Here is a 288,358-nt window from a genome sequence, read left to right on the forward strand (position 1 = left end):
ATTGGATAATATTCACTGTAGTAGAAACATCTGTTGGGTTGGTAGAATGTGGAAAGACCCACCTCATTGGTTAATATTCACTGAAGTATTAACATCTGTTGGGTTGGTAGAATGTGGAAAGACCCACCTCATTGGTTAATATTCACTGTAGTAGAAACATCTGTTGGGTTGGTAGAATGTGTTAAGACCCACCTCATTGGTTAATATTCACTGTAGTATTAACATCTGTTGTGTTGGTAGAATGTGGAAAGACCCACCTCATTGGTTAATATTCACTGTAGTAGAACCATCTGTTGGGTTGGTAGGATGTGTAAAGACCCACCTCATTGGTTAATATTCACTGTAGTAGAAACATCTGTTGTGTTGGTAGGATATGGAAAGACCCACCTCATTGGTTAATATTCACTGTAGTATTAACATCTGTTGTGTTGGTAGAATGTGGAAAGACCCACCTCATTGGTTAATATTCACTGTAGTAGAAACATCTGTTGGGTTGGTAGAATGTGGAAAGACCCACCTCATTGGTTAATATTCACTGTAGTAGAAACATCTGTTGGGTTGGTAGAATGTGGAAAGACCCACCTCATTGGTTAATATTCACTGTAGTAGAAACATCTGTTGGGTTGGTAGAATGTGGAAAGACCCACCTCATTGGTTAATATTCACTGTAGTAGAAACATCTGTTGTGTTGGTAGAATGTGGAAAGACCCACCTCATTGGTTAATATTCACTCTAGTAGAAACATCTGTTGTGATGGTAGAATGTGTAAAGACCCACCTCATTGGTTAATTTTCACTGTAGTATTACCATCTGTTGTGTTGGTAGAATGTGGAAAGACCCACCTCATTGGTTAATATTCACTGTAGTAGAAACATCTGTTGTGTTTGTAGAATGTGTAAAGACCCACCTTATTGGTTAATATTCACTGTATAGAAACATCTGTTGGGTTGGTAGAATGTGGAAAGACCCACCTCATTGGTTAATATTCACTCTAGTAGAACCATCTGTTGGGTTGGTAGGATGTGTAAAGACCCACCTCATTGGTTAATATTCACTGTAGTAGAAACATCTGTTGTGTTGGTAGGATATGGAAAGACCCACCTCATTGGTTAATATTCACTGTAGTATTACCATCTGTTGTGTTGGTAGAATGTGGAAAGACCCACCTCATTGGTTAATATTCACTGTAGTATTAACATCTGTTGTGTTGTTAGAATGTGGAAAGACCCACCTCATTGGTTAATATTCACTGTAGTAGAAACATCTGTTGTGTTGGTAGAATGTGTAAAGACCGACCTCATTGGTTAATATTCACTGTAGTAGAAACATCTGTTGTGTTGGTAGAATGTGGAAAGACCCACCTCATTGGTTAATTTTCACTGTAGTAGAAACATCTGTTGGGTTTGTAGAATGTGGAAAGACCCACCTCATTGGTTAATATTCACTGTAGCAGAAACATCTGTTGGGTTGGTAGAATGTGGAAAGACCCACCTCATTGGTTAAAATTCACTGTAGTATTAACATCTGTTGTGTTGGTAGAATGTGGAAAGACCCACCTCATTGGTTAATATTCACTGTAGTAGAAACATCTGTTTTGTTGGTAGAATGTGGAAAGACCCACCTCATTGGTTAATATTCACTGTAGTTGAAACAACTGTTGTGTTGGTAGAATGTGGAAAGACCCACCTCATTGGTTAATTTTCACTGTAGTATTACCATCTGTTGTGTTGGTAGAATGTGGAAAGACCCACCTCATTGGTTAATATTCACTGTAGTATTAACATCTGTTGTGTTGGTAGAATGTGGAAAGACCCACCTCATTGGTTAATATTCACTGTAGTAGAAACATCTGTTTTGTTGGTAGAATGTGGAAAGACCCACCTCATTGGATAATATTCACTGTATAGAAACATCTGTTGGGTTGGTAGAATGTGGAAAGACCCACCTCATTGGTTAATATTCACTCTAGTAGAACCATCTGTTGGGTTGGTAGGATGTGTAAAGACCCACCTCATTGGTTAATATTCACTGTAGTAGAAACATCTGTTGTGTTGGTAGGATATGGAAAGACCCACCTCATTGGTTAATATTCACTGTAGTATTACCATCTGTTGTGTTGGTAGAATGTGGAAAGACCCACCTCATTGGTTAATATTCACTGTAGTATTAACATCTGTTGTGTTGTTAGAATGTGGAAAGACCCACCTCATTGGTTAATATTCACTGTAGTAGAAACATCTGTTGTGTTGGTAGAATGTGTAAAGACCGACCTCATTGGTTAATATTCACTGTAGTAGAAACATCTGTTGTGTTGGTAGAATGTGGAAAGACCCACCTCATTGGTTAATTTTCACTGTAGTAGAAACATCTGTTGGGTTTGTAGAATGTGGAAAGACCCACCTCATTGGTTAATATTCACTGTAGCAGAAACATCTGTTGGGTTGGTAGAATGTGGAAAGACCCACCTCATTGGTTAAAATTCACTGTAGTATTAACATCTGTTGTGTTGGTAGAATGTGGAAAGACCCACCTCATTGGTTAATATTCACTGTAGTAGAAACATCTGTTTTGTTGGTAGAATGTGGAAAGACCCACCTCATTGGTTAATATTCACTGTAGTTGAAACAACTGTTGTGTTGGTAGAATGTGGAAAGACCCACCTCATTGGTTAATTTTCACTGTAGTATTACCATCTGTTGTGTTGGTAGAATGTGGAAAGACCCACCTCATTGGTTAATATTCACTGTAGTATTAACATCTGTTGTGTTGGTAGAATGTGGAAAGACCCACCTCATTGGTTAATATTCACTGTAGTAGAAACATCTGTTTTGTTGGTAGAATGTGGAAAGACCCACCTCATTGGATAATATTCACTGTAGTAGAAACATCTGTTGTGTTAGTAGAATGTGGAAAGACCCACCTCATTGGTTAATATTCACTGTAGTAGAAACATCTGTTGTGTTGGTAGAATGTGTAAAGACCCACCTCATTGATTAATTTCACTGTAGTAGAAACATCTGTTGTGTTAGTAGAATGTGGAAAGACCCACCTCATTGGTTAATATTCACTGTAGTAGAAACATCTGTTGGGTTGGTAGAATGTGGAAAGACCCACCTCATTGGTTAATATTCACTGTAGTAGAAACATCTGTTGGGTTGGTAGAATGTGGAAAGACCCACCTCATTGGTTAATATTCACTGTAGTAGAAACATCTGTTGGGTTGGTAGAATGTGGAAAGACCCACCTCATTGGTTAATATTCACTGTAGTAGAAACATCTGTTGTGTTGGTAGAATGTGGAAAGACCCACCTCATTGGTTAATATTCACTCTAGTAGAAACATCTGTTGTGATGGTAGAATGTGTAAAGACCCACCTCATTGGTTAATTTTCACTGTAGTATTACCATCTGTTGTGTTGGTAGAATGTGGAAAGACCCACCTCATTGGTTAATATTCACTGTAGTAGAAACATCTGTTTTGTTGGTAGAATGTGGAAAGACCCACCACATTGGTTAATATTCACTGTAGTAGAAACATCTGTTGTGTTAGTAGAATGTGGAAAGACCCACCTCATTGGTTAATATTCACTGTAGTAGAAACATCTGTTGTGTTTGTAGAATGTGTAAAGACCCACCTTATTGGTTAATATTCACTGTATAGAAACATCTGTTGGGTTGGTAGAATGTGGAAAGACCCACCTCATTGGTTAATATTCACTCTAGTAGAACCATCTGTTGGGTTGGTAGGATGTGTAAAGACCCACCTCATTGGTTAATATTCACTGTAGTAGAAACATCTGTTGTGTTGGTAGAATGTGGAAAGACCCACCTCATTGGTTAATATTCACTGTAGTATTAACATCTGTTGTGTTGTTAGAATGTGGAAAGACCCACCTCATTGGTTAATATTCACTGTAGTAGAAACATCTGTTGGGTTGGTAGAATGTGGAAAGACCCACCTCATTGGTTAATTTTCACTGTAGTAGAAACATCTGTTGGGTTTGTAGAATGTGGAAAGACCCACCTCATTGGTTAATATTCACTGTAGCAGAAACATCTGTTGGGTTGGTAGAATGTGGAAAGACCCACCTCATTGGTTAAAATTCACTGTAGTATTAACATCTGTTGTGTTGGTAGAATGTGGAAAGACCCACCTCATTGGTTAATATTCACTGTAGTAGAAACATCTGTTTTGTTGGTAGAATGTGGAAAGACCCACCTCATTGGTTAATATTCACTGTAGTTGAAACAACTGTTGTGTTGGTAGAATGTGGAAAGACCCACCTCATTGGTTAATTTTCACTGTAGTATTACCATCTGTTGTGTTGGTAGAATGTGGAAAGACCCACCTCATTGGTTAATATTCACTGTAGTATTAACATCTGTTGTGTTGGTAGAATGTGGAAAGACCCACCTCATTGGTTAATATTCACTGTAGTAGAAACATCTGTTTTGTTGGTAGAATGTGGAAAGACCCACCTCATTGGATAATATTCACTGTAGTAGAAACATCTGTTGTGTTAGTAGAATGTGGAAAGACCCACCTCATTGGTTAATATTCACTGTAGTAGAAACATCTGTTGTGTTGGTAGAATGTGTAAAGACCCACCTCATTGATTAATTTCACTGTAGTAGAAACATCTGTTGGGTTGGTAGAATGTGGAAAGACCCACCTCATTGGTTAATATTCACTGTAGTAGAAACATCTGTTATGTTGGTAGAATGTGTAAAGACCCACCTCATTTGTTAACATTCACTGTAGTAGAAACATCTGTTGGGTTGGTAGAATGTAGAAAGACCCACCTCATTGGTTAATTTTCACTGTAGTAGAAACATCTGTTGGGTTTGTAGAATGTGGAAAGACCCACCTCATTGGTTAATATTCACTGTAGCAGAAACATCTGTTGGGTTGGTAGAATGTGGAAAGACCCACCTCATTGGTTAAAATTCACTGTAGTATTAACATCTGTTGTGTTGGTAGAATGTGGAAAGACCCACCTCATTGGTTAATATTCACTGTAGTAGAAACATCTGTTTTGTTGGTAGAATGTGGAAAGACCCACCTCATTGGTTAATATTCACTGTAGTTGAAACAACTGTTGTGTTGGTAGAATGTGGAAAGACCCACCTCATTGGTTAATTTTCACTGTAGTATTACCATCTGTTGTGTTGGTAGAATGTGGAAAGACCCACCTCATTGGTTAATATTCACTGTAGTATTAACATCTGTTGTGTTGGTAGAATGTGGAAAGACCCACCTCATTGGTTAATATTCACTGTAGTAGAAACATCTGTTTTGTTGGTAGAATGTGGAAAGACCCACCTCATTGGATAATATTCACTGTAGTAGAAACATCTGTTGTGTTAGTAGAATGTGGAAAGACCCACCTCATTGGTTAATATTCACTGTAGTAGAAACATCTGTTGTGTTGGTAGAATGTGTAAAGACCCACCTCATTGGTTAATTTCACTGTAGTAGAAACATCTGTTGGGTTGGTAGAATGTGGAAAGACCCACCTCATTGGTTAATATTCACTGTAGTAGAAACATCTGTTATGTTGGTAGAATGTGTAAAGACCCACCTCATTTGTTAACATTCACTGTAGTAGAAACATCTGTTGGGTTGGTAGAATGTAGAAAGACCCACCTAATTGGTTAATATTCACTGTAGTAGAAACATCTGTTGTGTTGGTAGAATGTGGAAAGACCCACCTCATTGGTTAATATTCACTGTAGTAGAAACATCTGTTGTGTTGGTAGAATGTGTAAAGACCCACCTTATTGGTTAATATTCACTGTAGTAGAAACATCTGTTGGGTTGGTAGAATGTGGAAAGACCCACCTCATTGGTTAATATTCACTGTAGTAGAACCATCTGTTGGGCTGGTAGGATGTGGAAAGACCCACCTCATTGGTTAATATTCACTGTAGTAGAAACATCTGTTGTGTTGGTAGAATGTGTAAAGACCCACCTCATTGGTTAATATTCACTGTAGTAGAAACATCTGTTGTGTTGGTAGAATGTGTAAAGACCCACCTCATTGGTTAATATTCACTGTAGTAGAAACATCTGTTGGGTTGGTAGAATGTGGAAAGACCCACTTCATTGGTTTATATTCACTGTAGTAGAAACATCTGTTGTGTTGGTAGAATGTGTAAAGACCCACCTCATTGGTTAACATTCACTGTAGTAGAAACATCTGTTGGGTTGGTAGAATGTAGAAAGACCCACCTCATTGGTTAATATTCACTGTAGTAGAAACATCTGTTGTGTTGGTAGAATGTGGAAAGACCCACCTCATTGGATAATATTCACTGTAGTAGAAACATCTGTTGGGTTGGTAGAATGTGGAAAGACCCACCTCATTGGTTAATATTCACTGAAGTATTAACATCTGTTGGGTTGTTAGAATGTGGAAAGACCCACCTCATTGGTTAATATTCACTGTAGTAGAAACATCTGTTGGGTTGGTAGAATGTGTTAAGACCCACCTCATTGGTTAATATTCACTGTAGTATTAACATCTGTTGTGTTGGTAGAATGTGGAAAGACCCACCTCATTGGTTAATATTCACTGTAGTAGAACCATCTGTTGGGTTGGTAGGATGTGTAAAGACCCACCTCATTGGTTAATATTCACTGTAGTAGAAACATCTGTTGTGTTGGTAGGATATGGAAAGACCCACCTCATTGGTTAATATTCACTGTAGTATTAACATCTGTTGTGTTGGTAGAATGTGGAAAGACCCACCTCATTGGTTAATATTCACTGTAGTAGAAACATCTGTTGGGTTGGTAGAATGTGGAAAGACCCACCTCATTGGTTAATATTCACTGTAGTAGAAACATCTGTTGGGTTGGTAGAATGTGGAAAGACCCACCTCATTGGTTAATTTTCACTGTAGTAGAAACATCTGTTGGGTTTGTAGAATGTGGAAAGACCCACCTCATTGGTTAATATTCACTGTAGCAGAAACATCTGTTGGGTTGGTAGAATGTGGAAAGACCCACCTCATTGGTTAAAATTCACTGTAGTATTAACATCTGTTGTGTTGGTAGAATGTGGAAAGACCCACCTCATTGGTTAATATTCGCTGTTGTAGAAACATCTGTTGTGTTGGTAGAATGTGTAAAGACCCACCTCATTGGTTAATATTCACTGTAGTATTAACATCTGTTGTGTTGGTAGAATGTGGAAAGACCCACCTCATTGGTTAATATTCACTGTAGTAGAAACATCTGTTGGGTTGGTAGAATGTGTAAAGACCCACCTCATTGGATAATATTCACTGTAGTATTAACATCTGTTGTGTTGGTAGAATGTGGAAAGACCCACCTCATTGGTTAATATTCACTGTAGTAGAAACATCTGTTGGGTTGGTAGAATGTGGAAAGACCCACCTCATTGGTTAATATTCACTGTAGTAGAAACATCTGTTGTGTTGGTAGAATGTGTAAAGACCCACCTCATTGGTTAATTTTCACTGTAGTATTACCATCTGTTGTGTTGGTAGAATGTGGAAAGACCCACCTCATTGGTTAATATTCACTGTAGTATTAACATCTGTTGTGTTGGTAGAATGTGGAAAGACCCACCTCATTGGTTAATATTCACTGTAGTAGAAACATCTGTTGTGTTGGTAGAATGTGGAAAGACCCACCTCATTGGTTAATATTCACTGTAGTTGAAACAACTGTTGTGTTGGTAGAATGTGGAAAGACCCACCTCATTGGTTAATTTTCACTGTAGTATTACCATCTGTTGTGTTGGTAGAATGTGGAAAGACCCACCTCATTGGTTAATATTCACTGTAGTAGAAACATCTGTTGTGTTGGTAGAATGTGTAAAGACCCACCTCATTGGTTAATATCACTGTAGTAGAAACATCTGTTGGGTTGGTAGAATGTGGAAAGACCCACCTCATTGGTTAATATTCACTGTAGTAGAAACATCTGTTGGGTGGGTAGAATGTGTAAAGACCCACGTCATTGCTTAAAATTCACTGTAGTATTAACATCTGTTGTGTTGGTAGAATGTGGAAAGACCCACCTCATTGGTTGATATTCACTGCTGTAGAAACATCTGTTGGGTTGGTAGAATGTGGAAAGACCCACCTCATTGGTTAATATTCACTGTAGTATTAACATCTGTTGTGTTGGTAGAATGTGGAAAGACCCACCTCATTGATTAATATTCAATGTAGTAGAAACATCTGTTGGGTTGGTAGAATGTGGAAAGACCCACCTCATTGGTTAATATTCACTGTAGTAGAAACATCTTTTGGGTTGGTAGAATGTGGAAAGACACACCTCATTGGTTAATATTCACTGTAGTAGAAACATCTGTTGTGTTGGTAGAATGTGGAAAGACCCACCTCATTGGTTAATATTCACTCTAGTAGAAACATCTGTTGTGATGGTAGAATGTGTAAAGTCCCACCTCATTGGTTAATTTTCACTGTAGTATTACCATCTGTTGTGTTGGTAGAATGTGGAAAGACCCACCTCATTGGTTAATATTCACTGTAGTAGAAACATCTGTTTTGTTGGTAGAATGTGGAAAGACCCACCACATTGGTTAATATTCACTGTAGTAGAAACATCTGTTGTGTTAGTAGAATGTGGAAAGACCCACCTCATTGGTTAATATTCACTGTAGTAGAAACATCTGTTGTGTTGGTAGAATGTGTAAAGACCCACCTTATTGGTTAATATTCAGTGTAGTATAAACATCTGTTGGGTTGGTAGAATGTGGAAAGACCCACCTCATTGGTTAATATTCACTGTAATAGAACCATCTGTTGGGTTGGTAGGATGTGTAAAGACCCACCTCATTGGTTAATATTCACTGTAGTAGAAACATCTGTTGTGTTGGTAGGATATGGAAAGACCCACCTCATTGGTTAATATTCACTGTAGTATTACCATCTGTTGTGTTGGTAGAATGTGGAAAGACCCACCTCATTGGTTAATATTCACTGTAGTATTAACATCTGTTGTGTTGGTAGAATGTGGAAAGACCCACCTCATTGGTTAATATTCACTGTAGTAGAAACATCTGTTGGGTTGGTAGAATGTGGAAAGACCCACCTCATTGGTTAATATTCACTGTAGTAGAAACATCTGTTGGGTTGGTAGAATGTGGAAAGACCCACCTCATTGGTTAATTTTCACTGTAGTAGAAACATCTGTTGGGTTTGTAGAATGTGGAAAGACCCACCTCATTGGTTAATATTCACTGTAGCAGAAACATCTGTTGGGTTGGTAGAATGTGGAAAGACCCACCTCATTGGTTAAAATTCACTGTAGTATTAACATCTGTTGTGTTGGTAGAATGTGTTAAGACCCACCTCATTGGTTAATATTCGCTGTTGTAGAAATATCTGTTGTGTTGGTAGAATGTGTAAAGACCCACCTCATTGGTTAATATTCACTGTAGTATTAACATCTGTTGTGTTGGTAGAATGTGGAAAGACCCACCTCATTGGTTAATATTCACTGTAGTAGAAACATCTGTTGGGTTGGTAGAATGTGTAAAGACCCACCTCATTGGTTAATATTCACTGTAGTATTAACATCTGTTGTGTTGGTAGAATGTGGAAAGACCCACCTCATTGGTTAATATTCACTGTAGTAGAAACATCTGTTGGGTTGGTAGAATGTGGAAAAACCCACCTCATTGGTTAATATTCACTGTAGTAGAAACATCTGTTGGGTTGGTAGAATGTGTAAAGACCCACCTCATTGGTTAATTTTCACTGTAGTATTACCATCTGTTGTGTTGGTAGAATGTGTAAAGACCCACCTCATTGGTTAATATTCACTGTAGTATTAACATCTGTTGTGTTGGTAGAATGTGGAAAGACCCACCTCATTGATTAATATTCACTGTAGTAGAAACATCTGTTGTGTTGGTAGAATGTGGAAAGACCCACCTCATTGGTTAATATTCACTGTAGTAGAAACATCTGTTTTGTTGGTAGAATGTGGAAAGACCCACCTCATTGGTTAATATTCACTGTAGTAGAAACATCTGTTGTGTTAGTAGAATGTGGAAAGACCCACCTCATTGGTTAATATTCACTGTAGTAGAAACATCTGTTGTGTTGGTAGAATGTGTAAAGACCCACCTCATTGGTTAATATCACTGTAGTAGAAACATCTGTTGGGTTGGTAGAATGTGGAAAGACCCACCTCATTGGTTAATATTCACTGTAGTAGAAACATCTGTTGTGTTAGTAGAATGTGGAAAGACCCACCTCATTGGTTAATATTCACTGTAGTAGAAACATCTGTTGTGTTGGTAGAATGTGTAAAGACCCACCTCATTGGTTAATATCACTGTAGTAGAAACATCTGTTGGGTTGGTAGAATGTGGAAAGACCCACCTCATTGGTTAATATTCACTGTAGTAGAAACATCTGTTATGTTGGTAGAATGTGTAAAGACCCAACTCATTTGTTAACATTCACTGTAGTAGAAACATCTGTTGGGTTGGTAGAATGTAGAAAGACCCACCTCATTGGTTAATATTCACTGTAGTAGAAACATCTGTTGTGTTGGTATAATGTGGAAAGACCCACCTCATTGGTTAATATTCACTGTAGTAGAAACATCTGTTGGGTTGGTAGAATGTGTAAAGACCCACCTCATTGGTTAATATTCACTGTAGTAGAAACATCTGTTGTGTTGGTAGAATGTGTAAAGACCCACCTCATTGGTTAATATCACTGTAGTAGAAACATCTGTTGGGTTGGTAGAATGTGGAAAGACCCACCTCATTGGTTAATATTCACTGTAGTAGAAACATCTGTTATGTTGGTAGAATGTGTAAAGACCCACCTCATTTGTTAACATTCACTGTAGTAGAAACATCTGTTGGGTTGGTAGAATGTAGAAAGACCCACCTCATTGGTTAATATTCACTGTAGTAGAAACATCTGTTGTGTTGGTAGAATGTGGAAAGACCCACCTCATTGGTTAATATTCACTGTAGTAGAAACATCTGTTGGGTTGGTAGAATGTGGAAAGACCCACCTCATTGGTTAATATTCACTGTAGTAGAACCATCTGTTGGGTTGGTAGGATGTGTAAAGACCCACCTCATTAGTTAATATTCACTGTAGTAGAAACATTTGTTGTGTTGGTAGGATATGGAAAGACCCACCTCATTGGTTAATATTCACTGTAGTAGAAACATCTGTTGGGTTGGTAGAATGTGGAAAGACCCACCTCATTGGTTAATATTCACTGTAGTAGAAACATCTGTTGGGTTGGTAGAATGTGGAAAGACCCACCTCATTGGTTAATTTTCACTGTAGTAGAAACATCTGTTGTGTTTGTAGAATGTGGAAAGACCCACCTCATTGGTTAATATTCACTGTAGCAGAAACATCTGTTGTGTTGGTAGAATGTGGAAAGACCCACCTCATTGGTTAATATTCACTGTAGTAGAAACATCTGTTGGGTTGGTAGAATGTGTAAAGACCCACCTCATTGGTTAATATTCACTGTAGTATTAACATCTGTTGTGTTGGTAGAATGTGGAAAGACCCACCTCATTGGTTAATATTCACTGTAGTAGAAACATCTGTTGGGTTGGTAGAATGTGGAAAGACCCACCTCATTGGTTAATATTCACTGTAGTAGAAACATCTGTTGTGTTGGTAGAATGTGTAAAGACCCACCTCATTGGTTAATACCACTGTAGTAGAAACATCTGTTGGGTTGGTAGAATGTGGAAAGACCCACCTCATTGGTGAATATTCACTGTAGTAGAAACATCTGTTATGTTGGTAGAATGTGTAAAGACCCACCTCATTTGTTAACATTCACTGTAGTAGAAACATCTGTTGGGTTGGTAGAATGTAGAAAGACCCACCTCATTGGTTAATATTCACTGTAGTAGAAACATCTGTTGTGTTGGTAGAATGTGGAAAGACCCACCTCATTGGTTAATATTCACAGTAGTAGAAACATCTGTTGGGTTGGTAGAATGTGTAAAGACCCACCTCATTGGTTAATATTCACTGTAGTATTAACATCTGTTGTGTTGGTAGAATGTGGAAAGACCCACCTCATTGGTTAATATTCACTGTAGTAGAAACATCTGTTGGGTGGGTAGAATGTGTAAAGACCCACGTCATTGCTTAAAATTCACTGTAGTATTAACATCTGTTGTGTTGGTAGAATGTGGAAAGACCCACCTCATTGGTTGATATTCACTGCTGTAGAAACATCTGTTGGGTTGGTAGAATGTGGAAAGACCCACCTCATTGGTTAATATTCACTGTAGTATTAACATCTGTTGTGTTGGTAGAATGTGGAAAGACCCACCTCATTGATTAATATTCAATGTAGTAGAAACATCTGTTGGGTTGGTAGAATGTGGAAAGACCCACCTCATTGGTTAATATTCACTGTAGTAGAAACATCTTTTGGGTTGGTAGAATGTGGAAAGACACACCTCATTGGTTAATATTCACTGTAGTAGAAACATCTGTTGTGTTGGTAGAATGTGGAAAGACCCACCTCATTGGTTAATATTCACTCTAGTAGAAACATCTGTTGTGATGGTAGAATGTGTAAAGTCCCACCTCATTGGTTAATTTTCACTGTAGTATTACCATCTGTTGTGTTGGTAGAATGTGGAAAGACCCACCTCATTGGTTAATATTCACTGTAGTAGAAACATCTGTTTTGTTGGTAGAATGTGGAAAGACCCACCACATTGGTTAATATTCACTGTAGTAGAAACATCTGTTGTGTTAGTAGAATGTGGAAAGACCCACCTCATTGGTTAATATTCACTGTAGTAGAAACATCTGTTGTGTTGGTAGAATGTGTAAAGACCCACCTTATTGGTTAATATTCACTGTAGTATAAACATCTGTTGGGTTGGTAGAATGTGGAAAGACCCACCTCATTGGTTAATATTCACTGTAATAGAACCATCTGTTGGGTTGGTAGGATGTGTAAAGACCCACCTCATTGGTTAATATTCACTGTAGTAGAAACATCTGTTGTGTTGGTAGGATATGGAAAGACCCACCTCATTGGTTAATATTCACTGTAGTATTACCATCTGTTGTGTTGGTAGAATGTGGAAAGACCCACCTCATTGGTTAATATTCACTGTAGTATTAACATCTGTTGTGTTGGTAGAATGTGGAAAGACCCACCTCATTGGTTAATATTCACTGTAGTAGAAACATCTGTTGGGTTGGTAGAATGTGTAAAGACCCACCTCATTGGTTAATATTCACTGTAGTATTAACATCTGTTGTGTTGGTAGAATGTGGAAAGACCCACCTCATTGGTTAATATTCACTGTAGTAGAAACATCTGTTGGGTTGGTAGAATGTGGAAAAACCCACCTCATTGGTTAATATTCACTGTAGTAGAAACATCTGTTGGGTTGGTAGAATGTGTAAAGACCCACCTCATTGGTTAATTTTCACTGTAGTATTACCATCTGTTGTGTTGGTAGAATGTGTAAAGACCCACCTCATTGGTTAATATTCACTGTAGTATTAACATCTGTTGTGTTGGTAGAATGTGGAAAGACCCACCTCATTGATTAATATTCACTGTAGTAGAAACATCTGTTGTGTTGGTAGAATGTGGAAAGACCCACCTCATTGGTTAATATTCACTGTAGTAGAAACATCTGTTTTGTTGGTAGAATGTGGAAAGACCCACCTCATTGGTTAATATTCACTGTAGTAGAAACATCTGTTGTGTTAGTAGAATGTGGAAAGACCCACCTCATTGGTTAATATTCACTGTAGTAGAAACATCTGTTGTGTTGGTAGAATGTGTAAAGACCCACCTCATTGGTTAATATCACTGTAGTAGAAACATCCGTTGGGTTGGTAGAATGTGGAAAGACCCACCTCATTGGTTAATATTCACTGTAGTAGAAACATCTGTTGTGTTAGTAGAATGTGGAAAGACCCACCTCATTGGTTAATATTCACTGTAGTAGAAACATCTGTTGTGTTGGTAGAATGTGTAAAGACCCACCTCATTGGTTAATATCACTGTAGTAGAAACATCTGTTGGGTTGGTAGAATGTGGAAAGACCCACCTCATTGGTTAATATTCACTGTAGTAGAAACATCTGTTATGTTGGTAGAATGTGTAAAGACCCAACTCATTTGTTAACATTCACTGTAGTAGAAACATCTGTTGGGTTGGTAGAATGTAGAAAGACCCACCTCATTGGTTAATATTCACTGTAGTAGAAACATCTGTTGTGTTGGTATAATGTGGAAAGACCCACCTCATTGGTTAATATTCACTGTAGTAGAAACATCTGTTGGGTTGGTAGAATGTGTAAAGACCCACCTCATTGGTTAATATTCACTGTAGTAGAAACATCTGTTGTGTTGGTAGAATGTGTAAAGACCCACCTCATTGGTTAATATCACTGTAGTAGAAACATCTGTTGGGTTGGTAGAATGTGGAAAGACCCACCTCATTGGTTAATATTCACTGTAGTAGAAACATCTGTTATGTTGGTAGAATGTGTAAAGACCCACCTCATTTGTTAACATTCACTGTAGTAGAAACATCTGTTGGGTTGGTAGAATGTAGAAAGACCCACCTCATTGGTTAATATTCACTGTAGTAGAAACATCTGTTGTGTTGGTAGAATGTGGAAAGACCCACCTCATTGGTTAATATTCACTGTAGTAGAAACATCTGTTGGGTTGGTAGAATGTGGAAAGACCCACCTCATTGGTTAATTTTCACTGTAGTAGAAACATCTGTTGTGTTTGTAGAATGTGGAAAGACCCACCTCATTGGTTAATATTCACTGTAGCAGAAACATCTGTTGTGTTGGTAGAATGTGGAAAGACCCACCTCATTGGTTAATATTCACTGTAGTAGAAACATCTGTTGTGTTGGTAGAATGTGTAAAGACCCACCTCATTGGTTAATACCACTGTAGTAGAAACATCTGTTGGGTTGGTAGAATGTGGAAAGACCCACCTCATTGGTGAATATTCACTGTAGTAGAAACATCTGTTATGTTGGTAGAATGTGTAAAGACCCACCTCATTTGTTAACATTCACTGTAGTAGAAACATCTGTTGGGTTGGTAGAATGTAGAAAGACCCACCTCATTGGTTAATATTCACTGTAGTAGAAACATCTGTTGTGTTGGTAGAATGTGGAAAGACCCACCTCATTGGTTAATATTCACAGTAGTAGAAACATCTGTTGGGTTGGTAGAATGTGTAAAGACCCACCTCATTGGTTAATATTCACTGTAGTATTAACATCTGTTGTGTTGGTAGAATGTGGAAAGACCCACCTCATTGGTTAATATTCACTGTAGTAGAAACATCTGTTGGGTTGGTAGAATGTGGAAAGACCCACCTCATTGGTTAATATTCACTGTAGTTGAAACATCTGTTGTGTTGGTAGAATGTGTAAAGACCCACCTCATTGCTTAAAATTCACTGTAGTATTAACATCTGTTGTGTTGGTAGAATGTGGAAAGACCTACCTCATTGGTTGATATTCACTGTTGTAGAAACATCTGTTGGGTTGGTAGAATGTGGAAAGACCCACCTCATTTGTTAATATTCACTGTAGTATTAACATCTGTTGTGTTGGTAGAATGTGGAAAGACCCACCTCATTGATTAATATTCAATGTAGTAGAAACATCTGTTGGGTTGGTAGAATGTGGAAAGACCCACCTCATTGGTTAATATTCACTGTAGTAGAAACATCTTTTGGGTTGGTAGAATGTGGAAAGACCCACCTCATTGGTTAATATTCACTGTAGTAGAAACATCTGTTGTGTTGGTAGAATGTGTAAAGACCCACCTCATTGGTTAATATTCACTGTAGTAGAAACATCTGTTGTGTTGGTAGAATGTGTAAAGACCCACGTCATTGCTTAAAATTCACTGTAGTATTAACATCTGTTGTGTTGGTAGAATGTGGAAAGACCCACCTCATTGGTTGATATTCACTGCTGTAGAAACATCTGTTGGGTTGGTAGAATGTGGAAAGACCCACCTCATTGGTTAATATTCACTGTAGTATTAACATCTGTTGTGTTGGTAGAATGTGGAAAGACCCACCTCATTGATTAATATTCAATGTAGTAGAAACATCTGTTGGGTTGGTAGAATGTGGAAAGACCCACCTCATTGGTTAATATTCACTGTAGTAGAAACATCTTTTGGGTTGGTAGAATGTGGAAAGACACACCTCATTGGTTAATATTCACTGTAGTAGAAACATCTGTTGTGTTGGTAGAATGTGGAAAGACCCACCTCATTGGTTAATATTCACTCTAGTAGAAACATCTGTTGTGATGGTAGAATGTGTAAAGTCCCACCTCATTGGTTAATTTTCACTGTAGTATTACCATCTGTTGTGTTGGTAGAATGTGGAAAGACCCACCTCATTGGTTAATATTCACTGTAGTAGAAACATCTGTTTTGTTGGTAGAATGTGGAAAGACCCACCACATTGGTTAATATTCACTGTAGTAGAAACATCTGTTGTGTTAGTAGAATGTGGAAAGACCCACCTCATTGGTTAATATTCACTGTAGTAGAAACATCTGTTGTGTTGGTAGAATGTGTAAAGACCCACCTTATTGGTTAATATTCACTGTAGTATAAACATCTGTTGGGTTGGTAGAATGTGGAAAGACCCACCTCATTGGTTAATATTCACTGTAATAGAACCATCTGTTGGGTTGGTAGGATGTGTAAAGACCCACCTCATTGGTTAATATTCACTGTAGTAGAAACATCTGTTGTGTTGGTAGGATATGGAAAGACCCACCTCATTGGTTAATATTCACTGTAGTATTACCATCTGTTGTGTTGGTAGAATGTGGAAAGACCCACCTCATTGGTTAATATTCACTGTAGTATTAACATCTGTTGTGTTGGTAGAATGTGGAAAGACCCACCTCATTGGTTAATATTCACTGTAGTAGAAACATCTGTTGGGTTGGTAGAATGTGTAAAGACCCACCTCATTGGTTAATATTCACTGTAGTATTAACATCTGTTGTGTTGGTAGAATGTGGAAAGACCCACCTCATTGGTTAATATTCACTGTAGTAGAAACATCTGTTGGGTTGGTAGAATGTGGAAAAACCCACCTCATTGGTTAATATTCACTGTAGTAGAAACATCTGTTGGGTTGGTAGAATGTGTAAAGACCCACCTCATTGGTTAATTTTCACTGTAGTATTACCATCTGTTGTGTTGGTAGAATGTGTAAAGACCCACCTCATTGGTTAATATTCACTGTAGTATTAACATCTGTTGTGTTGGTAGAATGTGGAAAGACCCACCTCATTGATTAATATTCACTGTAGTAGAAACATCTGTTGTGTTGGTAGAATGTGGAAAGACCCACCTCATTGGTTAATATTCACTGTAGTAGAAACATCTGTTTTGTTGGTAGAATGTGGAAAGACCCACCTCATTGGTTAATATTCACTGTAGTAGAAACATCTGTTGTGTTAGTAGAATGTGGAAAGACCCACCTCATTGCTTAAAATTCACTGTAGTATTAACATCTGTTGTGTTGGTAGAATGTGGAAAGACCCACCTCATTGGTTAATATTCACTGTAGTAGAAACATCTGTTGGGTTGGTAGAATGTGGAAAGACCCACCTCATTGGTTAATATTCACTGTAGTTGAAACATCTGTTGTGTTGGTAGAATGTGTAAAGACCCACCTCATTGCTTAAAATTCACTGTAGTATTAACATCTGTTGTGTTGGTAGAATGTGGAAAGACCTACCTCATTGGTTGATATTCACTGTTGTAGAAACATCTGTTGGGTTGGTAGAATGTGGAAAGACCCACCTCATTTGTTAATATTCACTGTAGTATTAACATCTGTTGTGTTGGTAGAATGTGGAAAGACCCACCTCATTGATTAATATTCAATGTAGTAGAAACATCTGTTGGGTTGGTAGAATGTGGAAAGACCCACCTCATTGGTTAATATTCACTGTAGTAGAAACATCTTTTGGGTTGGTAGAATGTGGAAAGACCCACCTCATTGGTTAATATTCACTGTAGTAGAAACATCTGTTGTGTTGGTAGAATGTGTAAAGACCCACCTCATTGGTTAATATTCACTGTAGTAGAAACATCTGTTGTGTTGGTAGAATGTGTAAAGACCCACGTCATTGCTTAAAATTCACTGTAGTATTAACATCTGTTGTGTTGGTAGAATGTGGAAAGACCCACCTCATTGGTTGATATTCACTGCTGTAGAAACATCTGTTGGGTTGGTAGAATGTGGAAAGACCCACCTCATTGGTTAATATTCACTGTAGTATTAACATCTGTTGTGTTGGTAGAATGTGGAAAGACCCACCTCATTGATTAATATTCAATGTAGTAGAAACATCTGTTGGGTTGGTAGAATGTGGAAAGACCCACCTCATTGGTTAATATTCACTGTAGTAGAAACATCTTTTGGGTTGGTAGAATGTGGAAAGACACACCTCATTGGTTAATATTCACTGTAGTAGAAACATCTGTTGTGTTGGTAGAATGTGGAAAGACCCACCTCATTGGTTAATATTCACTCTAGTAGAAACATCTGTTGTGATGGTAGAATGTGTAAAGTCCCACCTCATTGGTTAATTTTCACTGTAGTATTACCATCTGTTGTGTTGGTAGAATGTGGAAAGACCCACCTCATTGGTTAATATTCACTGTAGTAGAAACATCTGTTTTGTTGGTAGAATGTGGAAAGACCCACCACATTGGTTAATATTCACTGTAGTAGAAACATCTGTTGTGTTAGTAGAATGTGGAAAGACCCACCTCATTGGTTAATATTCACTGTAGTAGAAACATCTGTTGTGTTGGTAGAATGTGTAAAGACCCACCTTATTGGTTAATATTCACTGTAGTATAAACATCTGTTGGGTTGGTAGAATGTGGAAAGACCCACCTCATTGGTTAATATTCACTGTAATAGAACCATCTGTTGGGTTGGTAGGATGTGTAAAGACCCACCTCATTGGTTAATATTCACTGTAGTAGAAACATCTGTTGTGTTGGTAGGATATGGAAAGACCCACCTCATTGGTTAATATTCACTGTAGTATTACCATCTGTTGTGTTGGTAGAATGTGGAAAGACCCACCTCATTGGTTAATATTCACTGTAGTATTAACATCTGTTGTGTTGGTAGAATGTGGAAAGACCCACCTCATTGGTTAATATTCACTGTAGTAGAAACATCTGTTGGGTTGGTAGAATGTGTAAAGACCCACCTCATTGGTTAATATTCACTGTAGTATTAACATCTGTTGTGTTGGTAGAATGTGGAAAGACCCACCTCATTGGTTAATATTCACTGTAGTAGAAACATCTGTTGGGTTGGTAGAATGTGGAAAAACCCACCTCATTGGTTAATATTCACTGTAGTAGAAACATCTGTTGGGTTGGTAGAATGTGTAAAGACCCACCTCATTGGTTAATTTTCACTGTAGTATTACCATCTGTTGTGTTGGTAGAATGTGTAAAGACCCACCTCATTGGTTAATATTCACTGTAGTATTAACATCTGTTGTGTTGGTAGAATGTGGAAAGACCCACCTCATTGATTAATATTCACTGTAGTAGAAACATCTGTTGTGTTGGTAGAATGTGGAAAGACCCACCTCATTGGTTAATATTCACTGTAGTAGAAACATCTGTTTTGTTGGTAGAATGTGGAAAGACCCACCTCATTGGTTAATATTCACTGTAGTAGAAACATCTGTTGTGTTAGTAGAATGTGGAAAGACCCACCTCATTGGTTAATATTCACTGTAGTAGAAACATCTGTTGTGTTGGTAGAATGTGTAAAGACCCACCTCATTGGTTAATATCACTGTAGTAGAAACATCCGTTGGGTTGGTAGAATGTGGAAAGACCCACCTCATTGGTTAATATTCACTGTAGTAGAAACATCTGTTGTGTTAGTAGAATGTGGAAAGACCCACCTCATTGGTTAATATTCACTGTAGTAGAAACATCTGTTGTGTTGGTAGAATGTGTAAAGACCCACCTCATTGGTTAATATCACTGTAGTAGAAACATCTGTTGGGTTGGTAGAATGTGGAAAGACCCACCTCATTGGTTAATATTCACTGTAGTAGAAACATCTGTTATGTTGGTAGAATGTGTAAAGACCCAACTCATTTGTTAACATTCACTGTAGTAGAAACATCTGTTGGGTTGGTAGAATGTAGAAAGACCCACCTCATTGGTTAATATTCACTGTAGTAGAAACATCTGTTGTGTTGGTATAATGTGGAAAGACCCACCTCATTGGTTAATATTCACTGTAGTAGAAACATCTGTTGGGTTGGTAGAATGTGTAAAGACCCACCTCATTGGTTAATATTCACTGTAGTAGAAACATCTGTTGTGTTGGTAGAATGTGTAAAGACCCACCTCATTGGTTAATATCACTGTAGTAGAAACATCTGTTGGGTTGGTAGAATGTGGAAAGACCCACCTCATTGGTTAATATTCACTGTAGTAGAAACATCTGTTATGTTGGTAGAATGTGTAAAGACCCACCTCATTTGTTAACATTCACTGTAGTAGAAACATCTGTTGGGTTGGTAGAATGTAGAAAGACCCACCTCATTGGTTAATATTCACTGTAGTAGAAACATCTGTTGTGTTGGTAGAATGTGGAAAGACCCACCTCATTGGTTAATATTCACTGTAGTAGAAACATCTGTTGGGTTGGTAGAATGTGGAAAGACCCACCTCATTGGTTAATATTCACTGTAGTAGAACCATCTGTTGGGTTGGTAGGATGTGTAAAGACCCACCTCATTGGTTAATATTCACTGTAGTAGAAACATTTGTTGTGTTGGTAGGATATGGAAAGACCCACCTCATTGGTTAATATTCACTGTAGTAGAAACATCTGTTGGGTTGGTAGAATGTGGAAAGACCCACGTCATTGGTTAATATTCACTGTAGTAGAAACATCTGTTGGGTTGGTAGAATGTGGAAAGACCCACCTCATTGGTTAATTTTCACTGTAGTAGAAACATCTGTTGTGTTTGTAGAATGTGGAAAGACCCACCTCATTGGTTAATATTCACTGTAGCAGAAACATCTGTTGTGTTGGTAGAATGTGGAAAGACCCACCTCATTGGTTAATATTCACTGTAGTAGAAACATCTGTTGGGTTGGTAGAATGTGTAAAGACCCACCTCATTGGTTAATATTCACTGTAGTATTAACATCTGTTGTGTTGGTAGAATGTGGAAAGACCCACCTCATTGGTTAATATTCACTGTAGTAGAAACATCTGTTGGGTTGGTAGAATGTGGAAAGACCCACCTCATTGGTTAATATTCACTGTAGTAGAAACATCTGTTGTGTTGGTAGAATGTGTAAAGACCCACCTCATTGGTTAATACCACTGTAGTAGAAACATCTGTTGGGTTGGTAGAATGTGGAAAGACCCACCTCATTGGTGAATATTCACTGTAGTAGAAACATCTGTTATGTTGGTAGAATGTGTAAAGACCCACCTCATTTGTTAACATTCACTGTAGTAGAAACATCTGTTGGGTTGGTAGAATGTAGAAAGACCCACCTCATTGGTTAATATTCACTGTAGTAGAAACATCTGTTGTGTTGGTAGAATGTGGAAAGACCCACCTCATTGGTTAATATTCACAGTAGTAGAAACATCTGTTGGGTTGGTAGAATGTGTAAAGACCCACCTCATTGGTTAATATTCACTGTAGTATTAACATCTGTTGTGTTGGTAGAATGTGGAAAGACCCACCTCATTGGTTAATATTCACTGTAGTAGAAACATCTGTTGGGTTGGTAGAATGTGGAAAGACCCACCTCATTGGTTAATATTCACTGTAGTTGAAACATCTGTTGTGTTGGTAGAATGTGTAAAGACCCACCTCATTGCTTAAAATTCACTGTAGTATTAACATCTGTTGTGTTGGTAGAATGTGGAAAGACCTACCTCATTGGTTGATATTCACTGTTGTAGAAACATCTGTTGGGTTGGTAGAATGTGGAAAGACCCACCTCATTTGTTAATATTCACTGTAGTATTAACATCTGTTGTGTTGGTAGAATGTGGAAAGACCCACCTCATTGATTAATATTCAATGTAGTAGAAACATCTGTTGGGTTGGTAGAATGTGGAAAGACCCACCTCATTGGTTAATATTCACTGTAGTAGAAACATCTTTTGGGTTGGTAGAATGTGGAAAGACCCACCTCATTGGTTAATATTCACTGTAGTAGAAACATCTGTTGTGTTGGTAGAATGTGTAAAGACCCACCTCATTGGTTAATATTCACTGTAGTAGAAACATCTGTTGTGTTGGTAGAATGTGGAAAGACCCACCTCATTGGTTAATATCACTGTAGTAGAAACATCTGTTGGGTTGGTAGAATGTGGAAAGACCCACCTCATTGGTTAATATTCACTGTAGTAGAAACATCTGTTATGTTGGTAGAATGTGTAAAGACCCACCTCATTTGTTAACATTCACTGTAGTAGAAACATCTGTTGGGTTGGTAGAATGTAGAAAGACCCACCTCATTGGTTAATATTCACTGTAGTAGAAACATCTGTTGTGTTGGTAGAATGTGGAAAGACCCACCTCATTGGTTAATATTCACTGTAGTAGAAACATCTGTTGGGTTGGTAGAATGTGTAAAGACCCACCTCATTGGTTAATATTCACTGTAGTATTAACATCTGTTGTGTTGGTAGAATGTGGAAAGACCCACCTCATTGGTTAATATTCACTGTAGTAGAAACATCTGTTGGGTTGGTAGAATGTGGAAAGACCCACCTCATTGGTTAATATTCACTGTAGTTGAAACATCTGTTGGGTTGGTAGAATGTGTAAAGACCCACCTCATTGGTTAATATTCACTGTAGTAGAAACATCTGTTGTGTTGGTAGAATGTGGAAAGACCCACCTCATTGGTTAATATTCACTGTAGTAGAAACATCTGTTGTGTTGGTAGAATGTGGAAAGACCCACCTCAATGTTTAATATTCACTGTAGTAGAAACATCTGTTGGGTTGGTAGAATGTGTAAAGACCCACCTCATTGGTTAATATTCACTGTAGTAGAAACATCTGTTGTGTTGGTAGAATGTGTAAAGACCCACCTCATTGGTTAATATCACTGTAGTAGAAACATCTGTTATGTTGGTAGAATGTGTAAAGACCCACCTCATTTGTTAACATTCACTGTAGTAGAAACATCTGTTGGGTTGGTAGAATGTAGAAAGACCCACCTCATTGGTTAATATTCACTGTAGTAGAAACATCTGTTGTGTTGGTAGAATGTGGAAAGACCCACCTCATTGGTTAATATTCACTGTAGTAGAAACATCTGTTGGGTTGGTAGAATGTGTAAAGACCCACCTCATTGGTTAATATTCACTGTAGTATTAACATCTGTTGTGTTGGTAGAATGTGGAAAGACCCACCTCATTGGTTAATATTCACTGTAGTAGAAACATCTGTTGGGTTGGTAGAATGTGGAAAGACCCACCTCATTGGTTAATATTCACTCTAGTAGAAACATCTGTTGTGATGGTAGAATGTGTAAAGACCCACCTCATTGGTTAATTTTCACTGCAGTATTACCATCCGTTGTGTTGGTAGAATGTGGAAAGACCCACCTCATTGGTTAATATTCACTGTAGTATTAACATCTGTTGTGTTGGTAGAATGTGGAAAGACCCACCTCATTGGTTAATATTCACTGTAGTAGAAACATCTGTTGTGTTGGTAGAATGTGGAAAGACCCACCTCATTGGTTAATATTCACTGTAGTTGAAACAACTGTTGTGTTGGTAGAATGTGGAAAGACCCACCTCATTGGTTAAGTTTCACTGTAGTATTACCATCTGTTGTGTTGGTAGAATGTGGAAAGACCCACCTAATTCGTTAATATTCACTGTAGTATTAACATCTGTTGTGTTGGTAGAATGTGGAAAGACCCACCTCATTGGTTAATATTCACTGTAGTAGAAACATCTGTTTTGTTGGTAGAATGTGGAAAGACCCACCTCATTGGTTAATATTCACTGTAGTAGAAACATCTGTTGTGTTAGTAGAATGTGGAAAGACCCACCTCATTGGTTAATATTCACTGTAGTAGAAACATCTGTTGTGTTGGTAGAATGTGTAAAGACCCACCTCATTGGTTAATATTCACTGTAGTAGAAACATCTGTTGGGTTGGTAGAATGTGGAAAGACCCACCTCATTGGTTTATATTCACTGTAGTCGAAACATCTGTTGTGTTGGTAGAATGTGTAAAGACCCACCTCATTGGTTAACACTCACTGTAGTAGAAACATCTGTTGTGTTGGTAGAATGTGGAAAGACCCACCTCATTGGTTAATATTCACTGTAGTAGAAACATCTGTTGTGTTGGTAGAATGTGGAAAGACCCACCTCAATGTTTAATATTCACTGTAGTAGAAACATCTGTTGGGTTGGTAGAATGTGTAAAGACCCACCTCATTGGTTAATATTCACTGTAGTAGAAACATCTGTTGTGTTGGTAGAATGTGTAAAGACCCACCTCATTGGTTAATATCACTGTAGTAGAAACATCTGTTATGTTGGTAGAATGTGTAAAGACCCACCTCATTTGTTAACATTCACTGTAGTAGAAACATCTGTTGGGTTGGTAGAATGTAGAAAGACCCACCTCATTGGTTAATATTCACTGTAGTAGAAACATCTGTTGTGTTGGTAGAATGTGGAAAGACCCACCTCATTGGTTAATATTCACTGTAGTAGAAACATCTGTTGGGTTGGTAGAATGTGTAAAGACCCACCTCATTGGTTAATATTCACTGTAGTATTAACATCTGTTGTGTTGGTAGAATGTGGAAAGACCCACCTCATTGGTTAATATTCACTGTAGTAGAAACATCTGTTGGGTTGGTAGAATGTGGAAAGACCCACCTCATTGGTTAATATTCACTCTAGTAGAAACATCTGTTGTGATGGTAGAATGTGTAAAGACCCACCTCATTGGTTAATTTTCACTGCAGTATTACCATCCGTTGTGTTGGTAGAATGTGGAAAGACCCACCTCATTGGTTAATATTCACTGTAGTATTAACATCTGTTGTGTTGGTAGAATGTGGAAAGACCCACCTCATTGGTTAATATTCACTGTAGTAGAAACATCTGTTGTGTTGGTAGAATGTGGAAAGACCCACCTCATTGGTTAATATTCACTGTAGTTGAAACAACTGTTGTGTTGGTAGAATGTGGAAAGACCCACCTCATTGGTTAAGTTTCACTGTAGTATTACCATCTGTTGTGTTGGTAGAATGTGGAAAGACCCACCTAATTCGTTAATATTCACTGTAGTATTAACATCTGTTGTGTTGGTAGAATGTGGAAAGACCCACCTCATTGGTTAATATTCACTGTAGTAGAAACATCTGTTTTGTTGGTAGAATGTGGAAAGACCCACCTCATTGGTTAATATTCACTGTAGTAGAAACATCTGTTGTGTTAGTAGAATGTGGAAAGACCCACCTCATTGGTTTATATTCACTGTAGTCGAAACATCTGTTGTGTTGGTAGAATGTGTAAAGACCCACCTCATTGGTTAACACTCACTGTAGTAGAAACATGTGTTGGGTTGGTAGAATGTAGAAAGACCCACCTCATTGGTTAATATTCACTGTAGTAGAAACATCTGTTGTGTTGGTAGAATGTGGAAAGACCCACCTCATTGGTTAATATTCACTGTAGTAGAAACATCTGTTGTGTTGGTAGAATGTGGAAAGACCCACCTCATTGGTTAATATTCACTGTAGTAGAAACATCTGTTGTGATGGTAGAATGTGTAAAGACCCACCTCATTGGTTAATATTCACTGTAGTAGAAACATCTGTTGTGTTGGTAGAATGTGTAAAGACCCACCTCATTGGTTAATATTCACTGTAGTAGAAACATCTGTTGTGTTGTAGAATGTGGAAAGACCCACCTCATTGGTTAATATTCACTGTAGTTGAAACAACTGTTGTGTTGGTAGAATGTGGAAAGACCCACCTCATTGGTTAATTTTCACTGTAGTATTACCATCTGTTGTGTTGGTAGAATGTGGAAAGACCCACCTCATTGGTTAATATTCACTGTAGTATTAACATCTGTTGTGTTGGTAGAATGTGGAAAGACCCACCTCATTGGTTAATATTCACTGTAGTAGAAACATCTGTTTTGTTGGTAGAATGTGGAAAGACCCACCTCATTGGTTAATATTCACTGTAGTAGAAACATCTGTTGTGTTAGTAGAATGTGGAAAGACCCACCACATTGGTTAATATTCACTGTAGTAGAAACATCTGTTGTGTTGGTAGAATGTGTAAAGACCCACCTCATTGGTTAATATCACTGTAGTAGAAACATCTGTTGGGTTGGTAGAATGTGGAAAGACCCACCTCATTGGTTAATATTCACTGTAGTAGAAACATCTGTTATGTTGGTAGAATGTGTAAAGACCCACCTCATTTGTTAACATTCACTGTAGTAGAAACATCTGTTGGGTTGGTAGAATGTAGAAAGACCCACCTCATTGGTTAATATTCACTGTAGTAGAAACATCTGTTGTGTTGGTAGAATGTGGAAAGACCCACCTCATTGGTTAATATTCACTGTAGTAGAAACATCTGTTGGGTTGGTAGAATGTGTAAAGACCCACCTCATTGGTTAATATTCACTGTAGTAGAAACATCTGTTGTGTTGGTAGAATGTGTAAAGACCCACCTCATTGGTTAATATCACTGTAGTAGAAACATCTGTTGGGTTGGTAGAATGTGGAAAGACCCACCTCATTGGTTAATATTCACTGTAGTATTAACATCTGTTGTGTTGGTAGAATGTGGAAAGACCCACCTCATTGATTAATATTCAATGTAGTAGAAACATCTGTTGGGTTGGTAGAATGTGGAAAGACCCACCTCATTGGTTAATATTCACTGTAGTAGAAACATCTTTTGGGTTGGTAGAATGTGGAAAGACCCACCTCATTGGTTAATATTCACTGTAGTAGAAACATCTGTTGTGTTGGTAGAATGTGGAAAGACCCACCTCATTGGTTAATATTCACTCTAGTAGAAACATCTGTTGTGATGGTAGAATGTGTAAAGACCCACCTCATTGGTTAATTTTCACTGTAGTATTACCATCTGTTGTGTTGGTAGAATGTGGAAAGACCCACCTCATTGGTTAATATTCACTGTAGTATTAACATCTGTTGTGTTGGTAGAATGTGGAAAGACCCACCTCATTGGTTAATATTCACTGTAGTAGAAACATCTGTTGTGTTGGTAGAATGTGGAAAGACCCACCTCATTGGTTAATATTCACTGTAGTTGAAACAACTGTTGTGTTGGTAGAATGTGGAAAGACCCACCTCATTGGTTAAGTTTCACTGTAGTATTACCATCTGTTGTGTTGGTAGAATGTGGAAAGACCCACCTCATTGGTTAATATTGACTGTAGTATTAACATCTGTTGTGTTGGAAGAATGTGGAAAGACCCACCTCATTGGTTAATATTCAATGTAGTAGAAACATCTGTTTTGTTGGTAGAATGTGGAAAGACCCACCTCATTGGTTAATATTCACTGTAGTAGAAACATCTGTTGTGTTAGTAGAATGTGGAAAGACCCACCTCATTGGTTAATATTCACTGTAGTAGAAACATCTGTTGTGTTGGTAGAATGTGTAAAGACCCACCTCATTGGTTAATATTCACTGTAGTAGAAACATCTGTTGGGTTGGTAGAATGTGGAAAGACCCACCTCATTGGTTTATATTCACTGTAGTAGAAACATCTGTTGTGTTGGTAGAATGTGTAAAGACCCACCTCATTGGTTAACATTCACTGTAGTAGAAACATCTGTTGGGTTGGTAGAATGTAGAAAGACCCACCTCATTGGTTAATATTCACTGTAGTAGAAACATCTGTTGTGTTGGTAGAATGTGGAAAGACCCACCTCAATGGTTAATATTCACTGTAGTAGAAACATCTGTTGGGTTGGTAGAATGTGTAAAGACCCACCTCATTGGTTAATATTCACTGTAGTAGAAACATCTGTTGTGTTGGTAGAATGTGGAAAGACCCACCTCATTGGTTAATATCACTGTAGTAGAAACATCTGTTGGGTTGGTAGAATGTGGAAAGACCCACCTCATTGGTTAATATTCACTGTAGTAGAAACATCTGTTGGGTTGGTAGAATGTGTAAAGACCCACCTCATTGGTTAATATTCACTGTAGTATTAACATCTGTTGTGTTGGTAGAATGTGGAAAGACCCACCTCATTGGTTAATATTCACTGTAGTAGAAACATCTGTTGGGTTGGTAGAATGTGGAAAGACCCACCTCATTGGTTAATATTCACTGTAGTTGAAACATCTGTTGGGTTGGTAGAATGTGTAAAGACCCACCTCATTGGTTAATATTCACTGTAGTAGAAACATCTGTTGTGTTGGTAGAATGTGGAAAGACCCACCTCATTGGTTAATATCATTGTCGTAGAAACATCTGTTGGGTTGGTAGAATGTGGAAAGACCCACCTCATTGTGTTGTGTTGGTAGAATGTGTAAAGACCCACCTCATTGCTTAAAATTCACTGTAGTATTAACATCTGTTGTGTTGGTAGAATGTGGAAAGACCCACCTCATTGGTTGATATTCACTGTTGTAGAAACATCTGTTGGGTTGGTAGAATGTGGAAAGACCCACCTCATTGGTTAATATTCACTGTAGTATTAACATCTGTTGTGTTGGTAGAATGTGGAAAGACCCACCTCATTGATTAATATTCAATGTAGTAGAAACATCTGTTGGGTTGGTAGAATGTGGAAAGACCCACCTCATTGGTTAATATTCACTGTAGTAGAAACATCTTTTGGGTTGGTAGAATGTGGAAAGACCCACCTCATTGGTTAATATTCACTGTAGTAGAAACATCTGTTGTGTTGGTAGAATGTGGAAAGACCCACCTCATTGGTTAATATTCACTCTAGTAGAAACATCTGTTGTGATGGTAGAATGTGTAAAGACCCACCTCATTGGTTAATTTTCACTGTAGTATTACCATCTGTTGTGTTGGTAGAATGTGGAAAGACCCACCTCATTGGTTAATATTCACTGTAGTATTAACATCTGTTGTGTTGGTAGAATGTGGAAAGACCCACCTCATTGGTTAATATTCACTGTAGTAGAAACATCTGTTGTGTTGGTAGAATGTGGAAAGACCCACCTCATTGGTTAATATTCACTGTAGTTGAAACAACTGTTGTGTTGGTAGAATGTGGAAAGACCCACCTCATTGGTTAAGTTTCACTGTAGTATTACCATCTGTTGTGTTGGTAGAATGTGGAAAGACCCACCTAATTCGTTAATATTCACTGTAGTATTAACATCTGTTGTGTTGGTAGAATGTGGAAAGACCCACCTCATTGGTTAATATTCACTGTAGTAGAAACATCTGTTTTGTTGGTAGAATGTGGAAAGACCCACCTCATTGGTTAATATTCACTGTAGTAGAAACATCTGTTGTGTTAGTAGAATGTGGAAAGACCCACCTCATTGGTTAATATTCACTGTAGTAGAAACATCTGTTGTGTTGGTAGAATGTGTAAAGACCCACCTCATTGGTTAATATTCACTGTAGTAGAAACATCTGTTGGGTTGGTAGAATGTGGAAAGACCCACCTCATTGGTTTATATTCACTGTAGTCGAAACATCTGTTGTGTTGGTAGAATGTGTAAAGACCCACCTCATTGGTTAGTCAACACTGCTAGCTGCTAGCTAGCTAGTCATCACTGTTAGCTAGCCAACTTCTACCGACTAACAGCACCGCAGAAACTATTACATTACAACGCAACGACTTGATTAGTGTGGTGTTAGTGTTAGTTAGCCAGCTACATAGTTGTCTGTGCTGTCTCTGTATCTAAGATAATTGTGTAGCTTGAGTTTGAGTATTATCGAGGTGTGCTAGCCAGCCGCGACGCGGCGCCAGACTTACTCAACACACCTAGTCATCATTAACCCACTGCCAGATAGCCATCCGTTACCGACTAGCAGCGCTGTAGTTACTAATACTTCACAACGGAACGATTTGACTAGTGCAGTGTTACCTAGCGAGCTACCTAGTTGTCTTTGTCATAGCTTGATAATTGTTAATTGATAATTGTTAGCTAGCCAGCCATCGAGGTTAGCTAGCCAGCTATTTCCGTCCCCCGCGACGCCATTTTTCCTAACCTAGCCAACTATTACCGACGAGCAGCATTGTTGAAACTAAATACACTACAAGGAACGTCTTGATTAGTGTTATGTTAGCTAGCTAGCTACAAAGTTGCTTTGTATCATGACAAGGTGTAGTACTGAAACTACCGAGGTTACCTAGCCAGCTACACGTTCAAAGTCAACAACGCAGCCACTGCTAGCTAGCCTACTCCACCAGCCAGCAGTACTGTATCATTTTAGTCAATAACATTTTTGCAACGTAAGCTTAACTTCCTGTACATTCGAGACGTGTAGTCCACTTGTCACTCCAATCTCATTTGCATTAGCGTAGCCTCTTCTGTAGGTTGTCTACTATGTGTCCGCCTATCCCTGTTCTCTCTCCTCTGCACAGGCCATACAAACGCTCCACACCGCGTGGCCGCTGCCGCTCTAACCTGGTGGTCCCAGCGCGCACGACCCACGTGGAGTTCCAGGTCTCCGGCAGCCTCTGGAACTGCCGGTCTGCGGCCAACAAGGCTGAGTTCATCTCAGCCTATGCTACCCTCCAGTCCCTAGACTTCCTGGCGCTGACGGAAACATGGATCACCACAGATAACACTGCTACTCCTACTGCTCTCTCCTCGTCTGACTACGTGTTCTCGCATACCCCTAGAGCATCGAGCCAGCGGGGTGGTGGCACTGGAATCCTCATCTCTCCCAAGTGGACATTCTCTCTTTCTCCCCTGACCCATCTGTCTATCTCCTCATTTGAATTCCATGCTGTCACAGTTACCAGCCCTTTCAAGCTTAACATCCTTATCATTTATCGCCCTCCAGGTTCCCTTGGAGAGTTCATCAATGAGCTTGACGCCTTGATAAGTTCCTTTCCTGAGGATGGCTCACCTCTCACAGTTCTGGGTGACTTTAACCTCCCCACGTCTACCTTCGACTCATTCCTCTCTGCCTCCTTCTTTCCACTCCTCTCCTCTTTCGACCTCACCCTCTCACCTTCCCCCCCTACTCACAAGGCAGGCAATACGCTTGACCTCATCTTTACTAGATGCTGTTCTTCCACTAATCTCATTGCAACTCCCCTCCAAGTCTCCGACCACTACCTTGTATCCTTTTCCCTCTCGCTCTCATCCAACACTTCTCACTCTCCCCTACTCGGATGGTATTGCGCCGTCCCAACCTTCGCTCTCTCTCTCCCGCTACTCTCTCCTCTTCCATCCTATCATCTCTTCCCTCTGCTCAAACCTTCTCCAACCTATCTCCTGATTCTGCCTCCTCAACCCTCCTCTCCTCCCTCTCTGCATCCTTTGATTTCCTCTGTCCCCTATCCTCCAGGCCGGCTCGGTCCTCCCCTCCTGCTCCGTGGCTCGACGACTCACTGCGAGCTCACAGAACAGGGCTCCGGGCAGCCGAGCGGAAATGGAGGAAAACTCGCCTCCCTGCGGACCTGGCATCCTTTCACTCCCTCCTCTCTACATTTTCCTCTTCTGTCTCTGCTGCTAAAGCCACTTTCTACCACTCTAAACTCCAAGCATCTGCCTCTAACCCTAGGAAGCTCTTTGCTACCTTCTCCTCCCTCCTTAATCCTCCTCCCCCTCCCCCCCTCCTCCCTCTCTGCGGATGACTTCGTCAACCATTTTGAAAAGAAGGTTGACGACATCCGATCCTCGTTGCTAAGTCAAACGACACTGCTGGTCATGCTCACACTGCCCTACCCTGTGCTTTGACCTCTTTCTCCCCTCTCTCTCCAGATGAACTCTCGCGTCTTGTGACGGCCGGCCGCCCAACAACCTGCCCACTTGACCCTATCCCCTCCTCTCTTCTCCAGACCATTTCCGGAGACCTTCTCCCCTACCTCACCTCGCTCATCAACGCATCCTTGACCGCTGGCTACGTCCCTTCCGTCTTCAAGAGAGCGAGAGTTGCACCCCTTCTGAAAAAACCTACACTCGATCCCTCCGATGTCAACAACTACAGGCCAGTATCCCTTCTTTCCTTTCTCTCCAAAACTCTTGAACGCGCCGTGCTTGGCCAGCTCTCTTGCTATCTCTCTCAGAATGACCTTCTTGATCCTAATCAGTCAGGTTTCAAGACTGGGCATTCAACTGAGACTGCTCTTCTCTGTGTCACGGAGGCTCTCCGCACTGCTAAAGCTAACTCTCTCTCCTCTGCTCTCATCCTTCTAGACCTATCTGCTGCCTTTGATACCGTGAACCATCAGATCCTCCTCTCCACCCTCTCCGAGCTGGGCATCTCCGGCACCGCGCACGCTTGGATTGCGTCCTACCTGACAGGTCGCTCCTACCAGGTGGCGTGGCGAGAATCTGTCTCCGCACCACGTGCTCTCACCACTGGTGTCCCCCAGGGCTCTGTTCTTGGCCCACTCCTATTCTCGCTATACACCAAGTCACTTGGCTCTGTCATATCCTCACATGGTCTCTCATATCATTGCTATGCAGACGACACACAATTAATCTTCTCCTTTCCCCCTTCTGACAACCAGGTGGCGAATCGCATCTCTGCATGTCTGGCAGACATATCAGTGTGGATGACGGATCACCACCTCAAGCTGAACCTCGGCAAGACGGAGCTGCTCTTCCTCCCGGGGAAGGACTGCCCGTTCCATGATCTCGCCATCATGGTTGACAACTCCCTTGTGTCCTCCTCCCAGAGTGCTAAGAGCCTTGGCGTGACCCTGGACAACACCCTGTCGTTCTCCACCAACATCAAGGCGGTGACCCGATCCTGTAGGTTCATGCTCTACAACATTCGCAGAGTACGACCCTGCCTCACACAGGAAGCGGCGCAGGTCCTAATCCAGGCACTTGTCATCTCCCGTCTGGATTACTGCAACTCGCTGTTGGCTGGGCTCCCTGCCTGTGCCATTAAACCCCTACAACTCATCCAGAACGCCGCAGCCCGTCTGGTGTTCAACCTTCCCAAGTTCTCTCACGTCACCCCGCTCCTCCGCTCTCTCCACTGGCTTCCAGTCGAAGCTCGCATCCGCTACAAGACCATGGTGCTTGCCTACGGAGCTGTGAGGGGAACGGCACCTCCGTACCTTCAGGCTCTGATCAGGCCCTACACCCAAACAAGGGCACTCCGTTCATCCACCTCTGGCCTGCTCGCCTACCTACCTCTGAGGAAGCACAGTTCCCGCTCAGCCCAGTCAAAACTGTTCGCTGCTCTGGCACCCCAATGGTGGAACAAGCTCCCTCACGACGCCAGGACAGCGGAGTCAATCACCACCTTCCGGAGACACCTGAAACCCCACCTCTTCAAGGAATACCTGGGATAGGATAAAGTAATCCTTCTAACCCCCCCCTTAAAAGATTTAGATGCACTATTGTAAAGTGGTTGTTCCACTGGATATTATAGGTGAATGCACCAATTTGTAAGTCGCTCTGGATAAGAGCGTCTGCTAAATGACTAAAATGTAAATGTAAAATGTCATTGGTTAACATTCACTGTAGTAGAAACATGTGTTGGGTTGGTAGAATGTAGAAAGACCCACCTCATTGGTTAATATTCACTGTAGTAGAAACATCTGTTGTGTTGGTAGAATGTGGAAAGACCCACCTCATTGGTTAATATTCACTGTAGTAGAAACATCTGTTGTGTTGGTAGAATGTGGAAAGACCCACCTCATTGGTTAATATTCACTGTAGTAGAAACATCTGTTGTGATGGTAGAATGTGTAAAGACCCACCTCATTGGTTAATATTCACTGTAGTAGAAACATCTGTTGTGTTGGTAGAATGTGTAAAGACCCACCTCATTGGTTAATATTCACTGTAGTAGAAACATCTGTTGTGTTGGTAGAATGTGGAAAGACCCACCTCATTGGTTAATATTCACTGTAGTAGAAACATCTGTTGGGTTGGTAGAATGTGTAAAGACCCACATCATTGGTTAATTTTCACTGTAGTATTACCATCTGTTGTGTTGGTAGAATGTGGAAAGACCCACCTCATTGGTTAATATTCACTGTAGTATTAACATCTGTTGTGTTGGTAGAATGTGGAAAGACCCACCTCATTGGTTAATATTCACTGTAGTAGAAACATCTGTTGTGTTGGTAGAATGTGGAAAGACCCACCTCATTGGTTAATATTCACTGTAGTTGAAACAACTGTTGTGTTGGTAGAATGTGGAAAGACCCACCTCATTGGTTAATATTCACTGTAGTAGAAACATCTGTTTTGTTGGTAGAATGTGGAAAGACCCACCTCATTGGTTAATATTCACTGTAGTAGAAACATCTGTTGTGTTAGTAGAATGTGGAAAGACCCACCTCATTGGTTAATATTCACTGTAGTAGAAACATCTGTTGTGTTGGTAGAATGTGTAAAGACCCACCTCATTGGTTAATATTCACTGTAGTAGAAACATCTGTTGGGTTGGTAGAATGTGGAAAGACCCACCTCATTGGTTTATATTCACTGTAGTAGAAACATCTGTTGTGTTGGTAGAATGTGTAAAGACCCATCTCATTGGTTAACATTCACTGTAGTAGAAACATCTGTTGGGTTGGTAGAATGTAGAAAGACCCACCTCATTGGTTAATATTCACTGTAGTAGAAACATCTGTTCTGTTGGTAGAATGTGGAAAGACCCACCTCATTGGTTAATATTCACTGTAGTAGAAACATCTGTTGGGTTGGTAGAATGTGGAAAGACCCACCTCATTGGTTAAATGGGCTAGGTGGGACGCTAGCGTGCCACCCGTGGTGCACTCCATCAACAGCAGGTGCATTTCAAGAGCGGCAAATTTGAATCCAAATAAATGTCAAAATTCACATTTTTCAAACATACAACTATTTTACACCCTTTGAAAGATAAACATCTCCTTAATCTAACCACGTTTTACGATTTCAAAAAGGTTTTACGGCGAAAGCATAAATTTAGAGTATGTTAGGACAGTACATTTACAAGAGTTGTGTGTAATGTTTTGTCAATTCAAAGACAGGGTCACCAAAACCATAAAACCAGCTAAAATGATGCACTAACCTTTTACAATCTCCATCAGATGACACTCCTAGGACATTATGTTAGACAATGCATGCATTTTTAGTTCTATCAAGTTCATATTTATATCCAAAAAAACAGCGTTTTACTATGGCATTGATGTTGAGGAAATCGTTTCCCTCCAATAACCGGCAGTCAAGTCAGCGTCACAAATTAAATAATTAAAATTAGAAAACATTGGTAAAATATTATATTGTCATTTAAAGAATTATAGATTTACATCTCTTGAACGCAATCAACTTGCCAGATTTAAAAATAACCTTACTGGGAAATCACACATTGCAATAATCTGAGCACTGCGCCCAGAAAAAATACGCGTTGCGATACAGACTAGACGTCATGTTGGGGAGATCTAAAATCGAAAATACTATGTAAATAATCCATTACCTTTGATTCTCTTCATCAGATGTCACTTCCAGGTATCACAGGTCCATAACGAATGTAGTTTTGTTCAAAAAAGCTCATCATTTATGTCCAAAAATCTCCGTCTTGTTAGCACATGATCTAAGCCAGCCGGACTTCTCGTCATGAACGAGGGGAAAAAAATATATTTACGTTCGTTCAAACATGTCAAACGTTGTATAGCATAAATCATTAGGGCCTTTTTTAACCAGAACATGAATAATATTCAAGGTGGACGAATGCATACTCTTTTATAACGTATTGGAACGAGGGTACCCAACATGAACTCGCGCCAGGTGTCTAATGGGACATCATCGTTCCAAGGCTCTTGTTCGGTCAGATCTCCCTCCAGAAGACTCAAAACACTTTGTAAAGGCTGGTGACATCTAGTGGAAGCAATAGGAAGTGCCAAAATATTCCTCAGCCCCTGTGTTTTTTCAATGGGATAGGTTTAAAGGCAATACAACACATCAGGTATCCACTTCCTGTCAGAAAATGTCTCAGGGTTTTGCCTGCCAAATGAGTTCTGTTATACTCACAGACACCATTCAAACAGTTTTAGAAAATTTAGGGTGTTTTCTATCCATATGTAATAAGTATATGCATATTCTAGTTACTGGGTAGGAGTGGTAACCAGATTAAATCGGGTAAGTTTTTTTATCCAGCCGTGTCAATACTGCCCCCTAGCCCTAACAGGTTTTAATATTCACTGTAGTTGCAACATCTGTTGTGTTGGTAGAATGTGTAAAGACCCACCTCATTGGTTAAAATTCACTGTAGTATTAACATCTGTTGTGTTGGTAGAATGTGGAAAGACCCACCTCATTGGTTAATATTCGCTGTTGTAGAAACATCTGTTGTGTTGGTTGAATGTGTAAAGACCCACCTCATTGGTTAATATTCACTGTAGTATTAACATCTGTTGTGTTGGTAGAATGTGGAAAGACCCACCTCATTGGTTAATATTCACTGTAGTAGAAACATCTGTTGGGTTGGTAGAATGTGTAAAGACCCACCTCATTGGTTAATATTCACTGTAGTATTAACATCTGTTGTGTTGGTAGAATGTGGAAAGACCCACCTCATTGGTTAATATTCACTGTAGTAGAAACATCTGTTGGGTTGGTAGAATGTGGAAAGACCCACCTCATTGGTTAATATTCACTGTAGTATTACCATCTGTTGTGTTGATAGAATGTGGAAAGACCCACCTCATTGGTTAATATTCACTGTAGTATTAACATCTGTTGTGTTGGTAGAATGTGGAAAGACCCACCTCATTGGTTAATATTCACTGTAGTAGAAATATCTGTTGTGTTGGTAGAATGTGGAAAGACCCACCTCATTGGTTAATTGTCACTGTAGTTGAAACAACTGTTGTGTTGGTAGAATGTGGAAAGACCCACCTCATTGGTTAATTTTCACTATAGTATTACCATCTGTTGTGTTGGTAGAATGTGGAAAGACCCACCTCATTGGTTAATATTCACTGTAGTATTAACATCTGTTGTGTTGGTAGAATGTGGAAAGACCCACCTCATTGGTTAATATTCACTGTAGTAGAAACATCTGTTTTGTTGGTAGAATGTGGAAAGACCCACCTCATTGGTTAATATTCACTGTAGTAGAAACATCTGTTGTGTTAGTAGAATGTGGAAAGACCCACCTCATTGGTTAATATTCACTGTAGTAGAAACATCTGTTGTGTTGGTAGAATGTGTAAAGACCCACCTCATTGGTTAATATCACTGTAGTAGAAACATCTGTTGGGTTGGTAGAATGTGGAAAGACCCACCTCATTGGTTAATATTCACTGTAGTAGAAACATCTGTTGGGTTGGTAGAATGTGGAAAGACCCACCTCATTGGTTAATATTCACTGTAGTAGAAAAATCTGTTGTGTTGGTAGAATGTGTAAAGACCCACCTCATTGGTTAATATTCACTATAGTATTAACATCTGTTGTGTTGGTAGAATGTGGAAAGACCCACCTCATTGGTTAATATTCACTGTAGTAGAAACATCTGTTGGGTTGGTAGAATGTGGAAAGACCCACCTCATTGGTTAATATTCACTGTAGTATAAACATCTGTTGTGTTGGTAGGATATGGAAAGACCCACCTCATTGGTTAATATTCACTGTAGTATTACCATCTGTTGTGTTGGTAGAATGTTGAAAGACCCACCTCATTGGTTGATATTCACTGTAGTATTAACATCTGTTGTGTTGGTAGAATGTGGAAAGACCCACCTCAATGGTTAATATTCACTGTAGTAGAAACATCTGTTGGGTTGGTAGAATGTGGAAAGACCCTCCTCATTGGTTAATATTCACTGTAGTAGAAACATCTGTTGGGTTGGTAGAATGTGGAAAGACCCACCTCATTGGTTAATTTTCACTGTAGTAGAAACATCTGTTGGGTTTGTAGAATGTGGAAAGACCCACCTCATTGGTTAATATTCACTGTAGCAGACACATCTGTTGGGTTGGTAGAATGTGGAAAGACCCACCTCATTGGTTAATATTCACTGTAGTAGAAACCTCTGTTGGGTTGGTAGAATGTGGAAAGACCCACCTCATTGGTTAAATGGGCTAGGTGGGACGCTAGCGTGCCACCCGTGGTGCACTCCATCAATAGCAGGTGCATTTCAAGAGCGGCAAATTTGAATCCAAATAAATGTCAAAATTAAAAATTTTCAAACATACAACTATTTTACACCCTTTGAAAGATAAACATCTCCTTAATCTAACCACGTTTTACGATTTCAAAAAAGGTTTTACGGCGAAAGCATAAATTTAGAGTATGTTAGGACAGTACATTTACAAGAGTTGTGTGTAATGTTTTGTCAATTCAAAGACAGGGTCACCAAAACCATAAAACCAGCTAAAATGATGCACTAACCTTTTACATTCTCCATCAGATGACACTCCTAGGACATTATGTTAGACAATGCATGCATTTTTAGTTCTATCAAGTTCATATTTATATCCAAAAACAGCGTTTTACTATGGCATTGATGTTGAGGAAATCGTTTCCCTCCAACAACCGGCAGTCAAGTCAGCGTCACAAATTAAATAATTAAAATTAGAAAACATTGGTAAAATATTATATTGTCATTTAAAGAATTATAGATTTACATCTCTTGAACGCAATCAACTTGCCAGATTTAAAAAATAACCTTACTGGGAAATCACACTTTGCAATAATCTGAGCACTGCGCCCAGAAAAATACGCGTTGCGATACAGACTAGACGTCATGTTGGGGAGATCTAAAATCGAAAATACTATGTAAATAATCCATTACCTTTGATTCTCTTCATCAGATGTCACTTCCAGGTATCACAGGTCCATAACGAATGTAGTTTTGTTCAAAAAAGCTCATCATTTATGTCCAAAAATCTCCGTCTTGTTAGCACATGATCTAAGCCAGCCGGACTTCTCGTCATGAACGAGGGGAAAAAATATATTTACGTTCGTTCAAACATGTCAAACGTTGTATAGCATAAATCATTAGGGCCTTTTTAACCAGAACATGAATAATATTCAAGGTGGACGAATGCATACTCTTTTATAACGTATTGGAACGAGGGTACCCAACATGAACTCGCGCCAGGTGTCTAATGGGACATCATCGTTCCAAGGCTCTTGTTCGGTCAGATCTCCCTCCAGAAGACTCAAAACACTTTGTAAAGGCTGGTGACATCTAGTGGAAGCAATAGGAAGTGCCAAAATATTCCTCAGCCCCTGTGTTTTTCAATGGGATAGGTTTAAAGGCAATACAACACATCAGGTATCCACTTCCTGTCAGAAAATGTCTCAGGGTTTTGCCTGCCAAATGAGTTCTGTTATACTCACAGACACCATTCAAACAGTTTTAGAAAATTTAGGGTGTTTTCTATCCATATGTAATAAGTATATGCATATTCTAGTTACTGGGTAGGAGTGGTAACCAGATTAAATCGGGTAAGTTTTTTTATCCAGCCGTGTCAATACTGCCCCCTAGCCCTAACAGGTTTTAATATTCACTGTAGTTGAAACATCTGTTGTGTTGGTAGAATGTGTAAAGACCCACCTCATTGGTTAAAATTCACTGTAGTATTAACATCTGTTGTGTTGGTAGAATGTGGAAAGACCCACCTCATTGGTTAATATTCGCTGTTGTAGAAACATCTGTTGTGTTGGTTGAATGTGTAAAGACCCACCTCATTGGTTAATATTCACTGTAGTATTACCATCTGTTGTGTTGGTAGAATGTGGAAAGACCCACCTCATTGGTTAATATTCACTGTAGTATTAACATCTGTTGTGTTGGTAGAATGTGGAAAGACCCACCTCATTGGTTAATATTCACTGTAGTAGAAACATCTGTTGTGTTGGTAGAATGTGGAAAGACCCACCTCATTGGTTAATATTCACTGTAGTTGAAACAACTGTTGTGTTGGTAGAATGTGGAAAGACCCACCTCATTGGTTAATTTTCACTGTAGTATTACCATCTGTTGTGTTGGTAGAATGTGGAAAGACCCACCTCATTGGTTAATATTCACTGTAGTATTAACATCTGTTGTGTTGGTAGAATGTGGAAAGACCCACCTCATTGGTTAATATTCACTGTAGTAGAAACATCTGTTTTGTTGGTAGAATGTGGAAAGACCCACCTCATTGGTTAATATTCACTGTAGTAGAAACATCTGTTGTGTTAGTAGAATGTGGAAAGACCCACCTCATTGGTTAATATTCACTGTAGTAGAAACATCTGTTGTGTTGGTAGAATGTGTAAAGACCCACCTCATTGGTTAATATCACTGTAGTAGAAACATCTGTTGGGTTGGTAGAATGTGGAAAGACCCACCTCATTGGTTAATATTCACTGTAGTAGAAACATCTGTTGTGTTGGTAGGATATGGAAAGACCCACCTCATTGGTTAATATTCACTGTAGTATTACCATCTGTTGTGTTGGTAGAATGTTGAAAGACCCACCTCATTGGTTGATATTCACTGTAGTATTAACATCTGTTGTGTTGGTAGAATGTGGAAAGACCCACCTCAATGGTTAATATTCACTGTAGTAGAAACATCTGTTGGGTTGGTAGAATGTGGAAAGACCCTCCTCATTGGTTAATATTCACTGTAGTAGAAACATCTGTTGGGTTGGTAGAATGTGGAAAGACCCACCTCATTGGTTAATTTTCACTGTAGTAGAAACATCTGTTGGGTTTGTAGAATGTGGAAAGACCCACCTCATTGGTTAATATTCACTGTAGCAGACACATCTGTTGGGTTGGTAGAATGTGGAAAGACCCACCTCATTGGTTAATATTCACTGTAGTAGAAACCTCTGTTGGGTTGGTAGAATGTGGAAAGACCCACCTCATTGGTTAAATGGGCTAGGTGGGACGCTAGCGTGCCACCCGTGGTGCACTCCATCAATAGCAGGTGCATTTCAAGAGCGGCAAATTTGAATCCAAATAAATGTCAAAATTAAAAATTTTCAAACATACAACTATTTTACACCCTTTGAAAGATAAACATCTCCTTAATCTAACCACGTTTTACGATTTCAAAAAGGTTTTACGGCGAAAGCATAAATTTAGAGTATGTTAGGACAGTACATTTACAAGAGTTGTGTGTAATGTTTTGTCAATTCAAAGACAGGGTCACCAAAACCATAAAACCAGCTAAAATGATGCACTAACCTTTTACATTCTCCATCAGATGACACTCCTAGGACATTATGTTAGACAATGCATGCATTTTTAGTTCTATCAAGTTCATATTTATATCCAAAAACAGCGTTTTACTATGGCATTGATGTTGAGGAAATCGTTTCCCTCCAACAACCGGCAGTCAAGTCAGCGTCACAAATTAAATAATTAAAATTAGAAAACATTGGTAAAATATTATATTGTCATTTAAAGAATTATAGATTTACATCTCTTGAACGCAATCAACTTGCCAGATTTAAAAAATAACCTTACTGGGAAATCACACTTTGCAATAATCTGAGCACTGCGCCCAGAAAAATACGCGTTGCGATACAGACTAGACGTCATGTTGGGGAGATCTAAAATCGAAAATACTATGTAAATAATCCATTACCTTTGATTCTCTTCATCAGATGTCACTTCCAGGTATCACAGGTCCATAACGAATGTAGTTTTGTTCAAAAAAGCTCATCATTTATGTCCAAAATCTCCGTCTTGTTAGCACATGATCTAAGCCAGCCGGACTTCTCGTCATGAACGAGGGGAAAAAATATATTTACGTTCGTTCAAACATGTCAAACGTTGTATAGCATAAATCATTAGGGCCTTTTTAACCAGAACATGAATAATATTCAAGGTGGACGAATGCATACTCTTTTATAACGTATTGGAACGAGGGTACCCAACATGAACTCGCGCGCCAGGTGTCTAATGGGACATCATCGTTCCAAGGCTCTTGTTCGGTCAGATCTCCCTCCAGAAGACTCAAAACACTTTGTAAAGGCTGGTGACATCTAGTGGAAGCAATAGGAAGTGCCAAAATATTCCTCAGCCCCTGTGTTTTTCAATGGGATAGGTTTAAAGGCAATACAACACATCAGGTATCCACTTCCTGTCAGAAAATGTCTCAGGGTTTTGCCTGCCAAATGAGTTCTGTTATACTCACAGACACCATTCAAACAGTTTTAGAAAATTTAGGGTGTTTTCTATCCATATGTAATAAGTATATGCATATTCTAGTTACTGGGTAGGAGTGGTAACCAGATTAAATCGGGTAAGTTTTTTTATCCAGCCGTGTCAATACTGCCCCCTAGCCCTAACAGGTTTTAATATTCACTGTAGTTGAAACATCTGTTGTGTTGGTAGAATGTGTAAAGACCCACCTCATTGGTTAAAATTCACTGTAGTATTAACATCTGTTGTGTTGGTAGAATGTGGAAAGACCCACCTCATTGGTTAATATTCGCTGTTGTAGAAACATCTGTTGTGTTGGTTGAATGTGTAAAGACCCACCTCATTGGTTAATATTCACTGTAGTATTAACATCTGTTGTGTTGGTAGAATGTGGAAAGACCCACCTCATTGGTTAATATTCACTGTAGTAGAAACATCTGTTGGGTTGGTAGAATGTGGAAAGACCCACCTCATTGGTTAATATTCACTGTAGTATTAACATCTGTTGTGTTGGTAGAATGTGGAAAGACCCACCTCATTGGTTAATATTCACTGTAGTAGAAACATCTGTTGGGTTGGTAGAATGTGGAAAGACCCACCTCATTGGTTAATATTCACTGTAGTAGAGACATCTGTTGGGTTGGTAGAATGTGTAAAGACCCACCTCATTGGTTAATTTTCACTGTAGTATTACCATCTGTTGTGTTGGTAGAATGTGGAAAGACCCACCTCATTGGTTAATATTCACTGTAGTTTTAACATCTGTTGTGTTGGTAGAATGTGGAAAGACCCACCTCATTGGTTAATATTCACTGTAGTAGAAACATCTGTTGTGTTGGTAGAATGTGGAAAGACCCACCTCATTGGTTAATATTCACTGTAGTTGAAACAACTGTTGTGTTGGTAGAATGTGGAAAGACCCACCTCATTGGTTAATTTTCACTGTAGTATTACCATCTGTTGTGTTGGTAGAATGTGGAAAGACCCACCTCATTGGTTAATATTCACTGTAGTATTAACATCTGTTGTGTTGGTAGAATGTGGAAAGACCCACCTCATTGGTTAATATTCACTGTAGTAGAAACATCTGTTTTGTTGGTAGAATGTGGAAAGACCCACCTCATTGGTTAATATTCACTGTAGTAGAAACATCTGTTGTGTTAGTAGAATGTGGAAAGACCCACCTCATTGGTTAATATTCACTGTAGTAGAAACATCTGTTGTGTTGGTAGAATGTGTAAAGACCCACCTCATTGGTTAATATCACTGTAGTAGAAACATCTGTTGGGTTGGTAGAATGTGGAAAGACCCACCTCATTGGTTAATATTCACTGTAGTAGAAACATCTGTTGTGTTGGTAGGATATGGAAAGACCCACCTCATTGGTTAATATTCACTGTAGTATTACCATCTGTTGTGTTGGTAGAATGTTGAAAGACCCACCTCATTGTTTAATATCACTGTAGTAGAAACATCTGTTGGGTTGGTAGAATGTGGAAAGACCCACCTCATTGGTTAATATTCACTGTAGTTGAAACAACTGTTGTGTTGGTAGAATGTGGAAAAGACCCACCTCATTGGTTAAGTTTCACTGTAGTATTACCATCTGTTGTGTTGGTAGAATGTGGAAAGACCAACCTCATTGGTTAATACTCACTGTAGTATTAACATCTGTTGTGTTGGTAGAATGTGGAAAGACCCACCTCATTGGTTAATATTCACTGTAGTAGAAACATCTGTTTTGTTGGTAGAATGTGGAAAGACCCACCTCATTGGTTAATATTCACTGTAGTAGAAACATCTGTTGTGTTAGTAGAATGTGGAAAGACCCACCTCATTGGTTAATATTCACTGTAGTAGAAACATCTGTTGTGTTGGTAGAATGTGTGAAGACCCACCTCATTGGTTAATATTCACTGTAGTAGAAACATCTGTTGGGTTGGTAGAATGTGGAAAGACCCACCTCATTGGTTTATATTCACTGTAGTAGAAACATCTGTTGTGTTGGTAGAATGTGTAAAGACCCACCTCATTGGTTAACATTCACTGTAGTAGAAACATCTGTTGTGTTGGTAGAATGTGGAAAGACCCACCTCATTGGTTAATATTCACTGTAGTAGAAACATCTGTTGTGTTGGTAGAATGTGGAAAGACCCACCACATAGGTTAATATTCACTGTATTTGAAACAACTGTTGTGTTGGTAGAATGTGGAAAGACCCACCTCATTGGTTAATTTTCACTGTAGTATTACCATCTGTTGTGTTGGTAGAATGTGGAAAGACCCACCTCATTGGTTAATATTCACTGTAGTATTAACATCTGTTGTGTTGGTAGAATGTGGAAAGACCCACCTCATTGGTGAATATTCACTGTAGTAAAAACATCTGTTTTGTTGGTAGAATGTGGAAAGACCCACCTCATTGGTTAATATTCACTGTAGTAGAAACATCTGTTGTGTTAGTAGAATGTTGAAAGACCCACCTCATTGGTTAATATTCACTGTAGTAGAAACATCTGTTGTGTTGGTAGAATGTGTAAAGACCCACCTCATTGGTTAATATCACTGTAGTAGAAACATCTGTTGGGTTGGTAGAATGTGTAAAGACCCACCTCATTGGTTAATATTCACTGTAGTATTAACATCTGTTGGGTTGGTAGAATGTGGAAAGACCCACCTCATTGGTTAATATTCACTGTAGTTGAAACAACTGTTGTGTTGGTAGAATGTGGAAAGACCCACCTCATTGGTTAAGTTTCACTGTAGTATTACCATCTGTTGTGTTGGTAGAATGTGGAAAGACCCACCTCATTGGTTAATATTCACTGTAGTATTAACATCTGTTGTGTTGGTAGAATGTGGAAAGACCCACCTCATTGGTTAATATTCACTGTAGTAGAAACATCTGTTTTGTTGGTAGAATGTGGAAAGACCCACCTCATTGGTTAATATTCACTGTAGTAGAAACATCTGTTGTGTTAGTAGAATGTGGAAAGACCCACCTCATTGGTTAATATTCACTGTAGTAGAAACATCTGTTGTGTTGGTAGAATGTGTGAAGACCCACCTCATTGGTTAATATTCACTGGAGTAGAAACATCTGTTGGGTTGGTAGAATGTGGAAAGACCCACCTCATTGGTTTATATTCACTGTAGTAGAAACATCTGTTGTGTTGGTAGAATGTGTAAAGACCCACCTCATTGGTTAACATTCACTGTAGTAGAAACATCTGTTGTGATGGTAGAATGTGTAAAGACCCACCTCATTGGTTAATATTCACTGTAGTAGAAAAATCTGTTGTGTTAGTAGAATGTGGAAAGACCCACCTCATTGGTTAATATTCACTGTAGTAGAAACATCTGTTGTGTTGGTAGAATGTGTGAAGACCCACCTCATTGGTTAATATTCACTGGAGTAGAAACATCTGTTGGGTTGGTAGAATGTGGAAAGACCCACCTCATTGGTTTATATTCACTGTAGTAGAAACATCTGTTGTGTTGGTAGAATGTGTAAAGACCCACCTCATTGGTTAACATTCACTGTAGTAGAAACATCTGTTGTGATGGTAGAATGTGTAAAGACCCACCTCATTGGTTAATATTCACTGTAGTAGAAACATCTGTTGTGTTGGTAGGATGTGTAAAGACCCACCTCATTGGTTAATATTCAATGTAGTAGAAACATCTGTTGGGTTGGTAGAATGTGTAAAGACCCACCTCATTGGTTAATATTCACTGTAGTTGAGACATCTGTTGGGTTGGTAGAATGTGTAAAGACCCACCTCATTGGTTAATATTCACTGTAGTATTAACATCTGTTGGGTTGGTAGAATGTGGAAAGACCCACCTCATTGGTTAATATTCACTGTAGTTGAAACAACTGTTGTGTTGGTAGAATGTGGAAAGAACCACCTCATTCGTTAAGTTTCACTGTAGTATTACCATCTGTTGTGTTGGTAGAATGTGGAAAGACCCACCTCATTGGTTAATATTCACAGTAGTATTAACATCTGTTGTGTTGGTAGAATGTGGAAAGACCCACCTCATTGGTTAATATTCACTGTAGTAGAAACATCTGTTTTGTTGGTAGAATGTGGAAAGACCCACCTCATTGGTTAATATTCACTGTAGTAGAAACATCTGTTGTGTTAGTAGAATGTGGAAAGACCCAACTCATTGGTTAATATTCACTGTAGTAGAAACATCTGTTGTGTTGGTAGAATGTGTGAAGACCCACCTCATTAGTTAATATTCACTGTAGTAGAAACATCTGTTGGGTTGGTAGAATGTGGAAAGACCCACCTCATTGGTTTATATTCACTGTAGTAGAAACATCTGTTGTGTTGGTAGAATGTGTAAAGACCCACCTCATTGGTTAACATTCACTGTAGTAGAAACATCTGTTGGGTTGGTAGAATGTAGAAAGACCCACCTCATTGGTTAATATTCACTGTAGTAGAAACATCTGTTGTGTTGGTAGAATGTGGAAAGACCCACCTCATTGGTTAACATTCACTGTAGTAGAAACATCTGTTGGGTTGGTAGAATGTAGAAAGACCCACCTCATTGGTTAATATTCACTGTAGTAGAAACATCTGTTGTGTTGGTAGAATGTGGAAAGACCCACCTCATTGGTTAATATTCACTGTAGTATTAACATCTGTTGTGTTGGTAGAATGTGGAAAGACCCACCTCATTGGTTAATATTCACTGTAGTAGAAACATCTGTTGTGTTGGTAGAATGTGGAAAGACCCACCACATAGGTTAATATTCACTGTATTTGAAACAACTGTTGTGTTGGTAGAATGTGGAAAGACCCACCTCATTGGTTAATTTTCACTGTAGTATTACCATCTGTTGTGTTGGTAGAATGTGGAAAGACCCACCTCATTGGTTAATATTCACTGTAGTATTAACATCTGTTGTGTTGGTAGAATGTGGAAAGACCCACCTCATTGGTGAATATTCACTGTAGTAAAAACATCTGTTTTGTTGGTAGAATGTGGAAAGACCCACCTCATTGGTTAATATTCACTGTAGTAGAAACATCTGTTGTGTTAGTAGAATGTTGAAAGACCCACCTCATTGGTTAATATTCACTGTAGTAGAAACATCTGTTGTGTTGGTAGAATGTGTAAAGACCCACCTCATTGGTTAATATCACTGTAGTAGAAACATCTGTTGGGTTGGTAGAATGTGTAAAGACCCACCTCATTGGTTAATATTCACTGTAGTATTAACATCTGTTGGGTTGGTAGAATGTGGAAAGACCCACCTCATTGGTTAATATTCACTGTAGTTGAAACAACTGTTGTGTTGGTAGAATGTGGAAAGACCCACCTCATTGGTTAATATTCACTGTAGTAGAAACATCTGTTTTGTTGGTAGAATGTGGAAAGACCCACCTCATTGGTTAATATTCACTGTAGTAGAAACATCTGTTGTGTTAGTAGAATGTGGAAAGACCCAACTCATTGGTTAATATTCACTGTAGTAGAAACATCTGTTGTGTTGGTAGAATGTGTGAAGACCCACCTCATTAGTTAATATTCACTGTAGTAGAAACATCTGTTGGGTTGGTAGAATGTGGAAAGACCCACCTCATTGGTTTATATTCACTGTAGTAGAAACATCTGTTGTGTTGGTAGAATGTGTAAAGACCCACCTCATTGGTTAACATTCACTGTAGTAGAAACATCTGTTGGGTTGGTAGAATGTAGAAAGACCCACCTCATTGGTTAATATTCACTGTAGTAGAAACATCTGTTGTGTTGGTAGAATGTGGAAAGACCCACCTCATTGGTTAACATTCACTGTAGTAGAAACATCTGTTGGGTTGGTAGAATGTAGAAAGACCCACCTCATTGGTTAATATTCACTGTAGTAGAAACATCTGTTGTGTTGGTAGAATGTGGAAAGACCCACCTCATTGGTTAATATTCACTGTAGTATTAACATCTGTTGTGTTGGTAGAATGTGGAAAGACCCACCTCATTGGTTAATATTCACTGTAGTAGAAACATCTGTTGTGTTGGTAGAATGTGGAAAGACCCACCACATAGGTTAATATTCACTGTATTTGAAACAACTGTTGTGTTGGTAGAATGTGGAAAGACCCACCTCATTGGTTAATTTTCACTGTAGTATTACCATCTGTTGTGTTGGTAGAATGTGGAAAGACCCACCTCATTGGTTAATATTCACTGTAGTATTAACATCTGTTGTGTTGGTAGAATGTGGAAAGACCCACCTCATTGGTGAATATTCACTGTAGTAAAAACATCTGTTTTGTTGGTAGAATGTGGAAAGACCCACCTCATTGGTTAATATTCACTGTAGTAGAAACATCTGTTGTGTTAGTAGAATGTTGAAAGACCCACCTCATTGGTTAATATTCACTGTAGTAGAAACATCTGTTGTGTTGGTAGAATGTGTAAAGACCCACCTCATTGGTTAATATCACTGTAGTAGAAACATCTGTTGGGTTGGTAGAATGTGTAAAGACCCACCTCATTGGTTAATATTCACTGTAGTATTAACATCTGTTGGGTTGGTAGAATGTGGAAAGACCCACCTCATTGGTTAATATTCACTGTAGTTGAAACAACTGTTGTGTTGGTAGAATGTGGAAAGACCCACCTCATTGGTTAAGTTTCACTGTAGTATTACCATCTGTTGTGTTGGTAGAATGTGGAAAGACCCACCTCATTGGTTAATATTCACTGTAGTATTAACATCTGTTGTGTTGGTAGAATGTGGAAAGACCCACCTCATTGGTTAATATTCACTGTAGTAGAAACATCTGTTTTGTTGGTAGAATGTGGAAAGACCCACCTCATTGGTTAATATTCACTGTAGTAGAAACATCTGTTGTGTTAGTAGAATGTGGAAAGACCCACCTCATTGGTTAATATTCACTGTAGTAGAAACATCTGTTGTGTTGGTAGAATGTGTGAAGACCCACCTCATTGGTTAATATTCACTGGAGTAGAAACATCTGTTGGGTTGGTAGAATGTGGAAAGACCCACCTCATTGGTTTATATTCACTGTAGTAGAAACATCTGTTGTGTTGGTAGAATGTGTAAAGACCCACCTCATTGGTTAACATTCACTGTAGTAGAAACATCTGTTGTGATGGTAGAATGTGTAAAGACCCACCTCATTGGTTAATATTCACTGTAGTAGAAACATCTGTTGTGTTGGTAGAATGTGTAAAGACCCACCTCATTGGTTAATATTCAATGTAGTAGAAACATCTGTTGGGTTGGTAGAATGTGTAAAGACCCACCTCATTGGTTAATATTCACTGTAGTTGAGACATCTGTTGGGTTGGTAGAATGTGTAAAGACCCACCTCATTGGTTAATATTCACTGTAGTATTAACATCTGTTGGGTTGGTAGAATGTGGAAAGACCCACCTCATTGGTTAATATTCACTGTAGTTGAAACAACTGTTGTGTTGGTAGAATGTGGAAAGAACCACCTCATTCGTTAAGTTTCACTGTAGTATTACCATCTGTTGTGTTGGTAGAATGTGGAAAGACCCACCTCATTGGTTAATATTCACAGTAGTATTAACATCTGTTGTGTTGGTAGAATGTGGAAAGACCCACCTCATTGGTTAATATTCACTGTAGTAGAAACATCTGTTTTGTTGGTAGAATGTGGAAAGACCCACCTCATTGGTTAATATTCACTGTAGTAGAAACATCTGTTGTGTTAGTAGAATGTGGAAAGACCCACCTCATTGGTTAATATTCACTGTAGTAGAAACATCTGTTGTGTTGGTAGAATGTGTGAAGACCCACCTCATTAGTTAATATTCACTGTAGTAGAAACATCTGTTGGGTTGGTAGAATGTGGAAAGACCCACCTCATTGGTTTATATTCACTGTAGTAGAAACATCTGTTGTGTTGGTAGAATGTGTAAAGACCCACCTCATTGGTTAACATTCACTGTAGTAGAAACATCTGTTGGGTTGGTAGAATGTAGAAAGACCCACCTCATTGGTTAATATTCACTGTAGTAGAAACATCTGTTGTGTTGGTAGAATGTGGAAAGACCCACCTCATTGGTTAATATTCACTGTAGTAGAAACATCTGTTGGGTTGGTAGAATGTGTAAAGACCCACCTCATTGGTTAATATTCACTGTAGTAGAAACATCTGTTGGGTTGGTAGAGTGTGTAAAGACCCACCTCATTGGTTAATTTTCACTGTAGTATTACCATCTGTTGTGTTGGTAGAATGTGGAAAGACCCACCTCATTGGTTAATATTCACTGTAGTATTAACATCTGTTGTGTTGGTAGAATGTGGAAAGACCCACCTCATTGGTTAATATTCACTGTAGTAGAAACATCTGTTGTGTTGGTAGAATGTGGAAAGACCCACCACATTGGTTAATATTCACTGTAGTTGAAACAACTGTTGTGTTGGTAGAATGTGGAAAGACCCACCTCATTGGTTAATTTTCACTGTAGTATTACCATCTGTTGTGTTGGTAGAATTTGGAAAGACCCACCTCATTGGTTAATATTCACTGTAGTATTAACATCTGTTGTGTTGGTAGAATGTGGAAAGACCCACCTCATTGGTGAATATTCACTGTAGTAAAAACATCTGTTTTGTTGGTAGAATGTGGAAAGACCCACCTCATTGGTTAATATTCACTGTAGTAGAAACATCTGTTGTGTTAGTAGAATGTGGAAAGACCCACCTCATTGGTTAATATTCACTGTAGTAGAAACATCTGTTGTGTTGGTAGAATGTGTAAAGACCCACCTCATTGGTTAATATCACTGTAGTAGAAACATCTGTTGGGTTGGTAGAATGTGGAAAGACCCACCTCATTGGTTAATATTCACTGTAGTATTAACATCTGTTGTGTTGGTAGAATGTGGAAAGACCCACCTCATTGGTTAATATTCACTGTAGTAGAAACATCTGTTGTGTTGGTAGAATGTGGAAAGACCCACCACATTGGTTAATATTCACTGTAGTTGAAACAACTGTTGTCTTGGTAGAATGTGGAAAGACCCACCTCATTGGTTAATTTTCACTGTAGTATTACCATCTGTTGTGTTGGTAGAATGTGGAAAGACCCACCTCATTGGTTAATATTCACTGTAGTATTAACATCTGTTGTGTTGGTAGAATGTGGAAAGACCCACCTCATTGGTGAATATTCACTGTAGTAAAAACATCTGTTTTGTTGGTAGAATGTGGAAAGACCCACCTCATTGGTTAATATTCACTGTAGTAGAAACATCTGTTGTGTTAGTAGAATGTGGAAAGACCCACCTCATTGGTTAATATTCACTGTAGTAGAAACATCTGTTGTGTTGGTAGAATGTGTAAAGACCCACCTCATTGGTTAATATCACTGTAGTAGAAACATCTGTTGGGTTGGTAGAATGTGGAAAGACCCACCTCATTGGTTAACATTCACTGTAGTAGAAACATCTGTTGGGTTGGTAGAATGTAGAAAGACCCACCTCATTGGTTAATATTCATTGTAGTAGAAACATCTGTTGTGTTGGTAGAATGTGGAAAGACCCACCTCATTGGTTAATATTCACTGTAGTAGAAACATCTTTTGGGTTGGTAGAATGTGTAAAGACCCACCTCATTGGTTAATATTCACTGTAGTATTAACCTCTTGGGGCTAGGTGGGACGCTAGCGTGCCACCCGTGGTGCACTCCATCAACAGCAGGTGCATTTCAAGAGCGGCAAATTTGAATCCAAATAAATGTCAAAATTCAAATTTTTCAAAAATACAACTATGTTACACCATTTGAAAGATAAACATCTCCTTAATCTAACCACGTTTTACGATTTCAAAAAGGTTTTACGGCGAAAGCATAAATTTAGAGTATGTTAGGACAGTACATTTACAAGAGTTGTGTGTAATGTTTTGTCAAGTCAAAGACAGGGTCACCAAACCCATAAAACCAGCTAAAATGATACACTAACCTTTTACAATCTCCATCAGATGACACTCCTAGGACATTATGTTAGACAATGCATGCATTTTTAGTTCTATCAAGTTGATATTTATATCCAAAAACAGCGTTTTACTATGGCATTGATGTTGAGGAAATCGTTTCCCTCCAATAACCGGCAGTCAAGTCAGCGTCACAAATTAAATAATTAAAATTAGAAAACATTGGTAAAATATTATATTGTCATTTAAAGAATTATAGATTTACATCTTTTGAACGCAATCAACTTGCCAGATTTAAAAATAACCTTACTGGGAAATCACACTTTGCAATAATCTGAGCACTGTGCCCAGAAAAAATACGCGTTGCGATACAGACTAGACGTCATGTTGGGGAGATCTAAAATCGAAAATACTATGTAAATAATCCATTACCTTTGATTCTCTTCATCAGATGTCACTTCCAGGTATCACAGGTCCATAACGAATGTAGTTTTGTTCAAAAAAGTTCATCATTTATGTCCAAAAATCTCCGTCTCGTTAGCACATGATGTAAGCCAGCCGGACTTCTCGTCATGAACGAGGGGAAAAAATATATTTCCGTTCGTTCAAACATGTCAAACGTTGTATAGCATAAATCATTAGGGCCTTTTTTAACCAGAACATGAATAATATTCAAGGTGGACGAATGCATAGTCTTTTATAACGTATTGGAACGAGGGTACCCAACATGAAGTAGCGCGCCAGGTGTCTAATCGGACATCACCGTTCCATGGCTCTTGTTCGGTCAGATCTCCCTCCAGAAGACTCAAAACACTTTGTAAAGGCTGGTGACATCTAGTGGAAGCAATAGGAAGTGCCAAAATATTCCTAAACCCCTGTGTTTTTCAATGGGATAGGTTTAAAGTCAATACAACACATCAGGTATCCACTTCCTGTCAGAAAATGTCTCAGGGTTTTGCCTGCCAAATGAGTTCTGTTATACTCACAGACACCATTCAAACAGTTTTGGAAACTTTAGAGTGTTTTCTATCCATATATAATAAGTATATGCATATTCTAGTTACTGGGTAGGATTAGTAACCAGATTAAATCGGGTACATTTTTTTTATCCAGACGTGCAAATGCTGCCCCCTAGACCCAACAGGTTAACATCTGTTGTGTTGGTAGAATGTGTAAAGACCCACCTCATTGGTTAATATTCACTGTAGCAGACACATCTGTTGGGTTGGTAGAATGTGGAAAGACCCACCTCATTGGTTAATATTCACTGTAGTAGAAACCTCTGTTGGGTTGGTAGAATGTGGAAAGACCCACCTCATTGGTTAATATTCACATTGGTTGAAACATCTGTTGTGTTGGTAGAATGTGTAAAGACCCACCTCATTGGTTAATATTCACTGTAGCAGAAACATCTGTTGGGTTGGTAGAATGTGGAAAGACCCACCTCATTGGTTAATATTCACTGTAGTTGAAACATCTGTTGTGTTGGTAGAATGTGTAAAGACCCACCTCATTGGTTAAAATTCACTGTAGTATTAACATCTGTTGTGTTGGTAGAATGTGGAAAGACCCACCTCATTGGTTAATATTCGCTGTTGTAGAAACATCTGTTGTGTTGGTAGAATGTGTAAAGACCCACCTCATTGGTTAATATTCACTGTAGTATTAACATCTGTTGTGTTGGTAGAATGTGGAAAGACCCACCTCATTGGTTAATATTCACTGTAGTAGAAACATCTGTTGTGTTGGTAGAATGTGGAAAGACCCACCTCATTGGTTAATATTCACTGTAGTATTAACATCTGTTGTGTTGGTAGAATGTGGAAAGACCCACCTCTTTGGTTAATATTCACTGTAGTAAAAACATCTGTTTTGTTGGTAGAATGTGGAAAGACCCACCTCATTGGTTAATATTCACTGTAGTAGAAACATCTGTTGTGTTAGTAGAATGTGGCAAGACCCACCTCATTGGTTAATATTCACTGTAGTAGAAACATCTGTTGTGTTGGTAGAATGTGTAAAGACCCACCTCATTGGTTAATATCACTGTAGTAGAAACATCTGTTGGGTTGGTAGAATGTGGAAAGACCCACCTCATTGGTTAACATTCACTGTAGTAGAAACATCTGTTGGGTTGGTAGAATGTAGAAAGACCCACCTCATTGGTTAATATTCACTGTAGTAGAAACATCTGTTGTGTTGGTAGAATGTGGAAAGACCCACCTCATTGGTTAATATTCACTGTAGTAGAAACATCTTTTGGGTTGGTAGAATGTGTAAAGACCCACCTCATTGGTTAATATTCACTGTAGTATTAACATCTGTTGTGTTGGTAGAATGTGGAAAGACCCACCTCATTGGTTAATATTCACTGTAGTATTAACATCTGTTGTGTTGGTAGAATGTGGAAAGACCCACCTCATTGGTTAATATTCACTGTAGTAGAAACATCTGTTTTGTTGGTAGAATGTGGAAAGACCCACCTCATTGGTTAATATTCACTGTAGTAGAAACATCTGTTGTGTTAGTAGAATGTGGAAAGACCCACCTCATTGGTTAATATTCACTGTAGTAGAAACATCTGTTGTGTTGGTAGAATGTGTGAAGACCCACCTCATTGGTTAATATTCACTGTAGTAGAAACATCTGTTGGGTTGGTAGAATGTGGAAAGACCCACCTCATTGGTTTATATTCACTGTAGTAGAAACATCTGTTGTGTTGGTAGAATGTGTAAAGACCCACCTCATTGGTTAACATTCACTGTAGTAGAAACATCTGTTGGGTTGGTAGAATGTAGAAAGACCCACCTCATTGGTTAATATTCACTGTAGTAGAAACATCTGGTGTGTTGGTAGAATGTGGAAAGACCCACCTCATTGGTTAATATTCACTGTAGTAGAAACATCTGTTGGGTTGGTAGAATGTGTAAAGACCCACCTCATTGGTTAAAATTCACTGTAGTATTAACATCTGTTGTGTTGGTAGAATGTGGAAAGACCCACCTCATTGGTTAATATTCGCTGTTGTAGAAACATCTGTTGTGTTGGTAGAATGTGTAAAGACCCACCTCATTGGATAATATTCACTGTAGTATTAACATCTGTTGTGTTGGTAGAATGTGGAAAGACCCACCTCATTGGTTAATATTCACTGTAGTAGAAACATCTGTTGGGTTGGTAGAATGTGGAAAGACCCACCTCATTGGTTAATATTCACTGTAGTAGAAACATCTGTTGGGTTGGTAGAATGTGTAAAGACCCACCTCATTGGTTAATTTTCACTGTAGTATTACCATCTGTTGTGTTGGTAGAATGTGGAAAGACCCACCTCATTGGTTAATATTCACGGTAGTATTAACATCTGTTGTGTTGGTAGAATGTGGAAAGACCCACCTCATTGGTTAATATTCACTGTAGTAGAAACATCTGTTGTGTTGGTAGAATGTGGAAAGACCCACCACATTGGTTAATATTCACTGTAGTTGAAACAACTGTTGTGTTGGTAGAATGTGGAAAGACCCACCTCATTGGTTAATTTTCACTGTAGTATTACCATCTGTTGTGTTGGTAGAATGTGGAAAGACCCACCTCATTGGTTAATATTCACTGTAGTATTAACATCTGTTGTGTTGGTAGAATGTGGAAAGACCCACCTCATTGGTGAATATTCACTGTAGTAAAAACATCTGTTTTGTTGGTAGAATGTGGAAAGACCCACCTCATTGGTTAATATTCACTGTAGTAGAAACATCTGTTGTGTTAGTAGAATGTGGAAAGACCCACCTCATTGGTTAATATTCACTGTAGTAGAAACTTCTGTTGTGTTGGTAGAATGTGTAAAGACCCACCTCATTGGTTAATATCACTGTAGTAGAAACATCTGTTGGGTTGGTAGAATGTGGAAAGACCCACCTCATTGGTTAACATTCACTGTAGTAGAAACATCTGTTGGGTTGGTAGAATGTAGAAAGACCCACCTCATTGGTTAATATTCACTGTAGTAGAAACATCTGTTGTGTTGGTAGAATGTGGAAAGACCCACCTCATTGGTTAATATTCGCTGTTGTAGAAACATCTGTTGTGTTGGTAGAATGTGTAAAGACCCACCTCATTGGTTAATATTCACTGTAGTATTAACATCTGTTGTGTTGGTAGAATGTGGAAAGACCCACCTCATTGGTTAATATTCACTGTAGTAGAAACATCTGTTGTGTTGGTAGAATGTGGAAAGACCCACCTCATTGGTTAATATTCACTGTAGTTGAAACAACTGTTGTGTTGGTAGAATGTGGAAAGACCCACCTCATTGGTTAATTTTCACTGTAGTATTACCATCTGTTGTGTTGGTAGAATGTGGAAAGACCCACCTCATTGGTTAATATTCACTGTAGTATTAACATCTGTTGTGTTGGTAGAATGTGGAAAGACCCACCTCTTTGGTTAATATTCACTGTAGTAAAAACATCTGTTTTGTTGGTAGAATGTGGAAAGACCCACCTCATTGGTTAATATTCACTGTAGTAGAAGCATCTGTTGTGTTAGTAGAATGTGGAAAGACCCACCTCATTGGTTAATATTCACTGTAGTAGAAACATCTGTTGTGTTGGTAGAATGTGTAAAGACCCACCTCATTGGTTAATATCACTGTAGTAGAAACATCTGTTGGGTTGGTAGAATGTGGAAAGACCCACCTCATTGGTTAACATTCACTGTAGTAGAAACATCTGTTGTGTTGGTAGAATGTGGAAAGACCCACCTCATTGGTTAATATTCACTGCAGTAGAAACATCTTTTGGGTTGGTAGAATGTGTAAAGACCCACCTCATTGGTTAATATTCACTGTAGTATTAACATCTGTTGTGTTGGTAGAATGTGGAAAGACCCAACTCATTGGTTAATATTCACTGTAGTAGAAACATCTGTTGGGTTGGTAGAATGTGGAAAGACCCACCTCATTGGTTAACATTCACTGTAGTAGAAACATCTGTTGGGTTGGTAGAATGTATAAAGACCCACCTCATTGGTTAATATTCACTGTAGTAGAAACATCTGTTGTGTTGGTAGAATGTGGAAAGACCCACCTCATTGGTTAATATTCACTGTAGTAGAAACATCTGTTGTGATGGTAGAATGTGTAAAGACCCACCTCATTGGTTAATATTCACTGTAGTAGAAACATCTGTTGTGTTGGAAGAATGTGTAAAGACCCACCTCATTGGTTAATATTCAATGTAGTAGAAACATCTGTTGGGTTGGTAGAATGTGTAAAGACCCACCTCATTGGTTAATATTCACTGTAGTATTAACATCTGTTGGGTTGGTAGAATGTGGAAAGACCCACCTCATTGGTTAATATTCACTGTAGTAGAAACATCTGTTGGGTTGGTAGAATGTGTAAAGACCCACCTCATTGGATAATATTCACTGTAGTATTAACATCTGTTGTGTTGGTAGAATGTGGAAAGACCCACCTCATTGGTTAATATTCACTGTAGTAGAAACATCTGTTGGGTTGGTAGAATGTGGAAAGACCCACCTCATTGGTTAATATTCACTGTAGTAGAAACATCTGTTGGGTTGGTAGAATGTGTAAAGACCCACCTCATTGGTTAATTTTCACTGTAGTATTACCATCTGTTGTGTTGGTAGAATGTGGAAAGACCCACCTCATTGGTTAATATTCACGGTAGTATTAACATCTGTTGTGTTGGTAGAATGTGGAAAGACCCACCTCATTGGTTAATATTCACTGTAGTAGAAACATCTGTTGTGTTGGTAGAATGTGGAAAGACCCACCACATTGGTTAATATTCACTGTAGTTGAAACAACTGTTGTGTTGGTAGAATGTGGAAAGACCCACCTCATTGGTTAATTTTCACTGTAGTATTACCATCTGTTGTGTTGGTAGAATGTGGAAAGACCCACCTCATTGGTTAATATTCACTGTAGTATTAACATCTGTTGTGTTGGTAGAATGTGGAAAGACCCACCTCATTGGTGAATATTCACTGTAGTAAAAACATCTGTTTTGTTGGTAGAATGTGGAAAGACCCACCTCATTGGTTAATATTCACTGTAGTAGAAACATCTGTTGTGTTAGTAGAATGTGGAAAGACCCACCTCATTGGTTAATATTCACTGTAGTAGAAACTTCTGTTGTGTTGGTAGAATGTGTAAAGACCCACCTCATTGGTTAATATCACTGTAGTAGAAACATCTGTTGGGTTGGTAGAATGTGGAAAGACCCACCTCATTGGTTAACATTCACTGTAGTAGAAACATCTGTTGGGTTGGTAGAATGTAGAAAGACCCACCTCATTGGTTAATATTCACTGTAGTAGAAACATCTGTTGTGTTGGTAGAATGTGGAAAGACCCACCTCATTGGTTAATATTCGCTGTTGTAGAAACATCTGTTGTGTTGGTAGAATGTGTAAAGACCCACCTCATTGGTTAATATTCACTGTAGTATTAACATCTGTTGTGTTGGTAGAATGTGGAAAGACCCACCTCATTGGTTAATATTCACTGTAGTAGAAACATCTGTTGTGTTGGTAGAATGTGGAAAGACCCACCTCATTGGTTAATATTCACTGTAGTTGAAACAACTGTTGTGTTGGTAGAATGTGGAAAGACCCACCTCATTGGTTAATTTTCACTGTAGTATTACCATCTGTTGTGTTGGTAGAATGTGGAAAGACCCACCTCATTGGTTAATATTCACTGTAGTATTAACATCTGTTGTGTTGGTAGAATGTGGAAAGACCCACCTCTTTGGTTAATATTCACTGTAGTAAAAACATCTGTTTTGTTGGTAGAATGTGGAAAGACCCACCTCATTGGTTAATATTCACTGTAGTAGAAGCATCTGTTGTGTTAGTAGAATGTGGAAAGACCCACCTCATTGGTTAATATTCACTGTAGTAGAAACATCTGTTGTGTTGGTAGAATGTGTAAAGACCCACCTCATTGGTTAATATCACTGTAGTAGAAACATCTGTTGGGTTGGTAGAATGTGGAAAGACCCACCTCATTGGTTAACATTCACTGTAGTAGAAACATCTGTTGTGTTGGTAGAATGTGGAAAGACCCACCTCATTGGTTAATATTCACTGCAGTAGAAACATCTTTTGGGTTGGTAGAATGTGTAAAGACCCACCTCATTGGTTAATATTCACTGTAGTATTAACATCTGTTGTGTTGGTAGAATGTGGAAAGACCCAACTCATTGGTTAATATTCACTGTAGTAGAAACATCTGTTGGGTTGGTAGAATGTGGAAAGACCCACCTCATTGGTTAACATTCACTGTAGTAGAAACATCTGTTGGGTTGGTAGAATGTATAAAGACCCACCTCATTGGTTAATATTCACTGTAGTAGAAACATCTGTTGTGTTGGTAGAATGTGGAAAGACCCACCTCATTGGTTAATATTCACTGTAGTAGAAACATCTGTTGTGATGGTAGAATGTGTAAAGACCCACCTCATTGGTTAATATTCACTGTAGTAGAAACATCTGTTGTGTTGGAAGAATGTGTAAAGACCCACCTCATTGGTTAATATTCAATGTAGTAGAAACATCTGTTGGGTTGGTAGAATGTGTAAAGACCCACCTCATTGGTTAATATTCACTGTAGTATTAACATCTGTTGGGTTGGTAGAATGTGGAAAGACCCACCTCATTGGTTAATATTCACTGTAGTAGAAACATCTGTTGGGTTGGTAGAATGTGGAAAGACCCACCTCATTGGTTAATATTCACTGTAGTTGAAACAACTGTTGTGTTGGTAGAATGTGGAAAGACCCACCTCATTGGTTAAGTTTCACTGTAGTATTACCATCTGTTGTGTTGGTAGAATGTGGAAAGACCCACCTCATTGGTTAATATTCACTGTAGTATTAACATCTGTTGTGTTGGTAGAATGTGGAAAGACCCACCTCATTGGTTAATATTCACTGTAGTAGAAACATCTGTTTTGTTGGTAGAATGTGGAAAGACCCACCTCATTGGTTAATATTCACTGTAGTAGAAACATCTGTTGTGTTAGTAGAATGTGGAAAGACCCACCTCATTGGTTAATATTCACTGTAGTAGAAACATCTGTTGTGTTGGTAGAATGTGTGAAGACCCACCTCATTGGTTAATATTCACTGTAGTAGAAACATCTGTTGGGTTGGTAGAATGTGGAAAGACCCACCTCATTGGTTTATATTCACTGTAGTAGAAACATCTGTTGTGTTGGTAGAATGTGTAAAGACCCACCTCATTGGTTAACATTCACTGTAGTAGAAACATCTGTTGGGTTGGTAGAATGTAGAAAGACCCACCTCATTGGTTAATATTCACTGTAGTAGAAACATCTGTTGTGTTGGTAGAATGTGGAAAGACCCACCTCATTGGTTAATATTCACTGTAGTAGAAACATCTGTTGGGTTGGTAGAATGTGTAAAGACCCACCTCATTGGTTAATATTCACTGTAGTATTAACATCTGTTGGGTTGGTAGAATGTGGAAAGACCCACCTCATTGGTTAATATTCACTGTAGTAGAAACATCTGTTGGGTTGGTAGAATGTGGAAAGACCCACCTCATTGGTTAATATTCACTGTAGTTGAAACAACTGTTTTGTTGGTAGAATGTGGAAAGACCCACCTCATTGGTTAAGTTTCACTGTAGTATTACCATCTGTTGTGTTGGTAGAATGTGGAAAGACCCACCTCATTGGTTAATATTCACTGTAGTATTAACATCTGTTGTGTTGGTAGAATGTGGAAAGACCCACCTCATTGGTTAATATTCACTGTAGTAGAAACATCTGTTTTGTTGGTAGAATGTGGAAAGACCCACCTCATTGGTTAATATTCACTGTAGTAGAAACATCTGTTGTGTTAGTAGAATGTGGAAAGACCCACCTCATTGGTTAATATTCACTGTAGTAGAAACATCTGTTGTGTTGGTAGAATGTGTGAAGACCCACCTCATTGGTTAATATTCACTGTAGTAGAAACATCTGTTGGGTTGGTAGAATGTGGAAAGACCCACCTCATTGGTTTATATTCACTGTAGTAGAAACATCTGTTGTGTTGGTAGAATGTGTAAAGACCCACCTCATTGGTTAACATTCACTGTAGTAGAAACATCTGTTGGGTTGGTAGAATGTAGAAAGACCCACCTCATTGGTTAATATTCACTGTAGTAGAAACATCTGTTGTGTTGGTAGAATGTGGAAAGACCCACCTCATTGGTTAATATTCACTGTAGTAGAAACATCTGTTGGGTTGGTAGAATGTGTAAAGACCCACCTCATTGGTTAAAATTCACTGTAGTATTAACATCTGTTGTGTTGGTAGAATGTGGAAAGACCCACCTCATTGGTTAATATTCGCTGTTGTAGAAACATCTGTTGTGTTGGTAGAATGTGTATAGACCCACCTCATTGGTTAATATTCACTGTAGTATTAACATCTGTTGTGTTGGTAGAATGTGGAAAGACCCACCTCATTGGTTAATATTCACTGTAGTAGAAACATCTGTTGGGTTGGTAGAATGTGGAAAGACCCACCTCATTGGTTAACATTCACTGTAGTAGAAACATCTGTTGGGTTGGTAGAATGTAGAAAGACCCTCCTCATTGGTTAATATTCACTGTAGTAGAAACATCTGTTGTGTTGGTAGAATGTGGAAAGACCCACCTCATTGGTTAATATTCACTGTAGTAGAAACATCTTTTGGGTTGGTAGAATGTGTAAAGACCCACCTCATTGGTTAATATTCACTGTAGTATTAACATCTGTTGTGTTGGTAGAATGTGTAAAGACCCACCTCATTGGTTAATATTCACTGTAGTAGAAACCTCTGTTGGGTTGGTAGAATGTGGAAAGACCCACCTCATTGGTTAATATTCACTGTAGTTGAAACATCTGTTGTGTTGGTAGAATGTGTAAAGACCCACCTCATTGGTTAATATTCACTGTAGCAGAAACATCTGTTGGGTTGGTAGAATGTGGAAAGACCCACCTCATTGGTTAATATTCACTGTAGTAGAAACCTCTGTTGGGTTGGTAGAATGTGGAAAGACCCACCTCATTGGTTAATATTCACTGTAGTTGAAACATCTGTTGTGTTGGTAGAATGTGTAAAGACCCACCTCATTGGTTAATATTCACTGTAGCAGAAACATCTGTTGGGTTGGTAGAATGTGGAAAGACCCACCTCATTGGTTAATATTCACTGTAGTAGAAACCTCTGTTGGGTTGGTAGAATGTGGAAAGACCCACCTCATTGGTTAATATTCACTGTAGTATTAACATCTGTTGTGTTGGTAGAATGTGGAAAGACCCACCTCATTGGTTAATATTCACTGTAGTAGAAACATCTGTTGGGTTGGTAGAATGTGGAAAGACCCACCTCATTGGTTAACATTCACTGTAGTAGAAACATCTGTTGGGTTGGTAGAATGTAGAAAGACCCACCTCATTGGTTAATATTCACTGTAGTAGAAACATCTGTTGTGTTGGTAGAATGTGGAAAGACCCACCTCATTGGTTAATATTCACTGTAGTAGAAACATCTGTTGTGATGGTAGAATGTGTAAAGACCCACCTCATTGGTTAATATTCACTGTAGTAGAAACATCTGTTGTGTTGGAAGAATGTGTAAAGACCCACCTCATTAGTTAATATTCAATGTAGTAGAAACATCTGTTGGGTTGGTAGAATGTGTAAAGACCCACCTCATTGGTTAATATTCACTGTAGTATTAACATCTGTTGGGTTGGTAGAATGTGGAAAGACCCACCTCATTGGTTAATATTCACTGTAGTAGAAACATCTGTTGGGTTGGTAGAATGTGGAAAGACCCACCTCATTGGTTAATATTCACTGTAGTTGAAACAACTGTTGTGTTGGTAGAATGTGTAAAGACCCACCTCATTGGTTAAGTTTCACTGTAGTATTACCATCTGTTGTGTTGGTAGAATGTGGAAAGACCCACCTCATTGGTTAATATTCACTGTAGTATTAACATCTGTTGTGTTGGTAGAATGTGGAAAGACCCACCTCATTGGTTAATATTCACTGTAGTAGAAACATCTGTTTTGTTGGTAGAATGTGGAAAGACCCACCTCATTGGTTAATATTCACTGTAGTAGAAACATCTGTTGTGTTAGTAGAATGTGGAAAGACCCACCTCATTGGTTAATATTCACTGTAGTAGAAACATCTGTTGTGTTGGTAGAATGTGTGAAGACCCACCTCATTGGTTAATATTCACTGTAGTAGAAACATCTGTTGGGTTGGTAGAATGTGGAAAGACCCACCTCATTGGTTTATATTCACTGTAGTAGAAACATCTGTTGTGTTGGTAGAATGTGTAAAGACCCACCTCATTGGTTAACATTCACTGTAGTAGAAACATCTGTTGGGTTGGTAGAATGTAGAAAGACCCACCTCATTGGTTAATATTCACTGTAGTAGAAACATCTGTTGTGTTGGTAGAATGTGGAAAGACCCACCTCATTGGTTAATATTCACTGTAGTAGAAACATCTGTTGGGTTGGTAGAATGTGTAAAGACCCACCTCATTGGTTAAAATTCACTGTAGTATTAACATCTGTTGTGTTGGTAGAATGTGGAAAGACCCACCTCATTGGTTAATATTCGCTGTTGTAGAAACATCTGTTGTGTTGGTAGAATGTGTAAAGACCCACCTCATTGGTTAATATTCACTGTAGTATTAACATCTGTTGTGTTGGTAGAATGTGGAAAGACCCACCTCATTGGTTAATATTCACTGTAGTAGAAACATCTGTTGGGTTGGTAGAATGTGGAAAGACCCACCTCATTGGTTAATATTCACTGTAGTAGAAACATCTGTTGGGTTGGTAGAATGTGTAAAGACCCACCTCATTGGTTAATTTTCACTGTAGTATTACCATCTGTTGTGTTGGTAGAATGTGGAAAGACCCACCTCATTGGTTAATATTCACTGTAGTATTAACATCTGTTGTGTTGGTAGAATGTGGAAAGACCCACCTCATTGGTTAATATTCACTGTAGTATTAACATCTGTTGTGTTGGTAGAATGTGGAAAGACCCACCTCATTGGTGAATATTCACTGTAGTAAAAACATCTGTTTTGTTGGTAGAATGTGGAAAGACCCACCTCATTGGTTAATATTCACTGTAGTAGAAACATCTGTTGTGTTGGTAGAATGTGTAAATACCCACCTCATTGGTTAATATCACTGTAGTAGAAACATCTGTTGGGTTGGTAGAATGTGGAAAGACCCACCTCATTGGTTAACATTCACTGTAGTAGAAACATCTGTTGGGTTGGTAGAATGTAGAAAGACCCACCTCATTGGTTAATATTCACTGTAGTAGAAACATCTGTTGTGTTGGTAGAATGTGTAAAGACCCACCTCATTGGTTAATATTCACTGTAGTATTAACATCAACCTTTAAGTCTTTACTGAAGACTTATCTCTTCAGTAGGTCCTATGATTAAGTATAGTCTGGCCCAGGAGTGTGAAGGTGAACGGAAAGGCTGGAGCAACGAACCGCCCTTGCTGTCTCTGCCTTGCCGGTTCCCCTCTTTCCACTGGGATTCTCTGCCTCTAACCCTTTTACAGGGGCTGAGTCACTGGCCTACTGGTGTTCTTCCATGCCGTCCATGGGAGGGGTGCGTCACTTGAGTGGGTTGAGTCACTGACGTGGTCTTCCTGTCTGGGTTGGCGCCCCCCCCTTGGGTTGTGCCATGACGGAGATCGTTGTGGGCTATACTCGGCCTTGTCTTAGGACGGTAAGTTGGTGGTTGGAGACATCCCTCTAGTGGTGTGGGGGCTGTTCTTTGGCAAAGTGGGTGGGGTTATATCCTGCCTGTTTGGCCCTGTCCGGGGGTATCATCGGATGGGGCCACAGTGTCTTCTGATCCCTCCTGTCTCAGCCTCCAGTATTTATGCTGCAGTAGTTTATGTGTCGGGGGGCTAGGGTCAGTCTGTTACATCTGGAGTATTTCTCTTGTCTTATCCGGTGTCCTGTGTGAATTTAAATATGCTCTCTGTAATTCTCTCTTTCTCTCTTTCTGTCTTTCTCTCGGAGGACCTGAGCCCTAGGACCATGCCTCAGGACTACCTGGTATGATGACTCCTTGCTGTCCCCAGTCCACCTGGCCGTGCTGCTGCTCCAGTTTCAACTGTTCTGCCTGCGGCTATGGAACCCTGACCTGTTCACCGGACGTGCTTGTTGCACCCTCGACAACTACTATGATTATTATTATTTGACCATGCTGGTCATTTATGAACATTTTAACATTTTAACATTTTGACCATGTTCTGTTATAATATCCACCCTGCACAGCCAGAAGAGGACTGGCCACCCCTCATAGCCTGGTTCCTCTCTAGGTTTCTTCCTAGGTTTTTGGCCTTTCTAGGGAGTTTTTCCTAGGGAGATTTTCCTAGCCACCGTGCTTCTTTCACATGCTTTGCTTGCTGTTTGGGGTTTTAGGCTGGGTTTCTGTACAGCACTTTGAGAATATCAGCTGATGTACGAAGGGCTATATAAAAATAAATTTGATTTGATTTGATTTGTGTTGGTAGAATGTGGAAAGACCCACCTCATTGGTTAATATTCACTGTAGTTGAAACATCTGTTGTGTTGGTAGAATGTGTAAAGACCCACCTCATTGCTTAAAATTCACTGTAGTATTAACATCTGTTGTGTTGGTAGAATGTGGAAAGACCCACCTCATTGGTTAATATTCACTGTTGTAGAAACATCTGTTGGGTTGGTAGAATGTGGAAAGACCCACCTCATTGGTTAATATTCACTGTAGTAGTAACATCTGTTGGGTTGGAAGAATGTGGAAAGACCCACCTCATTGGTTAATATTCACTGTAGTAGAAACATCTGTTGGGTTGGTAGAATGTGGAAAGACCCACCTCATTGGTTAATTTTCACTGTAGTATTAACATCTGTTGTGTTGGTAGAATGTGGAAAGACCCACCTCATTGATTAATATTCACTGTAGTAGAAACATCTGTTGTGTTGGTAGAATGTGGAAAGACCCACCTCATTGGTTAATATTCACTGTAGTAGAAACATCTGTTGTGTTGGTAGAATGTGGAAAGACCCACCTCATTGGTTAATATTCACTGTAGTAGAAACATCTGTTGTGTTGGTAGAATGTGGAAAGACCCACCTCATTGGTTAATATTCACTGTAGTAGAAACATCTGTTGGGTTGGTAGAATGTGGAAAGACCCACCGCATTGGTTAATATTCACTGTAGTATTAACATCTGTTGTGTTGGTAGAATGTGGAAAGACCCACCTCATTGGTTAATATTCACTGTAGTAGAAACATCTGATGTGATGGTAGAATGTGTAAAGACCCACCTCATTGGTTAATATTCACTGTAGTAGAAACATCTGTTGTGTTGGTAGAATGTGTAAAGACCCACCTCATTGGTTAATATTCAATGTAGTAGAAACATCTGTTGGGTTGGTAGAATGTGTAAAGACCCACCTCATTGGTTAATATTCACTGTAGTAGAAACATCTGTTGGGTTGGTAGAATGTGGAAAGACCCACCTCATTGGTTAATTTTCACTGTAGTATTAACATCTGTTGTGTTGGTAGAATGTGGAAAGACCCACCTCATTGATTAATATTCACTGTAGTAGAAACATCTGTTGTGTTGGTAGAATGTGGAAAGACCCACCTCATTGGTTAATATTCACTGTAGTAGAAACATCTGTTGTGTTGGTAGAATGTGGAAAGACCCACCTCATTGGTTAATATTCACTGTAGTAGAAACATCTGTTGGGTTGGTAGAATGTGGAAAGACCCACCGAATTGGTTAATATTCACTGTAGTATTAACATCTGTTGTGTTGGTAGAATGTGGAAAGACCCACCTCATTGGTTAATATTCACTGTAGTAGAAACATCTGTTGTGATGGTAGAATGTGTAAAGACCCACCTCATTGGTTAATATTCAATGTAGTAGAAACATCTGTTGGGTTGGTAGAATGTGTAAAGACCCACCTCATTGGTTAATATTCACTGTAGTATTAACATCTGTTGGGTTGGTAGAATGTGGAAAGACCCACCTCATTGGTTAATATTCACTGTAGTAGAAGCATCTGTTGGGTTGGTAGAATGTGGAAAGACCCATCTCATTGGTTAATTTTCACTGTAGTATTACCATCTGTTGTGTTGGTAGAATGTGGAAAGACCCACCTCATTGGTTAATATTCACTGTAGTATTAAAACATTCACTACATCCTGGCTGTTCCCATCAGTATTATTAAAACATTCACTACATCATCACTGTTTCCATCAGTATTATTAAAACATTCACTACATCATGACTGTTCCCATATTAAAACATTCACCACATCATGACTGTTCCCATCAGTATTATTAAAACATTCACTACATCATGACTGTTCCCATCAGTATTATTAAAACATTCACTACATCATGACTATTCCCATCAGTATTATTAAAACATTCACTACATCCTGGCTGTTCCCATATTAAAACATTCACTACACCATGACTGTTCCCATCAGTATTATTAAAACATTCACTACATCATGACTGTTCCCATATTAAAACACTCACTACATCATGACTGTTCCCATCAGTATTATTAAAACATTCACTACATCATGACTGTTCCCATATTAAAACATTCACTACTTCATGACTGTTCCCATATTAAAACATTCACTACATCCTGACTGTTCCCATATTAAAACATTCACTACATCATGACTGTTCCCATCAGTATTATTAAAACATTCACTACATGATGACTGTTCCCATATTAAAACATTCACTACATCCTGACTGTTCCCATATTAAAAGATTCACTACATCATGACTGTTCCCATCAGTATTATTAAACATTCACTACATCATGACTGTTCCCATCAGTATTATTAAACATTCACTACATAATGACTGTTCCCATCAGTATTATTAAAACATTCACTTTATCATGACTGTTCCCATCAGTATTATTAAAACATTCACTACATCATGACTGTTCCCATCAGTATTATTAAAACATTCACTACATCCTGGCTGTTCCCATATTAAAACATTCACTACATCATGACTGTTACCATCAGTATTATTAAAACATTCACTACATCATGACTGTTCCCATATTAAAACATTCACTACATCATGACTGTTCCCATATTAAAACATTCACTACATCATGACTGTTCCCATATTAAAACATTCACTACATCCTGACTGTTCCCATATTAAAACATTCACTACATCATGACTGTTCCCATATTAAAACATTCACTACATCATGACTTTTCCCATCAGTATTATTAAAACATTCACTACATCCTGGCTGTTCCCATATTAAAACATTCACTACATCATGACTGTTACCATCAGTATTATTAAAACATTCAATACATCATGACTGTTCCATACTACAAACTGACTGTTCCCATCAGTAATATTAAAACATTCACTACATCATGACTGTTCCCATCAGTATTATTAAAACATTCACTACATCATGACTGTTCCCATCAGTATTATTAAAACATTCACTACATCATGACTGTTCCCATCAGTATTATTAAAACATTCACTACATCCTGGCTGTTCCCATATTAAAACATTCACTACATCATGACTGTTCCCATCAGGATTATTAAAACATTCACTACATCATGGCTGTTCCCATCAGTATTATTAAAACATTCACTACATCATGACTGTTCACATCAGTATTATTAAAACATTCACTACATCATGACTGTTCCCATATTAAAACATTCACTACATCATGGCTGTTCCCATATTAAAACATTCACTACATCATGACTGTTCCCATATTAAAACATTCACTACTTCATGACTGTTCCCATATTAAAACATTCACTACATCCTGACTGTTCCCATATTAAAACATTCACTACATCCTGACTGTTCCCATATTAAAACATTCACTCTATCATGACTGTTCCCATCAGTATTATTAAAACATTCACTACATCCTGGCTGTTCCCATCAGTATTATTAAAACATTCACTACATCATGACTGTTCCCATATTAAAACATTCACTACATCATGACTGTTCCATACTACAAACTGACTGTTCCCATCAGTATTATTAAAACATTCACTACATCATGACTGTTCCCATCAGTATTATTAAAACATTCACTACATCATGACTGTTCCCATCAGTATTATTAAAACATTCACTACATCCTGGCTGTTCCCATATTAAAACATTCACTACATCATGACTGTTCCCATCAGGATTATTAAAACATTCACTACATCATGGCTGTTCCCATCAGTATTATTAAAACATTCACTACATCATGACTGTTCACAACAGTATTATTAAAACATTCACTACATCATGACTGTTCCCATATTAAAACATTCACTACATCATGGCTGTTCCCATATTAAAACATTCACTACATCATGACTGTTCCCATATTAAAACATTCACTACTTCATGACTGTTCCCATATTAAAACATTCACTACATCCTGACTGTTCCCATATTAAAACATTCACTACATCCTGACTGTTCCCATATTAAAACATTCACTCTATCATGACTGTTCCCATTAGTATTATTAAAACCTTCACTACATCCTGGCTGTTCCCATCAGTATTATTAAAACATTCACTACATCATCACTTTTTCCATCAGTATTATTAAAACATTCACTACATCATGACTGTTCCCATATTAAAACATTCACCACATCATGACTGTTCCCATCAGTATTATTAAAACATTCACTACATCATGACTGTTCCCATCAGTATTATTAAAACATTCACTACATCATGACTATTCCCATCAGTATTATTAAAACATTCACTACATCCTGGCTGTTCCCATATTAAAACATTCACTACACCATGACTGTTCCCATCAGTATTATTAAAACATTCACTACATCATGACTGTTCCCATATTAAAACACTCACTACATCATGACTGTTCCCATCAGTATTATTAAAACATTCACTACATCATGACTGTTCCCATATTAAAACATTCACTACTTCATGACTGTTCCCATATTAAAACATTCACTACATCCTGACTGTTCCCATATTAAAACATTCACTACATCATGACTGTTCCCATCAGTATTATTAAAACATTCACTACATCATGACTGTTCCCATATTAAAACATTCACTACATCCTGACTGTTCCCATATTAAAACATTCACTACATCATGACTGTTCCCATCAGTATTATTAAACATTCACTACATCATGACTGTTCCCATCAGTATTATTAAACATTCACTACATCATGACTGTTCCCATCAGTATTATTAAAACATTCACTACATCATGACTGTTCCCATCAGTATTATTAAAACATTCACTACATCATGACTGTTCCCATATTAAAACACTCACTACATCATGACTGTTCCATACTACAAACTGACTGTTCCCATCAGTAATATTAAAACATTCACTACATCATGACTGTTCCCATCAGTATTATTAAAACATTCACTACATCATGACTGTTCCCATATTAAAACATTCACTACATCATGACTGTTCCATACTACAAACTGACTGTTCCCATCAGTATTATTAAAACATTCACTACATCATGACTGTTCCCATCAGTATTATTAAAACATTCACTACATCATGACTGTTCCCATCAGTATTATTAAAACATTCACTACATCCTGGCTGTTCCCATATTAAAACATTCACTACATCATGACTGTTCCCATCAGGATTATTAAAACATTCACTACATCATGGCTGTTCCCATCAGTATTATTAAAACATTCACTACATCATGACTGTTCACAACAGTATTATTAAAACATTCACTACATCATGACTGTTCCCATATTAAAACATTCACTACATCATGGCTGTTCCCATATTAAAACATTCACTACATCATGACTGTTCCCATATTAAAACATTCACTACTTCATGACTGTTCCCATATTAAAACATTCACTACATCCTGACTGTTCCCATATTAAAACATTCACTACATCCTGACTGTTCCCATATTAAAACATTCACTCTATCATGACTGTTCCCATCAGTATTATTAAAACATTCACTACATCCTGGCTGTTCCCATCAGTATTATTAAAACATTCACTACATCATCACTGTTTCCATCAGTATTATTAAAACATTCACTACATCATGACTGTTCCCATATTAAAACATTCACCACATCATGACTGTTCCCATCAGTATTATTAAAACATTCACTACATCATGACTGTTCCCATCAGTATTATTAAAACATTCACTACATCATGACTATTCCCATCAGTATTATTAAAACATTCACTACATCCTGGCTGTTCCCATATTAAAACATTCACTACACCATGACTGTTCCCATCAGTATTATTAAAACATTCACTACATCATGACTGTTCCCATATTAAAACACTCACTACATCATGACTGTTCCCATCAGTATTATTAAAACATTCACTACATCATGACTGTTCCCATATTAAAACATTCACTACTTCATGACTGTTCCCATATTAAAACATTCACTACATCCTGACTGTTCCCATATTAAAACATTCACTACATCATGACTGTTCCCATCAGTATTATTAAAACATTCACTACATCATGACTGTTCCCATATTAAAACATTCACTACATCCTGACTGTTCCCATATTAAAAGATTCACTACATCATGACTGTTCCCATCAGTATTATTAAACATTCACTACATCATGACTGTTCCCATCAGTATTATTAAACATTCACTACATAATGACTGTTCCCATCAGTATTATTAAAACATTCACTTTATCATGACTGTTCCCATCAGTATTATTAAAACATTCACTACATCATGACTGTTCCCATCAGTATTATTAAAACATTCACTACATCCTGGCTGTTCCCATATTAAAACATTCACTACATCATGACTGTTACCATCAGTATTATTAAAACATTCACTACATCATGACTGTTCCCATATTAAAACATTCACTACATCATGACTGTTCCCATATTAAAACATTCACTACATCATGACTGTTCCCATATTAAAACATTCACTACATCCTGACTGTTCCCATATTAAAACATTCACTACATCATGACTTTTCCCATATTAAAACATTCACTACATCATGACTTTTCCCATCAGTATTATTAAAACATTCACTACATCCTGGCTGTTCCCATATTAAAACATTCACTACATCATGACTGTTACCATCAGTATTATTAAAACATTCAATACATCATGACTGTTCCATACTACAAACTGACTGTTCCCATCAGTAATATTAAAACATTCACTACATCATGACTGTTCCCATCAGTATTATTAAAACATTCACTACATCATGACTGTTCCCATCAGTATTATTAAAACATTCACTACATCATGACTGTTCCCATCAGTATTATTAAAACATTCACTACATCCTGGCTGTTCCCATATTAAAACATTCACTACATCATGACTGTTCCCATCAGGATTATTAAAACATTCACTACATCATGGCTGTTCCCATCAGTATTATTAAAACATTCACTACATCATGACTGTTCACATCAGTATTATTAAAACATTCACTACATCATGACTGTTCCCATATTAAAACATTCACTACATCATGGCTGTTCCCATATTAAAACATTCACTACATCATGACTGTTCCCATATTAAAACATTCACTACTTCATGACTGTTCCCATATTAAAACATTCACTACATCCTGACTGTTCCCATATTAAAACATTCACGACATCCTGACTGTTCCCATATTAAAACATTCACTCTATCATGACTGTTCCCATCAGTATTATTAAAACATTCACTACATCCTGGCTGTTCCCATCAGTATTATTAAAACATTCACTACATCATGACTATTCCCATCAGTATTATTAAAACATTCACTACATCCTGGCTGTTCCCATATTAAAACATTCACTACACCATGACTGTTCCCATCAGTATTATTAAAACATTCACTACATCATGACTGTTCCCATATTAAAACACTCACTACATCATGACTGTTCCCATCAGTATTATTAAAACATTCACTACATCATGACTGTTCCCATATTAAAACATTCACTACTTCATGACTGTTCCCATATTAAAACATTCACTACATCCTGACTGTTCCCATATTAAAACATTCACTACATCATGACTGTTCCCATCAGTATTATTAAAACATTCACTACATCATGACTGTTCCCATATTAAAACATTCACTACATCCTGACTGTTCCCATATTAAAAGATTCACTACATCATGACTGTTCCCATCAGTATTATTAAACATTCACTACATCATGACTGTTCCCATCAGTATTATTAAACATTCACTACATAATGACTGTTCCCATCAGTATTATTAAAACATTCACTTTATCATGACTGTTCCCATCAGTATTATTAAAACATTCACTACATCATGACTGTTCCCATCAGTATTATTAAAACATTCACTACATCCTGGCTGTTCCCATATTAAAACATTCACTACATCATGACTGTTACCATCAGTATTATTAAAACATTCACTACATCATGACTGTTCCCATATTAAAACATTCACTATATCATGACTGTTCCCATATTAAAACATTCACTACATCCTGACTGTTCCCATATTAAAACATTCACTACATCATGACTGTTCCCATATTAAAACATTCACTACATCATGACTTTTCCCATCAGTATTATTAAAACATTCACTACATCCTGGCTGTTCCCATATTAAAACATTCACTACATCATGACTGTTCCCAGCAGTATTATTAAAACATTCAATACATCATGACTGTTCCATACTACAAACTGACTGTTCCCATCAGTAATATTAAAACATTCACTACATCATGACTGTTCCCATCAGTATTATTAAAACATTCACTACATCATGACGTTCCCATCAGTATTATTAAAACATTCACTACATCATGACTGTTCCCATCAGTATTATTAAAACATTCACTACATCCTGGCTGTTCCCATATTAAAACATTCACTACATCATGACTGTTCCCATCAGGATTATTAAAACATTCACTACATCATGGCTGTTCCCATCAGTATTATTAAAACATTCACTACATCATGACTGTTCACATCAGTATTATTAAAACATTCACTACATCATGACTGTTCCCATATTAAAACATTCACTACATCATGGCTCTTCCCATATTAAAACATTCACTACATCATGACTGTTCCCATATTAAAACATTCACTACTTCATGACTGTTCCCATATTAAAACATTCACTACATCCTGACTGTTCCCATATTAAAACATTCACTACATCCTGACTGTTCCCATATTAAAACATTCACTCTATCATGACTGTTCCCATCAGTATTATTAAAACATTCACTACATCCTGGCTGTTCCCATCAGTATTATTAAAACATTCACTACATCATCACTGTTTCCATCAGTATTATTAAAACATTCACTACATCATGACTGTTCCCATATTAAAACATTCACCACATCATGACTGTTCCCATCAGTATTATTAAAAAATTCACTACATCATGACTTTTCCCATCAGTATTATTAAAACATTCACTACATCATGGCTGTTCCCATCAGTATTATTAAAACGTTCACTACATCATGACTGTTCCCATCAGTATTATTAAAACATTCACTACATTATGACTGTTCCCATATTAAAACATTCACTACATCATGGCGGTTCCCATATTAAAACATTCACTACATCATGACTGTTCCCATATTAAAACATTCACTACTTCATGACTGTTCCCATATTAAAACATTCACTACATCCTGACTGTTCCCATATTAAAACATTCACTACATCATGACTGTTCCCATCAGTATTATTAAAACATTCACTACATCATGGCAGTTCCCATATTAAAACATTCACTACATCCTGACTGTTCCCATATTAAAACATTCACTACATCATGACTGTTCCCATCAGTATTATTAAAACATTCACTACATCATGAGTGTTCCCATATTAAAACATTCACTACATCCTGACTGTTCCCATATTAAAACATTCACTACATCATGACTGTTCCCATCAGTATTATTAAACATTCACTACATCATGACTGTTCCCATCAGTATTATTAAACATTCACTACATAATGACTGTTCCCATCAGTATTATTAAAACATTCACTACATCATGACTGTTCCCATCAGTATTATTAAAACATTCACTACATCATGACTGTTCCCCTCAGTATTATTAAAACATTCACTACATCCTGGCTGTTCCCATATTAAAACATTCACTACATCATGACTGTTACCATCAGTATTATTAAAACATTCACTACATCATGACTGTTCCCATATTAAAACATTCACTACATCATGACTGTTCCCATATTAAAACATTCACTACATCATGACTGTTCCCATATTAAAACATTCACTACATCCTGACAGTTCCCATATCAAAACATTCACTACATCATGACTGTTCCCATATTAAAACATTCACTACATCATGACTGTTCCCATCAGTATTATTAAAACATTCACTACATCCTGGCTGTTCCCATATTAAAACATTCACTATATCATGACTGTTACCATCAGTATTATTAAAACATTCACTACATCATGACTGTTCCATACTACAAACTGACTGTTCCCATCAGTAATATTAAAACATTCACTACATCATGACTGTTCCCATCAGTATTATTAAAACATTCACTACATCATGACTGTTCCCATCAGTATTATTAAAACATTCACTACATCATGACTGTTCCCATCAGTATTATTAAAACATTCACTACATCCTGGCTGTTCCCATATTAAAACATTCACTACATCATGACTGTTCCCATCAGGATTATTAAAACATTCACTACATCATGGCTGTTCCCATCAGTATTATTAAAACATTCACTACATCATGACTGTTCACATCAGTATTATTAAAACATTCACTACATCATGACTGTTCCCATATTAAAACATTCACTACATCATGGCTGTTCCCATATTAAAACATTCACTACATCATGACTGTTCCCATATTAAAACATTCACTACTTCATGACTGTTCCCATATTAAAACATTCACTACATCCTGACTGTTCCCATATTAAAACATTCACTACATCCTGACTGTTCCCATATTAAAACATTCAGTCTATCATGACTGTTCCCATCAGTATTATTAAAACATTCACTACATCCTGGCTGTTCCCATCAGTATTATTAAAACATTCACTACATCATCACTGTTTCCATCAGTATTATTAAAACATTCACTACATCATGACTGTTCCCATATTAAAACATTCACCACATCATGACTGTTCCCATCAGTATTATTAAAACATTCACTACATCATGACTTTTCCCATCAGTATTATTAAAAGATTCACTACATCATGGCTGTTCCCATCAGTATTATTAAAACGTTCACTACATCATGACTGTTCCCATCAGTATTATTAAAACATTCACTACATTATGACTGTTCCCATATTAAAACATTCACTACTTCATGACTGTTCCCATATTAAAACATTCACTACATCCTGACTGTTCCCATATTAAAACATTCACTACATCATGACTGTTCCCATCAGTATTATTAAAACATTCACTACATCATGGCAGTTCCCATATTAAAACATTCACTACATCATGACTGTTCCCATATTAAAACATTCACTACTTCATGACTGTTCCCATATTAAAACATTCACTACATCCTGACTGTTCCCATATTAAAACATTCACTACATCATGACTGTTCCCATCAGTATTATTAAAACATTCACTACATCATGAGTGTTCCCATATTAAAACATTCACTACATCCTGACTGTTCCCATCAGTATTATTAAACATTCACTACATAATGACTGTTCCCATCAGTATTATTAAAACATTCACTACATCATGACTGTTCCCATCAGTATTATTAAAACATTCACTACATCATGGCGGTTCCCATATTAAAACATTCACTACATCATGACTGTTCCCATATTAAAACATTCACTACATCATGACTGTTCCCATCAGTATTATTAAAACATTCACTACATCATGGCAGTTCCCATATTAAAACATTCACTACATCCTGACTGTTCCCATATTAAAACATTCACTACATCATGACTGTTCCCATCAGTATTATTAAAACATTCACTACATCATGAGTGTTCCCATATTAAAACATTCACTACATCCTGACTGTTCCCATATTAAAACATTCACTACATCATGACTGTTCCCATCAGTATTATTAAACATTCACTACATCATGACTGTTCCCATCAGTATTATTAAACATTCACTACATCATGACTGTTCCCATCAGTATTATTAAAACATTCACTACATCATGACTGTTCCCATCAGTATTATTAAAACATTCACTACATCATGACTGTTCCCCTCAGTATTATTAAAACATTCACTACATCCTGGCTGTTCCCATATTAAAACATTCACTACATCATGACTGTTACCATCAGTATTATTAAAACATTCACTACATCATGACTGTTCCCATATTAAAACATTCACTACATCATGACTGTTCCCATATTAAAACATTCACTACATCATGACTGTTCCCATATTAAAACATTCACTACATCCTGACTGTTCCCATATCAAAACATTCACTACATCATGACTGTTCCCATATTAAAACATTCACTACATCATGACTGTTCCCATCAGTATTATTAAAACATTCACTACATCCTGGCTGTTCCCATATTAAAACATTCACTATATCATGACTGTTACCATCAGTATTATTAAAACATTCACTACATCATGACTGTTCCATACTACAAACTGACTGTTCCCATCAGTAATATTAAAACATTCACTACATCATGACTGTTCCCATCAGTATTATTAAAACATTCACTACATCATGACTGTTCCCATCAGTATTATTAAAACATTCACTACATCATGGCTGTTCCCATCAGTATTATTAAAACATTCACTACATCATGACTGTTCACATCAGTATTATTAAAACATTCACTACATCATGACTGTTCCCATATTAAAACATTCACTACATCATGGCTGTTCCCATATTAAAACATTCACTACATCATGACTGTTCCCATATTAAAACATTCACTACTTCATGACTGTTCCCATATTAAAACATTCACTACATCCTGACTGTTCCCATATTAAAACATTCACTACATCCTGACTGTTCCCATATTAAAACATTCAGTCTATCATGACTGTTCCCATCAGTATTATTAAAACATTCACTACATCCTGGCTGTTCCCATCAGTATTATTAAAACATTCACTACATCATCACTGTTTCCATCAGTATTATTAAAACATTCACTACATCATGACTGTTCCCATATTAAAACATTCACCACATCATGACTGTTCCCATCAGTATTATTAAAACATTCACTACATCATGACTTTTCCCATCAGTATTATTAAAACATTCACTACATCATGGCTGTTCCCATCAGTATTATTAAAACGTTCACTACATCATGACTGTTCCCATCAGTATTATTAAAACATTCACTACATCATGACTGTTCCCATATTAAAACATTCACTACTTCATGACTGTTCCCATATTAAAACATTCACTACATCCTGACTGTTCCCATATTAAAACATTCACTACATCATGACTGTTCCCATCAGTATTATTAAAACATTCACTACATCATGACTGTTCCCATATTAAAACATTCACTACATCCTGACTGTTCCCATATTAAAACATTCACTACATCATGACTGTTCCCATCAGTATTATTAAACATTCACTACATCATGACTGTTCCCATCAGTATTATTAAACATTCACTACATCATGACTGTTCCCATCAGTATTATTAAAACATTCACTACATCATGACTGTTCCCATCAGTATTATTAAAACATTCACTACATCATGACTGTTCCCATCAGTATTATTAAAACATTCACTACATCCTGGCTGTTCCCATATTAAAACATTCACTACATCATGACTGTTCCCATCAGTATTATTAAAACATTCACTACATCATGACTGTTCCCATATTAAAACATTCACTACATCATGACTGTTCCCATATTAAAACATTCACTACATCATGACTGTTCCCATATTAAAACATTCACTACATCCTGACTGTTCCCATATTAAAACATTCACTACATCATGACTGTTCCCATATTAAAACATTCACTACATCATGACTTTTCCCATCAGTATTATTAAAACATTCACTACATCCTGGCTGTTCCCATATTAAAACATTCACTACATCATGACTGTTCCCATATTAAAACATTCACCACATCATGACTGTTCCCATCAGTATTATATAAAACATTCACTACATCATGACTGTTCCCATCAGTATTATTAAAACATTCACTACATCATGACTATTCCCATCAGTATTATTAAAACATTCACTACATCCTGGCTGTTCCCATATTAAAACATTCACTACACCATGACTGTTCCCATCAGTATTATTAAAACATTCACTACATCATGACTGTTCCCATATTAAAACACTCACTACATCATGACTGTTCCCATCAGTATTATTAAAACATTCACTACATCATGACTGTTCCCATATTAAAACATTCACTACATCATGACTGTTCCCATCAGTATTATTAAAACATTCACTACATCATGACTGTTCCCATATTAAAACATTCACTACATCCTGACTGTTCCCATATTAAAACATTCACTTCATCATGACTGTTCCCATCAGTATTATTAAACATTCACTACATCATGACTGTTCCCATCAGTATTATTAAACATTCACTACATCATGACTGTTCCCATCAGTATTATTAAAACATTCACTACATCATGACTGTTCCCATCAGTATTATTAAAACATTCACTACATCATGACTGTTCCCATCGGTATTATTAAAACATTCACTACATCATGACTGTTCCCATATTAAAACATTCACTACATCATGGCTGTTCCCATATTAAAACATTCACTACATCATGACTGTACCCATATTAAAACATTCACTACTTCATGACTGTTCCCATATTAAAACATTCACTACATCCTGACTGTTCCCATATTAAAACATTCACTACATCCTGACTGTTCCCATATTAAAACATTCACTCTATCATGACTGTTCCCATCAGTATTATTAAAACATTCACTACATCCTGGCTGTTCCCATCAGTATTATTAAAACATTCACTACATCATCACTGTTTCCATCAGTATTATTAAAACATTCACTACATCATGACTGTTCCCATATTAAAACATTCACCACATCATGACTGTTCCCATCAGTATTATTAAAACATTCACTACATCCTGACTGTTCCCATCAGTATTATTAAAACATTCACTACATCATCACTGTTTCCATCAGTATTATTAAAACATTCACTACATCCTGGCTGTTCCCATATTAAAACATTCACTACATCATGACTGTTCCATACTACACGACTGTTCCCATCAGTATTATTAAAACATTCACCACATCATGACTGTTCCCATCAGTATTATTAAAAACATTCACTACATCATGACTGTTCCCATCAGTATTATTAAAACATTCACTACATCATGACTGTTCCCATCAGTATTATTAAAACATTCACTACATCATGGCTGTTCCCATATTAAAACATTCACTACACCATGACTGTTCCCATCAGTATTATTAAAACATTCACTACATCATGACTGTTCCCATATTAAAACACTCACTACATCATGACTGTTCCCATCAGTATTATTAAAACATTCACTACATCATGACTGTTCCCATATTAAAACATTCACTACATCATGACTGTTCCCATCAGTATTATTAAAACATTCACTACATCATGACTGTTCCCATATTAAAACATTCACTACATCCTGACTGTTCCCATATTAAAACATTCACTACATCATGACTGTTCCCATCAGTATTATTAAAACATTCACTACATCATGACTGTTCCCATCAGTATTATTAAACATTCACTACATCATGACTGTTCCCATCAGTATTATTAAAACATTCACTACATCATGACTGTTCCCATCAGTATTATTAAAACATTCACTACATCATGACTGTTCCCATCGGTATTATTAAAACATTCACTACATCATGACTGTTCCCATATTAAAACATTCACTACATCAAGGCTGTTCCCATATTAAAACATTCACTACATCATGACTGTTCCCATATTAAAACATTCACTACTTCATGACTGTTCCCATATTAAAACATTCACTACATCCTGACTGTTCCCATATTAAAACATTCACTACATCCTGACTGTTCCCATATTAAAACATTCACTCTATCATGACTGTTCCCATCAGTATTATTAAAACATTCACTACATCCTGGCTGTTCCCATCATTTATTAAAACATTCACTACATCATCACTGTTTCCATCAGTATTATTAAAACATTCACTACATCATGACTGTTCCCATATTAAAACATTCACTACATCATGACTGTTCCCATCAGTATTATTAAAACATTCACTACATCCTGACTGTTCCCATCAGTATTATTAAAACATTCACTACATCATCACTGTTTCCATCAGTATTATTAAAACATTCACTACATCCTGACTGCTCCCATATTAAAACATTCACTACATCATGACTGTTCCATACTACAAACTGACTGTTCCCATCAGTATTATTAAAACATTCACTACATCATGACTGTTCCCATCAGTATTATTAAAAACATTCACTACATCATGACTCTTCCCATCAGTATTATTAAAACATTCACTACATCATGACTGTTCCCATCAGTTATTAAAACATTCACTACATCATGACTGTTCCCAATATTAAAACATTCACTACATCACGACTGTTCCCATATTAAAACATTCACTACATCCTGACTGTTCCCATATTAAAACATTCACTACATCATGACTGTTCCCATATTAAAACATTCACTACGTCATGACTGTTCCCATCAGTATTATTATAACATTCACTACATTATGACTGTTCCCATATTAAAACATTCACTACATCATGGCGGTTCCCATATTAAAACATTCACTACATCCTGACTGTTCCCATATTAAAACATTCACTACATCATGACTGTTCCCATCAGTATTATTAAAACATTCACTACATCCTGGCTGTTCCCATATTAAAACATTCACTACATCATGACTGTTCCCATCAGTATTATTAAAACATTCACTACATCATGACTGTTCCCATATTAAAAACATTCACTACATCATGACTGTTCCCATATTAAAACATTCACTACATCATGACTGTTCCCATCAGTATTATTAAAACATTCACTACATCATGACTGTTCCCAAGTATTAAAACATTCACTACATCATGACTGTTCCCATATTAAAACATTCACTACATCATGGGTGTTCCCATCAGTATTATTAAAACACTCACTACATCATGACTGTTCCCATATTAAAACACTCACTACATCATGACTGTTCCCATCAGTATTATTAAAACACTCACTACATAATGGCTGTTCCCATCAGTATTATTAAAACATTCACAACATCATGACTGTTCCCATCAGTATTATTAAAACACTCACTACATCATGACTGTTCCCATCAATTAAAAACACTCACTACATCATGGCTGTTCCCATCAGTATTATTAAAACATTCACTACATCATGACTGTTCCCATATATTAAAACATTCACTACATCCTGGCTGTTCCCATATTAAAACATTCACTACATCATGACTGTTCCCGTCAGTATTATTAAAACATTCACTACATCATGACTTTTCCCATCAGTATTATTAAAACATTCACTACATCATGGCTGTTCCCATCAGTATTATTAAAACATTCACTACATCATGGCTGTTCCCATCAGTATTATTAAAACATTCACTACATCATGACTGTTCCCATCAGTATTATTATAACATTCACTACATCATGACTGTTCCCATATTAAAACATTCACTACATCATGGCTGTTCCCATATTAAAACATTCACTACATCCTGACTGTTCCCATATTAAAACATTCACTACTTCATGACTGTTCCCATCAGTATTAAAAACATTCACTACATCATGACTGTTCGCATATTAAAACATTCACTACATCCTGACTGTTCCCATATTAAAACATTCACTTCTATCATGACTGTTCCCATCAGTATTATTAAAACATTCACTACATCATGGCTGTTCCCATCAGTATTATTAAAACATTCACTACATCATCACTGTTTCCATCAGTATTATTAAAACATTCACTACATCATGACTGTTCCCATATTAAAAACATTCACCACATCATGACTGTTCCCATCTATTATTAAAACATTCACTACATCCCTGGCTGTTCCCATCAGTAATATTAAAACATTCACTACATCATGACTGTTCCCATCAGTATTATTAAAACATTCACTACATCCTGGCTGTTCCCATATTAAAACATTCACTACATCATGACTGTTCCATACTACAAACTGACTGTTCCCATCAGTATTATTAAAACATTCACTACATCATGACTGTTCCCATCAGTATTATTAAAACATTCACTACATCATGATTCTTCCCATCAGTATTATTAAAACATTCTCTACATCATGTCTGTTCCCATCAGTATTATTAAAACATTCACTACATCATGACTGTTCCCATATTAAAACATTCACTACATCATGACTGTTCCCATATTAAAAACATTCACTACATCATGACTGTTCCCATATTAAAACATTCACTACATCGTGACTGTTCCCATATTAAAACATTCACTACATCCTGACTGTTCCCATATTAAAACATTCACTACATCATGACTGTTCCCATATTAAAACATTCACTACATCATGACTGTTCCCATCGTATTATTAAAACATTCACTACATCCTGACTGTTCCCATATTAAAACATTCACTACATCATGACTGTTACCATCAGTATTATTAAAACATTCAATACATCATGACTGTTCCCATATTAAAATATTCACTACATCATGACTGTTCCCATATTAAAACATTCACTACATCATGACTGTTACCATCAGTATTATTAAAACATTCACTACATCATGACTGTTCCCATATTAAAACATTCACTACATCATGACTGTTACCATCAGTATTATTAAAACATTCAATACATCATGACTGTTCCCATATTAAAACATTCACTACATCATGACTGTTACCATCAGTATTATTAAAACATTCACTACATCATGACTGTTCCCATATTAAAACATTCACTACATCATGACTGTTCCCATATTAAAACATTCACTACATCATGACTGTTCCCATCAGTATTATTAAAACATTCACTACATCATGACTCTTCCCATCAGTATTATTAAAACATTCACTACATCATGACTGTTCCCATCAGTATTATTAAAACATTCACTACATCATGACTGTTCCCATATTAAAACATTCACTACATCATGACTGTTACCATCAGTATTATTAAAACATTCAATACATCATGACTGTTCCCATATTAAAATATTCACTATATCATGACTGTTCCCATATTAAAACATTCACTACATCATGACTGTTACCATCAGTATTATTAAAACATTCACTACATCATGACTGTTCCCATATTAAAACATTCACTACATCATGACTGTTCCCATATTAAAACATTCACTACATCATGACTGTTCCCATCAGTATTATTAAAACATTCACTACATCATGACTCTTCCCATCAGTATTATTAAAACATTCACTACATCATGACTGTTCCCATCAGTATTATTAAAACATTCACTACATCATGACTGTTCCCATATTAAAACATTCACTACATCATGGCTGTTCCCATATTAAAACATTCACTACATCATGACTGTTCCCATATTAAAACATTCACTACTTCGTGACTGTTCCCATATTAAAACATTCACTACATCCTGACTGTTCCCATATTAATACATTCACTACATCCTGACTGTTCCCATATTAAAACATTCACTACATCATGACTGTTCCCATATTAAAACATTCACTACATCATGACTGTTCCCATCAGTATTATTAAAACATTCACTACATCCTGGCTGTTCCCATCATTAAAACATTCACTACATCATGACTGTTACCATCAGTATTATTAAAACATTCAATACATCATGACTGTTCCCATATTAAAATATTCACTATATCATGACTGTTCCCATATTAAAACATTCACTACATCATGACTGTTACCATCAGTATTATTAAAACATTCACTACATCATGACTGTTCCCATATTAAAACATTCACTACATCATGACTGTTCCCATATTAAAACATTCACTACATCATGACTGTTCCCATCAGTATTATTAAAACACTCACTACATTATGACTGTTCCCATATTAAAACATTCACTACATCATGACTGTTCCCATCAGTATTACTAAAACACTCACTACATCATGGCTGTTCCCATCAGTATTATTAAAACATTCACAACATCATGACTGTTCCCATCAGTATTATTAAAACACTCACTACATCATGGCTGTTCCCATCAGTATTATTAAAACACTCACTACATCATGGCTGTTCCCATCAGTATTATTAAAACACTCACTACATCATGGCTGTTCCCATCAGTATTATTAAAACATTCACTACATCATGACTGTTCCCATCAGTATTATTAAAACATTCACTACATCCTGGCTGTTCACATATTAAAACATTCACTACATCATGACTGTTCCCATCAGTATTATTAAAACATTCACTACATCATGACTTTTTCCCATCAGTATTATTAAAACATTCACTACATCATGACTGTTCCCATCAGTATTATTAAAACATTCACTACATCATGGCTGTTCCCATCAGTATTATTAAAACATTCACTACATCATGACTGTTCCCATATTAAAACATTCACTACATCATGAGTGTTCCCATCAGTATTATTAAAACACTCACTACATTATGACTGTTCCCATATTAAAACACTCACTACATCATGACTGTTCCCATCAGTATTATTAAAACACTCACTACATCATGGCTGTTCCTATCAGTATTATTAAAACATTCACAACATCATGACTGTTCCCATCAGTATTATTAAAACATTCACTACATCATGACTGTTCCCATATTAAAACATTCACTACATCATGACTGTTCCCATCAGTATTATTAAAACATTCACTACATCATGACTGTTCCCATATTAAAACATTCACTACATCCTGACTGTTCCCATATTAAAACATTCACTACATCATGACTGTTCCCGTCAGTATTATTAAACATTCACTACATCATGACTGTTCCCATCAGTATTATTAAACATTCACTACATCATGACTGTTCCCATCAGTATTATTAAAACATTCACTACATCATGACTGTTCCCATCAGTATTATTAAAACATTCACTACATCATGACTGTTCCCATCAGTATTATTAAAACATTCACTACATCATGACTGTTCCCATATTAAAACATTCACTACATCATGGCTGTTCCCATATTAAAACATTCACTACATCATGACTGTTCCCATATTAAAACATTCACTACTTCATGACTGTTCCCATATTAAAACATTCACTACATCATGACTGTTCGCATATTAAAACATTCACTACATCCTGACTGTTCCCATATTAAAACATTCACTCTATCATGACTGTTCCCATCAGTATTATTAAAACATTCACTACATCCTGGCTGTTCCCATCAGTATTATTAAAACATTCACTACATCATCACTGTTTCCATCAGTATTATTAAAACATTCACTACATCATGACTGTTCCCATATTAAAACATTCACCACATCATGACTGTTCCCATCAGTATTATTAAAACATTCACTACATCCTGGCTGTTCCCATCAGTATTATTAAAACATTCACTACATCATCACTGTTTCCATCAGTATTATTAAAACATTCACTACATCCTGGCTGTTCCCATATTAAAACATTCACTACATCATGACTGTTCCATACTACAAACTGACTGTTCCCATCAGTATTATTAAAACATTCACTACATCATGACTGTTCCCATCAGTATTATTAAAACATTCACTACATCATGACTCTTCCCATCAGTATTATTAAAACATTCACTACATCATGACTGTTCCCATCAGTATTATTAAAACATTCACTACATCATGACTGTTCCCATATTAAAACATTCACTACATCATGGCTGTTCCCATATTAAAACATTCACTACATCATGACTGTTCCCATATTAAAACATTCACTACTTCGTGACTGTTCCCATATTAAAACATTCACTACATCCTGACTGTTCCCATATTAAAACATTCACTACATCATGACTGTTCCCATATTAAAACATTCACTACATCATGACTGTTCCCATCAGTATTATTAAAACATTCACTACATCCTGGCTGTTCCCATATTAAAACATTCACTACATCATGACTGTTACCATCAGTATTATTAAAACATTCAATACATCATGACTGTTCCCATATTAAAATATTCACTATATCATGACTGTTCCCATATTAAAACATTCACTACATCATGACTGTTACCATCAGTATTATTAAAACATTCACTACATCATGACTGTTCCCATATTAAAACATTCACTACATCATGACTGTTACCATCAGTATTATTAAAACATTCAATACATCATGACTGTTCCCATATTAAAACATTCACTACATCATGACTGTTACCATCAGTATTATTAAAACATTCACTACATCATGACTGTTCCCATATTAAAACATTCACTACATCATGACTGTTCCCATATTAAAACATTCACTACATCATGACTGTTCCCATCAGTATTATTAAAACATTCACTACATCATGACTCTTCCCATCAGTATTATTAAAACATTCACTACATCATGACTGTTCCCATCAGTATTATTAAAACATTCACTACATCATGACTGTTCCCATATTAAAACATTCACTACATCATGACTGTTACCATCAGTATTATTAAAACATTCAATACATCATGACTGTTCCCATATTAAAATATTCACTATATCATGACTGTTCCCATATTAAAACATTCACTACATCATGACTGTTACCATCAGTATTATTAAAACATTCACTACATCATGACTGTTCCCATATTAAAACATTCACTACATCATGACTGTTCCCATATTAAAACATTCACTACATCATGACTGTTCCCATCAGTATTATTAAAACATTCACTACATCATGACTCTTCCCATCAGTATTATTAAAACATTCACTACATCATGACTGTTCCCATCAGTATTATTAAAACATTCACTACATCATGACTGTTCCCATATTAAAACATTCACTACATCATGGCTGTTCCCATATTAAAACATTCACTACATCATGACTGTTCCCATATTAAAACATTCACTACTTCGTGACTGTTCCCATATTAAAACATTCACTACATCCTGACTGTTCCCATATTAATACATTCACTACATCCTGACTGTTCCCATATTAAAACATTCACTACATCATGACTGTTCCCATATTAAAACATTCACTACATCATGACTGTTCCCATCAGTATTATTAAAACATTCACTACATCCTGGCTGTTCCCATATTAAAACATTCACTACATCATGACTGTTACCATCAGTATTATTAAAACATTCAATACATCATGACTGTTCCCATATTAAAATATTCACTATATCATGACTGTTCCCATATTAAAACATTCACTACATCATGACTGTTACCATCAGTATTATTAAAACATTCACTACATCATGACTGTTCCCATATTAAAACATTCACTACATCATGACTGTTCCCATATTAAAACATTCACTACATCATGACTGTTCCCATCAGTATTATTAAAACACTCACTACATTATGACTGTTCCCATATTAAAACACTCACTACATCATGACTGTTCCCATCAGTATTACTAAAACACTCACTACATAATGGCTGTTCCCATCAGTATTATTAAAACATTCACAACATCATGACTGTTCCCATCAGTATTATTAAAACACTCACTAAATCATGGCTGTTCCCATCAGTATTATTAAAACACTCACTACATCATGGCTGTTCCCATCAGTATTATTAAAACACTCACTACATCATGGCTGTTCCCATCAGTATTATTAAAACATTCACTACATCATGACTGTTCCCATCAGTATTATTAAAACATTCACTACATCCTGGCTGTTCACATATTAAAACATTCACTACATCATGACTGTTCCCATCAGTATTATTAAAACATTCACTACATCATGACTTTTCCCATCAGTATTATTAAAACATTCACTACATCATGGCTGTTCCCATCAGTATTATTAAAACATTCACTACATCATGGCTGTTCCCATCAGTATTATTAAAACATTCACTACATCATGACTGTTCCCATATTAAAACATTCACTACATCATGGGTGTTCCCATCAGTATTATTAAAACACTCACTACATTATGACTGTTCCCATATTAAAACACTCACTACATCATGACTGTTCCCATCAGTATTATTAAAACACTCACTACATAATGGCTGTTCCTATCAGTATTATTAAAACATTCACAACATCATGACTGTTCCCATCAGTATTATTAAAACATTCACTACATCATGACTGTTCCCATATTAAAACATTCACTACATCATGACTGTTCCCATCAGTATTATTAAAACATTCACTACATCATGACTGTTCCCATATTAAAACATTCACTACATCCTGACTGTTCCCATATTAAAACATTCACTACATCATGACTGTTCCCGTCAGTATTATTAAACATTCACTACATCATGACTGTTCCCATCAGTATTATTAAACATTCACTACATCATGACTGTTCCCATCAGTATTATTAAAACATTCACTACATCATGACTGTTCCCATCAGTATTATTAAAACATTCACTACATCATGACTGTTCCCATCAGTATTATTAAAACATTCACTACATCATGACTGTTCCCATATTAAAACATTCACTACATCATGGCTGTTCCCATATTAAAACATTCACTACATCATGACTGTTCCCATATTAAAACATTCACTACTTCATGACTGTTCCCATATTAAAACATTCACTACATCATGACTGTTCGCATATTAAAACATTCACTACATCCTGACTGTTCCCATATTAAAACATTCACTCTATCATGACTGTTCCCATCAGTATTATTAAAACATTCACTACATCCTGGCTGTTCCCATCAGTATTATTAAAACATTCACTACATCATCACTGTTTCCATCAGTATTATTAAAACATTCACTACATCATGACTGTTCCCATATTAAAACATTCACCACATCATGACTGTTCCCATCAGTATTATTAAAACATTCACTACATCCTGGCTGTTCCCATCAGTATTATTAAAACATTCACTACATCATCACTGTTTCCATCAGTATTATTAAAACATTCACTACATCCTGGCTGTTCCCATATTAAAACATTCACTACATCATGACTGTTCCATACTACAAACTGACTGTTCCCATCAGTATTATTAAAACATTCACTACATCATGACTGTTCCCATCAGTATTATTAAAACATTCACTACATCATGACTCTTCCCATCAGTATTATTAAAACATTCACTACATCATGACTGTTCCCATCAGTATTATTAAAACATTCACTACATCATGACTGTTCCCATATTAAAACATTCACTACATCATGGCTGTTCCCATATTAAAACATTCACTACATCATGACTGTTCCCATATTAAAACATTCACTACTTCGTGACTGTTCCCATATTAAAACATTCACTACATCCTGACTGTTCCCATATTAAAACATTCACTACATCCTGACTGTTCCCATATTAAAACATTCACTACATCATGACTGTTCCCATATTAAAACATTCACTACATCATGACTGTTCCCATCAGTATTATTAAAACATTCACTACATCCTGGCTGTTCCCATATTAAAACATTCACTACATCATGACTGTTACCATCAGTATTATTAAAACATTCAATACATCATGACTGTTCCCATATTAAAATATTCACTATATCATGACTGTTCCCATATTAAAACATTCACTACATCATGACTGTTACCATCAGTATTATTAAAACATTCACTACATCATGACTGTTCCCATATTAAAACATTCACTACATCATGACTGTTACCATCAGTATTATTAAAACATTCAATACATCATGACTGTTCCCATATTAAAATATTCACTATATCATGACTGTTCCATACATTCACTACATCATGACTGTTACCATCAGTATTATTAAAACATTCACTACATCATGACTGTTCCCATATTAAAACATTCACTACATCATGACTGTTCCCATATTAAAACATTCACTACATCATGACTGTTCCCATCAGTATTATTAAAACATTCACTACATCATGACTCTTCCCATCAGTATTATTAAAACATTCACTACATCATGACTGTTCCCATCAGTATTATTAAAACATTCCCTACATCATGACTGTTCCCATATTAAAACATTCACTACATCATGACTGTTACCATCAGTATTATTAAAACATTCAATACATCATGACTGTTCCCATATTAAAATATTCACTATATCATGACTGTTCCCATATTAAAACATTCACTACATCATGACTGTTACCATCAGTATTATTAAAACATTCACTACATCATGACTGTTCCCATATTAAAACATTCACTACATCATGACTGTTCCCATATTAAAACATTCACTACATCATGACTGTTCCCATCAGTATTATTAAAACATTCACTACATCATGACTCTTCCCATCAGTATTATTAAAACATTCACTACATCATGACTGTTCCCATCAGTATTATTAAAACATTCACTACATCATGACTGTTCCCATATTAAAACATTCACTACATCATGGCTGTTCCCATATTAAAACATTCACTACATCATGACTGTTCCCATATTAAAACATTCACTACTTCGTGACTGTTCCCATATTAAAACATTCACTACATCCTGACTGTTCCCATATTAATACATTCACTACATCCTGACTGTTCCCATATTAAAACATTCACTACATCATGACTGTTCCCATATTAAAACATTCACTACATCATGACTGTTCCCATCAGTATTATTAAAACATTCACTACATCCTGGCTGTTCCCATATTAAAACATTCACTACATCATGACTGTTACCATCAGTATTATTAAAACATTCAATACATCATGACTGTTCCCATATTAAAATATTCACTATATCATGACTGTTCCCATATTAAAACATTCACTACATCATGACTGTTACCATCAGTATTATTAAAACATTCACTACATCATGACTGTTCCCATATTAAAACATTCACTACATCATGACTGTTCCCATATTAAAACATTCACTACATCATGACTGTTCCCATCAGTATTATTAAAACACTCACTACATTATGACTGTTCCCATATTAAAACACTCACTACATCATGACTGTTCCCATCAGTATTACTAAAACACTCACTACATAATGGCTGTTCCCATCAGTATTATTAAAACATTCACAACATCATGACTGTTCCCATCAGTATTATTAAAACACTCACTAAATCATGGCTGTTCCCATCAGTATTATTAAAACACTCACTACATCATGGCTGTTCCCATCAGTATTATTAAAACACTCACTACATCATGGCTGTTCCCATCAGTATTATTAAAACATTCACTACATCATGACTGTTCCCATCAGTATTATTAAAACATTCACTACATCCTGGCTGTTCACATATTAAAACATTCACTACATCATGACTGTTCCCATCAGTATTATTAAAACATTCACTACATCATGACTTTTCCCATCAGTATTATTAAAACATTCACTACATCATGGCTGTTCCCATCAGTATTATTAAAACATTCACTACATCATGGCTGTTCCCATCAGTATTATTAAAACATTCACTACATCATGACTGTTCCCATATTAAAACATTCACTACATCATGGGTGTTCCCATCAGTATTATTAAAACACTCACTACATTATGACTGTTCCCATATTAAAACACTCACTACATCATGACTGTTCCCATCAGTATTATTAAAACACTCACTACATAATGGCTGTTCCTATCAGTATTATTAAAACATTCACAACATCATGACTGTTCCCATCAGTATTATTAAAACACTCACTAAATCATGGCTGTTCCCATCAGTATTATTAAAACACTCACTACATCATGGCTGTTCCCATCGTATTATTAAAACACTCACTACATCATGGCTGTTCCCATCAGTATTATTAAAACATTCACTACATCATGACTGTTCCCATCAGTATTATTAAAACATTCACTACATCCTGGCTGTTCCCATATTAAAACATTCACTACATCATGACTGTTCCCGTCAGTATTATTAAACATTCACTACATCATGACTGTTCCCATCAGTATTATTAAACATTCACTACATCATGACTGTTCCCATCAGTATTATTAAAACATTCACTACATCATGACTGTTCCCATCAGTATTATTAAAACATTCACTACATCATGACTGTTCCCATCAGTATTATTAAAACATTCACTACATCATGACTGTTCCCATATTAAAACATTCACTACATCATGGCTGTTCCCATATTAAAACATTCACTACATCATGACTGTTCCCATATTAAAACATTCACTACTTCATGACTGTTCCCATATTAAAACATTCACTACATCATGACTGTTCGCATATTAAAACATTCACTACATCCTGACTGTTCCCATATTAAAACATTCACTCTATCATGACTGTTCCCATCAGTATTATTAAAACATTCACTACATCCTGGCTGTTCCCATCAGTATTATTAAAACATTCACTACATCATCACTGTTTCCATCAGTATTATTAAAACATTCACTACATCATGACTGTTCCCATATTAAAACATTCACCACATCATGACTGTTCCCATCAGTATTATTAAAACATTCACTACATCCTGGCTGTTCCCATCAGTATTATTAAAACATTCACTACATCATCACTGTTTCCATCAGTATTATTAAAACATTCACTACATCCTGGCTGTTCCCATATTAAAACATTCACTACATCATGACTGTTCCATACTACAAACTGACTGTTCCCATCAGTATTATTAAAACATTCACTACATCATGACTGTTCCCATCAGTATTATTAAAACATTCACTACATCATGACTCTTCCCATCAGTATTATTAAAACATTCACTACATCATGACTGTTCCCATCAGTATTATTAAAACATTCACTACATCATGACTGTTCCCATATTAAAACATTCACTACATCATGGCTGTTCCCATATTAAAACATTCACTACATCATGACTGTTCCCATATTAAAACATTCACTACTTCGTGACTGTTCCCATATTAAAACATTCACTACATCCTGACTGTTCCCATATTAAAACATTCACTACATCCTGACTGTTCCCATATTAAAACATTCACTACATCATGACTGTTCCCATATTAAAACATTCACTACATCATGACTGTTCCCATCAGTATTATTAAAACATTCACTACATCCTGGCTGTTCCCATATTAAAACATTCACTACATCATGACTGTTACCATCAGTATTATTAAAACATTCAATACATCATGACTGTTCCCATATTAAAATATTCACTATATCATGACTGTTCCCATATTAAAACATTCACTACATCATGACTGTTACCATCAGTATTATTAAAACATTCACTACATCATGACTGTTCCCATATTAAAACATTCACTACATCATGACTGTTACCATCAGTATTATTAAAACATTCAATACATCATGACTGTTCCCATATTAAAATATTCACTATATCATGACTGTTCCCATATTAAAACATTCACTACATCATGACTGTTACCATCAGTATTATTAAAACATTCACTACATCATGACTGTTCCCATATTAAAACATTCACTACATCATGACTGTTCCCATATTAAAACATTCACTACATCATGACTGTTCCCATCAGTATTATTAAAACATTCACTACATCATGACTCTTCCCATCAGTATTATTAAAACATTCACTACATCATGACTGTTCCCATCAGTATTATTAAAACATTCCCTACATCATGACTGTTCCCATATTAAAACATTCACTACATCATGACTGTTACCATCAGTATTATTAAAACATTCAATACATCATGACTGTTCCCATATTAAAATATTCACTATATCATGACTGTTCCCATATTAAAACATTCACTACATCATGACTGTTACCATCAGTATTATTAAAACATTCACTACATCATGACTGTTCCCATATTAAAACATTCACTACATCATGACTGTTCCCATATTAAAACATTCACTACATCATGACTGTTCCCATCAGTATTATTAAAACATTCACTACATCATGACTCTTCCCATCAGTATTATTAAAACATTCACTACATCATGACTGTTCCCATCAGTATTATTAAAACATTCACTACATCATGACTGTTCCCATATTAAAACATTCACTACATCATGGCTGTTCCCATATTAAAACATTCACTACATCATGACTGTTCCCATATTAAAACATTCACTACTTCGTGACTGTTCCCATATTAAAACATTCACTACATCCTGACTGTTCCCATATTAATACATTCACTACATCCTGACTGTTCCCATATTAAAACATTCACTACATCATGACTGTTCCCATATTAAAACATTCACTACATCATGACTGTTCCCATCAGTATTATTAAAACATTCACTACATCCTGGCTGTTCCCATATTAAAACATTCACTACATCATGACTGTTACCATCAGTATTATTAAAACATTCAATACATCATGACTGTTCCCATATTAAAATATTCACTATATCATGACTGTTCCCATATTAAAACATTCACTACATCATGACTGTTACCATCAGTATTATTAAAACATTCACTACATCATGACTGTTCCCATATTAAAACATTCACTACATCATGACTGTTCCCATATTAAAACATTCACTACATCATGACTGTTCCCATCAGTATTATTAAAACACTCACTACATTATGACTGTTCCCATATTAAAACACTCACTACATCATGACTGTTCCCATCAGTATTACTAAAACACTCACTACATAATGGCTGTTCCCATCAGTATTATTAAAACATTCACAACATCATGACTGTTCCCATCAGTATTATTAAAACACTCACTAAATCATGGCTGTTCCCATCAGTATTATTAAAACACTCACTACATCATGGCTGTTCCCATCAGTATTATTAAAACACTCACTACATCATGGCTGTTCCCATCAGTATTATTAAAAACATTCACTACATCATGACTGTTCCCATCAGTATTATTAAAACATTCACTACATCCTGGCTGTTCACATATTAAAACATTCACTACATCATGACTGTTCCCATCAGTATTATTAAAACATTCACTACATCATGACTTTTCCCATCAGTATTATTAAAACATTCACTACATCATGGCTGTTCCCATCAGTATTATTAAAACATTCACTACATCATGGCTGTTCCCATCAGTATTATTAAAACATTCACTACATCATGACTGTTCCCATATTAAAACATTCACTACATCATGGGTGTTCCCATCAGTATTATTAAAACACTCACTACATTATGACTGTTCCCATATTAAAACACTCACTACATCATGACTGTTCCCATCAGTATTATTAAAACACTCACTACATAATGGCTGTTCCTATCAGTATTATTAAAACATTCACAACATCATGACTGTTCCCATCAGTATTATTAAAACACTCACTAAATCATGGCTGTTCCCATCAGTATTATTAAAACACTCACTACATCATGGCTGTTCCCATCAGTATTATTAAAACACTCACTACATCATGGCTGTTCCCATCAGTATTATTAAAACATTCACTACATCATGACTGTTCCCATCAGTATTATTAAAACATTCACTACATCCTGGCTGTTCCCATATTAAAACATTCACTACATCATGACTGTTCCCATCAGTATTATTAAAACATTCACTACATCATGACTTTTCCCATCAGTATTATTAAAACATTCACTACATCATGGCTGTTCCCATCAGTATTATTAAAACATTCACTACATCATGGCTGTTCCCATCAGTATTATTAAAACATTCACTACATCATGACTGTTCCCATCAGTATTATTATAACATTCACTACATTATGACTGTTCCCATATTAAAACATTCACTACATCATGGCGGTTCCCATATTAAAACATTCACTACATCCTGACTGTTCCCATATTAAAACATTCACTACATCATGACTGTTCCCATCAGTATTATTAAAACATTCACTACATCATGACTGTTCCCATATTAAAACATTCACTACATCCTGACTGTTCCCATATTAAAACATTCACTACATCATGACTGTTCCCATCAGTATTATTAAACATTCACTACATCATGACTGTTCCCATCAGTATTATTAAACATTCACTACATCATGACTGTTCCCATCAGTATTATTAAAACATTCACTACATCATGACTGTTCCCATCAGTATTATTAAAACATTCACTACATCATGACTGTTCCCATATTAAAACACTCACTACATCATGACTGTTCCATACTACAAACTGACTGTTCCCATCAGTAATATTAAAACATTCACTACATCATGACTGTTCCCATCAGTATTATTAAAACATTCACTACATCTTGACTGTTCCCATATTAAAACATTCACTACATCATGACTGTTCCATACTACAAACTGACTGTTCCCATCAGTATTATTAAAACATTCACTACATCATGACTGTTCCCATCAGTATTATTAAAACATTCACTACATCATGACTGTTCCCATCAGTATTATTAAAACATTCACTACATCCTGGCTGTTCCCATATTAAAACATTCACTACATCATGACTGTTCCCATCAGGATAATTAAAACATTCACTACATCATGGCTGTTCCCATCAGTATTATTAAAACATTCACTACATAATGACTGTTCACATCAGTATTATTAAAACATTCACTACATCATGACTGTTCCCATATTAAAACATTCACTACATCATGGCTGTTCCCATATTAAAACATTCACTACATCCTGACTGTTCCCATATTAAAACATTCACTACATCCTGACTGTTCCCATATTAAAACATTCACTCTATCATGACTATTCCCATCAGTATTATTAAAACATTCACTACATCCTGGCTGTTCCCATATTAAAACATTCACCACATCATGACTGTTCCCATCAGTATTATTAAAACATTCACTACATCATGACTGTTCCCATCAGTATTATTAAAACATTCACTACATCATGACTATTCCCATCAGTATTATTAAAACATTCACTACATCCTGGCTGTTCCCATATTAAAACATTCACTACACCATGACTGTTCCCATCAGTATTATTAAAACATTCAGTACATCATGACTGTTCCCATATTAAAACACTCACTACATCATGACTGTTCCCATCAGTATTATTAAAACATTCACTACATCATGACTGTTCCCATATTAAAACATTCACTACATCATGACTGTTCCCATCAGTATTATTAAAACATTCACTACATCATGACTGTTCCCATATTAAAACATTCACTACATCCTGACTGTTCCCATATTAAAACATTCACTACATCATGACTGTTCCCGTCAGTATTATTAAACATTCACTACATCATGACTGTTCCCATCAGTATTATTAAACATTCACTACATCATGACTGTTCCCATCAGTATTATTAAAACATTCACTACATCATGACTGTTCCCATCAGTATTATTAAAACATTCACTACATCATGACTGTTCCCATCAGTATTATTAAAACATTCACTACATCATGACTGTTCCCATATTAACACATTCACTACATCATGGCTGTTCCCATATTAAAACATTCACTACATCATGACTGTTCCCATATTAAAACATTCACTACTTCATGACTGTTCCCATATTAAAACATTCACTACATCCTGACTGTTCCCATATTAAAACATTCACTACATCATGACTGTTCCCATATTAAAACATTCACTCTATCATGACTGTTCCCATCAGTATTATTAAAACATTCACTACATCCTGGCTGTTCCCATCAGTATTATTAAAACATTCACTACATCATCACTTTTTCCATCAGTATTATTAAAACATTCACTACATCATGACTGTTCCCATATTAAAACATTCACCACATCATGACTGTTCCCATCAGTATTATTAAAACATTCACTACATCATGACTGTTCCCATCAGTATTATTAAAACATTCACTACATCATGACTATTCCCATCAGTATTATTAAAACATTCACTACATCCTGGCTGTTCCCATATTAAAACATTCACTACACCATGACTGTTCCCATCAGTATTATTAAAACATTCAGTACATCATGACTGTTCCCATATTAAAACACTCACTACATCATGACTGTTCCCATCAGTATTATTAAAACATTCACTACATCATGACTGTTCCCATATTAAAACATTCACTACATCATGACTGTTCCCATCAGTATTATTAAAACATTCACTACATCCTGGCTGTTCCCATATTAAAACATTCACTACATCATGACTGTTCCCATCAGTATTATTAAAACATTCACTACATCATGACTTTTCCCATCAGTATTATTAAAACATTCACTACATCATGGCTGTTCCCATCAGTATTATTAAAACATTCACTACATCATGGCTGTTCCCATCAGTATTATTAAAACATTCACTACATCATGACTGTTCCCATCAGTATTATTATAACATTCACTACATTATGACTGTTCCCATATTAAAACATTCACTACATCATGGCGGTTCCCATATTAAAACATTCACTACATCCTGACTGTTCCCATATTAAAACATTCACTACATCATGACTGTTCCCATCAGTATTATTAAAACATTCACTACATCATGACTGTTCCCATCAGTATTATTAAAACATTCACTACATCATGACTGTTCCCATATTAAAACACTCACTACATCATGACTGTTCCATATTACAAACTGACTGTTCCCATCAGTAATATTAAAACATTCACTACATCATGACTGTTCCCATCAGTATTATTAAAACATTCACTACATCCTGGCTGTTCCCATATTAAAACATTCACTACATCATGACTGTTCCCATCAGTATTATTAAAACATTCACTACATCATGACTTTTCCCATCAGTATTATTAAAACATTCACTACATCATGGCTGTTCCCATCAGTATTATTAAAACATTCACTACATCATGGCTGTTCCCATCAGTATTATTAAAACATTCACTACATCATGACTGTTCCCATCAGTATTATTATAACATTCACTACATTATGACTGTTCCCATATTAAAACATTCACTACATCATGGCGGTTCCCATATTAAAACATTCACTACATCCTGACTGTTCCCATATTAAAACATTCACTACATCATGACTGTTCCCATCAGTATTATTAAAACATTCACTACATCATGACTGTTCCCATCAGTATTATTAAAACATTCACTACATCATGACTGTTCCCATATTAAAACACTCACTACATCATGACTGTTCCATATTACAAACTGACTGTTCCCATCAGTAATATTAAAACATTCACTACATCATGACTGTTCCCATCAGTATTATTAAAACATTCACTACATCTTGACTGTTCCCATATTAAAACATTCACTACATCATGACTGTTCCATACTACAAACTGACTGTTCCCATCAGTATTATTAAAACATTCACTACATCATGACTGTTCCCATCAGTATTATTAAAACATTCACTACATCATGACTGTTCCCATCAGTATTATTAAAACATTCACTACATCCTGGCTGTTCCCATATTAAAACATTCACTACATCATGACTGTTCCCATCAGGATAATTAAAACATTCACTACATCATGGCTGTTCCCATCAGTATTATTAAAACATTCACTACATCATGACTGTTCACATCAGTATTATTAAAACATTCACTACATCATGACTGTTCCCATATTAAAACATTCACTACATCATGGCTGTTCCCATATTAAAACATTCACTACATCATGACTGTTCCCATATTAAAACATTCACTACTTCATGACTGTTCCCATATTAAAACATTCACTACATCCTGACTGTTCCCATATTAAAACATTCACTACATCCTGACTGTTCCCATATTAAAACATTCACTCTATCATGACTGTTCCCATCAGTATTATTAAAACATTCACTACATCCTGGCTGTTCCCATCAGTATTATTAAAACATTCACTACATCATCACTGTTTCCATCAGTATTATTAAAACATTCACTACATCATGACTGTTCCCATATTAAAACATTCACCACATCATGACTGTTCCCATCAGTATTATTAAAACATTCACTACATCATGACTGTTCCCATCAGTATTATTAAAACATTCACTACATCATGACTATTCCCATCAGTATTATTAAAACATTCACTACATCCTGGCTGTTCCCATATTAAAACATTCACTACACCATGACTGTTCCCATCAGTATTATTAAAACATTCAGTACATCATGACTGTTCCCATATTAAAACACTCACTACATCATGACTGTTCCCATCAGTATTATTAAAACATTCACTACATCATGACTGTTCCCATATTAAAACATTCACTACATCATGACTGTTCCCATCAGTATTATTAAAACATTCACTACATCATGACTGTTCCCATATTAAAACATTCACTACATCCTGACTGTTCCCATATTAAAACATTCACTACATCATGACTGTTCCCGTCAGTATTATTAAACATTCACTACATCATGACTGTTCCCATCAGTATTATTAAACATTCACTACATCATGACTGTTCCCATCAGTATTATTAAAACATTCACTACATCATGACTGTTCCCATCAGTATTATTAAAACATTCACTACATCATGACTGTTCCCATCAGTATTATTAAAACATTCACTACATCATGACTGTTCCCATATTAAAACATTCACTACATCATGGCTGTTCCCATATTAAAACATTCACTACATCATGACTGTTCCCATATTAAAACATTCACTACTTCATGACTGTTCCCATATTAAAACATTCACTACATCCTGACTGTTCCCATATTAAAACATTCACTACATCCTGACTGTTCCCATATTAAAACATTCACTCTATCATGACTGTTCCCATCAGTATTATTAAAACATTCACTACATCCTGGCTGTTCCCATCAGTATTATTAAAACATTCACTACATCATCACTGTTTCCATCAGTATTATTAAAACATTCACTACATCATGACTGTTCCCATATTAAAACATTCACCACATCATGACTGTTCCCATCAGTATTATTAAAACATTCACTACATCATGACTGTTCCCATCAGTATTATTAAAACATTCACTACATCATGACTGTTCCCATCAGTATTATTAAACATTCACTACATCATGACTGTTCCCATCAGTATTATTAAAACATTCACTACATCATGACTGTTCCCATCAGTATTATTAAAACATTCACTACATCATGACTGTTCCCATATTAAAACACTCACTACATCATGACTGTTCCATACTACAAACTGACTGTTCCCATCAGTAATATTAAAACATTCACTACATCATGACTGTTCCCATCAGTATTATTAAAACATTCACTACATCTTGACTGTTCCCATATTAAAACATTCACTACATCATGACTGTTCCATACTACAAACTGACTGTTCCCATCAGTATTATTAAAACATTCACTACATCATGACTGTTCCCATCAGTATTATTAAAACATTCACTACATCATGACTGTTCCCATCAGTATTATTAAAACATTCACTACATCCTGGCTGTTCCCATATTAAAACATTCACTACATCATGACTGTTCCCATCAGGATAATTAAAACATTCACTACATCATGGCTGTTCCCATCAGTATTATTAAAACATTCACTACATAATGACTGTTCACATCAGTATTATTAAAACATTCACTACATCATGACTGTTCCCATATTAAAACATTCACTACATCATGGCTGTTCCCATATTAAAACATTCACTACATCATGACTGTTCCCATATTAAAACATTCACTACTTCATGACTGTTCCCATATTAAAACATTCACTACATCCTGACTGTTCCCATATTAAAACATTCACTACATCCTGACTGTTCCCATATTAAAACATTCACTCTATCATGACTGTTCCCATCAGTATTATTAAAACATTCACTACATCCTGGCTGTTCCCATATTAAAACATTCACCACATCATGACTGTTCCCATCAGTATTATTAAAACATTCACTACATCATGACTGTTCCCATCAGTATTATTAAAACATTCACTACATCATGACTATTCCCATCAGTATTATTAAAACATTCACTACATCCTGGCTGTTCCCATATTAAAACATTCACTACACCATGACTGTTCCCATCAGTATTATTAAAACATTCAGTACATCATGACTGTTCCCATATTAAAACACTCACTACATCATGACTGTTCCCATCAGTATTATTAAAACACTCACTAAATCATGGCTGTTCCCATCAGTATTATTAAAACACTCACTACATCATGGCTGTTCCCATCAGTATTATTAAAACACTCACTACATCATGGCTGTTCCCATCAGTATTATTAAAACATTCACTACATCATGACTGTTCCCATCAGTATTATTAAAACATTCACTACATCCTGGCTGTTCCCATATTAAAACATTCACTACATCATGACTGTTCCCATCAGTATTATTAAAACATTCACTACATCCTGACTGTTCCCATCAGTATTATTAAAACATTCACTACATCATGGCTGTTCCCATCAGTATTATTAAAACATTCACTACATCATGGCTGTTCCCATCAGTATTATTAAAACATTCACTACATCATGACTGTTCCCATCAGTATTATTATAACATTCACTACATTATGACTGTTCCCATATTAAAACATTCACTACATCATGGCGGTTCCCATATTAAAACATTCACTACATCCTGACTGTTCCCATATTAAAACATTCACTACATCATGACTGTTCCCATCAGTATTATTAAACATTCACTACATCATGACTGTTCCCATCAGTATTATTAAACATTCACTACATCATGACTGTTCCCATCAGTATTATTAAAACATTCACTACATCATGACTGTTCCCATCAGTATTATTAAAACATTCACTACATCATGACTGTTCCCATATTAAAACACTCACTACATCATGACTGTTCCATACTACAAACTGACTGTTCCCATCAGTAATATTAAAACATTCACTACATCATGACTGTTCCCATCAGTATTATTAAAACATTCACTACATCATGACTGTTCCCATATTAAAACATTCACTACATCATGACTGTTCCATACTACAAACTGACTGTTCCCATCAGTATTATTAAAACATTCACTACATCATGACTGTTCCCATCAGTATTATTAAAACATTCACTACATCATGACTGTTCCCATCAGTATTATTAAAACATTCACTACATCCTGGCTGTTCCCATATTAAAACATTCACTACATCATGACTGTTCCCATCAGGATTATTAAAACATTCACTACATCATGGCTGTTCCCATCAGTATTATTAAAACATTCACTACATCATGACTGTTCACATCAGTATTATTAAAACATTCACTACATCATGACTGTTCCCATATTAAAACATTCACTACATCATGGCTGTTCCCATATTAAAACATTCACTACATCATGACTGTTCCCATATTAAAACATTCACTACTTCATGACTGTTCCCATATTAAAACATTCACTACATCCTGGCTGTTCCCATCAGTATTATTAAAACATTCACTACATCATCACTGTTTCCATCAGTATTATTAAAACATTCACTACATCATGACTGTTCCCATATTAAAACATTCACCACATCATGACTGTTCCCATCAGTATTATTAAAACATTCACTACATCATGACTGTTCCCATCAGTATTATTAAAACATTCACTACATCATGACTGTTCCCATCAGTATTATTAAAACATTCACTACATCCTGGCTGTTCCCATATTAAAACATTCACTACACCATGACTGTTCCCATCAGTATTATTAAAACATTCACTACATCATGACTGTTCCCATATTAAAACACTCACTACATCATGACTGTTCCCATCAGTATTATTAAAACATTCACTACATCATGACTGTTCCCATATTAAAACATTCACTACATCATGACTGTTCCCATCAGTATTATTAAAACATTCACTACATCCTGGCTGTTCCCATATTAAAACATTCACTACATCATGACTGTTCCCATCAGGATTATTAAAACATTCACTACATCATGGCTGTTCCCATCAGTATTATTAAAACATTCAATACATCATGACTGTTCACATCAGTATTATTAAAACATTCACTACATCATGACTGTTCCCATATTAAAACATTCACTACATCATGGCTGTTCCCATATTAAAACATTCACTACATCATGACTGTTCCCATATTAAAACATTCACTACTTCATGACTGTTCCCATATTAAAACGTTCACTACATCCTGACTGTTCCCATATTAAAACATTCACTACATCCTGACTGTTCCCATATTAAAACATTCACTCTATCATGACTGTTCCCATCAGTATTATTAAAACATTCACTACATCCTGGCTGTTCCCATCAGTATTATTAAAACATTCACTACATCATCACTGTTTCCATCAGTATTATTAAAACATTCACTACATCATGACTGTTCCCATATTAAAACACTCACTACATCATGACTGTTCCCATCAGTATTATTAAAACATTCACTACATCATGACTGTTCCCATATTAAAACATTCACTACATCATGACTGTTCCCATCAGTATTATTAAAACATTCACTACATCATGACTGTTCCCATATTAAAACATTCACTACATCCTGACTGTTCCCATATTAAAACATTCACTACATCATGACTGTTCCCATCAGTATTATTAAACATTCACTACATCATGACTGTTCCCATCAGTATTATTAAACATTCACTACATCATGACTGTTCCCATCAGTATTATTAAAACATTCACAACATCATGACTGTTCCCATCAGTATTATTAAAACATTCACTACATCCTGGCTGTTCCCATATTAAAACATTCACTACATCATGACTGTTCCATACTACAAACTGACTGTTCCCATCAGTATTATTAAAACATTCACTACATCATGACTGTTCCTATCAGTATTATTAAAACATTCACTACATCATGATTCTTCCCATCAGTATTATTAAAACATTCACTACATCATGTCTGTTCCCATCAGTATTATTAAAACATTCACTACATCATGACTGTTCCCATATTAAAACATTCACTACATCATGACTGTTCCCATATTAAAACATTCACTACATCATGACTGTTCCCATCAGTATTAATAAAACACTCACTACATTATGACTGTTCCCATATTAAAACACTCACTACATCATGACTGTTCCCATCAGTATTATTAAAACACTCACTACATAATGGCTGTTCCCATCAGTATTATTAAAACATTCACAACATCATGACTGTTCCCATCAGTATTATTAAAACACTCACTAAATCATGGCTGTTCCCATTAGTATTATTAAAACACTCACTACATCATGGCTGTTCCCATCAGTATTATTAAAACACTCACTACATCATGGCTGTTCCCATCAGTATTATTAAAACATTCACTACATCATGACTGTTCCCATCAGTATTATTAAAACATTCACTACATCCTGGCTGTTCCCATATTAAAACATTCACTACATCATGACTGTTCCCATCAGTATTATTAAAACATTCACTACATCATCACTGTTTCCATCAGTATTATTAAAACATTCACTACATCCTGGCTGTTCCCATATTAAAACATTCACTACATCATGACTGTTCCATACTACAAACTGACTGTTCCCATCAGTATTATTAAAACATTCACTACATCATGACTGTTCCCATCAGTATTATTAAAACATTCACTACATCATGACTCTTCCCATCAGTATTATTAAAACATTCACTACATCATGACTGTTCCCATCAGTATTATTAAAAACATTCACTACATCATGACTGTTCCCATATTAAAACATTCACTACATCATGGCTGTTCCCATATTAAAACATTCACTACATCATGACTGTTCCCATATTAAAACATTCACTACTTCGTGACTGTTCCCATATTAAAACATTCACTACATCCTGACTGTTCCCATATTAAAACATTCACTACATCCTGACTGTTCCCATATTAAAACATTCACTACATCATGACTGTTCCCATATTAAAACATTCACTACATCATGACTGTTCCCATCAGTATTATTAAAACATTCACTACATCCTGGCTGTTCCCATATTAAAACATTCACTACATCATGACTGTTACCATCAGTATTATTAAAACATTCAATACATCATGACTGTTCCCATATTAAAATATTCACTATATCATGACTGTTCCCATATTAAAACATTCACTACATCATGACTGTTACCATCAGTATTATTAAAACATTCACTACATCATGACTGTTCCCATATTAAAACATTCACTACATCATGACTGTTCCCATATTAAAACATTCACTACATCATGACTGTTCCCATCAGTATTAATAAAACACTCACTACATTATGACTGTTCCCATATTAAAACACTCACTACATCATGACTGTTCCCATCAGTATTATTAAAACACTCACTACATAATGGCTGTTCCCATCAGTATTATTAAAACATTCACTACATCATGACTGTTCCCATATTAAAACATTCACTACATCATGGCTGTTCCCATATTAAAACATTCACTACATCATGACTGTTCCCATATTAAAACATTCACTACTTCGTGACTGTTCCCATATTAAAACATTCACTACATCCTGACTGTTCCCATATTAAAACATTCACTACATCCTGACTGTTCCCATATTAAAACATTCACTACATCATGACTGTTCCCATATTAAAACATTCACTACATCATGACTGTTCCCATCAGTATTATTAAAACATTCACTACATCCTGGCTGTTCCCATATTAAAACATTCACTACATCATGACTGTTACCATCAGTATTATTAAAACATTCAATACATCATGACTGTTCCCATATTAAAATATTCACTATATCATGACTGTTCCCATATTAAAACATTCACTACATCATGACTGTTACCATCAGTATTATTAAAACATTCACTACATCATGACTGTTCCCATATTAAAACATTCACTACATCATGACTGTTCCCATATTAAAACATTCACTACATCATGACTGTTCCCATCAGTATTAATAAAACACTCACTACATTATGACTGTTCCCATATTAAAACACTCACTACATCATGACTGTTCCCATCAGTATTATTAAAACACTCACTACATAATGGCTGTTCCCATCAGTATTATTAAAACATTCACAACATCATGACTGTTCCCATCAGTATTATTAAAACACTCACTAAATCATGGCTGTTCCCATCAGTATTATTAAAACACTCACTACATCATGGCTGTTCCCATCAGTATTATTAAAACACTCACTACATCATGGCTGTTCCCATCAGTATTATTAAAACATTCACTACATCATGACTGTTCCCATCAGTATTATTAAAACATTCACTACATCCTGGCTGTTCCCATATTAAAACATTCACTACATCATGACTGTTCCCATCAGTATTATTAAAACATTCACTACATCCTGACTGTTCCCATCAGTATTATTAAAACATTCACTACATCATGGCTGTTCCCATCAGTATTATTAAAACATTCACTACATCATGGCTGTTCCCATCAGTATTATTAAAACATTCACTACATCATGACTGTTCCCATCAGTATTATTATAACATTCACTACATTATGACTGTTCCCATATTAAAACATTCACTACATCATGGCGGTTCCCATATTAAAACATTCACTACATCCTGACTGTTCCCATATTAAAACATTCACTACATCATGACTGTTCCCATCAGTATTATTAAAACATTCACTACATCATGACTGTTCCCATATTAAAACATTCACTACATCCTGACTGTTCCCATATTAAAACATTCACTACATCATGACTGTTCCCATCAGTATTATTAAACATTCACTACATCATGACTGTTCCCATCTTAAAACATTCACTACATCATGACTGTTCCCATCAGGATTATTAAAACATTCACTACATCATGGCTGTTCCCATCAGTATTATTAAAACATTCAATACATCATGACTGTTCACATCAGTATTATTAAAACATTCACTACATCATGACTGTTCCCATATTAAAACATTCACTACATCATGGCTGTTCCCATATTAAAACATTCACTACATCATGACTGTTCCCATATTAAAACATTCACTACTTCATGACTGTTCCCATATTAAAACGTTCACTACATCCTGACTGTTCCCATATTAAAACATTCACTACATCCTGACTGTTCCCATATTAAAACATTCACTCTATCATGACTGTTCCCATCAGTATTATTAAAACATTCACTACATCCTGGCTGTTCCCATCAGTATTATTAAAACATTCACTACATCATCACTGTTTCCATCAGTATTATTAAAACATTCACTACATCATGACTGTTCCCATATTAAAACACTCACTACATCATGACTGTTCCCATCAGTATTATTAAAACATTCACTACATCATGACTGTTCCCATATTAAAACATTCACTACATCATGACTGTTCCCATCAGTATTATTAAAACATTCACTACATCATGACTGTTCCCATATTAAAACATTCACTACATCCTGACTGTTCCCATATTAAAACATTCACTACATCATGACTGTTCCCATCAGTATTATTAAACATTCACTACATCATGACTGTTCCCATCAGTATTATTAAACATTCACTACATCATGACTGTTCCCATCAGTATTATTAAAACATTCACAACGTCATGACTGTTCCCATCAGTATTATTAAAACATTCACTACATCCTGGCTGTTCCCATATTAAAACATTCACTACATCATGACTGTTCCATACTACAAACTGACTGTTCCCATCAGTATTATTAAAACATTCACTACATCATGACTGTTCCTATCAGTATTATTAAAACATTCACTACATCATGATTCTTCCCATCAGTATTATTAAAACATTCACTACATCATGTCTGTTCCCATCAGTATTATTAAAACATTCACTACATCATGACTGTTCCCATATTAAAACATTCACTACATCATGACTGTTCCCATATTAAAACATTCACTACATCATGACTGTTCCCATCAGTATTAATAAAACACTCACTACATTATGACTGTTCCCATATTAAAACACTCACTACATCATGACTGTTCCCATCAGTATTATTAAAACACTCACTACATAATGGCTGTTCCCATCAGTATTATTAAAACATTCACAACATCATGACTGTTCCCATCAGTATTATTAAAACACTCACTAAATCATGGCTGTTCCCATTAGTATTATTAAAACACTCACTACATCATGGCTGTTCCCATCAGTATTATTAAAACACTCACTACATCATGGCTGTTCCCATCAGTATTATTAAAACATTCACTACATCATGACTGTTCCCATCAGTATTATTAAAACATTCACTACATCCTGGCTGTTCCCATATTAAAACATTCACTACATCATGACTGTTCCCATCAGTATTATTAAAACATTCACTACATCATCACTGTTTCCATCAGTATTATTAAAACATTCACTACATCCTGGCTGTTCCCATATTAAAACATTCACTACATCATGACTGTTCCATACTACAAACTGACTGTTCCCATCAGTATTATTAAAACATTCACTACATCATGACTGTTCCCATCAGTATTATTAAAACATTCACTACATCATGACTCTTCCCATCAGTATTATTAAAACATTCACTACATCATGACTGTTCCCATCAGTATTATTAAAACATTCACTACATCATGACTGTTCCCATATTAAAACATTCACTACATCATGGCTGTTCCCATATTAAAACATTCACTACATCATGACTGTTCCCATATTAAAACATTCACTACTTCGTGACTGTTCCCATATTAAAACATTCACTACATCCTGACTGTTCCCATATTAAAACATTCACTACATCCTGACTGTTCCCATATTAAAACATTCACTACATCATGACTGTTCCCATATTAAAACATTCACTACATCATGACTGTTCCCATCAGTATTATTAAAACATTCACTACATCCTGGCTGTTCCCATATTAAAACATTCACTACATCATGACTGTTACCATCAGTATTATTAAAACATTCAATACATCATGACTGTTCCCATATTAAAATATTCACTATATCATGACTGTTCCCATATTAAAACATTCACTACATCATGACTGTTACCATCAGTATTATTAAAACATTCACTACATCATGACTGTTCCCATATTAAAACATTCACTACATCATGACTGTTCCCATATTAAAACATTCACTACATCATGACTGTTCCCATCAGTATTAATAAAACACTCACTACATTATGACTGTTCCCATATTAAAACACTCACTACATCATGACTGTTCCCATCAGTATTATTAAAACACTCACTACATAATGGCTGTTCCCATCAGTATTATTAAAACATTCACTACATCATGACTGTTCCCATATTAAAACATTCACTACATCATGGCTGTTCCCATATTAAAACATTCACTACATCATGACTGTTCCCATATTAAAACATTCACTACTTCGTGACTGTTCCCATATTAAAACATTCACTACATCCTGACTGTTCCCATATTAAAACATTCACTACATCCTGACTGTTCCCATATTAAAACATTCACTACATCATGACTGTTCCCATATTAAAACATTCACTACATCATGACTGTTCCCATCAGTATTATTAAAACATTCACTACATCCTGGCTGTTCCCATATTAAAACATTCACTACATCATGACTGTTACCATCAGTATTATTAAAACATTCAATACATCATGACTGTTCCCATATTAAAATATTCACTATATCATGACTGTTCCCATATTAAAACATTCACTACATCATGACTGTTACCATCAGTATTATTAAAACATTCACTACATCATGACTGTTCCCATATTAAAACATTCACTACATCATGACTGTTCCCATATTAAAACATTCACTACATCATGACTGTTCCCATCAGTATTAATAAAACACTCACTACATTATGACTGTTCCCATATTAAAACACTCACTACATCATGACTGTTCCCATCAGTATTATTAAAACACTCACTACATAATGGCTGTTCCCATCAGTATTATTAAAACATTCACAACATCATGACTGTTCCCATCAGTATTATTAAAACACTCACTAAATCATGGCTGTTCCCATCAGTATTATTAAAACACTCACTACATCATGGCTGTTCCCATCAGTATTATTAAAACACTCACTACATCATGGCTGTTCCCATCAGTATTATTAAAACATTCACTACATCATGACTGTTCCCATCAGTATTATTAAAACATTCACTACATCCTGGCTGTTCCCATATTAAAACATTCACTACATCATGACTGTTCCCATCAGTATTATTAAAACATTCACTACATCCTGACTGTTCCCATCAGTATTATTAAAACATTCACTACATCATGGCTGTTCCCATCAGTATTATTAAAACATTCACTACATCATGGCTGTTCCCATCAGTATTATTAAAACATTCACTACATCATGACTGTTCCCATCAGTATTATTATAACATTCACTACATTATGACTGTTCCCATATTAAAACATTCACTACATCATGGCGGTTCCCATATTAAAACATTCACTACATCCTGACTGTTCCCATATTAAAACATTCACTACATCATGACTGTTCCCATCAGTATTATTAAAACATTCACTACATCATGACTGTTCCCATATTAAAACATTCACTACATCCTGACTGTTCCCATATTAAAACATTCACTACATCATGACTGTTCCCATCAGTATTATTAAACATTCACTACATCATGACTGTTCCCATCAGTATTATTAAACATTCACTACATCATGACTGTTCCCATCAGTATTATTAAAACATTCACTACATCATGACTGTTCCCATCAGTATTATTAAAACATTCACTACATCATGACTGTTCCCATATTAAAACACTCACTACATCATGACTGTTCCATACTACAAACTGACTGTTCCCATCAGTAATATTAAAACATTCACTACATCATGACTGTTCCCATCAGTATTATTAAAACATTCACTACATCATGACTGTTCCCATATTAAAACATTCACTACATCATGACTGTTCCATACTACAAACTGACTGTTCCCATCAGTATTATTAAAACATTCACTACATCATGACTGTTCCCATCAGTATTATTAAAACATTCACTACATCATGACTGTTCCCATCAGTATTATTAAAACATTCACTACATCCTGGCTGTTCCCATATTAAAACATTCACTACATCATGACTGTTCCCATCAGGATTATTAAAACATTCACTACATCATGGCTGTTCCCATCAGTATTATTAAAACATTCACTACATCATGACTGTTCACATCAGTATTATTAAATCATTCACTACATCATGACTGTTCCCATATTAAAACATTCACTACATCATGGCTGTTCCCATATTAAAACATTCACTACTTCATGACTGTTCCCATATTAAAACATTCACTACATCCTGACTGTTCCCATATTAAAACATTCACTACATCATGACTGTTCCCATATTAAAACATTCACCACATCATGACTGTTCCCATCAGTATTATTAAAACATTCACTACATCATGACTGTTCCCATCAGTATTATTAAAACATTCACTACATCATGACTGTTCCCATCAGTATTATTAAAACATTCACTACATCCTGGCTGTTCCCATATTAAAACATTCACTACACCATGACTGTTCCCATCAGTATTATTAAAACATTCACTACATCATGACTGTTCCCATATTAAAACACTCACTACATCATGACTGTTCCCATCAGTATTATTAAAACATTCACTACATCATGACTGTTCCCATATTAAAACATTCACTACATCATGACTGTTCCCATCAGTATTATTAAAACATTCACTACATCCTGGCTGTTCCCATATTAAAACATTCACTACATCATGACTGTTCCCATCAGGATTATTAAAACATTCACTACATCATGGCTGTTCCCATCAGTATTATTAAAACATTCACTACATCATGACTGTTCACATCAGTATTATTAAAACATTCACTACATCATGACTGTTCCCATATTAAAACATTCACTACATCATGGCTGTTCCCATATTAAAACATTCACTACATCCTGACTGTTCCCATATTAAAACATTCACTACATCCTGACTGTTCCCATATTAAAACATTCACTCTGTCATGACTGTTCCCATCAGTATTATTAAAACATTCACTACATCCTGGCTGTTCCCATCAGTATTATTAAAACATTCACTACATCATCACTGTTTCCATCAGTATTATTAAAACATTCACTACATCATGACTGTTCCCATATTAAAACATTCACCACATCATGACTGTTCCCATCAGTATTATTAAAACATTCACTACATCATGACTGTTCCCATCAGTATTATTAAAACATTCACTACATCATGACTGTTCCCATCAGTATTATTAAAACATTCACTACATCCTGGCTGTTCCCATATTAAAACATTCACTACACCATGACTGTTCCCATCAGTATTATTAAAACATTCACTACATCATGACTGTTCCCATATTAAAACACTCACTACATCATGACTGTTCCCATCAGTATTATTAAAACATTCACTACATCATGACTGTTCCCATATTAAAACATTCACTACATCATGACTGTTCCCATCAGTATTATTAAAAACATTCACTACATCATGACTGTTCCCATATTAAAACATTCACTACATCCTGACTGTTCCCATATTAAAACATTCACTACATCATGACTGTTCCCATCAGTATTATTAAACATTCACTACATCATGACTGTTCCCATCAGCATTATTAAACATTCACTACATCATGACTGTTCCCATCAGTATTATTAAAACATTCACTACATCATGACTGTTCCCATCAGTATTATTAAAACATTCACTACATCCTGGCTGTTCCCATATTAAAACATTCACTACATCATGACTGTTCCATACTACAAACTGACTGTTCCCATCAGTATTATTAAAACATTCACTACATCATGACTGTTCCCATCAGTATTATTAAAACATTCACTACATCATGATTCTTCCCATCAGTATTATTAAAACATTCACTACATCATGTCTGTTCCCATCAGTATTATTAAAACATTCACTACATCATGACTGTTCCCATATTAAAACATTCACTACATCATGACTGTTCCCATATTAAAACATTCACTACATCATGACTGTTCCCATCAGTATTAATAAAACACTCACTACATTATGACTGTTCCCATATTAAAACACTCACTACATCATGACTGTTCCCATCAGTATTATTAAAACACTCACTACATAATGGCTGTTCCCATCAGTATTATTAAAACATTCACAACATCATGACTGTTCCCATCAGTATTATTAAAACACTCACTAAATCATGGCTGTTCCCATTAGTATTATTAAAACACTCACTACATCATGGCTGTTCCCATCAGTATTATTAAAACACTCACTACATCATGGCTGTTCCCATCAGTATTATTAAAACATTCACTACATCATGACTGTTCCCATCAGTATTATTAAAACATTCACTACATCCTGGCTGTTCCCATATTAAAACATTCACTACATCATGACTGTTCCCATCAGTATTATTAAAACATTCACTACATCATGACTTTTCCCATCAGTATTATTAAAACATTCACTACATCATGGCTGTTCCCATCAATATTATTAAAACATTCACTACATCATGGCTGTTCCCATCAGTATTATTAAAACATTCACTACATCATGACTGTTCCCATCAGTATTATTATAACATTCACTACATTATGACTGTTCCCATATTAAAACATTCACTACATCATGGCGGTTCCCATATTAAAACATTCACTACATCCTGACTGTTCCCATATTAAAACATTCACTACATCATGACTGTTCCCATCAGTATTATTAAAACATTCACTACATCATGACTGTTCCCATATTAAAACATTCACTACATCCTGACTGTTCCCATATTAAAACATTCACTACATCATGACTGTTCCCATCAGTATTATTAAACATTCACTACATCATGACTGTTCCCATCAGTATTATTAAACATTCACTACATCATGACTGTTCCCATCAGTATTATTAAAACATTCACTACATCATGACTGTTCCCATCAGTATTATTAAAACATTCACTACATCATGACTGTTCCCATATTAAAACACTCACTACATCATGACTGTTCCATACTACAAACTGACTGTTCCCATCAGTAATATTAAAACATTCACTACATCATGACTGTTCCCATCAGTATTATTAAAACATTCACTACATCATGACTGTTCCCATATTAAAACATTCACTACATAATGACTGTTCCATACTACAAACTGACTGTTCCCATCAGTATTATTAAAACATTCACTACATCATGACTGTTCCCATCAGTATTATTAAAACATTCACTACATCATGACTGTTCCCATCAGTATTATTAAAACATTCACTACATCCTGGCTGTTCCCATATTAAAACATTCACTACATCATGACTGTTCCCATCAGGATTATTAAAACATTCACTACATCATGACTGTTCCCATCAGTATTATTATAACATTCACTACATTATGACTGTTCCCATATTAAAACATTCACTACATCATGGCGGTTCCCATATTAAAACATTCACTACATCCTGACTGTTCCCATATTAAAACATTCACTACATCATGACTGTTCCCATCAGTATTATTAAAACATTCACTACATCATGACTGTTCCCATATTAAAACATTCACTACATCCTGACTGTTCCCATATTAAAACATTCACTACATCATGACTGTTCCCATCAGTATTATTAAACATTCACTACATCATGACTGTTCCCATCAGTATTATTAAACATTCACTACATCATGACTGTTCCCATCAGTATTATTAAAACATTCACTACATCATGACTGTTCCCATCAGTATTATTAAAACATTCACTACATCATGACTGTTCCCATATTAAAACACTCACTACATCATGACTGTTCCATACTACAAACTGACTGTTCTCATCAGTAATATTAAAACATTCACTACATCATGACTGTTCCCATCAGTATTATTAAAACATTCACTACATCATGACTGTTCCCATATTAAAACATTCACTACATAATGACTGTTCCATACTACAAACTGACTGTTCCCATCAGTATTATTAAAACATTCACTACATCATGACTGTTCCCATCAGTATTATTAAAACATTCACTACATCATGACTGTTCCCATCAGTATTATTAAAACATTCACTACATCCTGGCTGTTCCCATATTAAAACATTCACTACATCATGACTGTTCCCATCAGGATTATTAAAACATTCACTACATCATGGCTGTTCCCATCAGTATTATTAAAACATTCACTACATCATGACTGTTCACATCAGTATTATTAAAACATTCACTACATCATGACTGTTCCCATATTAAAACATTCACTACATCATGGCTGTTCCCATATTAAAACATTCACTACATCATGACTGTTCCCATATTAAAACATTCACTACTTCATGACTGTTCCCATATTAAAACATTCACTACATCCTGACTTTTCCCATATTAAAACATTCACTACATCATGACTGTTCCCATATTAAAACATTCACCACATCATGACTGTTCCCATCAGTATTATTAAAACATTCACTACATCATGACTGTTCCCATCAGTATTATTAAAACATTCACTACATCATGACTGTTCCCATCAGTATTATTAAAACATTCACTACATCCTGGCTTTTCCCATATTAAAACATTCACTACACCATGACTGTTCCCATCAGTATTATTAAAACATTCACTACATCATGACTGTTCCCATATTAAAACACTCACTACATCATGACTGTTCCCATCAGTATTATTAAAACATTCACTACATCATGACTGTTCCCATATTAAAACATTCACTACATCATGACTGTTCCCATCAGTATTATTAAAACATTCACTACATCATGACTGTTCCCATATTAAAACATTCACTACATCCTGACTGTTCCCATATTAAAACATTCACTACATCATGACTGTTCCCATCAGTATTATTAAACATTCACTACATCATGACTGTTCCCATCAGTATTATTAAACATTCACTACATCATGACTGTTCCCATCAGTATTATTAAAACATTCACTACATCATGACTGTTCCCATCAGTATTATTAAAACATTCACTACATCATGACTGTTCCCATCAGTATTATTAAAACATTCACTACATCCTGGCTGTTCCCATATTAAAACATTCACTACATCATGACTGTTCCATACTACAAACTGACTGTTCCCATCAGTATTATTAAAACATTCACTACATCATGACTGTTCCCATCAGTATTATTAAAACATTCACTACATCATGATTCTTCCCATCAGTATTATTAAAACATTCACTACATCATGTCTGTTCCCATCAGTATTATTAAAACATTCACTACATCCTGACTGTTCTCATATTAAAACATTCACTACATCATGGCTGTTCCCATATTAAAACATTCACTACATCATGACTGTTCCCATCAGTATTATTAAAACATTCACTACATCCTGACTGTTCCCATCAGTATTATTAAAAACATTCACTACATCATGGCTGTTCCCATCAGTATTATTAAAACATTCACTACATCATGGCTGTTCCCATCAGTATTATTAAAACATTCACTACATCATGACTGTTCCCATCAGTATTATTATAACATTCACTACATTATGACTGTTCCCATATTAAAACATTCACTACATCATGGCGGTTCCCATATTAAAACATTCACTACATCCTGACTGTTCCCATATTAAAACATTCACTACATCATGACTGTTCCCATCAGTATTATTAAAACATTCACTACATCATGACTGTTCCCATTTTAAAACATTCACTACATCCTGACTGTTCCCATATTAAAACATTCACTACATCATGACTGTTCCCATCAGTATTATTAAACATTCACTACATCATGACTGTTCCCATCAGTATTATTAAACATTCACTACATCATGACTGTTCCCATCAGTATTATTAAAACATTCACTACATCATGACTGTTCCCATCAGTATTATTAAAACATTCACTACATCATGACTGTTCCCATATTAAAACACTCACTACATCATGACTGTTCCATACTACAAACTGACTGTTCCCATCAGTAATATTAAAACATTCACTACATCATGACTGTTCCCATCAGTATTATTAAAACATTCACTACATCATGACTGTTCCCATATTAAAACATTCACTACATCATGACTGTTCCATACTACAAACTGACTGTTCCCATCAGTATTATTAAAACATTCACTACATCATGACTGTTCCCATCAGTATTATTAAAACATTCACTACATCATGACTGTTCCCATCAGTATTATTAAAACATTCACTACATCCTGGCTGTTCCCATATTAAAACATTCACTACATCATGACTGTTCCCATCAGGATTATTAAAACATTCACTACATCATGGCTGTTCCCATCAGTATTATTAAAACATTCACTACATCATGACTGTTCACATCAGTATTATTAAAACATTCACTACATCATGACTGTTCCCATATTAAAACATTCACTACATCATGGCTGTTCCCATATTAAAACATTCACTACATCATGACTGTTCCCATATTAAAACATTCACTACTTCATGACTGTTCCCATATTAAAACATTCACTACATCCTGACTGTTCCCATATTAAAACATTCACTACATCCTGACTGTTCCCATATTAAAACATTCACTCTATCATGACTGTTCCCATCAGTATTATTAAAACATTCACTACATCCTGGCTGTTCCCATCAGTATTATTAAAACATTCACTACATCATCACTGTTTCCATCAGTATTATTAAAACATTCACTACATCATGACTGTTCCCATATTAAAACATTCACCACATCATGACTGTTCCCATCAGTATTATTAAAACATTCACTACATCATGACTGTTCCCATCAGTATTATTAAAACATTCACTACATCATGACTGTTCCCATCAGTATTATTAAAACATTCACTACATCCTGGCTGTTCCCATATTAAAACATTCACTACACCATGACTGTTCCCATCAGTATTATTAAAACATTCACTACATCATGACTGTTCCCATATTAAAACACTCACTACATCATGACTGTTCCCATCAGTATTATTAAAACATTCACTACATCATGACTGTTCCCATATTAAAACATTCACTACATCATGACTGTTCCCATCAGTATTATTAAAACATTCACTACATCCTGGCTGTTCCCATATTAAAACATTCACTACATCATGACTGTTCCCATCAGGATTATTAAAACATTCACTACATCATGGCTGTTCCCATCAGTATTATTAAAACATTCACTACATCATGACTGTTCACATCAGTATTATTAAAACATTCACTACATCATGACTGTTCCCATATTAAAACATTCACTACATCATGGCTGTTCCCATATTAAAACATTCACTACATCATGACTGTTCCCATATTAAAACATTCACTACTTCATGACTGTTCCCATATTAAAACATTCACTACATCCTGACTGTTCCCATATTAAAACATTCACTACATCCTGACTGTTCCCATATTAAAACATTCACTCTATCATGACTGTTCCCATCAGTATTATTAAAACATTCACTACATCCTGGCTGTTCCCATCAGTATTATTAAAACATTCACTACATCATCACTGTTTCCATCAGTATTATTAAAACATTCACTACATCATGACTGTTCCCATATTAAAACATTCACCACATCATGACTGTTCCCATCAGTATTATTAAAACATTCACTACATCATGACTGTTCCCATCAGTATTATTAAAACATTCACTACATCATGACTGTTCCCATCAGTATTATTAAAACATTCACTACATCCTGGCTGTTCCCATATTAAAACATTCACTACACCATGACTGTTCCCATCAGTATTATTAAAACATTCACTACATCATGACTGTTCCCATATTAAAACACTCACTACATCATGACTGTTCCCATCAGTATTATTAAAACATTCACTACATCATGACTGTTCCCATATTAAAACATTCACTACATCATGACTGTTCCCATCAGTATTATTAAAACATTCACTACATCATGACTGTTCCCATATTAAAACATTCACTACATCCTGACTGTTCCCATATTAAAACATTCACTACATCATGACTGTTCCCATCAGTATTATTAAACATTCACTACATCATGACTGTTCCCATCAGTATTATTAAACATTCACTACATCATGACTGTTCCCATCAGTATTATTAAAACATTCACTACATCATGACTGTTCCCATCAGTATTATTAAAACATTCACTACATCCTGGCTGTTCCCATATTAAAACATTCACTACATCATGACTGTTCCATACTACAAACTGACTGTTCCCATCAGTATTATTAAAACATTCACTACATCATGACTGTTCCCATCAGTATTATTAAAACATTCACTACATCATGATTCTTCCCATCAGTATTATTAAAACATTCACTACATCATGTCTGTTCCCATCAGTATTATTAAAACATTCACTACATCATGACTGTTCCCATATTAAAACATTCACTACATCATGACTGTTCCCATATTAAAACATTCACTACATCATGACTGTTCCCATCAGTATTAATAAAACACTCACTACATTATGACTGTTCCCATATTAAAACACTCACTACATCATGACTGTTCCCATCAGTATTATTAAAACACTCACTACATAATGGCTGTTCCCATCAGTATTATTAAAACATTCACAACATCATGACTGTTCCCATCAGTATTATTAAAACACTCACTAAATCATGGCTGTTCCCATTAGTATTATTAAAACACTCACTACATCATGGCTGTTCCCATCAGTATTATTAAAACACTCACTACATCATGGCTGTTCCCATCAGTATTATTAAAACATTCACTACATCATGACTGTTCCCATCAGTATTATTAAAACATTCACTACATCCTGGCTGTTCCCATATTAAAACATTCACTACATCATGACTGTTCCCATCAGTATTATTAAAACATTCACTACATCATGACTTTTCCCATCAGTATTATTAAAACATTCACTACATCATGGCTGTTCCCATCAGTATTATTAAAACATTCACTACATCATGGCTGTTCCCATCAGTATTATTAAAACATTCACTACATCATGACTGTTCCCATCAGTATTATTATAACATTCACTACATTATGACTGTTCCCATATTAAAACATTCACTACATCATGGCGGTTCCCATATTAAAACATTCACTACATCCTGACTGTTCCCATATTAAAACATTCACTACATCATGACTGTTCCCATCAGTATTATTAAAACATTCACTACATCATGACTGTTCCCATCAGTATTATTAAAACATTCACTACATCATGACTGTTCCCATCAGTATTATTAAAACATTCACTACATCCTGGCTGTTCCCATATTAAAACATTCACTACATCATGACTGTTCCCATCAGGATTATTAAAACATTCACTACATCATGGCTGTTCCCATCAGTATTATTAAAACATTCACTACATCATGACTGTTCACATCAGTATTATTAAAACATTCACTACATCATGACTGTTCCCATATTAAAACATTCACTACATCATGGCTGTTCCCATATTAAAACATTCACTACTTCATGACTGTTCCCATATTAAAACATTCACTACATCCTGACTGTTCCCATATTAAAACATTCACTACATCCTGACTGTTCCCATATTAAAACATTCACTCTATCATGACTGTTCCCATCAGTATTATTAAAACATTCACTACATCCTGGCTGTTCCCATCAGTATTATTAAAACATTCACTACATCATCACTGTTTCCATCAGTATTATTAAAACATTCACTACATCATGACTGTTCCCATATTAAAACATTCACCACATCATGACTGTTCCCATCAGTATTATTAAAACATTCACTACATCATGACTGTTCCCATCAGTATTATTAAAACATTCACTACATCATGACTGTTCCCATCAGTATTATTAAAACATTCACTACATCCTGGCTGTTCCCATATTAAAACATTCACTACACCATGACTGTTCCCATCAGTATTATTAAAACATTCACTACATCATGACTGTTCCCATATTAAAACACTCACTACATCATGACTGTTCCCATCAGTATTATTAAAACATTCACTACATCATGACTGTTCCCATATTAAAACATTCACTACATCATGACTGTTCCCATCAGTATTATTAAAACATTCACTACATCCTGGCTGTTCCCATATTAAAACATTCACTACATCATGACTGTTCCCATCAGGATTATTAAAACATTCACTACATCATGGCTGTTCCCATCAGTATTATTAAAACATTCACTACATCATGACTGTTCACATCAGTATTATTAAAACATTCACTACATCATGACTGTTCCCATATTAAAACATTCACTACATCATGGCTGTTCCCATATTAAAACATTCACTACATCATGACTGTTCCCATATTAAAACATTCACTACTTCATGACTGTTCCCATATTAAAACATTCACTACATCCTGACTGTTCCCATATTAAAACATTCACTACATCCTGACTGTTCCCATATTAAAACATTCACTCTATCATGACTGTTCCCATCAGTATTATTAAAACATTCACTACATCCTGGCTGTTCCCATCAGTATTATTAAAACATTCACTACATCATCACTGTTTCCATCAGTATTATTAAAACATTCACTACATCATGACTGTTCCCATATTAAAACATTCACCACATCATGACTGTTCCCATCAGTATTATTAAAACATTCACTACATCATGACTGTTCCCATCAGTATTATTAAAACATTCACTACATCATGACTGTTCCCATCAGTATTATTAAAACATTCACTACATCCTGGCTGTTCCCATATTAAAACATTCACTACACCATGACTGTTCCCATCAGTATTATTAAAACATTCACTACATCATGACTGTTCCCATATTAAAACACTCACTACATCATGACTGTTCCCATCAGTATTATTAAAACATTCACTACATCATGACTGTTCCCATATTAAAACATTCACTACATCATGACTGTTCCCATCAGTATTATTAAAACATTCACTACATCATGACTGTTCCCATATTAAAACATTCACTACATCCTGACTGTTCCCATATTAAAACATTCACTACATCATGACTGTTCCCATCAGTATTATTAAACATTCACTACATCATGACTGTTCCCATCAGTATTATTAAACATTCACTACATCATGACTGTTCCCATCAGTATTATTAAAACATTCACTACATCATGACTGTTCCCATCAGTATTATTAAAACATTCACTACATCCTGGCTGTTCCCATATTAAAACATTCACTACATCATGACTGTTCCATACTACAAACTGACTGTTCCCATCAGTATTATTAAAACATTCACTACATCATGACTGTTCCCATCAGTATTATTAAAACATTCACTACATCATGATTCTTCCCATCAGTATTATTAAAACATTCACTACATCATGTCTGTTCCCATCAGTATTATTAAAACATTCACTACATCATGACTGTTCCCATATTAAAACATTCACTACATCATGACTGTTCCCATATTAAAACATTCACTACATCATGACTGTTCCCATCAGTATTAATAAAACACTCACTACATTATGACTGTTCCCATATTAAAACACTCACTACATCATGACTGTTCCCATCAGTATTATTAAAACACTCACTACATAATGGCTGTTCCCATCAGTATTATTAAAACATTCACAACATCATGACTGTTCCCATCAGTATTATTAAAACACTCACTAAATCATGGCTGTTCCCATTAGTATTATTAAAACACTCACTACATCATGGCTGTTCCCATCAGTATTATTAAAACACTCACTACATCATGGCTGTTCCCATCAGTATTATTAAAACATTCACTACATCATGACTGTTCCCATCAGTATTATTAAAACATTCACTACATCCTGGCTGTTCCCATATTAAAACATTCACTACATCATGACTGTTCCCATCAGTATTATTAAAACATTCACTACATCATGACTTTTCCCATCAGTATTATTAAAACATTCACTACATCATGGCTGTTCCCATCAGTATTATTAAAACATTCACTACATCATGGCTGTTCCCATCAGTATTATTAAAACATTCACTACATCATGACTGTTCCCATCAGTATTATTATAACATTCACTACATTATGACTGTTCCCATATTAAAACATTCACTACATCATGGCGGTTCCCATATTAAAACATTCACTACATCCTGACTGTTCCCATATTAAAACATTCACTACATCATGACTGTTCCCATCAGTATTATTAAAACATTCACTACATCATGACTGTTCCCATCAGTATTATTAAAACATTCACTACATCATGACTGTTCCCATCAGTATTATTAAAACATTCACTACATCCTGGCTTTTCCCATATTAAAACATTCACTACACCATGACTGTTCCCATCAGTATTATTAAAACATTCACTACATCATGACTGTTCCCATATTAAAACACTCACTACATCATGACTGTTCCCATCAGTATTATTAAAACATTCACTACATCATGACTGTTCCCATATTAAAACATTCACTACATCATGACTGTTCCCATCAGTATTATTAAAACATTCACTACATCATGACTGTTCCCATATTAAAACATTCACTACATCCTGACTGTTCCCATATTAAAACATTCACTACATCATGACTGTTCCCATCAGTATTATTAAACATTCACTACATCATGACTGTTCCCATCAGTATTATTAAACATTCACTACATCATGACTGTTCCCATCAGTATTATTAAAACATTCACTACATCATGACTGTTCCCATCAGTATTATTAAAACATTCACTACATCATGACTGTTCCAAATCAGTATTATTAAAACATTCACTACATCCTGGCTGTTCCCATATTAAAACATTCACTACATCATGACTGTTCCATACTACAAACTGACTGTTCCCATCAGTATTATTAAAACATTCACTACATCATGACTGTTCCCATCAGTATTATTAAAACATTCACTACATCATGATTCTTCCCATCAGTATTATTAAAACATTCACTACATCATGTCTGTTCCCATCAGTATTATTAAAACATTCACTACATCCTGACTGTTCTCATATTAAAACATTCACTACATCATGGCTGTTCCCATATTAAAACATTCACTACATCATGACTGTTCCCATCAGTATTATTAAAACATTCACTACATCCTGACTGTTCCCATCAGTATTATTAAAACATTCACTACATCATGGCTGTTCCCATCAGTATTATTAAAACATTCACTACATCATGGCTGTTCCCATCAGTATTATTAAAACATTCACTACATCATGACTGTTCCCATCAGTATTATTATAACATTCACTACATTATGACTGTTCCCATATTAAAACATTCACTACATCATGGCGGTTCCCATATTAAAACATTCACTACATCCTGACTGTTCCCATATTAAAACATTCACTACATCATGACTGTTCCCATCAGTATTATTAAAACATTCACTACATCATGACTGTTCCCATTTTAAAACATTCACTACATCCTGACTGTTCCCATATTAAAACATTCACTACATCATGACTGTTCCCATCAGTATTATTAAACATTCACTACATCATGACTGTTCCCATCAGTATTATTAAACATTCACTACATCATGACTGTTCCCATCAGTATTATTAAAACATTCACTACATCATGACTGTTCCCATCAGTATTATTAAAACATTCACTACATCATGACTGTTCCCATATTAAAACACTCACTACATCATGACTGTTCCATACTACAAACTGACTGTTCCCATCAGTAATATTAAAACATTCACTACATCATGACTGTTCCCATCAGTATTATTAAAACATTCACTACATCATGACTGTTCCCATATTAAAACATTCACTACATCATGACTGTGCCATACTACAAACTGACTGTTCCCATCAGTATTATTAAAACATTCACTACATCATGACTGTTCCCATCAGTATTATTAAAACATTCACTACATCATGACTGTTCCCATCAGTATTATTAAAACATTCACTACATCCTGGCTGTTCCCATATTAAAACATTCACTACATCATGACTGTTCCCATCAGGATTATTAAAACATTCACTACATCATGGCTGTTCCCATCAGTATTATTAAAACATTCACTACATCATGACTGTTCACATCAGTATTATTAAAACATTCACTACATCATGACTGTTCCCATATTAAAACATTCACTACATCATGGCTGTTCCCATATTAAAACATTCACTACATCATGACTGTTCCCATATTAAAACATTCACTACTTCATGACTGTTCCCATATTAAAACATTCACTACATCCTGACTGTTCCCATTTTAAAACATTCACTACATCCTGACTGTTCCCATATTAAAACATTCACTCTATCATGACTGTTCCCATCAGTATTATTAAAACATTCACTACATCCTGGCTGTTCCCATCAGTATTATTAAAACATTCACTACATCATCACTGTTTCCATCAGTATTATTAAAACATTCACTACATCATGACTGTTCCCATATTAAAACATTCACCACATCATGACTGTTCCCATCAGTATTATTAAAACATTCACTACATCATGACTGTTCCCATCAGTATTATTAAAACATTCACTACATCATGACTGTTCCCATCAGTATTATTAAAACATTCACTACATCCTGGCTGTTCCCATATTAAAACATTCACTACACCATGACTGTTCCCATCAGTATTATTAAAACATTCACTACATCATGACTGTTCCCATATTAAAACACTCACTACATCATGACTGTTCCCATCAGTATTATTAAAACATTCACTACATCATGACTGTTCCCATATTAAAACATTCACTACATCATGACTGTTCCCATCAGTATTATTAAAACATTCACTACATCCTGGCTGTTCCCATATTAAAACATTCACTACATCATGACTGTTCCCATCAGGATTATTAAAACATTCACTACATCATGGCTGTTCCCATCAGTATTATTAAAACATTCACTACATCATGACTGTTCACATCAGTATTATTAAAACATTCACTACATCATGACTGTTCCCATATTAAAACATTCACTACATCATGACTGTTCCCATATTAAAACATTCACTACTTCATGACTGTTCCCATATTAAAACATTCACTACATCCTGACTGTTCCCATATTAAAACATTCACTACATCCTGACTGTTCCCATATTAAAACATTCACTCTATCATGACTGTTCCCATCAGTATTATTAAAACATTCACTACATCCTGGCTGTTCCCATCAGTATTATTAAAACATTCACTACATCATCACTGTTTCCATCAGTATTATTAAAACATTCACTACATCATGACTGTTCCCATATTAAAACATTCACCACATCATGACTGTTCCCATCAGTATTATTAAAACATTCACTACATCATGACTGTTCCCATCAGTATTATTAAAACATTCACTACATCATGACTGTTCCCATCAGTATTATTAAAACATTCACTACATCCTGGCTGTTCCCATATTAAAACATTCACTACACCATGACTGTTCCCATCAGTATTATTAAAACATTCACTACATCATGACTGTTCCCATATTAAAACACTCACTACATCATGACTGTTCCCATCAGTATTATTAAAACATTCACTACATCATGACTGTTCCCATATTAAAACATTCACTACATCATGACTGTTCCCATCAGTATTATTAAAACATTCACTACATCATGACTGTTCCCATATTAAAACATTCACTACATCCTGACTGTTCCCATATTAAAACATTCACTACATCATGACTGTTCCCATCAGTATTATTAAACATTCACTACATCATGACTGTTCCCATCAGTATTATTAAACATTCACTACATCATGACTGTTCCCATCAGTATTATTAAAACATTCACTACATCATGACTGTTCCCATCAGTATTATTAAAACATTCACTACATCCTGGCTGTTCCCATATTAAAACATTCACTACATCATGACTGTTCCATACTACAAACTGACTGTTCCCATCAGTATTATTAAAACATTCACTACATCATGACTGTTCCCATCAGTATTATTAAAACATTCACTACATCATGATTCTTCCCATCAGTATTATTAAAACATTCACTACATCATGTCTGTTCCCATCAGTATTATTAAAACATTCACTACATCATGACTGTTCCCATATTAAAACATTCACTACATCATGACTGTTCCCATCAGTATTAATAAAACACTCACTACATTATGACTGTTCCCATATTAAAACACTCACTACATCATGACTGTTCCCATCAGTATTATTAAAACACTCACTACATAATGGCTGTTCCCATCAGTATTATTAAAACATTCACAACATCATGACTGTTCCCATCAGTATTATTAAAACACTCACTAAATCATGGCTGTTGCCATTAGTATTATTAAAACACTCACTACATCATGGCTGTTCCCATCAGTATTATTAAAACACTCACTACATCATGGCTGTTCCCATCAGTATTATTAAAACATTCACTACATCATGACTGTTCCCATCAGTATTATTAAAACATTCACTACATCCTGGCTGTTCCCATATTAAAACATTCACTACATCATGACTGTTCCCATCAGTATTATTAAAACATTCACTACATCATGACTTTTCCCATCAGTATTATTAAAACATTCACTACATCATGGCTGTTCCCATCAGTATTATTAAAACATTCACTACATCATGGCTGTTCCCATCAGTATTATTAAAACATTCACTACATCATGACTGTTCCCATCAGTATTATTATAACATTCACTACATTATGACTGTTCCCATATTAAAACATTCACTACATCATGGCGGTTCCCATATTAAAACATTCACTACATCCTGACTGTTCCCATATTAAAACATTCACTACATCATGACTGTTCCCATCAGTATTATTAAAACATTCACTACATCATGACTGTTCCCATATTAAAACATTCACTACATCCTGACTGTTCCCATATTAAAACATTCACTACATCATGACTGTTCCCATCAGTATTATTAAACATTCACTACATCATGACTGTTCCCATCAGTATTATTAAACATTCACTACATCATGACTGTTCCCATCAGTATTATTAAAACATTCACTACATCATGACTGTTCCCATCAGTATTATTAAAACATTCACTACATCATGACTGTTCCCATATTAAAACACTCACTACATCATGACTGTTACATACTACAAACTGACTGTTCCCATCAGTAATATTAAAACATTCACTACATCATGACTGTTCCCATCAGTATTATTAAAACATTCACTACATCATGACTGTTCCCATCAGTATTATTAAAACATTCACTACATCCTGGCTGTTCCCATATTAAAACATTCACTACATCATGACTGTTCCATACTACAAACTGACTGTTCCCATCAGTATTATTAAAACATTCACTACATCATGACTGTTCCCATCAGTATTATTAAAACATTCACTACATCATGATTCTTCCCATCAGTATTATTAAAACATTCACTACATCATGTCTGTTCCCATCAGTATTATTAAAACATTCACTACATCCTGACTGTTCTCATATTAAAACATTCACTACATCATGGCTGTTCCCATATTAAAACATTCACTACATCATGACTGTTCCCATCAGTATTATTAAAACATTCACTACATCCTGACTGTTCCCATCAGTATTATTAAAACATTCACTACATCATGGCTGTTCCCATCAGTATTATTAAAACATTCACTACATCATGGCTGTTCCCATCAGTATTATTAAAACATTCACTACATCATGACTGTTCCCATCAGTATTATTATAACATTCACTACATTATGACTGTTCCCATATTAAAACATTCACTACATCATGGCGGTTCCCATATTAAAACATTCACTACATCCTGACTGTTCCCATATTAAAACATTCACTACATCATGACTGTTCCCATCAGTATTATTAAAACATTCACTACATCATGACTGTTCCCATTTTAAAACATTCACTACATCCTGACTGTTCCCATATTAAAACATTCACTACATCATGACTGTTCCCATCAGTATTATTAAACATTCACTACATCATGACTGTTCCCATCAGTATTATTAAACATTCACTACATCATGACTGTTCCCATCAGTATTATTAAAACATTCACTACATCATGACTGTTCCCATCAGTATTATTAAAACATTCACTACATCATGACTGTTCCCATATTAAAACACTCACTACATCATGACTGTTCCATACTACAAACTGACTGTTCCCATCAGTAATATTAAAACATTCACTACATCATGACTGTTCCCATCAGTATTATTAAAACATTCACTACATCATGACTGTTCCCATATTAAAACATTCACTACATCATGACTGTTCCATACTACAAACTGACTGTTCCCATCAGTATTATTAAAACATTCACTACATCATGACTGTTCCCATCAGTATTATTAAAACATTCACTACATCATGACTGTTCCCATCAGTATTATTAAAACATTCACTACATCCTGGCTGTTCCCATATTAAAACATTCACTACATCATGACTGTTCCCATCAGGATTATTAAAACATTCACTACATCATGGCTGTTCCCATCAGTATTATTAAAACATTCACTACATCATGACTGTTCACATCAGTATTATTAAAACATTCACTACATCATGACTGTTCCCATATTAAAACATTCACTACATCATGGCTGTTCCCATATTAAAACATTCACTACATCATGACTGTTCCCATATTAAAACATTCACTACTTCATGACTGTTCCCATATTAAAACATTCACTACATCCTGACTGTTCCCATATTAAAACATTCACTACATCCTGACTGTTCCCATATTAAAACATTCACTCTATCATGACTGTTCCCATCAGTATTATTAAAACATTCACTACATCATCACTGTTTCCATCAGTATTATTAAAACATTCACTACATCATGACTGTTCCCATATTAAAACATTCACCACATCATGACTGTTCCCATCAGTATTATTAAAACATTCACTACATCATGACTGTTCCCATCAGTATTATTAAAACATTCACTACATCATGACTGTTCCCATCAGTATTATTAAAACATTCACTACATCCTGGCTGTTCCCATATTAAAACATTCACTACACCATGACTGTTCCCATCAGTATTATTAAAACATTCACTACATCATGACTGTTCCCATATTAAAACACTCACTACATCATGACTGTTCCCATCAGTATTATTAAAACATTCACTACATCATGACTGTTCCCATATTAAAACATTCACTACATCATGACTGTTCCCATCAGTATTATTAAAACATTCACTACATCCTGGCTGTTCCCATATTAAAACATTCACTACATCATGACTGTTCCCATCAGGATTATTAAAACATTCACTACATCATGGCTGTTCCCATCAGTATTATTAAAACATTCACTACATCATGACTGTTCACATCAGTATTATTAAAACATTCACTACATCATGACTGTTCCCATATTAAAACATTCACTACATCATGGCTGTTCCCATATTAAAACATTCACTACATCATGACTGTTCCCATATTAAAACATTCACTACTTCATGACTGTTCCCATATTAAAACATTCACTACATCCTGACTGTTCCCATATTAAAACATTCACTACATCCTGACTGTTCCCATATTAAAACATTCACTCTATCATGACTGTTCCCATCAGTATTATTAAAACATTCACTACATCCTGGCTGTTCCCATCAGTATTATTAAAACATTCACTACATCATCACTGTTTCCATCAGTATTATTAAAACATTCACTACATCATGACTGTTCCCATATTAAAACATTCACCACATCATGACTGTTCCCATCAGTATTATTAAAACATTCACTACATCATGACTGTTCCCATCAGTATTATTAAAACATTCACTACATCATGACTGTTCCCATCAGTATTATTAAAACATTCACTACATCCTGGCTGTTCCCATATTAAAACATTCACTACACCATGACTGTTCCCATCAGTATTATTAAAACATTCACTACATCATGACTGTTCCCATATTAAAACACTCACTACATCATGACTGTTCCCATCAGTATTATTAAAACATTCACTACATCATGACTGTTCCCATATTAAAACATTCACTACATCATGACTGTTCCCATCAGTATTATTAAAACATTCACTACATCATGACTGTTCCCATATTAAAACATTCACTACATCCTGACTGTTCCCATATTAAAACATTCACTACATCATGACTGTTCCCATCAGTATTATTAAACATTCACTACATCATGACTGTTCCCATCAGTATTATTAAACATTCACTACATCATGACTGTTCCCATCAGTATTATTAAAACATTCACTACATCATGACTGTTCCCATCAGTATTATTAAAACATTCACTACATCCTGGCTGTTCCCATATTAAAACATTCACTACATCATGACTGTTCCATACTACAAACTGACTGTTCCCATCAGTATTATTAAAACATTCACTACATCATGACTGTTCCCATCAGTATTATTAAAACATTCACTACATCATGATTCTTCCCATCAGTATTATTAAAACATTCACTACATCATGTCTGTTCCCATCAGTATTATTAAAACATTCACTACATCATGACTGTTCCCATATTAAAACATTCACTACATTATGACTGTTCCCATATTAAAACACTCACTACATCATGACTGTTCCCATCAGTATTATTAAAACACTCACTACATAATGGCTGTTCCCATCAGTATTATTAAAACATTCACAACATCATGACTGTTCCCATCAGTATTATTAAAACACTCACTAAATCATGGCTGTTCCCATTAGTATTATTAAAACACTCACTACATCATGGCTGTTCCCATCAGTATTATTAAAACACTCACTACATCATGGCTGTTCCCATCAGTATTATTAAAACATTCACTACATCATGACTGTTCCCATCAGTATTATTAAAACATTCACTACATCCTGGCTGTTCCCATATTAAAAACATTCACTACATCATGACTGTTCCCATCAGTATTATTAAAAACATTCACTACATCATGACTTTTCCCATCAGTATTATTAAAACATTCACTACATCATGGCTGTTCCCATCAGTATTATTAAAACATTCACTACATCATGGCTGTTCCCATCAGATTAAAAACATTCACTACATCCTGACTGTTCCCATATTAAAACATTCACTACATCATGACTGTTCCCATCAGTATTATTAAAACATTCACTACATCATGACTGTTCCCATATTAAAACATTCACTACATCCTGACTGTTCCCATATTAAAACATTCACTACATCATGACTGTTCCCATCAGTATTATTAAACATTCACTACATCATGACTGTTCCCATCAGTATTATTAAACATTCACTACATCATGACTGTTCCCATCAGTATTATTAAAACATTCACTACATCATGACTGTTCCCATCAGTATTATTAAAACATTCACTACATCATGACTGTTCCCATATTAAAACACTCACTACATCATGACTGTTCCATACTACAAACTGACTGTTCCCATCAGTAATATTAAAACATTCACTACATCATGACTGTTCCCATCAGTATTATTAAAACATTCACTACATCATGACTGTTCCCATATTAAAACATTCACTACATAATGACTGTTCCATACTACAAACTGACTGTTCCCATCAGTATTATTAAAACATTCACTACATCATGACTGTTCCCATCAGTATTATTAAAACATTCACTACATCATGACTGTTCCCATCAGTATTATTAAAACATTCACTACATCCTGGCTGTTCCCATATTAAAACATTCACTACATCATGACTGTTCCCATCAGGATTATTAAAACATTCACTACATCATGGCTGTTCCCATCAGTATTATTAAAACATTCACTACATCATGACTGTTCACATCAGTATTATTAAAACATTCACTACATCATGACTGTTCCCATATTAAAACATTCACTACATCATGGCTGTTCCCATATTAAAACATTCACTACATCATGACTGTTCCCATATTAAAACATTCACTACTTCATGACTGTTCCCATATTAAAACATTCACTACATCCTGACTTTTCCCATATTAAAACATTCACTACATCATGACTGTTCCCATATTAAAACATTCACCACATCATGACTGTTCCCATCAGTATTATTAAAACATTCACTACATCATGACTGTTCCCATCAGTATTATTAAAACATTCACTACATCATGACTGTTCCCATCAGTATTATTAAAACATTCACTACATCCTGGCTTTTCCCATATTAAAACATTCACTACACCATGACTGTTCCCATCAGTATTATTAAAACATTCACTACATCATGACTGTTCCCATATTAAAACACTCACTACATCATGACTGTTCCCATCAGTATTATTAAAACAATCACTACATCATGACTGTTCCCATATTAAAACATTCACTACATCATGACTGTTCCCATCAGTATTATTAAAACATTCACTACATCATGACTGTTCCCATATTAAAACATTCACTACATCCTGACTGTTCCCATATTAAAACATTCACTACATCATGACTGTTCCCATCAGTATTATTAAACATTCACTACATCATGACTGTTCCCATCAGTATTATTAAACATTCACTACATCATGACTGTTCCCATCAGTATTATTAAAACATTCACTACATCATGACTGTTCCCATCAGTATTATTAAAACATTCACTACATCATGACTGTTCCCATCAGTATTATTAAAACATTCACTACATCCTGGCTGTTCCCATATTAAAACATTCACTACATCATGACTGTTCCATACTACAAACTGACTGTTCCCATCAGTATTATTAAAACATTCACTACATCATGACTGTTCCCATCAGTATTATTAAAACATTCACTACATCATGATTCTTCCCATCAGTATTATTAAAACATTCACTACATCATGTCTGTTCCCATCAGTATTATTAAAACATTCACTACATCCTGACTGTTCTCATATTAAAACATTCACTACATCATGGCTGTTCCCATATTAAAACATTCACTACATCATGACTGTTCCCATATTAAAACATTCACTACTTCATGACTGTTCCCATATTAAAACATTCACTACATCCTGACTGTTCCCATATTAAAACATTCACTACATCCTGACTGTTCCCATATTAAAACATTCACTACATCATGACTGTTCCCATCAGTATTATTAAAACATTCACTACATCATGACTGTTCCCATCCGTATTATTAAATCATTCACAACATCATGACTGTTCCCATATTAAAACATTCACTACATCATGACTGTTCCCATCAGTATTATTAAAACATTCACTACATCATGACTGTTTCCATCAGTATTATTAAAACATTCACTACATCCTGGCTGTTCCCATATTAAAACATTCACTACATCATGACTGTTCCCATATTAAAACATTCACTACTTCATGACTGTTCCCATATTAAAACATTCACTACATCCTGACTGTTCCCATATTAAAACATTCACTACATCCTGACTGTTCCCATATTAAAACATTCACTACATCATGACTGTTCCCATCAGTATTATTAAAACATTCACTACATCATGACTGTTCACAAATTAAAACATTCACTACATCATGACTGTTCCCATCAGTATTATTAAAACATTCACTACATCATGACTGTTCCCATCAGTATTATTAAAACATTCACTACATCATGACTGTTCCCATCAGTATTATTAAAACTTTCACTACATCCTGGCTGTTCCCATATTAAAACATTCACTACATAATGACTGTTCCCATCAGGATTATTAAAACATTCACTACATCATGACTGTTCACATCAGTATTATTAAAACATTCACTACATCATGACTGTTCCCATCAGTATTATTAAAACATTCACTACATCATGACTGTTCACATCAGTATTATTAAAACATTCACTACATCCTGGCTGTTCCCATATTAAAACATTCACTACATCATGACTGTTCCCATCAGGATTATTAAAACATTCACTACATCATGGCTGTTCCCATCAGTATTATTAAAACATTCACTACATCATGACTGTTCACATCAGTATTATTAAAACATTCACTACATCATGACTGTTCCCATATTAAAACATTCACTACTTCATGACTGTTCCAATATTACAACATTCACTACATCCTGACTGTTCCCATATTAAAACATTCACTACATCCTGACTGTTCCCATATTAAAACATTCACTACATCATGACTGTTCCCATCAGTATTATTAAAACATTCACTACATCATGACTGTTCCCATCCGTATTATTAAAACATTCACTACATCATGACTGTTCCCATATTAAAACATGCACTACATCATGACTGTTCCCATCAGTATTATTAAAACATTCACTACATCATGACTGTTCCCATCAGTATTATTAAAACATTCACTACATCATGACTGTTCCCATCAGTATTATTAAAACATTCACTACATCATGACTGTTCCCATCAGTATTATTAAAACATTCACTACATCCTGGCTGTTCCCATATTAAAACATTCACTACATCATGACTGTTCCCATCAGTATTATTAAAACATTCACTACATCATGACTGTTGCCATCAGTATTATTAAAACATTCACTACATCCTGGCTGTTCCCATATTAAAACATTCACTACATCATGACTGTTCCCATCAGGATTATTAAAACATTCACTACATCATGGCTGTTCCCATCAGTATTATTAAAACATTCACTACATCATGACTGTTCACATCAGTATTATTAAAACATTCACTACATCATGACTGTTCCCATATTAAAACATTCACTACTTCATGACTGTTCCCATATTACAACATTCACTACATCCTGACTGTTCCCATATTAAAACATTCACTACATCCTGACTGTTCCCATATTAAAACATTCACTACATCATGACTGTTCCCATCAGTATTATTAAAACATTCACTACATCATGACTGTTCCCATCCGTATTATTAAAACATTCACTACATCATGACTGTTCCCATATTAAAACATGCACTACATCATGACTGTTCCCATCAGTATTATTAAAACATTCACTACATCATGACTGTTCCCATCAGTATTATTAAAACATTCACTACATCATGACTCTTCCCATCAGTATTATTAAAACATTCACTACATCATGACTGTTCCCATCAGTATTATTAAAACATTCACTACATCATGACTGTTCCCATCAGTATTATTAAAACATTCACTACATCATGACTCTTCCCATCAGTATTATTAAAACATTCACTACATCATGACTGTTCCCATCAGTATTATTAAAACATTCACTACATCATGACTGTTCCCATATTAAAACATTCACTACATCATGGCTGTTCCCATATTAAAACATTCACTACATCATGACTGTTCCCATATTAAAACATTCACTACTTCGTGACTGTTCCCATATTAAAACATTCACTACATCCTGACTGTTCCCATATTAAAACATTCACTACATCCTGACTGTTCCCATATTAAAACATTCACTACATCATGACTGTTCCCATATTAAAACATTCACTACATCATGACTGTTCCCATCAGTATTATTAAAACATTCACTACATCCTGGCTGTTCCCATATTAAAACATTCACTACATCATGACTGTTACCATCAGTATTATTAAAACATTCAATACATCATGACTGTTCCCATATTAAAATATTCACTATATCATGACTGTTCCCATATTAAAACATTCACTACATCATGACTGTTACCATCAGTATTATTAAAACATTCACTACATCATGACTGTTCCCATCAGTATTATTAAAACATTCACTACATCATGACTGTTCCCATCAGTATTATTAAAACTTTCACTACATCCTGGCTGTTCCCATATTAAAACATTCACTACATCATGACTGTTCCCATCAGGATTATTAAAACATTCACTACATCATGACTGTTCCCATCAGTATTATTAAAACATTCACTACATCATGACTGTTCCCATCAGTATTATTAAAACATTCACTACATCATGACTGTTCCCATCAGTATTATTAAAACATTCACTACATCCTGGCTGTTCCCATATTAAAACATTCACTACATCATGATTGTTCCCATCAGTATTATTAAAACATTCACTACATCCTGGCTGTTCCCATATTAAAACATTCACTACATCATGACTGTTCCCATCAGGATTATTAAAACATTCACTACATCATGGCTGTTCCCATCAGTATTATTAAAACATTCACTACATCATGACTGTTCACATCAGTATTATTAAAACATTCACTACATCATGACTGTTCCCATATTAAAACATTCACTACTTCATGACTGTTCCCATATTACAACATTCACTACATCCTGACTGTTCCCATATTAAAACATTCACTACATCCTGACTGTTCCAATATTAAAACATTCACTACATCATGACTGTTCCCATCAGTATTATTAAAACATTCACTACATCATGACTGTTCCCATCCGTATTATTAAAACATTCACTACATCATGACTGTTCCCATATTAAAACATGCACTACATCATGACTGTTCCCATCAGTATTATTAAAACATTCACTACATCATGACTGTTCCCATCAGTATTATTAAAACATTCACTACATCATGACTCTTCCCATCAGTATTATTAAAACATTCACTACATCATGACTGTTCCCATCAGTATTATTAAAACATTCACTACATCATGACTGTTCCCATATTAAAACATTCACTACATCATGGCTGTTCCCATATTAAAACATTCACTACATCATGACTGTTCCCATATTAAAACATTCACTACTTCGTGACTGTTCCCATATTAAAACATTCACTACATCCTGACTGTTCCCATATTAAAACATTCACTACATCCTGACTGTTCCCATATTAAAACATTCACTACATCATGACTGTTCCCATATTAAAACATTCACTACATCATGACTGTTCCCATCAGTATTATTAAAACATTCACTACATCCTGGCTGTTCCCATATTAAAACATTCACTACATCATGACTGTTACCATCAGTATTATTAAAACATTCAATACATCATGACTGTTCCCATATTAAAATATTCACTATATCATGACTGTTCCCATATTAAAACATTCACTACATCATGACTGTTACCATCAGTATTATTAAAACATTCACTACATCATGACTGTTCCCATCAGTATTATTAAAACATTCACTACATCATGACTGTTCCCATCAGTATTATTAAAACATTCACTACATCATGACTGTTCCCATCAGTATTATTAAAACTTTCACTACATCCTGGCTGTTCCCATATTAAAACATTCACTACATCATGACTGTTCCCATCAGGATTATTAAAACATTCACTACATCATGACTGTTCCCATCAGTATTATTAAAACATTCACTACATCATGACTGTTCCCATCAGTATTATTAAAACATTCACTACATCATGACTGTTCCCATCAGTATTATTAAAACATTCGCTACATCCTGGCTGTTCCCATATTAAAACATTCACTACATCATGACTGTTCCCATCAGGATTATTAAAACATTCACTACATCATGACTGTTCCCATCAGTATTATTAAAACATTCACTACATCATGACTGTTCCCATTAGTATTATTAAAACATTCACTACATCATGACTGTTCCCATCAGGATTATTAAAACATTCACTACATCATGGCTGTTCCCATCAGTATTATTAAAACATTCACTACATCATGACTGTTCACATCAGTATTATTAAAACATTCACTACATCATGACTGTTCCCATATTAAAACATTCACTACTTCATGACTGTTCCCATATTACAATATTCACTACATCCTGACTGTTCCCATATTAAAACATTCACTACATCCTGACTGTTCCCATATTAAAACATTCACTACATCATGACTGTTCCCATCAGTATTATTAAAACATTCACTACATCATGACTGTTCCCATCCGTATTATTAAAACATTCACTACATCATGACTGTTCCCATATTAAAACATGCACTACATCATGACTGTTCCCATCAGTATTATTAAAACATTCACTACATCATGACTGTTCCCATCAGTATTATTAAAACATTCACTACATCATGACTCTTCCCATCAGTATTATTAAAACATTCACTACATCATGACTGTTCCCATCAGTATTATTAAAACATTCACTACATCATGACTGTTCCCATATTAAAACATTCACTACATCATGGCTGTTCCCATATTAAAACATTCACTACATCATGACTGTTCCCATATTAAAACATTCACTACTTCGTGACTGTTCCCATATTAAAACATTCACTACATCCTGACTGTTCCCATATTAAAACATTCACTACATCCTGACTGTTCCCATATTAAAACATTCACTACATCATGACTGTTCCCATCAGTATTATTAAAACATTCACTACATCCTGGCTGTTCCCATATTAAAACATTCACTACATCATGACTGTTACCATCAGTATTATTAAAATATTCAATACATCATGACTGTTCCCATATTAAAATATTCACTATATCATGACTGTTCCCATATTAAAACATTCACTACATCATGACTGTTACCATCAGTATTATTAAAACATTCACTACATCATGACTGTTCCCATATTAAAACATTCACTACATCATGACTGTTCCCATATTAAAACATTCACAACATCATGGGTGTTCCCATCAATATTATTAAAACACTCACTACATTATGACTGTTCCCATATTAAAACACTCACTACATCATGACTGTTCCCATCAGTATTATTAAAACACTCACTACATAATGGCTGTTCCCATCAGTATTATTAAAACATTCACAACATCATGACTGTTCCCATCAGTATTATTAAAACACTCACTAAATCATGGCTGTTCCCATCAGTATTATTAAAACACTCACTACATCATGACTGTTCCCATATTAAAACATTCAATACATCATGACTGTTCCCATCAGTATTATTAAAACATTCACTACATCATGACTGTTCCCATATTAAAACATTCACTACATCCTGACTTTTCCCATATTAAAACATTCACTACATCATGACTGTTCCCATCAGTATTATTAAAACATTCACTACATCCTGGCTGTTCCCATATTAAAACATTCACTACATCATGACTGTTCCATACTACAAACTGACTGTTCCCATCAGTATTATTAAAACATTCACTACATCATGACTGTTCCCATCAGTATTATTAAAACATTCACTACATCATGACTCTTCCCATCAGTATTATTAAAACATTCACTACATCATGACTGTTCCCATCAGTATCATTAAAACATTCACTACATCCTGGCTGTTCCCATATTAAAACATTCACTACATCATGACTGTTCCCATCAGGATTATTAAAACATTCACTACATCATGGCTGTTCCCATCAGTATTATTAAAACATTCACTACATCATGACTGTTCACATCAGTATTATTAAGACATTCACTACATCATGACTGTTCCCATATTAAAATATTCACTACATCATGGCTGTTCCCATATTAAAACATTCACTACATCATGACTGTTCCCATATTAAAACATTCACTACTTCATGACTGTTCCCATATTAAAACATTCACTACATCCTGACTGTTCCCATATTAAAACATTCACTACATCCTGACTGTTCCCATATTAAAACATTCACTACATCATAACTGTTCCCATCAGTATTATTAAAACATTCACTACATCATGACTGTTCCCATCCGTATTATTAAATCATTCACTACATCATGACTGTTCCCATATTAAAACATTCACTACATCATGACTGTTCCCATCAGTATTATTAAAACATTCACTACATCATGACTGTTCCCATCAGTATTATTAAAACATTCACTACATCATGACTGTTCCCATCAGTATTATTAAAACATTCACTACATCCTGGCTGTTCCCATATTAAAACATTCACTACACCATGACTGTTTCCATCAGTATTATTAAAACATTCACTACATCACGACTGTTCCCATATTAAAACACTCACTACATCATGACTGTTCCCATCAGTATTATTAAAACATTCACTACATCATGACTGTTCCCATCAGTATTATTAAAACATTCACTACATCATGACTGTTCCCATATTAAAACATTCAGTACTTCATGACTGTTCCCATATTAAAACATTCACTACATCCTGACTCTTCCCATATTAAAACATTCACTACATCCTGACTGTTCCCATATTAAAACATTCACTACATCATAACTGTTCCCATCAGTATTATTAAAACATTCACTACATCATGACTGTTCCCATCCGTATTATTAAATCATTCACTACATCATGACTGTTCCCATATTAAAACATTCACTACATCATGACTGTTCCCATCAGTATTATTAAAACATTCACTACATCATGACTGTTCCCATCAGTATTATTAAAACATTCACTACATCATGACAGTTCCCATCAGTATTATTAAAACATTCACTACATCCTGGCTGTTCCCATATTAAAACATTCACTACATCATGACTGTTCCCATCAGGATTATTAAAACATTCACTACATCATGACTGTTCCCATCAGTATTATTAAAACATTCACTACATCATGACTGTTCCCATCCGTATTATTAAAACATTCACTACATCATGACTGTTCCCATATTAAAACATGCACTACATCATGACTGTTCCCATCAGTATTATTAAAACATTCACTACATCATGACTGTTCCCATCAGTATTATTAAAACATTCACTACATCATGACTCTTCCCATCAGTATTATTAAAACATTCACTACATCATGACTGTTCCCATCAGTATTATTAAAACATTCACTACATCATGACTGTTCCCATATTAAAACATTCACTACATCATGGCTGTTCCCATATTAAAACATTCACTACATCATGACTGTTCCCATATTAAAACATTCACTACTTCGTGACTGTTCCCATATTAAAACATTCACTACATCCTGACTGTTCCCATATTAAAACATTCACTACATCCTGACTGTTCCCATATTAAAACATTCACTACATCATGACTGTTCCCATATTAAAACATTCACTACATCATGACTGTTCCCATCAGTATTATTAAAACATTCACTACATCCTGGCTGTTCCCATATTAAAACATTCACTACATCATGACTGTTACCATCAGTATTATTAAAACATTCAATACATCATGACTGTTCCCATATTAAAATATTCACTATATCATGACTGTTCCCATATTAAAACATTCACTACATCATGACTGTTACCATCAGTATTATTAAAACATTCACTACATCATGACTGTTCCCATCAGTATTATTAAAACATTCACTACATCATGACTGTTCCCATCAGTATTATTAAAACATTCACTACATCATGACTGTTCCCATCAGTATTATTAAAACTTTCACTACATCCTGGCTGTTCCCATATTAAAACATTCACTACATCATGACTGTTCCCATCAGGATTATTAAAACATTCACTACATCATGACTGTTCCCATCAGTATTATTAAAACATTCACTACATCATGACTGTTCCCATCAGTATTATTAAAACATTCACTACATCATGACTGTTCCCATCAGTATTATTAAAACATTCGCTACATCCTGGCTGTTCCCATATTAAAACATTCACTACATCATGACTGTTCCCATCAGGATTATTAAAACATTCACTACATCATGACTGTTCCCATCAGTATTATTAAAACATTCACTACATCATGACTGTTCCCATTAGTATTATTAAAACATTCACTACATCATGACTGTTCCCATCAGGATTATTAAAACATTCACTACATCATGGCTGTTCCCATCAGTATTATTAAAACATTCACTACATCATGACTGTTCACATCAGTATTATTAAAACATTCACTACATCATGACTGTTCCCATATTAAAACATTCACTACTTCATGACTGTTCCCATATTACAATATTCACTACATCCTGACTGTTCCCATATTAAAACATTCACTACATCCTGACTGTTCCCATATTAAAACATTCACTACATCATGACTGTTCCCATCAGTATTATTAAAACATTCACTACATCATGACTGTTCCCATCCGTATTATTAAAACATTCACTACATCATGACTGTTCCCATATTAAAACATGCACTACATCATGACTGTTCCCATCAGTATTATTAAAACATTCACTACATCATGACTGTTCCCATCAGTATTATTAAAACATTCACTACATCATGACTCTTCCCATCAGTATTATTAAAACATTCACTACATCATGACTGTTCCCATCAGTATTATTAAAACATTCACTACATCATGACTGTTCCCATATTAAAACATTCACTACATCATGGCTGTTCCCATATTAAAACATTCACTACATCATGACTGTTCCCATATTAAAACATTCACTACTTCGTGACTGTTCCCATATTAAAACATTCACTACATCCTGACTGTTCCCATATTAAAACATTCACTACATCCTGACTGTTCCCATATTAAAACATTCACTACATCATGACTGTTCCCATCAGTATTATTAAAACATTCACTACATCCTGGCTGTTCCCATATTAAAACATTCACTACATCATGACTGTTACCATCAGTATTATTAAAATATTCAATACATCATGACTGTTCCCATATTAAAATATTCACTATATCATGACTGTTCCCATATTAAAACATTCACTACATCATGACTGTTACCATCAGTATTATTAAAACATTCACTACATCATGACTGTTCCCATATTAAAACATTCACTACATCATGACTGTTCCCATATTAAAACATTCACAACATCATGGGTGTTCCCATCAATATTATTAAAACACTCACTACATTATGACTGTTCCCATATTAAAACACTCACTACATCATGACTGTTCCCATCAGTATTATTAAAACACTCACTACATAATGGCTGTTCCCATCAGTATTATTAAAACATTCACAACATCATGACTGTTCCCATCAGTATTATTAAAACACTCACTAAATCATGGCTGTTCCCATCAGTATTATTAAAACACTCACTACATCATGACTGTTCCCATATTAAAACATTCACTACATCATGACTGTTCCCATCAGTATTATTAAAACATTCACTACATCATGACTGTTCCCATATTAAAACATTCACTACATCCTGACTTTTCCCATATTAAAACATTCACTACATCATGACTGTTCCCATCAGTATTATTAAAACATTCACTACATCCTGGCTGTTCCCATATTAAAACATTCACTACATCATGACTGTTCCATACTACAAACTGACTGTTCCCATCAGTATTATTAAAACATTCACTACATCATGACTGTTCCCATCAGTATTATTAAAACATTCACTACATCATGACTCTTCCCATCAGTATTATTAAAACATTCACTACATCATGACTGTTCCCATCAGTATCATTAAAACATTCACTACATCCTGGCTGTTCCCATATTAAAACATTCACTACATCATGACTGTTCCCATCAGGATTATTAAAACATTCACTACATCATGGCTGTTCCCATCAGTATTATTAAAACATTCACTACATCATGACTGTTCACATCAGTATTATTAAGACATTCACTACATCATGACTGTTCCCATATTAAAATATTCACTACATCATGGCTGTTCCCATATTAAAACATTCACTACATCATGACTGTTCCCATATTAAAACATTCACTACTTCATGACTGTTCCCATATTAAAACATTCACTACATCCTGACTGTTCCCATATTAAAACATTCACTACATCCTGACTGTTCCCATATTAAAACATTCACTACATCATAACTGTTCCCATCAGTATTATTAAAACATTCACTACATCATGACTGTTCCCATCCGTATTATTAAATCATTCACTACATCATGACTGTTCCCATATTAAAACATTCACTACATCATGACTGTTCCCATCAGTATTATTAAAACATTCACTACATCATGACTGTTCCCATCAGTATTATTAAAACATTCACTACATCATGACTGTTCCCATCAGTATTATTAAAACATTCACTACATCCTGGCTGTTCCCATATTAAAACATTCACTACACCATGACTGTTTCCATCAGTATTATTAAAACATTCACTACATCACGACTGTTCCCATATTAAAACACTCACTACATCATGACTGTTCCCATCAGTATTATTAAAACATTCACTACATCATGACTGTTCCCATCAGTATTATTAAAACATTCACTACATCATGACTGTTCCCATATTAAAACATTCAGTACTTCATGACTGTTCCCATATTAAAACATTCACTACATCCTGACTCTTCCCATATTAAAACATTCACTACATCCTGACTGTTCCCATATTAAAACATTCACTACATCATAACTGTTCCCATCAGTATTATTAAAACATTCACTACATCATGACTGTTCCCATCCGTATTATTAAATCATTCACTACATCATGACTGTTCCCATATTAAAACATTCACTACATCATGACTGTTCCCATCAGTATTATTAAAACATTCACTACATCATGACTGTTCCCATCAGTATTATTAAAACATTCACTACATCATGACAGTTCCCATCAGTATTATTAAAACATTCACTACATCCTGGCTGTTCCCATATTAAAACATTCACTACATCATGACTGTTCCCATCAGGATTATTAAAACATTCACTACATCATGACTGTTCCCATCAGTATTATTAAAACATTCACTACATCATGACTGTTCCCATCAGTATTATTAAAACATTCAGTACATCATGACTGTTCCCATCAGTATTATTAAAACATTCACTACATCCTGGCTGTTCCCATATTAAAACATTCACTACATCATGACTGTTCCCATCAGTATTATTAAAACATTCACTACTTCATGACTGTTCCCATATTAAAACATTCACTACATCCTGACTGTTCCCATATTAAAACATTCACTACATCCTGACTGTTCCCATATTAAAACATTCACTACATCATGACTGTTCCCATCAGTATTATTAAAACCTTCACTACATCATGACTGTTCCCATCCGTATTATTAAATCATTCACAACATCATGACTGTTCCCATATTAAAACATTCACTACATCATGACTGTTCCCATCAGTATTATTAAAACATTCACTACATCATGACTGTTCCCATCAGTATTATTAAAACATTCACTACATCATGACTGTTCCCATCAGTATTATTAAAACATTCACTACATCCTGGCTGTTCCCATATTAAAACATTCACTACATCATGACTGTTCCCATATTAAAACATTCACTACTTCATGACTGTTCCCATATTAAAACATTAACTACATCCTGACTGTTCCCATATTAAAACATTCACTACGACCTGACTGTTCCCATATTAAAACATTCACTACATCATGACTGTTCCCATCAGTATTATTAAAACATTCACTACATCATGACTGTTCCCATCCGTATTATTAAATCATTCACTACATCATGACTGTTCCCATATTAAAACATTCACTACATCATGACTGTTCCCATCAGTATTATTAAAACATTCACTACATCATGACTGTTCCCATCAGTATTATTAAAAATATTCACTACATCATGACTGTTCCCATCAGTATTATTAAAACATTCACTACATCCTGGCTGTTCCCATATTAAAACATTCACTACACCATGACTGTTCTCATCAGTATTATTAAAACATTCACTACATCATGACTGTTCCCATATTAAAACACTCACTACATCATGACTGTTCCCATCAGTCTTATTAAAACATTCACCTTATCATGACTGTTCCCATATTAAAACATTCACTACATCATGACTGTTCCCATCAGTATTATTAAAACATTCACTACATCATGACTGTTCCCATATTAAAACATTCACTACATCCTGACTGTTCCCATATTAAAACATTCACTACATCATGACTGTTCCCATCAGTATTATTAAACATTCACTACATCATGCCTGTTCCCATCAGTATTATTAAAACATTCACTACATCATGACCGTTCACATCAGTATTATTAAAACATTCACTAAATCATGACTGTTCCCATATTTAAACATTCACTACATCATGACTGTTCCCATATTAAAACATTCACTACATCATGACTGTTCCCATATTAAAACATTCACTACATCATGGGTGTTCCCATCAGTATTATTAAAACACTCACTACATCATGACTGTTCCCATATTAAAACACTCACTACATCATGACTGTTCCCATCAGTATTATCAAAACACTCACTAAATCATGGCTGTTCCCATCAGTATTATTAAAACACTCACTACATAATGGCTGTTCCCATCAGTATTATTAAAACATTCACAACATCATGACTGTTCCCATCAGTATTATTAAAACACTCACTAAATCATGGCTGTTCCCATCAGTATTATTAAAACATTCACTACATCATGACTGTTCCCATCAGTATTATTAAAACATTCACTACATCATGACTGTTCCCATCAGTATTATTAAAACATTCACTACATCATGACTGTTCCCATCAGTATTATTAAAACATTCACTACATCCTGGCTGTTCCCATATTAAAACATTCACTACATCATGACTCTTCCCATCAGTATTATTAAAACATTCACTGCATCATGACTGTTCCCATCAGTATTATTAAAACATTCACTACATCCTGGCTGTTGCCATATTAAAACATTCACTACATCATGACTGTTCCCATCAGGATTATTAAAACATTCACTACATCATGACTGTTCCCATCAGTATTATTAAAACATTCACTACATCATGACTGTTCCCATCCGTATTATTAAATCATTCACAACATCATGACTGTTCCCATATTAAAACATTCACTACATCATGACTGTTCCCATCAGTATTATTAAAACATTCACTACATCATGACTGTTCCCATCAGTATTATTAAAACATTCACTACATCATGACTGTTCCAATCAGTATTATTAAAACATTCACTACATCCTGGCTGTTCCCATATTAAAACATTCACTACATCATGACTGTTCCCATATTAAAACATTCACTACTTCATGACTGTTCCCATATTAAAACATTAACTACATCCTGACTGTTCCCATATTAAAACATTCACTACGACCTGACTGTTCCCATATTAAAACATTCACTACATCATGACTGTTCCCATCAGTATTATTAAAACATTCACTACATCATGACTGTTCCCATCCGTATTATTAAATCATTCACTACATCATGACTGTTCCCATATTAAAACATTCACTACATCATGACTGTTCCCATCAGTATTATTAAAACATTCACTACATCATGACTGTTCCCATCAGTATTATTAAAACATTCACTACATCATGACTGTTCCCATCCGTATTATTAAATCATTCACTACATCATGACTGTTCCCATATTAAAACATTCACTACATCATGACTGTTCCCATCAGTATTATTAAAACATTCACTACATCATGACTGTTCCCATCAGTATTATTAAAACATTCACTACATCATGACTGTTCCCATCAGTATTATTAAAACATTCACTACATCCTGGCTGTTCCCATATTAAAACATTCACTACACCATGACTGTTCCCATCAGTATTATTAAAACATTCACTACATCATGACTGTTCCCATATTAAAACACTCACTACATCATGACTGTTCCCATCAGTATTATTAAAACACTCACTACATAATGGCTGTTCCCATCAGTATTATTAAAACATTCACAACATCATGACTGTTCCCATCAGTATTATTAAAACACTCACTAAATCATGGCTGTTCCCATCAGTATTATTAAAACATTCACTACATCATGACTGTTCCCATCAGTATTATTAAAACATTCACTACATCATGACTGTTCCCATCAGTATTATTAAAACATTCACTACATCATGACTGTTCCCATCAGTATTATTAAAACATTCACTACATCCTGGCTGTTCCCATATTAAAACATTCACTACATCATGACTCTTCCCATCAGTATTATTAAAACATTCACTACATCATGACTGTTCCCATCAGTATTATTAAAACATTCACTACATCCTGGCTGTTGCCATATTAAAACATTCACTACATCATGACTGTTCCCATCAGGATTATTAAAACATTCACTACATCATGACTGTTCCCATCAGTATTATTAAAACATTCACTACATCATGACTGTTCCCATCAGTATTATTAAAACATTCACTACATCATGACTGTTCCCATCCGTATTATTAAATCATTCACAACATCATGACTGTTCCCATATTAAAACATTCACTACATCATGACTGTTCCCATCAGTATTATTAAAACATTCACTACATCATGACTGTTCCCATCAGTATTATTAAAACATTCACTACATCATGACTGTTCCCATCAGTATTATTAAAACATTCACTACATCCTGGCTGTTCCCATATTAAAACATTCACTACATCATGACTGTTCCCATATTAAAACATTCACTACTTCATGACTGTTCCCATATTAAAACATTAACTACATCCTGACTGTTCCCATATTAAAACATTCACTACGACCTGACTGTTCCCATATTAAAACATTCACTACATCATGACTGTTCCCATCAGTATTATTAAAACATTCACTACATCATGACTGTTCCCATCCGTATTATTAAATCATTCACTACATCATGACTGTTCCCATATTAAAACATTCACTACATCATGACTGTTCCCATCAGTATTATTAAAACATTCACTACATCATGACTGTTCCCATCAGTATTATTAAAATATTCACTACATCATGACTGTTCCCATCAGTATTATTAAAACATTCACTACATCCTGGCTGTTCCCATATTAAAACATTCACTACACCATGACTGTTCTCATCAGTATTATTAAAACATTCACTACATCATGACTGTTCCCATATTAAAACACTCACTACATCATGACTGTTCCCATCAGTATTATTAAAACATTCACTACATCATGACTGTTCCCATATTAAAACATTCACTACATCATGACTGTTCCCATCAGTATTATTAAAACATTCACTACATCATGACTGTTCCCATATTAAAACATTCACTACATCCTGACTGTTCCCATATTAAAACATTCACTACATCATGACTGTTCCCATCAGTATTATTAAACATTCACTACATCATGCCTGTTCCCATCAGTATTATTAAAACATTCACTACATCATGACCGTTCACATCAGTATTATTAAAACATTCACTAAATCATGACTGTTCCCATATTTAAACATTCACTACATCATGACTGTTCCCATATTAAAACATTCACTACATCATGACTGTTCCCATATTAAAACATTCACTACATCATGGGTGTTCCCATCAGTATTATTAAAACACTCACTACATCATGACTGTTCCCATATTAAAACACTCACTACATCATGACTGTTCCCATCAGTATTATTAAAACACTCACTAAATCATGGCTGTTCCCATCAGTATTATTAAAACACTCACTACATAATGGCTGTTCCCATCAGTATTATTAAAACATTCACAACATCATGACTGTTCCCATCAGTATTATTAAAACACTCACTAAATCATGGCTGTTCCCATCAGTATTATTAAAACACTCACTACATCATGGCTGTTCCCATTAGTATTATTAAAACATTCACTACATCATGACTGTTCCCATCAGTATTATTAAAACATTCACTACATCCTGGCTGTTCCCATATTAAAACATTCACTACATCATGACTGTTCCCATCAGTATTATTAAAACATTCACTACATCATGACTGTTCAACTCAGTATTATTAAAACATTCACTACATTATGACTGTTCCCATATTAAAACATTCACTACATCATGGCGGTTCCCATATTAAAACATTCACTACATCATGACTGTTCCCATATTAAAACATTCACTACTTCATGACTGTTCCCATATTAAAACATTCACTACATCATGACTGTTCCCATCAGTATTATTAAACATTCACTACATCATGACTGTTCCCATCAGTATTATTAAACATTCACTACATCATGACTGTTCCCATCAGTATTATTAAAACATTCACTACATCATGACTGTTCCCATCAGTATTATTAAAACATTCACTACATCATGACTGTTCCCATCAGTATTATTAAAACATTCACTACATCCTGGCTGTTCCCATATTAAAACATTCACTACATCATGACTGTTCCCATCAGGATTATTAAAACATTCACTACATCATGGCTGTTCCCATCAGTATTATTAAAACATTCACTACATCCTGGCTGTTCCCATATTAAAACATTCACTACATCATGACTCTTCCCATCAGTATTATTAAAACATTCACTACATCATGACTGTTCCCATCAGTATTATTAAAACATTCACTACATCCTGGCTGTTGCCATATTAAAACATTCACTACATCATGACTGTTCCCATCAGGATTATTAAAACATTCACTACATCATGACTGTTCCCATCAGTATTATTAAAACATTCACTACATCATGACTGTTCCCATCAGTATTATTAAAACATTCACTACATCATGACTGTTCCCATCCGTATTATTAAATCATTCACAACATCATGACTGTTCCCATATTAAAACATTCACTACATCATGACTGTTCCCATCAGTATTATTAAAACATTCACTACATCATGACTGTTCCCATCAGTATTATTAAAACATTCACTACATCATGACTGTTCCCATCAGTATTATTAAAACATTCACTACATCCTGGCTGTTCCCATATTAAAACATTCACTACATCATGACTGTTCCCATATTAAAACATTCACTACTTCATGACTGTTCCCATATTAAAACATTAACTACATCCTGACTGTTCCCATATTAAAACATTCACTACGACCTGACTGTTCCCATATTAAAACATTCACTACATCATGACTGTTCCCATCAGTATTATTAAAACATTCACTACATCATGACTGTTCCCATCCGTATTATTAAATCATTCACTACATCATGACTGTTCCCATATTAAAACATTCACTACATCATGACTGTTCCCATCAGTATTATTAAAACATTCACTACATCATGACTGTTCCCATCAGTATTATTAAAATATTCACTACATCATGACTGTTCCCATCAGTATTATTAAAACATTCACTACATCCTGGCTGTTCCCATATTAAAACATTCACTACACCATGACTGTTCTCATCAGTATTATTAAAACATTCACTACATCATGACTGTTCCCATATTAAAACACTCACTACATCATGACTGTTCCCATCAGTATTATTAAAACATTCACTACATCATGACTGTTCCCATATTAAAACATTCACTACATCATGACTGTTCCCATCAGTATTATTAAAACATTCACTACATCATGACTGTTCCCATATTAAAACATTCACTACATCCTGACTGTTCCCATATTAAAACATTCACTACATCATGACTGTTCCCATCAGTATTATTAAACATTCACTACATCATGCCTGTTCCCATCAGTATTATTAAAACATTCACTACATCATGACCGTTCACATCAGTATTATTAAAACATTCACTAAATCATGACTGTTCCCATATTTAAACATTCACTACATCATGACTGTTCCCATATTAAAACATTCACTACATCATGACTGTTCCCATATTAAAACATTCACTACATCATGGGTGTTCCCATCAGTATTATTAAAACATTCACTACATCATGACTGTTCCCATATTAAAACACTCACTACATCATGACTGTTCCCATCAGTATTATTAAAACACTCACTAAATCATGGCTGTTCCCATCAGTATTATTAAAACATTCACAACATCATGACTGTTCCCATCAGTATTATTAAAACACTCACTAAATCATGGCTGTTCCCATCAGTATTATTAAAACACTCACTACATCATGGCTGTTCCCATTAGTATTATTAAAACATTCACTACATCATGACTGTTCCCATCAGTATTATTAAAACATTCACTACATCCTGGCTGTTCCCATATTAAAACATTCACTACATCATGACTGTTCCCATCAGTATTATTAAAACATTCACTACATCATGACTGTTCAACTCAGTATTATTAAAACATTCACTACATTATGACTGTTCCCATATTAAAACATTCACTACATCATGGCGGTTCCCATATTAAAACATTCACTACATCATGACTGTTCCCATATTAAAACATTCACTACTTCATGACTGTTCCCATATTAAAACATTCACTACATCATGACTGTTCCCATCAGTATTATTAAACATTCACTACATCATGACTGTTCCCATCAGTATTATTAAACATTCACTACATCATGACTGTTCCCATCAGTATTATTAAAACATTCACTACATCATGACTGTTCCCATCAGTATTATTAAAACATTCACTACATCATGACTGTTCCCATCAGTATTATTAAAACATTCACTACATCCTGGCTGTTCCCATATTAAAACATTCACTACATCATGACTGTTCCCATCAGGATTATTAAAACATTCACTACATCATGGCTGTTCCCATCAGTATTATTAAAACATTCACTACATCCTGGCTGTTCCCATATTAAAACATTCACTACATCATGACTCTTCCCATCAGTATTATTAAAACATTCACTACATCATGACTGTTCCCATCAGTATTATTAAAACATTCACTACATCCTGGCTGTTGCCATATTAAAACATTCACTACATCATGACTGTTCCCATCAGGATTATTAAAACATTCACTACATCATGACTGTTCCCATCAGTATTATTAAACATTCACTACATCATGACTGTTCCCATCCGTATTATTAAATCATTCACAACATCATGACTGTTCCCATATTAAAACATTCACTACATCATGACTGTTCCCATCAGTATTATTAAAACATTCACTACATCATGGCTGTTCCCATTAGTATTATTAAAACATTCACTACATCATGACTGTTCCCATCAGTATTATTAAAACATTCACTACATCCTGGCTGTTCCCATATTAAAACATTCACTACATCATGACTGTTCCCATCAGTATTATTAAAACATTCACTACATCATGACTGTTCAACTCAGTATTATTAAAACATTCACTACATTATGACTGTTCCCATATTAAAACATTCACTACATCATGGCGGTTCCCATATTAAAACATTCACTACATCATGACTGTTCCCATATTAAAACATTCACTACTTCATGACTGTTCCCATATTAAAACATTCACTACATCATGACTGTTCCCATCAGTATTATTAAACATTCACTACATCATGACTGTTCCCATCAGTATTATTAAACATTCACTACATCATGACTGTTCCCATCAGTATTATTAAAACATTCACTACATCATGACTGTTCCCATCAGTATTATTAAAACATTCACTACATCATGACTGTTCCCATCAGTATTATTAAAACATTCACTACATCCTGGCTGTTCCCATATTAAAACATTCACTACATCATGACTGTTCCCATCAGGATTATTAAAACATTCACTACATCATGGCTGTTCCCATCAGTATTATTAAAACATTCACTACATCCTGGCTGTTCCCATATTAAAACATTCACTACATCATGACTCTTCCCATCAGTATTATTAAAACATTCACTACATCATGACTGTTCCCATCAGTATTATTAAAACATTCACTACATCCTGGCTGTTGCCATATTAAAACATTCACTACATCATGACTGTTCCCATCAGGATTATTAAAACATTCACTACATCATGACTGTTCCCATCAGTATTATTAAAACATTCACTACATCATGACTGTTCCCATCAGTATTATTAAAAACATTCACTACATCATGACTGTTCCCATCCGTATTATTAAATCATTCACAACATCATGACTGTTCCCATATTAAAACATTCACTACATCATGACTGTTCCCATCAGTATTATTAAAACATTCACTACATCATGACTGTTCCCATCAGTATTATTAAAACATTCACTACATCATGACTGTTCCCATCAGTATTATTAAAACATTCACTACATCCTGGCTGTTCCCATATTAAAACATTCACTACATCATGACTGTTCCCATATTAAAACATTCACTACTTCATGACTGTTCCCATATTAAAACATTAACTACATCCTGACTGTTCCCATATTAAAACATTCACTACGACCTGACTGTTCCCATATTAAAACATTCACTACATCATGACTGTTCCCATCAGTATTATTAAAACATTCACTACATCATGACTGTTCCCATCCGTATTATTAAATCATTCACTACATCATGACTGTTCCCATATTAAAACATTCACTACATCATGACTGTTCCCATCAGTATTATTAAAACATTCACTACATCATGACTGTTCCCATCAGTATTATTAAAATATTCACTACATCATGACTGTTCCCATCAGTATTATTAAAACATTCACTACATCCTGGCTGTTCCCATATTAAAACATTCACTACACCATGACTGTTCTCATCAGTATTATTAAAACATTCACTACATCATGACTGTTCCCATATTAAAACACTCACTACATCATGACTGTTCCCATCAGTATTATTAAAACATTCACTACATCATGACTGTTCCCATATTAAAACATTCACTACATCATGACTGTTCCCATCAGTATTATTAAAACATTCACTACATCATGACTGTTCCCATATTAAAACATTCACTACATCCTGACTGTTCCCATATTAAAACATTCACTACATCATGACTGTTCCCATCAGTATTATTAAACATTCACTACATCATGCCTGTTCCCATCAGTATTATTAAAACATTCACTACATCATGACCGTTCACATCAGTATTATTAAAACATTCACTAAATCATGACTGTTCCCATATTTAAACATTCACTACATCATGACTGTTACCATATTAAAACATTCACTACATCATGACTGTTCCCATATTAAAACATTCACTACATCATGGGTGTTCCCATCAGTATTATTAAAACATTCACTACATCATGACTGTTCCCATATTAAAACACTCACTACATCATGACTGTTCCCATCAGTATTATTAAAACACTCACTAAATCATGGCTGTTCCCATCAGTATTATTAAAACATTCACAACATCATGACTGTTCCCATCAGTATTATTAAAACACTCACTAAATCATGGCTGTTCCCATCAGTATTATTAAAACACTCACTACATCATGGCTGTTCCCATTAGTATTATTAAAACATTCACTACATCATGACTGTTCCCATCAGTATTATTAAAACATTCACTACATCATGACTGTTCCCATCAGTATTATTAAAACATTCACTACATCATGACTGTTCAACTCAGTATTATTAAAACATTCACTACATTATGACTGTTCCCATATTAAAACATTCACTACATCATGGCGGTTCCCATATTAAAACATTCACTACATCATGACTGTTCCCATATTAAAACATTCACTACTTCATGACTGTTCCCATATTAAAACATTCACTACATCATGACTGTTCCCATCAGTATTATTAAACATTCACTACATCATGACTGTTCCCATCAGTATTATTAAACATTCACTACATCATGACTGTTCCCATCAGTATTATTAAAACATTCACTACATCATGACTGTTCCCATCAGTATTATTAAAACATTCACTACATCATGACTGTTCCCATCAGTATTATTAAAACATTCACTACATCCTGGCTGTTCCCATATTAAAACATTCACTACATCATGACTGTTCCAATCAGGATTATTAAAACATTCACTACATCATGGCTGTTCCCATCAGTATTATTAAAACATTCACTACATCCTGGCTGTTCCCATATTAAAACATTCACTACATCATGACTCTTCCCATCAGTATTATTAAAACATTCACTACATCATGACTGTTCCCATCAGTATTATTAAAACATTCACTACATCCTGGCTGTTGCCATATTAAAACATTCACTACATCATGACTGTTCCCATCAGGATTATTAAAACATTCACTACATCATGACTGTTCCCATCAGTATTATTAAAACATTCACTACATCATGACTGTTCCCATCAGTATTATTAAAACATTCACTACATCATGACTGTTCCCATCCGTATTATTAAATCATTCACAACATCATGACTGTTCCCATATTAAAACATTCACTACATCATGACTGTTCCCATCAGTATTATTAAAACATTCACTACATCATGACTGTTCCCATCAGTATTATTAAAACATTCACTACATCATGACTGTTCCCATCAGTATTATTAAAACATTCACTACATCCTGGCTGTTCCCATATTAAAACATTCACTACATCATGACTGTTCCCATATTAAAACATTCACTACTTCATGACTGTTCCCATATTAAAACATTAACTACATCCTGACTGTTCCCATATTAAAACATTCACTACGACCTGACTGTTCCCATATTAAAACATTCACTACATCATGACTGTTCCCATCAGTATTATTAAAACATTCACTACATCATGACTGTTCCCATCCGTATTATTAAATCATTCACTACATCATGACTGTTCCCATATTAAAACATTCACTACATCATGACTGTTCCCATCAGTATTATTAAAACATTCACTACATCATGACTGTTCCCATCAGTATTATTAAAATATTCACTACATCATGACTGTTCCCATCAGTATTATTAAAACATTCACTACATCCTGGCTGTTCCCATATTAAAACATTCACTACACCATGACTGTTCTCATCAGTATTATTAAAACATTCACTACATCATGACTGTTCCCATATTAAAACACTCACTACATCATGACTGTTCCCATCAGTATTATTAAAACATTCACTACATCATGACTGTTCCCATATTAAAACATTCACTACATCATGACTGTTCCCATCAGTATTATTAAAACATTCACTACATCATGACTGTTCCCAGATTAAAACATTCACTACATCCTGACTGTTCCCATATTAAAACATTCACTACATCATGACTGTTCCCATCAGTATTATTAAACATTCACTACATCATGCCTGTTCCCATCAGTATTATTAAAACATTCACTACATCATGACCGTTCACATCAGTATTATTAAAACATTCACTAAATCATGACTGTTCCCATATTTAAACATTCACTACATCATGACTGTTACCATATTAAAACATTCACTACATCATGACTGTTCCCATATTAAAACATTCACTACATCATGGGTGTTCCCATCAGTATTATTAAAACACTCACTACATCATGACTGTTCCCATATTAAAACACTCACTACATCATGACTGTTCCCATCAGTATTATTAAAACACTCACTAAATCATGGCTGTTCCCATCAGTATTATTAAAACACTCACTACATAATGGCTGTTCCCATCAGTATTATTAAAACATTCACAACATCATGACTGTTCCCATCAGTATTATTAAAACACTCACTAAATCATGGCTGTTCCCATCAGTATTATTAAAACACTCACTACATCATGGCTGTTCCCATTAGTATTATTAAAACATTCACTACATCATGACTGTTCCCATCAGTATTATTAAAACATTCACTACATCCTGGCTGTTCCCATATTAAAACATTCACTACATCATGACTGTTCCCATCAGTATTATTAAAACATTCACTACATCATGACTGTTCAACTCAGTATTATTAAAACATTCACTACATTATGACTGTTCCCATATTAAAACATTCACTACATCATGGCGGTTCCCATATTAAAACATTCACTACATCATGACTGTTCCCATATTAAAACATTCACTACTTCATGACTGTTCCCATATTAAAACATTCACTACATCATGACTGTTCCCATCAGTATTATTAAACATTCACTACATCATGACTGTTCCCATCAGTATTATTAAACATTCACTACATCATGACTGTTCCCATCAGTATTATTAAAACATTCACTACATCATGACTGTTCCCATCAGTATTATTAAAACATTCACTACATCATGACTGTTCCCATCAGTATTATTAAAACATTCACTACATCCTGGCTGTTCCCATATTAAAACATTCACTACATCATGACTGTTCCCATCAGGATTATTAAAACATTCACTACATCATGGCTGTTCCCATCAGTATTATTAAAACATTCACTACATCATGACCGTTCACATCAGTATTATTAAAACATTCACTACATCATGACTGTTCCCATATTAAAACATTCACTACATCATGGCTGTTACCATATTAAAACATTCACTACATCATGACTGTTCCCATATTAAAACATTCACTACTTCATGACTGTTCCCATATTAAAACATTCACTACATCCTGACTGTTCCCATATTAAAACATTCACTACATCCTGACTGTTCCCATATTAAAACATTCACTACATCATGACTGTTCCCATCAGTATTATTAAAACATTCACTACATCATGACTGTTCCCATCAGTATTATTAAAACATTCACTACATCATGACTGTTCTCATCAGTATTATTAAAACACTCACTACATTATGACTGTTCCCATATTAAAACATTCACTCTATCATGGCTGTTCCCATCAGTATTATTAAAACATTCACTACATCATCACTGTTTTCCATCAGTATTATTAAAACATTCACTACATCATGACTGTTCCCATATTAAAACATTCACCACATCATGACTGTTCCCATCAGTATTATTAAAACATTCACTACATCATGACTGTTCCCATCAGTATTATTAAAACATTCACTACATCATGACTGTTCCCATCAGTATTATTAAAACATTCACTACATCCTGGCTGTTCCCATATTAAAACATTCACTACACCATGACTGTTCCCATCAGTATTATTAAAACATTCACTACATCATGACTGTTCCCATATTAAAACACTCACTACATCATGACTGTTCCCATCAGTATTATTAAAACATTCACTACATCATGACTGTTCCCATATTAAAACATTCACTACATCATGACTGTTCCCATTAGTATTATTAAAACATTCACTACATCATGACTGTTCCCATATTAAAACATTCACTACATCCTGACTGTTCCCATATTAAAACATTCACTACATCATGACTGTTCCATACTACAAACTGACTGTTCCCATCAGTATTATTAAAACATTCACTACATCATGACTGTTCCCATCAGTATTATTAAAACATTCACTACATCATGACTCTTCCCATCAGTATTATTAAAACATTCACTACATCATGACTGTTCCCATCAGTATTATTAAAACATTCACTACATCCTGGCTGTTCCCATATTAAAACATTCACTACATCATGACTGTTCCCATCAGGATTATTAAAACATTCACTACATCATGGCTGTTCCCATCAGTATTATTAAAACATTCACTACATCATGACTGTTCCCATCAGTATTATTAAAACATTCACTACATCATGACTCTTCCCATCAGTATTATTAAAACATTCACTACATCATGACTGTTCCCATCAGTATTATTAAAACATTCACTACATCATGACTGTTCCCATATTAAAACACTCACTACATCATGACTGTTCCCATCAGTATTATTAAAACATTCACTACATCATGACTGTTCCCATATTAAAACATTCACTACATCATGACTGTTCCCATTAGTATTATTAAAACATTCACTACATCATGACTGTTCCCATATTAAAACATTCACTACATCCTGACTGTTCCCATATTAAAACATTCACTACATCATGACTGTTCCATACTACAAACTGACTGTTCCCATCAGTATTATTAAAACATTCACTACATCATGACTGTTCCCATCAGTATTATTAAAACATTCACTACATCATGACTCTTCCCATCAGTATTATTAAAACATTCACTACATCATGACTGTTCCCATCAGTATTATTAAAACATTCACTACATCCTGGCTGTTCCCATATTAAAACATTCACTACATCATGACTGTTCCCATCAGGATTATTAAAACATTCACTACATCATGGCTGTTCCCATCAGTATTATTAAAACATTCACTACATCATGACTGTTCACATCAGTATTATTAAAACATTCACTACATCATGACTGTTCCCATATTAAAACATTCACTACATCATGGCTGTTCCCATATTAAAACATTCACTACATCATGACTGTTCCCATATTAAAACATTCACTACTTCATGACTGTTCCCATATTAAAACATTCACTACATCCTGACTGTTCCCATATTAAAACATTCACTACATCCTGACTGTTCCCATATTAAAACATTCACTACATCATGACTGTTCCCATCAGTATTATTAAAACATTCACTACATCATGACTGTTCCCATCCATATTATTAAATCATTCACTACATCATGACTGTTCCCATATTAAAACATTCACTACATCATGACTGTTCCCATCAGTATTATTAAAACATTCACTACATCATGACTGTTCCCATCAGTATTATTAAAACATTCACTACATCATGACTGTTCCCATCAGTATTATTAAAACATTCACTACATCCTGGCTGTTCCCATATTAAAACATTCACTACATCATGACTGTTCCCATATTAAAACATTCACTACTTCATGACTGTTCCCATATTAAAACATTCACTACATCCTGACTCTTCCCATATTAAAACATTCACTACATCCTGACTGTTCCCATATTAAAACATTCACTACATCATAACTGTTCCCATCAGTATTATTAAAACATTCACTACATCATGACTGTTCCCATCCGTATTATTAAATCATTCACTACATCATGACTGTTCCCATCAGTATTATTAAAACATTCACTACATCATGACTGTTCCCATCCATATTATTAAATCATTCACTACATCATGACTGTTCCCATATTAAAACATTCACTACATCATGACTGTTCCCATCAGTATTATTAAAACATTCACTACATCATGACTGTTCCCATCAGTATTATTAAAACATTCACTACATCATGACTGTTCCCATCAGTATTATTAAAACATTCACTACATCCTGGCTGTTCCCATATTAAAACATTCACTACATCATGACTGTTCCCATATTAAAACATTCACTACTTCATGACTGTTCCCATATTAAAACATTCACTACATCCTGACTCTTCCCATATTAAAACATTCACCACATCATAACTGTTCCTATCAGTATTATTAAAACATTCACTACATCATGACTGTTCCCATCCGTATTATTAAATCATTCACTACATCATGACTGTTCCCATATTAAAACATTCACTACATCATGACTGTTCCCATCAGTATTATTAAAACATTCACTACATCATGACTGTTCCCATCAGTATTATTAAAACATTCACTACATCATGACAGTTCCCATCAGTATTATTAAAACATTCACTACATCCTGGCTGTTCACATCAGTATTATTAAAACATTCACTACATCATGACTGTTCCCATATTAAAACATTCACTACATCATGGCTGTTCCCATATTAAAACATTCACTACATCATGACTGTTCCCATATTAAAACATTCACTACTTCATGACTGTTCCCATGTTAAAACATTCACTACATCCTGACTGTTCCCATATTAAAACATTCACTACATCATGACTGTTCTCATCAGTATTATTAACACACTCACTACATTATGACTGTTCCCATATTAAAACATTCACTCTATCATGGCTGTTCCCATCAGTATTATTAAAACATTCACTACATCATCACTGTTCCCATCAGTATTATTAAAACATTCACTACATCATGACTGTTCCCATATTAAAACATTCACCACATCATGACTGTTCCCATCAGTATTATTAAAACATTCACTACATCATGACTGTTCCCATCAGTATTATTAAAACATTCACTACATCATGACTGTTCCCATCAGTATTATTAAAACATTCACTACATCCTGGCTGTTCCCATATTAAAACATTCACTACACCATGACTGTTCCCATCAGTATTATTAAAACATTCACTACATCATGACTGTTCCCATATTAAAACACTCACTACATCATGACTGTTCCCATCAGTATTATTAAAACATTCACTACATTATGACTGTTCCCATATTAAAACATTCACTACATCATGACTGTTCCCATCAGTATTATTAAAACATTCACTACATCATGACTGTTCCCATATTAAAACATTCACTACATCCTGACTGTTCCCATATTAAAACATTCACTACATCATGACTGTTCCCATCAGTATTATTAAACATTCACTACATCATGACTGTTCCCATCAGTATTATTAAACATTCACTACATCATGACTGTTCCCATCAGTATTATTAAAACATTCACTACATCATGACTGTTCCCATCAGTATTATTAAAACATTCACTACATCATGACTGTTCCCATCAGTATTATTAAAACATTCACCACATCCTGGCTGTTCCCATATTAAAACATTCACTACATCATGACTGTTCCATACTACAAACTGACTGTTCCCATCAGTATTTTTAAAACATTCACTACATCATGACTGTTCCCATCAGTATTATTAAAACATTCACTACATCATGACTCTTCGCATCAGTATTATTAAAACATTCACTACATCATGACTGTTCCCATCAGTATTATTAAAACATTCACTACATCCTGGCTGTTCCCATATTAAAACATTCACTACATCATGACTGTTCCCATCAGGATTATTAAAACATTCACTACATCATGGCTGTTCCCATCAGTATTATTAAAACATTCACTACATCATGACTGTTCACATCAGTATTATTAAAACATTCACTACATCATGACTGTTCCCATATTAAAACATTCACTACATCATGACTGTTCCATACTACAAACTGACTGTTCCCATCAGTATTATTAAAACATTCACTACATCATGACTGTTCCCATCAGTATTATTAAAACATTCACTACATCATGACTCTTCCCATCAGTATTATTAAAACATTCACTACATCATGACTGTTCCCATCAGTATTATTAAAACATTCACTACATCCTGGCTGTTCCCATATTAAAACATTCACTACATCATGACTGTTCCCATCAGGATTATTAAAACATTCACTACATCATGGCTGTTCCCATCAGTATTATTAAAACATTCACTACATCATGACTGTTCACATCAGTATTATTAAAACATTCACTACATCATGACTGTTCCCATATTAAAACATTCACTACATCATGGCTGTTCCCATATTAAAACATTCACTACATCATGACTGTTCCCATATTAAAACATTCACTACTTCATGACTGTTCCCATATTAAAACATTCACTACATCCTGACTGTTCCCATATTAAAACATTCACTACATCCTGACTGTTCCCATATTAATACATTCACTACATCATGACTGTTCCCATCAGTATTATTAAAACATTCACTACATCATGACTGTTCCCATCCGTATTATTAAATCATTCACTACATCATGACTGTTCCCATATTAAAACATTCACTACATCATGACTGTTCCCATCAGTATTATTAAAACATTCACTACATCATGACTGTTCCCATCAGTATTATTAAAACATTCACTACATCATGACTGTTCCCATCAGTATTATTAAAACATTCACTACATCCTGGCTGTTCCCATATTAAAACATTCACTACATCATGACTGTTCCCATATTAAAACATTCACTACTTCATGACTGTTCCCATATTAAAACATTCACTACATCCTGACTCTTCCCATATTATAACATTCACTACATCCTGACTGTTCCCATATTAAAACATTCACTACATCATAACTGTTCCCATCAGTATTATTAAAACATTCACTACATCATGACTGTTCCCATCCGTATTATTAAATCATTCACTACATCATGACTGTTCCCATATTAAAACATTCACTACATCATGACTGTTCCCATCAGTATTATTAAAACATTCACTACATGATGACTGTTCCCATCAGTATTATTAAAACATTCACTACATCATGACAGTTCCCATCAGTATTATTAAAACATTCACTACATCATGACTGTTCCCATCAGTATTATTAAAACATTCACTACATCATGACTGTTCCCATATTAAAACATTCACTACATCCTGACTGTTCCCATATTAAAACATTCACTACATCATGACTGTTCCCATCAGTATTATTAAACATTCACTACATCATGACTGTTCCCATCAGTATTATTAAACATTCACTACATCATGACTGTTCCCATCAGTATTATTAAAACATTCACTACATCATGACTGTTCCCATCAGTATTATTAAAACATTCACTACATCATGACTGTTCCCATCAGTATTATTAAAACATTCACTACATCCTGGCTGTTCCCATATTAAAACATTCACTACATCATGACTGTTCCATACTACAAACTGACTGTTCCCATCAGTATTTTTTAAAACATTCACTACATCATGACTGTTCCCATCAGTATTATTAAAACATTCACTACATCATGACTCTTCCCATCAGTATTATTAAAACATTCACTACATCATGACTGTTCCCATCAGTATTATTAAAACATTCACTACATCCTGGCTGTTCCCATATTAAAACATTCACTACATCATGACTGTTCCCATCAGGATTATTAAAACATTCACTACATCATGGCTGTTCCCATCAGTATTATTAAAACATTCACTACATCATGACTGTTCACATCAGTATTATTAAAACATTCACTACATCATGACTGTTCCCATATTAAAACATTCACTACATCATGGCTGTTCCCATATTAAAACATTCACTACATCATGACTGTTCCCATATTAAAACATTCACTACTTCATGACTGTTCCCATATTAAAACATTCACTACATCCTGACTGTTCCCATATTAAAACATTCACTACATCCTGACTGTTCCCATATTAAAACATTCACTACATCATGACTGTTCCCATATTAAAACATTCACTACATCATGACTGTTCCCATCAGTATTATTAAACATTCACTACATCATGACTGTTCCCATCAGTATTATTTAACATTCACTACATCATGACTGTTCCCATCAGTATTATTAAAACATTCACTACATCATGACTGTTCCCATCAGTATTATTAAAACATTCACTACATCATGACTGTTCCCATCAGTATTATTAAAACATTCACTACATCCTGGCTGTTCCCATATTAAAACATTCACTACATCATGACTGTTCCATACTACAAACTGACTGTTCCCATCAGTATTTTTAAAACATTCACTACATCATGACTGTTCCCATCAGTATTATTAAAACATTCACTACATCATGACTCTTCCCATCAGTATTATTAAAACATTCACTACATCATGACTGTTCCCATCAGTATTATTAAAACATTCACTACATCCTGGCTGTTCCCATATTAAAACATTCACTACATCATGACTGTTCCCATCAGGATTATTAAAACATTCACTACATCATGGCTGTTCCCATCAGTATTATTAAAACATTCACTACATCATGACTGTTCACATCAGTATTATTAAAACATTCACTACATCATGACTGTTCCCATATTAAAACATTCACTACATCATGGCTGTTCCCATATTAAAACATTCACTACATCATGACTGTTCCCATATTAAAACATTCACTACTTCATGACTGTTCCCATATTAAAACATTCACTACATCCTGACTGTTCCCATATTAAAACATTCACTACATCCTGACTGTTCCCATATTAAAACATTCACTACATCATGACTGTTCCCATCAGTATTATTAAAACATTCACTACATCATGACTGTTCCCATCAGTATTATTAAAACATTCACTACATCCTGGCTGTTCCCATATTAAAACATTCACTACATCATGACTGTTCCATACTACAAACTGACTGTTCCCATCAGTATTTTTTAAAACATTCACTACATCATGACTGTTCCCATCAGTATTATTAAAACATTCACTACATCATGACTCTTCCCATCAGTATTATTAAAACATTCACTACATCATGACTGTTCCCATCAGTATTATTAAAACATTCACTACATCCTGGCTGTTCCCATATTAAAACATTCACTACATCATGATTGTTCCCATCAGGATTATTAAAACATTCACTACATCATGGCTGTTCCCATCCGTATTATTAAAACATTCACTACATCATGACTGTTCACATCAGTATTATTAAAACATTCACTACATCATGACTGTTCCCATATTAAAACATTCACTACATCATGGCTGTTCCCATATTAAAACATTCACTACATCATGACTGTTCCCATATTAAAACATTCACTACTTCATGACTGTTCCCATATTAAAACATTCACTACATCCTGACTGTTCCCATATTAAAACATTCACTACATCCTGACTGTTCCCATATTAAAACATTCACTACTTCATGACTGTTCCCATATTAAAACATTCACTACATCCTGACTGTTCCCATATTAAAACATTCACTACATCCTGACTGTTCCCATATTAAAACATTCACTACTTCATGACTGTTCCCATATTAAAACATTCACTACATCCTGACTGTTCCCATATTAAAACATTCACTACATCATGACTGTTCCCATATTAAAACATTCACTACATCATGGCTGTTCCCATATTAAAACATTCACTACATCATGACTGTTCCCATATTAAAACATCCACTACTTCATGACTGTTCCCATATTAAAACATTCACTACATCCTGACTGTTCCCATATTAAAACATTCACTACATCATGACTGTTCCCATCCGTATTATTAAATCATTCACTACATCATGACTGTTCCCATATTAAAACATTCACTACATCATGACTGTTCCCATCAGTATTATTAAAACATTCACTACATCATGACTGTTCCCATCAGTATTATTAAAACATTCACTACATCATGACTGTTCCCATCAGTATTATTAAAACATTCACTACATCCTGGCTGTTCCCATATTAAAACATTCACTACATCATGACTGTTCCCATATTAAAACATTCACCACATCATGACTGTTCCCATCAGTTTTATTAAAACATTCACTACATCATGACTGTTCCCATCAGTATTATTAAAACATTCACTACATCATGACTGTTCCCATCAGTAATATTAAAACATTCACTACATCCTGGCTGTTCCCATATTAAAACATTCACTACATCATGACTGTTCCCATATTAAAACATTCACTACTTCATGACTGTTCCCATATTAAAACATTCACTACATCCTGACTCTTCCCATATTAAAACATTCACTGCATCATAACTGTTCCCATCAGTATTATTAAAACATTCACTACATCATGACTGTTCCCATCCGTATTATTAAATCATTCACTACATCATGACTGTTCCCATATTAAAACATTCACTACATCATGACTGTTCCCATCAGTATTATTAAAACATTCACTACATCATGACTGTTCCCATCAGTATTATTAAAACATTCACTACATCATGACAGTTCCCATCAGTATTATTAAAACATTCACTACATCCTGGCTGTTCCCATATTAAAACATTCACTACATCATGACTGTTCCCATCAGGATTATTAAAACATTCACTACATCATGACTGTTCCCATCAGTATTATTAAAACATTCACTACATCATGACTGTTCCCATCAGTATTATTAAAACATTCACTACATCCTGACTGTTCCCATATTAAAACATTCACTACATCATGACTGTTCCCATATTAAAACATTCACTACATCATGGCTGTTCCCATATTAAAACATTCACTACATCATGACTGTTCCCATATTAAAACATCCACTACTTCATGACTGTTCCCATATTAAAACATTCACTACATCCTGACTGTTCCCATATTAAAACATTCACTACATCCTGACTGTTCCCATATTAAAACATTCACTACATCATGACTGTTCCCATCCGTATTATTAAATCATTCACTACATCATGACTGTTCCCATATTAAAACATTCACTACATCATGACTGTTCCCATCAGTATTATTAAAACATTCACTACATCATGACTGTTCACATCAGTATTATTAAAACATTCACTACATCATGACTGTTCCCATCAGTATTATTAAAACATTCACTACATCCTGGCTGTTCCCATATTAAAACATTCACTACATCATGACTGTTCCCATATTAAAACATTCACCACATCATGACTGTTCCCATCAGTATTATTAAAACATTCACTACATCATGACTGTTCCCATCAGTATTATTAAAACATTCACTACATCATGACTGTTCCCATCAGTATTATTAAAACATTCACTACATCCTGGCTGTTCCCATATTAAAACATTCACTACATCATGACTGTTCCCATATTAAAACATTCACTACTTCATGACTGTTCCCATATTAAAACATTCACTACATCCTGACTGTTCCCATATTAAAACATTCACTGCATCATAACTGTTCCCATCAGTATTATTAAAACATTCACTACATCATGACTGTTCCCATCCGTATTATTAAATCATTCACTACATCATGACTGTTCCCATATTAAAACATTCACTACATCATGACTGTTCCCATCAGTATTATTAAAACATTCACTACATCATGACTGTTCCCATCAGTATTATTAAAACATTCACTACATCATGACAGTTCCCATCAGTATTATTAAAACATTCACTACATCCTGGCTGTTCCCATATTAAAACATTCACTACATCATGACTGTTCCCATCAGGATTATTAAAACATTCACTACATCATGACTGTTCCCATCAGTATTATTAAAACATTCACTACATCATGACTGTTCCCATCAGTATTATTAAAACATTCACTACATCCTGGCTGTTCCCATATTAAAACATTCACTACATCATGACTGTTCCCATCAGGATTATTAAAACATTCACTACATCATGGCTTTTCCCATCAGTATTATTAAAACATTCACTACATCATGACTGTTCACATCAGTATTATTAAAACATTCACTACATCATGACTGTTCCCATATTAAAACATTCACTACATCATGGCTGTTCCCATATTAAAACATTCACTACATCATGACTGTTCCCATATTAAAACATTCACTACTTCATGACTGTTCCCATATTAAAACATTCACTACATCCTGACTGTTCCCATATTAAAACATTCACTACATCCTGACTGTTCCCATATTAAAACATTCACTACATCATGACTGTTCCCATCAGTATTATTAAAACATTCACTACATCATGACTGTTCCCATCAGTATTATTAAAACATTCACTACATCCTGGCTGTTCCCATATTAAAACATTCACTACATCATGACTGTTCCATACTACAAACTGACTGTTCCCATCAGTATTTTTAAAACATTCACTACATCATGACTGTTCCCATCAGTATTATTAAAACATTCACTACATCATGACTCTTCCCATCAGTATTATTAAAACATTCACTACATCATGACTGTTCCCATCAGTATTATTAAAACATTCACTACATCCTGGCTGTTCCCATATTAAAACATTCACTACATCATGATTGTTCCCATCAGGATTATTAAAACATTCACTACATCATGGCTGTTCCCATCAGTATTATTAAAACATTCACTACATCATGACTGTTCACATCAGTATTATTAAAACATTCACTACATCATGACTGTTCCCATATTAAAACATTCAATACATCATGGCTGTTCCCATATTAAAACATTCACTACATCATGACTGTTCCCATATTAAAACATTCACTACTTCATGACTGTTCCCATATTAAAACATTCACTACATCCTGACTGTTCCCATATTAAAACATTCACTACATCCTGACTGTTCCCATATTAAAACATTCACTACATCATGACTGTTCCCATCAGTATTATTAAAACATTCACTACATCATGACTGTTCCCATCCGTATTATTAAATCATTCACTACATCATGACTGTTCCCATATTAAAACATTCACTACATCATGACTGTTCCCATCAGTATTATTAAAACATTCACTACATCATGACTGTTCCCATCAGTATTATTAAAACATTCACTACATCATGACTGTTCCCATCAGTATTATTAAAACATTCACTACATCCTGGCTGTTCCCATATTAAAACATTCACTACATCATGACTGTTCCCATATTAAAACATTCACTACTTCATGACTGTTCCCATATTAAAACATTCACTACATCATGACTGTTCCCATATTAAAACATTCACTACATCATGGCTGTTCCCATATTAAAACATTCACTACATCATGACTGTTCCCATATTAAAACATTCACTACTTCATGACTGTTCCCATATTAAAACATTCACTACATCCTGACTGTTCCCATATTAAAACATTCACTACATCCTGACTGTTCCCATATTAAATCATTCACTACATCATGACTGTTCCCATCCGTATTATTAAATCATTCACTACATCATGACTGTTCCCATATTAAAACATTCACTACATCATGACTGTTCCCATCAGTATTATTAAAACATTCACTACATCATGACTGTTCCCATCAGTATTATTAAAACATTCACTACATCATGACTGTTCCCATCAGTATTATTAAAACATTCACTACATCCTGGCTGTTCCCATATTAAAACATTCACTACATCATGACTGTTCCCATATTAAAACATTCACTACTTCATGACTGTTCCCATATTAAAACATTCACTACATCCTGACTCTTCCCATATTAAAACATTCACTACATCCTGACTGTTCCCATATTAAAACATTCACTGCATCATAACTGTTCCCATCAGTATTATTAAAACATTCACTACATCATGACTGTTCCCATCCGTATTATTAAATCATTCACTACATCATGACTGTTCCCATATTAAAACATTCACTACATCATGACTGTTCCCATCAGTATTATTAAAACATTCACTACATCATGACTGTTCCCATCAGTATTATTAAAACATTCACTACATCATGACAGTTCCCATCAGTATTATTAAAACATTCACTACATCCTGGCTGTTCCCATATTAAAACATTCACTACATCATGACTGTTCCCATCAGGATTATTAAAACATTCACTACATCATGACTGTTCCCATCAGTATTATTAAAACATTCACTACATCATGACTGTTCCCATCAGTATTATTAAAACATTCACTACATCCTGGCTGTTCCCATATTAAAACATTCACTACATCATGACTGTTCCCATCAGGATTATTAAAACATTCACTACATCATGGCTGTTCCCATCAGTATTATTAAAACATTCACTACATCATGACTGTTCACATCAGTATTATTAAAACATTCACTACATCATGACTGTTCCCATATTAAAACATTCACTACATCATGGCTGTTCCCATATTAAAACATTCACTACATCATGACTGTTCCCATATTAAAACATTCACTACTTCATGACTGTTCCCATATTAAAACATTCACTACATCCTGACTGTTCCCATATTAAAACATTCACTACATCCTGACTGTTCCCATATTAAAACATTCACTACTTCATGACTGTTCCCATATTAAAACATTCACTACATCCTGACTGTTCCCATATTAAAACATTCACTACATCCTGACTGTTCCCATATTAAAACATTCACTACTTCATGACTGTTCCCATATTAAAACATTCACTACATCCTGACTGTTCCCATATTAAAACATTCACTACATCATGACTGTTCCCATATTAAAACATTCACTACATCATGGCTGTTCCCATATTAAAACATTCACTACATCATGACTGTTCCCATATTAAAACATCCACTACTTCATGACTGTTCCCATATTAAAACATTCACTACATCCTGACTGTTCCCATATTAAAACATTCACTACATCCTGACTGTTCCCATATTAAAACATTCACTACATCATGACTGTTCCCATCCGTATTATTAAATCATTCACTACATCATGACTGTTCCCATATTAAAACATTCACTACATCATGACTGTTCCCATCAGTATTATTAAAACATTCACTACATCATGACTGTTCCCATCAGTATTATTAAAACATTCACTACATCATGACTGTTCCCATCAGTATTATTAAAACATTCACTACATCCTGGCTGTTCCCATATTAAAACATTCACTACATCATGACTGTTCCCATATTAAAACATTCACCACATCATGACTGTTCCCATCAGTATTATTAAAACATTCACTACATCATGACTGTTCCCATCAGTATTATTAAAACATTCACTACATCATGACTGTTCCCATCAGTATTATTAAAACATTCACTACATCCTGGCTGTTCCCATATTAAAACATTCACTACATCATGACTGTTCCCATATTAAAACATTCACTACTTCATGACTGTTCCCATATTAAAACATTCACTACATCCTGACTCTTCCCATATTAAAACATTCACTACATCCTGACTGTTCCCATATTAAAACATTCACTGCATCATAACTGTTCCCATCAGTATTATTAAAACATTCACTACATCATGACTGTTCCCATCCGTATTATTAAATCATTCACTACATCATGACTGTTCCCATATTAAAACATTCACTACATCATGACTGTTCCCATCAGTATTATTAAAACATTCACTACATCATGACTGTTCCCATCAGTATTATTAAAACATTCACTACATCATGACAGTTCCCATCAGTATTATTAAAACATTCACTACATCCTGGCTGTTCCCATATTAAAACATTCACTACATCATGACTGTTCCCATCAGGATTATTAAAACATTCACTACATCATGACTGTTCCCATCAGTATTATTAAAACATTCACTACATCATGACTGTTCCCATCAGTATTATTAAAACATTCACTACATCCTGGCTGTTCCCATATTAAAACATTCACTACATCATGACTGTTCCCATCAGGATTATTAAAACATTCACTACATCATGGCTTTTCCCATCAGTATTATTAAAACATTCACTACATCATGACTGTTCACATCAGTATTATTAAAACATTCACTACATCATGACTGTTCCCATATTAAAACATTCACTACATCATGGCTGTTCCCATATTAAAACATTCACTACATCATGACTGTTCCCATATTAAAACATTCACTACTTCATGACTGTTCCCATATTAAAACATTCACTACATCCTGACTGTTCCCATATTAAAACATTCACTACATCCTGACTGTTCCCATATTAAAACATTCACTACATCATGACTGTTCCCATCAGTATTATTAAAACATTCACTACATCATGACTGTTCCCATCAGTATTATTAAAACATTCACTACATCCTGGCTGTTCCCATATTAAAACATTCACTACATCATGACTGTTCCATACTACAAACTGACTGTTCCCATCAGTATTTTTAAAACATTCACTACATCATGACTGTTCCCATCAGTATTATTAAAACATTCACTACATCATGACTCTTCCCATCAGTATTATTAAAACATTCACTACATCATGACTGTTCCCATCAGTATTATTAAAACATTCACTACATCCTGGCTGTTCCCATATTAAAACATTCACTACATCATGATTGTTCCCATCAGGATTATTAAAACATTCACTACATCATGGCTGTTCCCATCAGTATTATTAAAACATTCACTACATCATGACTGTTCACATCAGTATTATTAAAACATTCACTACATCATGACTGTTCCCATATTAAAACATTCAATACATCATGGCTGTTCCCATATTAAAACATTCACTACATCATGACTGTTCCCATATTAAAACATTCACTACTTCATGACTGTTCCCATATTAAAACATTCACTACATCCTGACTGTTCCCATATTAAAACATTCACTACATCCTGACTGTTCCCATATTAAAACATTCACTACATCATGACTGTTCCCATCAGTATTATTAAAACATTCACTACATCATGACTGTTCCCATCCGTATTATTAAATCATTCACTACATCATGACTGTTCCCATATTAAAACATTCACTACATCATGACTGTTCCCATCAGTATTATTAAAACATTCACTACATCATGACTGTTCCCATCAGTATTATTAAAACATTCACTACATCATGACTGTTCCCATCAGTATTATTAAAACATTCACTACATCCTGGCTGTTCCCATATTAAAACATTCACTACATCATGACTGTTCCCATATTAAAACATTCACTACTTCATGACTGTTCCCATATTAAAACATTCACTACATCATGACTGTTCCCATATTAAAACATTCACTACATCATGGCTGTTCCCATATTAAAACATTCACTACATCATGACTGTTCCCATATTAAAACATTCACTACTTCATGACTGTTCCCATATTAAAACATTCACTACATCCTGACTGTTCCCATATTAAAACATTCACTACATCCTGACTGTTCCCATATTAAATCATTCACTACATCATGACTGTTCCCATCCGTATTATTAAATCATTCACTACATCATGACTGTTCCCATATTAAAACATTCACTACATCATGACTGTTCCCATCAGTATTATTAAAACATTCACTACATCATGACTGTTCCCATCAGTATTATTAAAACATTCACTACATCATGACTGTTCCCATCAGTATTATTAAAACATTCACTACATCCTGGCTGTTCCCATATTAAAACATTCACTACATCATGACTGTTCCCATATTAAAACATTCACTACTTCATGACTGTTCCCATATTAAAACATTCACTACATCCTGACTCTTCCCATATTAAAACATTCACTACATCCTGACTGTTCCCATATTAAAACATTCACTGCATCATAACTGTTCCCATCAGTATTATTAAAACATTCACTACATCATGACTGTTCCCATCCGTATTATTAAATCATTCACTACATCATGACTGTTCCCATATTAAAACATTCACTAAATCATGACTGTTCCCATCAGTATTATTAAAACATTCACTACATCATGACTGTTCCCATCAGTATTATTAAAATATTCACTACATCATGACAGTTCCCATCAGTATTATTAAAACATTCACTACATCCTGGCTGTTCCCATATTAAAACATTCACTACATCATGACTGTTCCCATCAGGATTATTAAAACATTCACTACATCATGACTGTTCCCATCAGTATTATTAAAACATTCACTACATCATGACTGTTCCCATCAGTATTATTAAAACATTCACTACATCCTGGCTGTTCCCATATTAAAACATTCACTACATCATGACTGTTCCCATCAGGATTATTAAAACATTCACTACATCATGGCTGTTCCCATCAGTATTATTAAAACATTCACTACATCATGACTGTTCACATCAGTATTATTAAAACATTCACTACATCATGACTGTTCCCATATTAAAACATTCACTACATCATGGCTGTTCCCATATTAAAACATTCACTACATCATGACTGTTCCCACATTAAAACATTCACTACTTCATGACTGTTCCCATATTAAAACATTCACTACATCCTGACTGTTCCCATATTAAAACATTCACTACATCCTGACTGTTCCCATATTAAAACATTCACTACATCATGACTGTTCCCATCAGTATTATTAAAACATTCACTACATCATGACTGTTCCCATCAGTATTATTAAAACATTCACTACATCCTGGCTGTTCCCATATTAAAACATTCACTACATCATGACTGTTCCATACTACAAACTGACTGTTCCCATCAGTATTTTTTAAAACATTCACTACATCATGACTGTTCCCATCAGTATTATTAAAACATTCACTACATCATGACTCTTCCCATCAGTATTATTAAAACATTCACTACATCATGACTGTTCCCATCAGTATTATTAAAACATTCACTACATCCTGGCTGTTCCCATATTAAAACATTCACTACATCATGATTGTTCCCATCAGGATTATTAAAACATTCACTACATCATGGCTGTTCCCATCAGTATTATTAAAACATTCACTACATCATGACTGTTCACATCAGTATTATTAAAACATTCACTACATCATGACTGTTCCCATATTAAAACATTCAATACATCATGACTGTTCCCATATTAAAACATCCACTACTTCATGACTGTTCCCATATTAAAACATTCACTACATCCTGACTGTTCCCATATTAAAACATTCACTACATCCTGACTGTTCCCATATTAAAACATTCACTACATCATGACTGTTCCCATCCGTATTATTAAATCATTCACTACATCATGACTGTTCCCATATTAAAACATTCACTACATCATGACTGTTCCCATCAGTATTATTAAAACATTCACTACATCATGACTGTTCCCATCAGTATTATTAAAACATTCACTACATCATGACTGTTCCCATCAGTATTATTAAAACATTCACTACATCCTGGCTGTTCCCATATTAAAACATTCACTACATCATGACTGTTCCCATATTAAAACATTCACCACATCATGACTGTTCCCATCAGTATTATTAAAACATTCACTACATCATGACTGTTCCCATCAGTATTATTAAAACATTCACTACATCATGACTGTTCCCATCAGTATTATTAAAACATTCACTACATCCTGGCTGTTCCCATATTAAAACATTCACTACATCATGACTGTTCCCATATTAAAACATTCACTACTTCATGACTGTTCCCATATTAAAACATTCACTACATCCTGACTCTTCCCATATTAAAACATTCACTACATCCTGACTGTTCCCATATTAAAACATTCACTGCATCATAACTGTTCCCATCAGTATTATTAAAACATTCACTACATCATGACTGTTCCCATCCGTATTATTAAATCATTCACTACATCATGACTGTTCCCATATTAAAACATTCACTACATCATGACTGTTCCCATCAGTATTATTAAAACATTCACTACATCATGACTGTTCCCATCAGTATTATTAAAACATTCACTACATCATGACAGTTCCCATCAGTATTATTAAAACATTCACTACATCCTGGCTGTTCCCATATTAAAACATTCACTACATCATGACTGTTCCCATCAGGATTATTAAAACATTCACTACATCATGACTGTTCCCATCAGTATTATTAAAACATTCACTACATCATGACTGTTCCCATCAGTATTATTAAAACATTCACTACATCCTGGCTGTTCCCATATTAAAACATTCACTACATCATGACTGTTCCCATCAGGATTATTAAAACATTCACTACATCATGGCTTTTCCCATCAGTATTATTAAAACATTCACTACATCATGACTGTTCACATCAGTATTATTAAAACATTCACTACATCATGACTGTTCCCATATTAAAACATTCACTACATCATGGCTGTTCCCATATTAAAACATTCACTACATCATGACTGTTCCCATATTAAAACATTCACTACTTCATGACTGTTCCCATATTAAAACATTCACTACATCCTGACTGTTCCCATATTAAAACATTCACTACATCCTGACTGTTCCCATATTAAAACATTCACTACATCATGACTGTTCCCATCAGTATTATTAAAACATTCACTACATCATGACTGTTCCCATCAGTATTATTAAAACATTCACTACATCCTGGCTGTTCCCATATTAAAACATTCACTACATCATGACTGTTCCATACTACAAACTGACTGTTCCCATCAGTATTTTTAAAACATTCACTACATCATGACTGTTCCCATCAGTATTATTAAAACATTCACTACATCATGACTCTTCCCATCAGTATTATTAAAACATTCACTACATCATGACTGTTCCCATCAGTATTATTAAAACATTCACTACATCCTGGCTGTTCCCATATTAAAACATTCACTACATCATGATTGTTCCCATCAGGATTATTAAAACATTCACTACATCATGGCTGTTCCCATCAGTATTATTAAAACATTCACTACATCATGACTGTTCCCATCCGTATTATTAAATCATTCACTACATCATGACTGTTCCCATATTAAAACATTCACTACATCATGACTGTTCCCATCAGTATTATTAAAACATTCACTACATCATGACTGTTCCCATCAGTATTATTAAAACATTCACTACATCATGACTGTTCCCATCAGTATTATTAAAACATTCACTACATCCTGGCTGTTCCCATATTAAAACATTCACTACATCATGACTGTTCCCATATTAAAACATTCACTACTTCATGACTGTTCCCATATTAAAACATTCACTACATCCTGACTCTTCCCATATTAAAACATTCACTACATCCTGACTGTTCCCATATTAAAACATTCACTACATCATGACTGTTCCCATCAGTATTATTAAAACATTCACTACATCATGACTGTTCCCATCCGTATTATTAAATCATTCACTACATCATGACTGTTCCCATATTAAAACATTCACTACATCATGACTGTTCCCATCAGTATTATTAAAACATTCACTACATCATGACTGTTCCCATCAGTATTATTAAAACATTCACTACATCATGACTGTTCCCATCAGTATTATTAAAACATTCACTACATCCTGGCTGTTCCCATATTAAAACATTCACTACATCATGACTGTTCCCATATTAAAACATTCACTACTTCATGACTGTTCCCATATTAAAACATTCACTACATCATGACTGTTCCCATATTAAAACATTCACTACATCATGGCTGTTCCCATATTAAAACATTCACTACATCATGACTGTTCCCATATTAAAACATTCACTACTTCATGACTGTTCCCATATTAAAACATTCACTACATCCTGACTGTTCCCATATTAAAACATTCACTACATCCTGACTGTTCCCATATTAAATCATTCACTACATCATGACTGTTCCCATCCGTATTATTAAATCATTCACTACATCATGACTGTTCCCATATTAAAACATTCACTACATCATGACTGTTCCCATCAGTATTATTAAAACATTCACTACATCATGACTGTTCCCATCAGTATTATTAAAACATTCACTACATCATGACTGTTCCCATCAGTATTATTAAAACATTCACTACATCCTGGCTGTTCCCATATTAAAACATTCACTACATCATGACTGTTCCCATATTAAAACATTCACTACTTCATGACTGTTCCCATATTAAAACATTCACTACATCCTGACTCTTCCCATATTAAAACATTCACTACATCCTGACTGTTCCCATATTAAAACATTCACTGCATCATAACTGTTCCCATCAGTATTATTAAAACATTCACTACATCATGACTGTTCCCATCCGTATTATTAAATCATTCACTACATCATGACTGTTCCCATATTAAAACATTCACTACATCATGACTGTTCCCATCAGTATTATTAAAACATTCACTACATCATGACTGTTCCCATCAGTATTATTAAAACATTCACTACATCATGACAGTTCCCATCAGTATTATTAAAACATTCACTACATCCTGGCTGTTCCCATATTAAAACATTCACTACATCATGACTGTTCCCATCAGGATTATTAAAACATTCACTACATCATGACTGTTCCCATCAGTATTATTAAAACATTCACTACATCATGACTGTTCCCATCAGTATTATTAAAACATTCACTACATCCTGGCTGTTCCCATATTAAAACATTCACTACATCATGACTGTTCCCATCAGGATTATTAAAACATTCACTACATCATGGCTGTTCCCATCAGTATTATTAAAACATTCACTACATCATGACTGTTCACATCAGTATTATTAAAACATTCACTACATCATGACTGTTCCCATATTAAAACATTCACTACATCATGGCTGTTCCCATATTAAAACATTCACTACATCATGACTGTTCCCATATTAAAACATTCACTACTTCATGACTGTTCCCATATTAAAACATTCACTACATCCTGACTGTTCCCATATTAAAACATTCACTACATCCTGACTGTTCCCATATTAAAACATTCACTACATCATGACTGTTCCCATCAGTATTATTAAAACATTCACTACATCATGACTGTTCCCATCAGTATTATTAAAACATTCACTACATCCTGGCTGTTCCCATATTAAAACATTCACTACATCATGACTGTTCCATACTACAAACTGACTGTTCCCATCAGTATTTTTAAAACATTCACTACATCATGACTGTTCCCATCAGTATTATTAAAACATTCACTACATCATGACTCTTCCCATCAGTATTATTAAAACATTCACTACATCATGACTGTTCCCATCAGTATTATTAAAACATTCACTACATCCTGGCTGTTCCCATATTAAAACATTCACTACATATTGATTGTTCCCATCAGGATTATTAAAACATTCACTACATCATGGCTGTTCCCATCAGTATTATTAAAACATTCACTACATCATGACTGTTCACATCAGTATTATTAAAACATTCACTACATCATGACTGTTCCCATATTAAAACATTCAATACATCATGACTGTTCCCATATTATAACATCCACTACTTCATGACTGTTCCCATATTAAAACATTCACTACATCCTGACTGTTCCCATATTAAAACATTCACTACATCCTGACTGTTCCCATATTAAAACATTCACTACATCATGACTGTTCCCATCCGTATTATTAAATCATTCACTACATCATGACTGTTCCCATATTAAAACATTCACTACATCATGACTGTTCCCATCAGTATTATTAAAACATTCACTACATCATGACTGTTCCCATCAGTATTATTAAAACATTCACTACATCATGACTGTTCCCATCAGTATTATTAAAACATTCACTACATCCTGGCTGTTCCCATATTAAAACATTCACTACATCATGACTGTTCCCATATTAAAACATTCACCACATCATGACTGTTCCCATCAGTATTATTAAAACATTCACTACATCATGACTGTTCCCATCAGTATTATTAAAACATTCACTACATCATGACTGTTCCCATCGGTATTATTAAAACATTCACTACATCCTGGCTGTTCCCATATTAAAACATTCACTACATCATGACTGTTCCCATATTAAAACATTCACTACTTCATGACTGTTCCCATATTAAAACATTCACTACATCCTGACTCTTCCCATATTAAAACATTCACTACATCCTGACTGTTCCCATATTAAAACATTCACTGCATCATAACTGTTCCCATCAGTATTATTAAAACATTCACTACATCATGACTGTTCCCATCCGTATTATTAAATCATTCACTACATCATGACTGTTCCCATATTAAAACATTCACTACATCATGACTGTTCCCATCAGTATTATTAAAACATTCACTACATCATGACTGTTCCCATCAGTATTATTAAAACATTCACTACATCATGACAGTTCCCATCAGTAATATTAAAACATTCACTACATCCTGGCTGTTCCCATATTAAAACATTCACTACATCATGACTGTTCCCATCAGGATTATTAAAACATTCACTACATCATGACTGTTCCCATCAGTATTATTAAAACATTCACTACATCATGACTGTTCCCATCAGTATTATTAAAACATTCACTACATCCTGGCTGTTCCCATATTAAAACATTCACTACATCATGACTGTTCCCATCAGGATTATTAAAACATTCACTACATCATGGCTTTTCCCATCAGTATTATTAAAACATTCACTACATCATGACTGTTCACATCAGTATTATTAAAACATTCACTACATCATGACTGTTCCCATATTAAAACATTCACTACATCATGGCTGTTCCCATATTAAAACATTCACTACATCATGACTGTTCCCATATTAAAACATTCACTACTTCATGACTGTTCCCATATTAAAACATTCACTACATCCTGACTGTTCCCATATTAAAACATTCACTACATCCTGACTGTTCCCATATTAAAACATTCACTACATCATGACTGTTCCCATCAGTATTATTAAAACATTCACTACATCATGACTGTTCCCATCAGTATTATTAAAACATTCACTACATCCTGGCTGTTCCCATATTAAAACATTCACTACATCATGACTGTTCCATACTACAAACTGACTGTTCCCATCAGTATTTTTAAAACATTCACTACATCATGACTGTTCCCATCAGTATTATTAAAACATTCACTACATCATGACTCTTCCCATCAGTATTATTAAAACATTCACTACATCATGACTGTTCCCATCAGTATTATTAAAACATTCACTACATCCTGGCTGTTCCCATATTAAAACATTCACTACATCATGATTGTTCCCATCAGGATTATTAAAACATTCACTACATCATGGCTGTTCCCATCAGTATTATTAAAACATTCACAACATCATGACTGTTCACATCAGTATTATTAAAACATTCACTACATCATGACTGTTCCCATATTAAAACATTCAATACATCATGGCTGTTCCCATATTAAAACATTCACTACATCATGACTGTTCCCATATTAAAACATTCACTACTTCATGACTGTTCCCATATTAAAACATTCACTACATCCTGACTGTTCCCATATTAAAACATTCACTACATCCTGACTGTTCCCATATTAAAACATTCACTACATCATGACTGTTCCCATCAGTATTATTAAAACATTCACTACATCATGACTGTTCCCATCCGTATTATTAAATCATTCACTACATCATGACTGTTCCCATATTAAAACATTCACTACATCATGACTGTTCCCATCAGTATTATTAAAACATTCACTACATCATGACTGTTCCCATCAGTATTATTAAAACATTCACTACATCATGACTGTTCCCATCAGTATTATTAAAACATTCACTACATCCTGGCTGTTCCCATATTAAAACATTCACTACATCATGACTGTTCCCATATTAAAACATTCACTACTTCATGACTGTTCCCATATTAAAACATTCACTACATCCTGACTGTTCCCATATTAAAACATTCACTACATCCTGACTGTTCCCATATTAAAACATTCACTACATCATGACTGTTCCCATCAGTATTATTAAAACATTCACTACATCATGACTGTTCCCATCCGTATTATTAAATCATTCACTACATCATGACTGTTCCCATATTAAAACATTCACTACATCATGACTGTTCCCATCAGTATTATTAAAACATTCACTACATCATGACTGTTCCCATCAGTATTATTAAAACATTCACTACATCATGACTGTTCCCATCAGTATTATTAAAACATTCACTACATCCTGGCTGTTCCCATATTAAAACATTCACTACATCATGACTGTTCCCATATTAAAACATTCACTACTTCATGACTGTTCCCATATTAAAACATTCACTACATCATGACTGTTCCCATATTAAAACATTCACTACATCATGGCTGTTCCCATATTAAAACATTCACTACATCATGACTGTTCCCATATTAAAACATTCACTACTTCATGACTGTTCCCATATTAAAACATTCACTACATCCTGACTGTTCCCATATTAAAACATTCACTACATCCTGACTGTTCCCATATTAAATCATTCACTACATCATGACTGTTCCCATCCGTATTATTAAATCATTCACTACATCATGACTGTTCCCATATTAAAACATTCACTACATCATGACTGTTCCCATCAGTATTATTAAAACATTCACTACATCATGACTGTTCCCATCAGTATTATTAAAACATTCACTACATCATGACTGTTCCCATCAGTATTATTAAAACATTCACTACATCCTGGCTGTTCCCATATTAAAACATTCACTACATCATGACTGTTCCCATATTAAAACATTCACTACTTCATGACTGTTCCCATATTAAAACATTCACTACATCCTGACTCTTCCCATATTAAAACATTCACTACATCCTGACTGTTCCCATATTAAAACATTCACTGCATCATAACTGTTCCCATCAGTATTATTAAAACATTCACTACATCATGACTGTTCCCATCCGTATTATTAAATCATTCACTACATCATGACTGTTCCCATATTAAAACATTCACTACATCATGACTGTTCCCATCAGTATTATTAAAACATTCACTACATCATGACTGTTCCCATCAGTATTATTAAAACATTCACTACATCATGACAGTTCCCATCAGTATTATTAAAACATTCACTACATCCTGGCTGTTCCCATATTAAAACATTCACTACATCATGACTGTTCCCATCAGGATTATTAAAACATTCACTACATCATGACTGTTCCCATCAGTATTATTAAAACATTCACTACATCATGACTGTTCCCATCAGTATTATTAAAACATTCACTACATCCTGGCTGTTCCCATATTAAAACATTCACTACATCATGACTGTTCCCATCAGGATTATTAAAACATTCACTACATCATGGCTGTTCCCATCAGTATTATTAAAACATTCACTACATCATGACTGTTCACATCAGTATTATTAAAACATTCACTACATCATGACTGTTCCCATATTAAAACATTCACTACATCATGGCTGTTCCCATATTAAAACATTCACTACATCATGACTGTTCCCATATTAAAAACATTCACTACTTCATGACTGTTCCCATATTAAAACAATCACTACATCCTGACTGTTCCCATATTAAAACATTCACTACATCCTGACTGTTCCCATATTAAAACATTCACTACATCATGACTGTTCCCATCAGTATTATTAAAACATTCACTACATCATGACTGTTCCCATCAGTATTATTAAAACATTCACTACATCCTGGCTGTTCCCATATTAAAACATTCACTACATCATGACTGTTCCATACTACAAACTGACTGTTCCCATCAGTATTTTTAAAACATTCACTACATCATGACTGTTCCCATCAGTATTATTAAAACATTCACTACATCATGACTCTTCCCATCAGTATTATTAAAACATTCACTACATCATGACTGTTCCCATCAGTATTATTAAAACATTCACTACATCCTGGCTGTTCCCATATTAAAACATTCACTACATATTGATTGTTCCCATCAGGATTATTAAAACATTCACTACATCATGGCTGTTCCCATCAGTATTATTAAAACATTCACTACATCATGACTGTTCACATCAGTATTATTAAAACATTCACTACATCATGACTGTTCCCATATTAAAACATTCAATACATCATGACTGTTCCCATATTATAACATCCACTACTTCATGACTGTTCCCATATTAAAACATTCACTACATCCTGACTGTTCCCATATTAAAACATTCACTACATCCTGACTGTTCCCATATTAAAACATTCACTACATCATGACTGTTCCCATCCGTATTATTAAATCATTCACTACATCATGACTGTTCCCATATTAAAACATTCACTACATCATGACTGTTCCCATCAGTATTATTAAAACATTCACTACATCATGACTGTTCCCATCAGTATTATTAAAACATTCACTACATCATGACTGTTCCCATCAGTATTATTAAAACATTCACTACATCCTGGCTGTTCCCATATTAAAACATTCACTACATCATGACTGTTCCCATATTAAAACATTCACCACATCATGACTGTTCCCATCAGTATTATTAAAACATTCACTACATCATGACTGTTCCCATCAGTATTATTAAAACATTCACTACATCATGACTGTTCCCATCAGTATTATTAAAACATTCACTACATCCTGGCTGTTCCCATATTAAAACATTCACTACATCATGACTGTTCCCATATTAAAACATTCACTACTTCATGACTGTTCCCATATTAAAACATTCACTACATCCTGACTCTTCCCATATTAAGACATTCACTACATCCTGACTGTTCCCATATTAAAACATTCACTGCATCATAACTGTTCCCATCAGTATTATTAAAACATTCACTACATCATGACTGTTCCCATCCGTATTATTAAATCATTCACTACATCATGACTGTTCCCATATTAAAACATTCACTACATCATGACTGTTCCCATCAGTATTATTAAAACATTCACTACATCATGACTGTTCCCATCAGTATTATTAAAACATTCACTACATCATGACAGTTCCCATCAGTATTATTAAAACATTCACTACATCCTGGCTGTTCCCATATTAAAACATTCACTACATCATGACTGTTCCCATCAGGATTATTAAAACATTCACTACATCATGACTGTTCCCATCAGTATTATTAAAACATTCACTACATCATGACTGTTCCCATCAGTATTATTAAAACATTCACTACATCCTGGCTGTTCCCATATTAAAACATTCACTACATCATGACTGTTCCCATCAGGATTATTAAAACATTCACTACATCATGGCTTTTCCCATCAGTATTATTAAAACATTCACTACATCATGACTGTTCACATCAGTATTATTAAAACATTCACTACATCATGACTGTTCCCATATTAAAACATTCACTACATCATGGCTGTTCCCATATTAAAACATTCACTACATCATGACTGTTCCCATATTAAAACATTCACTACTTCATGACTGTTCCCATATTAAAACATTCACTACATCCTGACTGTTCCCATATTAAAACATTCACTACATCCTGACTGTTCCCATATTAAAACATTCACTACATCATGACTGTTCCCATCAGTATTATTAAAACATTCACTACATCATGACTGTTCCCATCAGTATTATTAAAACATTCACTACATCCTGGCTGTTCCCATATTAAAACATTCACTACATCATGACTGTTCCATACTACAAACTGACTGTTCCCATCAGTATTTTTAAAACATTCACTACATCATGACTGTTCCCATCAGTATTATTAAAACATTCACTACATCATGACTCTTCCCATCAGTATTATTAAAACATTCACTACATCATGACTGTTCCCATCAGTATTATTAAAACATTCACTACATCCTGGCTGTTCCCATATTAAAACATTCACTACATCATGATTGTTCCCATCAGGATTATTAAAACATTCACTACATCATGGCTGTTCCCATCAGTATTATTAAAACATTCACTACATCATGACTGTTCACATCAGTATTATTAAAACATTCACTACATCATGACTGTTCCCATATTAAAACATTCAATACATCATGGCTGTTCCCATATTAAAACATTCACTACATCATGACTGTTCCCATATTAAAACATTCACTACTTCATGACTGTTCCCATATTAAAACATTCACTACATCCTGACTGTTCCCATATTAAAACATTCACTACATCATGACTGTTCCCATATTAAAACATTCACTACATCATGACTGTTCCCATCAGTATTATTAAAACATTCACTACATCATGACTGTTCCCATCAGTATTATTAAAACATTCACTACATCATGACTGTTCCCATCAGTATTATTAAAACATTCACTACATCCTGGCTGTTCCCATATTAAAACATTCACTACATCATGACTGTTCCCATATTAAAACATTCACTACTTCATGACTGTTCCCATATTAAAACATTCACTACATCATGACTGTTCCCATATTAAAACATTCACTACATCATGGCTGTTCCCATATTAAAACATTCACTACATCATGACTGTTCCCATATTAAAACATTCACTACTTCATGACTGTTCCCATATTAAAACATTCACTACATCCTGACTGTTCCCATATTAAAACATTCACTACTTCATGACTGTTCCCATATTAAAACATTCACTACATCCTGACTCTTCCCATATTAAAACATTCACTACATCCTGACTGTTCCCATATTAAAACATTCACTGCATCATAACTGTTCCCATCAGTATTATTAAAACATTCACTACATCATGACTGTTCCCATCCGTATTATTAAATCATTCACTACATCATGACTGTTCCCATATTAAAACATTCACTACATCATGACTGTTCCCATCAGTATTATTAAAACATTCACTACATCATGACTGTTCCCATCAGTATTATTAAAACATTCACTACATCATGACAGTTCCAATCAGTATTATTAAAACATTCACTACATCCTGGCTGTTCCCATATTAAAACATTCACTACATCATGACTGTTCCCATCAGGATTATTAAAACATTCACTACATCATGACTGTTCCCATCAGTATTATTAAAACATTCACTACATCATGACTGTTCCCATCAGTATTATTAAAACATTCACTACATCCTGGCTGTTCCCATATTAAAACATTCACTACATCATGACTGTTCCCATCAGGATTATTAAAACATTCACTACATCATGGCTGTTCCCATCAGTATTATTAAAACATTCACTACATCATGACTGTTCACATCAGTATTATTAAAACATTCACTACATCATGACTGTTCCCATATTAAAACATTCACTACATCATGGCTGTTCCCATATTAAAACATTCACTACATCATGACTGTTCCCATATTAAAACATTCACTACTTCATGGCTGTTCCCATATTAAAACATTCACTACATCCTGACTGTTCCCATATTAAAACATTCACTACATCCTGACTGTTCCCATATTAAAACATTCACTACATCATGACTGTTCCCATCAGTATTATTAAAACATTCACTACATCATGACTGTTCCCATCAGTATTATTAAAACATTCACTACATCCTGGCTGTTCCCATATTAAAACATTCACTACATCATGACTGTTCCATACTACAAACTGACTGTTCCCATCAGTATTTTTAAAACATTCACTACATCATGACTGTTCCCATCAGTATTATTAAAACATTCACTACATCATGACTCTTCCCATCAGTATTATTAAAACATTCACTACATCATGACTGTTCCCATCAGTATTATTAAAACATTCACTACATCCTGGCTGTTCCCATATTAAAACATTCACTACATCATGATTGTTCCCATCAGGATTATTAAAACATTCACTACATCATGGCTGTTCCCATCAGTATTATTAAAACATTCACTACATCATGACTGTTCACATCAGTATTATTAAAACATTCACTACATCATGACTGTTCCCATATTAAAACATTCAATACATCATGGCTGTTCCCATATTAAAACATTCACTACATCATGACTGTTCCCATATTAAAACATTCACTACTTCATGACTGTTCCCATATTAAAACATTCACTACATCCTGACTGTTCCCATATTAAAACATTCACTACATCCTGACTGTTCCCATATTAAAACATTCACTACATCATGACTGTTCCCATCAGTATTATTAAAACATTCACTACATCATGACTGTTCCCATCCGTATTATTAAATCATTCACTACATCATGACTGTTCCCATATTAAAACATTCACTACATCATGACTGTTCCCATCAGTATTATTAAAACATTCACTACATCATGACTGTTCCCATCAGTATTATTAAAACATTCACTACATCATGACTGTTCCCATCAGTATTATTAAAACATTCACTACATCCTGGCTGTTCCCATATTAAAACATTCACTACATTATGACTGTTCCCATATTAAAACATTCACTACTTCATGACTGTTCCCATATTAAAACATTCACTACATCATGACTGTTCCCATATTAAAACATTCACTACATCATGGCTGTTCCCATATTAAAACATTCACTACATCATGACTGTTCCCATATTAAAACATTCACTACTTCATGACTGTTCCCATATTAAAACATTCACTACATCCTGACTGTTCCCATATTAAAACATTCACTACATCCTGACTGTTCCCATATTAAATCATTCACTACATCATGACTGTTCCCATCCGTATTATTAAATCATTCACTACATCATGACTGTTCCCATATTAAAACATTCACTACATCATGACTGTTCCCATCAGTATTATTAAAACATTCACTACATCATGACTGTTCCCATCAGTATTATTAAAACATTCACTACATCATGACTGTTCCCATCAGTATTATTAAAACATTCACTACATCCTGGCTGTTCCCATATTAAAACATTCACTACATCATGACTGTTCCCATATTAAAACATTCACTACTTCATGACTGTTCCCATATTAAAACATTCACTACATCCTGACTCTTCCCATATTAAAACATTCACTACATCCTGACTGTTCCCATATTAAAACATTCACTGCATCATAACTGTTCCCATCAGTATTATTAAAACATTCACTACATCATGACTGTTCCCATCCGTATTATTAAATCATTCACTACATCATGACTGTTCCCATATTAAAACATTCACTACATCATGACTGTTCCCATCAGTATTATTAAAACATTCACTACATCATGACTGTTCCCATCAGTATTATTAAAACATTCACTACATCATGACAGTTCCCATCAGTATTATTAAAACATTCACTACATCCTGGCTGTTCCCATATTAAAACATTCACTACATCATGACTGTTCCCATCAGGATTATTAAAACATTCACTACATCATGACTGTTCCCATCAGTATTATTAAAACATTCACTACATCATGACTGTTCCCATCAGTATTATTAAAACATTCACTACATCCTGGCTGTTCCCATATTAAAACATTCACTACATCATGACTGTTCCCATCAGGATTATTAAAACATTCACTACATCATGGCTGTTCCCATCAGTATTATTAAAACATTCACTACATCATGACTGTTCACATCAGTATTATTAAAACATTCACTACATCATGACTGTTCCCATATTAAAACATTCACTACATCATGGCTGTTCCCATATTAAAACATTCAGTACATCATGACTGTTCCCCTATTAAAACATTCACTACTTCATGGCTGTTCCCATATTAAAACATTCACTACATCCTGACTGTTCCCATATTAAAACATTCACTACATCCTGACTGTTCCCATATTAAAACATTCACTACATCATGACTGTTCCCATCAGTATTATTAAAACATTCACTACATCATGACTGTTCCCATCAGTATTATTAAAACATTCACTACATCCTGGCTGTTCCCATATTAAAACATTCACTACATCATGACTGTTCCATACTACAAACTGACTGTTCCCATCAGTATTTTTAAAACATTCACTACATCATGACTGTTCCCATCAGTATTATTAAAACATTCACTACATCATGACTCTTCCCATCAGTATTATTAAAACATTCACTACATCATGACTGTTCCCATCAGTATTATTAAAACATTCACTACATCCTGGCTGTTCCCATATTAAAACATTCACTACATCATGATTGTTCCCATCAGGATTATTAAAACATTCACTACATCATGGCTGTTCCCATCAGTATTATTAAAACATTCACTACATCATGACTGTTCACATCAGTATTATTAAAACATTCACTACATCATGACTGTTCCCATATTAAAACATTCAATACATCATGGCTGTTCCCATATTAAAACATTCACTACATCATGACTGTTCCCATATTAAAACATTCACTACTTCATGACTGTTCCCATATTAAAACATTCACTACATCCTGACTGTTCCCATATTAAAACATTCACTACATCATGACTGTTCCCATCAGAATTAAAACATTCACTACATCATGACTGTTCCCATCCGTATTATTAAATCATTCACTACATCATGACTGTTCCCATATTAAAACATTCACTACATCATGACTGTTCCCATCAGTATTATTAAAACATTCACTACATCATGACTGTTCCCATCAGTATTATTAAAACATTCACTACATCATGACTGTTCCCATCAGTATTATTAAAACATTCACTACATCCTGGCTGTTCCCATATTAAAACATTCACTACATCATGACTGTTCCCATATTAAAACATTCACTACTTCATGACTGTTCCCATATTAAAACATTCACTACATCCTGACTCTTCCCATATTAAAACATTCACTACATCCTGACTGTTCCCATATTAAAACATTCACTGCATCATAACTGTTCCCATCAGTATTATTAAAACATTCACTACATCATGACTGTTCCCATCCGTATTATTAAATCATTCACTACATCATGACTGTTCCCATATTAAAACATTCACTACATCATGACTGTTCCCATCAGTATTATTAAAACATTCACTACATCATGACTGTTCCCATCAGTATTATTAAAACATTCACTACATCATGACATTTCCCATCAGTATTATTAAAACATTCACTACATCCTGGCTGTTCCCATATTAAAACATTCACTACATCATGACTGTTCCCATCAGGATTATTAAAACATTCACTACATCATGACTGTTCCCATCAGTATTATTAAAACATTCACTACATCATGACTGTTCCCATCAGTATTATTAAAACATTCACTACATCATGACTGTTCCCATCAGTATTATTAAAACATTCACTACATCCTGGCTGTTCCCATATTAAAACATTCACTACATCATGACTGTTCCCATCAGTATTATTAAAACATTCACTACTTCATGACTGTTCCCATATTAAAACATTCACTACATCCTGACTGTTCCCATATTAAAACATTCACTACATCCTGACTGTTCCCATATTAAAACATTCACTACATCATGACTGTTCCCATCAGTATTATTAAAACATTCACTACATCATGACTGTTCCCATCCGTATTATTAAATCATTCACAACATCATGACTGTTCCCATATTAAAACATTCACTACATCATGACTCTTCCCATCAGTATTATTAAAACATTCACTACATCATGACTGTTACCATCAGGATTATTAAAACATTCACTACATCATGGCTGTTCCCATCAGTATTATTAAAACATTCACTACATCATGACTGTTCACATCAGTATTATTAAAACATTCACTACATCATGACTGTTCCCATATTAAAACATTCACTACATCATGACTGTTCCCATATTAAAACATTCACTACTTCATGACTGTTCCCATATTAAAACATTCACTACATCCTGACTGTTCCCATATTAAAACATTCACTATATCCTGACTGTTCCCATATTAAAACATTCACTACATCATGACTGTTCCCATCAGTATTATTAAAACATTCACTACATCATGACTGTTCCCATCAGTATTATTAAAACATTCACTACATCCTGGCTGTTCCCATATTAAAACATTCACTACATCATGACTGTTCCATACTACAAACTGACTGTTCCCATCAATATTTTTAAAACATTCACTACATCATGACTGTTCCCATCAGTATTATTAAAACATTCACTACATCATGACTCTTCCCATCAGTATTATTAAAACATTCACTACATCATGACTGTTCCCATCAGTATTATTAAAACATTCACTACATCCTGGCTGTTCCCATATTAAAACATTCACTACATCATGACTGTTCCCATCAGGATTATTAAAACATTCACTACATCATGGCTGTTCCCATCAGTATTATTAAAACATTCACTACATCATGACTGTTCACATCAGTATTATTAAACCATTCACTACATCATGACTGTTCCCATATTAAAACATTCACTACATCATGGCTGTTCCCATATTAAAACATTCACTACATCATGACTGTTCCCATATTAAAACATTCACTACTTCATGACTGTTCCCATATTAAAACATTCACTACATCCTGACTGTTCCCATATTAAAACATTCACTACATCCTGACTGTTCCCATATTAAAACATTCACTACATCATGACTGTTCCCATCAGTATTATTAAAACATTCACTACTTCATGACTGTTCCCATATTAAAACATTCACTACATCCTGACTGTTCCCATATTAAAACATTCACTACATCCTGACTGTTCCCATATTAAAACATTCACTACATCATGACTGTTCCCATCAGTATTATTAAAACATTCACTACATCATGACTGTTCCCATCCGTATTATTAAATCATTCACAACATCATGACTGTTCCCATATTAAAACATTCACTACATCATGACTCTTCCCATCAGTATTATTAAAACATTCACTACATCATGACTGTTACCATCAGGATTATTAAAACATTCACTACATCATGGCTGTTCCCATCAGTATTATTAAAACATTCACTACATCATGACTGTTCACATCAGTATTATTAAAACATTCACTACATCATGACTGTTCCCATATTAAAACATTCACTACATCATGACTGTTCCCATATTAAAACATTCACTACTTCATGACTGTTCCCATATTAAAACATTCACTACATCCTGACTGTTCCCATATTAAAACATTCACTATATCCTGACTGTTCCCATATTAAAACATTCACTACATCATGACTGTTCCCATCAGTATTATTAAAACATTCACTACATCATGACTGTTCCCATCAGTATTATTAAAACATTCACTACATCCTGGCTGTTCCCATATTAAAACATTCACTACATCATGACTGTTCCATACTACAAACTGACTGTTCCCATCAATATTTTTAAAACATTCACTACATCATGACTGTTCCCATCAGTATTATTAAAACATTCACTACATCATGACTCTTCCCATCAGTATTATTAAAACATTCACTACATCATGACTGTTCCCATCAGTATTATTAAAACATTCACTACATCCTGGCTGTTCCCATATTAAAACATTCACTACATCATGACTGTTCCCATCAGGATTATTAAAACATTCACTACATCATGGCTGTTCCCATCAGTATTATTAAAACATTCACTACATCATGACTGTTCACATCAGTATTATTAAACCATTCACTACATCATGACTGTTCCCATATTAAAACATTCACTACATCATGGCTGTTCCCATATTAAAACATTCACTACATCATGACTGTTCCCATATTAAAACATTCACTACTTCATGACTGTTCCCATATTAAAACATTCACTACATCCTGACTGTTCCCATATTAAAACATTCACTACATCCTGACTGTTCCCATATTAAAACATTCACTACATCCTGGCTGTTCCCATATTAAAACATTCACTACATCATGACTGTTCCCATCAGGATTATTAAAACATTCACTACATCATGGCTGTTCCCATCAGTATTATTAAAACATTCACTACATCATGACTGTTCACATCAGTATTATTAAAACATTCACTACATCATGACTGTTCCCATATTAAAACATTCACTACATCATGGCTGTTCCCATATTAAAACATTCACTACATCATGACTGTTCCCATATTAAAACATTCACTACTTCATGGCTGTTCCCATATTAAAACATTCACTACATCCTGACTGTTCCCATATTAAAACATTCACTACATCCTGACTGTTCCCATATTAAAACATTCACTACATCATGACTGTTCCCATCAGTATTATTAAAACATTCACTACATCATGACTGTTCCCATCAGTATTATTAAAACATTCACTACATCCTGGCTGTTCCCATATTAAAACATTCACTACATCATGACTGTTCCATACTACAAACTGACTGTTCCCATCAGTATTTTTAAAACATTCACTACATCATGACTGTTCCCATCAGTATTATTAAAACATTCACTACATCATGACTGTTCCCATCAGTATTATTAAAACATTCACTACATCATGACTGTTCCCATCAGTATTATTAAAACATTCACTACATCCTGGCTGTTCCCATATTAAAACATTCACTACATCATGACTGTTCCCATATTAAAACATTCACTACTTCATGACTGTTCCCATATTAAAACATTCACTACATCATGACTGTTCCCATATTAAAACATTCACTACATCATGGCTGTTCCCATATTAAAACATTCACTACATCATGACTGTTCCCATATTAAAACATTCACTACATCCTGACTGTTCCCATATTAAAACATTCACTACATCCTGACTGTTCCCATATTAAAACATTCACTACATCATGACTGTTCCCATCAGTATTATTAAAACATTCACTACATCATGACTGTTCCCATCAGTATTATTAAAACATTCACTACATCCTGGCTGTTCCCATATTAAAACATTCACTACATCATGACTGTTCCATACTACAAACTGACTGTTCCCATCAGTATTTTTAAAACATTCACTACATCATGACTGTTCCCATCAGTATTATTAAAACATTCACTACATCATGACTCTTCCCATCAGTATTATTAAAACATTCACTACATCATGACTGTTCCCATCAGTATTATTAAAACATTCACTACATCCTGGCTGTTCCCATATTAAAACATTCACTACATCATGATTGTTCCCATCAGGATTATTAAAACATTCACTACATCATGGCTGTTCCCATCAGTATTATTAAAACATTCACTACATCATGACTGTTCACATCAGTATTATTAAAACATTCACTACATCATGACTGTTCCCATATTAAAACATTCAATACATCATGGCTGTTCCCATATTAAAACATTCACTACATCATGACTGTTCCCATATTAAAACATTCACTACTTCATGACTGTTCCCATATTAAAACATTCACTACATCCTGACTGTTCCCATATTAAAACATTCACTACATCCTGACTGTTCCCATATTAAAACATTCACTACATCATGACTGTTCCCATCAGTATTATTAAAACATTCACTACATCATGACTGTTCCCATCCGTATTATTAAATCATTCACTACATCATGACTGTTCCCATATTAAAACATTCACTACATCATGACTGTTCCCATCAGTATTATTAAAACATTCACTACATCATGACTGTTCCCATCAGTATTATTAAAACATTCACTACATCATGACTGTTCCCATCAGTATTATTAAAACATTCACTACATCCTGGCTGTTCCCATATTTAAACATTCACTACATCATGACTGTTCCCATATTAAAACATTCACTACTTCATGACTGTTCCCATATTAAAACATTCACTACATCATGACTGTTCCCATATTAAAACATTCACTACATCATGGCTGTTCCCATATTAAAACATTCACTACATCATGACTGTTCCCATATTAAAACATTCACTACTTCATGACTGTTCCCATATTAAAACATTCACTACATCCTGACTGTTCCCATATTAAAACATTCACTACATCCTGACTGTTCCCATATTAAATCATTCACTACATCATGACTGTTCCCATCCGTATTATTAAATCATTCACTACATCATGACTGTTCCCATATTAAAACATTCACTACATCATGACTGTTCCCATCAGTATTATTAAAACATTCACTACATCATGACTGTTCCCATCAGTATTATTAAAACATTCACTACATCATGACTGTTCCCATCAGTATTATTAAAACATTCACTACATCCTGGCTGTTCCCATATTAAAACATTCACTACATCATGACTGTTCCCATATTAAAACATTCACTACTTCATGACTGTTCCCATATTAAAACATTCACTACATCCTGACTCTTCCCATATTAAAACATTCACTACATCCTGACTGTTCCCATATTAAAACATTCACTGCATCAAAACTGTTCCCATCAGTATTATTAAAACATTCACTACATCATGACTGTTCCCATCCGTATTATTAAATCATTCACTACATCATGACTGTTCCCATATTAAAACATTCACTACATCATGACTGTTCCCATCAGTATTATTAAAACATTCACTACATCATGACTGTTCCCATCAGTATTATTAAAACATTCACTACATCATGACAGTTCCCATCAGTATTATTAAAACATTCACTACATCCTGGCTGTTCCCATATTAAAACATTCACTACATCATGACTGTTCCCATCAGGATTATTAAAACATTCACTACATCATGACTGTTCCCATCAGTATTATTAAAACATTCACTACATCATGACTGTTCCCATCAGTATTATTAAAACATTCACTACATCCTGGCTGTTCCCATATTAAAACATTCACTACATCATGACTGTTCCCATCAGGATTATTAAAACATTCACTACATCATGGCTGTTCCCATCAGTATTATTAAAACATTCACTACATCATGACTGTTCACATCAGTATTATTAAAACATTCACTACATCATGACTGTTCCCATATTAAAACATTCACTACATCATGGCTGTTCCCATATTAAAACATTCACTACATCATGACTGTTCCCATATTAAAACATTCACTACTTCATGGCTGTTCCCATATTAAAACATTCACTACATCCTGACTGTTCCCATATTAAAACATTCACTACATCCTGACTGTTCCCATATTAAAACATTCACTACATCATGACTGTTCCCATCAGTATTATTAAAACATTCACTACATCATGACTGTTCCCATCAGTATTATTAAAACATTCACTACATCCTGGCTGTTCCCATATTAAAACATTCACTACATCATGACTGTTCCATACTACAAACTGACTGTTCCCATCAGTATTTTTTAAAACATTCACTACATCATGACTGTTCCCATCAGTATTATTAAAACATTCACTACATCATGACTCTTCCCATCAGTATTATTAAAACATTCACTACATCATGACTGTTCCCATCAGTATTATTAAAACATTCACTACATCCTGGCTGTTCCCATATTAAAACATTCACTACATCATGATTGTTCCCATCAGGATTATTAAAACATTCACTACATCATGACTGTTCCCATCAGTATTATTAAAACATTCACTACATCCTGGCTGTTCCCATATTAAAACATTCACTACATCATGACTGTTCCCATCAGGATTATTAAAACATTCACTACATCATGGCTGTTCCCATCAGTATTATTAAAACATTCACTACATCATGACTGTTCACATCAGTATTATTAAAACATTCACTACATCATGACTGTTCCCATATTAAAACATTCACTACATCATGGCTGTTCCCATATTAAAACATTCACTACATCATGACTGTTCCCATATTAAAACATTCACTACTTCATGGCTGTTCCCATATTAAAACATTCACTACATCCTGACTGTTCCCATATTAAAACATTCACTACATCCTGACTGTTCCCATATTAAAACATTCACTACATCATGACTGTTCCCATCAGTATTATTAAAACATTCACTACATCATGACTGTTCCCATCAGTATTATTAAAACATTCACTACATCCTGGCTGTTCCCATATTAAAACATTCACTACATCATGACTGTTCCATACTACAAACTGACTGTTCCCATCAGTATTTTTAAAACATTCACTACATCATGACTGTTCCCATCAGTATTATTAAAACATTCACTACATCATGACTCTTCCCATCAGTATTATTAAAACATTCACTACATCATGACTGTTCCCATCAGTATTATTAAAACATTCACTACATCCTGGCTGTTCCCATATTAAAACATTCACTACATCATGATTGTTCCCATCAGGATTATTAAAACATTCACTACATCATGGCTGTTCCCATCAGTATTATTAAAACATTCACTACATCATGACTGTTCACATCAGTATTATTAAAACATTCACTACATCATGACTGTTCCCATATTAAAACATTCAATACATCATGGCTGTTCCCATATTAAAACATTCACTACATCATGACTGTTCCCATATTAAAACATTCACTACTTCATGACTGTTCCCATATTAAAACATTCACTACATCCTGACTGTTCCCATATTAAAACATTCACTACATCCTGACTGTTCCCATATTAAAACATTCACTACATCATGACTGTTCCCATCAGTATTATTAAAACATTCACTACATCCTGGCTGTTCCCATATTAAAACATTCACTACATCATGACTGTTCCCATCAGGATTATTAAAACATTCACTACATCATGGCTGTTCCCACCAGTATTATTAAAACATTCACTACATCATGACTGTTCACATCAGTATTATTAAAACATTCACTACATCATGACTGTTCCCATATTAAAACATTCACTACTTCATGACTGTTCCCATATTAAAACATTCACTACATCCTGACTGTTCCCATATTAAAACATTCACTATATCCTGACTGTTCCCATATTAAAACATTCACTACATCATGACTGTTCCCATCAGTATTATTAAAACATTCACTACATCATGACTGTTCCCATCCGTATTATTAAATAATTCACTACATCATGACTGTTCCCATATTAAAACATTCACTACATCATGACTGTTCCCATCAGTATTATTAAAACATTCACTACATCATGACTGTTCCCATCAGTATTATTAAAACATTCACTACATCATGACTGTTCCCATCAGTATTATTAAAACATTCACTACATCCTGGCTGTTCCCATATTAAAACATTCACTACATCATGACTGTTCCCATATTAAAACATTCACTACTTCATGACTGTTCCCATATTAAAACATTCACTACATCCTGACTCTTCCCATATTAAAACATTCACTACATCCTGACTGTTCCCATATTAAAACATTCACTGCATCATAACTGTTCCCATCAGTATTATTAAAACATTCACTACATCATGACTGTTCCCATCCGTATTATTAAATCATTCACTACATCATGACTGTTCCCATATTAAAACATTCACTACATCATGACTGTTCCCATCAGTATTATTAAAACATTCACTACATCATGACTGTTCCCATCAGTATTATTAAAACATTCACTACATCATGACAGTTCCCATCAGTATTATTAAAACATTCACTACATCCTGGCTGTTCCCATATTAAAACATTCACTACATCATGACTGTTCCCATCAGGATTATTAAAACATTCACTACATCATGACTGTTCCCATCAGTATTATTAAAACATTCACTACATCATGACTGTTCCCATCAGTATTATTAAAACATTCACTACATCATGACTGTTCCCATCAGTATTATTAAAACATTCACTACATCCTGGCTGTTCCCATATTAAAACATTCACTACATCATGACTGTTCCCATCAGTATTATTAAAACATTCACTACTTCATGACTGTTCCCATATTAAAACATTCACTACATCCTGACTGTTCCCATATTAAAACATTCACTACATCCTGACTGTTCCCATATTAAAACATTCACTACATCATGACTGTTCCCATCAGTATTATTAAAACATTCACTACATCATGACTGTTCCCATCCGTATTATTAAATCATTCACAACATCATGACTGTTCCCATATTAAAACATTCACTACATCATGACTCTTCCCATCAGTATTATTAAAACATTCACTACATCATGACTGTTACCATCAGGATTATTAAAACATTCACTACATCATGGCTGTTCCCATCAGTATTATTAAAACATTCACTACATCATGACTGTTCACATCAGTATTATTAAAACATTCACTACATCATGACTGTTCCCATATTAAAACATTCACTACATCATGACTGTTCCCATATTAAAACATTCACTACTTCATGACTGTTCCCATATTAAAACATTCACTACATCCTGACTGTTCCCATATTAAAACATTCACTATATCCTGACTGTTCCCATATTAAAACATTCACTACATCATGACTGTTCCCATCAGTATTATTAAAACATTCACTACATCATGACTGTTCCCATCAGTATTATTAAAACATTCACTACATCCTGGCTGTTCCCATATTAAAACATTCACTACATCATGACTGTTCCATACTACAAACTGACTGTTCCCATCAATATTTTTTAAAACATTCACTACATCATGACTGTTCCCATCAGTATTATTAAAACATTCACTACATCATGACTCTTCCCATCAGTATTATTAAAACATTCACTACATCATGACTGTTCCCATCAGTATTATTAAAACATTCACTACATCATGGCTGTTCCCATCAGTATTATTAAAACATTCACTACATCATGACTGTTCACATCAGTATTATTAAACCATTCACTACATCATGACTGTTCCCATATTAAAACATTCACTACATCATGGCTGTTCCCATATTAAAACATTCACTACATCATGACTGTTCCCATATTAAAACATTCACTACTTCATGACTGTTCCCATATTAAAACATTCACTACATCCTGACTGTTCCCATATTAAAACATTCACTACATCCTGACTGTTCCCATATTAAAACATTCACTACATCATGACTGTTCCCATCAGTATTATTAAAACATTCACTACTTCATGACTGTTCCCATATTAAAACATTCACTACATCCTGACTGTTCCCATATTAAAACATTCACTACATCCTGACTGTTCCCATATTAAAACATTCACTACATCATGACTGTTCCCATCAGTATTATTAAAACATTCACTACATCATGACTGTTCCCATCCGTATTATTAAATCATTCACAACATCATGACTGTTCCCATATTAAAACATTCACTACATCATGACTCTTCCCATCAGTATTATTAAAACATTCACTACATCATGACTGTTACCATCAGGATTATTAAAACATTCACTACATCATGGCTGTTCCCATCAGTATTATTAAAACATTCACTACATCATGACTGTTCACATCAGTATTATTAAAACATTCACTATATCATGACTGTTCCCATATTAAAACATTCACTACATCATGACTGTTCCCATATTAAAACATTCACTACTTCATGACTGTTCCCATATTAAAACATTCACTACATCCTGACTGTTCCCATATTAAAACATTCACTATATCCTGACTGTTCCCATATTAAAACATTCACTACATCATGACTGTTCCCATCAGTATTATTAAAACATTCACTACATCATGACTGTTCCCATCAGTATTATTAAAACATTCACTACATCCTGGCTGTTCCCATATTAAAACATTCACTACATCATGACTGTTCCCATCAGGATTATTAAAACATTCACTACATCATGGCTGTTCCCATCAGTATTATTAAAACATTCACTACATCATGACTGTTCACATCAGTATTATTAAACCATTCACTACATCATGACTGTTCCCATATTAAAACATTCACTACATCATGGCTGTTCCCATATTAAAACATTCACTACATCATGACTGTTCCCATATTAAAACATTCACTACTTCATGACTGTTCCCATATTAAAACATTCACTACATCCTGACTGTTCCCATATTAAAACATTCACTACATCCTGACTGTTCCCATATTAAAACATTCACTACATCATGACTGTTCCCATCAGTATTATTAAAACATTCACTACATCATGACTGTTCCCATCCGTATTATTAAATCATTCAATACATCATGACTGTTCCCATATTAAAACATTCACTACATCATGACTCTTCCCATCAGTATTATTAAAACATTCACTACATCATGACTGTTCCCATCCGTATTATTAAATCATTCACTACATCATGACTGTTCCCATATTAAAACATTCACTACATCATGACTGTTCCCATCAGTATTATTAAAACATTCACTACATCATGACTGTTCCCATCAGTATTATTAAAACATTCACTACATCATGACAGTTCCCATCAGTATTATTAAAACATTCACTACATCCTGGCTGTTCCCATATTAAAACATTCACTACATCATGACTGTTCCCATCAGGATTATTAAAACATTCACTACATCATGACTGTTCCCATCAGTATTATTAAAACATTCACTACATCATGACTGTTCCCATCAGTATTATTAAAACATTCACTACATCATGACTGTTCCCATCAGTATTATTAAAACATTCACTACTTCATGACTGTTCCCATATTAAAACATTCACTACATCCTGACTGTTCCCATATTAAAACATTCACTACATCGTGACTGTTCCCATATTAAAACATTCACTACATCATGACTGTTCCCATCAGTATTATTAAAACATTCACTACATCATGACTGTTCCCATCCGTATTATTAAATCATTCACTACATCATGACTGTTACCATCAGGATTATTAAAACATTCACTACATCATGGCTGTTCCCATCAGTATTATTAAAACATTCACTACATCATGACTGTTCACATCAGTATTATTAAAACATTCACTACATCATGACTGTTCCCATATTAAAACATTCACTACATCATGACTGTTCCCATATTAAAACATTCACTACTTCATGACTGTTCCCATATTAAAACATTCACTACATCCTGACTGTTCCCATATTAAAACATTCACTATATCCTGACTGTTCCCATATTAAAACATTCACTACATCATGACTGTTCCCATCAGTATTATTAAAACATTCACTACATCATGACTGTTCCCATCAGTATTATTAAAACATTCACTACATCCTGGCTGTTCCCATATTAAAACATTCACTACATCATGACTGTTCCATACTACAAACTGACTGTTCCCATCAATATTTTTAAAACATTCACTACATCATGACTGTTCCCATCAGTATTATTAAAACATTCACTACATCATGACTCTTCCCATCAGTATTATTAAAACATTCACTACATCATGACTGTTCCCATCAGTATTATTAAAACATTCACTACATCCTGGCTGTTCCCATATTAAAACATTCACTACATCATGACTGTTCCCATCAGGATTATTAAAACATTCACTACATCATGGCTGTTCCCATCAGTATTATTAAAACATTCACTACATCATGACTGTTCACATCAGTATTATTAAACCATTCACTACATCATGACTGTTCCCATATTAAAACATTCACTACATCATGGCTGTTCCCATATTAAAACATTCACTACATCATGACTGTTCCCATATTAAAACATTCACTACTTCATGACTGTTCCCATATTAAAACATTCACTACATCCTGACTGTTCCCATATTAAAACATTCACTACATCCTGACTGTTCCCATATTAAAACATTCACTACATCATGACTGTTCCCATCAGTATTATTAAAACATTCACTACATCATGACTGTTCCCATCCGTATTATTAAATCATTCACTACATCATGACTGTTCCCATATTAAAACATTCACTACATCATGACTCTTCCCATCAGTATTATTAAAACATTCACTACATCATGACTGTTCCCATCAGTATTATTAAAACATTCACTACATCCTGGCTGTTCCCATATTAAAACATTCACTACATCATGACTGTTCCCATCAGGATTATTAAAACATTCACTACATCATGGCTGTTCCCATCAGTATTATTAAAACATTCACTACATCATGACTGTTCACATCAGTATTATTAAAACATTCACTACATCATGACTGTTCCCATATTAAAACATTCACTACATCATGGCTGTTCCCATATTTAAAACATTCACTACATCATGACTGTTCCCATATTAAAACATTCACTACTTCATGACTGTTCCCATATTAAAACATTCACTACATCCTGACTGTTCCCATATTAAAACATTCACTACATCCTGACTGTTGCCATATTAAAACATTCACTACATCATGACTGTTCCCATCAGTATTATTAAAACATTCACTACATCATGACTGTTCCCATCCGTATTATTAAATCATTCACTACATCATGACTGTTCCCATATTAAAACATTCACTACATCATGACTGTTCCCATCAGTATTATTAAAACATTCACTACATCATGACTGTTCCCATCAGTATTATTAAAACATTCACTACATCATGACTGTTCCCATCAGTATTATTAAAACATTCACTACATCCTGGCTGTTCCCATATTAAAACATTCACTACATCATGACTGTTCCCATATTAAAACATTCACTACTTCATGACTGTTCCCATATTAAAACATTCACTACATCCTGACTCTTCCCATATTAAAACATTCACTACATCCTGACTGTTCCCATATTAAAACATTCACTGTTCATAACTGTTCCCATCAGTATTATTAAAACATTCACTACATCATGACTGTTCCCATCAGGATTATTAAAACATTCACTACATCATGGCTGTTCCCACCAGTATTATTAAAACATTCACTACATCATGACTGTTCACATCAGTATTATTAAAACATTCACTACATCATGACTGTTCCCATATTAAAACATTCACTACTTCATGACTGTTCCCATATTAAAACATTCACTACATCCTGACTGTTCCCATATTAAAACATTCACTATATCCTGACTGTTCCCATATTAAAACATTCACTACATCATGACTGTTCCCATCAGTATTATTAAAACATTCACTACATCATGACTGTTCCCATCCGTATTATTAAATAATTCACTACATCATGACTGTTCCCATATTAAAACATTCACTACATCATGACTGTTCCCATCAGTATTATTAAAACATTCACTACATCATGACTGTTCCCATCAGTATTATTAAAACATTCACTACATCATGACTGTTCCCATCAGTATTATTAAAACATTCACTACATCCTGGCTGTTCCCATATTAAAACATTCACTACATCATGACTGTTCCCATATTAAAACATTCACTACTTCATGACTGTTCCCATATTAAAACATTCACTACATCCTGACTCTTCCCATATTAAAACATTCACTACATCCTGACTGTTCCCATATTAAAACATTCACTGCATCATAACTGTTCCCATCAGTATTATTAAAACATTCACTACATCATGACTGTTCCCATCCGTATTATTAAATCATTCACTACATCATGACTGTTCCCATATTAAAACATTCACTACATCATGACTGTTCCCATCAGTATTATTAAAACATTCACTACATCATGACTGTTCCCATCAGTATTATTAAAACATTCACTACATCATGACAGTTCCCATCAGTATTATTAAAACATTCACTACATCCTGGCTGTTCCCATATTAAAACATTCACTACATCATGACTGTTCCCATCAGGATTATTAAAACATTCACTACATCATGACTGTTCCCATCAGTATTATTAAAACATTCACTACATCATGACTGTTCCCATCAGTATTATTAAAACATTCACTACATCATGACTGTTCCCATCAGTATTATTAAAACATTCACTACATCCTGGCTGTTCCCATATTAAAACATTCACTACATCATGACTGTTCCCATCAGTATTATTAAAACATTCACTACTTCATGACTGTTCCCATATTAAAACATTCACTACATCCTGACTGTTCCCATATTAAAACATTCACTACATCCTGACTGTTCCCATATTAAAACATTCACTACATCATGACTGTTCCCATCAGTATTATTAAAACATTCACTACATCATGACTGTTCCCATCCGTATTATTAAATCATTCACAACATCATGACTGTTCCCATATTAAAACATTCACTACATCATGACTCTTCCCATCAGTATTATTAAAACATTCACTACATCATGACTGTTACCATCAGGATTATTAAAACATTCACTACATCATGGCTGTTCCCATCAGTATTATTAAAACATTCACTACATCATGACTGTTCACATCAGTATTATTAAAACATTCACTACATCATGACTGTTCCCATATTAAAACATTCACTACATCATGACTGTTCCCATATTAAAACATTCACTACTTCATGACTGTTCCCATATTAAAACATTCACTACATCCTGACTGTTCCCATATTAAAACATTCACTATATCCTGACTGTTCCCATATTAAAACATTCACTACATCATGACTGTTCCCATCAGTATTATTAAAACATTCACTACATCATGACTGTTCCCATCAGTATTATTAAAACATTCACTACATCCTGGCTGTTCCCATATTAAAACATTCACTACATCATGACTGTTCCATACTACAAACTGACTGTTCCCATCAATATTTTTAAAACATTCACTACATCATGACTGTTCCCATCAGTATTATTAAAACATTCACTACATCATGACTCTTCCCATCAGTATTATTAAAACATTCACTACATCATGACTGTTCCCATCAGTATTATTAAAACATTCACTACATCATGGCTGTTCCCATCAGTATTATTAAAACATTCACTACATCATGACTGTTCACATCAGTATTATTAAACCATTCACTACATCATGACTGTTCCCATATTAAAACATTCACTACATCATGGCTGTTCCCATATTAAAACATTCACTACATCATGACTGTTCCCATATTAAAACATTCACTACTTCATGACTGTTCCCATATTAAAACATTCACTACATCCTGACTGTTCCCATATTAAAACATTCACTACATCCTGACTGTTCCCATATTAAAACATTCACTACATCATGACTGTTCCCATCAGTATTATTAAAACATTCACTACTTCATGACTGTTCCCATATTAAAACATTCACTACATCCTGACTGTTCCCATATTAAAACATTCACTACATCCTGACTGTTCCCATATTAAAACATTCACTACATCATGACTGTTCCCATCAGTATTATTAAAACATTCACTACATCATGACTGTTCCCATCCGTATTATTAAATCATTCACAACATCATGACTGTTCCCATATTAAAACATTCACTACATCATGACTCTTCCCATCAGTATTATTAAAACATTCACTACATCATGACTGTTACCATCAGGATTATTAAAACATTCACTACATCATGGCTGTTCCCATCAGTATTATTAAAACATTCACTACATCATGACTGTTCACATCAGTATTATTAAAACATTCACTATATCATGACTGTTCCCATATTAAAACATTCACTACATCATGACTGTTCCCATATTAAAACATTCACTACTTCATGACTGTTCCCATATTAAAACATTCACTACATCCTGACTGTTCCCATATTAAAACATTCACTATATCCTGACTGTTCCCATATTAAAACATTCACTACATCATGACTGTTCCCATCAGTATTATTAAAACATTCACTACATCATGACTGTTCCCATCAGTATTATTAAAACATTCACTACATCCTGGCTGTTCCCATATTAAAACATTCACTACATCATGACTGTTCCCATCAGGATTATTAAAACATTCACTACATCATGGCTGTTCCCATCAGTATTATTAAAACATTCACTACATCATGACTGTTCACATCAGTATTATTAAACCATTCACTACATCATGACTGTTCCCATATTAAAACATTCACTACATCATGGCTGTTCCCATATTAAAACATTCACTACATCATGACTGTTCCCATATTAAAACATTCACTACTTCATGACTGTTCCCATATTAAAACATTCACTACATCCTGACTGTTCCCATATTAAAACATTCACTACATCCTGACTGTTCCCATATTAAAACATTCACTACATCATGACTGTTCCCATCAGTATTATTAAAACATTCACTACATCATGACTGTTCCCATCCGTATTATTAAATCATTCAATACATCATGACTGTTCCCATATTAAAACATTCACTACATCATGACTCTTCCCATCAGTATTATTAAAACATTCACTACATCATGACTGTTCCCATCCGTATTATTAAATCATTCACTACATCATGACTGTTCCCATATTAAAACATTCACTACATCATGACTGTTCCCATCAGTATTATTAAAACATTCACTACATCATGACTGTTCCCATCAGTATTATTAAAACATTCACTACATCATGACAGTTCCCATCAGTATTATTAAAACATTCACTACATCCTGGCTGTTCCCATATTAAAACATTCACTACATCATGACTGTTCCCATCAGGATTATTAAAACATTCACTACATCATGACTGTTCCCATCAGTATTATTAAAACATTCACTACATCATGACTGTTCCCATCAGTATTATTAAAACATTCACTACATCATGACTGTTCCCATCAGTATTATTAAAACATTCACTACTTCATGACTGTTCCCATATTAAAACATTCACTACATCCTGACTGTTCCCATATTAAAACATTCACTACATCGTGACTGTTCCCATATTAAAACATTCACTACATCATGACTGTTCCCATCAGTATTATTAAAACATTCACTACATCATGACTGTTCCCATCCGTATTATTAAATCATTCACTACATCATGACTGTTACCATCAGGATTATTAAAACATTCACTACATCATGGCTGTTCCCATCAGTATTATTAAAACATTCACTACATCATGACTGTTCACATCAGTATTATTAAAACATTCACTACATCATGACTGTTCCCATATTAAAACATTCACTACATCATGACTGTTCCCATATTAAAACATTCACTACTTCATGACTGTTCCCATATTAAAACATTCACTACATCCTGACTGTTCCCATATTAAAACATTCACTATATCCTGACTGTTCCCATATTAAAACATTCACTACATCATGACTGTTCCCATCAGTATTATTAAAACATTCACTACATCATGACTGTTCCCATCAGTATTATTAAAACATTCACTACATCCTGGCTGTTCCCATATTAAAACATTCACTACATCATGACTGTTCCATACTACAAACTGACTGTTCCCATCAATATTTTTTAAAACATTCACTACATCATGACTGTTCCCATCAGTATTATTAAAACATTCACTACATCATGACTCTTCCCATCAGTATTATTAAAACATTCACTACATCATGACTGTTCCCATCAGTATTATTAAAACATTCACTACATCCTGGCTGTTCCCATATTAAAACATTCACTACATCATGACTGTTCCCATCAGGATTATTAAAACATTCACTACATCATGGCTGTTCCCATCAGTATTATTAAAACATTCACTACATCATGACTGTTCACATCAGTATTATTAAACCATTCACTACATCATGACTGTTCCCATATTAAAACATTCACTACATCATGGCTGTTCCCATATTAAAACATTCACTACATCATGACTGTTCCCATATTAAAACATTCACTACTTCATGACTGTTCCCATATTAAAACATTCACTACATCCTGACTGTTCCCATATTAAAACATTCACTACATCCTGACTGTTCCCATATTAAAACATTCACTACATCATGACTGTTCCCATCAGTATTATTAAAACATTCACTACATCATGACTGTTCCCATCCGTATTATTAAATCATTCACTACATCATGACTGTTCCCATATTAAAACATTCACTACATCATGACTCTTCCCATCAGTATTATTAAAACATTCACTACATCATGACTGTTCCCATCAGTATTATTAAAACATTCACTACATCCTGGCTGTTCCCATATTAAAACATTCACTACATCATGACTGTTCCCATCAGGATTATTAAAACATTCACTACATCATGGCTGTTCCCATCAGTATTATTAAAACATTCACTACATCATGACTGTTCACATCAGTATTATTAAAACATTCACTACATCATGACTGTTCCCATATTAAAACATTCACTACATCATGGCTGTTCCCATATTTAAAACATTCACTACATCATGACTGTTCCCATATTAAAACATTCACTACTTCATGACTGTTCCCATATTAAAACATTCACTACATCCTGACTGTTCCCATATTAAAACATTCACTACATCCTGACTGTTGCCATATTAAAACATTCACTACATCATGACTGTTCCCATCAGTATTATTAAAACATTCACTACATCATGACTGTTCCCATCCGTATTATTAAATCATTCACTACATCATGACTGTTCCCATATTAAAACATTCACTACATCATGACTGTTCCCATCAGTATTATTAAAACATTCACTACATCATGACTGTTCCCATCAGTATTATTAAAACATTCACTACATCATGACTGTTCCCATCAGTATTATTAAAACATTCACTACATCCTGGCTGTTCCCATATTAAAACATTCACTACATCATGACTGTTCCCATATTAAAACATTCACTACTTCATGACTGTTCCCATATTAAAACATTCACTACATCCTGACTCTTCCCATATTAAAACATTCACTACATCCTGACTGTTCCCATATTAAAACATTCACTGTTCATAACTGTTCCCATCAGTATTATTAAAACATTCACTACATCATGACTGTCCCCATCCGTATTATTAAATCATTCACTACATCATGACTGTTCCCATATTAAAACATTCACTACATCATGACTGTTCCCATCAGTATTATTAAAACATTCACTACATCATGACTGTTCCCATCAGTATTATTAAAACATTCACTACATCATGACAGTTCCCATCAGTATTATTAAAACATTCACTACATCCTGGCTGTTCCCATATTAAAACATTCACTACATCATGACTGTTCCCATCAGGATTATTAAAACATTCACTACATCATGACTGTTCCCATCAGTATTATTAAAACATTCACTACATCATGACTGTTCCCATCAGTATTATTAAAACATTCACTACATCATGACTGTTCCCATCAGTATTATTAAAACATTCACTACATCCTGACTGTTCCCATATTAAAACATTCACTACATCCTGACTGTTCCCATATTAAAACATTCACTACATCATGACTGTTCCCATCAGTATTATTAAAACATTCACTACATCATGACTGTTCCCATCCGTATTATTAAATCATTCACAACATCATGACTGTTCCCATATTAAAACATTCACTACATCATGACTCTTCCCATCAGTATTATTAAAACATTCACTACATCATGACTGTTACCATCAGTATTATTAAAACATTCACTACATCATGACTGTTCCCATCAGTATTATTAAAACATTCACTACATCATGACTGTTCCCATCAGTATTATTGAAACATTCACTACATCCTGGCTGTTCCCATATTAAAACATTCACTACATCATGACTGTTGCCATATTAAAATATTCACTACTTCATGACTGTTCCCATATTAAAACATTCACTACATCCTGACTGTTGCCATATTAAAACATTCACTACATCATGACTGTTCCCATCAGTATTATTAAAACATTCACTACATCATGACTGTTCCCATCCGTATTATTAAATCATTCACTACATCATGACTGTTCCCATATTAAAACATTCACTACATCATGACTGTTCCCATCAGTATTATTAAAACATTCACTACATCATGACTGTTCCCATCAGTATTATTAAAACATTCACTACATCATGACTGTTCCCATCAGTATTATTAAAACATTCACTACATCCTGGCTGTTCCCATATTAAAACATTCACTACATCATGACTGTTCCCATATTAAAACATTCACTACTTCATGACTGTTCCCATATTAAAACATTCACTACATCCTGACTCTTCCCATATTAAAACATTCACTACATCCTGACTGTTCCCATATTAAAACATTCACTGTTCATAACTGTTCCCATCAGTATTATTAAAACATTCACTACATCATGACTGTCCCCATCCGTATTATTAAATCATTCACTACATCATGACTGTTCCCATATTAAAACATTCACTACATCATGACTGTTCCCATCAGTATTATTAAAACATTCACTACATCATGACTGTTCCCATCAGTATTATTAAAACATTCACTACATCATGACAGTTCCCATCAGTATTATTAAAACATTCACTACATCCTGGCTGTTCCCATATTAAAACATTCACTACATCATGACTGTTCCCATCAGGATTATTAAAACATTCACTACATCATGACTGTTCCCATCAGTATTATTAAAACATTCACTACATCATGACTGTTCCCATCAGTATTATTAAAACATTCACTACATCATGACTGTTCCCATCAGTATTATTAAAACATTCACTACATCCTGACTGTTCCCATATTAAAACATTCACTACATCCTGACTGTTCCCATATTAAAACATTCACTACATCATGACTGTTCCCATCAGTATTATTAAAACATTCACTACATCATGACTGTTCCCATCCGTATTATTAAATCATTCACAACATCATGACTGTTCCCATATTAAAACATTCACTACATCATGACTCTTCCCATCAGTATTATTAAAACATTCACTACATCATGACTGTTACCATCAGTATTATTAAAACATTCACTACATCATGACTGTTCCCATCAGTATTATTAAAACATTCACTACATCATGACTGTTCCCATCAGTATTATTGAAACATTCACTACATCCTGGCTGTTCCCATATTAAAACATTCACTACATCATGACTGTTGCCATATTAAAATATTCACTACTTCATGACTGTTCCCATATTAAAACATTAACTACATCCTGACTGTTCCCATATTAAAATATTCACTACATCCTGACTGTTCCCATATTAAAACATTCACTACATCATGACTGTTCCCATATTAAAACATTCACTACTTCGTGACTGTTCCCATATTAAAACATTCACTACATCCAGACTGTTCCAATATTAAAACATTCACTACATCCTGACTGTTCCCATATTAAAACATTCACTAAATCATGACTATTCCCATCAGTATTATTAAAACATTCACTACATCATGACTGTTCCCATATTAAAATATTCACTATATCATGACTGTTCCCATATTAAAACATTCACTACATCATGACTGTTACCATCAGTATTATTAAAACATTCACTACATCATGACTGTTCCCATATTAAAACTTTCACTACATCATGACTGTTCCCATATTTAAACATTCACTACATCAAGGGTGTTCCCATCAGTATTATTAAAACACTCACTACATTATGACTGTTCCCATATTAAAACACTCACTACATCATGACTGTTCCCATCAGTATTATTAAAACACTCACTAAATCATGGCTGTTCCCATCAGTATTATTAAAACACTCACTACATAATGGCTGTTCCCATCAGTATTATTAAAACATTCACAACATCATGACTGTTCCCATCAGTATTATTAAAACACTCACTAAATCATGGCTGTTCCCATCAGTATTATTAAAACACTCACTACATCATGGCTGTTCCCATCAGTATTATTAAAACACTCACTACATCATGGCTGTTCCCATCAGTATTATTAAAACACTCACTACATCATGGCTGTTCCCATCAGTATTATTAAAACATTCACTACATCATGACTGTTCCCATCAGTATTATTAAAACATTCACTACATCCTGGCTGTTCCCATATTAAAACATTCACTACATCATGACTGTTCCCATCAGTATTATTAAAACATTCACTACATCATGACTTTTCCCATCAGTATTATTAAAACATTCACTACATCATGGCTGTTCCCATCAGTATTATTAAAACATTCACTACATCATGACTGTTCCCATCAGTATTATTAAAACATTCACTACATCCTGGCTGTTCCCATATTAAAACATTCACTACATCATGACTGTTCCCATCAGTATTATTAAAACATTCACTACATCATGACTTTTCCCATCAGTATTATTAAAACATTCACTACATCCTGGCTGTTCCCATATTAAAACATTCACTACATCATGACTGTTCCCATCAGGATTATTAAAACATTCACTACATCATGACTGTTCCCATCAGTATTATTAAAACATTCACTACATCATGACTGTTCCCATCAGTATTATTAAAACATTCACTACATCATGACTGTTCCCATCAGTATTATTAAAACATTCACTACATCCTGGCTGTTCCCATATTAAAACATTCACTACATCATGACTGTTCCCATCAGTATTATTAAAACATTCACTACTTCATGACTGTTCCCATATTAAAACATTCACTACATCCTGACTGTTCCCATATTAAAACATTCACTACATCCTGACTGTTCCCATATTAAAACATTCATTACATCATGACTGTTCCCATCAGTATTATTAAAACATTCACTACATCATGACTGTTCCCATCCGTATTATTAAATCATTCACAACATCATGACTGTTCCCATATTAAAACATTCACTACATCATGACAATTCCCATCAGTATTATTAAAACATTCACTACATCATGACTGTTACCATCAGTATTATTAAAACATTCACTACATCATGACTGTTCCCATCAGTATTATTAAAACATTCACTACATCATGACTGTTCCCATCAGTATTATTAAAACATTCACTACATCCTGGCTGTTCCCATATTAAAACATTCACTACATCATGACTGTTCCCATTTTAAAACATTCACTACTTCATGACTGTTCCCATATTAAAACATTAACTACATCCTGACTGTTCCCATATTAAAATATTCACTACATCCTGACTGTTCCCATATTAAAACATTCACTACATCATGACTGTTCCCATATTAAAACATTCACTACTTCGTGACTGTTCCCATATTAAAACATTCACTACATCCTGACTGTTCCCATATTAAAACATTCACTACATCCTGACTGTTCCCATATTAAAACATTCACTAAATCATGACTGTTCCCATATTAAAACATTCACTACATCATGACTGTTCCCATCAGTATTATTAAAACATTCACTACATCATGACTGTTCCCATATTAAAATATTCACTATATCATGACTGTTCCCATATTAAAACATTCACTACATCATGACTGTTACCATCAGTATTATTAAAACATTCACTACATCATGACTGTTCCCATATTAAAACATTCACTACATCATGACTGTTCCCATATTAAAACATTCACTACATCAAGGGTGTTCCCATCAGTATTATTAAAACACTCACTACATGATGACTGTTCCCATATTAAAACACTCACTACATCATGACTGTTCCCATCAGTATTATTAAAACACTCACTAAATCATGGCTGTTCCCATCAGTATTATTAAAACACTCACTACATAATGGCTGTTCCCATCAGTATTATTAAAACATTCACAACATCATGACTGTTCCCATCAGTATTATTAAAACACTCACTAAATCATGGCTGTTCCCATCAGTATTATTAAAACACTCACTACATCATGACTCTTCCCATCAGTATTATTAAAACACTCACTACATCATGGCTGTTCCCATCAGTATTATTAAAACATTCACTACATCATGACTGTTCCCATCAGTATTATTAAAACATTCACTACATCCTGGCTGTTCCCATATTAAAACATTCACTACATCATGACTGTTCCCATCAGTATTATTAAAACATTCACTACATCATGACTTTTCCCATCAGTATTATTAAAACATTCACTACATCATGGCTGTTCCCATCAGTATTATTAAAACATTCACTACATCATGACTGTTCCCATCAGTATTATTAAAACATTCACTACATTATGACTGTTCCCATATTAAAACATTCACTACATCATGACTGTTCCCATCAGTATTATTAAAACATTCACTACATCATGACTGTTCCCATCAGTATTATTAAAACATTCACTACATCATGACAGTTCCCATCAGTATTATTAAAACATTCACTACATCCTGGCTGTTCCCATATTAAAACATTCACTACATCATGACTGTTCCCATCAGGATTATTAAAACATTCACTACATCATGACTGTTCCCATCAGTATTATTAAAACATTCACTACATCATGACTGTTCCCATCAGTATTATTAAAACATTCACTACATCATGACTGTTCCCATCAGTATTATTAAAACATTCACTACATCCTGGCTGTTCCCATATTAAAACATTCACTACATCATGACTGTTCCCATCAGTATTATTAAAACATTCACTACTTCATGACTGTTCCCATATTAAAACATTCACTACATCCTGACTGTTCCCATATTAAAACATTCACTACATCCTGACTGTTCCCATATTAAAACATTCACTACATCATGACTGTTCCCATCAGTATTATTAAAACATTCACTACATCATGACTGTTCCCATCCGTATTATTAAATCATTCACAACATCATGACTGTTCCCATATTAAAACATTCACTACATCATGACTCTTCCCATCAGTATTATTAAAACATTCACTACATCATGACTGTTACCATCAGTATTATTAAAACATTCACTACATCATGACTGTTCCCATCAGTATTATTAAAACATTCACTACATCATGACTGTTCCCATCAGTATTATTAAAACATTCACTACATCCTGGCTGTTCCCATATTAAAACATTCACTACATCATGACTGTTCCCATATTAAAACATTCACTACTTCATGACTGTTCCCATATTAAAACATTAACTACATCCTGACTGTTCCCATATTAAAATATTCACTACATCCTGACTGTTCCCATATTAAAACATTCACTACATCATGACTGTTCCCATATTAAAACATTCACTACTTCGTGACTGTTCCCATATTAAAACATTCACTACATCCTGACTGTTCCCATATTAAAACATTCACTACATCCTGACTGTTCCCATATTAAAACATTCACTAAATCATGACTGTTCCCATCAGTATTATTAAAACATTCACTACATCATGACTGTTCCCATATTAAAATATTCACTATATCATGACTGTTCCCATATTAAAACATTCACTACATCATGACTGTTACCATCAGTATTATTAAAACATTCACTACATCATGACTGTTCCCATATTAAAACATTCACTACATCATGACTGTTCCCATATTAAAACATTCACTACATCAAGGGTGTTCCCATCAGTATTATTAAAACACTCACTACATTATGACTGTTCCCATATTAAAACACTAACTACATCATGACTGTTCCCATCAGTATTATTAAAACACTCACTAAATCATGGCTGTTCCCATCAGTATTATTAAAACACTCACTACATAATGGCTGTTCCCATCAGTATTATTAAAACATTCACAACATCATGACTGTTCCCATCAGTATTATTAAAACACTCACTAAATCATGGCTGTTCCCATCAGTATTATTAAAACACTCACTACATCATGGCTGTTCCCATCAGTATTATTAAAACACTCACTACATCATGGCTGTTCCCATCAGTATTATTAAAACACTCACTACATCATGGCTGTTCCCATCAGTATTATTAAAACATTCACTACATCATGACTGTTCCCATCAGTACTATTAAAACATTCACTACATCCTGGCTGTTCCCATATTAAAACATTCACTACATCATGACTGTTCCCATCAGTATTATTAAAACATTCACTACATCATGACTTTTCCCATCAGTATTATTAAAACATTCACTACATCATGGCTGTTCCCATCAGTATTATTAAAACATTCACTACATCATGACTTTTCCCATCAGTATTATTAAAACATTCACTACATCCTGGCTGTTCCCATATTAAAACATTCACTACATCATGACTGTTCCCATCAGTATTATTAAAACATTCACTACATCATGACTTTTCCCATCAGTATTATTAAAACATTCACTACATCCTGGCTGTTCCCATATTAAAACATTCACTACATCATGACTGTTCCCATCAGTATTATTAAAACATTCACTACATCATGACTGTTCCCATCAGTATTATTAAAACACTCACTACATCATGGCTGTTCCCATCAGTATTATTAAAACATTCACTACATCATGACTGTTCCCATCAGTATTATTAAAACATTCACTACATCCTGGCTGTTCCCATATTAAAACATTCACTACATCATGACTGTTCCCATCAGTATTATTAAAACATTCACTACATCATGACTTTTCCCATCAGTATTATTAAAACATTCACTACATCATGGCTGTTCCCATCAGTATTATTAAAACATTCACTACATCATGACTGTTCCCATCAGTATTATTAAAACATTCACTACATCCTGACTGTTCCCATATTAAAACATTCACTACATCATGACTGTTCCCATCAGTATTATTAAAACATTCACTACATCATGACTTTTCCCATCAGTATTATTAAAACATTCACTACATCATGGCTGTTCCCATATTAAAAACATTCACTACATCATGGCTGTTCCCATCAGTATTATTAAAACACTCACTAAATCATGACTGTTCCCATCAGTATTATTAAAACACTCACTACATCATGACTCTTCCCATCAGTATTATTAAAACACTCACTACATCATGACTGTTCCCATCAGTATTATTAAAACATTCACTACATCATGACTGTTCCCATCAGTATTATTAAAACATTCACTACATCCTGGCTGTTCCCATATTAAAACATTCACTACATCATGACTGTTCCCATCAGTATTATTAAAACATTCACTACTTCATGACTTTTCCCATCAGTATTATTAAAACATTCACTACATCATGGCTGTTCCCATCAGTATTATTAAAACATTCACTACATCATGACTGTTCCCATCTTATTAAAACATTCACTACATCATGACTGTTCCCATCATTATAAACATTCACTACATCATGACTGTTCCCATCAGTATTATTAAAACATTCACTACATCATGACTGTTCCCATCAGTATTATTAAAACATTCACTACATCATGACTGTTCCCATCAGTATTATTAAAACATTCACTACATCCTGGCTGTTCCCATATTAAAACATTCACTACATCATGACTGTTCCCATATTAAAACATTAACTACATCCAGACTGTTCCCATATTAAAATATTCACTACATCCTGACTGTTCCCATATTAAAACATTCACTACATCATGACTGTTCCCATATTAAAACATTCACTACTTCGTGACTGTTCCCATATTAAAACATTCACTACATCCTGACTGTTCCCATATTAAAACATTCACTACATCCTGACTGTTCCCATATTAAAACATTCACTAAATCATGACTGTTCCCATATTAAAACATTCACTACATCATGACTGTTCCCATCAGTATTATTAAAACATTCACTACATCATGACTGTTCCCATATTAAAATATTCACTATATCATGACTGTTCCCATATTAAAACATTCACTACATCATGACTGTTACCATCAGTATTATTAAAACATTCACTACATCATGACTGTTCCCATATTAAAATATTCACTACATCATGACTGTTCCCATATTAAAACATTCACTACATCAAGGGTGTTCCCATCAGTATTATTAAAACACTCACTACATTATGACTGTTCCCATATTAAAACACTCACTACATCATGACTGTTCCCATCAGTATTATTAAAACACTCACTAAATCATGGCTGTTCCCATCAGTATTATTAAAACACTCACTACATAATGGCTGTTCCCATCAGTATTATTAAAACATTCACAACATCATGACTGTTCCCATCAGTATTATTAAAACACTCACTAAATCATGGCTGTTCCCATCAGTATTATTAAAACACTCACTACATCATGGCTGTTCCCATCAGTATTATTAAAATACTCACTACATCATGGCTGTTCCCATCAGTATTATTAAAACACTCACTACATCATGGCTGTTCCCATCAGTATTATTAAAACACTCACTACATCATGGCTGTTCCCATCAGTATTATTAAAACATTCACTACATCATGACTGTTCCCATCAGTATTATTAAAACATTCACTACATCCTGGCTGTTCCCATATTAAAACATTCACTACATCATGACTGTTCCCATCAGTATTATTAAAACATTCACTACATCATGACTTTTCCCATCAGTATTATTAAAACATTCACTACATCATGTCTGTTCCCATCAGTATTATTAAAACATTCACTACATCATGACTGTTCCCATCAGTATTATTAAAACATTCACTACATTATGACTGTTCCCATATTAAAACATTCACTACATCATGGCGGGTCCCATATTAAAACATTCACTACATCATGACTGTTCCCATATTAAAACATTCACTACTTCATGACTGTTCCCATATTAAAACATTCACTACATCCTGACTGTTCCCATATTAAAACATTCACTACATCATGACTGTTCCCATCAGTATTATTAAAACATTCACTACATCACGACTGTTCCCATATTAAAACATTTACTACATCCTGACTGTTCCCATATTAAAACATTCACTACATCATGACTGTTCCCATCAGTATTATTAAACATTCACTACATCATGACTGTTCCCATCAGTATTATTAAACATTCACTACATCATGACTGTTCCCATCAGTATTATTAAAACATTCACTACATCATGACTGTTCCCATCAGTATTATTAAAACATTCACTACATCCTGGCTGTTCCCATATTAAAACATTCACTACATCATGACTGTTCCCATATTAAAACATTAACTACATCCTGACTGTTCCCATATTAAAACATTCACTACATCCTGACTGTTCCCATATTAAAACATTCACTACATCATGACTGTTCAATACTACAAACTGACTGTTCCCATCAGTAATATTAAAACATTCACTACATCATGACTGTTCCAATCAGTATTATTAAAACATTCACTACATCATGACTGTTCCCATCAGTATTATTAAAACATTCACTACATCCTGGCTGTTCCCATATTAAAACATTCACTACATCATGACTGTTCCCATATTAAAACATTCACTACTTCATGACTGTTCCCATATTAAAACATTAACTACATCCTGACTGTTCCCATATTAAAACATTCACTACATCCTGACTGTTCCCATATTAAAACATTCACTACATCATGACTGTTCCCATCAGTATTATTAAAACACTCACTAAATCATGGCTGTTCCCATCAGTATTATTAAAACACTCACTACATAATGGCTGTTCCCATCAGTATTATTAAAACATTCACAACATCATGACTGTTCCCATCAGTATTATTAAAACACTCACTAAATCATGGCTGTTCCCATCAGTATTATTAAAACACTCACTACATCATGGCTGTTCCCATCAGTATTATTAAAACATTCACTACATCCTGGCTGTTCCCATATTAAAACATTCACTACATCATGACTGTTCCCATCAGTATTATTAAAACATTCACTACATCATGGCTGTTCCCATCAGTATTATTAAAACATTCACTACATCATGACTGTTCCCATCAGTATTATTAAAACATTCACTACATTATGACTGTTCCCATATTAAAACATTCACTACTTCATGACTGTTCCCATCAGTATTATTAAAACATTCACTACATCATGACTGTTCCCATCAGTATTATTAAAACATTCACTACATCATGACAGTTCCCATCAGTATTATTAAAACATTCACTACATCCTGGCTGTTCCCATATTAAAACATTCACTACATCATGACTGTTCCCATCAGGATTATTAAAACATTCACTACATCATGACTGTTCCCATCAGTATTATTAAAACATTCACTACATCATGACTGTTCCCATCAGTATTATTAAAACATTCACTACATCATGACTGTTCCCATCAGTATTATTAAAACATTCACTACATCCTGGCTGTTCCCATATTAAAACATTCACTACATCATGACTGTTCCCATCAGTATTATTAAAACATTCACTACTTCATGACTGTTCCCATATTAAAACATTCACTACATCCTGACTGTTCCCATATTAAAACATTCACTACATCCTGACTGTTCCCATATTAAAACATTCACTACATCATGACTGTTCCCATCAGTATTATTAAAACATTCACTACATCATGACTGTTACCATCAGTATTATTAAAACATTCACTACATCATGACTGTTCCCATCAGTATTATTAAAACATTCACTACATCATGACTGTTCCCATCAGTATTATTAAAACATTCACTACATCCTGGCTGTTCCCATATTAAAACATTCACTACATCATGACTGTTCCCATATTAAAACATTAACTACATCCTGACTGTTCCCATATTAAAATATTCACTACATCCTGACTGTTCCCATATTAAAACATTCACTACATCATGACTGTTCCCATATTAAAACATTCACTACTTCGTGACTGTTCCCATATTAAAACATTCACTACATCCTGACTGTTCCCATATTAAAACATTCACTACATCCTGACTGTTCCCATATTAAAACATTCACTAAATCATGACTGTTCCCATATTAAAACATTCACTACATCATGACTGTTCCCATCAGTATTATTAAAACATTCACTACATCATGACTGTTCCCATATTAAAATATTCACTATATCATGACTGTTCCCATATTAAAACATTCACTACATCATGACTGTTACCATCAGTATTATTAAAACATTCACTACATCATGACTGTTCCCATATTAAAATATTCACTACATCATGACTGTTCCCATATTAAAACATTCACTACATCAAGGGTGTTCCCATCAGTATTATTAAAACACTCACTACATTATGACTGTTCCCATATTAAAACACTCACTACATCATGACTGTTCCCATCAGTATTATTAAAACACTCACTAAATCATGGCTGTTCCCATCAGTATTATTAAAACACTCACTACATAATGGCTGTTCCCATCAGTATTATTAAAACATTCACAACATCATGACTGTTCCCATCAGTATTATTAAAACACTCACTAAATCATGGCTGTTCCCATCAGTATTATTAAAACACTCACTACATCATGGCTGTTCCCATCAGTATTATTAAAACACTCACTACATCATGGCTGTTCCCATCAGTATTATTAAAACATTCACTACATCATGACTGTTCCCATCAGTATTATTAAAACATTCACTACATCCTGGCTGTTCCCATATTAAAACATTCACTACATCATGACTGTTCCCATCAGTATTATTAAAACATTCACTACATCATGACTTTTCCCATCAGTATTATTAAAACATTCACTACATCATGGCTGTTCCCATCAGTATTATTAAAACATTCACTACATCATGACTGTTCCCATCAGTATTATTAAAACATTCACTACATTATGACTGTTCCCATATTAAAACATTCACTACATCATGGCGGGTCCCATATTAAAACATTCACTACATCATGACTGTTCCCATATTAAAACATTCACTACTTCATGACTGTTCCCATATTAAAACATTCACTACATCCTGACTGTTCCCATATTAAAACATTCACTACATCATGACTGTTCCCATCAGTATTATTAAAACATTCACTACATCATGACTGTTCCCATATTAAAACATTCACTACATCCTTACTGTTCCCATATTAAAACATTCACTACATCATGACTGTTCCCATCAGTATTATTAAAACATTCACTACATCCTGGCTGTTCCCATATTAAAACATTCACTACATCATGACTGTTCCATACTACAAACTGACTGTTCCCATCAGTATTTTTTAAAACATTCACTACATCATGACTGTTCCCATCAGTATTATTAAAACATTCACTACATCATGACTCTTCCCATCAGTATTATTAAAACATTCACTACATCATGACTGTTCCCATCAGTATTATTAAAACATTCACTACATCCTGGCTGTTCCCATATTAAAACATTCACTACATCATGACTGTTCCAATCAGGATTATTAAAACATTCACTACATCATGGCTGTTCCCATCAGTATTATTAAAACATTCACTACATCATGACTGTTCACATCAGTATTATTAAAACATTCACTACATCATGACTGTTCCCATATTAAAACATTCACTACATCATGGCTGTTCCCATATTAAAACATTCACTACATCATGACTGTTCCCATATTAAAACATTCACTACTTCATGACTGTTCCCATATTAAAACATTCACTACATCCTGACTGTTCCCATATTAAAACATTCACTACATCCTGACTGTTCCCATATTAAAACATTCACTACATCATGACTGTTCCCATCAGTATTATTAAAACATTCACTACATCATGACTGTTCCCATCCGTATTATTAAATCATTCACTACATCATGACTGTTCCCATATTAAAACATTCACTACATCATGACTGTTCCCATCAGTATTATTAAAACATTCACTACTTCATGACTGTTCCCATATTAAAACATTCACTACATCCTGACTGTTCCCATATTAAAACATTGACTACATCCTGACTGTTCCCATATTAAAACATTCACTACATCATGACTGTTCCCATCAGTATTATTAAAAGATTCACTACATCATGACTGTTCCCATCCGTATTATTAAATCATTCACAACATCATGACTGTTCCCATATTAAAACATTCACTACATCATGACTGTTCCCATCAGTATTATTAAAACATTCACTACATCATGACTGTTCCCATCAGTATTATTAAAACATTCACTACATCATGACTGTTCCCATCAGTATTATTAAAACATTCACTACATCCTGGCTGTTCCCATATTAAAACATTCACTACATCATGGCTGTTCCCATATTAAAACATTCACTACATCATGACTGTTCCCATATTAAAACATTCACTACTTCATGACTGTTCCCATATTAAAACATTAACTACATCCTGACTGTTCCCATATTAAAACATTCACTACATCCTGACTGTTCCCATATTAAAACATTCACTACATCATGACTGTTCCCATGTTAAAACATTCACTACTTCGTGACTGTTCCCATATTAAAACATTCACTACATCCTGACTGTTCCCTTATTAAAACATTCACTACATCCTGACTGTTCCCATATTAAAACATTCACTACATCATGACTGTTCCCATATTAAAACATTCACTACATCAAGGGTGTTCCCATCAGTATTATTAAAACACTCACTACATTATGACTGTTCCCATATTAAAACACTCACTACATCATGACTGTTCCCATCAGTATTATTAAAACATTCACTACATCATGACTGTTCCCATATTAAAATATTCACTAAATCATGACTGTTCCCATATTAAAACATTCACTACATCATGACTGTTCCCATATTAAAACATTCACTACATCAAGGGTGTTCCCATCAGTATTATTAAAACACTCACTACATTATGACTGTTCCCATATTAAAACACTCACTACATCATTACTGTTCCCATCAGTATTATTAAAACACTCACTAAATCATGGCTGTTCCCATCAGTATTATTAAAACACTCACTACATAATGGCTGTTCCCATCAGTATTATTAAAACATTCACAACATCATGACTGTTCCCATCAGTATTATTAAAACACTCACTAAATCATGGCTGTTCCCATCAGTATTATTAAAACACTCACTACATCATGGCTGTTCCCATCTGTATTATTAAAACACTCACTACATCATGGCTGTTCCCATCAGGATTATTAAAACATTCACTACATCATGACTGTTCCCATCAGTATTATTAAAACATTCACTACATCCTGGCTGTTCCCATATTAAAACATTCACAACATCATGGCTGTTCCCATCAGTATTATTAAAACACTCACTACATCATGGCTGTTCCCATCAGTATTATTAAAACACTCACTACATCATGGCTGTTCCCATCAGTATTATTAAAACATTCACTACATCATGGCTGTTCCCATCAGTATTATTAAAACATTCACTACATCATGACTGTTCCCATCAGTATTATTAAAACATTCACTACATTATGACTGTTCCCATATTAAAACATTCACTACATCATGGCGGTTCCCATATTAAAACATTCACTACATCATGACTGTTCCCATATTAAAACATTCACTACTTCATGACTGTTCCCATATTAAAACATTCACTACATCCTGACTGTTCCCATATTAAAACATTCACTACATCATGACTGTTCCCATCAGTATTATTAAAACATTCACTACATCATGACTGTTCCCATATTAAAACATTCACTACATCCTGACTGTTCCCATATTAAAACATTCACTACATCATGACTGTTCCCATCAGTATTATTAAACATTCACTACATCATGACTGTTCCCATCAGTATTATTAAACATTCACTACATCATGACTGTTCCCATCAGTATTATTAAAACATTCACTACATCATGACTGTTCCCATCAGTATTATTAAAACATTCACTACATCATGACTGTTCCCATATTAAAACATTCACTACTTCATGACTGTTCCCATATTAAAACATTCACTACATCCTGACTGTTCCCATATTAAAACATTCACTACATCCTGACTGTTCCCATATTAAAACATTCACTACATCATGACTGTTCCCATCAGTATTATTAAAACATTCACTACATCATGACTGTTCCCATCCGTATTATTAAATCATTCACTACATCATGACTGTTCCCATATTAAAACATTCACTACATCATGACTGTTCCCATCAGTATTATTAAAACATTCACTACTTCATGACTGTTCCCATATTAAAACATTCACTACATCCTGACTGTTCCCATATTAAAACATTGACTACATCCTGACTGTTCCCATATTAAAACATTCACTACATCATGACTGTTCCCATCAGTATTATTAAAACATTCACTACATCATGACTGTTCCCATCCGTATTATTAAATCATTCACAACATCATGACTGTTCCCATATTAAAACATTCACTACATCATGACTGTTCCCATCAGTATTATTAAAACATTCACTACATCATGACTGTTCCCATCAGTATTATTAAAACATTCACTACATCATGACTGTTCCCATCAGTATTATTAAAACATTCACTACATCCTGGCTGTTCCCATATTAAAACATTCACTACATCATGGCTGTTCCCATATTAAAACATTCACTACATCATGACTGTTCCCATATTAAAACATTCACTACTTCATGACTGTTCCCATATTAAAACATTAACTACATCCTGACTGTTCCCATATTAAAACATTCACTACATCATGACTCTTCCCATCAGTATTATTAAAACATTCACTACATCATGACTGTTACCATCAGTATTATTAAAACATTCACTACATCATGACTGTTCCCATCAGTATTATTAAAACATTCACTACATCATGACTGTTCCCATCAGTATTATTAAAACATTCACTACATCCTGGCTGTTCCCATATTAAAACATTCACTACATCATGACTGTTCCCATATTAAAACATTCACTACTTCATGACTGTTCCCATATTAAAACATTAACTACATCCTGACTGTTCCCATATTAAAACATTCACTACATCCTGACTGTTCCCATATTAAAACATTCACTACATCATGACTGTTCCCATATTAAAACATTCACTACTTCGTGACTGTTCCCATATTAAAACATTCACTACATCCTGACTGTTCCCATATTAAAACATTCACTACATCCTGACTGTTCCCATATTAAAACATTCACTACATCATGACTGTTCCCATATTAAAACATTCACTACATCATGACTGTTCCCATCAGTATTATTAAAACATTCACTACATCATGACTGTTCCCATATTAAAACATTCACTACATCATGACTGTTACCATATTAAAACATTCACTACATCAAGGGTGTTCCCATCAGTATTATTAAAACACTCACTACATTATGACTGTTCCCATATTAAAACACTCACTACATCATGACTGTTCCCATCAGTATTATTAAAACACTCACTAAATCATGGCTGTTCCCATCAGTATTATTAAAACACTCACTACATAATGGCTGTTCCCATCAGTATTATTAAAACATTCACAACATCATGACTGTTCCCATCAGTATTATTAAAACACTCACTAAATCATGGCTGTTCCCATCAGTATTATTAAAACACTCACTACATCATGGCTGTTCCCATCAGTATTATTAAAACACTCACTACATCATGGCTGTTCCCATCAGTATTATTAAAACATTCACTACATCATGACTGTTCCCATCAGTATTATTAAAACATTCACTACATCCTGGCTGTTCCCATATTAAAACATTCACTACATCATGACTGTTCCCATCAGTATTATTAAAACATTCACTACATCATGACTTTTCCCATCAGTATTATTAAAACATTCACTACATCATGGCTGTTCCCATCAGTATTATTAAAACATTCACTACATCATGACTGTTCCCATCAGTATTATTAAAACATTCACTACATTATGACTGTTCCCATATTAAAACATTCACTACATCATGGCGGGTCCCATATTAAAACATTCACTACATCATGACTGTTCCCATATTAAAACATTCACTACTTCATGACTGTTCCCATATTAAAACATTCACTACATCCTGACTGTTCCCATATTAAAACATTCACTACATCATGACTGTTCCCATCAGTATTATTAAAACATTCACTACATCATGACTGTTCCCATATTAAAACATTCACTACATCCTTACTGTTCCCATATTAAAACATTCACTACATCATGACTGTTCCCATCAGTATTATTAAAACATTCACTACATCCTGGCTGTTCCCATATTAAAACATTCACTACATCATGACTGTTCCATACTACAAACTGACTGTTCCCATCAGTATTTTTTAAAACATTCACTACATCATGACTGTTCCCATCAGTATTATTAAAACATTCACTACATCATGACTCTTCCCATCAGTATTATTAAAACATTCACTACATCATGACTGTTCCCATCAGTATTATTAAAACATTCACTACATCCTGGCTGTTCCCATATTAAAACATTCACTACATCATGACTGTTCCAATCAGGATTATTAAAACATTCACTACATCATGGCTGTTCCCATCAGTATTATTAAAACATTCACTACATCATGACTGTTCACATCAGTATTATTAAAACATTCACTACATCATGACTGTTCCCATATTAAAACATTCACTACATCATGGCTGTTCCCATATTAAAACATTCACTACATCATGACTGTTCCCATATTAAAACATTCACTACTTCATGACTGTTCCCATATTAAAACATTCACTACATCCTGACTGTTCCCATATTAAAACATTCACTACATCCTGACTGTTCCCATATTAAAACATTCACTACATCATGACTGTTCCCATCAGTATTATTAAAACATTCACTACATCATGACTGTTCCCATCCGTATTATTAAATCATTCACTACATCATGACTGTTCCCATATTAAAACATTCACTACATCATGACTGTTCCCATCAGTATTATTAAAACATTCACTACTTCATGACTGTTCCCATATTAAAACATTCACTACATCCTGACTGTTCCCATATTAAAACATTGACTACATCCTGACTGTTCCCATATTAAAACATTCACTACATCATGACTGTTCCCATCAGTATTATTAAAAGATTCACTACATCATGACTGTTCCCATCCGTATTATTAAATCATTCACAACATCATGACTGTTCCCATATTAAAACATTCACTACATCATGACTGTTCCCATCAGTATTATTAAAACATTCACTACATCATGACTGTTCCCATCAGTATTATTAAAACATTCACTACATCATGACTGTTCCCATCAGTATTATTAAAACATTCACTACATCCTGGCTGTTCCCATATTAAAACATTCACTACATCATGGCTGTTCCCATATTAAAACATTCACTACATCATGACTGTTCCCATATTAAAACATTCACTACTTCATGACTGTTCCCATATTAAAACATTAACTACATCCTGACTGTTCCCATATTAAAACATTCACTACATCCTGACTGTTCCCATATTAAAACATTCACTACATCATGACTGTTCCCATATTAAAACATTCACTACTTCGTGACTGTTCCCATATTAAAACATTCACTACATCCTGACTGTTCCCTTATTAAAACATTCACTACATCCTGACTGTTCCCATATTAAAACATTCACTACATCATGACTGTTCCCATATTAAAACATTCACTACATCAAGGGTGTTCCCATCAGTATTATTAAAACACTCACTACATTATGACTGTTCCCATATTAAAACACTCACTACATCATGACTGTTCCCATCAGTATTATTAAAACATTCACTACATCATGACTGTTCCCATATTAAAATATTCACTAAATCATGACTGTTCCCATATTAAAACATTCACTACATCATGACTGTTCCCATATTAAAACATTCACTACATCAAGGGTGTTCCCATCAGTATTATTAAAACACTCACTACATTATGACTGTTCCCATATTAAAACACTCACTACATCATGACTGTTCCCATCAGTATTATTAAAACACTCACTAAATCATGGCTGTTCCCATCAGTATTATTAAAACACTCACTACATAATGGCTGTTCCCATCAGTATTATTAAAACATTCACAACATCATGACTGTTCCCATCAGTATTATTAAAACACTCACTAAATCATGGCTGTTCCCATCAGTATTATTAAAACACTCACTACATAATGGCTGTTCCCATCAGTATTATTAAAACATTCACAACATCATGACTGTTCCCATCAGTATTATTAAAACACTCACTAAATCATGGCTGTTCCCATCAGTATTATTAAAACACTCACTACATCATGGCTGTTCCCATCAGTATTATTAAAACACTCACTACATCATGGCTGTTCCCATCAGTATTATTAAAACATTCACTACATCATGACTGTTCCCATCAGTATTATTAAAACATTCACTACATCCTGGCTGTTCCCATATTAAAACATTCACTACATCATGACTGTTCCCATCAGTATTATTAAAACATTCACTACATCATGACTTTTCCCATCAGTATTATTAAAACATTCACTACATCATGGCTGTTCCCATCAGTATTATTAAAACATTCACTACATCATGACTGTTCCCATCAGTATTATTAAAACATTCACTACATTATGACTGTTCCCATATTAAAACATTCACTACATCATGGCGGGTCCCATATTAAAACATTCACTACATCATGACTGTTCCCATATTAAAACATTCACTACTTCATGACTGTTCCCATATTAAAACATTCACTACATCCTGACTGTTCCCATATTAAAACATTCACTACATCATGACTGTTCCCATCAGTATTATTAAAACATTCACTACATCATGACTGTTCCCATATTAAAACATTCACTACATCCTTACTGTTCCCATATTAAAACATTCACTACATCATGACTGTTCCCATCAGTATTATTAAAACATTCACTACATCCTGGCTGTTCCCATATTAAAACATTCACTACATCATGACTGTTCCATACTACAAACTGACTGTTCCCATCAGTATTTTTAAAACATTCACTACATCATGACTGTTCCCATCAGTATTATTAAAACATTCACTACATCATGACTCTTCCCATCAGTATTATTAAAACATTCACTACATCATGACTGTTCCCATCAGTATTATTAAAACATTCACTACATCCTGGCTGTTCCCATATTAAAACATTCACTACATCATGACTGTTCCAATCAGGATTATTAAAACATTCACTACATCATGGCTGTTCCCATCAGTATTATTAAAACATTCACTACATCATGACTGTTCACATCAGTATTATTAAAACATTCACTACATCATGACTGTTCCCATATTAAAACATTCACTACATCATGGCTGTTCCCATATTAAAACATTCACTACATCATGACTGTTCCCATATTAAAACATTCACTACTTCATGACTGTTCCCATATTAAAACATTCACTACATCCTGACTGTTCCCATATTAAAACATTCACTACATCCTGACTGTTCCCATATTAAAACATTCACTACATCATGACTGTTCCCATCAGTATTATTAAAACATTCACTACATCATGACTGTTCCCATCCGTATTATTAAATCATTCACTACATCATGACTGTTCCCATATTAAAACATTCACTACATCATGACTGTTCCCATCAGTATTATTAAAACATTCACTACTTCATGACTGTTCCCATATTAAAACATTCACTACATCCTGACTGTTCCCATATTAAAACATTGACTACATCCTGACTGTTCCCATATTAAAACATTCACTACATCATGACTGTTCCCATCAGTATTATTAAAAGATTCACTACATCATGACTGTTCCCATCCGTATTATTAAATCATTCACAACATCATGACTGTTCCCATATTAAAACATTCACTACATCATGACTGTTCCCATCAGTATTATTAAAACATTCACTACATCATGACTGTTCCCATCAGTATTATTAAAACATTCACTACATCATGACTGTTCCCATCAGTATTATTAAAACATTCACTACATCCTGGCTGTTCCCATATTAAAACAATCACTACATCATGGCTGTTCCCATATTAAAACATTCACTACATCATGACTGTTCCCATATTAAAACATTCACTACTTCATGACTGTTCCCATATTAAAACATTAACTACATCCTGACTGTTCCCATATTAAAACATTCACTACATCCTGACTGTTCCCATATTAAAACATTCACTACATCATGACTGTTCCCATATTAAAACATTCACTACTTCGTGACTGTTCCCATATTAAAACATTCACTACATCCTGACTGTTCCCTTATTAAAACATTCACTACATCCTGACTGTTCCCATATTAAAACATTCACTACATCATGACTGTTCCCATATTAAAACATTCACTACATCAAGGGTGTTCCCATCAGTATTATTAAAACACTCACTACATTATGACTGTTCCCATATTAAAACACTCACTACATCATGACTGTTCCCATCAGTATTATTAAAACATTCACTACATCATGACTGTTCCCATATTAAAATATTCACTAAATCATGACTGTTCCCATATTAAAACATTCACTACATCATGACTGTTCCCATATTAAAACATTCACTACATCAAGGGTGTTCCCATCAGTATTATTAAAACACTCACTACATTATGACTGTTCCCATATTAAAACACTCACTACATCATGACTGTTCCCATCAGTATTATTAAAACACTCACTAAATCATGGCTGTTCCCATCAGTATTATTAAAACACTCACTACATAATGGCTGTTCCCATCAGTATTATTAAAACATTCACAACATCATGACTGTTCCCATCAGTATTATTAAAACACTCACTAAATCATGGCTGTTCCCATCAGTATTATTAAAACACTCACTACATCATGGCTGTTCCCATCAGTATTATTAAAACACTCACTACATCATGGCTGTTCCCATCAGGATTATTAAAACATTCACTACATCATGACTGTTCCCATCAGTATTATTAAAACATTCACTACATCCTGGCTGTTCCCATATTAAAACATTCACAACATCATGGCTGTTCCCATCAGTATTATTAAAACACTCACTACATCATGGCTGTTCCCATCAGTATTATTAAAACACTCACTACATCATGGCTGTTCCCATCAGTATTATTAAAACATTCACTACATCATGGCTGTTCCCATCAGTATTATTAAAACATTCACTACATCATGACTGTTCCCATCAGTATTATTAAAACATTCACTACATTATGACTGTTCCCATATTAAAACATTCACTACATCATGGCGGTTCCCATATTAAAACATTCACTACATCATGACTGTTCCCATATTAAAACATTCACTACTTCATGACTGTTCCCATATTAAAACATTCACTACATCCTGACTGTTCCCATATTAAAACATTCACTACATCATGACTGTTCCCATCAGTATTATTAAAACATTCACTACATCATGACTGTTCCCATATTAAAACATTCACTACATCCTGACTGTTCCCATATTAAAACATTCACTACATCATGACTGTTCCCATCAGTATTATTAAACATTCACTACATCATGACTGTTCCCATCAGTATTATTAAACATTCACTACATCATGACTGTTCCCATCAGTATTATTAAAACATTCACTACATCATGACTGTTCCCATCAGTATTATTAAAACATTCACTACATCATGACTGTTCCCATATTAAAACATTCACTACTTCATGACTGTTCCCATATTAAAACATTCACTACATCCTGACTGTTCCCATATTAAAACATTCACTACATCCTGACTGTTCCCATATTAAAACATTCACTATATCATGACTGTTCCCATCAGTATTATTAAAACATTCACTACATCATGACTGTTCCCATCCGTATTATTAAATCATTCACTACATCATGACTGTTCCCATATTAAAACATTCACTACATCATGACTGTTCCCATCAGTATTATTAAAACATTCACTACTTCATGACTGTTCCCATATTAAAACATTCACTACATCCTGACTGTTCCCATATTAAAACATTGACTACATCCTGACTGTTCCCATATTAAAACATTCACTACATCATGACTGTTCCCATCAGTATTATTAAAACATTCACTACATCATGACTGTTCCCATCCGTATTATTAAATCATTCACAACATCATGACTGTTCCCATATTAAAACATTCACTACATCATGACTGTTCCCATCAGTATTATTAAAACATTCACTACATCATGACTGTTCCCATCAGTATTATTAAAACATTCACTACATCATGACTGTTCCCATCAGTATTATTAAAACATTCACTACATCCTGGCTGTTCCCATATTAAAACATTCACTACATCATGGCTGTTCCCATATTAAAACATTCACTACATCATGACTGTTCCCATATTAAAACATTCACTACTTCATGACTGTTCCCATATTAAAACATTAACTACATCCTGACTGTTCCCATATTAAAACATTCACTACATCCTGACTGTTCCCATATTAAAACATTCACTACATCATGACTGTTCCCATATTAAAACATTCACTACATCAAGGGTGTTCCCATCAGTATTATTAAAACACTCACTACATTATGACTGTTCCCATATTAAAACACTCACTACATCATGACTGTTCCCATCAGTATTATTAAAACACTCACTAAATCATGGCTGTTCCCATCAGTATTATTAAAACACTCACTACATAATGGCTGTTCCCATCAGTATTATTAAAACATTCACAACATCATGACTGTTCCCATCAGTATTATTAAAACACTCACTAAATCATGGCTGTTCCCATCAGTATTATTAAAACACTCACTACATCATGGCTGTTCCCATCAGGATTATTAAAACATTCACTACATCATGACTGTTCCCATCAGTATTATTAAAACATTCACTACATCCTGGCTGTTCCCATATTAAAACATTCACAACATCATGGCTGTTCCCATCAGTATTATTAAAACACTCACTACATCATGGCTGTTCCCATCAGTATTATTAAAACACTCACTACATCATGGCTGTTCCCATCAGTATTATTAAAACATTCACTACATCATGGCTGTTCCCATCAGTATTATTAAAACATTCACTACATCATGACTGTTCCCATCAGTATTATTAAAACATTCAATACATTATGACTGTTCCCATATTAAAACATTCACTACATCATGGCGGTTCCCATATTAAAACATTCACTACATCATGACTGTTCCCATATTAAAACATTCACTACTTCATGACTGTTCCCATATTAAAACATTCACTACATCCTGACTGTTCCCATATTAAAACATTCACTACATCATGACTGTTCCCATCAGTATTATTAAAACATTCACTACATCATGACTGTTCCCATATTAAAACATTCACTACATCCTGACTGTTCCCATATTAAAACATTCACTACATCATGACTGTTCCCATCAGTATTATTAAACATTCACTACATCATGACTGTTCCCATCAGTATTATTAAACATTCACTACATCATGACTGTTCCCATCAGTATTATTAAAACATTCACTACATCATGACTGTTCCCATCAGTATTATTAAAACATTCACTACATCATGACTGTTCCCATATTAAAACATTCACTACTTCATGACTGTTCCCATATTAAAACATTCACTACATCCTGACTGTTCCCATATTAAAACATTCACTACATCCTGACTGTTCCCATATTAAAACATTCACTACATCATGACTGTTCCCATCAGTATTATTAAAACATTCACTACATCATGACTGTTCCCATCCGTATTATTAAAACATTCACTACATCATGACTGTTCCCATATTAAAACATTCACTACATCTTGGCTGTTCCCATCAGTATTATTAAAACATTCACTACATCATGACTGTTCCCATCAGTATTATTAAAACATTCACTACATCATGACTGTTCCCATCAGTATTATTAAAACATTCACTACTTCATGACTGTTCCCATATTAAAACATTCACTACATCCTGACTGTTCCCATATTAAAACATTGACTACATCCTGACTGTTCCCATATTAAAACATTCACTACATCATGACTGTTCCCATCAGTATTATTAAAACATTCACTACATCATGACTGTTCCCATCCGTATTATTAAATCATTCACAACATCATGACTGTTCCCATATTAAAACATTCACTACATCATGACTGTTCCCATCAGTATTATTAAAACATTCACTACATCATGACTGTTCCCATCAGTATTATTAAAACATTCACTACATCATGACTGTTCCCATCAGTATTATTAAAACATTCACTACATCCTGGCTGTTCCCATATTAAAACATTCACTACATCATGGCTGTTCCCATATTAAAACATTCACTACATCATGACTGTTCCCATATTAAAACATTCACTACTTCATGACTGTTCCCATATTAAAACATTAACTACATCCTGACTGTTCCCATATTAAAACATTCACTACATCCTGACTGTTCCCATATTAAAACATTCACTACATCATGACTGTTCCCATATTAAAACATTCACTACTTCGTGACTGTTCCCATATTAAAACATTCACTACATCCTGACTGTTCCCTTATTAAAACATTCACTACATCCTGACTGTTCCCATATTAAAACATTCACTACATCATGACTGTTCCAATATTAAAACATTCACTACATCAAGGGTGTTCCCATCAGTATTATTAAAACACTCACTACATTATGACTGTTCCCATATTAAAACACTCACTACATCATGACTGTTCCCATCAGTATTATTAAAACATTCACTACATCATGACTGTTCCCATATTAAAATATTCACTAAATCATGACTGTTCCCATATTAAAACATTCACTACATCATGACTGTTCCCATATTAAAACATTCACTACATCAAGGGTGTTCCCATCAGTATTATTAAAACACTCACTACATTATGACTGTTCCCATATTAAAACACTCACTACATCATGACTGTTCCCATCAGTATTATTAAAACACTCACTAAATCATGGCTGTTCCCATCAGTATTATTAAAACACTCACTACATAATGGCTGTTCCCATCAGTATTATTAAAACATTCACAACATCATGACTGTTCCCATCAGTATTATTAAAACACTCACTAAATCATGGCTGTTCCCATCAGTATTATTAAAACACTCACTACATCATGGCTGTTCCCATCAGGATTATTAAAACATTCACTACATCATGACTGTTCCCATCAGTATTATTAAAACATTCACTACATCATGGCTGTTCCCATATTAAAACATTCACAACATCATGGCTGTTCCCATCAGTATTATTAAAACACTCACTACATCATGGCTGTTCCCATCAGTATTATTAAAACACTCACTACATCATGGCTGTTCCCATCAGTATTATTAAAACATTCACTACATCATGGCTGTTCCCATCAGTATTATTAAAACATTCACTACATCATGACTGTTCCCATCAGTATTATTAAAACATTCAATACATTATGACTGTTCCCATATTAAAACATTCACTACATCATGGCGGTTCCCATATTAAAACATTCACTACATCATGACTGTTCCCATATTAAAACATTCACTACTTCATGACTGTTCCCATATTAAAACATTCACTACATCCTGACTGTTCCCATATTAAAACATTCACTACATCATGACTGTTCCCATCAGTATTATTAAAACATTCACTACATCATGACTGTTCCCATATTAAAACATTCACTACATCCTGACTGTTCCCATATTAAAACATTCACTACATCATGACTGTTCCCATCAGTATTATTAAACATTCACTACATCATGACTGTTCCCATCAGTATTATTAAACATTCACTACATCATGACTGTTCCCATCAGTATTATTAAAACATTCACTACATCATGACTGTTCCCATCAGTATTATTAAAACATTCACTACATCATGACTGTTCCCATATTAAAACATTCACTACTTCATGACTGTTCCCATATTAAAACATTCACTACATCCTGACTGTTCCCATATTAAAACATTCACTACATCCTGACTGTTCCCATATTAAAACATTCACTACATCATGACTGTTCCCATCAGTATTATTAAAACATTCACTACATCATGACTGTTCCCATCCGTATTATTAAAACATTCACTACATCATGACTGTTCCCATATTAAAACATTCACTACATCATGGCTGTTCCCATCAGTATTATTAAAACATTCACTACATCATGACTGTTCCCATATTAAAACATTAACTACATCCTGGCTGTTCCCATCAGTATTAATAAAACACTCACTACATCATGACTGTTCCCATCAGTATTATTAAAACATTCACTACATCATGACTGTTCCCATCAGTATTATTAAAACATTCACTACATCATGACTGTTCCCATCAGTATTATTAAAACATTCACTACTTCATGACTGTTCCCATATTAAAACATTCACTACATCCTGACTGTTCCCATATTAAAACATTGACTACATCCTGACTGTTCCCATATTAAAACATTCACTACATCATGACTGTTCCCATCAGTATTATTAAAACATTCACTACATCATGACTGTTCCCATCCGTATTATTAAATCATTCACAACATCATGACTGTTCCCATATTAAAACATTCACTACATCATGACTGTTCCCATCAGTATTATTAAAACATTCACTACATCATGACTGTTCCCATCAGTATTATTAAAACATTCACTACATCATGACTGTTCCCATCAGTATTATTAAAACATTCACTACATCCTGGCTGTTCCCATATTAAAACATTCACTACATCATGGCTGTTCCCATATTAAAACATTCACTACATCATGACTGTTCCCATATTAAAACATTCACTACTTCATGACTGTTCCCATATTAAAACATTAACTACATCCTGACTGTTCCCATATTAAAACATTCACTACATCCTGACTGTTCCCATATTAAAACATTCACTACATCATGACTGTTCCCATATTAAAACATTCACTACTTCGTGACTGTTCCCATATTAAAACATTCACTACATCCTGACTGTTCCCTTATTAAAACATTCACTACATCCTGACTGTTCCCATATTGATGGCTGTTCCCATCAGGATTATTAAAACATTCACTACATCATGACTGTTCCCATCAGTATTATTAAAACATTCACTACATCCTGGCTGTTCCCATATTAAAACATTCACAACATCATGGCTGTTCCCATCAGTATTATTAAAACACTCACTACATCATGGCTGTTCCCATCAGTATTATTAAAACACTCACTACATCATGGCTGTTCCCATCAGTATTATTAAAACATTCACTACATCATGGCTGTTCCCATCAGTATTATTAAAACATTCACTACATCATGACTGTTCCCATCAGTATTATTAAAACATTCAATACATTATGACTGTTCCCATATTAAAACATTCACTACATCATGGCGGTTCCCATATTAAAACATTCACTACATCATGACTGTTCCCATATTAAAACATTAACTACTTCATGACTGTTCCCATATTAAAACATTCACTACATCCTGACTGTTCCCATATTAAAACATTCACTACATCATGACTGTTCCCATCAGTATTATTAAAACATTCACTACATCATGACTGTTCCCATATTAAAACATTCACTACATCCTGACTGTTCCCATATTAAAACATTCACTACATCATGACTGTTCCCATCAGTATTATTAAACATTCACTACATCATGACTGTTCCCATCAGTATTATTAAACATTCACTACATCATGACTGTTCCCATCAGTATTATTAAAACATTCACTACATCATGACTGTTCCCATCAGTATTATTAAAACATTCACTACATCATGACTGTTCCCATATTAAAACACTCACTACATCATGACTGTTCCATACTACAAACTGACTGTTCCCATCAGTAATATTAAAACATTCACTACATCATGACTGTTCCCATCAGTATTATTAAAACATTCACTACATCATGACTGTTCCCATATTAAAACATTCACTACATCATGACTGTTCCATACTACAAACTGACTGTTCCCATCAGTAATATTAAAACATTCACTACATCATGACTGTTCCCATCAGTATTATTAAAACATTCACTACATCATGACTGTTCCCATCAGTATTATTAAAACATTCACTACATCATGACTGTTACCATCAGTATTATTAAAACATTCACTACATCATGACTGTTCCCATCAGTATTATTAAAACATTCACTACATCATGACTGTTCCCATCCGTATTATTAAATCATTCACTACATCATGACTGTTCCCATATTAAAACATTCACTACATCATGACTGTTCCCATCAGTATTATTAAAACATTCACTACTTCATGACTGTTCCCATATTAAAACATTCACTACATCCTGACTGTTCCCATATTAAAACATTCACTACATCCTGACTGTTCCCATATTAAAACATTCACTACATCATGACTGTTCCCATCAGTATTATTAAAACATTCACTACATCATGACTGTTCCCATCCGTATTATTAAATCATTCACAACATCATGACTGTTCCCATATTAAAACATTCACTACATCATGGCTGTTCCCATCAGTATTATTAAAACATTCACTACATCATGACTGTTCCCATATTAAAACATTCACTACATCCTGGCTGTTCCCATCAGTATTAATAAAACACTCACTACATCATGACTGTTCCCATCAGTATTATTAAAACATTCACTACATCATGACTGTTCCCATCAGTATTATTAAAACATTCACTACATCATGACTGTTCCCATCAATATTATTAAAATATTCACTACATCCTGACTGTTCCCATCAGTATTATTAAAACATTCACTACATCATGACTGTTCCCATCAGTATTATTAAAACATTCACTACATCATGACTGTTCCCATCAGTATTATTAAAATATTCACTACATCCTGACTGTTCCCATCAGTATTATTAAAACATTCACTACATCATTACTGTTCCCATCAGTATTATTAAAACATTCACTACATCATGACTGTTCCCATCAGTATTATTAAAACATTTACTACATCATGACTGTTCCCATCAGTATTATTAAAACATTCACTACATCATGACTGTTCCCATCAGTATTATTAAACATTCACTACATCATGACTGTTCCCATCAGTATTATTAAAACATTCACTACATCATGACTGTTCCCATATTAAAACATTCACTACATCAAGGGTGTTCCCATCAGTATTATTAAAACACTCACTACATTATGACTGTTCCCATATTAAAACACTCACTACATCATGACTGTTCCCATCAGTATTATTAAAACACTCACTAAATCATGGCTGTTCCCATCAGTATTATTAAAACACTCACTACATAATGGCTGTTCCCATCAGTATTATTAAAACATTCACAACATCATGACTGTTCCCATCAGTATTATTAAAACACTCACTAAATCATGGCTGTTCCCATCAGTATTATTAAAACACTCACTACATCATGGCTGTTCCCATCAGTATTATTAAAACACTCACTACATCATGGCTGTTCCCATCAGTATTATTAAAACATTCACTACATCATGACTGTTCCCATCAGTATTATTAAAACATTCACTACATCCTGGCTGTTCCCATATTAAAACATTCACAACATCATGGCTGTTCCCATCAGTATTATTAAAACACTCACTACATCATGGCTGTTCCCATCAGTATTATTAAAACACTCACTACATCATGGCTGTTCCCATCAGTATTATTAAAACATTCACTACATCATGGCTGTTCCCATCAGTATTATTAAAACATTCACTACATCATGACTGTTCCCATCAGTATTATTAAAACATTCACTACATTATGACTGTTCCCATATTAAAACATTCACTACATCATGGCGGTTCCCATATTAAAACATTCACTACATCATGACTGTTCCCATATTAAAACATTCACTACTTCATGACTGTTCCCATATTAAAACATTCACTACATCCTGACTGTTCCCATATTAAAACATTCACTACATCATGACTGTTCCCATCAGTATTATTAAAACATTCACTACATCATGACTGTTCCCATATTAAAACATTCACAACATCCTGACTGTTCCCATATTAAAACATTCACTACATCATGACTGTTCCCATCAGTATTATTAAACATTCACTACATCATGACTGTTCCCATCAGTATTATTAAACATTCACTACATCATGACTGTTCCCATCAGTATTATTAAAACATTCACTACATCATGACTGTTCCCATCAGTATTATTAAAACATTCACTACATCATGACTGTTCCCATATTAAAACATTCACTACTTCATGACTGTTCCCATATTAAAACATTCACTACATCCTGACTGTTCCCATATTAAAACATTCACTACATCCTGACTGTTCCCATATTAAAACATTCACTACATCATGACTGTTCCCATCAGTATTATTAAAACATTCACTACATCATGACTGTTCCCATCCGTATTATTAAAACATTCACTACATCATGACTGTTCCCATATTAAAACATTCACTACATCATGGCTGTTCCCATCAGTATTATTAAAACATTCACTACATCATGACTGTTCCCATATTAAAACATTAACTACATCCTGGCTGTTCCCATCAGTATTAATAAAACACTCACTACATCATGACTGTTCCCATCAGTATTATTAAAACATTCACTACATCATGACTGTTCCCATCAGTATTATTAAAACATTCACTACATCATGACTGTTCCCATCAGTATTATTAAAACATTCACTACTTCATGACTGTTCCCATATTAAAACATTCACTACATCCTGACTGTTCCCATATTAAAACATTGACTACATCCTGACTGTTCCCATATTAAAACATTCACTACATCATGACTGTTCCCATCAGTATTATTAAAACATTCACTACATCATGACTGTTCCCATCCGTATTATTAAATCATTCACAACATCATGACTGTTCCCATATTAAAACATTCACTACATCATGACTGTTCCCATCAGTATTATTAAAACATTCACTACATCATGACTGTTCCCATCAGTATTATTAAAACATTCACTACATCATGACTGTTCCCATCAGTATTATTAAAACATTCACTACATCCTGGCTGTTCCCATATTAAAACATTCACTACATCATGGCTGTTCCCATATTAAAACATTCACTACATCATGACTGTTCCCATATTAAAACATTCACTACTTCATGACTGTTCCCATATTAAAACATTAACTACATCCTGACTGTTCCCATATTAAAACATTCACTACATCCTGACTGTTCCCATATTAAAACATTCACTACATCATGACTGTTCCCATATTAAAACATTCACTACTTCGTGACTGTTCCCATATTAAAACATTCACTACATCCTGACTGTTCCCTTATTAAAACATTCACTACATCCTGACTGTTCCCATATTAAAACATTCACTACATCATGACTGTTCCAATATTAAAACATTCACTACATCAAGGGTGTTCCCATCAGTATTATTAAAACACTCACTACATTATGACTGTTCCCATATTAAAACACTCACTACATCATGACTGTTCCCATCAGTATTATTAAAACATTCACTACATCATGACTGTTCCCATATTAAAATATTCACTAAATCATGACTGTTCCCATATTAAAACATTCACTACATCATGACTGTTCCCATATTAAAACATTCACTACATCAAGGGTGTTCCCATCAGTATTATTAAAACACTCACTACATTATGACTGTTCCCATATTAAAACACTCACTACATCATGACTGTTCCCATCAGTATTATTAAAACACTCACTAAATCATGGCTGTTCCCATCAGTATTATTAAAACACTCACTACATAATGGCTGTTCCCATCAGTATTATTAAAACATTCACAACATCATGACTGTTCCCATCAGTATTATTAAAACACTCACTAAATCATGGCTGTTCCCATCAGTATTATTAAAACACTCACTACATCATGGCTGTTCCCATCAGGATTATTAAAACATTCACTACATCATGACTGTTCCCATCAGTATTATTAAAACATTCACTACATCATGGCTGTTCCCATATTAAAACATTCACAACATCATGGCTGTTCCCATCAGTATTATTAAAACACTCACTACATCATGGCTGTTCCCATCAGTATTATTAAAACACTCACTACATCATGGCTGTTCCCATCAGTATTATTAAAACATTCACTACATCATGGCTGTTCCCATCAGTATTATTAAAACATTCACTACATCATGACTGTTCCCATCAGTATTATTAAAACATTCAATACATTATGACTGTTCCCATATTAAAACATTCACTACATCATGGCGGTTCCCATATTAAAACATTCACTACATCATGACTGTTCCCATATTAAAACATTCACTACTTCATGACTGTTCCCATATTAAAACATTCACTACATCCTGACTGTTCCCATATTAAAACATTCACTACATCATGACTGTTCCCATCAGTATTATTAAAACATTCACTACATCATGACTGTTCCCATATTAAAACATTCACTACATCCTGACTGTTCCCATATTAAAACATTCACTACATCATGACTGTTCCCATCAGTATTATTAAACATTCACTACATCATGACTGTTCCCATCAGTATTATTAAACATTCACTACATCATGACTGTTCCCATCAGTATTATTAAAACATTCACTACATCATGACTGTTCCCATCAGTATTATTAAAACATTCACTACATCATGACTGTTCCCATATTAAAACATTCACTACTTCATGACTGTTCCCATATTAAAACATTCACTACATCCTGACTGTTCCCATATTAAAACATTCACTACATCCTGACTGTTCCCATATTAAAACATTCACTACATCATGACTGTTCCCATCAGTATTATTAAAACATTCACTACATCATGACTGTTCCCATCCGTATTATTAAAACATTCACTACATCATGACTGTTCCCATATTAAAACATTCACTACATCATGGCTGTTCCCATCAGTATTATTAAAACATTCACTACATCATGACTGTTCCCATATTAAAACATTAACTACATCCTGGCTGTTCCCATCAGTATTAATAAAACACTCACTACATCATGACTGTTCCCATCAGTATTATTAAAACATTCACTACATCATGACTGTTCCCATCAGTATTATTAAAACATTCACTACATCATGACTGTTCCCATCAGTATTATTAAAACATTCACTACTTCATGACTGTTCCCATATTAAAACATTCACTACATCCTGACTGTTCCCATATTAAAACATTGACTACATCCTGACTGTTCCCATATTAAAACATTCACTACATCATGACTGTTCCCATCAGTATTATTAAAACATTCACTACATCATGACTGTTCCCATCCGTATTATTAAATCATTCACAACATCATGACTGTTCCCATATTAAAACATTCACTACATCATGACTGTTCCCATCAGTATTATTAAAACATTCACTACATCATGACTGTTCCCATCAGTATTATTAAAACATTCACTACATCATGACTGTTCCCATCAGTATTATTAAAACATTCACTACATCCTGGCTGTTCCCATATTAAAACATTCACTACATCATGGCTGTTCCCATATTAAAACATTCACTACATCATGACTGTTCCCATATTAAAACATTCACTACTTCATGACTGTTCCCATATTAAAACATTAACTACATCCTGACTGTTCCCATATTAAAACATTCACTACATCCTGACTGTTCCCATATTAAAACATTCACTACATCATGACTGTTCCCATATTAAAACATTCACTACTTCGTGACTGTTCCCATATTAAAACATTCACTACATCCTGACTGTTCCCTTATTAAAACATTCACTACATCCTGACTGTTCCCATATTAAAACATTCACTACATCATGACTGTTCCAATATTAAAACATTCACTACATCAAGGGTGTTCCCATCAGTATTATTAAAACACTCACTACATTATGACTGTTCCCATATTAAAACACTCACTACATCATGACTGTTCCCATCAGTATTATTAAAACATTCACTACATCATGACTGTTCCCATATTAAAATATTCACTAAATCATGACTGTTCCCATATTAAAACATTCACTACATCATGACTGTTCCCATATTAAAACATTCACTACATCAAGGGTGTTCCCATCAGTATTATTAAAACACTCACTACATTATGACTGTTCCCATATTAAAACACTCACTACATCATGACTGTTCCCATCAGTATTATTAAAACACTCACTAAATCATGGCTGTTCCCATCAGTATTATTAAAACACTCACTACATAATGGCTGTTCCCATCAGTATTATTAAAACATTCACAACATCATGACTGTTCCCATCAGTATTATTAAAACACTCACTAAATCATGGCTGTTCCCATCAGTATTATTAAAACACTCACTACATCATGGCTGTTCCCATCAGGATTATTAAAACATTCACTACATCATGACTGTTCCCATCAGTATTATTAAAACATTCACTACATCCTGGCTGTTCCCATATTAAAACATTCACAACATCATGGCTGTTCCCATCAGTATTATTAAAACACTCACTACATCATGGCTGTTCCCATAAGTATTATTAAAACACTCACTACATCATGGCTGTTCCCATCAGTATTATTAAAACATTCACTACATCATGGCTGTTCCCATCAGTATTATTAAAACATTCACTACATCATGACTGTTCCCATCAGTATTATTAAAACATTCAATACATTATGACTGTTCCCATATTAAAACATTCACTACATCATGGCGGTTCCCATATTAAAACATTCACTACATCATGACTGTTCCCATATTAAAACATTCACTACTTCATGACTGTTCCCATATTAAAACATTCACTACATCCTGACTGTTCCCATATTAAAACATTCACTACATCATGACTGTTCCCATCAGTATTATTAAAACATTCACTACATCATGACTGTTCCCATATTAAAACATTCACTACATCCTGACTGTTCCCATATTAAAACATTCACTACATCATGACTGTTCCCATCAGTATTATTAAACATTCACTACATCATGACTGTTCCCATCAGTATTATTAAACATTCACTACATCATGACTGTTCCCATCAGTATTATTAAAACATTCACTACATCATGACTGTTCCCATCAGTATTATTAAAACATTCACTACATCATGACTGTTCCCATATTAAAACACTCACTACATCATGACTGTTCCATACTACAAACTGACTGTTCCCATCAGTAATATTAAAACATTCACTACATCATGACTGTTCCCATCAGTATTATTAAAACATTCACTACATCATGACTGTTCCCATATTAAAACATTCACTACATCATGACTGTTCCATACTACAAACTGACTGTTCCCATCAGTAATATTAAAACATTCACTACATCATGACTGTTCCCATCAGTATTATTAAAACATTCACTACATCATGACTGTTCCCATCAGTATTATTAAAACATTCACTACATCATGACTGTTACCATCAGTATTATTAAAACATTCACTACATCATGACTGTTCCCATCAGTATTATTAAAACATTCACTACATCATGACTGTTCCCATCCGTATTATTAAATCATTCACTACATCATGACTGTTCCCATATTAAAACATTCACTACATCATGACTGTTCCCATCAGTATTATTAAAACATTCACTACTTCATGACTGTTCCCATATTAAAACATTCACTACATCCTGACTGTTCCCATATTAAAACATTCACTACATCCTGACTGTTCCCATATTAAAACATTCACTACATCATGACTGTTCCCATCAGTATTATTAAAACATTCACTACATCATGACTGTTCCCATCCGTATTATTAAATCATTCACAACATCATGACTGTTCCCATATTAAAACATTCACTACATCATGGCTGTTCCCATCAGTATTATTAAAACATTCACTACATCATGACTGTTCCCATATTAAAACATTCACTACATCCTGGCTGTTCCCATCAGTATTAATAAAACACTCACTACATCATGACTGTTCCCATCAGTATTATTAAAACATTCACTACATCATGACTGTTCCCATCAGTATTATTAAAACATTCACTACATCATGACTGTTCCCATCAATATTATTAAAATATTCACTACATCCTGACTGTTCCCATCAGTATTATTAAAACATTCACTACATCATGACTGTTCCCATCAGTATTATTAAAACATTCACTACATCATGACTGTTCCCATCAGTATTATTAAAATATTCACTACATCCTGACTGTTCCCATCAGTATTATTAAAACATTCACTACATCATTACTGTTCCCATCAGTATTATTAAAACATTCACTACATCATGACTGTTCCCATCAGTATTATTAAAACATTCACTACATCATGACTGTTCCCATATTAAAATATTCACTAAATCATGACTGTTCCCATATTAAAACATTCACTACATCATGACTGTTCCCATATTAAAACATTCACTACATCAAGGGTGTTCCCATCAGTATTATTAAAACACTCACTACATTATGACTGTTCCCATATTAAAACACTCACTACATCATGACTGTTCCCATCAGTATTATTAAAACACTCACTAAATCATGGCTGTTCCCATCAGTATTATTAAAACACTCACTACATAATGGCTGTTCCCATCAGTATTATTAAAACATTCACAACATCATGACTGTTCCCATCAGTATTATTAAAACACTCACTAAATCATGGCTGTTCCCATCAGTATTATTAAAACACTCACTACATCATGGCTGTTCCCATCAGTATTATTAAAACACTCACTACATCATGGCTGTTCCCATCAGGATTATTAAAACATTCACTACATCATGACTGTTCCCATCAGTATTATTAAAACATTCACTACATCCTGGCTGTTCCCATATTAAAACATTCACAACATCATGGCTGTTCCCATCAGTATTATTAAAACACTCACTACATCATGGCTGTTCCCATCAGTATTATTAAAACACTCACTACATCATGGCTGTTCCCATCAGTATTATTAAAACATTCACTACATCATGGCTGTTCCCATCAGTATTATTAAAACATTCACTACATCATGACTGTTCCCATCAGTATTATTAAAACATTCAATACATTATGACTGTTCCCATATTAAAACATTCACTACATCATGGCGGTTCCCATATTAAAACATTCACTACATCATGACTGTTCCCATATTAAAACATTAACTACTTCATGACTGTTCCCATATTAAAACATTCACTACATCCTGACTGTTCCCATATTAAAACATTCACTACATCATGACTGTTCCCATCAGTATTATTAAAACATTCACTACATCATGACTGTTCCCATATTAAAACATTCACTACATCCTGACTGTTCCCATATTAAAACATTCACTACATCATGGCTGTTCCCATCAGTATTATTAAAACATTCACTACATCATGACTGTTCCCATATTAAAACATTCACTACATCCTGGCTGTTCCCATCAGTATTAATAAAACACTCACTACATCATGACTGTTCCCATCAGTATTATTAAAACATTCACTACATCATGACTGTTCCCATCAGTATTATTAAAACATTCACTACATCATGACTGTTACCATCAGTATTATTAAAACATTCACTACATCATGACTGTTCCCATCAGTATTATTAAAACATTCACTACATCATGACTGTTCCCATCCGTATTATTAAATCATTCACTACATCATGACTGTTCCCATATTAAAACATTCACTACATCATGACTGTTCCCATCAGTATTATTAAAACATTCACTACTTCATGACTGTTCCCATATTAAAACATTCACTACATCCTGACTGTTCCCATATTAAAACATTCACTACATCCTGACTGTTCCCATATTAAAACATTCACTACATCATGACTGTTCCCATCAGTATTATTAAAACATTCACTACATCATGACTGTTCCCATCCGTATTATTAAACCATTCACAACATCATGACTGTTCCCATATTAAAACATTCACTACATCATGGCTGTTCCCATCAGTATTATTAAAACATTCACTACATCATGACTGTTCCCATATTAAAACATTCACTACATCCTGGCTGTTCCCATCAGTATTAATAAAACACTCACTACATCATGACTGTTCCCATCAGTATTATTAAAACATTCACTACATCATGACTGTTCCCATCAGTATTATTAAAACATTCACTACATCATGACTGTTCCCATCAATATTATTAAAATATTCACTACATCCTGACTGTTCCCATCAGTATTATTAAAACATTCACTACATCATGACTGTTCCCATCAGTATTATTAAAACATTCACTACATCATGACTGTTCCCATCAGTATTATTAAAATATTCACTACATCCTGACTGTTCCCATCAGTATTATTAAAACATTCACTACATCATTACTGTTCCCATCAGTATTATTAAAACATTCACTACATCATGACTGTTCCCATCAGTATTATTAAAACATTCACTACATCATGACTGTTCCCATATTAAAATATTCACTAAATCATGACTGTTCCCATATTAAAACATTCACTACATCATGACTGTTCCCATATTAAAACATTCACTACATCAAGGGTGTTCCCATCAGTATTATTAAAACACTCACTACATTATGACTGTTCCCATATTAAAACACTCACTACATCATGACTGTTCCCATCAGTATTATTAAAACACTCACTAAATCATGGCTGTTCCCATCAGTATTATTAAAACACTCACTACATAATGGCTGTTCCCATCAGTATTATTAAAACATTCACAACATCATGACTGTTCCCATCAGTATTATTAAAACACTCACTAAATCATGGCTGTTCCCATCAGTATTATTAAAACACTCACTACATCATGGCTGTTCCCATCAGTATTATTAAAACACTCACTACATCATGGCTGTTCCCATCAGGATTATTAAAACATTCACTACATCATGACTGTTCCCATCAGTATTATTAAAACATTCACTACATCCTGGCTGTTCCCATATTAAAACATTCACAACATCATGGCTGTTCCCATCAGTATTATTAAAAACACTCACTACATCATGGCTGTTCCCATCAGTATTATTAAAACACTCACTACATCATGGCTGTTCCCATCAGTATTATTAAAACATTCACTACATCATGGCTGTTCCCATCAGTATTATTAAAACATTCACTACATCATGACTGTTCCCATCAGTATTATTAAAACATTCAATACATTATGACTGTTCCCATATTAAAACATTCACTACATCATGGCGGTTCCCATATTAAAACATTCACTACATCATGACTGTTCCCATATTAAAACATTAACTACTTCATGACTGTTCCCATATTAAAACATTCACTACATCCTGACTGTTCCCATATTAAAACATTCACTACATCATGACTGTTCCCATCAGTATTATTAAAACATTCACTACATCATGACTGTTCCCATATTAAAACATTCACTACATCCTGACTGTTCCCATATTAAAACATTCACTACATCATGACTGTTCCCATCAGTATTATTAAACATTCACTACATCATGACTGTTCCCATCAGTATTATTAAACATTCACTACATCATGACTGTTCCCATCAGTATTATTAAAACATTCACTACATCATGACTGTTCCCATCAGTATTATTAAAACATTCACTACATCATGACTGTTCCCATATTAAAACACTCACTACATCATGACTGTTCCATACTACAAACTGACTGTTCCCATCAGTAATATTAAAACATTCACTACATCATGACTGTTCCCATCAGTATTATTAAAACATTCACTACATCATGACTGTTCCCATATTAAAACATTCACTACATCATGACTGTTCCATACTACAAACTGACTGTTCCCATCAGTAATATTAAAACATTCACTACATCATGACTGTTCCCATCAGTATTATTAAAACATTCACTACATCATGACTGTTCCCATCAGTATTATTAAAACATTCACTACATCATGACTGTTACCATCAGTATTATTAAAACATTCACTACATCATGACTGTTCCCATCAGTATTATTAAAACATTCACTACATCATGACTGTTCCCATCCGTATTATTAAATCATTCACTACATCATGACTGTTCCCATATTAAAACATTCACTACATCATGACTGTTCCCATCAGTATTATTAAAACATTCACTACTTCATGACTGTTCCCATATTAAAACATTCACTACATCCTGACTGTTCCCATATTAAAACATTCACTACATCCTGACTGTTCCCATATTAAAACATTCACTACATCATGACTGTTCCCATCAGTATTATTAAAACATTCACTACATCATGACTGTTCCCATCCGTATTATTAAATCATTCACAACATCATGACTGTTCCCATATTAAAACATTCACTACATCATGGCTGTTCCCATCAGTATTATTAAAACATTCACTACATCATGACTGTTCCCATATTAAAACATTCACTACATCCTGGCTGTTCCCATCAGTATTAATAAAACACTCACTACATCATGACTGTTCCCATCAGTATTATTAAAACATTCACTACATCATGACTGTTCCCATCAGTATTATTAAAACATTCACTACATCATGACTGTTCCCATCAATATTATTAAAATATTCACTACATCCTGACTGTTCCCATCAGTATTATTAAAACATTCACTACATCATGACTGTTCCCATCAGTATTATTAAAACATTCACTACATCATGACTGTTCCCATCAGTATTATTAAAATATTCACTACATCCTGACTGTTCCCATCAGTATTATTAAAACATTCACTACATCATTACTGTTCCCATCAGTATTATTAAAACATTCACTACATCATGACTGTTCCCATCAGTATTATTAAAACATTTACTACATCATGACTGTTCCCATCAGTATTATTAAAACATTCACTACATCATGACTGTTCCCATCAGTATTATTAAACATTCACTACATCATGACTGTTCCCATCAGTATTATTAAAACATTCACTACATCATGACTGTTCCCATATTAAAACATTCACTACATCAAGGGTGTTCCCATCAGTATTATTAAAACACTCACTACATTATGACTGTTCCCATATTAAAACACTCACTACATCATGACTGTTCCCATCAGTATTATTAAAACACTCACTAAATCATGGCTGTTCCCATCAGTATTATTAAAACACTCACTACATAATGGCTGTTCCCATCAGTATTATTAAAACATTCACAACATCATGACTGTTCCCATCAGTATTATTAAAACACTCACTAAATCATGGCTGTTCCCATCAGTATTATTAAAACACTCACTACATCATGGCTGTTCCCATCAGTATTATTAAAACACTCACTACATCATGGCTGTTCCCATCAGTATTATTAAAACATTCACTACATCATGACTGTTCCCATCAGTATTATTAAAACATTCACTACATCCTGGCTGTTCCCATATTAAAACATTCACAACATCATGGCTGTTCCCATCAGTATTATTAAAACACTCACTACATCATGGCTGTTCCCATCAGTATTATTAAAACACTCACTACATCATGGCTGTTCCCATCAGTATTATTAAAACATTCACTACATCATGGCTGTTCCCATCAGTATTATTAAAACATTCACTACATCATGACTGTTCCCATCAGTATTATTAAAACATTCACTACATTATGACTGTTCCCATATTAAAACATTCACTACATCATGGCGGTTCCCATATTAAAACATTCACTACATCATGACTGTTCCCATATTAAAACATTCACTACTTCATGACTGTTCCCATATTAAAACATTCACTACATCCTGACTGTTCCCATATTAAAACATTCACTACATCATGACTGTTCCCATCAGTATTATTAAAACATTCACTACATCATGACTGTTCCCATATTAAAACATTCACAACATCCTGACTGTTCCCATATTAAAACATTCACTACATCATGACTGTTCCCATCAGTATTATTAAACATTCACTACATCATGACTGTTCCCATCAGTATTATTAAACATTCACTACATCATGACTGTTCCCATCAGTATTATTAAAACATTCACTACATCATGACTGTTCCCATCAGTATTATTAAAACATTCACTACATCATGACTGTTCCCATATTAAAACACTCACTACATCATGACTGTTCCATACTACAAACTGACTGTTCCCATCAGTAATATTAAAACATTCACTACATCATGACTGTTCCCATCAGTATTATTAAAACATTCACTACATCATGACTGTTCCCATATTAAAACATTCACTACATCATGACTGTTCCATACTACAAACTGACTGTTCCCATCAGTAATATTAAAACATTCACTACATCATGACTGTTCCCATCAGTATTATTAAAACATTCACTACATCATGACTGTTCCCATCAGTATTATTAAAACATTCACTACATCATGACTGTTCCCATCAGTATTATTAAAACATTCACTACATCATGACTGTTCCCATCCGTATTATTAAATCATTCACTACATCATGACTGTTCCCATATTAAAACATTCACTACATCATGACTGTTCCCATCAGTATTATTAAAACATTCACTACATCCTGACTGTTCCCATATTAAAACATTCACTACATCATGACTGTTCCCATCAGTATTATTAAACATTCACTACATCATGACTGTTCCCATCAGTATTATTAAACATTCACTACATCATGACTGTTCCCATCAGTATTATTAAAACATTCACTACATCATGACTGTTCCCATCAGTATTATTAAAACATTCACTACATCATGAATGTTCCCATATTAAAACACTCACTACATCATGACTGTTCCATACTACAAACTGACTGTTCCCATCAGTAATATTAAAACATTCACTACATCATGACTGTTCCCATCAGTATTATTAAAACATTCACTACATCATGACTGTTCCCATATTAAAACATTCACTACATCATGACTGTTCCATACTACAAACTGACTGTTCCCATCAGTAATATTAAAACATTCACTACATCATGACTGTTCCCATCAGTATTATTAAAACATTCACTACATCATGACTGTTCCCATCAGTATTATTAAAACATTCACTACATCATGACTGTTCCCATCAGTATTATTAAAACATTCACTACATCATGACTGTTCCCATCCGTATTATTAAATCATTCACTACATCATGACTGTTCCCATATTAAAACATTCACTACATCATGACTGTTCCCATCAGTATTATTAAAACATTCACTACTTCATGACTGTTCCCATATTAAAACATTCACTACATCCTGACTGTTCCCATATTAAAACATTCACTACATCCTGACTGTTCCCATATTAAAACATTCACTACATCATGACTGTTCCCATCAGTATTATTAAAACATTCACTACATCATGACTGTTCCCATCCGTATTATTAAATCATTCACAACATCATGACTGTTCCCATATTAAAACATTCACTACATCATGGCTGTTCCCATCAGTATTATTAAAACATTCACTACATCATGACTGTTCCCATATTAAAATTATCTCTTTCTCTTTGCTGTTCCATTCACTACATCCGGCTGTTCCTCAGTATTAATAAAACACTCACTACATCATGACTGTTCCCATCAGTATTATTAAAACATTCACTACATCATGACTGTTCCCATCAGTATTATTAAAACATTCACTACATCATGACTGTTCCCATCAATATTATTAAAATATTCACTACATCCTGACTGTTCCCATCAGTATTATTAAAACATTCACTACATCATGACTGTTCCCATCAGTATTATTAAAACATTCACTACATCATGACTGTTCCCATCAGTATTATTAAAATATTCACTACATCCTGACTGTTCCCATCAGTATTATTAAAACATTCACTACATCATTACTGTTCCCATCAGTATTATTAAAACATTCACTACATCATGACTGTTCCCATCAGTATTATTAAAACATTTACTACATCATGACTGTTCCCATCAGTATTATTAAAACATTCACTACATCATGACTGTTCCCATCAGTATTATTAAACATTCACTACATCATGACTGTTCCCATCAGTATTATTAAAACATTCACTACATCATGACTGTTCCCATATTAAAACATTCACTACATCATGACTGTTCCCATCAGTATTATTAAAACATTCACTATATCCTAACTGTTCCCATCAGTATTATTAAAACATTCACTACATCATGACTGTTCCCATCAGTATTATTAAAACATTCACTACATCATGACTGTTCCCATATTAAAACATTCACTACATCATGACTGTTCCCATCAATATTATTAAAATATTCACTACATCCTGACTGTTCCCATCAGTATTATTAAAACATTCACTACATCATGACTGTTCCCATATTAAAACATTCACTACATCATGGCTGTTCCCATATTAAAACATTCACTACATCATGGCTGTTCCCATCAGTATTATTAAAACATTCACTACATCATGACTGTTCCCATATTAAAACATTCACTACATCCTGGCTGTTCCCATCAGTATTAATAAAACACTCACTACATCATGACTGTTCCCATCAGTATTATTAAAACATTCACTACATCATGACTGTTCCCATCAGTATTATTAAAACATTCACTACATCATGACTGTTCCCATCAGTATTATTAAAATATTCACTACATCCTGACTGTTCCCATCAGTATTATTAAAACATTCACTACATCATGACTGTTCCCATCAGTATTGTTAAAACATTCACTACATCATGACTGTTCCCATCAGTATTATTAAAACATTCACTACATCATGACTGTTCCCATCAGTAATATTAAAACATTCACTACATCATGACTGTTCCCATCAGTATTATTAAAACATTCACTACATCATGACTGTTCCCATATTAAAACATTCACCACATCATGACTGTTCCCATCAGTATAATTAAAACATTCACTACATCATGACTGTTCCCATATTAAAACATTCACTACATCATGGCTGTTCCCATCAGTATTATTAAAACATTCACTACATCATGACTGTTCCCATATTAAAACATTCACTACATCCTGGCTGTTCCCATCAGTATTAATAAAACACTCACTACATCATGACTGTTCCCATCAGTATTATTAAAACATTCACTACATCATGACTGTTCCCATCAGTATTATTAAAACATTCACTACATCATGACTGTTCCCATCAATATTATTAAAATATTCACTACATCCTGACTGTTCCCATCAGTATTATTAAAACATTCACTACATCATGACTGTTCCCATCAGTATTATTAAAACATTCACTACATCATGACTGTTCCCATCAGTATTATTAAAATATTCACTACATAATGACTGTTCCCATCAGTATTATTAAAACATTCACTACATCATTACTGTTCCCATCAGTATTATTAAAACATTCACTACATCATGACTGTTCCCATCAGTATTATTAAAACATTTACTACATCATGACTGTTCCCATCAGTATTATTAAAACATTCACTACATCATGACTGTTCCCATCAGTATTATTAAACATTCACTACATCATGACTGTTCCCATCAGTATTATTAAAACATTCACTACATCATGACTGTTCCCATATTAAAACATTCACTACATCATGACTGTTCCCATCAGTATTATTAAAACATTCACTATATCCTAACTGTTCCCATCAGTATTATTAAAACATTCACTACATCATGACTGTTCCCATCAGTATTATTAAAACATTCACTACATCATGACTGTTCCCATATTAAAACATTCACTACATCATGACTGTTCCCATCAATATTATTAAAATATTCACTACATCCTGACTGTTCCCATCAGTATTATTAAAACATTCACTACATCATGACTGTTCCCATCAGTATTATTAAAACATTCACTACATCATGACTGTTCCCATATTAAAACATTCACTACATCATGGCTGTTCCCATATTAAAACATTCACTACATCATGGCTGTTCCCATCAGTATTATTAAAACATTCACTACATCATGACTGTTCCCATATTAAAACATTCACTACATCCTGGCTGTTCCCATCAGTATTAATAAAACACTCACTACATCATGACTGTTCCCATCAGTATTATTAAAACATTCACTACATCATGACTGTTCCCATCAGTATTATTAAAATATTCACTACATCCTGACTGTTCCCATCAGTATTATTAAAACATTCACTACATCATGACTGTTCCCATCAGTATTGTTAAAACATTCACTACATCATGACTGTTCCCATCAGTATTGTTAAAACATTCACTACATCATGACTGTTCCCATCAGTATTATTAAAACATTCACTACATCATGACTGTTCCCATCAGTATTATTAAAACATTCACTACATCATGACTGTTCCCATCAGTATTATTAAAACATTCACTACATCATGACTGTTCCTATATTAAAACATTCACCACATCATGACTGTTCCCATCAGTATAATTAAAACATTCACTACATCATGACTGTTCCCATATTAAAACATTCACTACATCAAGGCTGTTCCCATCAGTATTATTAAAACATTCACTACATCATGACTGTTCCCATATTAAAACATTCACTACATCATGACTGTTCCATCAGTATTATTAAAACATTCACTACATCATGACTGTCCCATCAGTATTATTAAAACATTCACTACATCATGACTGTTCCCAGCAGTATTATTAAAACATTCACTACATCATGACTGTTCCCATCAGTATTATTAAAATATTCACTACATCCTGACTGTTCCCATCAGTATTATTAATACATTCACTACATCATGACTGTTCCCATATTAAAACATTCACTACAAACTGACTGTTCCCATCAGTATTATTAAAACATTCACTACATCATGACTGTTACCATCAGTATTATTAAAACATTCACTACATCCTGGCTGTTCCCATATTAAAACATTCACTATATCATGCCTGTTCCCAGCAGTATTATTAAAACATTCACTACATCATGACTGTTCCCATCAGTATTATTAAAACATTCACTACATCATGACTGTTCCCATCAGTATTATTAAAATATTCACTACATCATGACTGTTCCCATATTAAAACATTCACCACATCATGACTGTTCCCATCAGTATAATTAAAACATTCACTACATCATGACTGTTCCCATATTAAAACATTCACTACATCATGGCTGTTCCCATCAGTATTATTAAAACATTCACTACATCATGACTGTTCCCATATTAAAACATTAACTACATCCTGGCTGTTCCCATCAGTATTAATAAAACACTCACTACATCATGACTGTTCCCATCAGTATTATTAAAACATTCACTACATCATGACTGTTCCCATCAGTATTATTAAAACATTCACTACATCATGACTGTTCCCATCAGTATTATTAAAATATTCACTACATCCTGACTGTTCCCATCAGTATTATTAAAACATTCACTACATCATGACTGTTCCATCAGTATTATTAAAACATTCACTACATCATGACTGTTCCCATATTAAAACATTCACTACATCATGACTGTTCCCATATTAAAACATTCACTACATCCTGGCTGTTCCCATCAGTATTAATAAAACACTCACTACATCATGACTGTTCCCATCAGTATTATTAAAACATTCACTACATCATGACTGTTCCCATCAGTATTATTAAAACATTCACTACATCATGACTGTTCCCATCAGTATTATTAAAATATTCACTACATCCTGACTGTTCCCATCAGTATTATTAAAACATTCACTACATCATGACTGTTCCATCAGTATTATTAAAACATTCACTACATCATGACTGTTCCCATCAGTATTATTAAAACATTCACTACATCATGACTGTTCCCATCAGTATTATTAAAATATTCACTACATCCTGACTGTTCCCATCAGTATTATTAATACATTCACTACATCATGACTGTTCCCATATTAAAACATTCACTACAAACTGACTGTTCCCATCAGTATTATTAAAACATTCACTACATCATGACTGTTCCCATCAGTATTATTAAAACATTCACTACATCATGACTGTTCCCATCAGAATTATTAAAACATTCACTACATCATGACTGTTCCCATCAGTATTATTAAAACATTCACTACATCCTGGCTGTTCCCATATTTAAACATTCACTACATCATGACTGTTCCCATCAGTATTATTAAAACATTCACTATATCATGACTGTTCCCATCAGTATTATTAAAACATTCACTACATCATGACTGTTCCCATCAGTATTATTAAAACATTCACTACATCATGACAGTTCCCATATTAAAACATTCACCACATCATGACTGTTCCCATCAGTATAATTAAAACATTCACTACATCATGACTGTTCCCATATTAAAACATTCACTACATCATGGCTGTTCCCATCAGTATTATTAAAACATTCACTACATCATGACTGTTCCCATATTAAAACATTCACTACATCCTGGCTGTTCCCATCAGTATTAATAAAACACTCACTACATCATGACTGTTCCCATCAGTATTATTAAAACATTCACTACATCATGACTGTTCCCATCAGTATTATTAAAACATTCACTACATCATGACTGTTCCCATCAGTATTATTAAAATATTCACTACATCCTGACTGTTCCCATCAGTATTATTAAAACATTCACTACATCATGACTGTTCCCATCAGTATTATTAAAACATTCACTACATCATGACTGTTCCCATCAGTATTATTAAAACATTTACTACATCATGACTGTTCCCATCAGTATTATTAAAACATTCACTACATCATGACTGTTCCCATCAGTATTATTAAACATTCACTACATCATGACTGTTCCCATCAGTATTATTAAAACATTCACTACATCATGACTGTTCCCATCAGTATTATTAAAACATTTACTACATCATGACTGTTCCCATCAGTATTATTAAAACATTCACTACATCATGACTGTTCCCATCAGTATTATTAAACATTCACTACATCATGACTGTTCCCATCAGTATTATTAAAACATTCACTACATCATGACTGTTCCCATATTAAAACATTCACTACATCATGACTGTTCCCATCAGTATTATTAAAACATTCACTATATCCTAACTGTTCCCATCAGTTTTATTAAAACATTCACTACATCATGACTGTTCCCATCAGTATTATTAAAACATTCACTACATCATGACTGTTCCCATATTAAAACATTCACTACATCATGAATGTTCCCATCAGTATTATTAATGCGTTCACTACATCATGACTGTTCCCATAATAAAACATTCACTACAAACTGACTGTTCCCATCAGTATTATTAAAACATTCACTACATCATGACTGTTCCCATCAGTATTATTAAAACATTCACTACATCATGACTGTTCCCATCAGTATTATTAAAACATTCACTACATCATGACTGTTCCCATCAGTATTATTAAAACATTCACTACATCATGACTGTTCCCATCAGTATTATTAAAACATTCACTACATCATGACTGTTCCCATCAGTATTATTAAAACATTCACTACATCATGACTGTTCCCATATTAAAACATTCACTACATCATGGCTGTTCCCATATTAAAACATTCACTACATCATGGCTGTTCCCATCAGTATTATTAAAACATTCACTACATCATGACTGTTCCCATATTAAAACATTCACTACATCCTGGCTGTTCCCATCAGTATTAATAAAACACTCACTACATCATGACTGTTCCCATCAGTATTATTAAAACATTCACTACATCATGACTGTTCCCATCAGTATTATTAAAACATTCAGTACATCATGGCTGTTCCCATCAGTATTATTAAAACATTCACTACATCATGACTGTTCCCATATTAAAACATTCACTACATCCTGGCTGTTCCCATCAGTATTAATAAAACACTCACTACATCATGACTGTTCCCATCAGTATTATTAAAACATTCACTACATCATGACTGTTCCCATCAGTATTATTAAAACATTCACTACATCATGACTGTTCCCATCAGTATTATTAAAATATTCACTACATCCTGACTGTTCCCATCAGTATTATTAAAACATTCACTACATCATGACTGTTCCCATCAGTATTATTAAAACATTCACTACATCATGACTGTTCCCATCAGTATTATTAAAACATTTACTACATCATGACTGTTCCCATCAGTATTATTAAAACATTCACTACATCATGACTGTTCCCATCAGTATTATTAAACATTCACTACATCATGACTGTTCCCATCAGTATTATTAAAACATTCACTACATCATGACTGTTCCCATATTAAAACATTCACTACATCATGACTGTTCCCATCAGTATTATTAAAACATTCACTATATCCTAACTGTTCCCATCAGTTTTATTAAAACATTCACTACATCATGACTGTTCCCATCAGTATTATTAAAACATTCACTACATCATGACTGTTCCCATATTAAAACATTCACTACATCATGAATGTTCCCATCAGTATTATTAATACGTTCACTACATCATGACTGTTCCCATAATAAAACATTCACTACAAACTGACTGTTCCCATCAGTATTATTAAAACATTCACTACATCATGACTGTTCCCATCAGTATTATTAAAACATTCACTACATCATGACTGTTCCCATCAGTATTATTAAAACATTCACTACATCATGACTGTTCCCATCAGTATTATTAAAACATTCACTACATCATGACTGTTCCCATCAGTATTATTAAAACATTCACTACATCATGACTGTTCCCATCAGTATTATTAAAACATTCACTACATCATGACTGTTCCCATATTAAAACATTCACTACATCATGGCTGTTCCCATATTAAAACATTCACTACATCATGGCTGTTCCCATCAGTATTATTAAAACATTCACTACATCATGACTGTTCCCATATTAAAACATTCACTACATCCTGGCTGTTCCCATCAGTATTAATAAAACACTCACTACATCATGACTGTTCCCATCAGTATTATTAAAACATTCACTACATCATGACTGTTCCCATCAGTATTATTAAAACATTCACTACATCATGACTGTTCCCATCAGTATTATTAAAATATTCACTACATCCTGACTGTTCCCATCAGTATTATTAAAACATTCACTACATCATGACTGTTCCCATCAGTATTGTTAAAACATTCACTACATCATGACTGTTCCCATCAGTATTATTAAAACATTCATTACATCATGACTGTTCCCATCAGTATTATTAAAACATTCACTACATCATGACTGTTCCCATCAGTATTATTAAAACATTCACTACATCATGACTGTTCCCATATTAAAACATTCACCACATCATGACTGTTCCCATCAGTATAATTAAAACATTCACTACATCATGGCTGTTCCCATCAGTATTATTAAAACATTCACTACATCATGACTGTTCCCATATTAAAACATTCACTACATCATGACTGTTCCATCAGTATTATTAAAACATTCTCTACATCATGACTGTCCCATCAGTATTATTAAAACATTCACTACATCATGACTGTTCCCAGCAGTATTATTAAAACATTCACTACATCATGACTGTTCCCATCAGTATTATTAAAATATTCACTACATCCTGACTGTTCCCATCAGTATTATTAATACATTCACTACATCATGACTGTTCCCATATTAAAACATTCACTACAAACTGACTGTTCCCATCAGTATTATTAAAACATTCACTACATCATGACTGTTCCCATCAGTATTATTAAAACCTTCACTACATCATGACTGTTCCCATCAGTATTATTAAAACATTCACTACATCATGACTGTTACCATCAGTATTATTAAAACATTCACTACATCCTGGCTGTTCCCATATTAAAACATTCACTACATCATGCCTGTTCCCAGCAGTATTATTAAAACATTCACTACATCATGACTGTTCCCATCAGTATTATTAAAACATTCACTACATTATGACTGTTCCCATATTAAAACATTCACCACATCATGACTGTTCCCATCAGTATAATTAAAACATTCACTACATCATGACTGTTCCCATATTAAAACATTCACTACATCATGGCTGTTCCCATCAGTATTATTAAAACATTCACTACATCATGACTGTTCCCATATTAAAACATTCACCACATCATGACTGTTCCCATCAGTATTATTAAAACATTCACTACATCATGACAGTTCCCATATTAAAACATGCACTAAATCCTGGCTGTTCCCATCAGTATTAATAAAACACTCACTACATCATGACTGTTCCCATCAGTATTATTAAAACATTCACTACATCATGACTGTTCCCATCAGTATTATTAAAACATTCACTACATCATGACTGTTCCCATCAATATTATTAAAATATTCACTACATCCAGACTGTTCCCATCAGTATTATTAAAACATTCACTACATCATGACTGTTCCCATCAGTATTATTAAAACATTCACTACATCATGTCTGTTCCCATCAGTATTATTAAAATATTCACTACATCCTGACTGTTCCCATCAGTATTATTAAAACATTCACTACATCATGACTGTTCCCATCAGTATTATTAAAACATTCACTACATCATGACTGTTCCCATCAGTATTATTAAAACATTTACTACATCATGACTGTTCCCATCAGTATTATTAAACATTCACTACATCATGACTGTTCCCATCAGTATTATTAAAACATTCACTACATCATGACTGTTCCCATATTAAAACATTCACTACATCATGACTGTTCCCATCAGTATTATTAAAACATTCACTATATCCTAACTGTTCCCATCAGTTTTATTAAAACATTCACTACATCATGACTGTTCCCATCAGTATTATTAAAACATTCACTACATCATGACTGTTCCCATATTAAAACATTCACTACATCATGAATGTTCCCATCAGTATTATTAATACGTTCACTACATCATGACTGTTCCCATATTAAAACATTCACTACAAACTGACTGTTCCCATCAGTATTATTAAAACATTCACTACATCATGACTGTTCCCATCAGTATTATTAAAACATTCAATACATCATGACTGTTCCCATCAGTATTATTAAAACATTCACTACATCATGACTGTTCCCATCAGTATTATTAAAACATTCACTACATCATGACTGTTCCCATCAGTATTATTAAAACATTCACTACATCATGACTGTTCCCATCAGTATTATTAAAACATTCACTACATCATGGCTGTTCCCATATTAAAACATTCACTACATCATGGCTGTTTCCATCAGTATTATTAAAACATTCACTACATCATGACTGTTCCCATATTAAAACATTCACTACATCCTGGCTGTTCCCATCAGTATTAATAAAACACTCACTACATCATGACTGTTCCCATCAGTATTATTAAAACATTCACTACATCATGACTGTTCCCATCAGTATTATTAAAACATTCACTACATCATGACTGTTCCCATCAGTATTATTAAAATATTCACTACATCCTGACTGTTCCCATCAGTATTATTAAAACATTCACTACATCATGACTGTTCCCATCAGTATTATTAAAACATTCACTACATCATGTCTGTTCCCATCAGTATTATTAAAATATTCACTACATCCTGACTGTTCCCATCAGTATTATTAAAACATTCACTACATCATGACTGTTCCCATCAGTATTATTAAAACATTCACTACATCATGACTGTTCCCATCAGTATTATTAAAACATTCATTACATCATGACTGTTCCCATCAGTATTATTAAAACATTCACTACATCATGACTGTTCCCATCAGTATTATTAAAACATTCACTACATCATGACTGTTCCCATATTAAAACATTCACCACATCATGACTGTTCCCATCAGTATAATTAAAACATTCACTACATCATGGCTGTTCCCATCAGTATTATTAAAACATTCACTACATCATGACTGTTCCCATATTAAAACATTCACTACATCATGACTGTTCCATCAGTATTATTAAAACATTCTCTACATCATGACTGTCCCATCAGTATTATTAAAACATTCACTACATCATGACTGTTCCCAGCAGTATTATTAAAACATTCACTACATCATGACTGTTCCCATCAGTATTATTAAAATATTCACTACATCCTGACTGTTCCCATCAGTATTATTAATACATTCACTACATCATGACTGTTCCCATATTAAAACATTCACTACAAACTGACTGTTCCCATCAGTATTATTAAAACATTCACTACATCATGACTGTTCCCATCAGTATTATTAAAACCTTCACTACATCATGACTGTTCCCATCAGTATTATTAAAACATTCACTACATCATGACTGTTACCATCAGTATTATTAAAACATTCACTACATCCTGGCTGTTCCCATATTAAAACATTCACTACATCATGCCTGTTCCCAGCAGTATTATTAAAACATTCACTACATCATGACTGTTCCCATCAGTATTATTAAAACATTCACTACATTATGACTGTTCCCATATTAAAACATTCACCACATCATGACTGTTCCCATCAGTATAATTAAAACATTCACTACATCATGACTGTTCCCATATTAAAACATTCACTACATCATGGCTGTTCCCATCAGTATTATTAAAACATTCACTACATCATGACTGTTCCCATATTAAAACATTCACCACATCATGACTGTTCCCATCAGTATTATTAAAACATTCACTACATCATGACTGTTCCCATATTAAAACATTCACTACAAACTGACTGTTCCCATCAGTATTATTAAAACATTCACTACATCATGACTGTTCCCATCAGTATTATTAAAACATTCACTACATCATGACTGTTCCCATCAGTATTATTAAAACATTCACTACATCATGACTGTTCCCATCAGTATTATTAAAACATTCACTACATCATGGCTGTTCCCATATTAAAACATTCACTACATCATGGCTGTTTCCATCAGTATTATTAAAACATTCACTACATCATGACTGTTCCCATATTAAAACATTCACTACATCATGACTGTTCCCATCAGTATTATTAAAACATTCACTACATCATGACTGTTCCCATCAGTATTATTAAAACATTCACTACATCATGACTGTTCCCATCAATATTATTAAAATATTCACTACATCCAGACTGTTCCCATCAGTATTATTAAAACATTCACTACATCATGACTGTTCCCATCAGTATTATTAAAACATTCACTACATCATGTCTGTTCCCATCAGTATTATTAAAATATTCACTACATCCTGACTGTTCCCATCAGTATTATTAAAACATTCACTACATCATGACTGTTCCCATCAGTATTATTAAAACATTCAATACATCATGACTGTTCCCATCAGTATTATTAAAACATTCACTACATCATGACTGTTCCCATCAGTATTATTAAAACATTCACTACATCATGACTGTTCCCATCAGTATTATTAAAACATTCACTACATCATGACTGTTCCCATCAGTATTATTAAAACATTCACTACATCATGGCTGTTCCCATATTAAAACATTCACTACATCATGGCTGTTTCCATCAGTATTATTAAAACATTCACTACATCATGACTGTTCCCATATTAAAACATTCACTACATCCTGGCTGTTCCCATCAGTATTAATAAAACACTCACTACATCATGACTGTTCCCATCAGTATTATTAAAACATTCACTACATCATGACTGTTCCCATCAGTATTATTAAAACATTCACTACATCATGACTGTTCCCATCAGTATTATTAAAATATTCACTACATCCTGACTGTTCCCATCAGTATTATTAAAACATTCACTACATCATGACTGTTCCCATCAGTATTATTAAAACATTCACTACATCATGTCTGTTCCCATCAGTATTATTAAAATATTCACTACATCCTGACTGTTCCCATCAGTATTATTAAAACATTCACTACATCATGACTGTTCCCATCAGTATTATTAAAACATTCACTACATCATGACTGTTCCCATCAGTATTATTAAAATATTCACTACATCCTGACTGTTCCCATCAGTATTATTAAAACATTCACTACATCATGACTGTTCCCATCAGTATTATTAAAACATTCACTACATCATGACTGTTCCCATCAGTATTATTAAAACATTTACTACATCATGACTGTTCCCATCAGTATTATTAAAACATTCACTACATCATGACTGTTCCCATCAGTATTATTAAACATTCACTACATCATGACTGTTCCCATCAGTATTATTAAAACATTCACTACATCATGACTGTTCCCATATTAAAACATTCACTACATCATGACTGTTCCCATCAGTATTATTAAAACATTCACTATATCCTAACTGTTCCCATCAGTGTTATTAAAACATTCACTACATCATGACTGTTCCCATCAGTATTATTAAAACATTCACTACATCATGACTGTTCCCATATTAAAACATTCACTACATCATGAATGTTCCCATCAGTATTATTAATACGTTCACTACATCATGACTGTTCCCATATTAAAACATTCACTACAAACTGACTGTTCCCATCAGTATTATTAAAACATTCACTACATCATGACTGTTCCCATCAGTATTATTAAAACATTCAATACATCATGACTGTTCCCATCAGTATTATTAAAACATTCACTACATCATGACTGTTCCCATCAGTATTATTAAAACATTCACTACATCATGACTGTTCCCATCAGTATTATTAAAACATTCACTACATCATGACTGTTCCCATCAGTATTATTAAAACATTCACTACATCATGGCTGTTCCCATATTAAAACATTCACTACATCATGGCTGTTTCCATCAGTATTATTAAAACATTCACTACATCATGACTGTTCCCATATTAAAACATTCACTACATCCTGGCTGTTCCCATCAGTATTAATAAAACACTCACTACATCATGACTGTTCCCATCAGTATTATTAAAACATTCACTACATCATGACTGTTCCCATCAGTATTATTAAAACATTCACTACATCATGACTGTTCCCATCAGTATTATTAAAATATTCACTACATCCTGACTGTTCCCATCAGTATTATTAAAACATTCACTACATCATGACTGTTCCCATCAGTATTGTTAAAACATTCACTACATCATGACTGTTCCCATCAGTATTATTAAAACATTCATTACATCATGACTGTTCCCATCAGTATTATTAAAACATTCACTACATCATGACTGTTCCCATCAGTATTATTAAAACATTCACTACATCATGACTGTTCCCATATTAAAACATTCACCACATCATGACTGTTCCCATCAGTATAATTAAAACATTCACTACATCATGGCTGTTCCCATCAGTATTATTAATACATTCACTACATCATGACTGTTCCCATATTAAAACATTCACTACAAACTGACTGTTCCCATCAGTATTATTAAAACATTCACTACATCATGACTGTTCCCATCAGTATTATTAAAACCTTCACTACATCATGACTGTTCCCATCAGTATTATTAAAACATTCACTACATCATGACTGTTACCATCAGTATTATTAAAACATTCACTACATCCTGGCTGTTCCCATATTAAAACATTCACTACATCATGCCTGTTCCCAGCAGTATTATTAAAACATTCACTACATCATGACTGTTCCCATCAGTATTATTAAAACATTCACTACATTATGACTGTTCCCATATTAAAACATTCACCACATCATGACTGTTCCCATCAGTATAATTAAAACATTCACTACATCATGACTGTTCCCATATTAAAACATTCACTACATCATGGCTGTTCCCATCAGTATTATTAAAACATTCACTACATCATGACTGTTCCCATATTAAAACATTCACCACATCATGACTGTTCCCATCAGTATTATTAAAACATTCACTACATCATGACTGTTCCCATATTAAAACATTCACTAAATCCTGGCTGTTCCCATCAGTATTAATAAAACACTCACTACATCATGACTGTTCCCATCAGTATTATTAAAACATTCACTACATCATGACTGTTCCCATCAGTATTATTAAAACATTCACTACATCATGACTGTTCCCATCAGTATTATTAAAACATTCACTACATCATGACTGTTCCATCAGTATTATTAAAACATTCACTACATCATGACTGTTCCCATCAGTATTATTAAAACATTCACTACATCATGACTGTTCCCATCAGTATTATTAAACATTCACTACATCATGACTGTTCCCATCAGTATTATTAAAACATTCACTACATCATGACTGTTCCCATATTAAAACATTCACTACATCATGACTGTTCCCATTAGTATTATTAAAACATTCACTACATCATGACTGTTCCCATATTAAAACATTCACCACATCATGACTGTTCCCATCAGTATAATTAAAACATTCACTACATCATGACTGTTCCCATATTAAAACATTCACTACATCATGGCTGCTCCCATCAGTATTATTAAAACATTCACTACATCATGACTGTTCCCATATTAAAACATTCACTACATCATGACTGTTCCATCAGTATTATTAAAACATTCACTACATCATGACTGTTCCCATATTAAAACATTCACTACATCATGACTGTCCCATCAGTATTATTAAAACATTCACTACATCATGACTGTTCCCAGCAGTATTATTAAAACATTCACTACATCATGACTGTTCCCATCAGTATTATTAAAATATTCACTACATCCTGACTGTTCCCATCAGTATTATTAATACATTCACTACATCATGACTGTTACCATATTAAAACATTCACTACAAACTGACTGTTCCCATCAGTATTATTAAAACATTCACTACATCATGACTGTTCCCATCAGTATTATTAAAACATTCACTACATCATGACTGTTCCCATCAGTATTATTAAAACATTCACTACATCATGACTGTTCCCATCAGTATTATTAAAACATTCACTACATCATGGCTGTTCCCATATTAAAACATTCACTACATCATGGCTGTTTCCATCAGTATTATTAAAACATTCACTACATCATGACTGTTCCCATATTAAAACATTCACTACATCATGACTGTTCCCATCAGTATTATTAAAACATTCACTACATCATGACTGTTCCCATCAGTATTATTAAAACATTCACTACATCATGACTGTTCCCATCAATATTATTAAAATATTCACTACATCCAGACTGTTCCCATCAGTATTATTAAAACATTCACTACATCATGACTGTTCCCATCAGTATTATTAAAACATTCACTACATCATGTCTGTTCCCATCAGTATTATTAAAATATTCACTACATCCTGACTGTTCCCATCAGTATTATTAAAACATTCACTACATCATGACTGTTCCCATCAGTATTATTAAAACATTCAATACATCATGACTGTTCCCATCAGTATTATTAAAACATTCACTACATCATGACTGTTCCCATCAGTATTATTAAAACATTCACTACATCATGACTGTTCCCATCAGTATTATTAAAACATTCACTACATCATGACTGTTCCCATCAGTATTATTAAAACATTCACTACATCATGGCTGTTCCCATATTAAAACATTCACTACATCATGGCTGTTTCCATCAGTATTATTAAAACATTCACTACATCATGACTGTTCCCATATTAAAACATTCACTACATCCTGGCTGTTCCCATCAGTATTAATAAAACACTCACTACATCATGACTGTTCCCATCAGTATTATTAAAACATTCACTACATCATGACTGTTCCCATCAGTATTATTAAAACATTCACTACATCATGACTGTTCCCATCAGTATTATTAAAATATTCACTACATCCTGACTGTTCCCATCAGTATTATTAAAACATTCACTACATCATGACTGTTCCCATCAGTATTATTAAAACATTCACTACATCATGTCTGTTCCCATCAGTATTATTAAAATATTCACTACATCCTGACTGTTCCCATCAGTATTATTAAAACATTCACTACATCATGACTGTTCCCATCAGTATTATTAAAACATTCACTACATCATGACTGTTCCCATCAGTATTATTAAAATATTCACTACATCCTGACTGTTCCCATCAGTATTATTAAAACATTCACTACATCATGACTGTTCCCATCAGTATTATTAAAACATTCACTACATCATGACTGTTCCCATCAGTATTATTAAAACATTTACTACATAATGACTGTTCCCATCAGTATTATTAAAACATTCACTACATCATGACTGTTCCCATCAGTATTATTAAACATTCACTACATCATGACTGTTCCCATCAGTATTATTAAAACATTCACTACATCATGACTGTTCCCATATTAAAACATTCACTACATCATGACTGTTCCCATCAGTATTATTAAAACATTCACTATATCCTAACTGTTCCCATCAGTGTTATTAAAACATTCACTACATCATGACTGTTCCCATCAGTATTATTAAAACATTCACTACATCATGACTGTTCCCATATTAAAACATTCACTACATCATGAATGTTCCCATCAGTATTATTAATACGTTCACTACATCATGACTGTTCCCATATTAAAACATTCACTACAAACTGACTGTTCCCATCAGTATTATTAAAACATTCACTACATCATGACTGTTCCCATCAGTATTATTAAAACATTCAATACATCATGACTGTTCCCATCAGTATTATTAAAACATTCACTACATCATGACTGTTCCCATCAGTATTATTAAAACATTCACTACATCATGACTGTTCCCATCAGTATTATTAAAACATTCACTACATCATGACTGTTCCCATCAGTATTATTAAAACATTCACTACATCATGGCTGTTCCCATATTAAAACATTCACTACATCATGGCTGTTTCCATCAGTATTATTAAAACATTCACTACATCATGACTGTTCCCATATTAAAACATTCACTACATCCTGGCTGTTCCCATCAGTATTAATAAAACACTCACTACATCATGACTGTTCCCATCAGTATTATTAAAACATTCACTACATCATGACTGTTCCCATCAGTATTATTAAAACATTCACTACATCATGACTGTTCCCATCAGTATTATTAAAATATTCACTACATCCTGACTGTTCCCATCAGTATTATTAAAACATTCACTACATCATGACTGTTCCCATCAGTATTGTTAAAACATTCACTACATCATGACTGTTCCCATCAGTATTATTAAAACATTCATTACATCATGACTGTTCCCATCAGTATTATTAAAACATTCACTACATCATGACTGTTCCCATCAGTATTATTAAAACATTCACTACATCATGACTGTTCCCATATTAAAACATTCACCACATCATGACTGTTCCCATCAGTATAATTAAAACATTCACTACATCATGGCTGTTCCCATCAGTATTATTAATACATTCACTACATCATGACTGTTCCCATATTAAAACATTCACTACAAACTGACTGTTCCCATCAGTATTATTAAAACATTCACTACATCATGACTGTTCCCATCAGTATTATTAAAACCTTCACTACATCATGACTGTTCCCATCAGTATTATTAAAACATTCACTACATCATGACTGTTACCATCAGTATTATTAAAACATTCACTACATCCTGGCTGTTCCCATATTAAAACATTCACTACATCATGCCTGTTCCCAGCAGTATTATTAAAACATTCACTACATCATGACTGTTCCCATCAGTATTATTAAAACATTCACTACATTATGACTGTTCCCATATTAAAACATTCACCACATCATGACTGTTCCCATCAGTATAATTAAAACATTCACTACATCATGACTGTTCCCATATTAAAACATTCACTACATCATGGCTGTTCCCATCAGTATTATTAAAACATTCACTACATCATGACTGTTCCCATATTAAAACATTCACCACATCATGACTGTTCCCATCAGTATTATTAAAACATTCACTACATCATGACTGTTCCCATATTAAAACATTCACTAAATCCTGGCTGTTCCCATCAGTATTAATAAAACACTCACTACATCATGACTGTTCCCATCAGTATTATTAAAACATTCACTACATCATGACTGTTCCCATCAGTATTATTAAAACATTCACTACATCATGACTGTTCCCATCAGTATTATTAAAACATTCACTACATCATGACTGTTCCATCAGTATTATTAAAACATTCACTACATCATGACTGTTCCCATCAGTATTATTAAAACATTCACTACATCATGACTGTTCCCATCAGTATTATTAAACATTCACTACATCATGACTGTTCCCATCAGTATTATTAAAACATTCACTACATCATGACTGTTCCCATATTAAAACATTCACTACATCATGACTGTTCCCATTAGTATTATTAAAACATTCACTACATCATGACTGTTCCCATATTAAAACATTCACCACATCATGACTGTTCCCATCAGTATAATTAAAACATTCACTACATCATGACTGTTCCCATATTAAAACATTCACTACATCATGGCTGCTCCCATCAGTATTATTAAAACATTCACTACATCATGACTGTTCCCATATTAAAACATTCACTACATCATGACTGTTCCATCAGTATTATTAAAACATTCACTACATCATGACTGTTCCCATATTAAAACATTCACTACATCATGACTGTCCCATCAGTATTATTAAAACATTCACTACATCATGACTGTTCCCAGCAGTATTATTAAAACATTCACTACATCATGACTGTTCCCATCAGTATTATTAAAATATTCACTACATCCTGACTGTTCCCATCAGTATTATTAATACATTCACTACATCATGACTGTTACCATATTAAAACATTCACTACAAACTGACTGTTCCCATCAGTATTATTAAAACATTCACTACATCATGACTGTTCCCATCAGTATTATTAAAACCTTCACTACATCATGACTGTTCCCATCAGTATTATTAAAACATTCACTACATCATGACTGTTACCATCAGTATTATTAAAACATTCACTACATCCTGGCTGTTCCCATATTAAAACATTCACTACATCATGCCTGTTCCCAGCAGTATTATTAAAACATTCACTACATCATGACTGTTCCCATCAGTATTATTAAAACATTCACTACATCATGACTGTTCCCATCAGTATTATTAAAATATTCACTACATCATGACTGTTCCCATATTAAAACATTCACCACATCATGACTGTTCCCATCAGTATAATTAAAACATTCACTACATCATGACTGTTCCCATATTAAAACATTCACTACATCATGGCTGTTCCCATCAGTATTATTAAAACATTCACTACATCATGACTGTTCCCATATTAAAACATTCACTACATCCTGGCTGTTCCCATCAGTATTAATAAAACACTCACTACATCATGACTGTTCCCATCAGTATTATTAAAACATTCACTACATCATGACTGTTCCCATCAGTATTATTAAAATATTCACTACATCCTGACTGTTCCCATCAGTATTATTAATACATTCACTACATCATGACTGTTCCCATATTAAAACATTCACTACAAACTGACTGTTCCCATCAGTATTATTAAAACATTCACTACATCATGACTGTTCCCATCAGTATTATTAAAACCTTCACTACATCATGACTGTTCCCATCAGTATTATTAAAACATTCACTACATCATGACTGTTACCATCAGTATTATTAAAACATTCACTACATCCTGGCTGTTCCCATATTGAAACATTCACTACATCATGACTGTTCCCAGCAGTATTATTAAAACATTCACTACATCATGACTGTTCCCATCAGTATTATTTAAACATTCACTACATCATGAATGTTCCCATCAGTATTATTAAAATATTCACTACATCATGACTGTTCCCATATTAAAACATTCACCACATCATGACTGTTCCCATCAGTATAATTAAAACATTCACTACATCATGACTGTTCCCATATTAAAACATTCACTACATCATGGCTGTTCCCATCAGTATTATTAAAACATTCACTACATCATGACTGTTCCCATATTAAAACATTCACTACATCCTGGCTGTTCCCATCAGTATTAATAAAACACTCACTACATCATGACTGTTCCCATCAGTATTATTAAAACGTTCACTACATCATGACTGTTCCCATCAGTATTATTAAAATATTCACTACATCCTGACTGTTCCCATCAGTATTATTAAAACATTCACTACATCATAACTGTTCCATCAGTATTATTAAAACATTCACTACATCATGACTGTTCCCATCAGTATTATTAAAACATTCACTACATCATGACTGTTCCCATCAGTATTATTAAACATTCACTACATCATGACTGTTCCCATCAGTATTATTAAAACATTCACTACATCATGACTGTTCCCATATTAAAACATTCACTACATCATGACTGTTCCCATCAGTATTATTAAAACATTCACTACATCCTGACTGTTCCCATCAGTATTATTAAAACATTCACTACATCCTGGCTGTTCCCATATTAAAACATTCACTACATCATGACTGTTCCCATCAGTAATATTAAAACATTCACTACATCATGACTGTTCCCATCAGTATTATTAAAACATTCACTACATCATGGCTGTCCCCATCAGTATTATTAAAACATTCACTACATCATGGCTGTTCCCATCAGTATTATTAAAACATTCACTACATCATGACTGATCCCATATTAAAACATTCACTACATCATGGCTGTTCCCATATTAAAACATTCACTACATCATGACTGTTCCCATATTAAAACATTCACTACATCCTGGCTGTTCCCATATTAAAACATTCACTACATCATGCCTGTTCCCAGCAGTATTATTAAAACATTCACTACATCATGACTGTTCCCATCAGTATTATTAAAACATTCACTACATTATGACTGTTCCCATATTAAAACATTCACCACATCATGACTGTTCCCATCAGTATAATTAAAACATTCACTACATCATGACTGTTCCCATATTAAAACATTCACTACATCATGGCTGTTCCCATCAGTATTATTAAAACATTCACTACATCATGACTGTTCCCATATTAAAACATTCACTACATCCTGGCTGTTCCCATCAGTATTAATAAAACACTCACTACATCATGACTGTTCCCATCAGTATTATTAAAACATTCACTACATCATGACTGTTCCCATCAGTATTATTAAAACATTCACTACATCATGACTGTTCCCATCAGTATTATTAAAATATTCACTACATCCTGACTGTTCCCATCAGTATTATTAAAACATTCACTACATCATGACTGTTCCATCAGTATTATTAAAACATTCACTACATCATGACTGTTCCCATCAGTATTTTTAAAACATTCACTACATCATGACTGTTCCCATCAGTATTATTAAACATTCACTACATCATGACTGTTCCCATCAATATTATTAAAACATTCACTACATCATGACTGTTCCCATATTAAAACATTCACTACATCATGACTGTTCCCATTAGTATTATTAAAACATTCACTACATCATGACTGTTCCCATATTAAAACATTCACCACATCATGACTGTTCCCATCAGTATAATTAAAACATTCACTACATCATGACTGTTCCCATATTAAAACATTCACTACATCATGGCTGCTCCCATCAGTATTATTAAAACATTCACTACATCATGACTGTTCCCATATTAAAACATTCACTACATCATGACTGTTCCATCAGTATTATTAAAACATTCACTACATCATGACTGTCCCATCAGTATTATTAAAACATTCACTACATCATGACTGTTCCCAGCAGTATTATTAAAACATTCACTACATCATGACTGTTCCCATCAGTATTATTAAAACATTCACTACATCATGACTGTTCCCATATTAAAACATTCACTACATCATGGCTGTTCCCATATTAAAACATTCACTACATCATGGCTGTTCCCATCAGTATTATTAAAACATTCACTACATCATGACTGTTCCCATATTAAAACATTCACTACATCCTGGCTGTTCCCATCAGTATTAATAAAACACTCACTACATCATGACTGTTCCCATCAGTATTATTAAAACATTCACTACATCATGACTGTTCCCATCAGTATTATTAAAACATTCACTACATCATGACTGTTCCCATCAGTATTATTAAAATATTCACTACATCCTGACTGTTCCCATCAGTATTATTAAAACATTCACTACATCATGACTGTTCCCATCAGTATTGTTAAAACATTCACTACATCATGACTGTTCCCATCAGTATTATTAAAACATTCACTACATCATGACTGTTCCCATCAGTATTATTAAAACATTCACTACATCACGACTGTTCCCATATTAAAACATTCACTACATCATGACTGTTCCCATCAGTATTGTTAAAACATTCACTACATCATGACTGTTCCCATCAGTATTATTAAAACATTCACTACATCATGACTGTTCCCATCAGTATTATTAAAACATTCACTACATCACGACTGTTCCCATATTAAAACATTCACTACATCATGACTGTTCCCATCAGTATTATTAAAACATTCACTACATCCTGACTGTTCCCATCAGTATTATTAAAACATTCACTACATCCTGGCTGTTCCCATATTAAAACATTCACTACATCATGACTGTTCCCATCAGTAATATTAAAACATTCACTACATCATGACTGTTCCCATCAGTATTATTAAAACATTCACTACATCATGGCTGTTCCCATCAGTATTATTAAAACATTCACTACATCATGGCTGTTCCCATCAGTATTATTAAAACATTCACTACATCATGACTGATCCCATATTAAAACATTCACTACATCATGGCTGTTCCCATATTAAAACATTCACTACATCATGACTGTTCCCATATTAAAACATTCACTACATCCTGGCTGTTCCCATATTAAAACATTCACTACATCATGCCTGTTCCCAGCAGTATTATTAAAACATTCACTACATCATGACTGTTCCCATCAGTATTATTAAAACATTCACTACATTATGACTGTTCCCATATTAAAACATTCACCACATCATGACTGTTCCCATCAGTATAATTAAAACATTCACTACATCATGACTGTTCCCATATTAAAACATTCACTACATCATGGCTGTTCCCATCAGTATTATTAAAACATGCACTACATCATGACTGTTCCCATATTAAAACATTCACCACATCATGACTGTTCCCATCAGTATAATTAAAACATTCACTACATCATGACTGTTCCCATATTAAAACATTCACTACATCATGGCTGTTCCCATCAGTATTATTAAAACATTCACTACATCATGACTGTTCCCATATTAAAACATTCACTACATCCTGGCTGTTCCCATCAGTATTAATAAAACACTCACTACATCATGACTGTTCCCATCAGTATTATTAAAACATTCACTACATCATGACTGTTCCCATCTGTATTATTAAAACATTCACTACATCATGACTGTTCCCATCAGTATTATTAAAATATTCACTACATCCTGACTGTTCCCATCAGTATTATTAAAACATTCACTACATCATGACTGTTCCATCAGTATTATTAAAACATTCACTACATCATGACTGTTCCCATCAGTATTATCAAAACATTCACTACATCATGACTGTTCCCATCAGTATTATTAAACATTCACTACATCATGACTGTTCCCATCAGTATTATTAAAACATTCACTACATCATGACTGTTCCCATATTAAAACATTCACTACATCATGACTGTTCCCATTAGTATTATTAAAACATTCACTACATCATGACTGTTCCCATATTAAAACATTCACCACATCATGACTGTTCCCATCAGTATAATTAAAACATTCACTACATCATGACTGTTCCCATATTAAAACATTCACTACATCATGGCTGCTCCCATCAGTATTATTAAAACATTCACTACATCATGACTGTTCCCATATTAAAACATTCACTACATCCTGGCTGTTCCCATCAGTATTAATAAAACACTCACTACATCATGACTGTTCCCATCAGTATTATTAAAACATTCACTACATCATGACTGTTCCCATCAGTATTATTAAAACATTCACTACATCATGACTGTTCCCATCAGTATTATTAAAATATTCACTACATCCTGACTGTTCCCATCAGTATTATTAAAACATTCACTACATCATGACTGTTCCATCAGTATTATTAAAACATTCACTACATCATGACTGTTCCCATCAGTATTATTAAAACATTCACTACATCATGACTGTTCCCATCAGTATTATTAAACATTCACTACATCATGACTGTTCCCATCAGTATTATTAAAACATTCACTACATCATGACTGTTCCCATATTAAAACATTCACTACATCATGACTGTTCCCATTAGTATTATTAAAACATTCACTACATCATGACTGTTCCCATATTAAAACATTCACCACATCATGACTGTTCCCATCAGTATAATTAAAACATTCACTACATCATGACTGTTCCCATATTAAAACATTCACTACATCATGGCTGCTCCCATCAGTATTATTAAAACATTCACTACATCATGACTGTTCCCATATTAAAACATTCACTACATCATGACTGTTCCATCAGTATTATTAAAACATTCACTACATCATGACTGTCCCATCAGTATTATTAAAACATTCACTACATCATGACTGTTCCCATCAGTATTATTAAAACATTCACTACATCATGACTGTTCCCATATTAAAACATTCACTACATCATGGCTGTTCCCATATTAAAACATTCACTACATCATGGCTGTTCCCATCAGTATTATTAAAACATTCACTACATCATGACTGTTCCCATATTAAAACATTCACTACATCCTGGCTGTTCCCATCAGTATTAATAAAACACTCACTACATCATGACTGTTCCCATCAGTATTATTAAAACATTCACTACATCATGACTGTTCCCATCAGTATTATTAAAACATTCACTACATCATGACTGTTCCCATCAGTATTATTAAAATATTCACTACATCCTGACTGTTCCCATCAGTATTATTAAAACATTCACTACATCATGACTGTTCCCATCAGTATTGTTAAAACATTCACTACATCATGACTGTTCCCATCAGTATTATTAAAACATTCACTACATCATGACTGTTCCCATCAGTATTATTAAAACATTCACTACATCATGATTGTTCCCATCAGTATTATTAAAACATTCACTACATCACGACTGTTCCCATATTAAAACATTCACCACATCATGACTGTTCCCATCAGTATAATTAAAACATTCACTACATCATGGCTGTTCCCATCAGTATTATTAAAACATTCACTACATCATGACTGTTCCCATATTAAAACATTCACTACATCATGACTGTTCCATCAGTATTATTAAAACATTCACTACATCATGACTGTCCCATCAGTATTATTAAAACATTCACTACATCATGACTGTTCCCAGCAGTATTATTAAAACATTCACTACATCATGACTGTTCCCATCAGTATTATTAAAATATTCACTACATCCTGACTGTTCCCATCAGTATTATTAATACATTCACTACATCATGACTGTTCCCATATTAAAACATTGACTACAAACTGACTGTTCCCATCAATATTATTAAAACATTCACTACATCATGACTGTTCCCATCAGTGTTATTAAAACCTTCACTACATCATGACTGTTCCCATCAGTATTATTAAAACATTCACTACATCATGACTGTTACCATCAGTATTATTAAAACATTCACTACATCCTGGCTGTTCCCATATTAAAACATTCACTACATCATGCCTGTTCCCAGCAGTATTATTAAAACATTCACTACATCATGACTGTTCCCATATTAAAACATTCACCACATCATGACTGTTCCCATCAGTATAATTAAAACATTCACTACATCATGACTGTTCCCATATTAAAACATTCACTACATCATGGCTGTTCCCATCAGTATTATTAAAACATTCACTACATCATGACTGTTCCCATATTAAAACATTCACTACATCCTGGCTGTTCCCATCAGTATTAATAAAACACTCACTACATCATGACTGTTCCCATCAGTATTATTAAAACATTCACTACATCATGACTGTTCCCATCAGTATTATTAAAACATTCACTACATCATGACTGTTCCCATCAGTATTATTAAAATATTCACTACATCCTGACTGTTCCCATCAGTATTATTAAAACATTCACTACATCATGACTGTTCCATCAGTATTATTAAAACATTCACTACATCATGACTGTT

The sequence above is a fragment of the Salmo salar genome, chromosome ssa02, assembly GCF_905237065.1.
Source record: "Salmo salar chromosome ssa02, Ssal_v3.1, whole genome shotgun sequence".
Classification (NCBI taxonomy): Eukaryota; Metazoa; Chordata; class Actinopteri; order Salmoniformes; family Salmonidae; genus Salmo; species Salmo salar.